This window comes from Oreochromis aureus, linkage group 16, assembly GCF_013358895.1.
Source record: "Oreochromis aureus strain Israel breed Guangdong linkage group 16, ZZ_aureus, whole genome shotgun sequence".
Classification (NCBI taxonomy): Eukaryota; Metazoa; Chordata; class Actinopteri; order Cichliformes; family Cichlidae; genus Oreochromis; species Oreochromis aureus.
Window position 1 is genome coordinate 11050217 of NC_052957.1, and position 288358 is coordinate 11338574.

General features: G+C 41.1%; 17 protein-coding genes and 4 long non-coding RNA genes across 24 annotated transcripts in view; 13 read left to right on the forward strand and 8 right to left on the reverse strand.

Annotated features, from left to right (window-relative positions):
- Positions 1–11011: 11011 nt before the first annotated feature.
- LOC116323664 (olfactory receptor 4D1-like) lies at positions 11012–11938 on the forward strand. Its single transcript, XM_039599836.1, has one exon. The coding sequence runs from the start codon at positions 11012–11014 to the stop codon at positions 11936–11938; it is 927 nt and encodes a 308-aa protein (XP_039455770.1).
- Positions 11939–17260: 5322 nt separating this feature from the next.
- On the forward strand, positions 17261–18187 carry LOC116323663 (olfactory receptor 1L6-like). The gene has a single exon (XM_031744051.2). The coding sequence runs from the start codon at positions 17261–17263 to the stop codon at positions 18185–18187; it is 927 nt and encodes a 308-aa protein (XP_031599911.1).
- Positions 18188–22347: 4160 nt separating this feature from the next.
- On the forward strand, positions 22348–23274 carry LOC116323665 (olfactory receptor 10A6-like). The gene has a single exon (XM_031744052.1). It carries the CDS (start codon positions 22348–22350, stop codon positions 23272–23274), a length of 927 nt encoding a protein of 308 aa, XP_031599912.1.
- A 7187-nt stretch (positions 23275–30461) lies between these two features.
- On the forward strand, positions 30462–31388 carry LOC116323668 (olfactory receptor 10A6-like). Its single transcript, XM_031744055.1, has one exon. It carries the CDS (start codon positions 30462–30464, stop codon positions 31386–31388), a length of 927 nt encoding a protein of 308 aa, XP_031599915.1.
- Positions 31389–37835: 6447 nt separating this feature from the next.
- On the forward strand, positions 37836–38768 carry LOC116323667 (putative gustatory receptor clone PTE01). Its single transcript, XM_031744054.1, has one exon. The coding sequence runs from the start codon at positions 37836–37838 to the stop codon at positions 38766–38768; it is 933 nt and encodes a 310-aa protein (XP_031599914.1).
- A 2351-nt stretch (positions 38769–41119) lies between these two features.
- Positions 41120–42046, forward strand: LOC116323666 (olfactory receptor 11A1-like). Its single transcript, XM_031744053.1, has one exon. It carries the CDS (start codon positions 41120–41122, stop codon positions 42044–42046), a length of 927 nt encoding a protein of 308 aa, XP_031599913.1.
- Positions 42047–42841: 795 nt separating this feature from the next.
- LOC120433447 lies at positions 42842–44829 on the reverse strand. Its single transcript, XR_005608566.1, has 4 exons — positions 44662–44829; positions 44388–44533; positions 43342–43481; positions 42842–43233 (listed from the first exon to the last, which is right to left on the reverse strand). It is a non-coding gene; the product is annotated as an uncharacterized LOC120433447 (long non-coding RNA).
- A 1502-nt stretch (positions 44830–46331) lies between these two features.
- Positions 46332–47339, forward strand: LOC116323672 (olfactory receptor 10A6-like). The gene has a single exon (XM_031744060.2). The coding sequence runs from the start codon at positions 46332–46334 to the stop codon at positions 47271–47273; it is 942 nt and encodes a 313-aa protein (XP_031599920.2). The 3' UTR covers positions 47274–47339.
- A 3139-nt stretch (positions 47340–50478) lies between these two features.
- On the forward strand, positions 50479–51595 carry LOC120433549 (olfactory receptor 10A6-like). The gene has a single exon (XM_039599846.1). It carries the CDS (start codon positions 50588–50590, stop codon positions 51527–51529), a length of 942 nt encoding a protein of 313 aa, XP_039455780.1. The 5' UTR covers positions 50479–50587; the 3' UTR covers positions 51530–51595.
- Positions 51596–57415: 5820 nt separating this feature from the next.
- Positions 57416–58339, forward strand: LOC116323671 (olfactory receptor 8-like). Its single transcript, XM_031744059.2, has one exon. The coding sequence runs from the start codon at positions 57416–57418 to the stop codon at positions 58337–58339; it is 924 nt and encodes a 307-aa protein (XP_031599919.2).
- A 4863-nt stretch (positions 58340–63202) lies between these two features.
- Positions 63203–64324, forward strand: LOC120433669 (olfactory receptor 10A6-like). Its single transcript, XM_039600349.1, has one exon. The coding sequence runs from the start codon at positions 63401–63403 to the stop codon at positions 64322–64324; it is 924 nt and encodes a 307-aa protein (XP_039456283.1). The 5' UTR covers positions 63203–63400.
- Positions 64325–67067: 2743 nt separating this feature from the next.
- On the forward strand, positions 67068–68189 carry LOC116323669 (olfactory receptor 10A6-like). The gene has a single exon (XM_031744056.2). It carries the CDS (start codon positions 67266–67268, stop codon positions 68187–68189), a length of 924 nt encoding a protein of 307 aa, XP_031599916.2. The 5' UTR covers positions 67068–67265.
- Positions 68190–68645: 456 nt separating this feature from the next.
- On the reverse strand, positions 68646–101824 carry LOC120433682. 2 transcript variants are annotated; one of them, XR_005608693.1, is made up of 3 exons: positions 101555–101824; positions 99439–99519; positions 68646–69445 (listed from the first exon to the last, which is right to left on the reverse strand). It is a non-coding gene; the product is annotated as an uncharacterized LOC120433682 (long non-coding RNA). The 2 variants fall into 2 exon arrangements; XR_005608694.1 differs by lacking the exon at positions 68646–69445 and adding an exon at positions 92888–93227.
- Positions 75294–79778, reverse strand: LOC116323674 (frizzled-7-A-like). Its single transcript, XM_031744062.2, has one exon. It carries the CDS (start codon positions 79292–79294, stop codon positions 77585–77587), a length of 1710 nt encoding a protein of 569 aa, XP_031599922.1. The 5' UTR covers positions 79295–79778; the 3' UTR covers positions 75294–77584.
- Positions 101341–133952, forward strand: LOC116323675 (alsin-like). 3 transcript variants are annotated; one of them, XM_039600374.1, is made up of 41 exons: positions 101341–101590; positions 103280–103456; positions 105740–105900; positions 105984–106208; positions 106652–106842; positions 107150–107182; positions 107268–107468; positions 108590–108690; positions 108797–108966; positions 109138–109225; positions 109365–109546; positions 112651–112819; positions 113067–113163; positions 113532–113609; positions 113777–113998; positions 114179–114350; positions 114437–114632; positions 115291–115356; positions 115542–115701; positions 115926–116057; positions 116795–116923; positions 117199–117222; positions 120437–120507; positions 121157–121223; positions 121348–121517; positions 122301–122366; positions 122564–122662; positions 122946–123110; positions 123334–123445; positions 124837–124914; positions 125066–125202; positions 125367–125519; positions 126257–126371; positions 127569–127726; positions 128352–128450; positions 128589–128771; positions 128879–128924; positions 129036–129097; positions 129984–130133; positions 130757–130853; positions 131299–133952. In XM_039600374.1, exons 2-41 carry the CDS (start codon positions 103437–103439, stop codon positions 131335–131337), a joined length of 4884 nt encoding a protein of 1627 aa, XP_039456308.1. In that variant the 5' UTR covers positions 101341–101590; positions 103280–103436; the 3' UTR covers positions 131338–133952. The 3 variants fall into 3 exon arrangements, with proteins under 3 accessions (XP_039456308.1, XP_031599923.1, XP_031599924.1); XM_031744063.2 differs by having other exon boundaries at positions 101342–101590; positions 125364–125519; XM_031744064.2 differs by lacking the exon at positions 117199–117222 and having other exon boundaries at positions 101342–101590; positions 125364–125519.
- A 2330-nt stretch (positions 133953–136282) lies between these two features.
- On the reverse strand, positions 136283–149960 carry LOC120433670. Its single transcript, XM_039600350.1, has 7 exons — positions 149930–149960; positions 147539–147652; positions 146132–146252; positions 140909–141079; positions 139417–139485; positions 139104–139166; positions 136283–136461 (listed from the first exon to the last, which is right to left on the reverse strand). Exons 2-7 carry the CDS (start codon positions 147650–147652, stop codon positions 136283–136285), a joined length of 717 nt encoding a protein of 238 aa, XP_039456284.1. The 5' UTR covers positions 149930–149960.
- A 37-nt stretch (positions 149961–149997) lies between these two features.
- On the reverse strand, positions 149998–154809 carry LOC120433441. The gene is made up of 4 exons (XR_005608562.1): positions 154682–154809; positions 152954–153002; positions 150974–151017; positions 149998–150071 (listed from the first exon to the last, which is right to left on the reverse strand). It is a non-coding gene; the product is annotated as an uncharacterized LOC120433441 (long non-coding RNA).
- A 72491-nt stretch (positions 154810–227300) lies between these two features.
- On the reverse strand, positions 227301–228152 carry LOC120433429. Its single transcript, XR_005608554.1, has 4 exons — positions 228123–228152; positions 227808–228041; positions 227577–227683; positions 227301–227493 (listed from the first exon to the last, which is right to left on the reverse strand). It is a non-coding gene; the product is annotated as an uncharacterized LOC120433429 (long non-coding RNA).
- Positions 228153–243071: 14919 nt separating this feature from the next.
- On the forward strand, positions 243072–248339 carry serp2 (stress-associated endoplasmic reticulum protein family member 2). Its single transcript, XM_031729439.2, has 3 exons — positions 243072–243256; positions 246505–246577; positions 247871–248339. Exons 1-3 carry the CDS (start codon positions 243173–243175, stop codon positions 247909–247911), a joined length of 198 nt encoding a protein of 65 aa, XP_031585299.1. The 5' UTR covers positions 243072–243172; the 3' UTR covers positions 247912–248339.
- Positions 248340–250043: 1704 nt separating this feature from the next.
- On the reverse strand, positions 250044–254569 carry LOC116311998 (TSC22 domain family protein 1-like). The gene is made up of 3 exons (XM_039600144.1): positions 254145–254569; positions 253779–253830; positions 250044–251696 (listed from the first exon to the last, which is right to left on the reverse strand). Exons 1-3 carry the CDS (start codon positions 254273–254275, stop codon positions 251427–251429), a joined length of 453 nt encoding a protein of 150 aa, XP_039456078.1. The 5' UTR covers positions 254276–254569; the 3' UTR covers positions 250044–251426.
- Positions 254570–285972: 31403 nt separating this feature from the next.
- LOC120433616 (TSC22 domain family protein 1-like) overlaps positions 285973–288358 on the reverse strand; it is a 3743-nt gene continuing 1357 nt past the window's right edge. Inside the window, exons 1-2 of the mRNA XM_039600143.1 lie at positions 286363–288358; positions 285973–286193 (exon numbers count right to left, since the gene is read on the reverse strand). The exon at positions 286363–288358 is cut by the window's right edge and continues 1357 nt beyond it. Of these exons, the coding sequence (XP_039456077.1) occupies positions 286160–286193; positions 286363–288358 (2030 nt within the window). The 3' untranslated portion in view covers positions 285973–286159. The remainder of the gene's footprint in view (positions 286194–286362) is intronic.

A 288358-nucleotide genomic window follows, 5' to 3' on the forward strand; every position in this document is an offset into this window, starting at 1 on the left:
CACTGTTGCCAAAGTGCTTGCTCAATAGGGGTCACAAGATTGTTGGGTTTTTCTCTGTATCTATGAAGCGCCTTGAGGCAACTTTTGTTGTGATTTGGCGCTATATAAATAAAATTCAATTGAATTGTATTGAAGTAAACTTAATGTGATAAATTAGAATTAGTTCATTTCTCAAGTGAGAAATGAAAAAGGGGACTGGTGTTAGGAATAAAAGAAATATTTTTAATGTGTACTCTAATAATGAAGGCTTGTAGAGCAAGGCTACCTTTGACTTACAAACAAGAGCTCAGCCAGACTGAAAAACAGGAAGTTTTAGTGCACAAGGCATATTAATAGATATAGACACAAAAAAGAGGAACTCCCCATACAAACAATGTTCAAGCCTGTGTGACGTGTAAAGTACCGAAATAATACCATATAGGTCACAGCTGATGATTCTAATGTTAGAGAGCTCTTGCAACTGGCGTCTGAGCTGTGCAGAGGTCTCTCACCCCGGAAGATGATTGAATAAAGAAAGACAGGTACTTATGTATGTCAGCATAAGGTGGAGTCCAACAGAAGCAAGGCACCCTACATGCGCACAGCATGCAGCAGGGGTTGCCAAAACAATATAGAAAACAGCACATGTAGTGAGAGAACACCCACCAAAAGTTCTGACTACACATAGTGTGGTGGCATAGGTGAACTCGCAGGCGTTCACTATGACATCATTAGCACAACAGAGACTGAGTAAAGTTTTAGATGCTCCAAATCTGACATTTACACATGAAGGAATCAATCAGGAGAACCTCATGATTGTACTAAGAAAGCAGAAGTTGAAGGAAAGTTAGGGAAGATTTACAAGCAGAACCTATCCCTGGAGCTGAGGATTGGTTCATAGATGGCTGCTGTCATCGTGATGAAGAAGGATCGAAAGCAGGCTATGCTATAGTCTGCAAGCAAGGAACTGAATTTGAGCCCACGAGGAACTCCAGCAGTGAAAGGAGCCACGCTGGAGGGTCCTTACGAGGTCGTTGCCAGAACAACTATAGCAGGTCAACTAAAAGGGAAAGGCGATACCTGGTATCATTGGTCGCAGTGTGCGCCAGCACATGAGAGCTTGCCAGAGGAAAACTCGTCTTTAACTAACACAGGTGGTAACGAGCAGAGGCAAAATAAATCCTCTCACCTGTGCAACGGGCCAACCAGTAGTCTACCTGGGAGGCCGAAGAGAGAAGAGGAGCAGCGCAGAAGGTCGCCACGCTAGCAGAAAGGAGCGGTGACAAGTTGAGGACTCCACAAAAGCAGGGGAGTTTCATTCCAGGATATAAAGTTTATATAACATGATGCAAACACACGAATCAGAGACACATAATGAGAAAACTGATTAGAATGTTCCTTACAACTACATGTTTATTGTATGCAATGATATTAACTATGGCTGTGTTGTTTATTGTCTATATTTTGCAGGGCACTCTGGACCACTTGTCTGAACACGGAGGCCAGTCCAGCCCAGCACGTCCTGAGACTGTAGTTGCTAAAACAGGATCGGTAAAAAGACAAAAGCGCGAGGTGTCAGGTAAAGGTGATGAGTGTCTCAGCATGAATAATGGCATAGAGTTGAATTATGGTAAAGGGTCTACCCGCTCATTCACATTTGATTTGTGTGACGTTATTAAGTGTACAGGAGCTAGTAGTAGCTGGAGAGCGTATGATGTATGGGTCTGCAATCACCCCATGATATGCTTAGGGCAAATTTAGTTGATGCAAAGTCTAAGCCGCTCGCAGAAAGCTTAATCACCATTCTGACTGATCAGATGGTAACTTCGGGAACAGTAGTTCAAAAGGAACAGGAACCAAAAGGGAGAGTACTTCTGACAACAGATTACTTTAGACTGAAGCTTAAGGATTTGATAAAGCGTGCCACCGGTTTCAAGGACAGTAACCTCTGGCTTGATTGGGTGGCTCAAAATGCTTATTGGGAACCAGGTAAAGGCTATTCCACAACACAACACACGTACCTTAGCCGCCAGAGGTAAGAGACATATTTTGGCCAAAAGAGGGACCCAGGATACACATGCATATGACCCTAGGTTAAACTCTCCGACCTGGATAGACTCTATTGGAGTGCCCAGGGGAGTTCCAGATGAGTACAAGCTGGTAAATCTGATAGTGGTAGAATTTGAAAGTAACTATGTTCATTGGAATCTGCTGAGACTCTCTAACCTAACCAGGGATGCCATGATGGGGTTCGCAGAACAATTGGGTCCGAGTTTGCTGATGGGAAATCGAATGGCCTTTAACATGAGAAGGAGGCGTAAAGCGCCATATTCGGAGACATGTGCTGCACTTTTATCCCTAATAATACTGCCCCAGATGGCTCAGTAACCCGAGCTCTGGAGGGTTTGAAAACTTTGTCTAAAACCATGCATGAGCACTCAGGTATCGAAAATCTGCTGGCGTCCTGGATGACATCTGTGTTTGGACAATGGAAAGGTGTGGCTATGTCAGTGATGTTTTCTTTGACTGTACTTTTGGGAATACTGGTCATCGCTAGTTGTTGTATCATTCCTTGTGTCAGAGGATTGTTGGTAAAAGTAATGGCGAGGGTTCCTAACCCTGGCTGGGTTGAGGTCATCTACCAGATGAACTTAGAACCCCTAGAGTGGGGCAGGGAGTGATACAACATGAGGTATGGTGACATTCCTTGATGGAATGTCAAAAGAGGGAATGTTGGGATTTAGAGATTCTTTTATTGCTGCCATATACTCTGCCTTATGATAAATGCATTAATAACATGTTCTACAGTATTATTTTATTAGTAATATTGTTTACAGGGTTCATATTGCATTGAATATGTTTGTCATCACATTCATTCTATTCACAGGTTGAGTTCATTCACAGGTTGAGTTCATTCTATACACAATGCATAACTGTGCTTGTTTAGAGTTGATGTTCTATCCAAGAGGGTTTTAAGCTTCACTGGTGAGAGTGTCTAGGTGATACATGTTGAGGGAAGATGAGAACATAGCAGGTTAATTGCATGCATGCTTACAATACACATAAATCTAGTAGCAGGCCTGAGCGAAGGCCCAAGTATCTTCTGCTTCTTATTTGAGACCTGCGCCAATTCAGTCTACTTAGTGATTGAGGACGAGGGTCCATTATTAGCCCTTAGAGGCCCTGAAGCTTGAAGTTATTACCTTAAAAGGAAGGTGTTATCAAAAGAGAAGTTATATGTCTGTTTATAGTTATTAAGATGTACAAGATGTACCCTTGTCTGTAAACAATGACTGGACATAATGTATTTTTGACCTGTATTGACGTGTATGTGGGGGTGTGATCCTCTATGCTATAAAACCAGAACTCAGTGTATTTTTGTCAGAGCAAATAAGCTATATGCTGATGGTTGTTCTCCGTTGTCAATAAACTCATCGTTTGATTGCACTTTTCTGGGCCTCCGTCGTTTGTTGTCTGGTCTACAGTTGATCGATCTCGCTTCAAGGCCCAGGGCAACGAGCCCGCCAGCGCTCTGTAGTAGCCGCGACGGCTGGCAATTAGGAAAGGCAACTCTTCATAGAGGACTCACTCAGGTGACATTTTCTGGTTGACTCTGGCTCCCAGAAGAGTCTCAGGAACTCTTGAGTCTTCTATGCATACCTCCACAATGGTATATTATTTAATCTTAAAAAAGGGGAAAAAAAGTAAAGATTAGACAGAGAAGGAAAAGGAAAAACTGTGGAAGCTCAGTTCCACTGGGCTACAGGTGTGTGTGTTTTATATCTCCTCCCTCCTGTGTTGGTGTCTCTGTGATTGGCAGATTCAAACAGGCTCCTTAGGTTGGGATTTGATGATTGACTGGAGTGCAGACTCTTAACCTCCAGCTAACAGCCATCTCACCTCTCTCCTTAACTCCTCTACTACCTACAAAGTGTCAGCTGATTTTCCATTGATTTGAGCTTTTGTGTGAAAACCCTGAGCTGGAGTGTTTTTGGAACGTGTGAGCTGTCAGTAATTGAGCTACCTTGTGTGAGTTAAGAGCACCTTTGTGAATAGTTATTTGAACATTGGATCTCGCTGACCGGTCCTCTGCTAGGAGTTCCCAGCGCACCCTTACTATACACTTGGGTGTGCCTGGTCTGTCCAGCATCCAGTTGATAGCTTAGACCTAATCTTCACTCGACTGTACAGAACATACAGAACTGATGATACAATTACAAAATCAATCATCGACCTGCAGCCTAGGGTGTCCTGGTGCCATGTTCACCTTATGGATGAGTGGTGGTTTGCACATTCTTCCAGTAACAGAACACTGTTCAGGTTCAGGTCAGGCACGCTGTTTCTCCCAGTCACACCCTTCCAGGTCCCACTGTTGTTGCCAACATGAACATTGAAGTCTCCCACTTGGACAACAGAGGTGGAGCACTCTCAAGGACCCCACCCAGGTACTCTAAGAAGACCAGGTGCTCTCTGTCAGGGAACAGGTAGTCCACCTGAACGTCAGTTCAAAGGCACAGGAAACAAACCCTCTCATCTACCGTGAAAAACCACAGTATACAGGCAGGAAGCTAACTGGGATACCAGAATACACAGCTATCTGTGACACACCAAGGGCCAGAAGACTGATTCCCAAGCCGTTCGTTGAGTTGAACCCGACTATATCTAGCCAGAAATTCTCAACCTCACACACTGACTCCAGTGAGGGGCCCTGGTAACCCTATCCTGGGCAGGTTGAACTGTTCCTTTGAAGTCTTGCTTATAGGGGTCTTCAGAATTATGGGAGATCCTACCAGGGGCAAAACAAAAAACCCAACAACAACATAGCTTCACCCTGTGACACACAAACCCCTCCACCACAATAAGATAGTGATTAAGGGAGGGGACTACTGTTAGTGTTTTCCGAATACATGTTGAGAACATTTTGGCTCGCTTTAGCATTATTACAATTTGAACTTTTGTCATAATTTTTTGGCAAATTTCATAAAACGGTTTTTTGTGTGTGTGTAACAGGGAGTGAGTGTGGGTTTGTGTGTGCAGCTGAAAAGGCCATCACAGGTGGAGAGAAGGGAGGGTGTCTGTGTAAAAAAAAAAAAAAAAGGAAAAGACAAGAGTAGTGTGGAAGTGTGAAAGGGGAACTGTCTTCAGTTGGGGCAGAAGGTGATACTACAGGTCACCAGCTGCCCTAGGTGGACACAAAAGAAACAAAACAGCAGTGTTGTTGATGAAAATAAGTGGATGGAGATGTGTTTCCAACAAGTTGCAACTTCACTGTGCATGAATGGACCTTGAGAAGACTGTCTGAGTTTGACATTTGCCACGTTTGGAGTGAAATGGCAATGGAAGAGACAGTGGGATTACACAGGACAAAGCTGAAGAGAACGGACTGCTGCAGGTGGGGAGACGAGACCACAGTGGAAGGATGGGGAGGACTAGGGATGGGAATCGAAAACCAGTTCTTGTTGAGAACCGGTTCCCACTGTTTCAATTAATTGGAATTGTTTGCCATTTTTGCAAACGATTCCCCTATCGATTCCAGTCGCCTCAAATGATGTCACCATGTTGCATAACGTCATTTACCTGGCAGGAAACATGGCGCCTAAGCGGCACAAATGCTCAAAAGTTTGGTTATACTTTACAAGAACGGATGACAACAGGGCAACTTGCAATACTTGCAAAGTAGATATTTCATCAAAGGGAGGAAACACTACGAATATGCAAAAGCATTTGCTCACAAAATACACGATAACCTTGAATGAATGTCGTGTTTTTAATTCCGCTCGGACTAGTGAATCTCAACCCAGCAGCAGTGGTAAAGTTTGCACTACACCTATTTTAGGATCACTCACTTCTAAAGGGTAGATGTATGTGTGACTTTGCAGGAGCAGAGGGATACGTTACCCATAGCACTGATGGCAGTTAGATGCTCTGTGAACCAGGCTACGGCGTTCACCCCCTATGAGCAGTGTTGGGTAAGTTACTTTAAATTAGTAACTTAGTTACATTACTAGTTACTTCTCTAAAAAAGTAACTCAGTTACTTCAAGTTACTCGTTACTTTCAAAGTAACTAGTTACTAGGGAAAGTAACTTTGGTTTTACTCAGAATTCTCTTGTTAATGTGTTGCTTCCGTAACTGGATACCCAGCCAGATTGCCAGTCTTCTAGCTTGCTTACTTGCCACAAGTGCACTGTGCCACCTACCAATAGAAAGGAAAAAATAATGTGCACATTTCCACGAGAGAAATCCCACGCCTGGACCGTCGTTGACCGCCGCCATGATTCTAGCCTGCTTTTTACATCCAACACAAAAACTGCAGTCGTGGTGCTTTTGATTGTACTCAGAACTTGGAAATTCTGCCTTCTGAATAGGAAGATGTAGGTAACACCAGACTGCAGATGAGCTGCATACAGAGCTGGACTGGGGACAAAAAATCGTCCCGGCATTTTGACTAGAGACCGCCCACCATTATAGGAAAAATCATAAAGACTTTGAATGAAAACAAACACTGTTGTGACAGTGATGTACACTGTTCTGATGGTATATATGTATCAATCTATCAATCGTTTGTTGTAAGACTCAGATAATTATTTTTTTTTAAAGCGAGACATTTTAAATGAGAATAAGAAAGAAAAGTATTTCCTTGTCCCCCCCTTTCCCTGTTAATGCCCTACCTGCCCCCCTGGCAACACTTTGCTAGATCCACCCCTGCACAGTTACCAGCTGTCAGCTACTTAGAAAAGGATCCTGGTGTTATTTGTCTCTCAGAAACAGTTCATAACTTCCTTCAACTCATTCATGTCACCTAAAAGGTAAACCTGTTTCTACATCACCTGTTCAGCTCTGATGATTCAGTAAGGACATCTCCTGGTTTCATCTGCATGTTTCCTCTCACCAGATAACCAAACCGATATCATGACCAGCAGCTTTACAGCTGTGGCTCCAGCAAACATCAGCTGATACTAGCAATTAATATTAAATAAATTCTAACAACAGCTGATCAAGCTTAAACGTGCTGCTGTTGTTTAACGCGACATCCGCTGGTTTCCTCTTTCTGGCGCAAAGTGGGCGATAAATAAACAAGAGAGAAAAGCCGATCAGCTGATCATTGATCAGTTTCCTGATTGAAGTAGAAACAGGAGAGGAGAGAATGAGAGAAGAAGAGGCAGCTGTGCAGCTTCAGCTTCATGTCTTTTTCATTGTAGCTGAAGTCCGGGACAAACTGTGTTCCTTTTCACCTCAGTACGAAACGCGTAATATTTTCTCTGAATACGAGACGATTCTGTTTTTTACGGGACGGTTGGCAACTCTGATAATTAACCGTATGAACAAAATAAAGTTCAACATCAGTAACATAGCACCCACCCAGCTGTATAGAAACTCCGTCATGCTAGCTAGCACGCAGTACGAAAATGTCAGCATACCGAAAATAAACTCCACCTAAACTTGGTTTATATCTGACCCGGATAGACTGCAGGTCATAACTTCTTACCTGAAGTTCAGTTCACCTGACACTCGGACCGGCGGCCGCTTCGGGTCTCTCCTCTTGCCTCCCTTTTCCTTCATCCACCTGCTGGCTTCCACCACTTGCTAATGTTATTGAATCTGTGGAAGCTCCGCGATATCCACCACACGGAGTAACGAGTAACGAGCCTATCTAAATCCTAGTAACGAGTAACGCGTTCCTGGTTTTGGCATAATAACTAGTTACCGTGCTCGTTACCACAATAATAACGTAGTTACTGTAACGCGTTACTTAATAACGCGTTAGTCCCAACACTGCCTATGAGTTAATGACAGAGCAACACTTTTCAGGTCACAGTGCAGGAATCAAAGCATTGAATGATAGAGATGAAAAGAAAATGACTCCTGCACAAATCAATGAGTTGAAAGCTCTTATCTTAAATTATACCAAACAAGTTGGAGAAAGAACAAGGCTCGCAGAGGGAAGTACGCAGCCAGAGGCTCGGTGAGTCCATCTCAAGGTCCTGAAAAAGAAATGGTCGGAGCCAAGGTGGATGAAACCCTTCGAGGTGGTGGAGAGGATATCTCACACGGTCTGGCTGAAAGGAAAGGGAGACATGGTCAGTGTTGGTCAAGTTACTTGAAAAAAGTAATCAGTTACTAATTACTGATTACTTCCCCCAAAAAGTAATCCCGTTACTTTACTGATTACTTATTTTCAAAAGTAATTAATTACTTAGTTACTTAGTTACTTAGTTACTTTTTAAAAACACAATTTACAACCTGAATAGGTGATAAAGCGATAGATCTTTCAGCCCAATTCTACTTTTTCTGCATAATCCATCATACAAAATGTAATCAAATGGAAACGTCTCTTTTTAAAACTTTAAATCTTTTAACTTTATGCATCAAGCAAAAACTTAATTATATGCAACATTCTCTGACTGGAAGAAATTTGTTTAACATTTAAACCTATTTTCTGCACATTCCAGCACATAAAATAAAATATTTTTTTTGTGTTTACATTCACTCTTTCAAATAGATGAAAGTAAAACACAGCAGAAAATAAATAAAATCAAAGACTCAGCGGTCCTGTTGCTCTATTTTCACCTGTAAAGCAGGACTGGGGTAGGCGGAGGTTTACCCTGGTGCAGGTGTGCCGCGCGGTCAGTGGAAGAATCATGAGTTTCTCTGTGAGTTTCACATATGTCATAGCGCACTCGCTGCTTGCTTGGAAGTTTAGGTTTCTTCCCACGCACAATGGACACTAATGTTTTTGTCACTTTTTATGGAATCAAACTCAAAATAAGGTCAGTACTTCCACGCTTTAAACGCTGCACGCTCATACTCCCGCACTCGATATATTATCCATTGTTGATCTGCAGACAGCTGTTGTCACGAACGTCGCACTCGTTTACGTCACTGTCATGAGACATTCTCGAAAAAAATCACGGTTTTAGTAACGCAGTAACGCAGCGTTCCTACGGGAAAGTAACGGTAATCTAATTACCGTTTTTGCAATAGTAATCCCTTACATTACTCGTTACTTGAAAAAAGTAATCAGATTACAGTAACGCGTTACAAGTAACGCGTTACTGCCCATCTCTGGACATGGTACCGTTGCAGCCAGTGCACAGCAGCTGAGGAGCCTGGAAGAAGCATTTCAGAGATCCAGAAGGACCTGACCAGGCAGGTCCAAAGCCCTGACTCAACTGAGTCACAAAAATCCCAGACCTCAACCGCAGGGGCAGAATAATCCCCTGGTCTGTGGAACAACAGATCTCAGGGTAGTCTACTTTAACACTTCCTCCTCTTCTTGCTTCAATCTCAGGGGTAAAGTGTTAAAGTAAAGAAGGTCAAAAAGCCCCTCAGAGGTTCTAGTTTTAGTACAGAGAGAACAAAGAGACACCATTGAAGATGGTTTTCTGGGAGAGCAAAAAAAATGCTTAGCTTGCTTAGGCTGGATTAGTGTGTGTGACTCATTTGTATACTGTGCAAACTGCTTGAGCCGAAAGGTCATCCAGCCACTCCAAGGCCTGAAAAGCGCTGGGTTGGAACTTACACTTGGAGACCATATTATAATGGGAAGAAAGTGGACTACATTAAAGGGTCCTCAACGGCCTTCACCTTTGACTTATGTGATGTACTAAAGTGCTGGGAAAGAATTCCTCGTGGTGGGGTTATGATGTATATCTTTGCCATGTCCCTAACTTTGACCACGGGTGTGAGAACAACAAGTGGGACCCTGTGTGGCTTGTGCTACGGCCAGGCCCCACCTTTTCACTGGACCAGCTCCTAATGACACCTGGGGATTGAATTGCATGCTGCAAATTACCCAAGCTGCAACACCTGTAAATTGTATTACTCTAGCTAGTTTGTTTCCGCTAATTGCTAACACCACAAAAGTAGGCCCATTCACCCCTAAACAAGACAACTACACTTGTTTTAATCCATTCGACTGGTGGACCCTAACCCATTTATGCAATCATACTGGAGCCCGCATAAGTAAGTGGGCTCGTGCTAGGCTCTATTACTACTGTGAGGGAAATCAGCTTTTCATTCGTATCTCAACCATAGAACAAAAGGGGGTGATGATGCCTTTGCTTGCAGTGGACCAAGACGACTTGGAAGGAAAACACCAGCTGAAAAGTGTGATCTCTTATCGGAGATCAAAAGGGGGATTGTGAGAAAGTATTAGAGCAGGTGACATGTTTCAGTTCCCCTCTGATGTGCAGAGATAAGGAGTAGGTTGTAAAGAAGAATAGAAAAGCAGGAAACTACAGAGGAACAGTTGGGGAGTGTACTCTTCTATGTAAACGTTTGGGGGTGTGTCCTTGGGTGTGCTTGATAAGGAAACAACATGTATTCTTTTTATGACTTGTTTTGCTGACTGTAGCGAGCATGAGGGTGGGCTCACCTGTAGCCCCTGTGACTAAGCATGTAATCTAAAGGTTGCAAGATGCTCGTGTGACTACTAGATAACTATAGGGGCAGTCCCTTAAGGAAGCGCCCAGAGCCTTTTTAATAAACAGACTGAGGATTGGTCCTCGGATCCACTGCTGTGGCTGCATGTAGTGTGATCTCCCAAAGCGCATTGGTAATAAAGCTTTGATGAAAGGATACTTCAGCCTCATCTGACTCTTCTTCTCCAGCTGCATTATTAAAGGATCGGTGAGGTCGAGAACTGAACCTCAGCAACCTCCTCCTCCTCTCTGTTGCAGCTATAAATATTAGGCATATTTTTGTCTTGTTCAACCTGGAGGGAAGCAGCTGAGTTTATTGTTATGTGTTCTTAATATATAAGAATCTGTGTAATTGAATCTTAAATCTTTTAAAATATAAAACTACTTGTTTGTTTTTGATTGCTAATGTAGACATTGTACAACAGGTGCAACAGCTGCTGAGAAGGAACGTGCCATAATCAGGTAACGTGTGTGTGTAAAACAGCATTTGAACATCATAGTAGAAGCGTTTCTCAGCAATTTATACCCGGTCCTCGTATTGCTGTCTAATGAATGTAATATATCATTATTACTGATCTATCTTTGTCACTGTGGGATATTATGGAGAAAATGGAAAACTCAAGTGAGATTGTGTCATTTGTGCTGGCTGCTTTTGGAAATGTTGGAGAGTTAAAATACCTGTATTTTGTAATAATATTGTTTTGGTACCTCTCTATATGTGTGGCCAACACAGTCCTTATTTTGGTTATACGTGTGGACAGAAGGCTGCATGAGCCAATGTATATATTGCTTTGTAATTTATGTGTGAATGAAATAAATGCCAGCACATCACTGTATCCTCTTTTGCTCTCACAAATGTTTTCAGACAGCCACGAGGTGACTGTGCCGTGGTGTTTTCTGCAGATGTGTTGTTTGTACACAAGTGCTTCTGTTGAGCTTTGTAGTTTAGCAGCCATGGCCTATGACAGATATATCTCAATCTGTCATCCATTACGCTATAATGTTATTATGAACACAGAGAGAGTGTTTTTGATGATTCTGCTTGTGTGGCTGTATTCATTTCTTAGTTTTATTTTCTCATTTTCATTCATCTTCAGTTTGAAGTTTTGTGGAAATGTTATTCACAACACGTATTGTGACCACCAATTAATAATTAGACTTTCGTGTTCAGTTTCAATCCAAAGCTTTATTTCTGACATATCCTTTGCAACTGTGAGTGTTTTCATACCTTTCAGTTTCATTTTAGTCTCTTACATGAAGATTTTGACAGTTTGTCTAAAAACATCGAAAGAAAACAAGCAGAAAGCTGTGACTACTTGCACTCCTCAGATCATCTCTGTGTCAAACCTGTTTGTCGGGTGTATATTTTACTTTATTGACTTTAGGTTTGTAGTTTCTCAGGTACCAGATGAAGTTCATATAATTTTGCCTATGTATGTCCTCATTTTTCAACCTATGCTCACCCCATTTATGTATGGATTTAATTTACCAAAGATAAGACAATCATATCAAAGGTTTCTGTTGAAGAGAAAATGAATGTCTTTGTTCAGCAGATTTATTTGAATTCACAAAATACCCATGCAATTCATTTTTTTAAATAACTTCGCAAAGAACTACTTGGCAACATATAATTTCTCTAAATTCTAAACAAAGCAATTTATTAAAAACTGCAAAACTGTGTCTTTGTTTGAATTTATTTAAAATAAACTTCCAGGCTCAGGTCACAGTGTAACCCTCTATAGTATTGTATTGCTCTTAAGCAGGAAACCAAATTTCTGGTTGTTACACTGTCCTTAACATCGTCACCCCAGAACAGTGAGAGAGGGAATATATATCCAGACAGATCATGCTCGTGTACTTATACTAACGTACAGCAAATGCACACAAGATCCTTTCACTGCAATGTTACTCCAAAGGCCAAACAACAGAGATGTGATATTCAACCCCTTTTCATTAAGTTCCACATAGAACACAGGAACACATAGCCTACAATCACAAATGCAGACTAACTCATGCATGAACACACACACACAAACAAAATGCCAGTTATTTTGTTATAAGAAAATCAAGGAACCGGCTTTCTATGCCTAGTGCCAGTTCCAGAATTGGATGACACAGTGGAGCGGATTTGCCCTCAAGTCAGTAGATCCATTCCACTGTATCACAGAGTCTGTTGCTATCTTGGTATTTTAATTAAAGTAAGTGGCACTGCTGCCTGGTGCAGCTGCCGCATTATTGCAGGTGTGGTTGCTGTCTGTAGTAATGGTAATCCCTGAATGAGACAGTGGGCACTAAATTTCACTATATATTTAGATTAGGTCTAGTAGGACAAGCATAATGCATTTATAAAATCAGCTAAAGAAAATATTCCGCTCTTCTCCCCTCTGCTCTTCTTCCCTTTTCTGGGAGGCAGTGGGGAGGAAGAGCGTACAGCCCGATCCAGCGGGGAGGTGTGGAATGCCAGATCGGGCGCCCCCCTTCCGGCTCTCTTCTCTGCTCTCTCCTATCTTATCTTACTTACTTGTCTTGCTTCTCACTATCACCTTTTCTGTCCCTTTGAAGAAATGAGGCTCCATAAATATTAAAGAGGTAAGTATTTCTCAGTTGCAGTGAATAGTTAGAATAAACTGTAGAAAACTAAACAGCAGAAAGAAGAAGAGAAATAACAATTTTAACATAAACCAGTGACACACTCCGGGGCCTAATCAACCCTGGCAGGGCCTCCTTGGATGAGGGTGTCTAGTGATAATGGCTGAAACACCCGATGAATCCAAGGTCTACTGATGATGTGCCCCAAATTTTAATATGATAATTTAGATCAGATCTTTAATCCCTAAACCTAACCAAGGAAAAATGGCAGATTAGCCTGGGTAAAAGAACGAAAGTTGAGGCACACAACGATGTGTGCCGCTGGTAAAGTTTCTGGGCTGCTTTTCCTCATAACAGATTTTCTCCATTCAAAGCAATGCATTGTCTGGGATTGTAACATGTAGTCCTTTTACTGAAAAAGGGAAACTGAGGTGTGGGAGGCCATGGAACAAGACGTAGGGCCTACTGGGTGTCATTTTTGCAAAACTTAAGTTGACTCAGGAGAAGAAAATAGTCCTCTTCTCACATAGAGTATAGAGCTGGTCGGGTGCCACTTACTTTAATTTAAGATACCAAGATAGCAACAGACACTGTGATGCAGTGGAATGGATCTACTGACTTGAGGGCAAATCTGCTCCACTGTGTCACTCAATTCTGGTAATGTGGACAGGATTTGACCCACCTGTAGACAGCACATCATCAAACAGTGGACTGACTGTTCAGCAAACACTTCCTTTTTTTAATTTCCAAATTTTACGAGTGCCTCTCATACTTAAAGTACTGAACAGGACAATAGCAAAAGAAAAATATGTCAAAAAATATGTCTTGTCATATATGCTTCATTCATGGTGTTACCTGTTCAGTGAAATTATAGTGGTAGGGGATAATTAAGGTAATTCCTTCCACAACCAGTCCAGACAATCTTCTATACTAAAGAGGAGACCATCCGTTCCTTCAATTGTTTTTAAGTTTTTTATAAGTGCTCAGTTTATTCACCAAGTTCAAAAGTCTGCATGTCTAATGGGGACACTAATGTTTATGAAATTGTGGAACTCATTAGGAAAGGTATTATTAATGATGAAAGGTGTAATGATACCTTCGGTGATAAAGGTTTTAGAATGAATGAATAGTATTTGCATCTACAGATGAGAATTTGCATGTGTGTAAAAAAGATTTGTGTCTGTAATATAAATATTTACACGAGTTACTTTTTTTTTTTTGTTAAGGTCTGGTTACAGATACAAAGAAAAAAATAAAAAACTCTGGGCTCAGGTTGCTTGGCTGTGTGTGGATTTCAACTTACAAGTACAAATTTTGACCCAATTTTTCTTCCTTTCAGCTGATTGGTCAATGTCATGTCAGTCACAAATTTAGCACTCCTTCAACAGCCAAACCCATCTGTTCGCTGATTGGATTGTTAAATTTGTGATTGACATGACATTGACCAATCAGCTGAAATGAAGAAAAATTGGGTCAAAATTTGCAACGCGTGAGCTGTCAGTAATTGAGATATCTTGTGTGAGATAAGAGCACCTTTCTAAATAGTTGTTTAAACATTGCATGTAATTGTGTATTCAGTGTATATATTGAGCACTGCAGCAGATTTAGTAGGAGTGAGAAGCCCTTTTTTTGTTGAACCCTTTTTCTCATGTTTTTGACAAGGGAATGTAGGATAGAAAATTGTCTTTTGTTTGCTTTTGTTTTAAAAGGAAAGCTTAAGGAACATTAGAAACCTTTCTGTTTGTTATTTTGGGCACGGCTCACGTCAGAAGTAAATAAATTGCTGCTAGCACCTTCATGCGCCTTTTGCTGACCTTTCTCAGGAGTGGTTGGAGCGGGAAGTTGCACCTTCATGTTGGGTCCCGGTTACTCCTAGGCCAGGACATAACACCATGCAGGACGCGTCCCTAGGAATGCTATCAAAGTCTGCCAGAAGTGAGAGTCTAGGATCTTGCTGACTGGGCCTCTGCTAGGAGTTCCCAGCGCACCCTTACTATACACTTGGGTGTGCCTTGTCTGTCCAGCATCCAGTTGATAGCTTAGACCTAATCTTCACTCGACTGTACAGAACATACAGAACTGATGATACAATTACAAAATCAATCATCGACCTGCAGCCTAGGGTGTCCTGGTGCCATGTTCACCTTATGGATGAGTGGTGGTTTGCACATTCTTCCAGTAACAGAACACTGTTCAGGTTCAGGTCAGGCACGCTGTTTCTCCCAGTCACACCCTTCCAGGTCCCACTGTTGTTGCCAACATGAACATTGAAGTCGCCCACTTGGACAACAGAGGTGGAGCACTCTCAAGGACCCCACCCAGGTACTCTAAGAAGACCAGGTGCTCTCTGTCAAGGAACAGGTAGTCCCCGACCTGAACATCAGTTAAAAGGCACAGGAAACAAACCCTCTTGTCCACCGTGAAAAACCTTAGTATACAGGTAGAAATCTGTGACTCACCAGCGGTCAGGAGACAGATTCCCAAGACGTGCATTGAGGTGAAGCTGACTATATCTAGCCGAAAATTCTCAACCTCACGCACTAAGCTCAGGCTCCTTCCCCACCAGAGAGGTGATGTTCCATGTCCCCATCGCCAGCCTCAGTAGCAAGGGATCAGTTGTGAGTGTCTCTGCCCTTGGCCGCCACCCGGCATGCAGAGCAACTAACACCTGTGGCGCATCATGCAGGTGGTGGGCCTACAGGAGGGTGATCCCATGTCCGTCTTCGGGCTGCACCTGGTGGCCGGGCTAAGGCTAAGGCCCAGCCACAAGGCACTCGCCTTCAGGCACCCTCCTCAAGTCTGGCTCCAGTGAGGGGCCCTGGTAACACTATCCTGGGCAGGTTGAGCTGTTCCCTTGAAGTTGTGCTTATTAGGGGTCTTCAGAAAATTTGGGATACCTTACCAGGGGCAAAAAAACCAGCAAAAACAACAACAACATAGCTCCTCCACCACAATAAGATAGTGATTAAAGGAGGGGACTACTGTTACCTTTGGCTGAAATGTTTTTTGAATGTTGATAACATTTTGGCTTACTTTAGCAATATTAGAATTTGAACACTTATCATAATTTGTTGACAATGTCATAAAACACACACACACACGCAGCAACACCTTAATCAAAAATGACAAAGTACATTAAAATTGTAATCCACGGTATGCAAAAGTGTAGTTCGATGATTGTCTTGGGAAAGTACAAATCAAAGTCAAAGTCAAGGTAAATTTTATTGTCATCTCTGCTATATACAGTACAGTATACATAGAGATGAGACAACGAGGTTCCAGTTCCATTCAGTGCAAAAGAACAACAATAAAAATAGGAAGAGTAAGAATAAATATATACTTTGAGACTGAGGTAAGGGGAGTAAATATACACTTTGGGGTAAAAGGGGTTAATAACAGTCTAAAAATTGAAACTTCGATTAAATTTCCACTCTAAGCATAAGTGTACATCGATTATTGCCATGATTTGCTCTCCCCAGCTAGGGCAAAGAATGACTCTACCTTGGGAAGTTACAAATCCATAATATCCTTATCTCTGGATTTTCTTTTTCTAGTGAAATCCTGTAAAATTATACAACTTATTTAGCAGGTATGTTCGATAGCACCGGAATTGTCCAGCATTTTGGCTAAACTAAATTCAAATATGTTCAAAAGAAGACTGGAGTGCAGAGGGGCACAGATGTATAGTGAGGATGCACTGAGAGCGTATGGCAAAGGGCCCAACCTGTGAGATCTTCAATTCCCAAATCTAGCAGAACATCAATCAGCATCCTGAGCGAGGAAAGTCTAATGTTTTCTCCAGGAAGAGGCTGGGAGGATCAAATCTAAACTAACTATGTTTCTCACCTCCATTGTTGAGAATGCCTTTGATTGGCCCTCCTCCTCCTCCTCCTCCTCCTCCTCCTCTCTGTTGCAGCTATAAATATTACTAGAAGCTTATTTTTGTCTTGTTCAACCTGGAGGGAAGCAGCTGAGTTTAATGTTATGTGTTCTTAATATCTAGGAATCTGTGTAACTGAATCTTAAATCTTTTAAAGTATAAAACTACTTGCTGTTTGTTTTTGATTGCTAATGTGGACATTGTACAACAGGTGCAAAAGCTGCTGAGAAAGAACGTGCCATAATCAGGTAACGTGTGTGTAAAACAGCATTTGAACGGTATCATAGAAACGTTGCTCATCCATATTGATGTCTGGTATTGCTGTCTAATGAATATAATATATTATTATTACTGATCTATCTTATCCAGTGTGTCATATTTTGGAGAAAATGGGAAACTCCAGTGAGACTGCATCATTTGTGCTGGCTGCTTATGGAAATATTGGCCAGTTAAAATATGTGTATTTCATCATAATACTGGTCTGGTACCTCTCTATATGTGTGGCCAACACAGTTCTTATTGTGGTCATACGTGTGGACAGAAGACTGCATGAGCCAATGTATATGCTGCTTAGCAATTTATGTGTGAATGAAATAAATGCCAGCACATCGCTGTATCCTCTTTTGCTCTCACAGATGTTTTCAGACAGCCATGAAGTGACCCTGCTGTGGTGTTTTCTGCAGATGTGTTGTATGTACACAAGTGGACCTGTTGAATTTTGCAGTTTAGCAGCCATGGCCTATGACAGATATATCTCAATCTGTCATCCATTACGCTATAATGTTATTATGAAGACAGAGAGAGTGTTTTTGATGATTCTGCTTGTGTGGCTGTATTCATTTCTTAGTTTTATTTTCTCATTTTCATTCATCTTCAGTTTGAAGTTTTGTGGAAATATTATTCACAGCGTGTATTGTGACCACCAATTAATAATTAGACTTTCATGTTCAGTTTCAATCCAAAGCTTTATTTCTGACATATCCTTCGCCATTCTTAGTTTTTTCTTACCCTTCAGTTTCATTTTAGTCTCTTACCTGAAGATTTTGAGAGTTTGTCTAAAAACATCAAAAGAAAACAAGCAGAAAGCTGTGACTACTTGCACCCCTCACATCATCTCTGTGTCAAACCTGTTTGTCGGGTGCATTTTTTACTTTATTGACTTTAGGTTTTTAGTTTCTCAGGTACCAGTTGAAGTTCGTATAATTTTGCCTATGTATGTCCTCATTTTTCAACCTATGCTCACCCCATTTATGTATGGATTTAATTTGCCAAAGATAAGGCAATCATATCAAAGGTTTCTGTTTAAGAGAAAATAAATATCTTTGTTCAAAGTGAGCCTGTCTTAGAGCATCTTTGCTCTGTTGAAGAATAACATTCATCAGTCATATTATGGTTCAGAGACATATTTGAATTCACACCCATGCAATTCTTTATTTTAAAATAATTTTGCAAAAGCTGCTTTGCGACATGTAATATTCCCTGGATACTAAACAAAGCAATTTATTAAATACTCTAAAATTGTGTCTTTTTATGAATTTATTTAAAATAAACTACATATATATGCAGACAGATCGTGCTCATGTACTTATTTTTTTTTTATTTTATTTTATTTTTTTTTATTTTTTTTATTTTATTTTTTTTTTTTAACCTGTCCCGTTTGGTTCTTTTGCCATCAGAATTATTGTCTAAAGGCGAAGAAAGATGCCCAACGGATTTACTTTACCAAATGGACCATCCCAGCCTTGCCGTAATGGTCCATTTGATTCACCTTTTATTGTTTATTTTATTTTCACTTGCTGAATACGGGACAGACTTGACTGGTGGAAAGAAAGGGGAGAAAGAAAGAGGGAAAGAAAAACAGCTGAGAAGAGGGACGGGGAAAAAGGGCAAAAACCAAAAACCAACAGAATAAGCAGACAAAAAATACATATATCGATCACCTGGATCACCTGTTGAGAAAGAAAAAAGAAAGCAAGCAGAAGAAAACGAGAGTAATAAACAACATCACAATGATATATGGGAATATGACAGTAAATACTAAATATTAAACATTATTGTGCAGCACGTGAGATCAACAGCGCACAGTGTTCTTTGAGGTAGGAGCCAAAAAGGGTGTAGTTTGTGCGTGTGATCACCCGTGTGTGCACCTGTGAGCATGAACGCGCTTGTTTTTAAAAGGTTCCTTCATGTAATGATCTTCTAGAGGGTGTGGGGGGCCACTGCCCCGTCCTCCAGGGCATGAAGCAGGTATGGAGGAGATCAAAACTCCAGACATCCAGAGGCCCCCAGGACACAAGAGACCAAGGAAGACCAACAGAGGGGCAGCCGCGCCACTATCCCAGAAAGAGCTGAGGAGAGTCCCAGATGAGGGGTCACTCAGCAGCCGCGGAGCAGAAGCCGGGGGGGGTTGCAGTGACGTGCCTGTGAGCTCCGCCGGCAGCCAGCTGTGCCTGAGTGACCGAGCCCCGGGCCGAGAGGCCAAGGGCACCCCATCCCCGAAGTGGCCCGAGCGAGCCCCAGGCTCCAGGCCCCCGATAAGCAGCCGCCAAGGAGTGAGCCGGTGGGTACCTGGTGCTCATGTACTTATACCAACATACAGCACATGCACACAAGATCTTTTCACTGGATGTAATGTTACTCCAAAGGCTAAACAACAGAAGTTCCACAAAGAAGACATACGCCTACTACCACAAATACAGACTAACTCATGCATGAACACACACACAAACAGAACCCTAGTTATTATTGGCCGATTATTATTATTATTATTCTTATTCTTATTCTTATTCTTATTCTTATTCTTATTATTATTATTATTATTATTATTATTGTAACAGGAAAATCAAAGAACTTGTTTTCTTTGCCTAGTGCCAGTTCCACACCTGCAATAATGTGGCAGCTGCATGAGGCTGTTGTTCCAAAGTGGTTGTTGCCTGTAGTAATGGTAATCCCTGAATGAGATAGGGCACTAAATTTCACTATATGTTTAGATTAGTTCTGGTAGGACAAGCATAGTGCAGTTATAAAATCAGCTAAAGCAAAAACTCAGGTGTGGGAGGCCATGGAATAAGACGTAGGCTCTACTGGGTGCAGTTCTTGCAAAACTTAAGTTGACTCAGGAGAATAAAACAGTCCTCTACTCACATAGAGTATAGTGCTGGTTGGGTGCCACTTACTTTAATTTAAGATACTAAAATAGCAACAGACACTGTGATACAGTGGAATCGTTCTACTGACTTGAGGGCAAATCTGCTCCACTGTGTCACTCAATTCTGGTAATGTGGACAGGATTTGACCAACCTGCAGACAGCACATCATCAAACAGTGGGCCGACTGTTCAGCAAACACTTCCTTTGTTTTTTTCTCCAAATTTTACGAGTGGCTTTTACTGAACTGGACAATAGCAATTTCCCCAAAAGAAAACTATGTCTTGTCATATATGCTTGATTCATGGTGTTACCTGTTCAGTGAAATTATACTGGTAGGGGATAGTGAAGGTAATTCCTTTCTTTGCCATTTTAATTAGGAAATGTGAGATTGTGTTGAGCTGACACAATAGCACGAGCTGTTTATAGCGTGACAGACACCAACCAGCAACCACCTTACAGCCACAGATGGAAGATGCAGCCTCAACAATGGAGGTGTGGAATATTAAATTGAGCTAAGTTGGACCAAAAGTCTTCTTCCATGGCCTCACAAAACTCCTCCCACTCATACGTTTTTGATTTAGCTCATGTTAGAACTGCACACTGCTTGGCTTGCCAGAAACTTTCAGCTGCCTTAGGAGTCTAACAGACTTAATTCAGTGTCCACCATCTGGTTCGAAGGTTACCACTACTACAGGCAGAAACTACCTTGCATCCACAATTTTGTGCAGCTGCTTCAACACTGGATGAGTAGAAGATGGTAGACTCTGACTCAATATCCTCATCTTTCCTTGGAAAACTGTTGAAGTTCTGCTGCAGATGGGAGTCAAAGATGTCACGGGCTGGAGCTTCTGCCAGATGTTCCCAATGCAACCTCACTATGTTTAGGTGCACCAGGTCTTTCCAGCATCCTCTCCCATCACCTGATCCAAATCACTACCAGATGGTGATCAGCACAGAAGGCGGAAACTAACCACAGCTTTTTAGTCTGTGTTTTGAGTCTGTGATACTCAATTGTAAGTAGTACTACATTGTTACCTGATGGCAGCATAACCACCCTGCTGTCTCACCAGGAGGTCCTGCTCCAGCATAATGGCATCCAGCGACCGATCCTCCTCTCTCATCAGACCAAGCTGCAGCCACATGGCTGCTGCATCCCAGAGCTGACAGTTATACTTGCCTTCATCCAGCTAATCAGGATCCAGCGGCAGCGCTCCTCCAGAGAGGCCCAGCCAGTTTGGATCACCTTACTTAACATTATTAATGATAAAGCTTTATAAAGATTTTAGAACAATGAAATGTCCCATAAGGATGATGTCATTTTCAGGGAAGATCAGGGATTGTATAGCAGCTACAATCTTAAATCAGACAATGATGGGACAACATTCCTCTCCCCAAAATCCAGCAGTTGGTCTAATCAGCCCAGATGTTTACAGACAGTTGTTAAAGGAAAAGGGGATGCTACATGATGGTAAAAATGGACTTGCCCCAACTTATTGTGGCCATCACTTTAAAAATGACTTTTTTTCCTAAAAGGTTATGTTGTGAGTGAAATATGGGTTTATGAGATTTGCAGATGATTGTATTCTCCTATTACGTTTTGCACTGTGTTCGAACTTCAGAAATGTTGCTTTTAATTTTTTCTATGAACATGAAATTCATTCATGTTTGAGATTTCACCACTCCAGAACTAAATGTCTATAGATTCAAATTCCATTTTGAAACACATAACAAACATTTAGACAAACATGTAGGGACATTAGACTTTCCCTTAACAACAACACAAAAGTTATCTTCCTCTACAGTTCTGAAAAGCCTTGATAATTGATGAAAATTATTTATTGATATTATATTTTTATAAAGCTGCATATTTAAAACAAATGTCAGAAACAGACAAAGACAAAAACAAAGGAACATATGCCATTGCCTCCAACCTTGACCCACCCACTTCATTTCTTCTCCTCTGTGCTGGTGCTATAAATGTTAGCAGAGGCTTCTGTCTCTGTGAGCTGGGAGGGAGTGTAATGACTATAATGTTATGTTATAATTTCATTTGTTCTTCAGTTCAAATTAATTTCTCAGCTCAAATCTTGAACCTTATATAAAACAGTTTATTGTTTATTATTTCACTGCTTATGTAAACATTTTGTCACAGGTGTCACACCTGCTGAGAATGAATATGTCATAATGGCATAACAATTATTTGTAAAATACCATTTAAACAATATAATAGAGACTTCTCTTGGGCATCTGATACCCATATCTATGTCTTAAAGAACCACTGATAACATTATTATTGATTTTGTTCACTGTCTCATATTAAGCAGAAAATGGAAAACTCCAGTGAGATTGTGTCATTTGTGCTGGCTGCTTATGGAAATGTTGGGGATTTCAAATACCTGTACTTTATCATAATATTGTTTTGGTATGTCTCTATTTGTGTGGCCAACACAGTTCTTATTGTGGTCATACATGTGGACAGAAGGCTGCATGAGCCAATGTATATACTGCTCAGCAATTTATGTGTGAATGAAATAAAAGCAGGCACATCGCTGTATCCTCTTTTGCTCTCACAGATGTTTTCAGACAGTCATGAGGTGACCCTGCCGTGGTGTTTTCTGCAGATGTGTTCTTTGTACACAGGTGCACCTGCTGAGTTTTGGAGTTTAGCAGCCATGGCCTATGACAGATATATCTCAATCTGTCATCCATTACGCTATAATGTCATTATGAACACAGAGAGAGTGTTTAAGATTATTCTGCTTGTGTGGGTTTTTTCATTCGTTATTTTCATACTCTCGTTTTCTTTCATCTTCAGTTTGAAGTTTTGTGGAAATAATATTGAAAATGTGTATTGTGAGCACCAATTAATAATTAAACTTTCATGCTCAGGTTCAGCCCAGAACTCTATATCTATCATAATCTTTGTCATAATGAGTATTTTCATACCATTCAGTCTCATTTCAGTCTCTTATGTGAAAATTTTGACAGTCTGTCGAAAAACATCCACAGAAAACAAGCAGAAAGCCATGACTACTTGCACCCCTCAGATTGTCTCTGTGTCAAACCTGTTTGTTGGCTGTATTTTTCACTCTATTAACTTCAGACTTTTAATAAGTCAGGTACCAGATGAAGTCAATATCATATTACCTATGTATATGCTCATTTGTCAACCAATGCTTACCCCATTTATGTATGGATTTAATTTGCCAAAGATAAGGCAATCATGTAAAAGGTTTCTGTTTAAGAGAAAATAAATGTCTTTGTTCAGCAAAAGAAAGTCTTGAAGCCTCTCTGCTGTCTGGTGCAGAAACATTAGGCAATGGTCTTATGGTTTGTAGACATGAAGAAAATAAAATCTGGTAAGTCATATATTTTAATTTAAAAAATGCTTTGTCATTGATCTAGTTAAAGTTGTATTACTTTTTTAAAGTAACCTTTTAACATGTAATTTACTCTTTTTCCTGAGATAATCAGCTTTCAGTGAAAGGCTAATGTTATTATTCTGACTCAGATCAATGTATTAAACAAATTGCTATGAATAATTTTATTTTTAAATTTAGTTAAAAGTTTTCTCATGCAGCAAAACAGGGGTTTTTTTTTATTACACTGTCATTAAAATGATTTTATTATTGTTTTAGGTGTTTCTCTGCTACAACAAACGTCATTCATCCAGTTATCAGACAGATGAAAGTTGATGATCAAGGTAGCTAGATCATTTAAATAACGAATGTTAGAACAAGGGTAGAGTTTGTAACAGCAGTCTGGCGAGGAAGGAGCGGCTAGCAGGTCCAGCAGGCATGTGGTGTGGAGGTTAGCCGGATAACTCGAAGCCAGTCAGTTAAATAAAACAACAGACCTTTTCTTCATTATCAGCAACATAAGACCATACAAGCCAGGTCTCCACGGCTCTACTCTGTCCGTACATATATGTGCGGGGATCGGCAGTCGCCGGCACCAGCCCGTTACAACGGTAAGGTTTCTCCTGAGAACATAACATGAGCTGCATGTAATGACTGCCGCTATACTCACACAACCACCAGGAGACTCCCCCAACTACTACAATAGTAGGGCAACCCCCCCTAGTGATGCTATAACACAATAAGGGTTGTTACAAGTTCATAGGAGAAACTCAATTCATTTTAGGAGCACTGAATAGTGGCATATATCAGCATTCACATCACACAACATAAATTTATACCAATTTACAGGAGATAATGATGAGAACTTTTTATTAAAGAGTGTCATTGTACAGTTCGAGTCTTCTCCTCAATAAGACCAGTGAACGTGATGAGAGAGAAAGTGAGTAAGAGTAGACCCCTGAATCAGGTTTGAAGAACAGTTAGAGATCAGGAGTCAGTTAAAGGTCTTACCCTATTTGACACAATTGGGTAAGCAATAGTGTGTGGATAAAAATGATTATGATCCATACCAGTGTTGGGACTAACGCGTTATTAAGTAACGCGTTACAGTAACTACGTTATTATTGTGGTAACGAGCACGGTAACTAGTTATTATGCCAAAACCAGGAACGCGTTACTCGTTACTGGGATTTAGATAGGCTCGTTACTCGTTACTTCGTGTGGTGGATATCGCGGAGCTTCCACAGATTCAATAACATTAGCAAGTGGTGGAAGCCAGCAGGTGGATGAAGGAAAAGGGAGGCAAGAGGAGAGACCCGAGGCAGCCGCCGGTCCGCGTGTCAGGTGGACTGAACTTCTGGTAAGAAGTTATGACCTGCAGTCTATCGGAGTCAGATATAAACCAAGTTTAGGTGGAGTTTATTTTCGGTATGCTGACATTTTCGTACTGCGTGCTAGCTAGCATGACGGAGTTTCTATACAGCTGGGTGGGTGCTATGTTACTGATGTTGAACTTTATTTTGTTCATATGGTTAATTATTAGAGTTGCCAACCGTCCCGTAAAAAACAGAATCGTCTGGTATTCAGAGAAAATATTTCGCGTTTCGTACTGAGGTGAAAAGGAACACAGTTTGTCCCGGACTTCAGCTACAATGAAAAAGACACAAAGCTGAAGCTGCACAGCTGCCTCTTCTTCTCTCATTCTCTCCCGTTTCTACTTCAATCACGAAACTGATCCATGATCAGCTGATCGGCTTTTCTCTCTTGTTTGTTTATCGCCCACTTTGCACCAGAAAGAGGAAACCAGCGGATGTCGCATTAAACAACAGCGGCACGTTTAAGCTTGATCAGCTGTTGTTAGAATTTATTTAATATTAATTTCTAGTATCAGCTGATGTTTGCTGGAGCCACAGCTGTAAAGCTGCTGGTCATGATATCGGTTTGGTTATCTGGTGAGGGAAACATGCAGATGAAACCAGGAGATGTCCTTACTGAATCATCAGAGCTGAACAGGTGATGGAGAAACAGGTTTACCTTTTAGGTGACATGAATGAGTTGAAGGAAGTTATGAGCTGTTTCTGAGAGACAAATAACACCAGGATCCTTTTCTAAGTAGCTGACAGCTGGTAACTGTGCAGGGGCGGGTCTAGCAAAGTGTTGCCAGGGGCCAGGTAGGGCATTAACAGGAAAGGGGGCACAAGGAAATACTTTTCTTTATTATTCTCATTTAAAATGTCTCACTTTTAAAAAATAATTATCTGAGTCTTACAACAAACAATTGATAGATTGATACATATATACCATCAGAACAGTGTACATCACTGTCACAACAGTGTTTGTTTTCATTCAAAGGCTTTATGATTTTTCCTATAATGGTGGGCCGGTCTCTAGTCAAAATGCCCGGGACGATTTTTTTGTCCCAGTCCAGCTCTGTATGCAGCTCATCTGCAGTCTGGTGTTACCTACATCTTCCTATTCAGAAGGCAGAATTTCCAAGTTCTGAGTACAATCAAAAGCACCACGACTGCAGTTTTTGTGTTGGGTGTAAAAAGCAGGCTAGAATCATGGCGGCGGTCAACGACGGTCCAGGCGTGGGATTTCTCTCGTGGAAATGTGCACATTATCTTTTCCTTTCTATTGGTAGGTGGCACAGTGCACTTGTGGCAAGTAAGCAAGCTAGAAGACTGGCAATCTGGCTGGGTATCCAGTTATGGAAGCAACACATTAACAAGAGAATTCTGAGTAAAACCAAAGTTACTTTCCCTAGTAACTAGTTACTTTGAAAGTAACGAGTAACTTGAAGTAACTGAGTTACTTTTTTAGAGAAGTAACTAGTAATGTAACTAAGTTACTAATTTAAAGTAACTTACCCAACACTGATCCATACACACGTGCAGGTCTGTGTGTGTGGAGCTTGGAGAAGACTTAATGAAGAGAGATGTAAGGCACCAGGATGCAACAATACTTCAAAGTTAAATGACAGAAATGTAACCAGAGAAAAGGTTCAGTCAGGAAGAAAATAATTAATCTCCCTTACCAGATAGTAAAAAAGAAGTCTTTTCTATTTGATTTGACTAGTGCTGAATTTAAATATTAATGGCTGCGGCATTTACTTGACTAATTTTCTATCTGATTGCCAATGATGCCTGAACATATTTCCCTAATTTCCTTAGGGGTTAAGAAAGTATTGTGATTCTGATTTTGATTTTGAGTATACGTTGACAACATTTAGGCTAGCTTTACCCCGCAAATCGTGACAGTAAGGACCAGTCACCATGGACCCAGCGGCATTCAGTCCATCTGAGGAGCTCCGAGAGGACATCATTTACTCGGTGGAAAATCTTCTCAACCTGTGGATGGATCATTCAGGAGAGGAGTTTCATCGTGCTGAGGAGGTTACAGCAACTGATTTCCAATCTTCTGTGGCTACTGGGATCGCTTCCTGCGATCACACAGGATTTTCTCCTCAACATGCTACATCTTCGCCCAGCCACAACTGCTTTGCTGCTCAGCCCAGCGGAGGATGTTCTTCCCGGCCCGTCGGTCCAGTCGGGCTGAGTTTGGTGTTGGGAACAATGAAAAATGTTTGTTTTATCTCCCGTAGCTCCATGTTCAAAATCAGAGAACATAAAGGACTACTTGTCAACTACTCATGCTCAGCCTGGAACGGTTTTCACTAAGACTGTTTTTTTCAAAGACTCCCCGCTGAGGTGAAAAAGGGGCAAAACCTATTTGTGATAAGACTATTTTCATGGAGTCTGCTCCTCTGCCGATCTGTGTTGCTATTCAGCCGCTGCCCAACCTGTAGCTCAGCCAGCTACAGGATAGAATAAACCATCAGCCTGTAGCTCAGTCTGCAGTTCAACACTAAGCGCAGCTTGCAGCTTAGTTACCTGCTCAAGTTGCAGTTCAACCGTCAGTTCAGTCATTAGCTTAGTTTCTAGCTCAGTCTCCTGTTGTGTTACAACCTCACTCACTAGTTCACTCTCTAGTTCCGTTGTCAGTGCAGTTTTGTGTTCAGCCACCTTCACCCACTCTTTCTGTGCCTGGTGCTATGTCTACACAAACTGTAAACTCCTACTCTAAAAGAATAAGCACAGCCTGCTCAACAGAAAGCAAATCAGGGGCAACTCATCTTCATCCCATGAATATAAAGAACAGTTTTTCGCCTGCTCATTCTAAGCCAGGAGCTAATCTTATAGGGAACTTGCCTGTTTCTCAGGAGCTGGCCTGTTTTGAGACTGTAGCTCTCTCAAGAACCTCCCCAGAGGCTGAGTTTCAGCTCTCAGATGACTGTGAACCCCTGTAGACTAAGAAGCCAGCACAACTTGTATTATATGAGAGCTCTGCTGAGCCATCTCAACAATCATTCTCCACCGAGAGTTCAAGTGAGTTAACCCATCTGCCTCAGTCCCCTACTGGGAGTGTCAGTGAACACTTTCAGCCCACTGAGGACTGCATCTTGCTGTCACTGCCTGAGCAGAGCCAGTGCCCTGCACAGCCCCAGCTTGCTTTGTGTCTTCCAGAGGACCTCGTGCCTCCTGGTTTTGTTTCTGTCTCCGCTGGAGGGTCTGAGGGGCCGCTTCAGCCATCTTCAGTTCCCGCTGGGTGGTTTTGTTTTGTGTCTGCCAGAGGACTCCGTGCCTGCTGTTTTTGTTTCGTGTCTGCCAGAGGACTTCCCGCCTGCTGGTTTCGGTTCTTGTCTGCCAGAGGTCCTCGTGCCTGCTGGTTTTGTTTCTGTCTCCACTAGAGGGTCTGAGGGGCCCGTTCAGCCTTCTGTCTCTGCTGGAAGGTCCGAGGGGACCGTTAAGCCTCCTGTCTCTGCTGGAGGGTCTGAGAGGCCTGTTCGACCATCTTCTGTTCTCGCTGGAGGGTCCGAGGGGCCTGTTCAGCCTTTAGTTCCCGCTTGAGGGTCCAAGGGGCCCGTTCAGCCTCCCGTCTACGCTGCAGGGTCAGAGGGGTCGCTTCAGCCATCTTCAGTTCCCGCTGGGGGATTTTGTTTCGTGTCTGTCAGAGGACTCTGTGCCTGCTAGGTTTTGCTTTAGGTCTTCCAGAGGTCCTCGTCCCTACTGGTTTTGTTTTTGTCTCCGATGGAGGGTCCAAGGGCCCGTTCAGCTTCCTGTCTCCGCTGGAGGGTCCAAGGCCTGTTCAGCCATCTTCTGTCTCCACTGGAGGGTGCGAGGGGTTGTTTCAGCCATCTTCAGTTCCTGCTGGCGGGATTTCTATCGTGTCTGCCAAAGGATTCTGCACCTGCTAGGTTTCTTTCATGTCTGTCAGAGGACTCCGCGTCTGCCGGTTTCGCTTCGTGTCTTCCAGAGATCCTCGTGCCTGCTGGTTTTGTCTCCGCTGGAGGGTCCGAGGGGCCCGTTTAGCTTCCTGTCTCTGCTGGAGGGTCCAAGGGGCCCGTTCAACCATTTCTGTTCCCACTGGGGGGTCCGAGTGGCCCATTCAGCCTTGTGTCTCTGCTGGAGGCCCGAGGGTCGCTTCAGCCATCTTCAGTTCCCGCTGGGGGGGCTTGTTTCGTGTCTGCCAAAGGACTCCGCACCTGCTGGTTTTGTTTTGTGTCTGCCAGAGGTCCTCATGCCTGCTGGTTTTGTTTCCGTCTTCGCGGGGCCCGGTTCAGCCCCCTGTCTCTGCTGGAGGGTCCGAGGGGCCCGTTCAGCCATCTTCAGATCCCGCTGGAAGATCCGAGGGACTGCTTCAACTGTCTTCTGTCTCCGCTGGAGGGTCCGAGGGATCCATCCAGCCTGCAGCGTCACCACCTGTGGCTTCCATACCGTCACCTGCAGCGCCATCATTGTCTGGTCCTGCCTCTGCCACGCCGCCATCTGGTCCACGACCTGTTTGGACGGCACTTCCACATCTAGGCAGCTAGCTCTTCCACGTTCGCCACCTCAACATCATCAGCCACTTTCAGGCCGCTGGCTGGACATCATATGTGTCGTGGGCGGCCTCCTGAACTGTGTCGTCGCCGCTGCCTTCCGCCTCCGGATTTACCTCACCTGTGTCGCCGCCGTTGCATTCCGCATGGTCGGCCCCCAGCGCTTCTAAACTGTGGACTGTGGTCCCGTCGACCTCCGGGTCAGCCCCTGGAACTGCGCTTGGACTTTGTGTTTCTGGATGCATGGCTGACCTAGCTTTTCTGTTTTTTTCTTACTCCTGTTGCTGGGATTTTGTGTACAGTTTTTCTGGACTCCAGCATTTTTTGTTTTTGTTTTTTATTGATATTATATTTTTGTAAAGCAGCATACTTAAAACAAATGTCAGAAACAGACAAAGATTTAAAAAAAAAAAAAAGAGGAACATTGCCTTCAACCTTGACCCACCCACTTCATTTCTTCTCCTCAGGTTTGCAAATGATTGTATTCTCTTTTTATTTACGCTGTGTTCGAACTTCAGAAATGTTGCTTTTAATTTTTTATAGTATTTCACCGCTCTCAAACTAAATGTTTGTAGATTCAAATTCCATTTTGAAACACATAACAAACATTTAGAGAAACATGTAGGGACATTTGACTTTCCCTTAACAACAACACAAAAGTTATCTTCCTCTACAGTTCTGAAAAGCCTTGATAATTGATGAAAATTATTTATTGATATTATATTTTTATAAAGCTGCATATTTAAAACAAATGTCAGAAACAGACAAAGACAAAAACAAAGGAACATATGCCATTGCCTCCAACCTTGACCCACCCACTTCATTTCTTCTCCTCTGTGCTGGTGCTATAAATGTTAGCAGAGGCTTCTGTCTCTTTGAGCTGGGAGGGAGTGTAATGACTATAATGTTATGTTATAATTTCATTTGTTCTTCAGTTCAAATTAATTTCTCAGCTCAAATCTTGAACCTTATATAAAACAGTTTATTGTTTATTATTTCACTGCTTATGTAAACATTTTGTCACAGGTGTCACACCTGCTGAGAATGAATATGTCATAATGGCATAACAATTATTTGTAAAATAGCATTTAAACAATATAATAGAGACTTCTCTTGGGCATCTGATACCCATATCTATGTCTTAAAGAACCACTGATAACATTATTATTGATTTTGTTCACTGTCTCATATTAAGCAGAAAATGGAAAACTCCAGTGAGATTGTGTCATTTGTGCTGGCTGCTTATGGAAATGTTGGGGATTTCAAATACCTGTACTTTATCATAATATTGTTTTGGTATGTCTCTATATGTGTGGCCAACATAGTTCTTATTGTAGTCATACATGTGGACAGAAGGCTGCATGAGCCAATGTATATACTGCTCAGCAATTTATGTGTGAATGAAATAAATGCCAGCACATCGTTGTATCCTCTTTTGCTCTCACAGATGTTTTCAGACAGTCATGAAGTGACCCTGCCGTGGTGTTTTCTGCAGATGTGTTGTTTGTACACAAGTGCACCTGCTGAGTTTTGGAGTTTAGCAGCCATGGCCTATGACAGATATATTTCAATCTGTCATCCATTACGCTATAATGTCATTATGAACACAGAGAGAGTGCTTAAGATTATTCTGCTTGTGTGGGTTTTTTCATTTCTTATTTTCATACTCTCATTTTCATTCATCTTCAGTTTGCAGTTTTGTGGAAATACTGTTGACAATGTGTATTGTGAGCACCAATTAATAATTAGACTTTCATGCTCGGTTTCAGTCCAAAGCTCTATATCTATCATAATCTTTGTCATAATGAGTATTTTCATACCATTCAGTCTCATTTCAGTCTCTTATGTGAAAATTTTGACAGTCTGTCGAAAAACATCCACAGAAAACAAGCAGAAAGCCATGACTACTTGCACCCCTCAGATTGTCTCTGTGTCAAACCTGTTTGTTGGGTGCATTTTTCACTCTATTAACTTCAGGCTTTTAATAAGTCAGGTACCAGATGAAGTCAATATCATATTACCTATGTATATGCTCATTTGTCAACCAATGCTCACCCCTTTTATGTATGGATTTAATTTGCCAAAGATAAGGCAATCATGTAAAAGGTTTCTGTTTAAGAGAAAATAAATGTCTTTGTTCAGCAAAAGAAAGTCTTGAAGCCTCTCTGCTGTCTGGTGTAGAAACATTAGGCAATAGTCTTATGGTTTGTAGACATGAAGAAAATAAGTCATATATTTTAATTTATAAAATGCTGATGTCATTGAAAGTTGTGTTGCTTTTTTTTAAAGTAACCCTATAACATGTAATTTACTCTTTTCTCCTGAGATAATCATCTTTCAGTGAAAGGCTAATGTTATTATTCTGACACACAAATCAATGTATTAAACACATTGGTATGAATAAAGTGGTTGTTTTTTTTAAAAAATAATTTAGTTAAAAGTTATCAGTTTAGTAGTTTAGAATAAACCTTCACCGCAAGACAATGCAATATTCTGAGAAAAGACCCAAGCGCTACATCTTAGCCTCCATTAGCATCTTAAATGTTAAAGTTCAGGACAGCACAATTAAAAAAAGACCAAACAAGTATGGCTTGTTTGGAAGGGTTTCAGCAGAAAGCCAGTAATGCACAGCACCACATTTGGTGGATACCAACCGCAACATACAAGCCCAAACACAACCAAATCTCAAGCACGGTGGTGGAGGCGTGATGAGTTCTTGGGCCCTTTGCAGTCATTAAGTCGACCGTGAGCAAAGTTTTCTTTTTTTGCCTTTCCTGTTTGGATCTTTAGCCATCAGAATTGTTGTCTGAAGGCCAAGAAAGATACCAAGCGGCTTTACTTTACCAATTGGATCATCATGACCTTGCCATATGATGATTGACCTATTGATTGACCTTTATTATAATTATGTATTTATTTAATTTGATTTTCGGTTCTTACAGATGGGACAGACATGACTGGGGGAGAAAGAATGAAAGAAAGAGAGGGAGAGAAAGAAAAATAGAGGGGAGAAGAGATGGTGAGAGTGGGGAAGAAAAAAAAAAAGAAAAACAAACAAAACACCTGGATCACCTGTATGGAGATAAGAAAAAACAGATGAGAAAACAAACAAGAAAGACCAACATAATAAATACAACACCATCACAATAAACTAGCTAACAGTAGATAACAGTAGATACTAGAGATGGCACGATACCACTTTTTTATGTCCGATACCGATACTGATATCATAAATTTGGATATCTGCCGATACCGATATGAATCCGATATTGTGTGTTTTTTAATCAATAAAACTGTTTTTTTTAATATCTTGCTGCATTTTGTATAAGTTCATACTCAAGTTTAAATAAACAACAACACTAAAGCTATTCTGTTATACCTGTGTGTAAAAAATACACTGCACCCAAAATATTTCATAGTTCAGCAACACTGATCAATCTAATAAACCTTACCTAACTTAAAACCTAACTTAAACCTACTCCATCCTCCCTATTCTGATATTTTAAAGAGTACTTAGCAGAAATATTAAGCAACCTAACTAATAGGGTTGCAAACTCCCAGCAAAAAAAAAAAAAAAAAAAAAATAGGGAACCACCCCCCACCCTCCACCTCATGATGCTTAATCGATGTAATCAACTTTAATTTGATGCAGGGTGAAAAAAAAATGCACAGAAACAAATTATTTTTCAAGAATAATTAAATAGATTCAACATCTTTCTTCAACAGAATTGCAGAATTCACAGATGGTACCTTCCCAAAGGAAAAAGTACTATAGCTTACTAGGGTATTTAGACTTAAGAGTTACTATATATAGTAATGGACTTCTATACATTTTACATCAGATTAAAACTTTGGGAGTAAGATTCAGATAATTATTAATTAAAAGCTAGACATTTTAAATGAGAATAAGAAAGAAAAGTATGTCTTTGTGCCCCTTTTCCTCTTCATGCCCTATCGGCCCCCTGGCTAAACTTTGCTAGATCCGCCCCTGCACCGTTACCAGCCGTCAGCTACGTAGAAAAGGATCCTGGTGTAGAAAGTAATATTAAATAAATTCTAACAACAGCTTATCAAGGTTAAGCGTGCTGCTGTTGTTCAGCCGCTGGTTTCCTCTTTCTGGTGCAAAGTGGGCCAAAAACAAATAAGAGAGACGGACTAGCGACAGAAAAGCCGATCAGCTGATCGTTAAGCAGTTTCACGATTGAAGTAGCGGCAGGAAGGTGAGGGAGAGAGAGAGGCAGTCACTCCATATATCGGTTGTTAAGCTTAACGTGGGAATGCTTTACAATTACATACAATACATTCAGAGATGAACTTACACACTTGCTTTACTTCTCTCTGGGATAACTTCCTCGGAGATGAAATGCTGGTTTGGTAGAGAGGCTACAAATACACACAGCCGCTCTATCACCTGACGCATACTGCTGCAACGTGCTACGGTTATGAGCCGAGTTACGCCGTGTTGCAAGTTTTGTGCGATGCTTTTTTGATATTTAATGGATCGGATTACATTTTTTATTTTTCACCGATATCCGATCCAGTAATTTAGGTCAGTATCGGACCGATACCGATACGTAATATCGGATCGGTCCATCTCTAGTAGATACTAAATATTACATGTTATTGTGCAGTACGCAAGATCAACAGTGCACAATGTGCTTTGAGGTAGCAGCCAAGAAAGGTGTAGTTTGTGTCTGTGAACACCCATGTGTACACCTGTGTGCACACCTGTGTGGATCAGCACGCTTGTATTCAAAAGGTTTCTCAATGTAACGATCTGCTAGGGAGTGTGGGGAGCCATAGCCCCGTCCCCCAGGGCATGAAGCAGGTATGGAGGAGATCCAGGCCCCAGACATCCAGAGGCCCCAGAATACGAGGACCCAAGGAGGACCACCAGGGGGGCAACCGTGCCACCCTCCTGGGAAGAGCTGAGGAGAGCAGCAAACGAGAGGTCACCCAGCAGCCACGGAGCAGAGGCCAGAGGGGGTTGCAATGACGTGCCCGCGGGCTCTGTCGGTAGCCAGCTGTGCCAGGGAGGACCGGACCTCAGGCCCAGAGGCCTGAGGGCACCCCACCCGCCGGAAGGGGCCCAGCTGGCCCACAGGCCCCAGGCCCCGCCAATCGGCCACCAGGAGTGAGTTGGTACATACATGAGCGCCCAGCCCCGAACACCAAGAACCACCAACACACCAACGTCTGAGTGTGGTGAGGAGAGATAGGTCTCCATACCTCGGAGAGCCTGAGATTTTCCCAGAGAGGTGGAGTCTAAGACCCAAGCTGACATATAGGGCTTTGGAGCATGATGTCACGGGAGGGGGCGTGGCCACAATTTTTGGTCGAGTCGCCATCTTAGTGGGCCAAACAAAGGGCTACAGGAGCGAAAGCACACGGAAACATCAGCTATGGCTCGTACTTGCTGTGTTGTCGGTTGCAATGTTAGATCGCACGATCGGGAAGGGAATAAGCTGGAAAATGGGCTCTCATTTTATCATTTTCCCGTTAAACAACTCCTCGGTGGCAGAGCCCCTGGTGTTGATGAGGTCCGCCCCGAATTCCTGAAGGCTCTGGACGTTGTAGGGCTGTCCTGGTTGACACGCCTCTACAATGTTGCGTGGAGATCAGGGGCAGTACCCCTGGATTGGCAGACCGGGGTGGTGGTCCCCATCTTTAAGATGGGAGACCGGAGGGTGTGTTCCAACTACAGGGGAATCACACTCCTCAGCCTCCCTGCTAAAGTCTATGCCAGGATGCTGGAGAGGAGAGTCCGGCCGTTAGTCGAACCTCGGATACAGGAGGAACAATGCGGTTTTTGTCCTGGTCGTGGAACACTGGACCAGCTCTTTATCCTCTTGAGGATACTCGAGGGCGCATGGGAGTTTGCCCAACCAGTCTACATGTGTTTTGTGGACTTGGAGAAGGCATTCCACCGTGTCCCTTGGGGGATCCTGTGGGGGGTGCTCCGGGAGTATGGGGTGTCTGCCCCATTGCTACGGGCCATTCAGTCTTTATACGATAGTTGCAAGAGCTTGGTCCACATAGCCAGCAATAATTCGGACTTGTTCCTGGTGGGTGACGGGCTCTGCCAAGGCTGCCCTTTGTCACCGATTCTGTTCATAATTTTTATGGACAAAATTTCTAGGCGTAGCCAAGTGGCGGAAGTCTTTCGCCTGTTGGCTTCATCAGGTGTTGGCATCCAGCTCGCCTTCGAATGGTTCGCAGCCGAGTGTGAAGCGGCGGGAATGCCTCCTGGGCGAGGTTTTCCGGGCATGTCCCACCAGCAGGAGGCCCAGGGGCAGACCCAGGACACACTGGAGAGATATCTCTCGGCTACCCTGGGAACGCCTTGGTGTTCCCCCGGATAAGCTGGAGGAGGTGGCTGGGGAGAGGGAGGTCTGGGCTCCTCTGCTTGGGCTGCTGCCCCTGCAACCAGGCCCCGGATAAGCGGAAGAAAATGGATGGATGGATAAGAGGATCCAGTATTGCTGATGGCAGGCAGTGTGCGCCTCTGAAGGTAGCATCATGGTAAACACACTGTGGTGTGATAGAGACACGGGGGGTTCAGAGATCATTATTTTGAGCCATTTTATTTACCGTGGCTGCAGCTCCCAAGCTGCCAGCCGCACATTCATCACACCACAACACAACACAACACTCAACCCCTGCTTCCTCGTGTTTTTAAACACAGCGGCCATGATTGCGGATGCCATGCAGGTGCGTCCCTCCCCAACCGGCTTCCAACCTGACAACAGGACCACGCCTCCAGTGGTGGCGGCAATGCTGGTGTGGAGGCCGGCCATGCCTCCAGCAGCGGCGGTGATGCTGGTCCAGAGGTTGCCACCTGGCGAGCCGCCACGACCCTGCAGCCCCTGCTCAAGGGCGGCTGGGCCGGCAGCCGTTGCTTCAGAGCAGCTCGCGCCTCGACCTCGGACCCATATTCAGCAGATTCCCCTTGCATGGGGGACTGTCTCCCCACACGGTTCCTCCATCACTCCCGGCTCAAGCGGACCCTTGTGCACCTCCTCCATCTCCTGCTGGAGCAGCTCCTCCACCTCCAGTAGGCAAGGATCCTCTGGCACCTCATCCACCTCTGGCTGGAGCAGCTCCTCCACCATTCCCAACTGGAGCAGCACTTCACCCAGCTGTCCCCCCTCCTCCGGCTGCCGAGGTGCCCTACGCGGCTCCTCCATCACTTCCCCACAGTCAGGATACACCGGTGGGGATGGCGGCAGCATTGTTGACCAGGCTTGAAGCAGCATGGTCAGGTTCGCCATTCTCTCCAGGTGACGCTTGGTCTGGTCCTGCAGCTCTTCCCACTGGTGGCGCGCCTCCACCGCCTGCTCCCGCTGGGTGGCTGCCAGTTCGGCCACCATCTGGGCCAGCTTCCCTCTTTCCTGGCTTTGGCATAGACACACCATGCCACGTCCTGGGTTTTGACACCACTGTGGTGTGATAGAGACACGGCGGGTCCAGAGATCCTTATTTTGAGCCATTTTATTTACCACAGCTGCAGCTCACAAGCTGTCAGCTGCACATTCATCACACCACAACACTTCTCAACCCCTGCTTCCCCATGTTTTGAGTAGAAGCCAGGCCTGTAACTTCTATGGAAGGAGTTAAAAAAAGAGTCTGTCCAGGCTGTGTAGAGCAAATTTGAATATGCCGAAAGCAGGAGAAAGGAGAAAGAGAGGTGTACTTTCCAGTATGCAAGACAGCTCCTAAGTGTTAAGTACAATTTATTTATTAAGCCCTTTTCATAGTCAAGCAGTCACACAGTGCTGTACACAAAGGCTAAAATAAACAAAGCATTGGGCACCAAAATAGTATATATAGACAATACAAAAGGTTAAATGTAAATGAAAGTTTTAAGATTAAAAAAAAAAACTCATCAGAAGACTTCTTTAAACAGAAACATTCTTAACTGCTTTTTAAAAGATTTCAGAGAGTCAACCAAACGTAGTTGTGGTGATAGACTGATCAGCTGATGAGACAGGATTGTAGAGAAAATTTTGAATTTCCTTTAACATTCACACAAGTTATTAAAGTTATTTTCTCTGCAGTTTTGAACACGTGTAGTAACTAATGAAAACCATATTTTGATGTTAGAATTTTATAAGAATTTTTTTAAACTAAAAGAACATCATAAATGTTGGACAAAGGAAAGAATGCTATTCTCCCTGACCTTGGTCCTGAAGTTCAGACCCACCCATTCCATTTAGTCTTCTCTGCACTGCAGCTATAAATGTTAGCAGGGGCTTTTTTCTCATTCAGCTGGAGAGAGTATAATGAGTACAATGTCATGTGTTCTTCAGTTCAAATGAATCTCTAGCCTAGAATCTTGAACTTTGTAAAGTATAAAATTGTTCTTTGATTGCTTTGATTGCACATTTTATCAAAGGTATCACATCTGCTGACAAGGAATATGTTATACTGACATAACATTTATTTGCAAATCAGCATTTAATCGATATAAAAGAAAGTTTGCTCAGCCATTGGGATCTCGTACTCTAATATCTAAAAGTACAGCTGATCATTTTTTACAAATATATCTTGTTCACTATCTTATGTTCAGCAGAAAATGGGAAATTCAAGTGAGATTGAAGTTGTGTCATTTGTGCTGTCTGCTTATGCAAACATTGGAGCTTTAAAATATATGTATTTTGTCATAATGTTGTTCTGGTACCTCTCTATATGTGTCGCCAACACAGTTGTTATTGTGGTCATACATGTGGACAGAAGGCTACATGAGCCAATGTATATACTGCTTTGCAGTTTATGTGTGAATGAAATAAACAGCAGCACATCACTGTATCCTCTTTTGCTCTCACAGATGTTTTCAGACAGCCACGAAGTGACCCTGCCGTGGTGTTTTCTGCAGATGTGTTGTATGTACATAAGTGCACAATCTGAGTTTTGGGGTTTAGCAGCCATGGCATATGACAGATATATCTCAATTTGTCATCCATTACGCTATAATGTCATTATGAATACAAAGAGAGTGTTTTTGTTGATTCTGCTTGTGTGGATTTTTTCGCTTGTAAGTTTTATGTTCTCATTTTCTTTCATCTTTAGTTTGAAGTTTTGCAGAAATATTATTGATAATGTTTATTGTGACCACCAATTAATGTTTAAACTTTCATGTTCAGTTTCAACCCAGAGCTATATATCTGAGATATTCTTTGCCATTGTGAGTATTTTCATCCCATTCACTCTCATTTCAGTCTCTTACTTTAAGATTTTGGCAGTTTGTCGGAAAACATCAATAGAAAACAAGCAGAAAGCCGTGACTACTTGCACTCCTCAGATTGTCTCTGTGTCCAACCTGTTTGTTGGCTGCATTTTTCACTCTATTGACTTCAGGCTTTTAATAGCTCGGGTACCGGATGAGGTCCGTATAATTTTACCTATGTATATCCTCATTTGTCAACCAATGCTCACCCCGTTTCTGTATGGATTTAATTTGCCAAAGATAAGGCACTCATTTAAAAGGCTTCTTTTTAATAGAAAATAAATCACTTTGTTTAGCAAGAGACTGTTTTAGAGCACCTCTACTCTGTGGGAGAGTGATATTTAGCAATCATCTCATAGACATATTTCAGGTATTTATTGATACATACAGCAAAAGCTCTTTACAAACTCAAATTTCCTCTTAACTCTTTTGGTGAAATGTTAATGGTACTATTCTTGCAAACAAAACATTCATGGGTATGCATACAACGGGTTTGTTAAAATAAGAATTTATTTCGAAAACTCCACTGATGTATGGATTTAATTTGCGAAAGAAAAGGTAATCATGTAAAGGACTTCTGTTTACCAGAAAATACATCTCCTTGTTCAATATTTTTGCTGTGTGGTAGAATAGCATTCAGCAATTATCTTATGGTTTGTGGACATGGCATGAAGAAAATAAAGCCTGCTAACTTAATATATTTGCATTAACACAATCTATTGTTTCATGTTGTATTTATTTATTTTTTATCAACTTTTAACATGTAATATCCTCTTTTCTAGTGAAATGATCTTTTTTCAGTGAAAGCAAATGTTATTATTCTTGCAAACAAAATATTATATTAAAGACATATGAGTATAAATAGATGTTTTAAAACATTGTCCTCTATGGAATTCTGATGTCATTGCTGTATATCCTGGTGGTGTGGATCAGTGAATCAATGTCTCGTTCACTTTTGCCATACAGCTTGATGTCATCGACTTGATGTAAACTCTACTTCCTTGTCCCAACTCTGGTTAGCTGCTGAAAGATGTTTTTTGGACATCACTCAGGTAGCCAGCAATTTAAGGAGAACATACAACTAAACATGTCGCTCCTGGAACGATTGGGGAGGGGGCAGAAAATACTAGAATCCAACATGGTTTTGCAAAGTTAAATATTGATTCAATATTAATTTAGGTGATATCCAACTGCTGTAACCGGGTGCCATTACTGCTGTTGTGAATTATAATTTTATGGTGGCTACACTACCTTCATCTGCACTGTCTGGCTAGCTACGGGTTTTTCGAGAGTGTGAAGCCAGTGATCCTGGCCTGCAGAGCTGCAAACAGGCTACATTTATTATAAATATTGTTAATACTAAATGAGGCTGAGTAGTTACAAAACATCTGACACAAATGAGCAGAAAGGTGCAGGAGGGACAGATGAGGAGGCCATACTGCTAGCAAGTTCGCTACAAACTATGCTAAGCTAGCGAATCCCTAAAGACACAGTAAATGAATACTGTGAAAATAACAGTGCATGTGCTTTCGATGAAGCACGTAATATTACACCATGAAATTAGAGGCTATCTATTAGTTTTTAATTAAATTGGCTACACAAAAACACCAATGTGCATTGTAACAGGAACAGGAAGTGATACTCTATGACAGAGAGCCAACAAAATTGACAGAACCACCCAAAAGTCCAAGGTTTGCCCAAAGGTTACATCATGCACAGAGTAAAGTGGCATCAGAAGAGCTGCAGCCCTTAATCTACTATCATGGCTACTGCCGCCACATTAACAACCGCGCCCCATTACAATGTTTACACATTTAAAATACAACTGGCATTAAATGCTTTAAAGGAAATATAGAGTTGTGTTTATACTGCGGCCGCTTGGCCATCACTCCCATCACTCTACAGCTCCAACTGCAGTGATAACTGCAGATGACTTTTGCCTGCACGCACTTTGAGATCTGCAAATCATTGCATTCTCTTTTTCTTTACATTTTACAGTGTGCAAACTACATTTCTAGTTCCACTGTGTTCAAAGTCTTGCCACTCCAAAACTGAGTATCATCAAATTCAAAATCGGTTCTGAAACCTTTAAGAAATGTTTGTAGAGAAATTTGAATTTCTCTTTAGAAAGGTTATCTTCCTCTCCAGTTTGAAAAGCTGTGGTACCTGATGAAATTTGTGTGTTTATTTTAAAATTTTAAATGCAGCATACTTAAAAAAAAAAAAGTCATGATGTTTTCAAAGGAAATAATGGCATTCTCTCTGACCATGACTATTGAATTCAGCCCCACCTACTTCATTTCCTCTCCTGTGTGCCGCAGATATAAATGTTAACAGAGGCTTTTAGCTCGGAGGGAAGCAGCTGAGTATAATGTTATGTGTTACTGACAGCTGATGAATCTTTACATTTAAGTTTTAAACTGTTTGGTGTTTTTGATTTTTAATGTGCACATTTGAACACAAGTGGAACAGCTGCTGAAAAGGAATATGTCATGATGAGGTAACATGTATTTGTAAAACAGACCCTAAAGCAAAGATCATAAAATTTGCTCAGGTACTCTTTTTTCATATCTAAAAGGATCATACATAAGATTAATACAGATCTATCTTGCTTAATATATGATATACAGAAAATGGAAAACTCCAGTGAGATTGTGTCATTTGTGTTGACTGCTTATGGAAATGTTGGGGATTTAAAATACCTGTATTTTGTAATAATATTGTTCTGGTACCTCTTTATATGTGTGGCCAACACAGTCCTCATTGTGGTCATACGTGTGGACAGAAGGCTGCATGAGCCAATGTATATACTGCTTTGTAATTTATGTGTGAATGAGATAAACATCAGCACATCGCTCTATCCTCTGTTGCTCTCACAGATGTTTTCAGACAGCCATGAAGTGACCCTGCCGTGGTGTTTTCTGCAGATGTGTTGTATGTACACAAGTGCACCTGCTGAGTTTTGTAGTTTAGCAGCCATGGCCTATGACAGATATATCTCAGTCTGTCATCCATTACACTATAATGTCATTATGAACACAGAGAGAGTGTTTTTCATGATTCTGCTTGTGTGGATATATTCATTCCTTAGTGTAATACTATCATTTTCATTCATCTTTAGTTTGAAATTTTGTGGAAATAATATTGAAAATGTGTATTGTGACCACCAATTCCTAATTGGACTTTCATGTTCACTTTCAGTCCACAGCTTTATAGCTGACATATTCTTTGTCTTTGTAAGTATTTTCATACCATTCAATCTTATTTCAGTCTCTTATGTGAAGATTTTGGCAATTTGTCGAAAAACATCCACAGAAAACAAGCAGAAAGCTGTGACTACTTGCACCCCTCAGATCGTCTCTGTGTCAAACCTGTTTGTTGGATGCATCTTTCAGTCAATTGATTCCAGCGTTATTGTTGCTCAGTTACCACATGAAGTCAATATCATTTTATCTATATATCTTTTCATTTGTCAGCCGATGCTGACCCCGTTTTTGTATGGATTTAATTTGCCAAAGATAAGGCAATCATGTAAAAGGTTTCTTTTTAAAAAGAAATAAATCACTTTGTTCACCAAAAAGGCTCATATAAAGAGCCGCTCTGCTCTGTTCGAAAATAACATTCATCAATCATCTGATAGATTTAAAATGTAAAGAAAATAAAATCTGCTCACATCATATCATGTCATTTATGCAGTTTGTATTTTAATTATTGCATTTTTAAAATTTGTTTTGCAATAGCAGCATTTCAACATCTATTTTCCTTGTTACTCCTAGGATGATCAGCTTTCAGGGAAATGCTAAGAGTATTATTCTGCACTGACAAAACAATGCATGACACTAAAGGCATCGATGGATTGATGGACTGTATAAATCAAACCAATGAGCTCATTTCGCAGCTTAACCCTCTATCTCATTACCGACAGGCAGTAAACCATATTTCTGATTATCATACTGTCCTTAAAGTTATATATTTTTAAGAGATTTTAATACATGTTTATATTGAAATAATTAGAATTAATTTAAATATGAGCATACATAAATGAATTTATGAAGATGTATATTTATTTTTGAAAACAGCTATCTCTGTATCTACCTACCTGTCTTTCTACACACACACACACACACACACACACACACACACACACACACACACACACACACACACACACACACACACACACATATATATATTTCCATGGCCGCAGGTGTATAAAATCAAGCACCTAGGCGTGCAGACTGCTTCTAGAAACATTTGTGAAAGAATGAGTCACTCTTGGGAGCTGAATTCCAGCATAGTACCTTGATAGGATGTGCAAAAGGTCCAGTCGTGACATTTTGTCGCTGTTAATGGTATCGAAACAAAGCAGAAACAGTTGGAAATGAAAGGAACTCACAATGTGATAGACCATGTAAAATCACACAATGGGATCATTGGATCTTGATGAGACAGTTGCTACAGACGCCCAAAGTTCATGTGGACTTCAGCTAAACTCAAGTCGATACAACAAGGCATTTGAATACATCCCTCTGGGGATCTTCTGGGCTCTGTAGGATGTTGGACTTCATCTTGGCTGCCCTTGTCACTGATTTTTTTCAGAATTTTGAACAGTATTTCTAGTTCCAGTCAAATGGTAGAAGGCTTCCACTTTGGTGGTCTCAGGATTTCATCTCTTCTGATTGCAGATGATGATGTTGTTTTTGTTGACTTCCAGCTCCAATGTTAGTGGTACTCTGCCCAACATAAACTGGAAGGAATGCATATGATCTTCTTAGGCCGTGGTTCACAGATGGGAATAGGTGAAGTGCCTGGTCTCCATTATGTATGAGACGCTATCCCAAGTGAATGAGTTTACCTGTCTTGGGGTCTTGTTCATGGTGGTGCAGCGGGTTCAGAGGCAGTGCCAGGGGAGGCTGGCCAGTGCAGCTGGAGATTATTATCAGATCATATCTCTGCTATTTGAGCAGCACGCTGGGATCTAAAGGGGGAGAGGAGCTGAGAGAGAACAGTAGTGTGTAAAAAAAAAAAAAAAAAAAAAAGAAGAAAAAAAAAGAAAACAACAAACAAAAAAAGCTGAGTGTGCCAATTGGTAACAACAGCGTGTAAAAGCAACAGTGACAATGAAGAACTTTCCACTAAAACACTCGGCAATATAGCACAAGCGTGTGTTACAGCCCCCTTCTTAAAATCAACAGTCATCGCCTTGATCTCACTGGTGTTTATATTCAAATAATGTGTGCCACACCACTTTCAAAAATCATGTCTTTCAGGTCCATGATTCTGTTTACCATCCGGGAGCCGACTTGTGACAAATGTATCATGTGCAGCCTTTAAATTTATTTATGTATTTGTTTCTACAATCATTAGTACAGAAAATAAAAGGCAGTGGAGGAAAAAAAGTGCAGCCCTGAGGAAAGCGAGCTGGGCCTATACAGCCCATATTATGCTCTGACAAAATGACATTTTCAATTCAGTTTTTCTATTTACTTATTTTTATATCTTTATTTATATAGCACAAAATCACCACAACAGCCACCTCAAAGTGGCACTATATTGTAAGACAAAGACCCTACAATAATACAAAGAAAACCCAACAATCAGATGACAACAATTAGCAAAAATGGTGATTAGGGTGGAAAAACTCCCTTTTAACAGAAAGAAACCTCTGGCAGAACCAGACTCAAGAAAGGGTAGCCATCTGCCATGACCAGTTGGAAGTGAGTAAAGGGAGACAGAACAAAAGACACACAATGGAAGAGCACCAAAGATGAATAATAATTAATGATTAAATGCAAAGTGGTGTATAAACAGAGAGTAAAAAAAAAAAAAAAAAAAAAGAAGCCTAATCATAAAAGAAGAGAGGGTGTCCGGCAGGAACCTGTGGAAACAGAGACAGCTTACGGGGGAGGCTGTCCATAGAAGTCGCGATCGGAACCATGGGAGCTTTGCAACAAAGGGAGAAGCGATTACTGGCAGGTAAAGAAGCAGGTGAGTAGGTGCTGTTGGCTTACATGCAGGACCAGACTGAAAAGCTTCAGGGAGGGTTTCTGTAGGAGAATCCAGAGAGAAAGTGTGAGGGGAGAAATGGTTGTTTGAGTTGCCAAGAGCGTCTTGGCTGGCAGGAGGACAGGCAGGCAAAGCGACAGGTTGATGATTTCCCTAGTGAGCTGATTACCGAGTGGAACAAGGAAGCCAGCGCTGGAGAGCATACAACAGGTGGTGAGTCCAAGGTGGAATTGTGTGGAAACCTGTACAGTTAAACACGAATAAAGGGCGATGGAAGAGTGGAGCGTAGATGAGGCCTAGTTACCACAGTAGGTGGAAGAATGAACTGGCAATGAGTAGCAGGCAGCACTGGCTTAAATAGTCCTCCTGTAATTGACAGCAGATGGGGCTCAGGTGCCACGCAGGCGGCTCCACTCAGGAGAATAGCCAGGGAATCATCTTTTTTTTTTTTTTTTTTTGAGGCCATTAAGAGGTTTTTTTGTTGTTGTTGTTTTGTTTGTTTTTTTGCTTTTAATCAAACATTTTTAATATCATTATTGATTTTACTGATTCTTTTCTCAGTAGGACACACCCATGGCATGAGAACCCAAAAGCAGAATGCCCCCAGAAAGAAATCAAGAATTAGATCAAATATAAATTCCAAAGTAAAAACAAACAGAAACCCTTTACAGGAATCCAGGCAAAACTAGGAATACATTGAGAAGATAGACAGACAGTATGACATAATTTAATTGGAAGTGTATAAATAGTCCATTAAATGGACTATTTATACACTTAAGGTTCAAGAAAGTGAAGACAGCCAGAGGAATGAGACACAGGTGAAAACAATCAAACCAATCACAGGGGAGTAAGTAAAACTCTATTTTTTTTATTTATTTATTTATTTATTTTTGGCAAGGGAACCATCCTAAAGACAAATACAACACCCCTCAGCTTCTCCCACAGACCATGACAAAACAGGGTTGAAATTGATCCTGCCAAAAAAAAAAATAAAAAAAAAAATAAATGAAATAAATCTGAATTCAAATTCTACTATGTTTGATGTTTTACCCAAATAAATTCAAATTCAGTTTTGAAACTTTTAAGAGATGTTTGTGGCGAAATTTGAATTTCACTTTAAAAAGGTTATCTTCCTCTACAGTTCTGAAAAGCTGTGGTACCTGATGAAATGTGTATCTTGATTTTTATTCTTTTTCAATGCAGAATAGTTAAACAAAAAAGTCAGAAATGTTTGTCAAAGGAAAGAATTTCATTAACTCTAACCTAATCCTCAAGTTCAGCCCCACCCCACTTCATTTCTCCTCCTTTTTGCTGCAGCTATAAATATTAACAGAGGCTTTTGGATCATTTAGCTTGGAGGGAAGCAGTTGAGTGTAATGTTATGTGTTAACATCTGATGAAAAATTTAGTTTTAAAGTTATATAAAACTGTTTGCTGTTTGTTCTTTGATCACTAATGTGCTCATTTATTAACAGGTGGCTGAGAAAAAATGTGATAATGAGGTAACATCCATTTGTAAAACAGTATTTAAAGAATAAAATTAAAGGAAACTGCTGAAATACTCTAAAAGGATCATTCTTAACATTATTACTGAACTATCATTTTTACCGTGGGATATTGTAAAATTGTTTGTTTGTTGATTGCTGATGTGAACATTCTATTACAAGTGTCACACCTTCTAAGACGAAATATGGCATAATGACATAACAATTATTTGTAATACACTATTTAAACAGTATAACAGAGAATTTGCTCAGCTGGTTCTCGTTCTTATATATTAAAAGACTATTGATGAAAAAAAAATATTGATCTTGTTCACTGTGGGATATTGTGTAGAAAATGGGAAACTCAAGTAAAATAGTGTCATTTGTGCTGACTGCTTATGAAAATGTTGGGGAGTTCAAATACATGTATTTTGTAATAATATTGTTCTGGTACCTCTCTATATGTGTAGCCAACACAGTCCTTATTGTGGTCATACGTGTGGACAAAAGGCTCCATGAGCCAATGTATATACTGCTTTGTAACTTATGCGTGAATGAGATAAACGTCAGCACATCGCTGTATCCTCTTTTGCTCTCACAGATGTTTTCAGACAGCCATGAAGTGACCCTGCCGTGGTGTTTTCTGCACATGTCTTGTATGTACACAAGTGGACCTGCTGAGTTTTGCAGTTTAGCAGCCATGGCCTATGACAGATATATCTCAATCTGTCATCCATTACACTATAATGTCATTATGAACACAGAGAGAGTGTTTGTCATGATTCTGTTTGTGTGGATATATTCATTCCTTAGTGTAATACTATCATTTTCATTTATCTTCAGTTTGAAGTTTTGTGGAAATAATATTGAAAATGTGTATTGTTACCACAGATTAATAATTAGACTTTCATGTTTGGTTTCAGTCCACAGCTTTTTATCGGATATATTCTTTCTCATTGTGAGTGTTTTCATACCATTCACTCTCATTTCAGTTTCTTATGTGAAAATCTTGGCAGTTTGTCGAAAAACATCCACAGAAAACAAGCAGAAAGCTGTGACTACTTGTGCCCCTCAGATCGTCTCTGTGTCAAACCTGTTTGTTGGCTCAATTTTTCACTCTATTGATTCCAGCTTTATAGTCACTCAGGTACCAAATGAAGTCCGCATAATTTTACCTATGTATATGCTCATTTTTCAACCAATGCTCACCCCATTTCTCTATGGATTTAAGTTGCCAAAGATAAGGCACTCATGGAAAAGGCTTCTTTTTAAGAGAAAATCAATAGCTTTGTTTTAGAGCATCTCTGCTCTTTGGGAGAGTAACATTCATCAGTCATCTTATAGATTGGTTATACATCTTATACATTTACAAAAGGTCATTGATGCAATTCACAGTTTAATCCTTTATCCCCTGCATTTACCTACAGGCAGTAAACCATATTTCTGGTTATTACACTGTCCATAAAATTGGTTTATGTATGTTTTTGAATGTTATTTTGTTGTTGCTGTTGTTGTTTTTCTTTTTCAAGAAAAATGTCATTTATAACTAATAACATTTTATGCATGTTTAAACGAAATAATGATATTAAAAATAAATATGAGCATATGCAAGAATTGTGTTTTGTTGTGCAATTTATTTACTTAGAAAAATAGCTATTGAAGTGTCTGTCTAAACACACACATACATATACACACACAGACAAATAAATTTATACATACAGTCCCGATCAAAAGTTTAAGACCACTTGAAAAATGGCAAAAAATCATAGTTTGCATGGTTGGATCTTAGCAAGGTTCCAAGTAGAGCTTCAACATGCAACATGAAGAAATGGAAGTGAGACAAAAAAAAAAATTGCGCATGCAATTTATTGAAACAACGTCTCAGATGGTATCTGAGACTAAAGGGCTTCCAAAACAAAAAACGTCTTCAAAGGCTTTGTCTCCTTGAATGCCACAGAACTGATCATTTGGATTTTGCAAGAGAGCACCAAACATGGGACATCGAAAGGTGAAAGAAAGTTTTTTCAACAGGAGAACGCTACAGTACACAACGCGGGCGGGACAAGGGATTCTTCCAGGAGAATAACATCGCTCTTTTGGACCATCTTGTATGTTCCCCTGATCTAAATCCAATTGAGAACCTTTGGGGATGGATGGCAAGGGTAGTTTACAAAAATGGACAACAGTTCCAGACAGTAGATGCCCTTTTGTGCTCACCTCATGGAAATGCTGGTATCAAGCATGCTGCAACGAGTTTTTTGAAGTGATCAACAATTACGGTGGAGCTACTTATTACTGAGTTTATGTTTGGAGCTTTGATTTGTGTTTTGGGGAGGTTTGCTGGGGTTTTTTTTTTTGGAAATGTGGTGCTGTTTTTCAGTCCAGCTTTGCCCAGCCACTGGTAAGATTTCTGGTTGTCAGCTACTTCCTCTTTCTGCTGGTGGTACATACTGCACGGGGGCTTGTCATTCCATGATGGTTCCTGCTCTTGCTCCTCTTTCTTGGGTTTCTGCTGCATGAGGTATTCACTGAGCATTCAGTCAGTTGTGGCCATCTTCCTGATGTACTTGTGGATGTTCATTGTCTCAATCTGGACTGTGGTACTGATACTCACTAGTCGTCGGCCTCCTTCCTTCCACTTAGCATACAGCCTCAGGGTGCTGGACTTGGGGTGAAACCCTTCTGGCAATGAGTACCACCTCATAAAATATATGGCTCTTGAAGTACCACCCTTATGACCGACATTAAAGTACAGTAGTATAGGCCTATTAAACACCACATACAGTTTACACAGACAATTTTATTTCATATATGAATGTTATTTACTGTACTGCATTAAAACATTCACAGCAGGTTAGATATCCAATCTTTAAGTGATGACCTGTTGAAACCTGCTTCCGGGTCCAAACTACTCGGCATTTATTAAGGCTGTTGTGTTTTTAACATGTTTAAATGCTTTGTACTTTGTTCTATTTGATCTGAACAAGCCCTAAAAAGTCAATGATCACTGTCGGCCTCTCGGTTTTTATCATCACTGTTCATTTTAAAGCTCAGTTTTTAAAACCTTTGCTGTGGCGGTTGAGCTACCGGATTTTTGGCTTCATGACCCTCCTTCATGGTTCGTGCATGTCGAAGCTCAGTTTGCTCTTCGTGGCGTTTAAGACGATGACACAAAGTACCATCATGTGGTGGCCTTGCTGGATCCGATGTCCACCCACCGTGTGATGACCCTCCTCCGGGATCCCCCCACCCAAGGGAAATACACCGCGCTCAATGCACAGTTGCTGTGGTGTTATTCCCTGTCCGATGCAGAGAAGCCCAAGAAACTCCTGTATCTCTCGGGCCTGGGTGATGGTACTGCTCGCAAGCTCATTGAGAGCATGCTATCCTTGCTAGGAACAGATGACAGCAGATTCCTCTTCCCCCGACAGTTGCCGGTGCGAGCTGTCCTCGCCAACTCCCCGCTGCTGGCCTCGAAGGATTACCGCTCACTTACAGAAGAAGCGGATCGCATTATCCTGGCTACCAGGAACTTCAGCATTCAGGCGATAGTTCCCGAATCACCGACGGCATCTCCCGCGCCACCACCGATTCTCCCGGGGGCCTCCAACTCATTGATGGTGGCTGGGATTGCAGCACCGCGGCACTGCGGAACCACTGAATAGGGCTGTGTTTTTACATCAGCATGACAGCGGTGTGCCGCCTTTGTAAGGAAATGAGCCCGCCAGCGCTCCGTAGCAGCCGCGACCACTGGCAATAAGGAAAGGGTACTCTTTATAGAGGACTCACGCTCGGGGACATGTTTTCTGGTAGACTCCGGCTCCCAGAAGAGCCTCAAGAACTCTCGTGTCATCTTTGCATACCTCCACAATGGTATATTATTTAATCTTAAAAAAAAAATTGGAGATTTCCTGCGTACCACCAGAGAGAGGCCAAGTACCACTAGTGGTACACGTATCACAGTTTGAAAACGACTGGTCTAATGTGAACAACATATGAGTTTGTGAGATCTGCAAATCATTGCACTCTGTTTTTATTTACATTTCACAGTGTCTAAAGAGGGTTGAAATTTATTCTGTTAACAATTCAAAGTTTTGCCACTCCACAATTGATTATCAATAAATTCAAATTCAGTTCTGAAACTGTTAAGAAATGTTATCATTTTTGAAGGAAGCATACATAAATAAACAAAAACAGTCAGAAATGTTTGTCAAATGAGAGAATTTCACTATCTCTGCCCTAACCCTCAAGTTCAGCCCCACTCCACTTCATGTCTCCTCCTTTATGCTGCAGCTATAAATATATATAAGATCATCTCATTTAGCTGAGAGGAAAGCAGCTGAGTAAAATTTTATGTGTAATTTATTAACAACTAATGAAAGTTTTAATATTGTATAAAAGTGCTTGCTGTTTGTTCTTTGATTAATCTGCTCATTTATTAACAGGTGGCTGAGAAAGAATATGTCATAATGAGGTAACATGTATTTGTAAAACAGTATTTAAAGTTTTTTTTTTTTTTCATCTGGTTAAATGCTCTTTTTCATATCGAAAAGGATCATTCACAACATTATTACTGAATTGTCTTTTTCACTGTGGGATATTGTGTAGAAAATGGAAAACTCCAGTGAGGTAGTGTCATTTGTGCTGGCTGCTTATGGAAATATTGGGGAGTTAAAATACATGTATTTTGTAATAATATTGTTCTGGTACCTCTCTATATGTGTGGCCAACACAGTCCTTATTGTGGTCATACGTGTGGACATACAGCTGCATGAGCCAATGTATATACTGCTTTGTAGTTTATGTGTGAACCAGATAAACGTCAGCACATCGCTGTATCCTCTTTTGCTCTCACAGATGTTTTCAGACAGCCATGAAGTGACCCTGCCGTGGTGTTTTCTGCACATGTCTTGTATGTACATAAGTGGACCTGCTGAGTTTTGCAGTTTAGCAGCCATGGCCTATGACAGATATATCTCAGTCTGTCATCCATTACGCTATAATGTCATTATGAACACAGAGAGAGTGTTTGTCATGATTCTGTTTGTGTGGATATATTCATTCCTTAGTGTAATACTATCATTCTCATTTATCTTCAGTTTGAAATTTTGTGGAACTATTATTGAAAATGTGTATTGTAACCACAGATTAATAATTAGACTTTCATGTTTGGTTTCTGTCCACAGCTTTTTATCTGATATATTCTTTCTCTTTGTGAGCTTTTTCATACCGTTCACTCTCATTTCAGTTTCTTATGTGAAAATCTTGGCAGTTTGTCAAAAAACATCCACAGAAAACAAGCAGAAAGCTGTGACTACTTGTGCCCCTCAGATCGTCTCTGTGTCAAACCTGTTTGTTGGCTCAATTTTTCACTCTATTGATTCCAGCTTTATAGTCACTCAGGTACCAAATGAAGTCCGCATAATTTTACCTATGTATATGCTCATTTTTCAACCAATGCTCACCCCATTTCTCTATGGATTTAAGTTGCCAAAGATAAGGCACTCATGGAAAAGGCTTCTTTTTAAGAGAAAATCAATAGCTTTGTTTTAGAGCATCTCTGCTCTTTGGGAGAGTAACATTCATCAGTCATCTTATAGATTGGTTATACATCTTATACATTTACAAAAGGTCATTGATGCAATTCACAGTTTAATCCTTTATCCCCTGCATTTACCTACAGGCAGTAAACCATATTTCTGGTTATTACACTGTCCATAAAATTGGTTTATGTATGTTTTTGAATGTTATTTTGTTGTTGCTGTTGTTGTTTTTCTTTTTCAAGAAAAATGTCATTTATAACTAATAACATTTTATGCATGTTTAAACGAAATAATGATATTAAAAATAAATATGAGCATATGCAAGAATTGTGTTTTGTTGTGCAATTTATTTACTTAGAAAAATAGCTATTGAAGTGTCTGTCTAAACACACACATACATATACACACACAGACAAATAAATTTATACATACAGTCCCGATCAAAAGTTTAAGACCACTTGAAAATGGCAAAAATCATAGTTTGCATGGTTGGATCTTAACAAGGTTCCAAGTAGAGCTTCAACATGCAACATGAAGAAATGGAAGTGAGACAAAAAAAAAATTGCCCATGCAATTTATTGAAACAACGTCTCAGATGGTATCTGAGACTAAAGGGCTTCCAAAACAAAAAACGTCTTCAAAGGCTTTGTCTCCTTGAATGCCACAGAACTGATCATTTGGATTTTGCAAGAGAGCAACAAACATGGGACATCGAAAGGTGAAAGAAAGTTTTTTCAACAGGAGAACGCTACAGTACACAACGCGGGCGGGACAAGGGATTCTTCCAGGAGAATAACATCGCTCTTTTGGACCATCTTGTATGTTCCCCTGATCTAAATCCAATTGAGAACCTTTGGGGATGGATGGCAAGGGTAGTTTACAAAAATGGACAACAGTTCCAGACAGTAGATGCCCTTTTGTGCTCACCTCATGGAAATGCTGGTATCAAGCATGCTGCAACGAGTTTTTTGAAGTGATCAACAATTACGGTGGAACCTTTCATTTAATTAGAAATCCCAGTCTTCAATTAATTCAATACAAAATACTACATAGAGTGCACTATACAGGTCATCGGATGTTCAAGATGGGCTTTATGTCTACCAACAACTGCTCACACTGCCAAACCAATTCACCGGACAATTATATCCACGCTCTTTGGTCCTGTCCACCAGTTCAGAAGTTTTGGCGTGAGATATGTGAAGACTTATCAAAGTGTCTGAAATGTAACATTCCAACTTCTCCTTTAGTATGTTTGTTGGGCAGCTTAGATAATGTCACTACGGAAAAGAATATAGCCCATATGGTTTTCACTGCCCTATGCATAGCCAAGAAAACAGTCCTCATGAACTGGAAAAATAAAATAATCTTAATTCTAATCAATATAGAAATTATCTATTAGATTACATTAGTCTTGATACAGCCTCTGCCACCACATCAGATCAATTGCTCTGGGCTCCTTTGATCAGCTCCATCACCTAGTGGGGTGGGGGTCATAGTTTGGTCCCACCTTCACTGTTGTGATTGGTGTGGGGGTAGGGACAGGCTTGGGGCGTCGGGGGTTCCCAGGAGCATCTTACTTGGGGGCTCAACCGGGGTAGCGGTCATGGCCAATTAGGGGCTCTGTTGGCTCTTAGGTGACGGTTTCCTCGTGGCTGCGTGCAGCGGGGCTAGGGAGGGTCTGTGCTGACGGACGTGGGTTACTGACCTGGTAGCCTGGCTGCCCCTGGGTGGGTCCGGGATGGGCGTGAGGTTCTGGGGCGCCCGTCTCTGGGCTGGGGCCCTGGCCGGGCCTCAGGGGCTTGGGTCCTGGTTGGTGTGTTGCCGAGGTTGTGGGCGGGTGGGTGTATGGGGCCCGGCCCTGGCGCAGGGTGCCGCGGTGCATCGAGCCACCTGGGGGCTCTTCAACTGGTGGGGAGGTTGTCACATCTTGCAGGAGCTTTCTCTCTTCAGGAACTCTCTCTGCAGGAGGGGGAGATACAGGAGAGGTGGAGGAAGATCTCAGCCTGGGCGTCTATTGTCTTGTGTAGTCTGGAAGATGAGTGGATGATGGGGTGGGTGCAGTTTTCTCTGTGGTGGGGTGAGGTGGACTGTCCCGGGCTCTGTGGGGCGGGCGGCGCTGCTGCACTGGGCCCCGGTCCGGATGGGCCTGGGCCCCCTTTCCCTGGTGGGTTGCAGAGTATGGGGTGCCTACTGGGGTCAGCGGGGAGCTGGCCCCAGGAGGGGTCACTGCCCCTCCTTCCTTCCCTCCCCATCTCCAGCGGCCTCCTCTTCCCGCTCCACCACAATCACCCACACATGCAGGGCCTTGGGGTAGGGGTGTGTCACCAGGGTGCAGAGGAGACATCCCCCCTCTGTCCCCTTCTGGCTGCCTCTGCCTCAATTTTATCCCACAACTTAGACATTCACATTACTCACACTCTCATTACACATACATATAGGATCTTGGGGTGGGCACGCTACACGGATTCAAACTACCATCAGGGTGTACACCTCACCCCTGGCGTCGTTGCCCACCTCTCAATTTTAAATACATGTAGACATTGAGGGCTAGCAGGAGGGGCTATACGCTTACCTGCTGCTCTGGCAGGTGGCTCCATGCCCTCCTGGGTTTTAAATGCACCTTAGAACACACATACATCAACAGTACATATGAGCGGGTGGAGGGAGGTTTGAGTCTTCCTACACCCCGTTCTCTGCGGCCTGCTGGAGCGGGGGCTAGGAGGAGGAGTTGGCCGTCCGACTGGGGTCTGGTGTATGGGGCCTCCCTGCTGCTGCGGAGTCGGGCGGTCTGCTTCTCTCCCCACCGCAGGGAAAAGGGTTACACCACCTGAGTCTGGGCGCAGTTTCCCCTCCAGGGGCAAGGGTACCTAGACTCGGGGCTTAGAGTACGCTTGGGGAGTGTGATTGTGTGTACAGTGTGTCTCTATGTCTGTCTCCACGTTGGGTGAGTGTTGAGCAATTGTGTATATGAGAGCATGAGGGTGGGAATAGATGTTTGTATCTGTGTGTGCCTGTTTGTCTGTGTCTATATGTCAGGTTGGGTATCAGACGCCACCTCTCTGGGGACATCTCAGGCCCTCCAAGGTTTGAGGCCCATCTCCCCCACCACTTCCCCTGCCGGTGGCGGACGCCCTCAGACATCGGTGCGTTGGTGGTTCTCTGTGTCCGGGGTGGGCGCCCAGGTACCCACCGGCTCACTCCTTGGCGGCTGCTTATTGGGGCCTGGAGCCTGGGGCTCGCTCGGGCCACTTTTGGGATGGGGTGCCCTCGGCCTCACGGCCCGGGGCTCGGCCACTCAGGCGCAGCTGGCTGCCGGCGGAGCTCACGGGCACGCCACTGCAACCCCCTGGCTTCTGCTCCGCGGCTGCTGAGTGACCCCTCATCTGGGACTCTCCTCAGCTCTTTCTGGGATAGTGGCGCGGCTGCCCCTCTGTTGGTCTTCCTTGGTCTCTTGTGTTCTGGGGCCTCTGGATGTCTGGAGTCTTGATCTCCTCCATACCTGCTTCATGCCCTGGAGGTCGGGGCAGTGGCCCCCACACCCTCTAGCAGATCGTTACATGAAGGAACCTTTTTAAAAACAAGCGTTCATGCTCACAGGTGTACACACGGGTGATCACACACACAAACTACACCCTTTTTGGCTCCTACCTCAAAGCACACTGTGCGCTGTCGATCTCACGTGCTGCACAATAATGTTTAATATTTAGTATTTACTGTCATATTCCCATATATCATTGTGATCTTGTTTATTACTCTCGTTTTCTTCTGCTTGCTTTCTTTTTTTCTTTCTCAACAGGTGATCCAGGTGATCGATATATGTATTTTTGTCTGCTTATTCTGTTGGTTTTGTTTTTGCCCTTTTCCCCGTCCCTCTTCTCAGGTTTTTTTTCTTTCCTCTTTCTTTCTCCACGTTCTCTCCTCCAGTCAAGTCTGTCCCGTATTCAGCAAGTGAAAATAAAAATAAACAATAAAGTTGAATCAAATGGACCATTACGGCAAGGCTGGGATGGTCCATTTGGTAAAGTAAATCCGTTGGGCATCTTTCTTCGCCTTTAGACAATAATTCTGATAGCAAAAGAACCAAACGGGACAGGTAAAAAAAAAAAAAAAAAAAAAAAAAAAAACTTGGGGTGAAACCCTCCATGCATGGTCAGGAGCTTCTTCGTCTTGATGTCAGTGGTTTCTATCTCCTCTTTTGGCCATCTTTTTATCCCAGTAGGGTACCTGATTACAGGCAGGGAATAGGTGTTGATAGCCCGGATCTTGTTCTTACCATTCAGCTGACTACTTTGGACTTGCCTGACCCTCTGCATGTACTTGGTGGTTGCAGCTTTCCTAGCGGCCTATTCATGGTTCCCATTTGCCTCTGGGATTCCCCAGGTACTTGTAGCTGTCCTCGATGTCTGCAATGTTACATTCTGTAGTTTGATCCCCTCAGTTCTGACTACCTTGCCTCTCTTCGTTACCCAGACTACACTTCTCCGATCTGAACAACATTCCAATGTCATTGCTGTATATCCTGGTGGTGTGGATCAGTGAATCGATGATTTGTTCACTCTTGGCACACAGCTAGACGTCATCCATGTAGAGGAGATGGCTGACCATGTTCTTTTCAAGTATCCATAGGCAGTCTTACCAATGAGCTCACTGAGGCATGTACAGGCCTATGCAGAACAGCAGTGGGGACACGGCATCTCCTTGGACAATCTTGCACTTGATGGTGACTTGTGCTATTGGCTTCAAGTTGGCCTCTAGTGTTGTTTGCCACACCCCAACTGAATCCCCAATCCTGATGAAGGCTGATAGGGTCCTGTTGATCTAAGCACTGATCATAGGCAGGTTCTAGGTATTGCAGTGTCCATGTGTGGGGCACTAAGTCATAGGCTTTCTTGTAGTCAAACCAGGCAGTAGACTTGCAACGTTCAATACTATTGACCATAAAATTTTATTACAATGATTAAAGGTACTGCACTGCAGTGGCTTGAGTCTTATCTATGTAAGAGACTCCGATTTGTTCATCTAAGTGGAGATTCCTCTTCACACACTAAGATTAATTATGAAGTTCCACATGGTTTTGTGTTAAGACCAATTCTTTTTACGTTACACATGCTTCCCTTAGGCAGTATCATTAGTACACATTTTTACTGCTATGCAGTTGATACCCAACTTTATCTATCCATGAACCCAGAAAATGCGCACCATTTAGTTAAAGTGCGGGAATATCTTAAAGACACAAAGACATGGATCACTTCTAATTTTCTGCTTCTTAATTCAGATAAAACAAATCGTTGCACTCTGTTTTTATTTACATTTTACAGTGTCCAAAGAGGGTTGAAATTTATTCTGCCAACAATTTCACTGTGTTCAAAGTTTTGCCACTCCAAGATTGATTATCAATAAATTCAAATTCAGTTCTGAAACTGTTAAGAAATGTTATAATTTTTGAAGGAAGCATACATAAATAAACAAAAACAGTCAGAAATGTTTGTCAAATGAGAGAATTTCACTATCTCTACCCTAACCCTCAAGTTCAGCCCCACTCCACTTCATATCTCCTCCTTTATGCTGCAGCTATAAATATTTATGGATCATCTCATTTACCTGGGAGGAAAGCAGCTGAGTAAAATGTTATGTGTAATTTATTAACAACTAATGAAAGTTTAAGTTTTTATATTGTATAAAAGTGCTTGCTGTTTGTTCTTTGATTAATCTGCTCATTTATTAACAGGTGGCTGAGAAAGAATATGTCATAATAAGGTAACATGTATTTGTAAAACAATATTTAAAGAACAAAATTCTCTTTAAATCTGGTCAAATGCTCTTTTTCATATCGAAAAGGATCATTCATAACATTATTACTGAATTGTCTTTTTCACTGTGGGATATTGTGTAGAAAATGGAAAACTCCAGTGAGGTAGTGTCATTTGTGCTGGCTGCTTATGGAAATGTTGGGGAGTTCAAATACATGTATTTTGTAATAATATTGTTCTGGTACCTCTCTATATGTGTGGCCAACACAGTCCTTATTGTGGTCATACGTGTGGACATACAGCTGCATGAGCCAATGTATATACTGCTTTGTAACTTATGTGTGAACGAGATAAATGTCAGCACATCGCTGTATCCTCTTTTGCTGTCACAGATGTTTTCAGACAGCCATGAAGTGACCCTGCCGTGGTGTTTTATGCAGATGTCTTGTTTGTACACAAGTGGATCTGTTGAAGGTTGCAGTTTAGCAGCCATGGCCTATGACAGATATATCTCAGTCTGTCATCCATTACACTATAATGTCATTATGAACACAGAGAGAGTGTTTGTCATGATTCTGTTTGTGTGGATATATTCATTCCTTAGTGTAATACTATCATTTTCATTTATCTTCAGTTTGAAGTTTTGTGGAAGTATTATTGAAAATGTGTATTGTAACCACAGACTAATAATTAGACTTTCATGTTTGGTTTCAGTCCACAGCTTTTTATCTGATATATTCTTTCTCATTGTGAGCATTTTCATACCATTCACTCTCATTTCAATGTCTTATGTTAAGATTTTGGCAGTTTGTCGAAAAACATCCACAGAAAACAAGCAGAAAGCTGTGACTACTTGCGTCCCTCAGATCGTCTCTGTGTCAAACCTGTTTGTTGGCTCAGTTTTTCAGTCTATTGATTCCAGCGTTATAGTTGCTCGTGTACATGTCCGTATAATTTTATCTACATATCTTTTCATCTGTCAACCAATGCTGACTCCATTTCTGTATGGATTTAATTTGCCCAAGATAAGGCAATCATGTAAAAAGCTTTTGTTTAAGAAAAAACAATAGCTTTGTTCACCAAGAGATTTTTCTAGGGAATCTCTGCTCTGTGGGAGAGAAGCCACAATCATCTTATAGTCTGTAAACATAAAGACAAGAAAATCTGTTGATGTCATATATGTTTATTTATAACAGGACTGTGTCATTTGGTGCATGTCATGTTTTGTTTTTAAAGTGTAGAAAACCACTTTCCACACTTTACTGGGCTGTGTGTTATGCTCGCAAACAAAATACTGTCTTAAATGCATGGGTGTTAACACAATGATTTTCTCCTCATTTTAATTTATTTAGAATAAAGCATGAGACCAATTTCCCAGTTTAACCCTCTATGCCGTTCTGTTACCCTTGACAAGTAAGGTAAGAAGCATTTTTCCATTGCAGGGCTTGGAGGTTTTCATTTCACAATAGCTTTTGATCCTCTTTACAAATAATCTCTAAGCTTACGAATGTTAAAAAAGAATGTATAAGGTTAAAAGCTTGATATAGATATAACAATAGCAGTATCCCCATAAGGCATATAACAACTTTAACATGAACACTGCGCTTGTGTGTCGGGCGTGGTTTGTGGATTTGGGATCTAATCACATCAGCTCAACAGTGACACAAAAATATGTCAAAATGATGTTAAAATGACCTGGTCAGCAACAAAAGCGAAGCCACAGTTACACAAAGGCATAAGATGTATGTCTGCAAGTATTAACTAAACATTTCTATGTGCTACAACATGGACATAATGGTAAATGTGCTTATGTGAAATTGGCCTTTCAGTAACTTTACCACTGTCGTCTGTTAACCAGAAAATTAGTCTATGCTGGTCAGCTAACTAGCAGTCTTTCCTTTAGCAACCTAAATCAGAGGCTAATATTAGTATTTTTCAGCATCAGTCAAAAAGGTCTGAAGCTAAAACGAGGATTGAAAGTAAAGGTATCTATAAAAGACAAGTTGTTATTATAAAACTAATTAGAGTCCCAAATTATTCTTTCCTGTCAATACCTTAGTACAGTGGTTCTGGCAATGAGTACCACCTCATAAAATATATGGCTCTTGAAGTACCACCCTTATGACCGACATTAAAGTACAGTAGTATAGGCCTATTAAACACCACATACAGTTTACACAGACAATTTTATTTCTTATATGAATGTTATTTACTGTACTGCATTAAAACATTCACAGCAGGTTAGATATCCAATCTTTAAGTGATGACCTGTTGAAACCTGCTTCCGGGTCCAAACTACTCGGCATTTATTAAGGCTGTTGTGTTTTTAACATGTTTAAATGCTTTGTACTTTGTTCTATTTAATCTGAACAAGCCCCTAAAAAAGTCAATGATCACTGTCGGCCTCTCGGTTTTTATCATCACTGTTCATTTTAAAGCTCAGTTTTTAAAACCTTACAATGTAACTACCAGTGTTGGGCAAGTTACTTTGAAATAGTAATTCAATTATAGTTACTAGTTACTTCTTCAAAAAAGTAACTGAGTTAGTAACTGAGTTACAATATTCTAAAAGTAATTAATTACTTGGAAAAGTAACTATTGCGTTACTTAATAAAAAAAAAACAAAGAATGTTTAACCCTCTGGGGTCCAGGATATAATTGGCCATTATTTTACTACTCTTGATTTTCTCTCCACATTTTACCTTTAAAAACTATTTACTTTGCCTTGTTTGGTATCATCCTTTTTAGCGCAACCTCGCGTGCCTGAATTTACAGTTATGTTCTCATTTTGTCATACTGTACAACCAGAATTGATCTAAAATCAGACAAAAAACATAAAATCACAGTAGAAAAAGTTACTTTTACTGTAACAACCATAAACATGTTTAATGAATCATATTTCATAACTTCAAATGCAAATATTAATTGTCAGTTTTAAAATCCTATGCACAAGTTTTGCAAACAACAAAGTTATTTGCATCCATTTAGATTTTACCCTTTTTTTAAATAACCATTTCAAACTATTTAAAGAACAATCAGCTGTTCTTCAATAAGATGCCACACAAATTATTTGTGCCACTCCAAAAAAATAATTTCTGTCCACTATAAAGGAGAACATCACAGCCTGACACCTGCAGGTCTGACAGCAGCAGGTGTTTCACTCCTGTTTCTACCTGGAGACAGCAGTCGCCTCATTGTTCTGACACACAACACAAAGCTATCCACAACACTACACACTAACTACACAAGACAACACATTAACTACACACTCCAAACACGCTAAACGTCACAAATCTCACATCTCAAAACTCGCGCTCTCTTTTCCTGCTCTCTCTCCCTGTCTCTTTCTCTCTCTCTCTTTCTCTTTCTCTCTCTCTCTCTCGCCGTCACTCCTAAAACTTTTTTTTGTTTTGTTTTTTTGCTCATAAGCAGAGAGTGCTTGCTAGCGCTAACGTGGCGAAACTATTGAGGAAAAAACGCCGCGTATATCTTGTTTATCACGACTCTGGTTTTACGTGGCCTATCAACACAGTTTAAAAACTGGCACCTTGTTGCTTTGTCTTTAAGTGGTCATGTGATTGACTTACCATGACTACTTTATTCTTCCTCAGTCAAACAGCAGCACTCATGCGATTGTTTTGCCTCCTCCTTGTTTTGTGCTAGACAGTGATCGTGATTACCGTCCGCGGGAGCGCGCAGCTGCTTAAAGCTGTAGCGCCCAGATTACTTACAGCTACTTCCGTGCAGCTGATAAAGCTGAACACAGCTTCAACCGTCTCTTTGTTGAAAAATAGTAACGGACCGCGTTTCCTTGTTAGTAACTGTAACGCCGTTGTAACGATAGGAATCAGGGGCGATTTTAGCCCATTTTTGGGGGTGCTTCAGCACCCCCAAAATGAATCAAAGCACCCCCAAAGATTTCTTACTTTTTTTGACAATATTTGCTGTTTGTGTGACACACTACTAAAAATATAAAAAGCATACAGTACTTGGTTGAGACGAAACATTTTAACAACAAAAGTATAGATAACCCCTCCCCCCTCCCAAAATGGTTTGTTCCAGCTCGCCCCCACTCTGGCTCTAGGGTCGTTTATCTTGCCTAGCTGGGCAGCTCTCTGGGTGCTCAGCACCCCCAAAGCTCTGATCCTAGAATCGCCCCTGATAGGAATAGTAATTAGTTAGATTACTCGTTACTGAAAAAAGTAACGCCGTTACTTGTAACGCCGTTATTCCCATCACTGGTAACTACAGCCCAGCCCATGCAGCAGTATATTAATGGCTAACCTTATACTGCAGTTGTTCTCCTAACTGAAGTTTAGCCCGTTAACCGCATCCTGCCATGTGATTACATTTGTCCCTAACCATCCGGAACCCTCATCGAGTGGAAAAAAATTATCGTTCATCCTCCAGCGCCACTGTGTTTCTATTATGCTAACCATAGCTGTGTAGCTAGCCACCACACAACACATCATTATATATACCTGCTAGCCTAACTTCAGTAACCCTACAAACGCCACTGCTGTTTAGTTTTCTGTCTTCATTTTTGTCTGAAGTGATAGCAGAGCTGTATGTTTTTATTTTTGCTGTGGCGGTTAAGCTGCCGGATTTTTGGCTTCACGATCCTCCTTTGTGCACGTTGAAGCTCAGTTTGCTCTTCCTGGCGTTTCAGACGATGAAACAAAATATCATGATGTGGTGGCCTTGTTGGATCCATTGTCCACCCGCCGTGTGATGACTCTCCTCCAGGATCCCCCCACCCAAGGGAAATACACCGCTCTTAAGAAACTCCTCTCTCTCTCGGGCCTGGGTGATGGTACCGCTCGCAAGCTCATTGAGAGCACGCTGTCCTTGCTAGGAACGGATGACGGCAGATTCCTCTTCCCCCAACAGTTGCCGGTGCAAGCTGGCCTCGCCAACTCCCCGCTGCTGGCCGCGAAGGATTACCGCTCACTTGCAGAAGAAGCGGATCGCATTCTCCTGGCTACCAGGAGGTTCGGCATCCAGGCGATAGTTCCCGATCATCGACGGCATCTCCCACGCCCCTACCGTTTCTTCCGGGGGCCTCCAATTCATCGATGGTGGCTGAGATCGTGGCACAGCGGCACCGCGTAAAAGGGCTCTGTGTTTTTACCATCAGCGTAACAGCGCCGTGCCGCCTTTGCAGGGAAACGAGACCGCCAGCGCTCCGTAGCGGCCGTGACCGCTGCCAATAAGGAAAGACTACTCTTTATAGAGGACTCACGCTCAGGGACATGTTTTCTGGTTGACTCCGGCTCCCAGAAGAGCCTCAAGATCTCTCGTGTCGTCTTTGCATACCTCCACAATGGTATATTATTTAATATTTAAAAAGAAATTGGAGATTTCCTGCGTACCACCAGAGAGAGGCCAAGTACCACTAGTGGTACACGTATCACAGTTTGAAAACGACTGGTCTAATGTGAACAACATATGAGTTTGTGAGATCTGCAAATCATTGCACTCTGTTTTTATTTACATTTTACAGTGTCTAAAGAGGGTTGAAATTTATTCTGCCAACAATTCCACTGTGTTCAAAGTTTTGCCACTCCAAGCTCCTTAGACTACAATGACCTGGATGACTGAGAACCTTCACAGACTCCAAGATTGATTATCAATAAATTCTAATTCAGTTCTGAAACTGTTAAGAAATGTTATAATTTTTGAAGGAAGCATACATAAATAAACAAAAACAGTCAGAAATGTTTGTCAAATGAGAGAATTTCACTATCTCTGCCCTAACCCTCAAGTTCAGCCCCACTCCACTTCATGTCTCCTCCTTTATGCTGCAGCTATAAATATATATAAGATCATCTCATTTAGCTGAGAGGAAAGCAGCTGAGTAAAATGTTATGTGTAATTTATTAACATCTAATGAAAGTTTAAGTTTTAATATTGTATAAAAGTGCTTGCTGTTTGTTCTTTGATTAATCTGCACATTTATTAACAGGTGGCTGAGAAAGAATATGTCATAATGAGGTAACATGTATTTGTAAAACAGTATTTAAAGTTTGTTTTTTTTTTCATCTGGTCAAATGCTCTTTTTCATATCGAAAAGGATCATTCACAACATTATTACTGAATTGTCTTTTTCACTGTGGGATATTGTGTAGAAAATGGAAAACTCCAGTGAGGTAGTGTCATTTGTGCTGGCTGCTTATGGAAATGTTGGGGAGTTCAAATACATGTATTTTGTAATAATATTGTTCTGGTACCTCTCTATATGTGTGGCCAACACAGTCCTTATTGTGGTCATACATGTGGACATACAGCTGCATGAGCCAATGTATATACTGCTTTGTAGTTTATGCGTGAATGAGATAAATGTCAGCACATCGCTGTATCCTCTTTTGCTCTCACAGATGTTTTCAGACAGCCATGAAGTGACCCTGCCGTGGTGTTTTCTGCAGATGTGTTGTATGTACACAAGTGGACCTGTTGAATTTTGCAGTTTAACAGCCATGGCCTATGACAGATATATCTCAATCTCTCATCCATTACGCTATAATGTCATTATGAACACAGAGAGAGTGTTTGTCATGATTCTGTTTGTGTGGATATATTCATTCCTTAGTGTAATACTATCATTCTCATTTATCTTCAGTTTGAAGTTTTGTGGAAGTATTATTGAAAATGTGTATTGTAACCACAGACTAATAATTAGACTTTCATGTTTGGTTTCAGTCCACAGCTTTTTATCTGATATATTCTTTCTCATTGTGAGCATTTTCATACCATTCACTCTCATTTCAATGTCTTATGTTAAGATTTTGGCAGTTTGTCGAAAAACATCCACAGAAAACAAGCAGAAAGCTGTGACTACTTGCGTCCCTCAGATCGTCTCTGTGTCAAACCTGCTTGTTGGCTCAGTTTTTCAGTCTATTGATTCCAGCGTTATAGTTGCTCGTGTACCAGTCCGTATAATTTTATCTACATATCTTTTCATCTGTCAACCAATGCTGACTCCATTTCTGTATGGATTTAATTTGCCCAAGATAAGGCAATCATGTAAAAAGCTTTTGTTTAAGAAAAAACAATAGCTTTGTTCACCAAGAGATTTTTCTAGGGAATCTCTGCTCTGTGGGAGAGAAGCCACAATCATCTTATAGTCTGTAAACATAAAAAAAACAGAAAATCTGTTGATGTCATATATTTTTACTTACAACAGGACTGTGTCATTTGGTGCATGTCATGTTTTGTTTTTTTATTTTGACAAAAAAAAACAACACTTTCCACACTTTACTGGGCTGTGTGTTATGCTCGCAAACAAAACACTGTATTAAATGCATGGGTGTTAATACAATGGTTTTCTCCTCATTTCAATTTATTTAGACTAAACCATTAGACCAGTTTCCCAGTTTAACCCTCTATGCCGTTCTGTTACCCTTGACAAGTAAGGTAAGAAGCATTTTTCCATTGCAGGGCTTGGAGGTTTTCATTTCACAATAGCTTTTGATCCTCTTTACAAATAATCTCTAAGTTTACGAATGTTAAAAAAGAATGTATAAGGTTAAAAGCTTGATATAGATATAACAATAGCAGTATCCCCATAAGGCATATAACAACCCTAACATGAACACTGCGCTTGTGTGTCGGGCGTGGTTTGTGGATTTGGGATCTAATCACATCAGCTCGACAGTGACACAAAAATATGTCAAAATGATGTTAAAATGACCTGGTCAGCAACAAAAGCGAAGCCACAGTTACACGGAGGCATAAGATGCATGTCTGCAAGTATTAACTAAACATTTCTATGTGCTACAACATGGACATAATGGTAAATGTGCTTATGTGACATTGGCCTTTCAGTAACTTTACCACTGTAGTCTGTTAACCAGAAAATTAGTCTGTGCTGGTCAGCTAACTAGCAGTCTTTCCTTTAGCAACCTAAATCAGAGGCTAATATTAGTATTTTTCAGCATCAGTCAAAAAGGTCTGAAGCTAAAACGAGGATTGAAAATAAAGGTATCTATAAAAGACAAGTTGTTATTATAAAACTAATTAGAGTCCCAAATTATTCTTTCCTGTCAATACCTTAGTACAGTGGTTCTGGCAATGAGTACCACCTCATAAAATATATGGCTCTTGAAGTACCACCCTTATGACCGACATTAAAGTACAGTAGTATAGGCCTATTAAACACCACATACAGTTTACACAGACAATTTTATTTCTTATATGAATGTTATTTACTGTACTGCATTAAAACATTCACAGCAGGTTAGATATCCAATCTTTAAGTGATGACCTGTTGAAACCTGCTTCCGGGTCCAAACTACTCGGCATTTATTAAGGCTGTTGTGTTTTTAACATGTTTAAATGCTTTGTACTTTGTTCTATTTGATCTGAACAAGCCCCTAAAAAAGTCAATGATCACTGTCGGCCTCTCGGTTTTTATCATCACTGTTCATTTTAAAGCTCAGTTTTTAAAACCTTTGCTGTGGCGGTTGAGCTACCGGATTTTTGGCTTCATGACCCTCCTTCATGGTTTGTGCATGTCGAAGCTCAGTTTGCTCTTCGTGGCGTTTAAGACGATGACACAAAGTACCATCATGTGGTGGCCTTGCTGGATCCGATGTCCACCCACCGTGTGATGACCCTCCTCCGGGATCCCCCCACCCAAGGGAAATACACCGCGCTCAATGCACAGTTGCTGTGGTGTTATTCCCTGTCCGATGCAGAGAAGCCCAAGAAACTCCTGTATCTCTCGGGCCTGGGTGATGGTACTGCTCGCAAGCTCATTGAGAGCATGCTGTCCTTGCTAGGAACAGATGACAGCAGATTCCTCTTCCCCGACAGTTGCCGGTGCGAGCTGTCCTCGCCAACTCCCGCTGCTGGCCTCGAAGGATTACCGCTCACTTACAGAAGAAGCGGATCGCATTATCCTGGCTACCAGGAACTTCAGCATTCAGGCGATAGTTCCCGAATCACCGACGGCATCTCCCGCGCCACCACCGATTCTCCCGGGGGCCTCCAACTCATTGATGGTGGCTGGGATTGCAGCACCGCGGCACTGCGGAACCACTGAATAGGGCTGTGTTTTTACATCAGCATGACAGCGGTGTGCCGCCTTGTGTGAAACGAGCCCGCCAGCGCTCCGTAGCGGCCGCGACCACTGGCAATAAGGAAAGGGTACTCTTTATAGAGGACTCACGCTCGGGGACATGTTTTCTGGTAGACTCCGGCTCCCAGAAGAGCCTCAGGAACTCTCGTGTCATCTTTGCATACCTCCACAATGGTATATTATTTAATCTTAAAAAAAAATTGGAGATTTCCTGCGTACCACCAGAGAGAGGCCAAGTACCACTAGTGGTACACGTATCACAGTTTGAAAACGACTGGTCTAATGTGAACAACATATGAGTTTGTGAGATCTGCAAATCATTGCACTCTGTTTTTATTTACATTTTACAGTGTCTAAAGAGGGTTGAAATTTATTCTGTTAACAATTCAAAGTTTTGCCACTCCACAATTGATTATCAATAAATTCAAATTCAGTTCTGAAACTGTTAAGAAATGTTATCATTTTTGAAGGAAGCATACATAAATAAACAAAAACAGTCAGAAATGTTTGTCAAATGAGAGAATTTCACTATCTCTGCCCTAACCCTCAAGTTCAGCCCCACTCCACTTCATGTCTCCTCCTTTATGCTGCAGCTATAAATATATATAAGATCATCTCATTTAGCTGAGAGGAAAGCAGCTGAGTAAAATGTTATGTGTAATTTATTAACATCTAATGAAAGTTTAAGTTTTAATATTGTATAAAAGTGCTTGCTGTTTGTTCTTTGATTAATCTGCACATTTATTAACAGGTGGCTGAGAAAGAATATGTCATAATGAGGTAACATGTATTTGTAAAACAGTATTTAAAGTTTGTTTTTTTTTTCATCTGGTCAAATGCTCTTTTTCATATCGAAAAGGATCATTCACAACATTATTACTGAATTGTCTTTTTCACTGTGGGATATTGTGTAGAAAATGGAAAACTCCAGTGAGGTAGTGTCATTTGTGCTGGCTGCTTATGGAAATGTTGGGGAGTTCAAATACATGTATTTTGTAATAATATTGTTCTGGTACCTCTCTATATGTGTGGCCAACACAGTCCTTATTGTGGTCATACATGTGGACATACAGCTGCATGAGCCAATGTATATACTGCTTTGTAGTTTATGTGTGAACCAGATAAATGTCAGCACATCGCTGTATCCTCTTTTGCTCTCACAGATGTTTTCAGACAGCCATGAAGTGACCCTGCCGTGGTGTTTTCTGCAGATGTGTTGTATGTACATAAGTGGACCTGCTGAGTTTTGCAGTTTAGCAGCCATGGCCTATGACAGATATATCTCAATCTGTCATCCATTACGCTATAATGTCATTATGAACACAGAGAGAGTGTTTTTCATGATTCTGTTTGTGTGGATATATTCATTCCTTAGTGTAATACTATCATTCTCATTTATCTTCAGTTTGAAATTTTGTGGAACTATTATTGAAAATGTGTATTGTAACCACAGATTAATAATTAGACTTTCATGTTTGGTTTCAGTCCACAGCTTTTTATCTGATATATTCTTTCTCTTTGTGAGCTTTTTCATACCGTTCACTCTCATTTCAGTGTCTTATGTTAAGATTTTGGCAGTTTGTCGAAAAACATCCACAGAAAACAAGCAGAAAGCTGTGACTACTTGCGTCCCTCAGATCGTCTCTGTGTCAAACCTGTTTGTTGGCTCAATTTTTCAGTGTATCGATTCCAGCGTTATAGTTGCTCGTCTACCAGTCCGTATAATTTTATCTATATATCTTTTCATCTGTCAACCAATGCTGACTCCATTTCTGTATGGATTTAATTTGCCCAAGATAAGGCAATCATGTAAAAAGCTTTTGTTTAAGAAAAAACAATAGCTTTGTTCACCAAGAGACTTTTCTAGGGAATCTCTGCTCTGTGGGAGAGAAGCCACAATCATCTTATAGTCTGTAAAGATGATGAAAATAAAATCTGTTCACGTCATATATTTTTATTTACAGTAGGCCAGTGTCATTTGGTGCCTTTCATGGTTTTTTTTTTTTGTTTGTCTGTTTTTGGATAAAAAACTTTCCACTTTGCTCCTGGGATGTGTGTTATGCTCGCAAACAAAACAATGTATTAAACACATGGGTATGAATACAGTGATTTTTTTCTTACGGAGAATTTATTTAGAATAAACCACCAGACTAATTTCACAGCTTAACCCTCTATTATATACTGTTACCCTTGACAAGTAAGGTAAGGAACATTTTTCTTTTGCAGGCTTTTTTCATTTCACCATAGCTTTTGATCCTCTTTAAAAATAATCTCTAAGGTTTTGAATGTTGAAGAAATACATAAAAATATCTCTGCTTATTGTAAGGTTAAAAACTTGATATAGACATGTCTTATGGGGATACTACTTATATATTGTTACAACAGCTCTAAACACCAACACTGGACTTGTATAAGACTTGAATCGTGATATACTTGGGATTTAACCACATCAGCTCAACACAAAAATATGTTGCATCCTTTAAATGACCAGGTCAGCAACAAAGGTTAGAGTAAAGCCACGGTTACACAAAGGCGTTGGATGTATGTCTGCAAGTATTAACTAAATATTTTTATGTGCTACAACATGGACATAATAGCAAATGTGCTTAGGTGAAATTTACTTTTCAATAACCTTATCACTGTAGTCTGTTAACCAGCAAACTAGTCTATGCTGGTAACTAGCAGTCTTTCCTTATTTAACCTAAATCAAAGGGTAGCATTAGTATTTGTTGGCATCAGTCAAAAAGGTCTGAGGCTAAAACTAGGGTCTAAAGTAAAGGTATCTGTAAAACATGAGTCGTTATTATAAAACTTATAAGACTCCTAAATTATTCTTTCCTGTTTATACTTGTTAAGGCAGACTGAACTGACTCAGGTGTGGACTCAGGGAGAAAATGCATTGAAGGTTTATTTACAAACACCAAGTGAGTTATATACAGATGTGGGGGAGTCAAGGGTTCCAGGGATCCACAGAAAGGGGGGTAGAGGGACATCACTCTTGACTGTCGATCCACACACCACGCTCCACTTCAGCCACAGCACACGCTCCACTTCTGACACGCCACGCCACTCTGCCAAACACTCACGCTCAGGAATCCTGGGGAGAGAAACAAGGATAGGTCCAAGAAATCTATTCACAATAAACAGACGATGAGATCAGAACCAGGAAATCACAGGAAAACATGAGAGAAGGTTAGACCCGGGGCTACACTAATGTGAGTTGTACAACGATCCTGCGACGAGAAGCTCTGAGCCACTGCCTTAAATAAAGGCTAGGCGTAGCAGGATAACAATCCACAGGTGAGTGATTGCTTGCAGGTGCATGGGCCAAAGGCAAGCCCATGAATGTAATCGAACTGTTTATCAGAGGAAAAGTGTGATTTTTTTGGGACACTCAAGCCAAGATTAGCTGTGACAATGTTAGTTTATGACCAGCTGTTTAGCCAGCTCTTGTCAGCTGTCCAGAGACCTGAGGGTCACATGTGTGATCAGCTGACGATAAATCAACATGTTTTTGCATGTTTTCATGTGTCAGAGCCCTGATTTAAGTTCAGGAGGTGAGGCCTGAGGTGAGAAGGAAGAAGACAGTGTGTTATTAAGATGCCAAATGCCAGTCTCTTTCATTTCTCTGTTGACGATGACCACTTTGCTGATGATAAAACATAGATATGATCTTTCATATCTTGAGTCTGAAGGTGCAGGCACCAATTTAAATAATGCATACAACTTCTCCTCCAACTTTGGCATGCTACATATGTCACTGGCAGGGCTGGACTGGGACAAAAAATGGCCCAGGCATTTTGACTGGAGACCGGCCCACCAGGTATTATACGAAAAGCCATAAAGCCTTTGAATGAAAGCAAACGCTGTTGTGACAGTGATGAATGCTGTCTTTTTGGTTTATATGTATGATTTCTATACATTTTACATCAGATGACCCCTTGGGTTTAAAGGTTCGGGTAATTATTTATTAAAAGTGAGACATTTTAAATGAGAATAAGAAAGTAAAGTATTTCTTTGTGCCTCCCTTTCCCTGTTAATGCCCTACCTGGCCTCCTGGCAAAACTTTGCTAGACCCGCCCCTGCACAGTTACCAGCTGTCAGCTACTTAGAAAAGGATCCTGGTGTTATTTATCTCTCAGAAACAGTTCATAACTTCCCTTCAACTCATTCATGTCACCTAAAAGGTAAACCTGTTTCTCCGTCACCTGTTCAGCTCTGATGATTCAATAAGGACATGTCCTGCTTTCATCGATATCATGACCAGCAGCTTTTACGGCTGTGGCTCCAGCAAACATCAGCTGATACTAAAAAGTAATATTAAATCAGTTCTAACTACATCTTATGAAGCTTAAACGTGCCGCTGTTGTTTATCGCGACATCCGTTGGTTTCCTCTTTCTGGCGCAAAGTGGGCGACAAACAAACAAGAGACTTGCGACAGAAAAGCCGATCAGCTGATCATTGATCAGTTTCATGATTGAAGTAGCAACAGGAGAGGGAGGGGGAGAGAATGAGAGAAGAAGAGGCAGCTGACAGCGTAAAGACACATAACTCCAGCTTTGTGTCTTTTTTTTTTTCATTCTAACTGAAGTACGGGACAAATCGCGTTCCTTTTCACCTCGGATGTATTGTAATAAGTCCAGTCCAGTGTTGATCATGACCAACTGGCCACTCCACCACCTTTCATTGTTTATACCGCTACAAACAAACAAACAAACAAAACCACCAATGGAGATATCGTTCCTGCCAACTGCATTCAAATACTGGGATGGGGGGTCATGACCGCCTCCACAAACCACAAACTCATTCCTATGTATTTTTAAGAATTATAAGTTTTGAGAATGCATTTTTTTGCTGGAAGGTGTACTTACACATTACTGTATCTATATTTATGATTGCAGTATCCTTTTTCTATGAAATAAATTCAAAAATTACTGACTGTACCTTTAAAATAAAACATATCAATAAACTGCATGTATAATTCCACTGACTACTCATAGATGCATTCAGTAGCTGTGGCCACCAGAGGTCAGTACTACACCTGGCATTGGAAACCTGAGTACTGGGCTGGAGGTAGTTCCTCAGAGCTGCCTGCTGGATAGTTTGAGAACAGCTCCTACAGGAGATAAATCAAACCGTACTCACAACATTTGCAGTACTGTGGCATTTTTAATATACAAGACTGGACCATTCATTTTCTGCTTAATGGCATCACAGTGTTGCCTGTACATCTTTGTTAGTGTTTGTAAAGTTATGCCCATGCAAGAAAAGTATTTTCACTGTCAGGCCTAAGTGTCTACATGATAAGTGAATGTAATAAAAAGCTGAGCTGGCTGCTGGGCAGTTTAAGGATTGCTGAAATAGGGAGTAAATCACTGCATTGCTCAGGACAGTGTTTGTTCTTGTGGCATTTTTAATATATATTATTACAAGTCTGGATTTTTAAAGTCCTGCTTAATGGCACCACATATTACCTGTTTATGTTTGATAATGTTCTGAAAGTAAGATCGATGCACTAAAGGCCCCTTTCAGGAATTTTTAGATTTATTTAAAAATAATGGCAAAAGGAACCAACTGAAACAAACTACCTCCTCAACAACATACCACAATTCACATCTCCCAAAGAAAGTCTTCTCAAGGAACTGACTTTCAGTTGTTTTTTTGTTTTTTTTTATTCTGTGGTAGCTGGGATACAAATACCCAAATCACCATTTGCCATTTGATCACACAAGGGAAGTTTTGTGTTACGGCAGCAATATAAAGAGTAAAAATAGTTCCAAAAAATTTGCTTTTGTTTATGTTTAATTAATTTCTGACTCCAGTAGGAAGTCCAGTATGCTGGCTCAAGTATCAGGTATCAAGCTCGAGTATCAATTATCAATTTAGTTTGCTATTTGTCTAATAAATAACAATATACGTTTTAGCTATAAACAAGTTTTTAACAGATTTCTAAAAATATTTGTCTTTTTTTGCTTTTATGACAGGTGGTCTGATAAATTTGTTAAGCACTGTACCTTGCTTTATTGCCTCTTCAGACACTTTCACACAGACCAGCAAAAAGTTCTGCTGCATCCAGTTTAGATGCATTTTTTTATATGAAGGGCATGTTTCTCTCAGTGTTGCTACTTGAATTCCCAGTGTTTATTTAGTCTGCATATCATTATGTTAGCATTAGCCAGCTTTTCCCAGTAGATGACACTCCTGGGCTAAGACTCGTGATGCAGTGAATGAATGACCTGATGCAGCTTTATCTATTTTGTAATAATAATATATGCTTTCCATAAACCCTAAGACCCAAAACCTAGCCTTCTCATTTGAGAACCACTGACTAATATAATGCTTTCTGTCCCTGAAAGGGTTTCGAGATGACTAGGAGACGTGATTCCCATTACAACCTTATTGATATCAGCAGATATCTCTCCCCGTCTTGCCTGAGAATGAACCATTGTGTCCTTCTGTTTGTTTGCATGAAGAGTAAACACAAATTAATACAGATTGTTTAGAAATTCAGGATGTAAGAATATTTATATTTGGCCAGAAAGTTATGTTGCTCTGTTTGAGAGTCTGGACTGTTGCAATGAATCAACATAAACAAGCCATGCACCAAGTGAAGTTCAACAAAAATTGAGTGTAAACACACTCAATTAGAATAACTTTCTCTTGTATGATTAAAGCAACTCTCCCTCAGGGCTGTATTTAGGATATTTTTTAAGTGCAAATTATCATTAATCTTTGTAACTTTTGTTGCCCACTAGTTCACCAGATTCCTCATGTATATGTTTCCTAATCTACATAAACTAATGCCCATATAGGTAACTTTATTATGGTGCTTTAGTATTTAAGTTAGTGAAGGCATATCGTGGCTGAGGCGATCAAAAATGACTTAAAAATATCCACGTAAACTGTGAAAACCTTCTGCTTGTGCTGCTGGCATTTGTTTAACAATACACGTGACTCACAGTTTGACAAAACAACCCAAACTCAAGCCCGACTTTGACGGATTTCCAGGGTCAAAGACTGTAAGAGCTACTACATGCCCTTATTTGGTAAAATATGTTGTCATAAAATGTTATGAACATTGACTGATTTAAGTATATTATTGTGTCATGCATAAACAATACGTCCAGCCCGAAAAGGCTTACAGCAACATAAAACCAGAGCCAGAGTAGCACCATAACTTACAAACACTGAACAAATAATCCAACCTGAGATCTTTCCTAAGCTTCAGAAACAAAGGCTGCTGACTTATAAACACCAAAATTATTAAACAAACATTTCATTCAGTACATTAAAATATTTCTGGGGATTTTAACAGACACCTCACGGATTATATATGTTCTTTTCTCATTATAATAACAACAAGACAGAATAAAATGTCATTTGTTTGTTCACTTAAAGACCTTTGAATCGCTTTGAAGTAACAGATTGCAGTCCTGTACTTTTATTTTACATTAAATAAACTTTCTGTTTGTAGATGTGAGATATTGAATATATTTTACATCATGATTTTGGGGAAGTGTCTGCCTTGAGGCGTATTATTAAATCCGGTTCTTTAGATTCTTTACGGCGAAAAAGACACAGGGCTCAAAGTGGTCTTTTGCTTTAAAATGATCTTTAATTTTACATATTCCGGAATATGGAGACCCAAGCACAACAAACACAACCTCAGGTCTCAAGAACAAACAGGAAGCCTAGTTATATTTATATACTCCATCTTGACGTCACACACACTTTACGATTCGATCAAACACTCTGTTTAGTTTCACTTTGGCCTGCAAAAGCATGTAGTACAAACTGTACTAAGAGTTGGGCCTCCAATATAATCAGCGTATTAGCATTTAAGATTATATATTCAAACTCAACAGTATGCAGCAGTAAATCCTGCTTCTCCAGTTTGGGGTAGCCATGGTTCAGAGTTAAACACTACAATACAGTGGCCAAGTCCTGAAAGAAAAAAAACTATAAAAAATTGTAGAAGAATTAAATAACTATGAAAAATTCATGATAGGAATTCTTCTGATGTAAACAAACTTCACTAGGTTTGAGTCACTGAAAGTGAAAATGACAAAATTGTTAGTTGGCTCTATTTTTTGATGTGCTATTAGGTCTGTTCTAATACCACAAGTTTTTCATTTAAACCAGAAATGAATAAAATTCATTTTGACTCTTTTAGCAACAAGAAATGTGCTATGTAAAGATCCTGGTACCCTACAGTGTTAAATATTTAAACAGGTTTGGTTGTGGCCAGAACTCTTTTAGGAATTCTTACATGTAAATTCTTTAAGTAGTCTTTAATAATAGTTCTCCAGGCTTCTTGAAGGACACTCAAAGTTCTTCGTAAAAAGATTTAAAGAAACCATAGGTGTAACGTAAAAAAAAATCTTTTTCAAATATATTGGAAGAAGTTGCTAATCAGCTTCTTTAACGGTCCAATTTGGATTCATCACATCAGAATTCATAAGAAATAACAAATTTTATCTCCAAAGCAGAGGCACATAAAGCAGATGTCATGAAAACATGATTCAGTCACTTGAAGGTTAATACTATAGACACGGTTTGTAGTTTTGGACAAGTATGCAGGATTTTGATGGTTGAATACACACAGAAGCATGACTGTTCCACAAATAATTAAAGACTGAGTCTTTTTTTACCACACTTTACAGACATCTGTGCATTTTCCTTTTATTTTGGGGCCTTCTTTAACAAACTGATTCAGCTTCAGTTTGTTTTTATGCAGGAAAAACAAGGTTGCATGGTAATACAGATTTGGCCTGTGATTTTTGTGACATACTGGCGTAAGAATGAAAAGTCAGCAATGACTCGAGCTGAGGTGTAAGTTTGGATCACCTGCCATATCTCTGGATTTAATGCTTGAAGCACTGCCAATAAGACAAATTCATTAAAAATATGATGAGTGGCAAGAACAAATCACAGAGGTCAACAGATTACAAACTTTATCGCTTTTTATTCAAACTGTACACATACATCAGGCTTATCTCATTTTAAAAAACAAGTTAAAAAAAAAGAAGACAAAAATATGAGTACCCCCCATAAATACATTATGCTTTTAAAAAACTCAGTCTGTGTTTACTTGGTACCTTGCATATGTTGTGATAAAAACACTCTTATTCCTTCTGAAAACACAAACAGTGCAGTCGGTCTGGTAACACAGACCTGCTCTGCATTGTTAGGTGATGAGTGAAGTGAAATGTTTCCTAACTCAGTCCTACAAACAAATTGTACCCAGGCTTTGAGGTATGTGGTAAATTCACATGGGAACATTGGCATTTCCTATATACACACTGCTTTAACATATAATATGAAGACTGGTACAAAGTATGCAGTTTTACTATTATTATTATAACAACACAAGGATTCAGGACACAGTACCAATACCAGCTCTGTAATACGAGTCATCCCTCATTGCTGGAGCGTTCCCGTTCATTACTTGTGTGTATGCATGTGTGTGACCTATGCAGAGAAAATGTACTGCATGGAAAGAAACAAAAGCTACAGGCACTCGTCTGCTGCCTAACGGCTGACTCAGGGTGAAAACATGTTTTTCTGCTTCCCCACAATGACTCCAACTGATTTCATTACTCAAGTCTGAGAGGTCATTTTCTCATTTGACCAATGCTCTGCGAGGAATAGCAGCCTGCGAAGCAGAACAAATCACTGATAACTTTATTGTTATTGTCACCAATTACAGAGGCGCCAGCAGCTGTAATCCTTTCACTATCTTGCAAATACAATTCAGAGAACTGCAGTGTCTGTCTCTCGTTTTAGCTGCATCAGCATTTATGTGATGTGAAACCTGGTAATTGGTGTTAATGTCACACAGAAATAACGTTTTCTTTTTTATTAAACCTGTGCGGTGTGATCCGAGTTCTACTGGCACCACTTACTAAAAGGGTTTACATTTCAACACTACAAAATGCTCTGTCCTGAAAACGTTTTATTTCAACAGTAACAGCATTAAGTTTCCCTACTATTTTATGAAAAGACTGCAAGTTATTTAAAATATATATATATATTAACTTGTTTTACTGCCCTTAGATTCAACACTGCTGAACTCCCACCTGGCTTTGACCTTTTGACTCTCTGCTACCTTCCAGATAAAAACCTCAAGTTTCTCTGTGGTTTGAGGAGTTTTGTGAGGCAGCATAGACACTAAAATCATGACAATTTAACAAAAGTTCCAACATGTTCAGTCTACTTGGGAAAAAGAGAAACCTTTAAACACTTCAAGTGAAATTACAAGAAAACCGGCATGAGTGTGTACAGTCATCTTAATCCAGGATGAAACAAAAACCCAGAGCAGCCTTTCGAATTAAATCTGGATGGGTTGAAATGGTGCTTTGGATGTCTTAAAGGATCAAACAAACAAAAAAAAGAAAAAAGTCTTTTAGATAGGAGACCACACACAGAGACAAACAATGAGTTGGTGTGTCTTAATTACAGAGAGTGGAGGTGTATGTGTGTGTGGTCTCTCTAAGTGTTAGATCCAGGTCAATCTGTGGTGTAAATCATATTTTTTAACACTTAGGATAGATGTGCAAACAAATACATAAAAACTTCATTCACCTTCGGAGTGAACATTCAATACAGGAAAAAATATTTAAGAAAAAAAAGGAAGCAAAAGTTTTGATTTGTGGGCAGCCACTTGGCACATAATGGCAGAGCTGGTGTATAAAACAAAAACAAAGAGATTGTACTCTGCAAAATCTAACACGTGTATTAAAGCTTTTCAGTCTTTAGCTAAAAGCAGAGTAACTTAAAACGCCCCAAGTATTGAATTCACAGTCAGAGGGGGTGTGGCTGTTGGAGGGATCTGAACTTTGACCTTTTCTTGCAGTTTCAGTCTTTTTTGTGACAATTTCTTAAAAGAGCTGAGAGGAAGTACATTCAAATAGTAATACAAGGATATAATGGATAATATGCAGGGAGTTTCATAACAAGTCTGGCATTACAGTCCAGTAATCATTATGATTATTTAGGCTAAAATCCAACTTTTTTTTAAAATGCAAAAGCAAAGATTGTGGGCAGAAAAAAGAGAGAAGAATAATGAAATTTAAGCCAGCTTTTGTGGCACCTGTTAAAGTTTTGGTTGTGTTCAAAGGCCTGGATTTGCGCCACAACCTTGTAACAGAAAAAAATGATCAAAAATACATCCATAAGTGTGGTAAAAAATGAAAGCTATTCGACCTCATTCTCAGGTAACGGGAGCTCCAAACTTCACACCGTCGTCTCTCCGTGGCTGCCGTTACTGAGCCGCTTGTAGAACCGCCGCCACGACTGAAGCGTTTTCCCGGACCAGACCCAGAAACCGGAGGTGATCCCGACTATCATGGTCATCAGGTATTTGATCATGAACACGGTGAAGTCCGGGGTCATGGGGGCGAAGTTGTGCACCGGACAGGGCACAGCGAAGCGCTTGCAGGTCTGCATGTGCCAGGTGCGCTCCCAGTGCTCCCTGAAGGCTTGCTCGTAGAAGTAACAGGCGATCACGATGGTGGCCGGTACCGTGTAGAGGACGCTGAAGACGCCAATCCGCACCATCAGCTTCTCCAACTTCTCTGTCTTGGTGCCGTCGTGCTTCATGATGGTGCGGATCCGGAATAGAGATACGAAGCCGGCCAGGAGGAAGGACGTGCCGATGAACAGGTAGACGAAAAGGGGGGCCAGGACAAAACCGCGGAGGGCGTCCACGTTGAAGATCCCCACGAAACACACCCCTGTAAGGACGTCCCCGTCCACCTGGCCCATGGCGAGGATGGTGATGGTTTTGATGGCCGGGACAGCCCACGCGGCTAGGTGGAAGTACTGGGAGTTGGCTTCAATCGCTTCGTGGCCCCATTTCATCCCGGCAGAAAGGAACCAAGTCAGAGACAAAATCACCCACCAGATGGAGCTGGCCATGCCGAAAAAGTATAACACCATGAAAAGGATTGTGCAGCCCTCTTTTTTGGTCCCCTGAGCCACTGTCCTGTAGCCGTCCGGCTTGAATTTATCCACGCAGACTACTTGGTCTTCTAGGAAAAACCCGGCGGCGTAGGCTACCGCCACCATAAAATAACAGCCAGACAAAAAGATGATGGGCCGCTCGGGGTATCGGAACCGTCTCATGTCCACTAGATAGGTGAGCACCGTGAACAAGGTGCTCACACAGCATAGGATGGACCAGATCCCGACCCAAAGCCGGCCGAACTTTACCTCATCCTCTCGGAAGTACATGATCCCGGTTGGTTTGGTAGGTTCGCAGGGGGCTCCGCAGTCTTTGACCCCCATGAATCTGTAGCCCAGGTAGGAGGGCACTTCCAGCTGCAGCGGGCAGGAGAACTGGTGGTACTGGTTTGGTTGTGAAGGGTGCTGGTTCGGTCTTCCCATTTTGGGGGGGAGAGTAATTGGGTCCGGTGCGTAGGGAGAAGAAGAGGAGGCCGGGGTACCCGGTTCCGACGTGTTCTGGCCGACGCAGATCTCCCCGGCTCCGTGGACGGGGAAAGCCTCGCAGCGCAGCCGCTCCGGCCACTGGAAGCCGAATTTATTCATCAGGGCTTCACATCCCTGCCGTGCCCGCTCACACAGGGACCGACACGGGGGGATGGCCTGCTCCAGCACGGTGCACACGGGAGCATACATTGAGCAAAGGAAGAACTTCAGATCCGCAGAGCACTGGACCTTAACGAGAGGGTAGAACTGGTGCACCTCAAGTCCGGCGTCCTCCTGGTTCGTGTGGCCCAGGAGGTTCGGCATGATGGTCTGGTTGTAGGCGATGTCGGTGCAGAGCGGGATGGAGATGGGCTGACAGAAGCCGTGTTCCGGGACGGATATTCCACTCTCACTGTTGTAATGCTGGGCAGAAGCGGGTGAGAAAAAGGAGAGCCCGCACAGCAGCCACATGATCCGCAGAAACACGGAGCCAGTGGTGAACCTGGCCGCCGCCATAGTTGAGGAGGAGGGGGGAGGGAAGGAAAAACTTTGATCCAAGTAGGGCGACTCAAAAATGGTGGAAAATGGAAAGAAATTTTCAATAAATGTCCAAATACTTGACTAGAAGTCCAAGTAATTTCAGTTTAAATGATTGTAATCGACTTTTCTCCCGCGTGTAATGAAGATAAATCCAAGAGAAACACTCGTCATGTCATGACTTCTTAATGGTCTTTGTAAGTGACTCCAAGCAGTCCACTCTGACTCCCGGTCCGTTCAAAAGTCCTGTTTTCTCCAAACAATGCAATTTCACCTTAGTCCAGCTTACTTAACTTTTACAACTACTTACTTTAGCGCTGAACGATGCAGGATAAAGGCGTAAATGCTTAGTATTTCCACTGTTTGTCGACTTAAGTTCACGCAGCGAGTCGCTTCACATGCTGGGCGGTTGGAAGTCCGGAGGCTCGCGCTCCTCACTCTGTGCAGATTCCACCGGTTTCCAGGCGCCCATTCCATTCACTGGACCCCCTCCCCTCCGGCCGAGCGCGAGGCGCCTTGAAACCGCCGCAGTGTCTCGGCCAATCACCGCGTTTGTTTTCCTACAGCGCTCGTTTCTGATTGGCCGTTGCACCCCCACCACAGGAAAATATGTTACAGTAATTACATTACACCAGAGATTTTAACAAATAATACCCAATTAATCATTTTTTTTCTGTTTAGGGTATCATACCATTTCGCCAATAATTGTGTGTTTTTAACACTTGAAATGAATGGTCCAAGTCTGGATTTAGTTCTGAAAAAGAAAACATGTAGGTTAATCCTAAACATAAGAAATACCTTATATTCTCTTTTTGTAGTCACACACACACACACACACACACACACACACACACACACACACACACCTATTGTTTGTTTACTGGGCTGTAAAACAGAATAAAAATTATGAGATATGTATTTTTATTTGTCCAAAAAAAGTTGTGAAATCACTTTGTTTTAGCAGCCATAACCTTAAGCACACCAATAAAAAAGCTTAAAGAATTTAAATCAGGACAGTAAAATAAATGCATTAGCTCAATGCAGTAAAAAGGCAGGAGCACAAAAGTGAAACAAAATAAAAATGATTTGTATTAATGAAAATCTAGATATAATACAATAAGTAAAAATCTAAATAAAATAAACAGAAATAAAGTCCAGTTGCCCACTTTTGTGTATGACAACTGTTGAGCTCTTGATTTTTCTTTTTCATATTTTCTCAAACACATCTTTTAATGCAGTTTTCTCTGTTCGCTACAGAAAGTTATGTCTTTGAGTGTGCAGCTTTAAAGCTGAGTTCTCCCCATCGCCCCACACAGTCTCTACACACAGCCACTCAATGTGTGCAGGACATGTAAACACTCTGCAGCACAGTGAGCAAACCATGAAAAAAAAAGAAAAACTTCACGAAAAAACCCAGAGTCTTAACCACTCAACCACAGAAAGTACCTGTTGCTGTTTAAGGGTTTTATTGCAAGCACTCAGATGCATCTCTTGAGCTGATATTCAGCATTCTATGGAGGAACAACAGCCAAAGCAAAAGTAATTTGGATTGGCAGCATGATCGATCTGCTCAAAGGCAGTGTGGGAGGTGCAGGCGATTCCTGGGGGCCTTGCTGCATTTGGTGTCTTTCTACCCTGAGTGGGATAAAAGAGGGTGGGGGTAGGCTTGCAGTGGGGGAAGGGACAGGAAGAAGAGAGAAGGTCGAAGAGGGCAGGGGGAGAAGGAAAAGGAGACAGAGTAGGAAGAGAAGTTGAACCAAAAGGAAAAGGTTTAGAGCTCTGTGCTGTAATCTTCAATAGAAAACTCAGTATAGATTTCTGACTGACCACACAAAGAGATTCAGCACCAAGTTCTCAAGCGTCCTTGTGCTTCATGTGATACAGTTGACCATAATACTACAAAAAAGACTGAAAAAGTGTTTTAGTTCTCAAGGGAAGGAGCTACTTTTTCACATTTAAACATTTAACAACCAAGTTCTTTCCCAAAGGCTCAGCTCATTGCTTGCTAGACAGTTGTAATCTCCACAAACAGTCATCCTCAGTTCATCCAGAGCACTACAGTTATTGTCATAACAAAGACGAAGAAAACTGAACCAGGTGGATGAGACCAGGTTCAGTCTTACGTGTTTTTTTAGTTTGTGCTCAATTCTCAGTTTGATCTACTTCTTTAAAGTTCTTTTATAACCCTTTCTATTTTTCACGTTTTGCATTTTAGTTGCCTTCTGTGCATGCATGTGCTACAACTGTTACTCTGCATTTAACAATCAAAGCTGCCCACTGGCATGCCAAGGCAAGTTTATTTTTGCCTGTATCGTTATCTGTCTACCTAAAAGGCCCATGATCAGGGTGTAGCCCACCTCTCTGGGACAGAATATACTTGGCTGGATTACAAATTCCTTACAACGGGAAGTGAGAAAATTATTTACTCTTGAGTGTCCATATTTTTATTTTCACCACTGTCCACGGATTAAATCCGGCTGGTGATACGTCCCTGCATGTCACCACCATATGTTTCTGCCTGTCCACCTGCATATTTAATCAAGTTACAAATGAAAGACAGCTCAAACAAAAACAACAAAAAAGGAAGAAAATTCAGCAGCAGAACCTACTCAATGCTACCCCAAAGTGGATTCAGTAACATCTTTAAAAAGTTGTAAAAGGCAGACAGATTGAGGAATGTTATGGTTTTGTTGATAAAAATCAGTTTAAAACCTTGTTGATAATGTGCTGCCTTTGTTTCTGATCTAATCAATACACACTGACCCTAATGTTATCTTACCAGGCAATACACTGATTACTGAAAAAGCAGGTTTTATTGATGAGTACAAGAGGAGGAGGGAAAAAACAAAACTGCAAAATTTACCAGGATACTCAAAAAAAGACATTAATATGATTTGGCGAGGGTCACTCATTGTTTACATAATGTTAAGTTAAGATAAGCAATTACATTAAAGTGTGAGATATATAGGCTAATAGGGTTATTAAATAGGGCAGCCCAATCAGTGTTTCCAGCAGGAAGGCTAGTTTCACTAATGCAGAGCTGATGGATGATGTAATAATTAAAGACTCCAGCTATTAAAGCTATTGATTTTGAAAGTAAACTTTGATTTCTCAGGAGTGTACTCTGTCAGACAGCATCTGATTAATGTTACAGATACTGTGATGTTATACACTAGAGTGAATGAATAAATAGACTGAAGCAATAAATCAATCCATCGTGATCACACAATGGTCATCGGGGAATCTGGACTCTAATGAAATATAACAAAAACTATTTAACTAGTTTAATCTGGCATATGTATATAATTCAAGTTAAAACATTGCCTAAAAACCCACATGAAAAAGTAACATAAAAGGCTTTTCCATTGCAAAAATTGCAATTTTAAATTCAATTACAATCATGAAAAAAGGTCATGGAGATAAAACAGTTAATTTGCTGCATTCCTTTTCGCTGCAGTGCTCTTGTTTTGTCTTTCCTTTACATCAGTGCACTTTCACCTCTCTCTGAAACTCCAACCTCACTCCCTGACATGTGATAGGTTTAGTCCAGCTTGAGGCAAAATGATAGAAAGACAGACTTAGGCAACAAAAACAGTAAAACCAATCCAGCTGAATCACTTTGATTTCAAAGAGTCACGTGAGAAACACTAGTTTAAAAGATAATTGATAAACAAAGACACATTGAAAAATTACCTTTTTTGACAAAGAAAGTCGAGTTCTTACATTAAAAATCGTGACTATAATTTGACATTAATGGGCAGCAGCATCTTAAAACGCAATTTATTTATGAAAGTGTCTCTTTCACATTTTTCCTTTGCTCTATAATTACAGATCTGAGTAAAGTAAACATTATGTTGTAAAAAAATTCCAAAGGTCATCACTTTAGTTTTGTTATTGTTAACCTCTGAGTAGTGAAGTGAAGAACATTGATTGTTTTATTACAATGCAATGATCTTCTGGGAAACCTCAGGTATTGGTATTCATGTGGGTGTTATTTTGATGCCGCCTACCTAAACGTAACTGGAACACCCCCACATAAAACTCCCTGACAACAGTATCCTCCTCCCAGCTGGCAATGTGCCACACCACAAAAACTATCCAGGTGTACTCAAGAAAAACATAAAAAATACAAGGTTGTGACCCAGGCTCTAAACTGATCCCAGTCTGATCTACGGCTTGTGGGATCCATCAGTGGACACTTAATCCATGTAGGCCCTCCTACACAGCAAACCACAGGACACAAAGTATCTTCTCCCAATGTCCAAGTGCTAGATTCTGTAGGAGACTCCCAGAGGTGCACATATGCGATATTAGTGAAAAAAACAGAAAACAAAATGTTATTAGTGGCAGGTCTGTGAGTATTAATGTCAGTGTGGTACTCCAAGAACATTACCTAATGCCAGCATTGCAATTTGTCATAAATTTTACCATTTACCATGACGTTGTACCATGAACATTACTCTGTGGTTAAAAAAATGTAAATAAAATTTATAGAACTACATGATAAATCAATAAGTCAAACCACTGAAAGCCATCATATTCATCATATTCACTGGGAAAAAAAGATAATGTTGAACATTTCCATGACCATGCTTTTAAACTGATTTATATTTGTACATTTTTACAAATCCAGATCCATATTATTTTGCAGATTCACTTCACATACTAATATGTACATGCTCCTCATTCTTGTCCTCATTTTATTTTTTTATTTATTTATTTTAATTTAGCTCAAAATGTATTTTAATGTATTTTAATGTAGCTATGGTGTTACATTCTTATCAAATGTATCAACATTTTTTTAGTTGAAATGTAATAATTACAACGTTGTTTTGTAATGTCGCTCGTCTTTACATTTATTTATACTACCAAGTATTGCATAAGGGAATAATATAGGATATTACGACGCTGCCCAATCCCAACTCTTTTTTTAAACACAGGGGGAGAAAAATCCAAAAGGATAGCTGACTTTGTTCAGGAATCTGATCATTTTGATTGACTTAAGACAGGCTTTAAGGACACAGATAACTTGCTTTAGTTTAATGATAACAGCTCTTAGACTATACAGGCCATAGAATGTTTAAAATTCCATCAAGTCTGCAGACAGATATAAACATGTAAAAACATAAACTTTATATAAATGTGTACCTAGCAAGATGATAGTTGTATTTTAAATGAGTTCTTCCTGCCCCTCCCTCACACAGTGGCTCTGTCTGAGGTGTAAAACACAGCAGTTAGTAGCCACACCACACACTTCATCATGTCTAACTGTAGCTGTTTGTGTGTATGCGTATGTTTGTGGATAGTGTCTGCAGTGGTCAAACAGATGTGGGCAGTCCAGCGGGTTTCCAGACAGCCAGTCACTGTTTAGACAGCGGTCTGCTGCAGCTGGACATTTCCTGGAGAAGAAAAAAAGAAGAAGAAAAAGAGAGAAGGGAGAAAAGCAAAACAGTGGAAGAAAAAGGACCAGGGGTTGCAACCATGCAAAAAGCCATTTGGACCTGGTTTCCATGCAAAAGAAAACACTGGGAGCCGCAAATACTTTTTGACATCTAAAATGAAGATAACACTGTACATATCACTGTATATATTGTTTTTTATCTTCATGCTTTGTGTGAACAACTAAGGTGTGCTGCTTATGAAATCCATGAAGTGCAACAGAGAAAATTAAATTATATTTATGTAATCAACACATTTTGAACTCTTAAAGAAATATAACAAAAGGAAAGACACCAACCTGAACTAAAATGATCCATGTAGCAAACAAAAACTGTTATCAGCCGCCACCCTTATATCGCCTTTGGGCTGTTGGAGCCTTGACCTGACTCTTAAAAAATAATTGGAAAAAAGCACTATGCTGCTGAAAAATGGATATTTGCAAAATTCTGCCTAAATATGTATTTTACCTGGTTAATGCGTGCGGCGGGGGGTGGTTTGCAGCGCCGCTGCAGGGGAGGCGGACGCACCTGAGCGACACCCGCAATCACGCCTCGCTGCCTTAACGTCTGCGCTATCTGTGCTGTTGTGTTGTTGGTGGTGTATGTCGGGCTGTGAGCTGAAAAGCTACAGCCGGCTGTATGCGTACAGCAACCGTGTGTGAAAAGTGCTCAATAAAGAGATGCTCAAAAGCATGCTCATGGAAACATCGTCGGGTCTGCCGTGATTTGTTTACAATGGGACTTCTGCTCCTGAACCTCTGTGCACAGAGTCCGCAAATCGGGGCTATACGAAGTCAGTTTACGCAGGACTGTAAGCTGCCATCTGTCAGGCGTGAACGGTGTTTGTCTTTAACATAGTTCACGGTGGAGAACAGCTGCCGACATAATGTGGATCCGAAGATCCATAATTGGCCTACCTGGGGTTGAAAGTCTCGATAAATGCACGGCGTTCAAGGGTACACCGGCTTCATGAGTGTGACTCTTATTTTGAGTGATGAAAAATAATAGAATATAATTTTATTTTTATATTTCAATATCACAATAATCTTCCATTTTAGAACTACGAGTTAAAAAGAACTAACATAAATAAAATACACTTCAGCTAAATACTTCTAATTTATTTGCCCAAACCACGCAGAGCCGCAGTATAAGGACTAAAGAGCCGCATGCGGCTCCGGAGCCGCAGGTTGCCGACCCCTGAGCTAGACAAACAAAAACTACATTTACAGTAGAGTAAGGTGAGAGTTAATGATCCAAAAATGATTTGGATGGTTTGTGCTGTGTTTGCTCCGTTCTAGTGGCTGTAAAGCAAAGTATTTGTGCCACCACGTGAAACCCAACACTGAGCAACTATTTAGATGTTCAGCTGAGGTGCACAAACACAGTTAGGTTTGGTTTGAGAAGGTTTTCTAATCTGAGGACAACTTAAATGAAATGTTGGCTGACCAAATTGGTCTAACCAGCGTGTAAGTGTTTCTGAGGAGTCCATATATTAGTCCATGGGCAATTACCATGTGCGTCATTGTGAAATAGTTGTAAAAGTTGTATATTTAAGCGTTTTTTAAATTGTAGATACACTCATTATAATTGCCAAAAATCTTGAAATTATTCATTCCCATTCATGTTTTCTTTTAAACATTTGCTGAAAGAATAAAAGAGCTCACACATGGATGAACACGGTCAAAAAGTTTGATTTGCTCAGTTTTATTTCGTTTGCAGTAACATATACAGAGAGAGAGAACAGAAAAGTTTTTGTTTGCTGATCCTACCATGTTTATGTCACCTTGATACTACTAAGGCTTACCCTGCTTAGTTTGACTGTTTTTCTTAACCTCTTGATAATGCAATTAAAATTAAAGTAATTATCATTAAAACTGCAATTAAAATTTAATTGTAAGTGATTGCAACTACTTTTATGTGAAACGTATTGCTTGCAGTTATAAATGGAAAATTCTCATCTGATGGCAATTCAGCTTTTGCTTCTTGTTTTAATTTCATCATTTTAACTTCATCTTTTTGATTCATGTTGTCTTTACTTGTAGTAGTTAGCTCTATTCGGTGAAACCCATGCGCTGAACAACAGTCGGTCAAAGTTCAGAGTATCCAGCTTGTGAACATAGTGAAGCATTTAGCAACCACAACCCAATACTTCCCTTAGGAATTAGTAGAGAGCAAGACAGAGCTAACAGGACAACGTATGTTGGATTCACAGTCATCTGGTGGACAGAAACACAACTCCAAATGAATAATGACACTGCTACATGACTGCTGGATGTGTAAATAGGCATCCATCTGTTGACAAATTTTCTCTCTTAACTTAAAGGGTGATAATGTATTAATGTGTTTACAGCTCTTGCAGTTTCCACAACACTAAAGAGGGGAAAAAATCTGTTAGTGAGGTTTTAACCTCAAAATAAACACACACACACAACCCCCAAGCAGAGTCTATACCAATGTTAACAACAACAGAGCAAAGCAGAATTAAACCAAACAAGTGAAGGCAAGTTTCTAAAGACATAGTGGAAAAAGATCTGATTGGCTGAGAAGGTGGAGCTATTGTACCTCAAACTCATGAGATGAGGACGAGTTTAGAAAGCAGCTCTTAAGGTGTAAAAAGGAACAAATTATGTTCTGCTCTAGACGATTTATTTTACTTTTATTGTCCGAGGTGTCTCTTGCCTCGTTTCCATGTTATGGCTGAGTATATATAGCATGACAGAAGTATGTGTGGAGACTCATCTGAGCGGGGGGAGGGGAGATCAACCATAAGAAGTCAGCAGAGAGAGAGGGAGAGCGAGGGTGGGGGGGAGAGAGGAATGCGGGCAGCTGGTTTGTGTCTGTCAATGCAACACAGAGGGCCTACAGTACTGGACTACACACACACACATACACACACACTGTGATGAAAGAACGATTTATTTGGACCAACAGAGTGTGTGCTCGGACCGTGGTAGGCAGCAGGAAGCTCACTGGCTGACATCTCAACTACTACTTGGACAAAAACTACAGATTATGTGGCCATAAAAATCTGAGCCATTCACATGTACAGAAATAAGAGTAAAATGCAGTCAAATGAAATACAGTCAGTGCGAGAATAGTGTCGGTGTAAAAAACTTACTATAAGTTATAAACCCTGTGGTAAAGACAAGTGACCTGGGCAGGTCTTGTTTATATAGCGTCACTCTTGCCATTACTCTAAATGGCTGGGAACACAAACATACTGTACAGCACAGTTAAAAAGCATTAAGACAGTGACAGCTTTCTTCCCCAGTGTTTGGGTTTGGAAATCTGAACTCTGATTTGAATGAAAACAATGGGGTTCAGCTTCAAATGTTTATTGTTCAGCTTTAAACCATTATCACTCAACTTTTTTTTCATTTAAATCACAATGACACTCTCATTTACCAGCTTATAAATATGTGTATTTATTTAAATACGCTGGGGACGTCATTGGTTTTGCAGGTATTTGGTGATAAATTTAAATACTGGACAAACTACAGGGCGGGGCCATCAAAGTTATTCTTATTCGTGTTGCAGGGGCTTAAATGTGTGTACAAAAATTCACAGTAATCCATCCAACAGTTGTTGAGACTTGGCTCTTAAAGGCACAAATGTCAGCTTCATGATGGTGCCAGAGGAAAATGTGGAGCTCCCCACAGTCAGCAGGATTCTTCATCTGTCAGCTAAGACTGTTTGTAAAATATTCACTCGTAATCCTTCTACTGCATGTTGGGATATTTTAGACTGGGCCATAGTAATGGACCGACACTCTGAACACATGTTGAAAACAAATCTGATGATTAAACATATAAGAGCACATTTAATCATCAATATTATGAATAATTTGGCTGATGAAGTCACAGGGGCACTTCAGTACTCAATGTCAGATGAGTCTAAGTGACCCAGTGCAAGTCTTCATGGAGCCTGGAGATAGAAACCTGTCACTGAGCCTGCAGGTCTGAGATATGACACTGACACCGTCTGCCAGATGGCAGAGGGGTAAACAGTTTGTTCATTGGGTGGCATAGATCATTATATGGGCCTTCCACTCTGACAACGAATGTGGTGTCAAAAATGACAGGGCACTCTCTGCCAGTGGTCTGCTCCACTGTTCTGGAGAGTCTTGTGGGTGTGAGCACAGTGTTGCCAAATCAGGAGTTAAAAGATTTTGGAGCATAGCTGGGTACATGCCACACTTTGTCTTTAAAAGAAGCATTTTAACCATGTCTGCGTGAACAGTCCCGTCAGGACACCAAAGATAGTCAAACCTCTAACCCTCCCAGCAGGGATGTGGTATCTCCTGCAGCTTCCTGTAGTCCACTATCATCTCTTTGGTCTTGTTGATGTTGAGTTGGGGGGTTTTGTTGTCATTACACCTACTCACTGGCTCTTGGAAAACAGTCTTAAGTCCACATCACTCACTGTCAGTGGTGAGGAGGTGGGGTTGGTTTTTTCTCAGCACTCAAGCCCTTTTTCCTTCAGGAAGTCAAAGATCCAGGTGCAAGGTGAGGTGTAAAGCCCGAAGCCTGTGACTTCAGAGCTGTTTTCACAAATGCACTAACGCCCTGAACTTCCAATACAAAGACATGCATGTTAGGTTAACTGGTGATTTTAAACTGGATGTAGGTGTGGACAGACAGATAAAGAGCTTAAAATGAATACAATAAAGTACTGTATGAATGTCTGCGAGGAAAAGCAAAACAAAAACAGACTCCTTACTTCATTGTTCAGTCTCAGTTTAGTTAGGTTTCATTAACAAAGCTGTTAGATTAGAAAGAGCCACAGTTTAGCTTGTAAAATAAAGTCAAAATAGTTAACAGTGTGAAGGGTCGCATTTTAACCAAAGTCATATATTTTTCCAGAAGACAACAAAATAATTTTTATGCTTAAACTTGGCAAGACGGTAACAGAAGAATAAATTTAAAAAATATGTAATTTGCAAATCATCACCCCACATTTTATTAACAGTAAAAATATATCAAAGGTTCAAACTAAGAGATTTTACCAAAAACATTTAAATTTGCTCATTTTGAATTTGATGACATGGAGACAACAAAAGCCTGGAAAAGAAAGTAGTACTAAAGAGAAACAGCTGGAAGAACATTTTGGAACTAATTAGATTAACTGGCCGCTGGTCAGTAACATCAGTGGATATGAAAAGACCATCCTAGAGAGACAGACCTCCTGAGAGGTAGAAATGGGGAGAGGTTCACCAGTCTGCAAAAAACAAATTGTGAAACATTTTCAGAATAATGTTCCTTTAGATAAAATTGTGAAGACTTTAAGTATCTTGTCATCTACAGTGCAAAAGCAGCGAGAATCCTCTATCAGACAAGAATGGGACAACATTCCTCTGCCAAAAGTCCAGCAGCTGATCTCATCAGCTCCCAGACATTTATGGAGCGTTGTTAAAAGAAGGGACGCTACACAGTGATAAACATCACTGTGTCGCAACGTCTTTGAGATATGTTGCTCCCATCATCTTCAAAATGGCCTCGTTTTTTTTTCTTAAAATGGTGCATTTTCTCATTTTAACCAGATGTTAAGTTTTTCAGTGTTGTAATCATTAAAATATGGGTTTATGAGATTTGCAAATCATTGCATTCTGTTTGTATTTAGATGTTGTTGGTGTTGAACATCCACCAACCAAAATAAGCATTCAGCTAGCCAACATTACAGCTAAGCTGAGAGAGTATGCCATTAAGTTTTACAACCTGTCACACTGTCACTAAAATAATCCTCTTACCAGCGGTCATCTTTTTTGGAAAGGATAATTCTGCAGAGTGTTTCAAATGTACCACTCAAAACCACTACATTTGGGGTGAACTCCCTCTTCCCCTGCTGTCTCTGTAGTACAAAGTCTGTGTGATGTCACATTGCACTCCTGCAGATAGGAGCATGTGCGATGAATTCACCCTGAGCCAGAATGCGTGCAGTGTGAGACCTCCTGCTTATTCCGCTTAGACAGCACTCGTGTCTAAATCAAATATAGTATTTTCAGTGGTGTCTGAAGTGGGCTATTTCCTACTGTGTGCTAGATGTGAGAAAGAGCAGCTGTGGAAAATTATCCTTACTTTACTATCCTCACATTGTCTAGGGATCAGATGTGAACACAGCCCAAAACTGCATAAATCAGTTCATTGCAGTTGGCTGGGGATTCTACCCTAGAATAGAATTACTTTTACATTTTGCCATCACAAGATCTGACAAATCTGTCAATCTGTATGTCAAAACAGTGGCATCTGGTAGTATGATCACTCCACCGACAGACATTTGAACTGGTTTAACTAGTTTGAACCGCAAAAATGGAGACACAATCAGCCCTTCGAAAGGCACAGTGGGAGAAACTTGCATAGCAGTGGTCCAGTGTGTGTGTTCACCTTGAATAGGTATGTTAAATACGGGCCTCGTTGAATTTGAAAGCTGCCTCAGCATGTGCATTCCCCAAAGCACTGATACCATCACAGTTTTCTTCCATTATGTTAGCTCTTTCTGCTCGTGGTTGAATGTAAACTACAACAGAGCTGCACTTTAAGCGAGTGAAGTTAAAGTAAAGCCTTGGGAACTTAGGATAAGAACCACGTCATCAGTTAAGCATGTAGCAGAGTTCTGTCGAGGCAGTCTAGGTGCAAAAACAGCAGTTGAGCAAATCCAGGTTATGCAATACTGCGCTCACTTTTTCTAAGTTGTTGTCAGTGCACTTAATACTGATCGCATTGTCGACAAAATACCACAAAGGTCAATAAATCCACACAAAAGCCATGCAACAACACTGAGAAAATACAGCCAGAGCTACCAGACTACAGACAGCTATAAGTGAAGCAACATGGAAACAGACAGCAACATTAAATTAAGTGTCACAGCAGCAGTGCATGCCTTCCTGACAGCTGTGTTATACTGGGTTAAGATTAAATTAAGCAGCCTGTTAGATCTCTGTTATTTAAGTGAGTATACACAATTGTCCTGGTTCTTTACTTACCCTCCCCCACAGAACACACACACACACACACACACACACACACACACACACACACACACACACGCACACACGCACACAAAAGTCTTGGAGGTGACGTGCTAATTGATGCAAAGTAATGGAGGAGGTGAAATCACAATGGTTGCCCCACTAAGCTTCACACAGAGCTCTTTTTCAGCTTGTGTGGCTTGTATTACTGAAGTTTTGTGCTCTGAAAGTGTCTTTTTGGCTGACGAAGAGAAATAAACCAAAATAAGAGGAAAAGGGGGAAATTATAGGAGCTGAAAGAGGAAGACGGGTACTTGGTAGAGTAACAGGATTAAGACGGGGGAGGCCTCCTGTGGGTTTGAGGTCCTGACACCCAGCTGTGTTCATCACCTTGCTCTGCGAGGGACACACACACACATGCACACACTGCTGTGGTCATCACTCAGTGGGAGTTTGACCTAAGCCAGATGGTCACCGCTCTCTCTTTTTATTGCTCTCTTTTTCTGTCATGTCCACACTAAACCAACGTTTTTCACACCAAAAAAAACAGGAGCGTTGTCAATACACGTTCCAGAGTGGATGCTTTTTATGCCACTAGTCTTGCATTATAGTGTGAAACAATTAAACAAGGCCAAATTAAGGATCTATAAATAACATGCTCATTGTGAAACCCAGGGATTTAACAGCCAGAGAATACAAATTCTAACTGCAAGTAACAATATTATGTCTGAGTTCTGGAACAAAGTAAGATATTTTATTTTAGCATTTTGCTCATAATTATACCATTTAATTATAATTATAAGTAATTGTATCGCAGTTTGGGGGCTTTTTCACTCATGCACTCAAATATTTTCCACCATCGTGCTGCCAGTTGGAGCCAGTTTGGTGTCTTTTGAGAAGCAGCAGGTTTGAGAACTGATACTACGTAATGTTACGAGCAAAACTTCTTCTTCTATAGAAAGTTATCTGCCAGGTGTCTATGACTTTCTTGCGTTAACCCTTTGGCAATTTTAACGTGCCATGCTGATGACAGGTTTTTGGCCCTGGCATCAGTTTTTGTTTGGCTGGGCTCACACTGTGTAGGTCCATGGAGATGTATCCAGCGGCGAAAGAGTGCATGACAGATTAAATGCATTCAAATTAATTCATATAATTATTTTTGTTGGCAACAAACACACTGAGGGATAATTAAACCTATTTATTTAGATTTGCTCAGGTTTAAAATTACATAATACATTTTTTACTGTGAAACTTTAAAGACTGATTCTTCAAATGCCTTTTCAAAACATTCTTTGTACAAAGCCTGTGATCACTACAAGGGTTCATTTACTTTATTTTATGTTGTTTCTAAAAAATAATTCAGGATTGTGTAAAATTTTAGCTCATGAGCTCTGATTATCACTTAATCTGACATCTCTTCAGGGTGAGATTGTATAGATCTGTATGGTGTTTGACGCTGTCTCCCTCTGCTGTCTCCTCGGTCCTCCCATCACTGACCTTACAGCTCTGGCTGCAAGAAAAAATGTTTCCATTCATATTTTCAAACCAAGTCAAACAATCATCATTTTGCATTTTTTATAAATCATATTGTGTCCTTTGTCCAAGGATTTTCAGTCAGACAGTAGGCAAAATGCATATTAGTGGTGGATGCATAGGCTCCAGACTATTTTGGACAATTGCATTACATTTTAAGTTTAAAAGACTGCATAATCAACTCTCAATTGTAATGGAAAATGACCGAAATAAGCAGAGTAGAGTCCAGCTGATCTGAATAGGCGCTCCATAAAATCTGACATTTGGGCAGTTTCCTTCAATTCAATTTTCAGTTTTATTTATACAGCATCAAATCACAACAACAGTCAACTCAAGGTGCTTTATATTGTAAGATAGACCCTATAATAATGCATAGAGAGAAAAACCCAACAATCATATGACCTCCTATGAGCAAGCATTTTGGCGATAGCAGGAAGGAAAAACTCCCTTTTAACAGGAAGAAACCTTCAGCAGAACCAGGCTCAGCTGGTCGCGGCAGTCTTCCTTCTCTCACCCCGCGACCAGCTGGGGTGAGAGAAGGAAGACAGAACAAAAGACCTGCTGTGGAAGAGAGCGAAAGATTAATAACAAGTATGGTTCAATCCTTGTCATTAGCATTTAGTTGTGTTAACACAATGCCAGAGTCTTCCCAGGAGTGGACATTCCAGCAAATTCAACTCAACGTCCCAAGATAAAATACTCAGAGACAGATCCCAGAGCTACATCTCAGACTCTACAGGCCTCAGTTAGCATGTTAAAGTTCATGAGAGTCCAATTAGAAAAAGACTGAACAAGTATGGCTTGTTCAGATAGATTGCCAGTAAAAATCGTCTTTTTTTATTCAAATGCAACTTTGCAAACCACAAAATTTGTCAAACAATGTCCTGACAGAGAAAATAGAGATGTTTGGACATAATGCACAAAGCCACATTTGGCAAAAACCAAACACAGCATATCAGCACAGTCACCTCATACTAACTGTCAAGCACAGTGGTGGAGGGATGATGATTTGGGTTTGTTTTGCAGGTGCAGGACTAGGGGACCTTACAATCAATGAGTCAGCCATGTGAAGTTCTAAAGTCACATGTGAAGCCATCTGACAGATAAAGCTTGGTCATGCAACAGAACAATGATTCAAAAGCAGCATATCTACAACACGTGGCTGAAAAAGAAAGGAATCAAAGTGTTGACCCACTCAAAGTTCAGATCAACCAGAATGAAATCAATGCTATGGTGTGACCTTAAGAGAGCTGTGTGTATATGAAGACCTGCAAACCTCAATGAACCTAAATGACACTGCAAAGAAGAGTGGGCCAAAATTCTTCCACAATCATGTAAGAGACTCTTAAAGTCGTAGAGAAAATGATTGCTCCAAGTTAATGCTGATAAAGGCGGCTCTATGAGCTACAGCTACTGAATCATGGTGTGTGCTTAGTTTTTCAAAGGACTGCATGCTGCTTTCAAGTGTAGCATTCAGATTACTCTAGGAATCAACTGATATTGATCTAAGGTAAACAAAGTACTCATCAAGACAGTTAATGTTACTATATTCTCACATTTTAATGCTTTTAGTACTCCAAATTAAGACAGAGAGGGAAACTGCTATATTATCTTCTTTTTAGATGTGTGAAGGTCTTTGTTTAGTTTTTATTTTCTTAAACATAAATCAAGTCCACACAGTTACAGTTAACATGAAGTCACAGTAACAGGTCTGTATATTTCTATATGTGGACATGTTTAAATTGATCTACTGCATGTTATACTGAAGATCTTCACAGCGTATCTGATGAAGATATTTTATATGTTATTTTTCACGAGGTCAAACTTCTTCCATCCAAGCCAGCCCGTCGGTAAACTTGTGTGTGTGTGTATGTGTGTGTGTGTGTGTGTACAGATCATGCCAAATTACCCACTGCCTAAAATATTCTTTATCAAGCTCCAGACATGTGTTTTCAATGTTCTTTAAATATACTGCCTACAAACACACACACGCACAGCACTTCCAGTGCCAGATAGTTAAAACGAAACCCCTCCCATGTTGTCTCTGAAACAAAGTTCAATTTATCATCGAAAAAAAAACATTTACACAACTTAACTTCAGGAGATTCACCTGTTGAGGAAACACCAGAGCAGCAGTCAAATCCTTTCAACCTAAAATCTGCATTTTAATACTAAATGTCAACTAGATTTACAATTTACTTTCTGAAATAGATCATTAAAAAAAATCCCTACAGTGTCAAGATCATTTCAACCCGGGAGTTCCAAATAAGAAAATATTAGAAGAGCTATTTCATAATGATAATAATTTATCAAAGTATCAAAGAGAGAATAAACAGAGAATGAATGTGAAAGAACGCTTTTTATAATGTGTTTCAAATTTACACTAAACATGACTGGTGTTACCTGATTTTCCCTAAGACTGCTGTGTGTGTGTGTGTGTGTGTGTGTGTGCGTGCGTGCGTGCGTGCGTGCGTGTGTGCGTGCGTATGTTACTTACTCCTCACGACGTTGCGGTCAATAAAACCCGCCTTTCTTGCTGTGTTTCTGTGGCCTGGCTGCAACCCTGTATGGTTTTACCCACACACACACACATGCACAAACACATACAAACACACACACAACACACACATACAAACACAGGCGCACACACACAGCTTCTGCAGTCTTGTAAACCCAGGTTGTGTTGTTTCCAGCAGCAGTAATATTTTATGAGGGTTTGGTGAGGGAATTACGGGCTGCTCAGGTCACGAAATCAGGTTACCGACTGTTTGTCAGTGATGTGAACTGATTTTATGTTTGAAATTACAGGTTACATAGATTTTACATGAACTACAACCAGACATTTTATTAGGTACACCTTTTTGAACACAGGTTCAAAAAGGTGCTGGAACCATTCCTCACAGATTTTGATTCATATTGACATGACAGCATAAATAAGTTGCTGCAGATAATGTGAATCTCTTGTTACACTGCATCATAAAGGTGCTCTGTTGGACTGAGATCAGGTGTCTGCTGAGGCCATTTGAGACCATTGAATTCATAGGCTAAATGAAGGTCAACTGGTAGTAGGTGGTTGTGTGCAAAGAAACCACTGATACAAGCCAGGATGAATCCATGCTTTTGTGTTTTTTTACAACAAATTCTGAATCTACCATCTGAATGTTGCAGCAGAAGTTGAGGCTCATCAGATCAAGTAACATTTTCACAAACTTTTGCCCAATTTTGGTGAGCCTGTGCAAATTGAAGCCACAGTTTCCTGTTCTTAGCTGACAGGAGTGGCACCCAGTGTGGTCTTCTGCTGCTGTAGCCCATTTGCTTCAACGTTCAGCATTATGTGGTTTCTCTCAGGGAACTGCCGCTCAATGGATACTTTCTCTTTTTCAGACCATTCTCTGGAAACCCTAGAGATGGTTGTGTGGGGGAAACCTAGTAGATCAGCAGTTTCTGTAATAATAAGATCCAGCCTGTCTGGCATCAACAACCATGCCACATTCAAAGTCACTTAAATCATCGTTCTTACCAATTCGTCACCACGTCTGTGTTCCTAAATCTACTAATTTGCTGCCATTTGGTTGGCTGATTGCATATTTATGTCTGGTGACTGTACTTACAAGCACCTTTGCAGTGCTCAGTATTTTCTTGTGTGACAGTGCAGCCTCCATTTATAATAAAAGAACTGCATCCTTGCTTTCACGAGGCTCTCAGACTTGCCACGTTTTCCTTTTCTTCTGATCAACCAGAGATTCTTCTACTTTGTTCAGAGTGTGAGAATTACAACAACATAAACTTGTTTAGGAAAAGATTGCAATAATTTTGTCACACTGTTTTAGATTAACATTGGAAAAGACATTGATTTTAAAAGTTTGATGTCATGAAAAACAGCGATTTCCAAAAATAAGCCATTTTAATTTAACAAGCATCAAGATTTACCTTGACGGTTTACACTAAAGAGGCTCATTCATTAACTTTAAAGCTGAATGCTGGCAAATTGTGTCCTTAAAGCACTTTTTTCTTCCCTGTTAAATCCAGACTTTTAAAAAATTATTTTTAGGCAAATATTGATGAGAACAAGAACTATACTATTATTCGACTACGCATGAACTTGAAGTAATCCAGTCCCATGGTGATGGTTTGACGAGCATATGAAATCATGAGAACAGCAGCGACTTGAGCAATGTGTCTCCTTAGATGAGCTAGATTTCACAGCAGTGAGACGTTTGTGTGATGGAAACTGAAAATTAGACTGCCAACAAAAAGCGCACATCAGAAGCTACTGCCAGCAGCTGTGATCCTTTAATGTCTCATGTTCAGCTCCAAGAAGGCAAAATATTAGATTTTCTCCCTCTGAATTCACTGCCCTTGTTCCGTCTTTCTTTCTTTCTTCCCCCTGTTTTATGAGAGGCTGTAAAAGTCTGAGCCAAAACCTGCTGGATGCTTTTATATAGAAAACACTAAAACGGCAAACGAGAGCTGATCACGAACATGGCTGAAAGGAAAGGCTGAAAGGAAAGGAAAGGAAAGGAAATGAAATGAAAGGAAAGGAAAGGAAAGGAAAGGAAAGGAAAGGAAAGGAAAGGCAAGGAAAGGAAAGGAAAGGAAAGGAAAGAGTGTTACGCTACATATATTGTTTATAAAAAAGTGTCTACAGCTAAAAATGATTGAGCACTGTTTTGAGTATTTGTAACAGACTTCTTATGACTCATCATGCTAGGATAAAAAAAAAACGTAGCTGTGAAGATCCCTGTGGAAAGGAAAGGAAAGCAAAAGAAATGAAAGGAAGGAAAGGAAAGGGAAAAGCCACAATTAAGCGATTAGGTCACTCGTATGCGTCACAGTGTTTTAAAGTAACACGCTGGCAACACTGTTGCCTGTGAGTGTAAGTGAGAAAGTGAGGCATGCTGTTACATAAACTACAAGTTGAAAGTTTTAAAAGACAAACACAAAACACCACAGTTAAGTTACGGATTTGTTACAGAATGACTCGTGAGGAACCACAGTTGTGAAGCAACATATTTGTCATAAATACTGTATGAGGTGTTTATAGGTGAACTGAAGGAAAGGCTCAAAAAAGCCTCCTCTGGAGGGCACTGCATCTAACAGGATTGAGGTACAATACAAACAGATACTGTGTAACAAATGACCACTTAGCAAAAAAAAAATGTGTAATTTTAATTTAGCTAAAGCATGGGGTTATTCCAGGTGATTGTAAATATGCAGCTTGCCGTAAAGTTGTACCTCCAGTTGAGAGGTTGATGTGTTTGCAGGTCAAAGACCTCTGTTGTTTGAAAGCCCACATGAGGAGCAACACAGAGCACAGAGGCCTGCACTTACATCCGTATGCATTACACTTGCTGTTTAATTATATTAAATTCACCCGAGGACCAACTTATAGTTATCTTTTTGATCAGTTTTTGGAATTGCGTCATCAGACCTGAACATTAATTGTTTTCCAACAGCCTATTTTATGCAGATAGATGGCTAAAACTTATTCTGTTGTATGTTTAGGTGATGTGTTGCAGCTAAATGGGCCTGATGTGCTTTATAATCAAGCAAATGTTTTATTTTTCTTTGATAAATTTGTTACTTTAATCTAGACATCCTGTGTTTGCATTCTTTCAATATTACCGCTTCCCCTTGCAAAACTGCTTTCATGGTTGGTGTTCATGATTTTAACCTATAATGGCACTAATTGCCATCATATCCGTGTTCTATATTTTTCCAGTGTTTATTCCAGGAAACTATCTAAAAGGGACAAGAGCATTTCCAGGATTCTTTAATTTGGGATGGCATGGTGGGGGAGGTGGTGGTGGTGGTGGTGGTGGTGGGGGGGACAAAAACAGGGCAGGGGAAAACCCACAGGAAACCAGAAAAATGTAATCAGACATTAAAAAGCAGAGTAGAAATACTGCACAACACAAGAGTTTAAAAATTATATGGAATAGCTGTTTTACAAAGTGGTGAAAGAAATATTTACACTCTTGAGTAGCCTAATAATAGAAAAAAAAAACTAGCATCAAACTATTCCTAAAGTAAAATCACACGTTATCCAGAGTCATCTATATTATATATATCATGAGACCATAATTATTGATTCATTATTGTGTATTATTTTGCACCTGGATATGATTATAATTGCTTATACACTCCTGGTTTCTATAATACATCAAATCCTTTTCTTATTCACTCACCCAGTTCAGGGTCTTAGGAAGCCTCACACCTATCCAGTTGTTGTCTCAAGAGGAGAAGTACATCCTGGACAGATTTTCAGTCTACCAACAGGGACAACAATGAGAAACAGACATCCATTTAACCATTTACATCTAAAGGCAATTTTGAAATCACCAATTAAGCTAACATGCATGTCTTTGGACTGTAGGCAGAGAGAACCCATGCAAACACAGGGAGACTCCACACAGACTTTCCTGTGTAACCTAGCATTATATCATATGCACATAATAGAGTTAGAGGTAGATTTACTAATGCACTGCACCAGAACAAACTGGATTTTAGTGCAAAAAAAGTACTATTTTTAAAGAGAGCGAAGTGACAAGATTGCTTGTAAGATCACAGAGATGTTTGTGACTAACCCTGTTGCAAGTTGAGTTTCACTGTCTCAAAGTGCAAAATATAAGAAGGAAAATATTTAAATCAAGAGCACAAACTGGTTTACTAATATCAGAGACAAGCAACTTACTGCTAATTGTCCTAATATTAATGCTGAAAAAAGCATGTCCTACCTGAAGTTGATATTGAAATAAAATGGCAATACCTGCAATAAGAAAATAGTACAGCTTTTGTAAAACACCCGTAAAACTAACCACACCTATTGGAACTATTTGGGGATCATGCTCACATGCTATTTTATTCTGTTTAGCAACTCTGGCCCTTATTCTATTATTTTAAAGCTTTAGTTACTTAGTATTTCCGTTGATTATCAATCAAGTACACAGGAAGAAAAAAAACATGATGTTTGATGGGAGCTTTTTCATTTCTATCCATCCAGCATGCAGATAACTGAAGACCTTTGTAACACAAGTTTTAACATAACTGTAATGTAATTACTGAATTTAGTGCATTAACGAATTACCATCCATCCTAAGCCTGTTTGAAAATGTAAGCAGTAAAAGTAAAAACTTGTCAGAAAAAACACTACTACTCAAACAAAGTGCAAATACCTGAAAATTCAATATAAATGCTTCCAGTTAAGAGAACTGGTTATGCATCAGGTGGGACCAGTAGGAACCTAAGCCCAGACTCTAGACCAGGGGTGGGCAATTCCAGGCCCCGAGGGCCGGTGTCCCTGCAGGTTTTAGATGTGTCCATGAACCAACACAGCTGATTTAAATGGCTAAATTAGCTCCTCAACATGTCCTGAAGTTCTCCAGAGGCCTGGTAACGAACTAATCATGTGATTCAGGTGTGTTGACCCAAGGGGAGATCTAAAACCTGCAGGGACACCGGCCCTCGGGGCCTGGAATTGCCCACCCCTGCTCTAGACATGGCTAGGCAACTCAATAGTGGAGGACCCAGCGTGCCAAAATGAATTAAATAATTAATTATATATTTAATAATTAATTAAATAGCTATTCATTTCATTTAAAAGATTTAATAAAGTACTTGTTTACTTATTTAACATTTCAATGAATCGATGTCACGTTTAATTAATTATTTAATCTGTATTTCTATAATTCATTTTGGCACTCGTGAGTCTCCACATAAGACAGATAACTGAACTTGAAAAAGATGATACGCCATTCAGACTGTATTCTGGAAACAGAGCTACAGTAGAGCCTATTTTTCTTTCTCTTTTATAAACTACAGCACATGTGTCGAACTCCAGGCCTCGAGGGCCGGTGTCCTGCAGGTTTTAGATGTGTCCTTGATCCAACACAGCTGATTTAAGTGGCTAAATGACCTCCTCAACATGTCTTGAAGTTCTGCAGAGGCCTGGTAATGAGCTAATCATTTTATTCAGGTGTGTTGACCCAGGGTGAGATCTAAAACCTGCAGGACACCGGCCCTCGAGGCCTGGAGTCCGACACACCTGAACTAGAGCTTCTTTCGCATGCTGCAGCAACAGGTGTGTCGCCGCTGTAAAGTTTGTCCCTGCACGGATGCCATCGCAGAGTTTCCTCCCAACAACAACAACCACACAGTACTGTCAGACCACTTCTGCTTTCACTGCGCTACACTGATTTGAATAAAGAAAAAAGAAAAGAAAAAAGAAATGCCTTAGCTCGGTGCCCCTGCTGTGACACCTGGACAGAGTTATCCGGATTTATTCACAGTGACCGCAGCACAAACCTCCGCAGCCTTCCGCCGACTTCAAACGGGCGCTCGGTGAGTTTAGTTAGCTTATTTAGCAGCTGTAGCATCGAGCTAGCCAACTTCTTTATTCGCTTTTCTCTCGTATTCTTAGATAGTGTAGGAAATTCTGTCAGGGGAATAAAAAAAACTGAAGATGATCACAGCTGTTTCTGTCTTCACTCGGTGACAGAAGAAGCATGGCTGTCAGTCTGTGAAAGTAAACAGCTTCCGAGATTAGATAGCTATTAGACAGATTAGATATGGATTTTGTTGCCGCCACCGTTTTGTAAATAGAGCTAAAAAACAAACAAACACGCGGTCATATTAAACTGACCTTTAATGTAAAAGCATCGATTTTAGTTAACGATGATCACATTACAATGTTGTAATGTATTTGTATTTCGCATATAAGTGATTTAATCGCCGTGAAGAACCAATGGTGAAATGTTTGGCAAATTTTGAGAAAGAAATTACTAAGAAGTCGAGCTAAAGTTAATGTTAAAAGCAGAGTTACTTATGTTCAAAATTCACCGTCCCATTTTTTTAAAATATAATATTAAGAGTAAATATAATATCATTGCTCTACCTGCCAAACTGTGCTTTTTACAGTCCTCCACATCTTCTGTCAGAGATCAGGCATCCAACTATTTTAGGGACTCAAAGCATGGGTCATTGTATGGTAGCTTGAGCTTCACTCCCGAGAGTCCATAGTGATAGAGCCATAGCACCAGATACCAGATTTACCCATAAAAGTGCAAAGCAGCCAGCTCAGGTAGTTTTCTTTAGGACCTTATTATCTAGAAAATGACGATGGTGATAGAACATAATAAATAGGATGAAGATAGGGCATGTTCTATTTGCCCATCAATCTTTTTATGCTTATCCAGTTTGTGGCTGTGGGGGGGCTGGAGTCCCAGTTGTCATAGAGGAAGAGATGGGGTACAACCTTCTCATGACTACCACATAGACTCAGTCAGCAAATCTCGGCTGGCCTAATGAAGCCTAAAAAGACACGTGCCTTTCTCTTTACTCTGGATTCACTCAGTGGATTCAAACCAAGGACCTTCTTTCTGTGAGGCTACAATGATTTATATTTACAAGTTAACTGTTAAAGACAAAGTGTCAAGCACAGGATACTTAAAGCATGTCAGTACTCTGAGACCACAGTAAGGGAACCTGCATAAACTGTGATTACACCAAAAAGATCAAGTCTGTTAACAACCCGATCAATGAAAACTATGTTTACATCAAAGACTTTATCTCCTGTAAAGCAAAGAATAGGATTTATGTGATACATCATCTAAGTAAATATTGCTTCCTTCACCATGCCACTTGTCATGTAATAGAGTGATGTGTTAGGGTACAGGGTGCTGCACAAGAGGCTGAAAATCAGTGTTAATGTTTATTAAGGCAATATATTTTACCCTGTTCTGTGTTACAGATTTGGTTCTTGGCCCTTTATGTGCAGCCACATAAAGGGCCATAAACAAAAAATAAATTAAAAAGTTGCACCTGAATAGTGGACAGTTGTAAATAAATGCCTTTGAAAACAGCTCTTGACCACATTTCAGTCATATGCAAACATTGGGACAAATGTTATTGCATGTTATTACATCTGAACCAGAGAAAACCAACTGACATAATGACTTAAGTGTTTTTGGTACATGTCAGACTTATGTCAAGTGATAAACTGAATGTGTCTTTGTTGTTTTACCAAATAAGCCCCTGGAGCCTGATAAACCAACGAAGCACTGCAGCAGGACAGAGGATTCACTTTGTTCCTATCAGCTGAGTCATTCAGAGGGAAAACAAAGAAGAGCTTTGAAGAAATGAACATACAAGTGTCATAAGTGTGCTGAGGAATGGGGAGCCTGAAGTGATGGAGAATCCAGAGGCAAGGTAAGCACATAGGAGCGCTTTCAGCAGACCTTGGCTTTATAATCTCTGAGAAATTTGTTTTAAGTGGAAACATGTTGAATATAAAAGCAAGATCCTTTATACCTTTAGCCTTCATTTAATCTTGGACAATCTCTCAACCAGTGTGTTAAGCTTTTATTTATGTACATTAAAACACAAAGTTCATACCATTAATCTAAGAGAAACTGCTTTGCAACTTACAAGTTTATTTGTGTGTTTTATTAAGCTCTCATTAGCTCCGTATATTCACAAATGGGCATATATCTACCTTCACAAATACAGAAATATAAACAAGCATGCTCTTCTCATAGGGAGATTGAAAGTCATAGAAGAGAACATAAGAAAAAATCACTGTTGGTGGACATTTACTCAAAAACAATAACAATTAAAGTTCAATTAAATTAAACCTTACTTATTGAACCTTTTCTCTTCAGTAAATAAGTATTCCAGTAAACATTAGTTCTTCTATAATTTCATTTCCATTACAGCTCAAGCGAAACTTTTATGCTAATGGTTATAACTACAGTACTGTGCAAAAGTCTTGAGTCATTCCTCATTTCTTTATATTAATTAAATTACATTTTATTGAGTGACTGTGTCTTCTTTTGAACTGAGAGAATTGCTCTTCAATTTTCTCATCTGATTCTGATATTTCTGATGATAGAGGAAAACAAGCACGGAACAAGGTTTTACTGATGATTACAGGCATCAACATTCATAACTGTAAGTAAATGATGGGCCTCCTTGTTTTATTATACTGTCTATGATTACAGACTACCTAAATTAAAATGTAGAAATAAAAAAAATAAATTAACTTAACCTTGTAACCTTTTCAGAAGCTGCACACTATTGTTACAGAACTAAACAATATTTTTTACCTGGGATGTTTTTAATCAGCTCCTCAAAACCCTGCTTTTCCACCCTGTAAACCACACCAGTAATTTCCATCCATCATTTCCTCTTCCTGTCTCAGGGAGTGTAGCTAGTGATTCCTCCAATGTTTTTGTAGAGTCAAATAAAGAAACTGGAACAAATGATGTGTTTTGTGCCAGGCTGCTTGTAATAGAGTATCTAAAGATAAAAATTTAAGAATTGCCTCTTTGACAAGTTGTCTGTTATGCATAGACACAACCGTGGTTCATCTCTTGAGTTAGGTGCCTTTTTAATACTTTAGTGATTCATAGGTAAGTTTAACAACCAAACCAAATAAGCATTAATCTTAAAATGGCCAGATATGGGGACTGGAATGACCAAAGAAAAAAAAATCAGAGATCTTCAGAAAGCTTGAAGAACTATTGCTTAAGACTACTTTAAAAAATGTAGAAGTCTGACTCATTGAAAGCAAAATATGAAGAAATGAGGGGTTATTCAAGAGTTTCCCACAGTGGTGTGTGCATTTCATAATCACACAGAAAATACACAATACCAGAAGTACATTTTTTAATAATGTGAGAGTTTTGGTTTGGTTTTGTACTGTATAAAAAGAATAGACAGAGCTTCTAGGTCTGAAAAGTAATGCCAGTGCTGAAGTGCCTTAAAGCTGATGGTGAGCAGGGGTAGATACCTCTGTCTATGCTCCCTTGACCGTGCCCTCAGTAAATACAATCTTGATTAATTTAGAGTTTCAGTCAGTAAATTCCACTGTTATTGAATACTACATGATGTCTATTTTGTGAATTATGTTCCCCATTAAAGTGCAGAGGAACAATAAATCAGGGCATGTTTTAAAATGGGATTTTTACAAACCAGTAGGTGATGTGGTCATTCTATTGTAACATACTCAGAAATCCTGTATCTCTAACTTTTTCAACTTTGATTACATACAAACAGCAATATCAGAACCTTACTAGGTGGCCCTATACTCAGTTGTTTATTTATTGTTGATTGGTACAGGAGCATGTGTATATAGCATAAACACGTGCCACATGCCACAAGTTCTATACCCTAAGCTAATTTTTAGTCCCGATCCTGTCATATATTTGTGTCTAGTTCAGGGCTGTGTAAACTGCACAGACTTGTTCGTCTACTTCAAAACTTAATTGCATGTCAGGGCCGGCAGACGTTGAGCAAATAATTATTGTTTGACAGATGGATGAGATTGAATATAATCCATCTGTCACTCATAGTTGTGTCACTAAACCACATCTAATCTCTGCAGTTGGTGGTTTCCAGGTGCAGAATTTGGAGAATCTGTTCGGGTTGATCACATCTGAATGCACAGCCTTATTAAGACTTACTTATTTAATCTTTCACGCTTTATTGCAGCCTCGCAGATGAGCAGGCTCACACATCTCCAGACCGAGGTCTCCTCCACGTTTGGCATTCAGCAGGCCACAGCAGGCAGCTCTGTCCAGACAGGGTGCTGCTGTCCAGGCCCGTGCTGCAGGTCTCCCTGGGGGAACACCATGGCCTCCTGCTCGCACAGGGTAAGTCTGTTTGTAGTAAAGAAGGCATCGCTTTCATTTATGCTTCATCACTGCATTTTTTCTCAGATGTTACTGTCTTTCAGGTGGTCAGGTGTATTCATTTGGAGAGCTTTTATGGAGGGATCTGAGCGTCCCCGTGTCTGCTCCGGTGCCAGAGGTCTCTCTGCTGGGGAAGACGATGGTCCATGTGGCTGCTGGCGGCTTCCACTGCGGTGCTCTGAGCGAGCAGGGTAGCGTCTACATGTGGGGGGAGAATACTGCAGGACAGTGTGGGCAAACAGAGAAGGGTACAGTCACAAACATCACCGGTTAGTTAACACCTTTCTTCTGATTTTCCCAACTTTTACCCTTGTGTTCAGCCTCTGCTCTCCATTGTAACTTTTCTCTTCCCTCACTACCTCTATCAGCTTCTTTCTTGCTTATCTTTTACTTCTGTTCTTTGTCAGAGATTCAACACTTTCTTTTCTCATTACTTTTATCCATTGTTGTGAAACTTCCATTTTCAGTCAGTGCTTCCTCCCATTTTTTGCAATATGGTTTATTTTTTATTTTCGTTCTTTATAAAGGCTGATATTAATTTACCAGCTACGTGTTTATGAGGCCTTAAAACAGATTTTTGTAGCACCAATGCTGGTAGTAGATATGCCAAATAAAAACTTGTTAAATTAGATGAAACGGTTAAAAAGAGGCATTTATTTACTTCTGCGTCAGGCTTAGTATGATTTTAATGAAACAGAAAATTACCTCACAGTTCCAGAGCCTTGTCCTGTCAGCGTGGTGGATGGTGAGGTCGTTCCTCCAGTGGTGGTTCGAGTTGTGGACCTTGCCTGTGGACGGGAGCACAGCCTGGCTCTGTCAGCCCAGAACGAGCTGTGGGCGTGGGGTAGTGGCTGCCAACTCGGCCTGGTCACCAGCACCTTCCCTGTGGGGAAACCACAGAAGGTAGTACTGCAACTCGTCCCTGTTATAAATGTGAATGAAGATTTAAAAACCTTCCCTGTTAAATGTAGTTGTAAGTTGTTAGTGAATTAAATGACATGAAGTACTGCTGTAGCAATAGTTAAATAGGTGTCACTACTAATTTATTATACAGCTAATACAAATATCACAAAACAGGAAAATAGGAGCTCGAGTGTAAAGGTTAAACAGTTTTCTCAGTACATATCAATAATATTAGACATTTTAAAGTATTAGTTAATTTATGAAATGGTTCATTTACTCTTGTGTTCTTTATCCTCTGTGTCCAAAGGTGGAGCACTTGGCAGGCAGACATGTGATTCAGGTAAAATCTCGTTTCACTGCCACGCTAAACCTCCAAAGCTGTGATGTCCTGTTTCAGCTTTACTGGCTGTATTTCCTTCCTGCAGGTGGCCTGCGGTGCATACCACAGCCTGGCTCTTGTTCGTAGGTTACCTCCTCAGGACTATAATACCCAGCATGCCCCTAAGAAGAAGGAGCGAGGCCAGTCACCCCACTACTCGGTGACAGAGAGGGAGGAGCTCTCAGCAGTTGAGGATTCTCATTACTGCCCACTCGGAGTGGAGTTAACTGAAGTGATGAAAGGAGAGGTAAATAAAAATACAAACAGGAATAAGTAAAAGAACAATAATGAAAAGGGGGCTACAAGAATTGTAAAATAACTGCCATTACTTACAACAGTAGAGCAAATTATTGCGGATACTATAGAATAAGATGAATGCAGCTATTAATTCCATATAGGAGTTTTAATGCAGGTTATGTTTTCCAGAAACACATTTTCAAGTCTTTAAAAACAAATGTGAGCACTTTACAATTATCACAATCTCGAGCCAAAATATAATTTTTGTTCAGCTTTTTTCTATAACTGGCGTGGAGCATCAATATTAAGGGATATCTCAGTTTCTGTAGAAAAATGTAGAGAAAAAGAAACAAGCATCAGTGCCCTGTATGTTTAAATTCTGATAATACATGGGGTGAACTTTAAAGAGTCACACCATCATGTGGCATGGGTGGTCAAAACAAGTTCTAGTATATGAAAGGTCTTCTTTATAACTACATTTTCATTTGAGGCTCATCTTCTATCTGTGATTCTTTCTGTGTCCAAATCAGCTAATTTTGACCGGGTCAAGTGGGAAGCATGGAATAAAACTCTAAACAGTGAGAGTTTTATTCTGGAATACATCACACAAGTAAACTGATGTTCAGTAAACTGATGTTCAGTTTACTTGTGTAATGAGGCCAAAAAGGATATGGTTGTAGTTAATTTTTTGAATTTTATTTATTTATTTATTTTTATGTAAAAAAAAAAAAAAGTAGTTTAAAAAAAAGGTACGGCACAGCTAATCAGAGCTGCCAGTCAGGAAGTGTCAGGGAAACTGACCGGTCATAAGAAGGCCACTTCCTCCCTCCCTCCCTCCCTCCCTCGCAGCAGAGTTATTTGAATGGGTCACTACTGAATGTGTCACACTGTTGGTTGCTATTGGTGACATGTAAATGACAAACAGTGTGTTAGGTGGTGCAATCACAATGTTTTATCACATTAGTGAGTGCATATAAAGCCTCAACATCCTGTTAATCTGAATAATGTCCAGTTCCAACATATTACAGGTGTGTAATTGTTGAAAATTGACTATAAACCTGTAATTTCCATAATCAGATACCATAGCTTTCTCAACAATGTGTGATACCCCTTGTCGTTTTGTGTTCACAGACGTCTTCACAAGTTCGAGGACCCAGACGAAAGCTCCGGGCTGGAGCAACATCAGCAAGCAGCAGTCCCGGTTCTGATGACAGCAAATCTAACACTAAACAGTACGTTACTACATAACTCGCATCTCTCTTTTAACACTTAATTTTAAAAATAATTCCTAACTCTCAAGTTGTCTTTCCTTGCCTTTCCTCCATTGGAAAACTTTAGCCCAAACCTTGAATCTCAGGGTCAAACTGACAGTGTAACAGAGACTGACGGCAGCCCAAAAGTGCACTTGCTGTCAGCTGACGAGCTCGAGCTGCAAAATCTCCTTGAGAAACTCTCTGATCAGTCATTAGATAAACAAGACACTGACTCACTGAGCAGCCACACCTCAGGTTTGTGATATTCGTCTCTTCGATGTTTTGAAATTTATCATTTAATGTAACACTTAATATAACTGACTGCTTTTCTCTTCTTGATTCATCCTTCACTCATTCCTTTGTTTTCAATTGCTGCTTTTTGCTGCTTTCTGTAATGTTTTCCCCTCTCTCATCTGTTCTATCCAGACGACAGCTGCATTTCCTCAACTCCTTCCTCTGACCTGCTGACTTCCAGTTACAAAGATGACTTAAATACAAAGAGACAAATGCACAAGTAAGACTGTGTTTCAAAATGTGTCCCAGAACTGCAAAACATGAATAATAATCGTTGACTAATCCAGATACACGCCCTACCAAGATGTTTGTTATCTTCAGTGTATTAGCAGCTTAACCTTTGACCTCCTGTTCCACAGTAACAGTGGACTGTCTGGGTCACACTCCTCTTCCCCAGTGTGTCTGAATGAAGTTCGACTCTGTCTGGAGAAGGAAAAGCGGTCCCTGCAGGGACTGAAGAGCTCTAGTCTTACAAACATATACCAGAAGGGGAAAACGGCAACGAGCAGGAGAAGCTCACTTCCCGGAACACCCACCCACGGTAGGAATGATAGGGTGTGAACAGCTTAACTGTACATTTGGGAAATGAGCTTATTTACTTTACTTCCAAGAGTGAGATGAGAAGATTCCCCAAGCTCCAAATATGGAGCCAGGAGACTGTTAGCATAGCTTTTCATCAAGACAGTAAGAAGCTATTAACAGAAAAACAGACACAGCATTTGATTCTGTGTAAAACCACAGCTGTTAGTTTTTGCATCTGTACTTGTATCTGAAATGAACGAACAAGAGGTAATTCCTGTAGTTCTAGCTTTGGAACTACAGGAACTGCTGTTAGGATTATGTTTGATTATGAATTTCAACTTTTTACATTAATAATTAGTGAAATACAGAAGCATATTTCACTAATTATTAATGTAAAAAGTTGAAATTGCAGGTAATATATATTACCTGCAACAGAACACACAGCGCAGTTCCTGCCTGTGTTTGCATTTCACTTTGACGCATTTAAAAGCAACATATCTTTTAAAACTTGAGCTTATGTGTTCAAATAAACTGATAAGTTAATCAAGGTTATTCTTGCTTTCTGAATATATCTTTTTTCATTATTAAAGTGTTTCTCAATCTCTATAAAAATGACATTCAAGTAGCCTGAAAACGTAATTTGGTCTTACTAATAAGTTGACAAATCTCTCTGTACATCTACCTGTTTTGTGCTTATCTTGACAACTGCTTGTCCAGTCCAGTCAGTGTTGGCCCTTGCATTACTGAGGACATGTGTAAGTGCTTTGCCGAGTATGAAATTATTTGGGTTATCCGGTCTAATATTTTGGGTCACTTTCATTTACAAGTGACCCTCTGCCTGATCCACTCTGTGTACAGGGAGGAGGGGCAAAGGAAGTTTTCACAGGACTGTTTGCAGCCATCTTAAAAATTAAGGGCACTTCATGATTCAGTAGCTTGTAAAAGCTCCTTTGGGAGCAATAACTTGAAGTAACTGTTTTCTGTATGACTGGATCAGTCTCTCACATCATTGTGGAGGAATTTTGGCCTGCTCTTCTTTACGGTGTCTCTTCATGAACGTAATATTTTAACATGCTAACTGAGGCCTGCAGAGTTTGACATGCAGCTCTTGGGTTTTTTTGCAGTTAATCTGAGCATTGCATGGTCTGACCTTTGGGTGAATTCCCTGGGACGTCCACTCCTGGGAAGATTGTGGGATTGTGTTAACACACAACTGAATGCTCCAGACCAGAAAATTGCCAAAACTTCTGCTTTTGTAGAGGTGGTGACAGCTGCTGATGATCAGTTTATCACGTGCATTCGATGAGCAGCACCCACACAATTTCTAATTTTTGTTTGACTGTCTTTGTGAAGATATAATAATGCATTACTAATCATCTTACTTTTAATGTTAGCTTTAAGTTTAATCATCACTAGTAAGTGCCACAGTCTCACATAACCTAATTCTAACTTCCCTAAAACCAAGTCTTAGCCCTCAACTCTTGAAAGAACTTTGTGAGAATTTTATCGTAATAAGTGATGAAATGTTGTAAAGCTTGTTGGACACATTGTATTTATTGTTGATGTTTTATCTAATTTTGCATTTGGTGTCCTGTAATAAATTACCTCCTTTGTTTTGTTTGGATCAGAGGATCTTAGGAAAGCTGCTTGTTCTGGAATATGATAAGAATGTTTTAACAGGCATTTTATCAAATTTTAATTAAAATGTTACCTTCTAGCCTCTATTAAAACAACACAATCAAGATGAATTGATTATTGTGCCACATACTTTTGCTTCTCCAATTTCACTACCTGATAGAATAAGAAGTAAACCCGCAGTGGGTTTACTTCAGTTCACTTTTTTATTTAGCATTTTCAGTGGAATTAGACCTAGAGTTCTTCATTTTTTTAGGATTTAAGTTTACACAATTTTCCCATTTTAGCAAACATCTTATACTTTATATATATAACTCTATCCCAATACTGGTACTGGTAATTTCTGATAACTGTGCTAATGATTTCATATAACTTTACTTAATAAAGGCTGTATGAAACACATTGATTGTGCCATACAAGGGCCGGCAGACTAGCTTCTCATTTTCTGGTTTTCCAGGAGTTTCAGGAGCGTAAAAATGAAAGTGTCTCGCCAGCCGACGCAGAAATGAAAACCACGTTGACATTTTAGTTTTTTGCTGAAAAGCCTTTAAAAAAAAAAATGTATTTATTAGATATATTGAATAGCAGAATGTTTTCATTGATGTTGTGACTTTCTGCTCTGTGCCTGCTTATCTTGACTCAACAGCTTGACTCAGTTCCCAATTAGTTTAAGTATTTTGTAGGTACAAGGTGGCACATGTTGATTCCAGCGAAGCTCTGTGAGTCGTTGGGGTGTGTTCATGAAAATCCTTGTGGGTGCGGTTTGTTTGTGTTTGCTCACGTATTATAGTCAATAACACTGCACTGAACTGTGATGCAGTTTGTTTGCAGAGAAGACATAAACACTGAATTTTCTGAATTAATGACATCTCTTAAAATCTCAGAAGAGCCACGAAAGTTTGTTTTCACAAGCAATAATGATCCCCTTCCTTAGTTTATGCTCAAAATATTGGGAGATACTGGCGTCTTTATCTCTTGAGTCGCCCCTTTGCCAGTCTGAGTTCATTTTAGATGGATCATCCTGAAGCTATATTGATTCAGCTGATTGTGGGAAACACTGCAGATTGCATTCTGTAGCAATAACATCCATATTACTCAAAGATCGCTCAAGTCCATCTAGGCTCTTTTAGGATTTCAAGATCATTCTGAAACATTGACAAAAAACATTTTGTACTAGAGTTATGTAATTTTAATGAAAAACTCAATTTGCAATATCGACAAATGCTCAAATATGACAATTATGTGAGGATTCAGTTATTTGAATGTCCTCACCTACTGTATTTTTTCTTTTATTCAGTCAATGCTTTCTTATTCTGTGATTTGCTGGTGTGGTAGTCTTAATCTAAGTTCACCAGTGCCACTCTTTAAGTTAAGGCGACAAACCGTCATATTGAATCCCAAGCATCGTTTATTCATGTATATATTACATTGGACTACCACAGGGACATTAAAGTTTTACTCTACTCTGCTCGTGTATTTTTTCTTCAGGGTCTCCTCGGAGGCGACACCCTTGTGCTTGCAGGCCGTCCTCAGCTGGTGGGGCCTCGGTTGGAGCGCCAGAGGAGGCAGAAGATGGCCTGCCATTTCTGGAGACAGAGATTTGGAGCTGGGGGCGTGGCTCTGAGGGACAACTTGGTCATGGAGATCAGCTCGCTAGGTGGGGACCAAAGCTAAAGTGTAACAGTGATATTTAAAAATAAAATGTCTATATTGTGTTTACAATATGTCTGTTATGATGTAATAAACACATGCATAATTATTATTTAAAGGTGAACTACATTACATTAGAAGATAATTAGATACAACCTTTTGGGATGAAATGCTCAATTGAATTAGGTGGAAATGTGTGTAAGAAAGAAATTATAACCACAAGATTAGACTGAACTGTGTGTTTGTGTGTCCAGACTCCAGCCTCTATGCGTCAAGTCTTTAACAGGGGAAGAAGTGATCAAAGTTGCTGCAGGCTCGCATCATTCACTGGCTCTCACTGCTCAGTGCCAGGTAACAAAAACGGCACACACTTCGCATGATTAGACAAACAGGTGCTATATGTGAGGACTCCCTTTGATATTAAATGCTCCCAAGCTCTTGACACCTTACTAACTATTGCTAGTTGTACTTACATGCTGAGATGAGCCTAACATTTCTGTATGTTTTAATGAGAAGTCCAGAAAGATTAGTTATGCTTTAACAAAAGGCTAATAGACATCCTAATTAAACATCAAAATTTGTGGCTCAATCTTAAAAATAAGATGTAATTAACTGTCTTAGGATACTTTAATCATGTTATTTTTCAAGGTCTCAAGTTTCAAGCATTATTTGTATGTAAGTGCATGCTCACCCCTTATTTCATCTCTTCTGTGCTGTAGGTGTACTCATGGGGCAGCAACATGTGTGGACAACTCGGCCACGTGAACATCCCTGTCACTGTCCCTCAGCAGGCAAAGGTACAGAAATCTCAGCCCATTTTTTAACATTTAATTCACACATTTCACACTTCTACCCAGAGATTTAGTCATTCACATAGATGTTTATTTTCGCTAATGTAGGAAAACATAGCAACACCATCCATTTCCTAATATTACTCTGTTTTGTTATGGGTGCCCCACCATAGCTGTCTGATGGCCTTCGTGTTTGGGACTTGTCAGCCGGTCAGAGCCACTCCCTGCTCCTGGCTGATGGAGACTGTGTGCAGCCAGTCCTGTTGTACTGCGGCCAACAGAAGGAGCCAGTGCAAACTGAGAGGCTAAACCAGAGTGAAAGCTCAAGCAAGAGGTCACCCAGCAGAGTGGAGCGTTATACAGTCATGCCCACCCTGCTGCCCTTCTGCATCGAGGTTTGTAGGTCCAAAACACAACTTAACACAGACAGTAAGGAAAATGATGGGTGGAGCATTTTTTCCGCTAAAGCACGAGCATATTTATGAGATGGAAGTTCTTACTCACACCAGCCTAACTCTATCTGTAATTGTAACCTAAATGTTACCCTCTTGTTTTTTCTGTGTGTGTGTGTGTAGATGGGTTACGTTAGCAGTGTGTGCAGTGGTGGTCAGAGCTGTGCGGTGTTGGCAGACCACAACGTCATGGGTTTTATTTCGGCTATCCACGAGCTGGCCTCCAGAGAGAGACACTTGTACTGTTGGTGTAGCAGCGTCAGGAAGATCCTCCTCACCCCTCTGCGTAAAAAAGGTCAGAGAGCATCTACTGCCTCGTTCTGCCGTATTAAAACATTTATTAAAATTAGTGTTTGTGTGTGTGTGTTTTCTCATCTGCAGAGAGTTTGTGTCCAGTGTTGGGTGAGCAGTGCACCCATCTTTTCTTCTCTCTCTGTGAGAGTTTTGTTCAGCTGAGCACCCTGATTGGCCGACATGCCACAGCACTCACCTACTTCCTGCATAACGTGCAGGGCTGTGATGTCACTACCCTTCCCCTGCTGACACACACAGAGTATTTCATAGACGCATACAAAAGGTGAGTTGGTTTTTTTGTCTCACCAAACAAAAGTCCCATCATGTGATTCCCTCAAAGAAAACATGAACAGACATACTCATGTTTATGTCAGTAATCGCTGTGATGCCGTTTTATCACCTTTTCTCCATTTTTTTTTTTTTTAGTTTTTACACTCACTGGTGACTGTACTAGTTGACCTTCCTTGTAGCAGGTTGCCTTCAGGACTGCCTTAATTATTCACGGCATAGATTCAACAAGATGCTGGAAAAATATCTCAAGAGATTTTGATCCATGTTGTCATGATCGCATCACACAGTTGTTGCTGATTTGTCAGCTGCACATTCATGATGCTTTGTTTATTCGTGTATTACAAAGCAGTTATAGTGCTGTGGTTAGAATTATTTTACATACAAGCAAACCCTCCTGGAGATTGGGAACACACATAACATATGCTGTGATCAGGTTAGGTTTCATCACATCTTATTTAAGCTTATATATAGTTAAAAGAAACAAGCCAGGAAGACAAACCTATTTCAAATGATCTTTAATAGTACGAACGCCTCTAATTTGAGATGGAGGGTTTAAGCTCTTCTTACAAGTTCACATGACTTTGTAAAGCTGTATCTTGTGCGTGACTGAGGAGTAAAATCTAAGTTAAAATCCCTCTGTCTGACTCTAGGTATTTTTCTTCACTTGGTGATTTCCAAGTAATGGGCGGATTCCAACCACTTCACAAACTCTCGCTGTAAGCACTTTTATTTTTCTTAAGCGCTCACTGTAGGAGTGCAGCTCTCTTCATTTGTAAATACATGTTCTTGTATGTTTTCTTCTTTTGTGACTAAACTAAAAGCATAAAACTTATCCCAGTCACTTGACAGACGTGTTATTCTAAGAGTGCATCTGTCTCTGCCTGTCTCTGTTCCTGCCCAGTGAGAGTTCAGGCTTTCGGCAGACTTTGCTCACTCAGCTGTCCGTATCAGATCAGTCAGCCAGTGGTGATGTTGATCTGGTTTCAATGTTGTACTGGCCTCTGCAGCAGCTCCACCAGTACAGCCGAGCCCTACTCAAACTGGCGGCCTGCTATGATGTGGTGAGAAAATCCTCTTCTCTCCTTTTGTGTCAAGCACTTTTTTGACCTTCCTTCTTCTTCTTCTTCTCTCTTTCCCTTGCTTCATTCCCTCACTTTCTGTTTCGTTCCCATGACTGAGCAACATTAGAACAAGTGGTTGTTACTGTCACTGTATTGACTTCAAGTCTTTTATATGTTCAGGTGTACAAAATTCTCTGTTGTGCTGTCTTTCCTTTTCTCCCCAGTTAACTGTGGAGTATAAGTCCCTTGATCAGGGTCATAAAGATTGCGAGTCCCTGTCTTCATCACTGCTAAGAAGGAAGAAGGAGGCTGAAACCACCTTCCTGTTCTGGAAGACCCACTCTGGCAAAACTACTGTGAGCACAACCCTGTTTTATGTGCCTGCATCCTGTAATTTTTTTCCTAGTCTATACACATTAGTCACTATGCTTTCCTTTGAGGTTTTAACCCAAGACAACAAGTGTGTTTCTACATTTTATTTCACTCCCTAGAGCCGCTAGCCTTCCTGGCAGGACTCTCTAAGTGCTCCTTTTCAAACTGAGCTGATTCCCAGAGTATTAATTTGCCCTGAACAGCCCTGCCCTGTATTTCATTGGCTAAAGTAGTAGTAGTGGGTGTAGCATGCTGTTCAAAGACAGAAAAAATAGGTACAGTTTTCAAAACTTTCAGTTGGATGTCAGTCTCTTGTCTGCACCTCCTTTCTTCAGTTGCTAAAGAACTATAATAGATCCTTAGAGCAACTGGTGTGCTAAAACACGCACCTGAAGTGTCTGCTTGCACAGAAACCTGTTTCCAAGGGTTTCTTCTTGTAAATTCATCAAATTCCCAGACAAATATAAATCACCTTTTCTTTAAATTTGTTGCATTTTGATCAAGGTGTCTGCAAGAGCATCTAAACTGCATGCTCCTCTGCAAAGTAGCAACCCATCATTGTACAGTACAGTCTATTGAAAGTAATGGTTTTCAGAGTGCAGCCTCTGCCACATCCTGTGTGAAAACACATTAAGTTATGAGACATGTGTTGCAGCTTATGAGCTACCAGAGTACCCCGGGTTTTATTAAGGAAATTTATGTGTGTGATTTTGTTCTTCAGGAGTGCCTGCGTCTTCCCAGGCGTCGTGTGGTCTGTGAAAGCAGCAACAGATCTCTGACTCTGCAGAACGCCGGCCGGTTCTCAAATCACTGGTTCATATTGTTCAATGATGCCCTGGTGCACACACAGGTACTCAGAATAAGTCAGTATGAAATCAGATATATTAAAGTGCTTTTCTTGTTTATGTTGGTAGCATAAATTCATGTTGGGGGAAGCAGAGCATAAAGGAGCCTTTTCTAAGTCTTTTAAAATTATCTTTACTTTATTTTCATTTTTTTTGTTAACAACAACACTCACTGTACACCAGAGAAAACCCAAAGGATCTCTGATCTGACAGTGATTTCTGGTCATCTGCATTGATTTACAGCTGAAGCTTACATATTAACATTGTGTCTTTTATTCAGGGTACAATTCCCTCTCAGAGCTTCGTGAGTATCCCTTCCACCAGTTTACCCAGTTTCACCTCCAATAACAGACATCACTGTAACTGAGCTTGAGCTTGAGCTGTAGCGGCGAATTGTAGGTGGGCCAGCATCTGTTCAGTGCTTCCACTCTGACAGGATCAACTAGGATTTGAATGCAGCTATATAAATGTTAATACAGGACTTCATCTATGTCACAGGTGCCTAAGGATCTGGGGCTTTATATACTTTCAGAAGCAAGTTCTTCTGTTAGTTCAAAGATCTTAGGCGATTTTTTTTCCCTGCAGAAATACGAACTCTGCAAATATCATATAGGCCGAATAATTAACTGCCTCACCAGTGAGTCTCTCATCCTGTGGACATGCTCCAGCTCCATCTTCTTGAGTAGCACTTGGCGACACTAGTCTATGCTCTGCTTTGCAGCCTTGTTGAGCTTGGGATGGCAGCACACAAACCTATTCACCTCTAGTTGGAGTAGCCCTCCAGCTTGCACCAAATCTTCACAGCAGAATAAGATGGTGGAGTTGAAGTTGGTCCACCTGAGAGACAAGAGTCTCACTGGTGGGATCACATCTGTGGCAACTGGTCAGCCCTTTGATAGGAAATGAAAAGAACGAACTATCGACTGATCTACGACTAAACTAAGAATTCGTTGTCTGCTTGTATAATAATGGACGATGGCTTGCGTTGTTCATATATGAATTTTTCCTTTGATGTCAGAATTGCTGGCCATTATGTTCCCTAATACTCTGTTTTTAATATTTTGTCCACTCAGTTAACATGAATGAGGCTAAAACAAACAGTGATCATTGGCCTTTGTAATATTCCAGCATTACAGACGTTCTGTGTTAACATTTATTCTGTGCATGTGGTCCTGATGGCTGATTCTGTCCAGCTGCTGCTCAGCAGGCTGCTGTGTGTGGATTCATCTGTGTTTAGAAGATTTTCCAACATTAGTTAGTGGGGAAAGTAGATGAGGTCATAGCTGCAGTAGTTCAGAGCTTGGAAGGGTGATGGTGAAAGGATGCATCTCTCACTGCTGTGGTCTAGCTTTAAACAAGGAGACTGTCACTGATTTCTTCCTGATGATGGCTTCTTTATTCTTACATTTACTGTCAGCTTGTCCTCTCTGGCTACTTTTTTGGTTTTAGAGCAGTTTCTTCCTGAGACTCTGTTTCCTGTTTGATGTGGTGTGGTGTGTTACTAGAGTTTTGGGTTCATGTCACGTGTTGTGAGTTAAAACTTTGAGATAGCGTTCATGTACTAAAAGTCATTTTGTGCATCACAAATAAATCTCATAATTGTAAAATGTGGTTAGTATGCAAGGTGCACTAAGAAATGTTTGTAATTCTGCCCATGACAATCAAAAATGAAAGCTGGTCAGTTCCCTTTCAAGGTCTTCACCTTATCCATCCATCTGTTTGTCTGTTCGTCTACCCATCCGGCCATCCACCCACTCAATTCTGCTTATCTGCCATCAGGTTATGCAGGATATTCTAGAGATCTTTCTCCCCACCATCTCTTTCCTGTTCCTCCTGAATGATCATGAGGCATTCCCAGGCCCAATGAGATATAAAGTCTCTCAGTGAGTTCTGGATCTTTCCCTCCTAGATGTTAGATGTGCCCCCAAACCCTTCATTGATGAGTCATCCATGAGCAGATGCTTGAACCATCTCTGCTAGCTTCTTTTTTCACACAAAGGCGCAAAGGCTTCAAATTCCTTCTGGATGTCTGAGCTTCCCTAAGAATTAGCCCAGAAGCTCTTAAGGTGATTTTACTGGTCTTTAGATCTCCTTACCTTAGGTGAGAGTTGGAACTCTCGCTTTACCATTCAGTCATTCAGGAGAAAACAAATTTGCCATGACAATCCAGTCACACACCGCCCCACTCCACTGGTCTACTAGAATATTCTCAGTACTGGCAAAGAAGATGGGAGTTCTTCACTTGGGGCAGCGTCTCTTCCCAGATCCAGAGGGAGCACTCCGCTGTTTTCCAGCGCTAAGACTTTGAGCTGCTGATTGTCATCACAGCCATTTCACACTTGGCTACAAAATTGAAGGTCACCCTCCACTAAAGCCAACAGAACTATATCTGCGAAAAGCAGAAATGCTATTCCGAGGGTCAAAAAATGGACCCCGGCTTTTCCCTTAAGGCGATCGTGGCTCAAGAGTTGGCAGTTCGTCTTGTAATTGGAAAGTTGCCGGTTCGAACCCCGGCTCCGACAGTCTCGGTCGTTGTGTCCTTGGGCAAGACACTTCTCCCGTTCCCTACTGGTGGTGGTCAGAGGGCCCGGTGGCGCCGGTGTCCGGCAGCCTCACCTCTGTCAGTGCGCCCCAGGGTGGCTGTGGCTACAATGTAGCTTGCCATCACCAGTGTGTGAATGTGTGTGTGAATGGGTGGATGACTGAATGTGTAAAGCGCTTTGGGGTCCTTAGGGACTAGTAAAGCGCTATACAAATACAGGCCATTTACCATTTAAGATCCTGTTCATGGATCAAAGACGAGGGTGAAACCCTGACAAGTCCAACACTCACTTCTGTGTCCACCTCCAGCATGGTTCTCATTTCTGTGCTTCTGTTTTCAGCTCACATTAGAAGTACTCACCACAGACACACAAGTTCAAATGGTCAGAACAAGACTTCTACAGATAGACCTAAAAGCAGCAGAAGAGCTGGACGCAGCACAGAGGTGCATAAGGAGAGGACCTTGAAGGAGAAGTCATCCAAATTTAAATCAGGGTTGTATTGTAGGAGTCGCACAACTTAATGGTTACATCTCATGTAGTTAAAAAAACCAAACTTTTATGGACCTTTAACTGTAATTGATATAAAAAGGAATTTAAAACAGTCAATTACTTTGAATATTAAAACACAAGTCATGTTGAAAACAACTGAAATATCATAAAAGGTCATAATGTTATAGAGGAAACTGACTTATCAATGTAGGATAGTGTAGCTGAACTCAAAAGACGGTGAACTTCCCCAATTTACCAGCACACAGTCAGGAAACCACAGACCGATATAAAGGCATATCTTTTGGTCATCTATCCTTTTCGCTCTCTCTCTCTCACACACACACACACACACACACACACACACACACACACACACACACACAGTAGGATTTGATTGTTTCTAAAGTTTTGTAATCTCAGACAGCATGTTGTTACCTAATATGTGAGAATTACAGAAAAAGTGCTGCTCTCCCTCTTTGTCTGCAGTTCTCCACTCATCACGTCTACCCTCTGACCTGTTTGTGGGTGAAACCGGTCACTGAAAACGGCAGTGGACTGTGAGTTTGTTGTTGTAGAAATCAATCTACATGCTGACTAATGCGAAGTAAAGGAATGTTAGTCGCTCTGATAAAAACATTTATGTAACACTACAGCCTCAACAGCAACATGGGAGCAGTGCGGGGATCTTTTTTAATCTTTTAATTTACTTTGTATTTATTGGATAGGCAACAAGCAGCAAATCATTAAGCCATGGTTATGGTTAACTTTCCATGAAACCTACTGCTCTTTAAATCATGTACTTTTAAAAGTACTGGTACAGAATACTTTTGTCACCTTTGTTTGCTAGCCGAGACCCCAGAATAACCAGAGTCAGACTAATAAGACGGTAATAAGTACTTCATGTACTTATAAGGATGTCATTTATGCTTTTTATTTATGAGTCAGATTTTAAAATCTGAGCAGCTGGGATCAGTGGAGTGAGCTCTGACTTATTCCAGCTTGCAGAGCATTGCATGACCTTATGAAAATCAGCAGGAGACAAGAGTGATCTAATTCTAGAAATATTTTTAAGTTGGACCTCCAGCCCACAAAGCGTTTAGGGAGTGGAAGTTGGATGTCATTTGTAATACAATATTTAAAAGATCCACCTCCTTATTTTTTTGTACCAATTAAGTTAATTATTGCTCTTGTGCTACATATTTTCAGTCATGCCCTCAAAATAACATGTCCAGAGGAGAGTTTCACCCTGGTGGCCTCAACCCCGCAGGAAAAGGTACATTTATGGTTTAAACCATTACTGTTGCTTAGTTTTTCAAAATCAGTTTGTAAAAAAAGGTTTTTTAAACGATCGAATTCCGTCTTAAGGCGTCTGCTTCCGTTCTGTGCTCTCTCTGCAGAACAAGTGGTTACGATCTCTTAACCAGACAGTGGATCAGATACTGGGCGGCGGAGGTCAGGGGTCATCACCAGCAATGACTCGCACGGCCTCCTACACGTTCACGGCAGACGAACGGTTCAAAGATGCTCAGTACACCGGGAGCTGGTTGGCAGGACGGGTTCATGGCAGGTTAGAAAACATGTTTGTATGTTTTTGGCATTCTCTTTAAGGTTTTGGAGTGTCCCTGAATGCATCGTTTAGGACAGGGGTCTCGAACTCCAGGCCTTGAGGGCCGGTGTCCTGTAGGGTTTAGATGTGTCCTTAATCCAACACAGCTGATTCAAATGGCTAAATTACCTCCTCAATATGTCTTGAAGTTCTCCAGAGGCCTGGTAATGAACTAATCGTTTGATTCAGGTGTGCTGACCCAGGGTGAGCTCGAAAACCTGCAGGACACCGGCCCTTGAGGCCTGGAGTTCGAGACCCCTGGTTTAGGAGAACATTAAAAATGTTCCTCATTTAATACACCTGTAAAATCAAACAATAATAACAGTATTTGATGAGATTGTATTATTTTGTCATGCATAAATGCATAAAAAAATGCACCCAACTCAATAGATTTCCAATAGAACTTGAATAAAAAAAACAGCCAGTTAGCAATACAAAACAAATAATCCACCTTTGTCTTTGGAATCTCTTAGAAACAATGATTAATGTAAAATATGTTTATATATATTTAAAAAGCACAGCCACTTCTTCAATATGCAGGTCTGAAGTCATTATGTTTTTAGGCCAAAGAGGAGCAATGTTCAGGAATGAGGAATCAAATCACTAGAAGCCAATAAGTGAAGTCAGCATGAATGAAGAAAAGACTGTTTCCAGCCTTCTTGTGTAAATTCCTTCTTTGTGTGGGGAACTTAATTGATGACGCTGGCTAAACGGTTTAAGCAGAAGCTATATTTTCCTTCACAGAGGAACCATGAAGTGGCCAGACGGGCGGTTGTACAAGGGGAACTTTAAGAATGGACTGGAGGATGGGTCAGTACAGTAACCTGGTCTTATACAGAGGTGGTTACTGGATATGTTGTTCATTTCCAGTAAGAAACCTCTGCTCTTCCTGCCTTTGATCATGTGATAAAAAAGAAACAGAAATAGTGATGTAATTGCCCTACACTTCACCTCCGGCATGTTTTAAATATCCACTTCAGTTGCTAAATGTTACTTTTTTTTTCCAGCTATGGAGAGTGTGTGATTCCTAATAAACTACTGAATAAAACCGACACCTACCAAGGACAGTGGAGAGAGGGCAAGATCCATGGTTTTGGCAAGTACAAGTCAGTACACATTTTCTACCTACTTTGTGGTGTGAAATAGCAGAAATTGTACGTGTACCCTTAGTTAGGTGTTAAGTAGCAGCGCTGGACATCCATATACAGATATAAAAGCTTTAAGTTTTAAAGACATCAGCTCTTATTAACAAATGTCTCTGGTCAGCAAATGTGGAACTAAAATAAAACATCATGTCTCCACAGTGGGGTTTTTTTTTTTTTTTAAGTGGCCACAGCTGTGGGCTCTGCACATTAACACAGAAGGCTGCTGTATATGTGTCATACTCAGGTATGCAAGTGGCGAGGTGTACGAGGGCTGTTTCTGTGATGGGCAGCGGCATGGTTACGGCATGCTGAGCTCTGGGAAACTGGCGAGGAATTCCTCCAGCGTTTTCATCGGGCAGTGGGTCCACGACAAGAGGACAGGATATGGCGTCTACGATGACATCACAAGGTCTGAATAACCCCAAGAAAACTGCTATTTTAAAAATATGGAAACTCAGAACTGTTAAATGTGGAATGCATCTCCTTAGGTAGGACGGAGCAAGGTTTCCTCTAATGGTCGGTTCACAGTAGTCGATATCGGTCCTGGTTTCTAGAGATGGCCTATCAGTGAATGAATTTTGTATCAAAGACATGCTACTGTCAGCAGTCCCTGATCTCATTTTTCCCCCCAGAGGTGAGAAGTACATGGGCATGTGGCTGGATGACCAGCGGCATGGCAGCGCAGTCATCATCACGCAGCACGGCGTGTACTTTGAAGGAGCTTTCAGAGAGAACAAAATGAGCGTAAGTACACCCTGAAATATGTATCTGCTTACATATGTGCTTACAAATTTGTTAGCTCATGAGTGCGTTTGAGTGAATTTTAATCTGTGGGGAGGGCGCAGATGTTGTGTTACTTGTAACTAAAATAAGTGGGTTTTGCTGGTTTATTTAAATACATGTGCAGAAAGAAAAAAAGTAGTTTGAAATTTTACAAATGCATTTTTGTCTTTATTCATCCTATGTGTTTAGTTCTAAACACTTTAGAAAAAAGCTTTTAGTTTATAATAAGCATCTACAAAGCCCTGCACCTGAAATAACAGATAAGTTGGGAGACATGCAGTGTAGTAAGGCTGGAATTGTTGGTGCAGACAGGTAGTAGCTGCAGGCCTGTGGTGTGTTGATAAAATACCAAATCCATTTTACACAATGCATCCTACATGCGGCAGGTAATAATTAAATAACTTATCCTGCTTATCATCAAAAAGGATTCTCTTTGATGTCACTGAAGCACATACCAGAGGGGTCCTGGGCTGGCGGAGAGGGGTGCAGAGCGCTCAGAGCTCATGCTTTTCCTTCTTCAAACAGCAGAATTTAAAATATGCTAACCCCACTGTTGCTCCCATTAGTAGACTCTAAACATGCCAGCAAAGGACGTCAGGCTCATCGCAGCCAAAAAACATACACAAACCCCAGTATTACCCAAGCATGCTTTTTTAAAATACATGGTCATTTTAATCCTTTGATTGTTATGTACATGTAAATTCTGTCACAGTTGTTGCGAGGTGATCACACCTATCACTTCTCTGCCCTCCAGTATCAGCGTTACAGTGGTTAGCCCTGTTGCCTCACAGCAAAAGAGTCCTGGGTTTGAATCCACCAGCCAGACAGAGGCCCTCTGTGTGCATGTTCTCCCTCTGTGGGTTTCCTCCGGGCACTCCATTCTTCCTCCACAGTCTAAAGGCATGCATGTTGGGTTAATTGGTGATTCTAAATTGCCTGTAGGTGTCAAACAACATCAAAATGATGTTTTTCAACTGCAAAATGTTTTCTGGGATGTTCCTAGCTTGAGTCAGACATTTTAACAAAAAAACAACAACTTTATATTTACTTAAATTTTAACTATAGATGTCTCTTGTTTTGCAACTGTTTATATTTCTATTGCACCAAGCACATAAAAGACACAAGAGTTTCCCTCAAGATCGATAAATTTCTAATCTTATCCATGACATTTGTGACTGGACTGCAGTTTGTAGTGCATGTTGTAGAACTGGTGCAATTTGAATTCTGAACTAGTAAAATGTCCTGCCTGCCTTTAAATCTGACCTGATGATGAAATGTAAATAAATATAACATAGTGATGAAATCTTAATCGTGTTGGTGACACGTTTGATGTACTGTGTGATTTCTGACAGGGTCTGGGTTTGCTGATGTCAGACGATGACACAGTTTTTCATGGGGAGTTCACTGACGACTGGACCATCAGCGGGAAGGTAGAAGACATTTCTGCTCTTTGTTTAAGACTTGGTGTCTGCAAAGGTCTTATTTTGATAGTCTTCAAAACTACCTTTTTTCCTAATCACAGTTGTTACTAAAAATACTCTAAAACAAGTTTCATTCACTCCTCTTCTCCTTCTCCTTCAGGGGATTTTAACCATGCCTAATGGTGACAGTCTGGACGGCCAGTTCAGTGGAGAGTGGAGCTCAGGGCTGAAGGTGGTTGGAACATACACAAAGCCAGGCATTGATGAACCTCCAAACAAGGAGAAGAATGGCCTGAAGTGAGTATTTATTGCACTTTAATGAGCTGGTTTTATAATAATGCATGTAAAAGTGCTCCTGATTTGTGCAGGCTTTTATTTGTCAACTTCTTGTCTGTTACGAGGGTATAATCATATAATGCCGTGTCATTTAAAACTTTGAAAATGTTGCACATGTGCAGCAGACTGGGTCAGTACGCCGTGCCGGCAGATCAGAGGTGGATCTGTGTGTTTGATGAATGTTGGAGTCGGCTGGGCTGCGAAGCTGCTGGGAAAGGAGAGAGGACGACGGCCTGGGAGAACATCGCTGTTACAATAACAACTGCACGACGGCAGAGGTAGACACATAAAGGACGCAACATCAAAGCCCCAGATTTAATGTGTGTTAGTTTAGACTGCAGATTTCAAATAAAAGATTGATGTAGCCAACTTGAGGTCACACATTGGTTGATGAAATCCAGTTTCAAAGGCTCACTTTCAACATTTTAATAGTCAGTAGCCTGATTTTTTTTTTTAAAATCAGGGTTCAATAATAAACTTCTTTATTGTACTTTTTACCTCAGATAGCACCATAATTACGAAAATGAATATCATATTAACACTTAAATCTAAAACTGAGAACATAAATTCATCAGAAAGGTGTTTACTGCCGTCATAAATTCAGTGAGAAGTAGAGTCATTTTCCCCTAGACTTCTATAAAACTGACAGGAAACAGCTGATGACTCAAAGCACCACCTCATCCATCCAACACGGCGGTGGTTCTGTCATGCTTCAGCATGTTTGGCTGACAGTGTAACTGCCACAGTGGCATTAATAAAACACTGTATCTGTTAAAGTGAAAGCTCTGCCACACAGTTTTTATAATGATGTAAACCTACACATTTTAAAAATGAGACATTAATGCAGAATTTATCATTTTACTTTAAACTAAATGTGCTGAAGCTCCTGCAGAAGAAATATGTAACTTTCCAAACTGCTTAATGGGCCGCACTGTGTGATAATAATTCATCGTGTCTTATGTATACAGTTGTCAACTTAAATAAGTGGATGTGTCTGTGTGCTGTATGTTTGTAGCCCAGACCTCAGCAGGTCTCAGACCAAAGTCCTGGAGTGTCTGGAGTTTATTCCTCAGTATGAAGACCCTGTCACTGCAGCAAACTACGACAACATACGAAGATACCTCACCAAGGTATAGTGATCATACATTTAAATAAACAGATTTATCCTTCATTAAGGCACAGACGCAAATGGTTTTGGGAAGATAGGACTGTGTGTACATGGTGTGATCAAAAACTTGGATGTCCTCCCAACTTGATCAGTGGAGATCCAGTGTGCATGGCAGAGGTAAAAGTACAAAGTGGATGAATTAGCAGGGAGGCGGGCGGTGAGAGGAGGTTGTGTGTCTGCACACAGTTGCATGCTAGACAGATCAGCCTGTGATAGACTGGCCAACAACAGTTCAAGTCCATTTTAAAATTTCCAGTTAACCGAACAGGCATGTGTTTGGACTGTGGGGAGAAGCCAGAGTATGTGCCGAGAAGCCAAAAATAAAACAATAGAAAACATAAATTAAAATTTACATTTTTGGGGCTTTTCAGATAATAAAGAATACATAAATTAGAAGTTGAATTTTCAAAGAAAAAAAAAAGAAAGCTACCTGAAACGCTTTGCTAAATTAACTAAAATATAAGGAAATAATAAAAATATAGGTCACGTTGGTCACACCTCGATACTTAATCGCCAAGATTACGTATCAGCTGCCTTTAAAAAACGTTGCATTTGTATTTAGTACTCATTATGAACTATCTAAATCTCACTCACTCCAGCACACACTTGTAATTTCATGTCATTTAGACTCTATTTTATTTTATGTATTTTCTTTTTTTTGTTTTGTCTGAGCACATACGTGTGTGTATTTACATATATATTCATATTTGTACATGTAAATGCAAGTATGTGTACTTGTATATATCGTTTTTTACTCTATATGTCTGAAATAAAGATACAATAACAATAACTACTGACACATATTTTAGGAATTTAAGACTAAAGCTAATAACTAAACAGAAATGGGGAAATTCACTCTCTCAGCTGAAACTAAACTGAATTCAAAACAAAATAAAATGAATCAAACTAGTTACAAAATAGAAACTGTAATAGCTGTGGCAACTGGAGACCCAGCCCTGATCAGCCGTGATGATCCATCACATGATGTTTGAACGCACTGGAAGCCGTCCAGACGCGAAGAAGATCTTGAGGGGATATTACAAAGATTAAGTTAGGTACGGTTTGATTATCATGAGCTGTTTTCCTGAGTCAAGAAAGTCTTCTGGTTATTTGTAGTTTTGTTTTTGTTAATAGATGTTTGTGTATGTGTGTGCATCAGGCATGTGAGACCCCCCACCACCCTCTAGGCTGGCTGGTGGAGACGTTGGTGACAGCGTACAGGATGACGTATGTCGGTGTGGGATCAAACCGCAGGCTGCTCAGGCAGGCTGTCCAAGAGGTCCTGGCCTACCTCACGCACTTCTACAGCGTCATCAGGTAGATTCATCTGTTTGCTGGGCCCTCAGGAAAGAGTTTCTATACACGGGTCTGACACTGGAGAAACTTCCAGGACTGTGTTCCGAAAATTAGGAAATTTTGCTGCTTCCCTGTTTAAGGTCATCTTAGTGCAGCTTTCTGTGCCATTGCTACATTTCAGTCGCTACCTTGAAATCCTGTTCTGACCACTTGCACTTGTGCATATGATTTCACCATGGACCTGTGCAGATATTTTCCAGGTCAGATTTAACCGACTTTATGTCAAGGATCTGAAAATTTCATGTCGATTTTTCGTGCACTTAAGTTATAAGAGTTCTACAATTTTGGAAAAAAAATAAGACAACCTCTCCCCTGTGACTCTGAGGGCTTTTAACTCTGAGAGTAGACATGACATGTCGTCATATTAAAGTTATTATACCAAAAATAAATCAATCAGCTGATTGTGAGGGAGTCAGGACTGTGGTTTAAGATTTGGTTTACAGGGACTGAGCCCTTATTAGATTTAGAAACTGAAGGTGAAACCAACTTAAATAAAACTCTTGTATATAATAAATTTTACTATATATGTATGTGTGATATAATGTCTGTCACCTGACTAAATATGGGTGTAATATTCTGTCTACAGGTTTTTATTCCCAGGATTACCGGACGATGGCAGCGTCCTCCCAGATGCCCCCACCTCTCCATCTAAGAGCAGACGCAACTCTTACACAACAGGGCAAGGGTGAGTGACACACACACACACACACACACACACACACACACACACACACACACACACACACATACAGGACACATGAAGTTTTCCTGACTCTTCATCTGTGTTTTTCTCTTCCTCTTCCTCCACCACGTTGTCCTCCAGCTGTGTTATGGTGGTGAGCTCCTCCTCTCTCCTCCTCCCTCTGCTGCTCCCTCGACTCTATCCTCCTCTCTTTACTCTGTACTCCCTGCAGGAGGAGCAGGAGGAAACTGAGTACTGGGAGCGCATCCTCCGACTCAACAAACAGCCTGACCAATCGCTGCTCAGCTTCCTGGAAGTGCAGGAGTGAGTACAAAACACACAAAATAAGTAAAGATATAAAAAGGTTTTCTTCTTTAGAAAAAAAACATTTTGTTTGTTTGTTTTGTGTCATTTGAATGTTTCCGCTTTAGGAAGTTCTGGCCGCTGTGGATGTCAATTCTTGGGGAGAAAAAGCAGGTGAGGCAGTTTTTTTCTTTATGTAATTTTCAGTCTAGATCTGCAGCTTTTATTTACAGCTGCAGCTCTTGTTTAATTGTCTGTAACTGTATCTCTTTGCATGCATTACAGATTGTGTCCAGCAGCAAAGACGCCTGTTTTGTTTCTGCTGTAGAAACACTCCAGCAGATCAGGTAGCTGCCCTGTGATCTCGCACAATGTCATTAGTGATGACTAGACACTAAAAATGAAAAATGGAGCTTTTATTCATGGTTTAGAGTTTTGTGTATCTATAAGAGTGATTAATTTGCAACTGAATTTACAGATGTCCTGGTTACAAACACATAACCTTTTCAAAATTTAAATGTTTCTTCACACAAGTAAAAAAAAACTCCTTAGAAGAAGATTTTATTAAAGCGGGATAAAGTTCATGGTTCACTTGTCGGCCATGAAGAAGAGCGTCCCTACACTGAATGATCAGCTGTGCTCAGTTCAGAGTGACGGATGATGCTGTCGATCCTGACGTCCACCTTCACATCCTGAACCTGAGCACAGATGTTCAGGTCTTTGGTGGGCGGAGCTTCCTGACTGTGATGGAGGGTCTCCTCGAGGGTGCTCAGTATTCTACACTCTCCTGCTGACCTCAGAGCAGCCAGCAGCTCTCTGTGTGAACTGAGTAAGCGGTTAAAAAGAAGGATAGTCGGATGGGTGATCACTCGGATGGGATGTCGCTATTGTCTCCTTTCCCTTCATCAAGGATGCTCAACTATATCCTCTCCTAAAGGAAGCATTAAAACACCTTTCCTAAGCATTTAGAGAATTTGCCCAGCTCTTATGAAGACTGCCACACAGATACTTTCAGGTCATTTCACTCAGTTAGCAGCTGATTATTCAAGCACACCCTGGGACTCCTTCACTCAGCTGGTTTTTTAATAGATGTTGTGATGCTTGATCACAAACTATTGAGACTTTGGTAAAGGGATACACACCCATGCAATAATAAAAATGTTGAAATGTCATGAGTTTATAATGTAAATTCATGAGTTGAGTATTAAAATTCAACCCTTCATATTTACACAGCACCAGATTCACTCCGTCAGACAAGCTGATGGTGATCCAGAAGTCGTTTGAGGAGCTGACTCTGGAGGTGAAGCCTCTGCTGGATGGTGACTTCCTCTGGTGCATGGATGATCTGTTCCCACTCTTCCTTTATGTGGTGCTCAGAGCCAGGTATCCTATCACACATTCATGCATTTATTTGCATGTAGTAAGAGGTGTCTGTATTGCCTTATTGGTGATATTTGAGGTCTGTGTTGGTTACCCTAACCTTATGCTTTTATTGAAGTCTTGACAATCAGGGGACAAAAGCAGTCGTCAGTCTACCTGATATTTATCAAAAATACTTATATTTTTCCCAAAAAAGTACTTTTAGCTTGTCTCCAAATACAAAGGAGTAGAATTCAGGGTTGGTGTCAGCCTAGCCGGTGACTTAGACCTCACAGTGTTAAACATTTGTGTCCCCTCTTTAGAGATTCACGTGTGGGAACTATAGCCTCAGTTTTTTAAATACGTGATATTTATAATGATTAAAAAAACTGAACATTTTATAAGTGCTCACTGGCAGAATTTATATCTGTAAGAGAATGAAGGGCATTTTCCATCCTGAGCTATTTTCTTGGAGGTTGTTGAAGTAGCTGTACAAGAAGTGATAACCAAACTAAGCAAGTCAAAGAGGACCAAACCAGTCCTGATGGTTTTCAAGTTCGCAGTCTTCTCATTTGTACCATCCCACCTCTTTGAAAGTAGTTTTATAAACATCTAATTAACACATTACACATTATTCTGCTGCTCAGGATCCGAAACCTGGGAGCTGAAATCAGCCTCATAGAAGATTTGATGGATCCCAACATTCAGCACGGAGAGCTGGGACTGATGTTCACAACACTAAAGGTGAGTGCAGCCGACTCCCAGACACATTTACATAAAAGGTGTAAAAGTATCCGACTCTGTGAAATGCTCATGTTTTTACAGTAATTCTGTAAATTAAATATTATCCAAATATTTGGATATTTCTTTATGTTTCAACATAATTTTATGGACCCTTTGTTTAAAAGGTTTTCTATTTACGCTGCTTCAATCCAGGAGAAACACAAATTCCTAGTTTTGTGTCAGTTTACAATAAGAAATGTCTATAAGCCTGTTTGTGAACGTGACGGCGTGCTGGTTTCCCTGGTTAATAAGGGTTTGTCTCCATAGTTCCTCAGAAGGAAACAAAAAATCTTTGTAAAACTTCAGGAAATCTCCAAATTGTTGTTTTTGTTTCAGCTGTGACTCCAATCACAGTTATTCTTCGTCCGTCATGCGTGCAGGATTTTAAACCATGTCTCTGCCACAGGCCTGTTACATCCAGATCCAGCAGGAGACGAACGCGTAGGAGGAGACAGGAGGATGCCACGCGCTGACAGGAAGTGCCATAACCAAACCGAAGCTGCATCGAGGCTGCAGACGTGCACAGCAAAGGGAATGTGGGAGCTTAACCTCCGAGCAGGAGGTCTGACACCTCTCATTAACTCCACTTTTTTCTATCCAACAACCTCAGCAGGTCTGTATACAGTGGGAGCGTAGCGCCCTCTTCTGGACAGGCTGCGACACTGCACCTTCATTTTCAAATGCACTTTGTCATACGTGTCAGTTTAACTTCCATTTGAGTTTCAGAACTATTTAATGAAAATTATATTTTACAGTGTTTCCCTGACTGGTAAATATACAGTGTATATTATACCGATTTCATCTGCTTTCTATGAAAACTGGAGGCAAAGAGCGCTAACTACATCATAGATGATAAACATGACTGTGTTTTAAAGGGAAAAGTCGGTGCTAATAACTGCAATAACGATGTAAATATTTTTCTAAGGGTGAAACAGTTTTCAAAAGGGAACTTTAAGGCTGTTAAAGCTGCGGTCGTTGTTTTTATTTAGCTGAATTTGAATGCAGTGGAAAACCAGGGAGAGAGATGACGAGTGTGTTCTTGGTAGCAGATTTTGGATGAATACACTGTTGAAGGCTAATGTGGGCTACGGTGCACTGAATGTGCAGCATGTGGCAGCTGCAGTTAAAGTTAAAGTCTGGCTCTAAACCAGAATAATGTGCTGCTGCTGCTGCTTTGTGAGACTGAAAGATTTTCCTCCATTTTAGCTCAATTTTATTTTGAGTATGAGTGACGCACTCACTTTTCACTGAGCAGCCGAATGAGACAGAGCTCGATCAAACTGGGCATCCCGCCGATGGCGATGCACGTTAACAAACTAAAACTGTAACTCTGACACACAAACGTAACTCTGATCTCCTACAGCTCTGATATTTTTAACCAGGATAAAGTGACCATCAGGATTACCGATTTTGGTCCTTCGCTGAACAGGATGAACCAGCTCAGCATAAAGGAAACTTTCATTCCTTTAATCTGAGTGCTTCTTCTCATGTTCATGTTTAAGAATATCATCTTCAGATCCAGGGACGCCGAGTGTTTCTGAGCTTTAGTTTACTTCCACGTTCAGCCGGCAAAAGTGTGCAAAAGGAATCTACATCTGTCATCTGTCATGTTTTTGCATCAAACTGCATGAAAAGAACATTTCAGGGTTTTTCTTTTGTTTTCGGATTTCTGTTTGTTTTTTTTTATTTTGTTTTGTGTTATTAAGAAAAGCTGCAACATTTCCAAAAAGTTGGACAGAAAAGTTCATGAACATCTCAGTTCAGAGAAAATGGTGTGCACATGTACGTCGTAATTGTTACTCTGTGTGTGTTTTAATGCATATCCAGATTTTTTTTTAAAACACAATTGTCCAACTAGTTAATGAAACTTTTAGGCTGTTTTGATCCCTTGAAGCTGACTCAGAATAATATTTTTTTTAATGTTGTGTACATGTATGTTCAAAGAAAAAAAATAAGACATGAGGGAGTTTTGTCACTTTAAAAGGATTTTATTTTTTATTTATGATTCGAATACAGTTTAAATTAATGATATTGATTATAAATTATGAAGACTTACCACAAACCTGCACAGCATCCATCTAAATTTGAGTGAGCTGAGGACTGTGATGCGTTTGCATCATTGAGACTGACGATTTGTAATTTCAGTGTTACTGAAAGCTGCACTGTATTCACTGCCACCTCCACCATGTTTTTATTTTTGGCAGAGTCACTTAAACCTGTGTTCTGATTTAGTTTTTTGAAACTACTAAAAGCAATGCAGTGAGAGTTACTGAGAGTTCATGGTGTAAAGCCTGAGCCGTGAAATAATTGACCCTTTTTGAAACTGGAGTGTTTATTGAATCTATTGCTTTAAAAAAAAAATAAATAGTAGTTTATAAATGATTTGTGTGATTGTCAGTCACACTGATGATGTACAGATCTCAAAAACTCATGTATCAAGTATGATACAGTCTGCGTTACAGGGTTAAATCTTTGGACCTATCAGGTTCAAGGAGAGAGAGCCTCAGCCAAATATCAACACTGTCTTCAGCTCTCAGACTGATTTTTGTTGATTTGAGATAAATGAAGAGTAGTGAAGTTTCTCACAAGTTTCTCTGAGTTAGAGAATTGTAATGCACTGTACAGCAGCACTCCGGCTTCATGCATTTCCTAAAGAGAAGCCAGTGTCTGCCTGGAGGGGAGAAACCATTAGAGGAAAATAAAGTAATTAAAACTGATGAGCTAATATGTAAAACATGTTTCAGACTAGGAAGCATCTTTAAGGTGATTATTTTTTTCTAACCGGGTGTATATTTTTGTAACCTTGTAGAAAGAGTTGATTTGGGGGGGGAAAATGATTGATGAATGTTGAGTAAAGACTGATTTGAGATGTTTATTTTAAAAAAAGGCAATAAATTTATTTTAATTCTGGAAACGTCTCCTCGTTTTATTAAAATTACGACTGTTTCAAAAATGATCAGCACCCCTTCGAAGCACAGAGTGTTTGCAAACGGACTGATTCTTATACAGCACCTGTCTGCTCTCCCAGAGCTCTTTATACCCACACTTATTCATACAAGTGCTTTCTATCTAACATTCACACTCCATCAGAGAGCAACTTGGGGTTAATCTTGCCCACGGATATTTGGCATGCAACCCGGGAGCAAACCAGGTTAGTAGATGACCTGCTCTAACTTCTGAGCTACAGACACCTGGAAACAGCTCCAAATATTTGAAGGAATAGGTGTGGTCTGAGGGTTATTTAGTTCTTTTGCACATGTGGGTGAAACATTTAGACTCGACATTGAGGTTTGTGAGGCTGGCACAAGAGGGTGTAGAGCTGAGAAGGATGATGGAGGGTTTTTCGGAGAGTTTGTTTATAAGAAACAAGTACCAGTGTCTGATGGAAGTGAGAAGACTTACACACACACACACACACACACACACACACACACACACACACACACACACACACACACACACACACACACACACACACACACACACACACACACACACACACACACACACACACACACACACACACACACACACACACACACACACACACACACACACACGTTTTTCCAGCCACGTGGGGACTTCCATCTAGGAGGTGGCGTGGGGACACAACATTTCTAAATGTAATAGAGGTATTATTAAGGCATAATTTGAACTCTTAATTTTTTAGGGCCCAAACATCTATTTTGGTACCACAATTTGTTTAATTTACAAAATCCAATTTTGTCAGGTTTTTCTACCTGGTGGGGACACAGCTTTTATGTCTTTTCACAAACCACCACCAGGTGACATAGTTGCACGTTTACAGTTAGAGGGTCTATTTATAGGAATTTACAACCCAGAGTAATAAAAGCTGGTATAATGAAAAAGCTTTCAAGAGCTGGTTGGATTTCAGAGAATGGTGTCTGCTACATATTTTCATTTATTGATTTTTATATTGTTTTTGTTATTTTGTCATTACCACTTGTATTTGTTCACTGGAAAATTTGTGCAATGGCCTCTGCTTTCAATAAAAAAATGTTTCAACTAAAGAGCTTAGCTTCCCAACTTATCTTTTAGATATACAGTATAAAAAGAAATACTGAAATATCAAAATACCACATGGGGATACCAAATACTGAAGATTTAATATGTATAATGTGCTCATACATTTAACATTCTGCTTCATGTGGTCTACCCATTTAAAAACAGTGAATGTGAGAAGACATTAAGACAGTTTTAATCACTTTTGTATTTTAGACCCCAGCCTAATTAAGACTACTTCAGTACAACAATTCTGCCTTAATTGTATGATTAATGTGGCCAATATTATCTAATCTTATCCAAATATAATTTATCAATTTTTTTTATATTTATTTTAGATTTTGCAGACCCCTACTAATCATTACAATTAGCCTTCCAAATTCAATAATAATTTAAAAAGACACCACCAATCAAAAACAAATTCTCCATCTCATGCTTGCATAAACTCAAAGTATTAATACACTAAACCTAAAGGCACACATGGACTGAAAAGAAAACTTAGTATAAACAAGTATGGTCACATGTTATACTCGCATGGTTTTTGAAAGGGTTCACAGACCCTTTAATTCAGTCCACAGCAAATTATATAGTTGTAGTTAAATGTGAGAGAAAACTCCCTGCTCAAACTTAACCTGAACAGCAAAGAAAACAATCTTTTCAATACTAATGTACCATTGCTGTCATGGCTGTGTGTAGACGCAGCGCAGGAAATGGTGGACCCAAAATGCAGACTCACGGAGACGAAAGTGAACCGAAAAAGCAGCTTTATTGCTGAACACAAACTAACTTAAACTGAGAATATAAACTGAGGAAATAGCAGGCAGGATACACGGGCGGAAACACAGCAGGGTGAGGGTGCGATGCGACATGTAACTGAAGGAGACGCCGACATAAATACACAGGGGAATACCAAGGAGCGTCAGAACACACGAGGAACACAGCTGATACAAATCACAAAGACGAGGGCAAAGCAAGACACATCCACATGAGGCACAGAACTTCAAAGTAAAACAGAAAACACACATGCGAAGACAGACTTAGAGACATGGGCTTAACACAGGGACCTGACTAAACTGGAACAGAGGGAGCCCACAGGCAGGGATGACAGGACACAGAACAGAGGGGTCACAGCATAACACAAGGGGCAAAAGGACCAAAACATGAGCCATAATAACAAAGATAGAACACTGGGTCCCCGACCCAGCACCGTGACAATTGCCTGGTTGAAATGAACAATCCTTTTTTTTTTCTCTAAACAGGAGAAAATTTTAACTGCTGTAACTGAAGCTGTTTATGTTCCATTTGTTTGACATTAGCTTTTACCTTCTTTTCACAGACTCTCGCTTTTAAAGCATCAATTCGGTTTTTCACATAAAACTTAACTCCTCCCAACGCCTCTCTTTCAATGCTAATGGTGAAGTCTCAATACATTTGAGACACTCTGCCTTCCCAGGAACCTTTCCAGAGCTGATGTACTCCATTAGAGTCTTCTCCACAGCCTTTATTTCTGCTTCAGTCCACTTCCTTCTTGTGGTTTGTGATGCTCCTGAATAAAGTAGACAGTTACCGTGTTATTCAAAAAGAAGAGCATCAAGTTGGTGTGTAATCACATGACTCCCCTTATGACCAGATCTGATACTTTGAGTATAACAAAAGCTATAGGTACACTTGGACTATACAGGGAGAGCAGAATTATTAGGCAAATGAGTATTTTGTCCACATCATCCTCTTCATGCATGTTGTCTTACTCCAGGCTGTATAGGCTCGAAAGCCTACTACCAATTAAGCATATTAGGTGATGTGCATCTCTGTAATGAGAAGGGGTGTGGTCTAATGACATCAACACCCTATATCAGGTGTGCATAATTATTAGGCAACTACCTTTCCTTTGGCAAAATGGGTCAAAAGAAGGACTTGACAGGCTCAGAAAAGTCAAAAATAGTGAGATATCTTGCAGAGGGATGCAGCAGTCTTAAAATTGCAAAGCTTCTGAAGCGTGATCATCAAACAATCAAGCATTTCATTCAAAATAGTCAACAGGGTCGCAAGAAGCGTGTGGAAAAAGGCGCAAAATAACTGCCCATGAACTGAGAAAAGTCAAGCGTGCTGCTGCCAAGATGCCACTTGCCACCAGTTTGGCCATATTTCAGAGCTGCAACATCACTGGAGTGCCCAAAAGCACAAGGTGTGCAATACTCAGAGACATGGCCAAGGTAAGAAAGGCTGAAAGACGACCACCACTGAACAAGACACAAGCTGAAACGTCAAGACTGGGCCAAGAAATATCTCAAGACTGATTTTTCTAAGCTTTTATGGACTGATGAAATGAGAGTGAGTCTTGATGGGCCAGATGGATGGGCCCGTGGCTGGATTGGTAAAGGGCAGAGAGCTCCAGTCCCACTCAGACGCCAGCAAGGTGGAGGTGGAGTACTGGTTTGGGCTGGTATCATCAAAGATGAGCTTGTGGGGCCTTTTCGGGTTGAGGATGGAGTCAAGCTCAACTCCCAGTCCTACTGCCAGTTTCTGGAAGACACCTTCAAGCAGTGGTACAGGAAGAAGTCTGCATCCTTCAAGAAAAACATGATTTTCATGCAGGACAATGCTCCATCACACGCGTCCAAGTACTCCACAGCGTGGCTGGCAAGAAAGGGTATAAAAGAAGAAAAACTAATGACATGGCCTCCTTGTTCACCTGATCTGAACCCCATTGAGAACCTGTGGTCCATCATCAAATGTGAGATTTACAAGGAGGGAAAACAGTACACCTCTCTGAACAGTGTCTGGGAGGCTGTGGTTGCTGCTGCATGCAATGTTGATGGTGAACAGATGAAAACACTGACAGAATCCATGGATGGCAGGCTTTTGAGTGTCCTTGATTTGTTTTTGTTTTGTTTTTGAATGTCAGAAATGTATATTTGTGAATGTGGAGATGTTATATTGGTTTCACTGGTAAAATAAATAATTGAAATGGGTATATATTTGTTTTTGTTAAGTTGCCTAATAATTATGCACAGTAATAGTCACCTGCACACACAGATATCCCCTAAAATAGCTAAAACTAAAACAAACTGAAAACTACTTCCAAAAACATTCAGCTTTGATATTAATGAGTTTTTGGGTTCATTGAGAACATGGTTGTTGTTCAATAATAAAATTATTCCTCAAAATACAACTTGCCTAATAATTCTGCACTCCCTGTACTTTGTACTTGTTGGTATTCCTCAAGTATAAGTACAAGAAATGCCCATAATGCATTGCAGCGATTTAACTGTAAACAAACTATGAAAGAATTGATTGATGTTTAAATAAATAATTTGTCAAACATTGTTGTAACATGATGTTTTACCTTTTGAACAGAGTGTGGGAAATAAATTTAAAAAAATAAAACTATCAGTGAGAAGAGACCGTCAATAGAACTTCCCTCTCAATTACTTACTAGTTTACTTAAAGAACACGACTGGCAGATTAACTATGAACATAGTTGCTGTAAATGAAGCACTCTGGTGTTGTGACTGTCACACAACTGGTGACTTAAGTTTTAATTTGATACATGTGAAATGAATACGCATTTAACAATACTTTTTGTAAGGGTCACAGTGAGGGTATAATGATAATGGTTCACAGCAATAGCAGCACACACAATACAGTAACTATTAACTGAAGAACCTGCAGCACTACCAGACATATCTGGAGCAAAAATGTCCATTATACCAGATACCGTTACATTTACTTGTGTAATATTTTGAAAAAAAAATTACTTCTAAGAGTAGTTTTACTGCACAATACTTTTTACTTTTACTTGAGTAGATTTGTGATTTGTGTTACCATTTCTTCTACCAGAGAGATGTCATCTAGTTGTGACAAGAAATTAAATGTGTTTGTGCTTTAATTTATTTTGTAAAGATGTTACTTATTTCTACTCTTTAATTTATTATTTGAAATTTAGAATTTGCACATTTTTAATATATTTTTCTGTCTAATTACATAATTTTTCAAAATATATCATACATTACAATCAAACAGTTACTACTTTAGTAGTCATTTCACCAAGTCCTTTCTTACTCGAGTCATTTTATTGGATTAGTTTTTTACTTCTACTTGAGTAATATTATTTTGAAGTAACACTAATCTTGAGTACAAATTTTGGCTACTCTACCCACCTCTGCAAATAAGATAATCACAGCTTACCCGTTATTTTGTGCGACTCAACACAGACCTCAATGTTCAGTGGCATCTCTTCATCTGACATTCCTGTCAAAGTAAGAACAAAACTGAGAAGGACTTTCAATAAATGCAAAGAGTATTGACAAAATAAACTTCCCTTTGCTATTTCCTAATACACTATGTTAAATGAATGTACTAAATAAAAATGACAGAAAAAGTAAAAGACATCACAGTAATAAAAGCTAGCAATCACACTGGACAGCGTGCCCTCTATACAAGTAATGTCTTTCAAAAGAAAATCCACAATCATCTGTCTTACAATTACTAGAAATATTACCTTTGTCTGACTGTGGATATTTGTTTTGTCCAACTTCAGTAGTAGAATTCTTTTTCATCCTTGATTTGTCTGTGGAAAAAAAAAGTTATTTTAGTAAATAAATATTCAACACAGTGAAAGCAATCTTGTCATCAGCAAAGACTACACTTAGAAAATGTTCTTCAAAGCTTTATTAGTGCACTTGCTAAAGATAAAACACAACATCTTCTATTACGAATGGGACAAGGGCTGCTCATCCAGTTCTACACTGCAATAATGTGTTCTCTGTTCCGACATCACCGGTGTGAATCAGCCACAAAAGTGAACTAAACAAGATTACAAAGAACAGTCAGGACTGCAGAGAGAATCACAGGACCTATATCTTCAGAGTTCGGAAATAGCACTACAGACCCATCACAATGTGGACACAATCTGTTGCAACTTCTACCTTCTTTTAGATGTTACAGGAGACTACATACCAAAACATTGAGACAAGTGTCATTATTTTGATGAAAACCAACTTAAATCAGTTACACAGTGTCAGTAACACCAAAACATCCACTTAGAGATTTACCTACAATTTGAAATGTACTGTTTTTAACATCTCCTGCGTGTTTATCTAATTAATAGCATTCAACAGAAAGAGTACTCTGTGTGGGGAGCTGAGCTCTGCCTTTAGCCAAAAAGAACACAAGAGAGGCTGCTGCACAAACACCACAACTGCATTTTCAGATACACTGATCTCGCTCACTGCTCTTTTGAAGTGTTAATAAAGTTCATTACAACTTAAGTTGTAATAAACTATGGACTTAAACTTTCCAGGCTACACAGGACTCAGTTTGTGTGGCAGACAATCTCAGTGTTATAGGTCTGGTTACTCTTGCAGTCTTACTATACTTTGAAGATTTCCTGACAGGACATGTTAGCTAAGCTAATAGACTCCAGCAGTGCACAACCAATAAACCTAGCAGGCTCTCTAATCACCTGTGACCTGCCGAATGCTAATTGCCTAATGTCAAACCTGCTTTAAGCCGCTGTCTATGTTACTGGATAAAATAGCGGCAGCTTTTCCAGTAGGATGCAGACCGTCCGCTTTCAGCAGGTCAGGGCGGCCCCAGAAAAAAAGCCCAGTTATCCACAAACTGAAATCCCAGCTTCCTTCAATTCCTGGCCAGCCAGCGGTTCAGTGACATAATTCTGCTATACATCTCATTACCTACCTACATACGGGACCAGAGATATTAAATATACATCAAATAAGTTCTTTGGATATCTAAAGTAAACTCACATTTTTTTAACTACTTACATTTTTTAAAGGAGGTGATAAAAGCTTCACCTCTGACATTACCTCCACAGCTGCATTTGTGACAGAGACTGACAAGTTATAGCGTGAATCCATGATATGACTGCAACCTACATCTGGTATCTTTTTCTTGTTCTTAACCTGCAATAGCCCTTATGTTAATGGTAATACTTTAGCAACAGCAGAGTAATCCACAAGTTAGCAACATACCTGAAGACTTTGTCGATAAGAGTGAACCAGATGAGAGTGAAGCAGATGAGAGTGAAGCAGATGACGCAGCAGATGACGCAGCAGATGACGCAGCAGATGACGCAGCATCTGTCACACTCGTGTTATCCTCATCTTCACTGTTTGATGCATCACTGTCAACAGCTACGTTCTCTGGGAAACACAGCAACCATTTGGAAAAAAAACATTAAGACTGCTCCTAAGCAATGTTAAGAAGTATCACACAATAGGGTATAGGGAGAGGAGGATAGCTGTAGTTAAAGCTCTGTATACGCATTTGTCTGAAGGTTGTCCGTCATCCAGATAAAGTTTTCTAGAAACTCCAGAAGTTGAATCTGTTCATCTGGACGTAGCGTTTTGTGGGAGAAACGTTTCGTCACTCATCCAAGTGACTTCTTCAGTCTCAGCTGACTGCAGGTTTCCCCAAACCTTATAAACAGTACATTTGCGTAATGACTGAAACCAGCCCACTGAAGGAACAATGGGCTGTGAGGTCAGTTCCTTAATCATAATTATGCAAATTCCCATGACCATTGATCAACAATCACTGACCAAAACCCACTGATCAAAGAACACTGATCAATGTCCATGAGTACCATTCACAGAGAGTTGGGGAATGGTTGCAATCACAGCATTGTAAGATGGTGACAGATGTACCCTTAGGCCCCTCCTCGATTCAGAGATGGTCTTTCCTTTTCACGTAAATGGCCTCCTTGACTTCGCGCTCAAACCAGCGTTCTTCCCCGTCCAGGATGTGTACATCCTCATCGTTGAAAGAGTGTCCACTGGGCTGTAGGTGTAGATAGACTGCAGAGTCCTGGCCTGATGAGGTTGCTCTTCTGTGTTGTGCCATCCGCTTCGTCAGAGGTTGTTTGGTTTCCCGATGTATAAATCCTGGCAATCCTCCTGGCACTTAACAGCGCACACTATGTTACTCTGTTTGTGTCGGGGACCCGATCCTTGGGGTGGACCAGTTTTTGGCGCAGTGTGTTTTGGGGTTTAAAATCCACAGAGACCCGGTGTTTAGAAAAAATGCGTCTCAACTGTTCCGATACTCCTGACACATATGGGATCACTACAGGTTTTTGCCTGGGCAGCGGTTGTCCTTCTCTCCTGGATCAGCTGGAGCTTTCTTTAGGTGCCTTTCCAGCTTTGACAAAAGTCCAGCTGGGATAACCACATTTATTCAGGGCCTTCTTGATGTGCTGTTCTTCTGCCTCCCTGGCCGCTGTGTCAGTGGGGATGGTGTTCGCTCTGTGTTGTAGCGTCCTGATGACACCCAGTTTGTGCTCCAGTGGATGATGAGAGTCAAACCTTAGATACTGATCCGTATGCGAGGTTTACGGTACACGCCAGCTTTTAGATGTCCCCATTACTGATGGAAATCTCACAGTCTAAGAAGGCTAACCTGCCACTTTTCATATCCTCCTGGTGAATTTGATGTGTCGGTCCACCGAGTTAATGTGATCCGTGAAATGTAGTACGTCCTGAGATTTGATTTTCACCCAGGTGTCATCCACATATCTGAACCAATGACTTGGTGGTGTTCCAGGGTAGGATACCAAAGCCCTCTTTTCCACTTCTTCCATGTACAAATTGGCCACGATGGGTGAAACTGGGGAGCCCATGGCACACCCATGTTTCTGCCTGTAGAACTGACCCTTGTATGTGAAGTAGGTGGAATGAAGACAGTTCCAAAAGCAAACACACTTGGTCGATGCTGAGAGTGGTCCTGTTGCTGAGGTTGGGGTCATCCTGTAATCTCACGGACTACCTCCAACGCCCGTGACTGGGATGCAAGTGAAGAGAGATGTAACGTCGCACGAGACCATGGTTTCATCTGCCTCCATAATAACATCTCTCACCTTCTCAACAAAATCCAGGGTGTTCTGGATGTGGTGTTCAGAGCTGCCCACCAGCGGGTTGAGGATCAAGCCAGAAACTTGGAGATGTTATAGGTGACCGAGTTGATCATGCAGACAATTGGTCTTAAAGGTGCACCCTGTTTATGTATTTTCGGTAAACCATACAGACTTGGTGTAGACTCCCTGGTACAGCCTGTGGTATGAGGTCCGGTCGATAGCCTTGTCTTGTTCTAACTGCTTCAGACAGTCTATCACCCTCTTCCTGTAACCACTTCCTGGGTCTTGTTTCAGGGGCTCATAAGTATTTTCATCACTGAGTAGTGACAAAATCTTCTCATGATAGTCTTTCTGGTTAAGCAATACTGTGCACCTACCCTTGTCTGCCGGGAGGATGATAATGTTGTGTCATCACTAAGTGATGTGAGTGCCTTCCTCTCCTCCATGGTGATGTTGGATGCTGGGGCTTAACATTGCTGAGACAGGTCGAAACTTTTGTCCGTAGTTGCTCTGCTTCCACTTCTGCAATATTGTTGTTACAATTGCTGTTTCTGTGGCTGTGATCAGCTCCACTAGAGGGATTTGTCTCGGTGTGACGGCAAAATTCAACCCTTTAGCAAGGATGTTTTTCTCTGTTTGGGTGAGCTGTCTGTCAGACAAATTCTTCACCCACTTGTCCACATCCTCCATGTCGCATCCTTGTCTCTTCTGGCCACTGAGGACACTCTCCGTATTTTGTGGTGGTTTCCGACGCACAAAAAAGTAAGTCAAACTTCCTTTGTTGCCTGGTCTTAGACTTCTTGTGCTGTGCTAGACGAGCCTTCTCAGTGAAGTCAAACACCTTTTAAGAGTATGCTCATCTAAAAGCATAGTCAGTCTCCGTCGGATCCGCTCCTCTTGACCTGCAGTCAGCTGAGACTGAAGAAGTCACTTGGATGAGTGACGCAAACGTTTCTCCCACAAAACGCCACGTCCAGATGAACAGATTCAACTTTTGGAGATTTACTTTCCTGGATGATTGAGAATGCATCAAGACGTTTTCTAGAAAATGCATCAATTGGACTTCTTGTTAGGTTAAAGTGTTTTATTACTCTGCCAGAGAGTTTCTTCAGTCTGCAGAAAGTTGGTAGAACACAAATGTATCCACCAGGTTGGTTTCATTTCACACATGACCTGAAAAGGCTTATTACAAATGAGCCCTTTTCAGTCTCCTATTTGAGGCCTCCTACCAATTTTCCTCAGAAAAAGCTCCTTTCATGAGTAATCAAACATTTGTAGACAGTGTAGAAGAACAGAACTTATCATCCACCGTGCTTACGGACGCACAGTCTTAGCTACTCTACACCACTGGGAGCTCTCATCCCTCATGGGCCATCTGCATAATACTGCATGATTTGTGAAATACTTGATTTTAAATAGACAATTTATTAACATTTTTACCTTGTGGATCAATGATTATTTCGTCGAGATTTCTTCCTTTGAAATCTGACAGCTGTCCTCGTTCCATGGCCATAAGGACTTTGCTTATCTTGGCCAGCTGTAACGTCCCTTCAGGCAGTCGGTAATATTCACGATGCACTCGAATATCATGGCCAAGGAAGTCTGCCAGATTATCCATTTCATTGTCTTTTAAGTTAAGGATCTTGGACATGGTGGCTATGTGCTTCCTTAATTTAGTAGAGGACAACGCTTCTGGTTGTTTTGCTCCACAGTTCTGCGCGATCTGTCGAACAACATCTGACCCTCTGATGTGAGTAAGTGCTCTCGGTCTCGCAAACATGAAAGGATTTTCATCTAATACTTCACAATCTCGGCGAGTGTTAACGAGCAAATCCATTGATGTCATCATATCAGGTGTGAGGAGTATGGGGACTTTTCTTCCACGTTTGCCTTTTATCTCTATTCGTTGGAAGTGCCTACAAAGCTTCTTTTTCCAGGTCAGTTAAAGCCAATTCAACATCTGGATGAGTCAATGAAGTGTCTCTCAATGTGAACGCATTAAGAATCATTTTGGAAACCTCTCCTTCTCTTCTACGGTTGAAGATAATCACTTCACACAATGTGATTTTTGCAAGTTCTGCCCAGTGCTTCTTATTTGGTTCTTCTTTGAGCTTTGTATGACACTCCGTCCGTCAGTATGTTGAGATACTGGTGCATCTTCTTCACATCTTCAGTAAAGGGAAGAAGTTGTGGAGTATTCCATTTTGCCTCACTCAGATTTCTGAGAGCCTTTGAAGATATGCACTCACTCCATTTAGTGTCACATATTTGCTTGAACACCTTTACATTGCGAATAGTATTCTCATCACCAGCGATCATTGCTTCACATTCAAGAACATCTGCTATTTTCTTGAGATTGTGGCTCAACTTCAGTGCCAAAGATGGTGTTTTGTATGTGTTTGTTTCCTCATTCAAGCCAGCAACATTTTTCACTGCTGCAATAACATGAGGGAAATTACCTGGTACAAAGAAATCAGACACCATTTTCAACTTGCCATTTTTCTGTCCTTGAGCACCAGTCGCCCTGTCTCACGCATCTTCTGTCTGATATAGTCATGTTTAGTGGCATCATGTCCATGCTTATTGAAAAGATGCTCCCCAAATTTCAGTATGCAACTCTCTTTGCGGACAACATTTGTTATCTCATCATCATGCATGACTTGTACCAATTTCCAAAATTGTGCATTGACACTGTCTGGGACTGGCTCTGCATATTTACACGGAGCCTGGACTCTAGATGTTCCTGGCCTTAAACCTTTGACCTTCCTGCTGAGATGACATCTCTGCATGTGCCTCCATAGTGACCTTCTCTTGAAGTAACCCTGACAATTAATACAGTGCAAGTAATCACTGGCTTTCACAGGTACACTGGATTGTTGACGAGGTATCAACATTCCTTGTCCTTTTTAATCACCTCATTATTGTGGGCACGGTTCCCTTGATTTCTTAATAAACTCAACTGTATTTTCCGCTCTTTAGACCCTACTGGGAAAGCCATTGCTTTTGCCACTTCTGGTTTATCTTTGTGTTTTGATTGCAAATGGCGTGCCATCTTGCTGAAAGGTTTACAGCAAAACTTACAGTAGAACTTTTGTTGTATAATCTGCCACCATGTTTCTTCTTCCTTAGTGTCATAACCGTCACATCAGAACAATCAGCTGAAGTGGACTCTCTGGTGTCATCAAATGAAGCAGATGTGTTTGTGTCTTCTGCATCAAGTGAAGAGGATTCTTTAGCATTTGAATTTGAGGAATTGCATTTAGTTAGGGTACACCTTCTCTTCAGTTGTCGGACATCTTCCTGAGAGTTACCTGAAGTAGTTTTCCGTGCTTTTTCTTCTTACTTTTGTGTCGTATGATACTTTCTGCAGAACTGTCACTTTCTTCAGCAGTTTGAGGAGCATATTCTTCCTCACTGATGTCAGAACTTGATATAGACGGGCATCCAAGCATTTGTCTGGTAAGCTAAAAAAAAGAAAGAAAGAAAGAAAGAAATTAGTTAAATTTTTCCACTCACACAAGCATTTAAAGACCAGAGGTAGTACAGTAGTAGTTGTAACAGCTGTACTGGTATTGACAGTGGTATTAATACCATTTACCGTACCACACATGTCACAACTTAATTTGAACTAGTCATATTAAGTAATCTTTCCTCTGCTGCATCACATTTACCAAACAACCCTGGGTGGCTTTGTCTGGATATGCTGTCATTACCCAAAGACTGTCAATACAGCTGTGATGTCACACTCATTAACAGTCACTTAGGTTAGTTTTAAACATCTGGGACAATGTAATCTCTAAGCTAACACTGTTTCTAGGAAATTGCTGAACTTTGTTTTCTTTTTGTATATATACACTAATGTTTATAGAAATTGATTTTCTTTATTTAAATATATGATATAATTTTTACCTGGATCAATTACCTTTGAAGAACATTTTTTATGTTTGTAAGGTAGAATAGTATCTACTCAAGTATCAACTGTGTTCCAGGTAAACTGAAGATTTTAGTAGTGCATTGCATTTTAGGATTGTCAGGGGATGAGACTGACAAATGCTTAATTAGTAGGTGACAAAAGCATGACAGTCAGTTGAGCTCCTTTTGTCAAATTCAAAGAAATAAATTTTAGTCATAGCGCATAAACAATAAAATGGGCATTTTGAAACCACCTCACAAGAAATAATGATCCAAACGATCCTATCACAATGAAGAATCCTGTTGCCTCACTACACAAAAGAGACTTGAAAATGTGTCACAGATAAAATATAAGTAGGCTTAAAAATAACATGTATCACCTTTTATGAGAACATACAGAATATACAGTTGATCACAAAAGTCATTACGTACTTTAAGCTATTCCTTAAAATCTTTTATTGCAAACTAAATGCAATCATACATTACTACCTATGCAATGCTAACTGAATTTAAGCTACTGTTATTACTGTAACACCTTGAAAACCTTTGTGAACTTGAAGCACTAAAACCTCTGAACTTCAGACACTAGAAAAGACATTAAACAGTGTCCCTGACAATATTGATAAATGAGAAACCCCTTGTCTCAAGCTTACAGTCGTTCTATCAAGGCTTGCTCTTAATCCAAGAAGGTGACATGATTGTACAGGATAGTTATTGTAATTATATTTTTCCACAACACTTAGTTGTTAGTTTTAAATTTGACTGTTACCGTCTATTCACTTTGCGCTCTGTGCACAAAAATCTGAGATCTGTAGTCGAGTTGTACGAATAAACTTACAATAACACTGTCTGTCCTTCTGAGCTCAGGTACACTTGTATCCATGTCAGAATCAGCTGAAGTGGGTTTAATGATAATGGTACTGTCGCTGTCACTGGACAACTGCTGTTCCATCTGAAAAATAAACAGAAAAAGATACAAATAACAATTACAGATTAATAGAAATTACAGAATTATTGCTACAACACAGATTTGTAAATGTGTGTGTTAATGCATTTTGCAGCAGTTGCTCTAGCAATATCACAATTGTGGTCAATTTCAGATAAGATGGGTCACAGTTTTGATTTGGCCAGCAAAATATAACCTCTAAACAAGGGTTTGTTTGTTTTTGTCATTGTGAAATGCTCACACTTTCCGGCAGGGTGGAAAGACCTTTCTGAGTATTACACTGTTTAGCATGTTGAGTTATCATAATACTACTTTCTCCTTGTGCTTCTGCACTGTACATAAAGCATCATTCTTAACCGCAGATTTTATTATCAGCAGTCTGACAAGCTGTCACCACAATACACTGCTATGATCACCTTCCTCAACCTAAGCAAGTGAAGCAATAAAATCATACTGTAGCGTATGAAAATCATCTTCTGTGTTACTATACTAGCTATACTAAACTATACTACTGCAAGATGTAATATACCTAAATCAATAAGTACACATATCAGACAACCTCCTCTCCTTCAGCTCAAACCACTGGAGTATTTATTTTTTTTGTTAGAACCTGGAAAAGTCTTACAAAGCTAAGACAGACACTGCAGCTGAAGCCAGAAATAATCTGTACCATGACAGAAAAAAAAGTAAATATTTCAGCATTACACCATTTTGTCTAAAGTACATTATTAGAAGATGCAGTACAACTCAGCCACAGGGGGTGGGAGTACTAAGTGTACTCTTAGTGCCGGGAGTGTGGATGTGAGAGTAGGGACTCTAGGGACTATAATTGGTAAAGGGAGAGAGCTGGCAGTCATGATGGAAAGAAGGAAGGTAGATTAATTGTTTGTGCAGGAGACCAGGTGCAAGGAAGCAAGGCCAGGAGCATTGGAGGTGGATTCAAGCTGTTCTACCAGGGTGTTCATAGGAAGAGAAATGGAGTAGGGGTAATCCTGAAGGAAGAGTATGTGAATAGTGTGGTAGAGCTGAAGAGAGGCTAAGTTGAATGTTGTCAGTGTGTATGTCCCACAGGTTGGATGTCAGGTAGACGAGAAAGAGGAGTTCTGGAGTGAGTGAGATGAAGTGGTAGAGAGTTTTACTAGGAATGAGAGACTGGTGATTGGAGTAGATTTCAATGGACATGTAGTTGAAGAAAACAGAGGTGATGAGGAGTTGTTGGTTAGGTATTGTGTTAAGGATAGAAATGCAGAAGGACAAATGTTGGTGGATTTTGCCAAAAGAATGGAAGTGGCTGTGGTTAACTCATAATTCAAGAAGAGGAGGAACATATTGTGATGTATGAGAGTGAAGATAGGTGCACACAAGTGTGCAGAAGGTGCATAAGAGACTGTAAGGTGGTGTCAGGGGAGAATGTAGCTAAGCGGCATCATATGGCAGTCTGTAGGATGAAGTTGGACGTAATGACAAAGAAGCAAGTGAAGGCAGAGGCAAAAATTAAATGGTGGAAAATGAGGAAGGAAGACGGTTGTTCATGACGGAGCTGAGACAGGCGTTGGGCAGTATGGAAGAGTTACCAGATGACTGGGAAAGTACAGCTCAAGTGGGAGGGCAAACGCCAAGAAGGCGCTTAGGGTATCCTCTAGACCAGGGGTCTCAATCCCAGTCTCGAGAGCTACTGTCCTGCAGCTTTTAGATGCATCCCTACTCCAACACAGCTGAATCAAATAGTTGGATTACCAATTCGGCATGCCATCAAGTCTGGCAAAGGCCTGATAACGAGCCATTCATTTGATTCAGGTGTGCTGGAACAAGGATGCATCTAAAAGCTGCAGGGCAGTAGCTCGAGGACTGGGATTGGGCACCCTGCTCTAGACAGAGAAAAGATGACAGGAAACCTGATGGTATTGTGAAGTACAGGAAAATGTCCAAATGAAGAGGTTAGCAAAGAAAAAGTGTGATAGTCAGAGAGATTAAGGAAGTAGACATGAGCATTGGGAGGCCAGGCATACAGCCAAGAGAGAGGTGGCAAAGACGAAGAAAAAGGCTTATAGTGAGTTGTATGTGAGGATCGAAGGAAGGACTTGTACTGATTGGCTAGACGGAGATCGAGCTGGAAAGGATGCGCAGCAGGTTAGGGGTGATTAAAGACAGAAATGAAGATGTGCTAACAAGTCAAGAGAGCGTGTGACAGCAGGATGTTAGGGATAGAGTGAGATGGAGGCAGATGATCCGCTGTGGCGACCCCTAAAAGGAGGATCCAAAAGAAGTAGTAGTACAACTAACCTTTGTATTGAGGCTACGGTGTAGAAACAAGGTCCTCTCCTCTGGTCGTTTAACCTTTACTATGTGCCCTCTCGTAGCGTTGCTCACATACACTATGATGTCTCCTGAGTTTCTGGAGGCGAGGCAAGCCACGACTTTGAACCTGCAAACAAAGAAATAAATCAAAACCCTTGTTTTATTGTTTTTGCTTTATTAGATAGTAGTGGAGAGACAAAAGACAGAACAAAGAGGGAATGACAAACAGCAAAAGCCTAGATACGAAAAAGAAGCCTTACTGCTGAGACAAGGCCTAATCATACCTTGTATTTTATTATAAACAACTGTATTGCAATGAATGATTTGTTTTAACGGTGTCCTCAAACATTTTAATGTGGCTGACATTTGTAATTTTTTTATTAAAATTAAGAAAAACATAAAAATCAAGGCCACAATTTGATTTGATTCCACTTAGCTCTCACATCACAAGATGTACATATATTGACATAAATAAAATATATGGAACCAATCATCAAAACAAATACTAAGAATATTTATCACATCAGAAATCATGAATATGTATCTGCAGTGCATAAACTAATTGACTACCTTTTATATGGAGGTCCAAACTGGAGGAGTTTGCCTACTTAAAATCCTTCTACCAATTTAACCGTCTGAACACACTGCAGTCTAACCTTTGCTTTAAGCTGAACAAACTGTACTTATTACACATCAAACAATCCCAGAATGTTTATTTTCAACGGCAAAAACATAATGTGTGCATGTGATATTTTCAGCAATCATTCTTAGAGTCATTCTAGCATGATGTACACTAAATGAACAGTGGAAATTTCAATATTAATGTATTATTAATTGCAATATTGGCTTGACAGCTGTATAATGTGTAAGGTGTAGATGAGAACTCAAACAACCCTAAACTGCTCCTTAAATAATAATGTAAAGTGAATATGTCAGCGTTAACAATGTGCAATGTCTATCACAGCTGTTTAAGTGCACAGCTGGTTTAATGGTCCATTTTAAGAACCAAAAGAAGATGGCATATCCTACCTCTTTCTTGTGTGCAGGGTTAAAGGCATCTGTCCCATCAGCAACTGCAAAATTAAAAATGTTGACTTGGTTCAAGATGAACTAACAATGGCAAGTTGAGACTGTCTTTGAGCAATTTGTTTAATTTACAATATATTGAGTTTTGTCTTAAAATAGCCTAAACACTTGAAAGGCTGAATTTATTGGAAAAGAATAGTTGTTGCACAACCTCTACTTACACCAAATAAAATTATTTCTAACAACAACAAAAAAAAAGATTATTTCATGTAGGGCTGCTCAATTAATCGAATTTTAATCGTGATTATGATCTGGGCTTTCAACGATCTTTAAAAATGACTGAGCCGATTATTAGCTCCTCCTCTCGCGCTGCTCCGTGTGGCAAATCGAGCACACCCCTCTGCGTTTCGAACACGCGTCACAACAATTAAGAGGACCCGAGGGAAGCTCTGAAAGCTAAGCAGAAGTTCTTTGGAGAGGAGAGGATAATGGCTGCTGAAGAAAGAATGCCGTTGGTTGAAAAGAGAGATAAAATGACTTAAGTGGTGTGGGAACATTATGGGTTCGCGGAGTCAGACGTGGATCAAGTAGACACAGTGTGTAAACTTTGCTACGGTGTCGTAGCTGCACCACAGAGCAACACTACAAATTTATTCAATCATTTGAAGACCGCTCACAAAGTGACATACGATCAAACAATGAAGGAACATAGAGAAAAACTCTCAACAACACCTGCTTCATCCTCACAGACCTGCATTCACGCTACCCTGTACAACGCGACTAAATATCCCACCAGCTCCCAGAGACACAAGGAGATAACAAACGCGGTAACGTTTTCCTCGCCAAAGACCACTGCTCAATTAGCACAGTGAACAACCAGTATTATGCAGTATTTTGAAGTTCACTAAACATAGATGTTTACATTTTTCATTTATTTTTTATATTACAAACATTTGCAGTTATCAGTATTTGCACACTATTTTATATTATTTTTTGACATCTTTAAAGCCATTATTCAATATATTGTTATTGTTAAATAAATATCGTCAAATAATCGAGATCTCAATTTCAGTGAAAATAATCGTGATTATCATTTTTGCCATAATCGAGCAGCCCTAATTTCTGTTAGGTGTAGGCTGTGTGCAGGCAGGAATGGTGGACCCATAGTGCAGACGCTCGAAGTCAAAAGGTGAACTCACAACAGCATTAATGCTGAACTCAAAATAACAAACTTCCAGAGTGCAAAAAATAAACTCAGGCAAGCAGACAAAACACAGCAAAATAAACGGTAGATCGCGACAATGACAAACTGAAACACAGGACTTAAATACATAGAGGGAGCAATCAGGGAATGGGCAACAGGAGGGAAACACAGCTGGGGCAAATCAGGACTAACGAGACAAGGAAGCAAAACCAGATATATTAACATAAGACATGGACCTTCAAAATAAAACAGGAAACATAACACAGACAGACTCACAGGCAGGCACTACAACAGAGGGAACAGAGACATGGGACCAGGGCAGACACAGACACTGACTGGACACGGGGATATAGCAACTAAGGCTACACAGAAACACGAACTAGACAAGGGGATACAGCTGACAGGGGAGACAGAGCAACTAGAGAAGACCGAGACATAAACCATAAGACAGAACTCAAAGAAACCAAAGACTAGAAATTATAAATAATATAATAAACCCAAAAACCCTGGGTCAACGACCCAGGCATCCTAACAATTTCATGTTATTTACCTACAGTGACAGCAGAGTAACTGCTGAAGACACATCTGAATTGTAGCTTTTCATTTCTCTGGTGATTTGCAGTTCTACCTCAATGAGAATTATAACTGCATTTATTTGATATATTCAGGTTTGGAACCAATTGTACAATTTGCTATTTAAAAATGACAGAAGCCAATTTACAGTTTTACCAACAATGAAGGAAAAAAGCAAAATGTAGGGTAATACAGAGCTGTCTTACCTGTGCATTCAGCACTGGCATTGGTAGATGCAAAGCTTGGGTCATCCTCCTATCAGCACAAGTGAAACAGTTAGTCAAATTTTAAGGACCAACATAATCAAATTTCACTGTATTTCAGTAAGCTCCAGTTGTACAATTTGGCAGTATATTGATATATGTTACTTTGTGACATGATAGCCTGTCATGGTGGTTATCATTACCCACAACATTTCCTAATATTTTCCTGTCTGTGAAATCTTTATGAAAGTACAGTCATTGCCAATATACAGTCAAGTGACAAAGCTACTAACTTAAATTCTGATGTATGATTAAAGCAGTACAATGACAGAAAATATTTTACTACAATTTCTATGGTGATTTATTAGAATTTTGAGGATGTAACAGATCATCAAAACTACAGCAATAGCTTTGTCTTCTTTCCCTTACATACAAGGTTTGTTTTGAACGGTGGTCCTGTGATATATTACCATTCTTATATGGCTGAGCAGGGATGCTACACCTGGCAGAGGGAGGGACTGCTCTCATTGTCTAAGAGCTGTTGTCAGACACAGTGACCAGAACCAGCTCAATTTTAAAGTGTGTAGAAAATTACAGATGCAGTACAGATGTACATACAGTCGGGTTTTCGTTTTAGCTTGTTCCTAACAATTTACAAACAAGCTTGTTGTGGTTAACGAGCTTGGTGACGTAGGTGAATGCAGACGCGGCGTTAACATTATTCTGACAGCGTGTCTCCTTAACAAGTGTTTTATTAAATATCTTTTTTTTTTTTTACCTTTTTTAACCACGACCTTTGTCGTGTGTGCAGTAACACGTCAGGTCCCACAAACTAAAGTCTCAGCTCACCTACGCTCTCTCCGTGCCTGCTGCCCGCTCTGCGTGCGGGTGCTGAGGACAGAGCAGAAATCTCAACTATATTCTCACATCTGCTAATTTCACTCACTGCTCTTTTCATGTGCTAATTAAATACAAGCTGGTTTGTCCCTCATCACCTGTGCACCGATCACATACTATGAAATGATGCGCGAGGCAGCTCACGTTCCTCCGCTGACCATGACGGTTACGCGCCGTTCACGTGATAACCCTCCTACATGGTATCTTTTCACTGCAGCTCTAACACGACGTAGAGAAACATTAAATCTACTTTAAATAGTAATAGTTCCACTAAAACACGATGTATGATGCTGAAGCTTTACAATTTTGAATTAATCCGTGTATATACGCGCATCTGTGCAGAATGATATAAAGGGATCGCAGATCAACTACAGCCGTAACACCATTACAGTTTTAGCATAAATTGAAATATCTATCAACACAATAAAACAGTATATTTTGATGGTTTGGTTTGAACAGTTTACTGTAACGGTGTAGTTTGTGTAATGTAACACTGTGTTGAAGCAAAGCATTTCGTGTCAACTAAGTACCAATAACAGAAATTCATTTTGAAAATACTATAGATGCATTAAAATAAAAATCACCACAGTCCGTAGTATTTTTACAGCCAATTGTTGCACCGTTTTAAACTTATTTTACTTGACAAAAGCATAGGCAGACCAAGATTTAATAGCAACTCAGTTAGCATCGTTGTTAGCTAACATTAGCTAACCATCAAGTCATACTATTAAGTTACAGCTGCACACGACACTTTGTGTGTTAATATAATGTGCAAACGCGACGCAAATTAACCCAAAAGCACAATATTATAATGTGACATAAGTCAAAACTTACCATTCAGGTTAATGCTGCACAGCTAGCTGTACTCCTCGTATCGCACGTGCTTGTCGTCTGAAACAGGTCTGTCGTCTGTCTATGCGCCAAAGGAGAGCAGGTGTGGTGATCACAAAAGGAGCGCTTGATTTGGGACAAGGCGAACACCAGATTAACTCCGCTGATTCTTACACATACCGCACCAGACACTGACGGGTCATTGGTGTGTTAAAACAAAGTACAACGTCACTCGGCCATCTATGTGGGGGGATGGGCATGGTCAAGGTGGGGTCCTCAAAAGTCGGGATATGTGTAAATTGCTGAGAACGAAAAGACTCTACACATTACCTGCTAAGTGAGAAATACAATTTCTTAACTGAAATTGGTTTAATATGTACGTTAAAAAAATATCTGAAATAAAAATGTCAGACTGTAGATGTATGAAATTGTTGTTTATGTTTTAAAACAAACTGCAATGTCACTCCGCCATCTTGACGTGCTGCAGTATGTGTAATCTGTGATTTCAAGATCTGTGTAATATATTAATGATTGCTGAGAAGAGATGAATCCACACATTACTTGCTTAATTAGAAATGCAATTTCTTAACTGATATTTAACTGATATTTGTTGAGTTGAAATGTACACAAAATATAAGCAGTAGCAAAATTAATTAAATGCAGGAATGAATAAATAATAGAAACAATGCAAACATGTAAACCAATCAACTACTACCAACCATTGTGATCACTAGACAGGTATTATTGTGAAGGATCGAATTGTGTGGACTCAAAAGTGATGCCAGGCAGGTTTCAATAAATGGTAAACTAAGTTTATTGTAAAAACCAAAAACAATAGTGGATGACACAACAGGTGAATAGAGGATAATGCAAATGTGATTGTAATTGTTTTTAAAGCCTTATATGACAAGGCAACTCCTTCAGTGATCTGCAGCAATTGCAAAAACCAAAGAGATTAACAGAAACTGAGCTGACAGCGTTGTCCCGGGCCCACCCAGACCTGTTGGCTGGCCTGCATATACACATATATATAGTCTTTTTTCCTTCAAAGTTGGGGCCTTTACCAGAGGTCTGTGAGAATCAGGGTCCTATGTGGTATCTTAGGTGTCTTGGATGTTGTTCCTGAAATCTGGAGCAACTACCCCAGTTTGGGGGTCAGTGGGTTCTGATTACCACAGGGACCACCGTTGCCTTTTCCCTCCATACTTTTTCCTAGCTCTTCTCATAGCCCTTGGTATTACTGAAGCTTATGCTCATTCTGCCTGATGTTGGCATCTCATGAGTTACTTGGTTAAAAAAATTAAAATGTACACCCTGCCTGCCAGCATCTTACACCATAGTGTAATGTGCTGGATTGTTTGTAGGAGTCCTGGACAAGTCCTTAAAAATCCGAGCTGCTCTGGACCTACATCTCCTGTTGTAGATGTCCTGTAGGGAAGGGAGAGCAGACCTGTAGCAGTGTTCTGCCACACAGATCACTCTCTGAAGGGCTTTTCGTCCTGAACACAGCTGTTCCCATACCAGGATGTAAAGTTCTGTGTGAGGATGCTCTCCACAGCGCCCGAATAGAAAGTCCTAAGGATCCCTGGAGAGACTCCAAACTTTCTCAGTTGTCTCAGGTGATACAGGCGCTGCCTAGCCCTTTTGGACTGTGAGCAGTCCATGTCAGGTCTAAGGAGATGTCAACCCCAAGGTACTTGAAGGACAGCACCTCTCCACGTTGATGGCCAGGGGCTTGTAGTCTCGCTGCTTTCTCCTACTAAAATCCACCACCAGCTCCTTGGTCTTGCAGACGTTCAGTTGGAGATGGTTTCTCTGCACCAAGATGCCAGGTTCTTCACCTCGTCCATTAGGCTGTCTCATCGTTGTTGGAGATGAGGCCCAACACCACAGCATCATCAGCAAACTTCACGATGGTATTTGAGCCTTGAGTGGCCACACAATCAAGAGGTGTAGAGGGAGTATGTAGTGGCAAGAGTACGCACTCCTGTGGCACTCCTGTGTTGGTAGTGATGCTGTCAGAGACACACTTACCCACCTTCACCACCTGCGATCTACCAGTAAGGAAATCCAGCACCTATGCACACAAACTGTTGTTGAGTCCAAGATCCCTCAGCTTTGTGAACAGTCTATGGGGCACTATTGTGTCGAATGCTGAACTGTAGTCTACAAGCAGCATTCTCACATAGTTACCCCGTTTCATGTCCACGTGGCTTAGGGTGGTGTGCAGGACGTGGGAGATGGCATCTTCTGTAGATCTTGTCGGTATGCAAACTGGAGCGGGTCTGTGGTGCTGGGGATGTAGGAGGAAATAATGTTCTTCAACAGCCTCTCAAACACCTTCATAACCACAGAAGTCAGCGCAATCGGCCGGTAGTCGTTAAGGCATGAGGGCTTGTTCTTTGGCATGGGGACTATAGATAATCTTTTGAAGCACGTGATGAGGTCACCGTCCTCAGTTGTCAGGCTGTAGTTAGTGCTAGCCACCTGGCAAGGTATGTTTTAAGATGGTTCCTTGTGGCCTTTTGTTTCTTTTTGTATGTGGGATTCCAAGGTAGTTGGTTGCTATGTTCCCTTCTGGTCATACAATTCCCTCAATTCTGAACATCTTCCCTCTCTTTGTTATCATATGACTACATATCAAGTTTCAGTGACATTGCTATGTTGTTATTAGAACAACAGAACTTAATGGTTTAGATCTGTGTCATTATGTTCATTTACCACTGGCATGTAGCTTGAAGAACATTAGAACTAACCCCAACTTAAAAAACAAACAAACAAAAAAAACTTTGGCTAAAAATATATTCATATTACATTTCAAGATGCAGGTATGTACTAAATGCAAGTACGTGGCAAATGAAAGAAAGATGAGGATAAAACAGGTGATAATAAAGAGTATTTTATCACATTCAATTTTAATTTGATAATTCAGCACATGACTTAAAGCACATAGAGACACTTTAAGCCACTGCCAAGCTCTGTATTGTATATCTAAATGGGAAGTCTTCCAGAAAATCTTGCACAGGCTACAATCTGGATGATTTGGTGATAATGTAATGAGAGACTGTTACGCGTAACTCGCCTCACAGTTTTAAGACAAGGTTCACATATGTTATATCATTTTGTGCGGCTGGATCTGGACTAGTAATGCTATGACTTTTGGTGTTTATGACTTTTATAGTTTTTTAAATATTTAGATTTTAGTGCAAATTTTGGCCCATTTCTAGGCCCATGGGAAAGATTGATCTTTTGGACCCATAGAAACAGATTTCAAACTTCATTTGTCGTGTGTTGGCTCTCTCTAGTGTTATGCCGGAGTAGTAAGGCCTGTCTACCCTTATTTGGATTACCGTAGTGACCACAATATCAACGGTGCGCACAGCGTCACTGCTTTGAGGAACCATTGGAAGTTTTAAGGTTGCCCGAACCATTGAATACTTACGGTAAGCGAAAGGGTGTATGCTTGGTGGAAAACTCCATATCCCACAATTCATAGCACGCCTCTATGACTCAAACAATGGCGGTCACCACTTCGATTTTATAATGCTTTTATTCGTGTTTCTAGGTCACAAAATAAACTTTTAAGATATTTTTAGGCGCGAATGTAGTTGTGTAAACTTCAAATATCTGTTCGTTTTGTCAAAACATCCCATATTAGCAGCAGCGTTCTGATGATGTCATTTCCGCCTGACAGCTAGCTGGCTAGCTGGCTAGCGCGCTTGGCTGAAAAGTGACCCGGGTGCCTTACAGTGACCGCGGGTCTCAACGCAAGGACTCTTTTTCTCAGCTGGACATATTTTTCATTTATATGGGCTGATTATTCATTTTAGTAACGGTATAAACAGTGAAAGGTGGTGGATCTGCCAGATGCTGGTCGATGTGGAAAAATAACTCAGTTGTTTGGTGGTGGCTAACGCGGATCTCAAACAGAGGGCAGCCGTGGATCAGGGAAACCGAAGGCAGGAGAAGGAGACCCAAGTCGGCTGCCAGTCGGAGTGTGAGGTGAACTGAATTTCAGGTAAGAAGTTATGAACTGCACTCTATATGGGTCAGATATATAGCGAGTTTAGTTGTAGTTTATTTTCGTTGTGCTGACTTTTTACAATCAGTTACAATAACTCATACTGCGTGCTAGCTAGCACGACTGAGTTTCTATACAGCTGTGTGCGCACTAAGTTACTGATGTTGAACTTTATTTTATTCATAAGGATTAGTTCGTAGAGTTGCCATACAAACGGAATCGTCCTGCATTCAGAGAAAATATTATGCGTCTGGTATTGAGCTGAAAAGGAACACAGTTTGTCCCGTACTTCAGGTAGAATGGAAAAAGACACAAAGCTGGATTTATTCTGTCATTACGCTGCTTCCCCTGTCATTCTCTCGCCTGTTGCAACTTCAGTCATGAAACTGATCAATGATCGGCTTTTCTCTCTTGTTTGTTTATCGCGCTAAACAACAGCAGCATGTTTAAGCTTGATCAGCTGTTGTTAGAATTCATTTGATTTTAATTTCTAGTATCAGCTGATGTTTGTTGGAGCCACAGCTGTAAAAGCTGGTGGAAACCAGGAGATGTCCTTACTGAATCATCAGAGCTGAACTGGTGATGGAGAAACAGGTTTACCTTTTAGGTGACATGAATGAGTTGAAGGGAAGTTATGAACGGTTTCTGAGAGACAAATAACACCAAGCTCCTTTTCTGTGTAGCTGACAGCTGGTAACTGTGCAGGGGCGGATCTAGCAAAGCTTTTGCCAGGGGGCCAGGTAGGCCATTAACAGAGAAAGGTGGACACAAAGATATACTTTTCTTTCTTACTCTCATATAAAATATTTAGCTTTTATTAAATAGTTATCTGAATCTTACAACCAAAGTTTGTATAATAATACACAAGATTGGCTGTAGACCATTGTTAATCATTCAGAACACTGTATAAAAATAACAAAAAATGACTGCAAACGTGCATAAATATTTATTTTACATGTTTGATGTGTGTGTCGGGGCGTGGTCTGCAGTGCCGCTGCAGGGGAGGTGGACCCACCTCAGCGGCATCTGCAATCACGCCTCTTGGGCGTAGTCTGTGCTCTCTCGGCTGTTTTTTTGGTGTGTGTTGGGCTGTGAGTTGAAAAGCTACAGCCGGCTGTGTGGGTACACCAACCATATATGACTGTGGTCCATAAAGTAATGCTACATAGCGTGTTCATGAAAACATTGTCGGGTCTGCCGTGGTACAAAGGGACTTCTGCTCATGAACCTGTGTGCATAGCGTCTGCAAATCGGCGCTGTACGAAGTCACTTCATCTTTACACAAAACTGTAAGCTGTCATCTGTGAAGCGTGAGCGGTGTTTGTTTTACCATAGTTCATGGTGGAGAATGGCTGCTCTGCTGAGTTTTGCTCTCTGTAGCCGTATGAATGGCAAACTACACTGATTAGCAGCGGCATGGGCACACTTCATATTTCTTCTGAAATTTTAGCTTTCTAGTTATTATTATTATTATTATTATTATTATTTAGTAGTAGTAGTAGTAGCTAGAGAGAGGTCAGAGAGTACATTATGACACCTCATTGCGATTAACTAATCACAGGAAAAAATGAATTAAAAAGATAACCCCAATTAATCATCTTTCATGGTGCCCTTTATTCTTATGTAAAAGCCCATTACCCCTTTTCCACAAAGCCAGTTCACGTATCAATTCATGCTAAACTTGGAACTTAGTTTTGTTTGCATTTACACTGCTAGAGAATCAGCTTTTAGCCAGGAAAGCTGGTTCCAGGCTGGCACCAACTATTTGCTGTGTACAACTCATAACCCATTCAGGGAATTTTGAAGGCAGGGTGTGTTTTAAGATATTTGAATAAAACTCAATAGATGACCACAGAAAATGGAGAGTGATTTTGGTGTGGGCTTCATTCCTGGGGCTTTGAACTTCCAACAGTAGATGGCACATGTGCAGGGTCTGGAGAGAACAAAGACGTGAGTAGAGGTCCAGAGAGAGTACAGAAGACTCAACAGATGAGTGTATAGGAAAAGGCATTACAGGTGTCCTGATGGAGGTAGTAATGTTGTATTTTACCAGTGTGTGCTTGGAACTAACTGCCATGAGTGGCTTGTGATAGTTTGAGCAAGTGAGTTCACCTAATGATGTGCTTTATTTGACATTAGCCTAGATGCTAATTAGCAGTAGCTAATCACTAATGTTAGATTGTTTTACTTCCCTTTGCATGGTAACAGGTCATAGCATCTTCTAATTGTATAAATGTTTGCATAGTTCAGCTCACACATGATATTTTGTGTCTTGTTTCCAGTTTTACCATTCATTCTTTCGTCAAAATCCATTCCTTACATCCAGTTGGAAATAAACAACCAGAAAGGAACAACAGAGTGGTTTTTCTTAATGAGATGATGGTTATCTATCTGCCTGGTTAAGTGCGAGGGCAGAATAATCACTGTACACAGTGATCACAATGAGCAGCGCATTGTTAGTGTTTGAATGCGACTGTATGCTTACATGCTTCTTGCAAGCAAGATGTGTACAGAATAACTGTAGTGGTAGTGTAGCTTAACATTGGCAGTGAGATGAAGGTTTATGCAGACATTTGTAGTTAGGTGGTGCATGAGAATGCCTCCTGGCAAGAGTATGGAGGCAGTTCCTAGAGGATGAAGGAATTGATACCACTGACTGGCATCCACGCCGCCTGACCTAAATCCAATAGAAAATCTCTGGGACATCATGTTTTGCTCCATCTTACATCAGCAGGGTTGCCCCTCAAAATATTCAGGAGTTCAGTGAAGCTCTGGTCAGGATCTGGGAGGAGACAATCCTTGACGCCACGTGTCATGTCATAAGGATCATGCCCCAAAGTTATCAGGCATGCATACAAACATGTGGGGGCTATACAAACTACTGAGTACCATTTTGAGTTGCTGCAATGACCAATTTCAGCAAATTGATCTAGCCTGCTGCATCAGCTTTTCAGTTTAATTTCTTGGTGACTGAATTAGGTTGATAATTTTCATTTCCATCAACTGATGTAGAATCCTTTTGTTCCTAACTCATTACCCATTCCATATCAGTATGGATATCCAGCATGATGTTTATTTCTAAATGAGATCTGATGTTTTCAAAGAGTTCCTCTAATTAATTTATGAACAGTGTATCAAATACCCCCATACCTTCATCTGCATACTGTATGTATTTTACTGCTACTTCTGTATTTTATTTTATTTTTATTGTTAATGTTTTTTAATGCCCTATTTATCATCGTTACTTTATTTCCTGTTTTAAAAATTGTGTTTTAATAGTTTCACTGCAACAATATAATTATTCACTGAGTTACTTACCATAATTAATTTGACTTGAAAATATTTAAAATACATTATTTCTGTTCATATATAAGTGAACTGCAAATATATTTTAATATTAAAATTTACATTAATTAATAACAGAGCATGTTTGCAATTACTTTATAAAATTCACAGCATTAAATATGTTTGTATGGATGCATTTATTCTCAACAAATTTATGTAATAATGTCTGTCTTTGCTAAAAAAGAAACACTTTTTACAATACATTTTCAAAGTATAATACTGGTCTTGTTCAATAGGGGGCGCTATAGAGTGAACAAATGACTACGCACAGTTCCAGAACACCAAACCTAATGGGGACTGCAATACCGCTGTGTCACCATTAGGGTCACATGAATTCACACAGACACACAATTTGTCTGGAAATTGACCACATGGGGACCTACTTAGAAAACTTCACCAGCCATCTTTAAATACTGTTTTAGAGCTATTGGTAGGCCTGTGCCCGTGGGGACCTCACTTGAGGTCCCCACGGTGAAATGGGTCCCCACGGGTCGGTGTGTAGTTAGGGTCAAGTCCTCACCAGGTAGGAAAAACAAGAACACACACACACACACACACACACACACACACACACACACACACACACACACACACACACACACACACACACACACACACAGAAGACAATAAAAGGGATTTAAAATTAATATACACCATGAGCTTAGTCTATAATTCAGCAGGCTCTAAGTGAGGAACTCACACATTACAGTCATTTGATTTATTGTTAATATGAGAAATATTGACTAGTGAAGCGTTTTACTTATGAGCCATGAAATACAAAATATCTGTTAGTTTTAACACACATGAAACTGCAGAGATGCCAAACAGTCCTTTTTTTCCTGGGTCAAAGTGTCATTAAGATTGACTGAGAGGCCAGCAAGCATTTTAACGATTATAAGGAATATGTGAGGAATATCTGAGTGAAGTCCGTAACCTCCCACACTTTTCTTAACATAGGAGCGGACTGAGAGAATAGCCCTGTAAAAAGGTTTACCAGTGGTACAGAGCAGAAAGCTGACCAGGACTATTTTCATAAGGATTGTAATACATCTCAGGGCCCCATTATAAACTGTATATCCAGTACACGTAAGCAATGGAAAAAGACAGATTTCAGGACAAGGGTAGCTCATAGTTAGTTTTTTTTCTCTCTTTTTTTTTTTTGGCCTAGTTGTAGTTCAATTCTGGGGACAAACATTTATAAATGTTGTGAGAGTGAAGTCTACACTGATTATAATTGTTTTACACATGCAGAGATATAAGAGGAAACCACACAAAGCAGGTATTTGCATTAAAAAAAAACCCCCAATAGGAAACAGTGATGTGGTTTCCACAACCAGTAAAAAAAAAACAACACAATAGATTCATTCAGCCTCTTTAGGATCATAAAGAGCAGATCACCATAATCCACTAAATGTAAGAGATCCAGATCCAGACGGTATAAAAGATAGATGCATAGTCCAGGTCTTTTTAATGGCCACCAGGGGGCACCATTGTTGTTAGAAAGTGAGTTCTGGTCATATAGAAGTCGATGGGAAAAGCTCCTTTCAGCTATTTTTCTCATGGACCTCAGCAAACACTTTCCTGTTGAATTTATTGTCTCAAGCACTATTTTACAGGAGGTTTTCCCAGGTTGACAAGTCCGCTCTTCACTCTTCACAAATAATTGCAATCACAAAATTAATAAACTTGAGGTTTTCACTTACCAGTAGGTCACAACACATTGGCTGTGTCCATCTTTTAGGCCAGTCTGTGGCGTGTACACAAGCTTTGACCATACGTAAACACTAACACGTTGTGACCATTTCATATTCAGGCCCAGGAGCGGTTGTGAGGGATCAGATGTTGACTCTTTGACACTCGATGCAACCTGATGTCGCAGCTACCTGTGGAGTGTGATCTTAGGTTAACACCTGTGTGTTGGAGCGGGCTCAGGTGTCCGTTTCATTAATGATGGATGATTGTTTCTTCCTGACATCACCTGGATTTCTAACAAAAAAAAGAAAGTATTTGTGCCTCATTCTCGTCTGCTCTGCTGAAGGTAATCCAGTCAGTGGCTTCAAGTTTTACATCAGGAGTTTGTCAGTAGTTTGCTTTCTTTAAAAAGAAAAATAAAACATAAAGGGAAACACAGAGTTAGACACCAACTCTGTAAAATCCTTATTGTTGTCTGAAAAGAAAAACTAATTATACCAGCTAAAACATTTTATTCAGGCAGCTGACTGTGAGTCACTCTGGGCTGCTCTCTCTTGTAAAGTACGTGCTCATGATTAAAAACATGTGGTTTTGTCTTCATGCAGCCAGCTGTCTTATTAAACTGTCAGCCACCCTCCTTTAACTGTTTATTTTTGACCATTTTTAATGTTTGATCGTCCAGCTGAAACGTGCTGGCTGGTCCATTGATGAAAGTTCAATGCTTTACTTTCTCAGTAAAGCAGTCGGATAACAGCTGATGAACAGCGACATAACAAATATTTCTTCCTCCCAGCCTCGCTGACCTGTAACCAGGGGTCAGAAAAACAGGAACCGCAGAGTGTTTTAAAAATATCGGACACTGCTGGCTTTTGTTTTGGAAAGAGCTAAATGGACCTTGAAAAGAAGCTCTTAAAGGTCAGGTATATACCTGACCTTTAAGAGCTGTTCTGCAGATCTCTCACACACACGTACGTATATGTACACAAGATGCCTGGATGTTTAGAGGTTTCATCTGCATAAGCCAAGAGGATGCATACATGTCTTTAAAGTCAAGATTACAGGAAAGGTAACTATTCCCTGTGTGGCACTGATTCCTACCATCCATCCATATTCATCCATTAGCCCTTAGTGAACAATTTTATTTCCTAAAATAATTTCCAGTGTTAAATATAGAATTTCCATTTGTTAATCCATACTATAGCATGCTGCTGTCTTTCACCTATTTATTATGTTCATATACTCACATTATAATGCAGGTAAGGGCGTTATTTCCTGTAATGAAATGGAACTTCAATTATTTTATTTTAAATTAAAATGTAATTATATTGAGTTACAAATACTTACAGGTAGGTAGAATAAGAATAGAATGAACAAGTAATAATTTGGTTTTCGCAAGAACAAAAAATAAATATACTGTCAAGAAATTTAAATAATGTGTAAGTAATTTTAGGTAGTGTGTGAGCAATTTAAAGTATTGCATAACTTCTGGTATTTTATAGGAACGGAGACACGCTTTTCCTGAAATTCCATTAAACTACAAGTGAATTAAGGTCTTAGCTGTGAGCTGTATTATAAAGTGTTACCCAATTTTTAACCCTTAGCCTGAGATTACAAATTAAATTACAGAATTACAAAATACCTGGTCATCAAAAAGACCTCCGAAATCTCAGTGTGTTTAGTTAAAACGCAGAAATGATTGTGCGTATGTTTTACCAGATGCAAAATAATGTAGTGTAAGCCAGAGCCGCTGCTCTCTCCTTATCTTTCATCCCTGATTTCTCTGTTTTTACTGCAGCTGGTGTTTTTCACTGTGCTGTTGAAAGAAGGTTTGCCAATTCTCCCACCACAGACTGTGGAGGAGATACCAAGAAATGGGCTTCCGCAAAAGGTGAGCAGGACAGGACCACTAGAAGGGCATCAGCCCCTGCAGCAGGACTGCTCCTTTGAGTGAGGAGCAGGAGGAGTGCTGCCAGAGCCGGACAAAGTGACCTCCAGCAGGAGACTTTTGTGCATGTTTCTGTCCAAACTGTTAGCAGAGTATTAGGGTGGCATAACACCCCGACATCGTTTAGTGAGACCTGTGCTCACAGACCAGCATCATGCAGTGTGACTGGCATTATCCAGAGAACAAGAGAGCCGGCAGATCCACCAATGAGCTCCATTCTCTCTACGTGTGACACATGAGGAAGAGAACTTTACGCTGCCTGCAGCCTCCATCAGCATGACTGGACGGCTGACTGGCAGAACATCCGGAACGGTATACATCAGTGCATCCGATGCTGCCAAATAGCCCAATAGACCTTAAAGTCATTGATCTAGGTCTGGGAGGAGATCCATAGGACACCATCTACCGTCTCATCCAAAGCATGCCCAGTTGTCAGGAGGCACGTGGGGGCCAAAAACACGATTGATCCACATGTAACACCCGGATCAGGGTTTTTTTTGAGTAGTTATTGTTTATCTTCAAAATGTGGAGATTAAAGTTTCAGTTTCAAGTCTTCCACGGCTGTTAAACTGTCTACGTTCCAGTGCGATTGAAGAGGCGCTGTATCTGGTCAGAAGTTAAAACCACACAAACTTGGCGAGATTTGTTCAAAATGAACGGAGGCAAGGGCGTTGATGGCTGCACCCTCGTGCAGTAAAGAGGGGACATGTTGTATTGCCAGACACAATGAGTCAGCTGGTCAAGTTGTTTCACTTACCCATCTACACAAGGCATTATGTAGAGAGGGTATAGGAGCCATTGCAAAGGTCCACATTTCAACTTTAATCTCAAAATGAAGCATAAAAATGAAAAAAAAAAACTTTCTATTTTTTGTCTTAATGTGCCCGTCTTAAAAGAAATGGCATATTTGTTCAGTTATTTATTTATTCTTTTCCAGGGTGGTGTATTCCAAATGGGCTGCTATGTTTGCTTAAACATATTAACTTAAAGTCAAAGGAATTTGCAAAGAAAAGCGTCTGGACTTCTTTAAGTTGCTTGAAGACGTTTCACCTCTCATTGTGAGCTCATTGTGAAACCTGGCCCCACCTTGTCATGTGAATTCCTGAGGTCAGATGGCCCAGGATGTGAGTGGGCGTTAAGGCGTCTGGGGAGGGAACTCAAAACTGGATTATAGATGGCAGACAGTTGGTGTCGTAAACCACCGCCTCTGTTCAAAGATGGTCGCTCACAGTGGACATAGATGGCCTCTTTCACTCCTCTTTCAAACCATCTGTCCTCTCTGTCCAAAATGTGAACATTGGCATCCTCGAAAGAGTGACCTTTGTCCTTTAGATGCAGATGGACTGCTGAGTCTTGTCCTGTGGAGGTGTCTCTTCTATGTTGTGCCATGCGCTTGTGCCATGCGCCCACTCACATCCTGGGCCATCTGACCTCAGGAATTCACATGACAAGGTGGGGCCAGGTTTCACAATGAGCTCACCTGAAACCCTGGCTGATTAGGTACCACACCCGCTTTCACACCTTGGCGCATGTGATTAGAGGATCACCAGGGGGTCCTTTGTCCCTCTTTGGGGGGATACTCCCACTGGGTTTAAATCTGGGACTCTCGGCCATTTGACCTTAGAACTGAAGAAGCTTCTCGGATGAGAGGTGAAACGTCTTCAAGCAACTTAAAGAAGTCCAGACGCTTTTCTTTGCAAATTCCTTTGACTATGATGACCTGGATGACTGAGAACCTTCACAGACATATTAACTTAAATTTCAGATTGACTTTGCTCTCAAAATTTAAGTCAGCAGACGATGCCAGGGCCGGTGTGACTCACGTGTCAGCAGATTTCCTGGAATGAATTCAGTACCTGTACTGAAAGCAGCACGCCAACACGATCGCTGAGACCGAATGTCATCACAAATAAAGAATATTTAGAAATGCCTGCAGGTCATAGTGAACAGGATCAAACATCAACAATCACCCACAGCTTTTACATGAAGTTTGTTTACATTACATTATGCAGTAATCGTGTACTTGAAATCTAGCATTTGTCTGCATGAGAGAGAGACAGAGGCCATTATTCTATTTATCTTGACCCAGATGATGTAAAATGAGACACTTTTTTTGGAGCAGCTGATTCAGATCAGCTCTGGTCTCATTCATAATTGTTCCTCCTGTAAGTGCTGACGTGCAGCCCATCTGCAGGGCGAGCGGTGAGCCGAGGCCCCGGCAAAGCTGCAGGTCAGACGGTTCGGATTGGCAGAGCTTCACACACACACACACACACACACACACACACACACACACACACACACACACACACACACACACACACACACACACACACACACACACACACACACACACACACACTTTGATTGTGTGCCTGCATCTCAGCTGTGTTTGTGTCTGCAAAGGATGAAAGAAAGTGAGGATAGAGAGCAAGCCAAGAGCTAGGAAAGAGCCTGGTCAGGTTAACCCTCTTAACCCTCAGGACATCAAGACAGTCACGTTATCTGTTTTTTGTGACCTCTGACTTAAGACCTCCTCATTACTGTTATGTAGTTAAAAAAAACTGGTAAATGAGAAATGTCATGCAAATGCCTAAGTCCCCTTTTAATGTTGAAAATCAAAAGTTCAAGTAAGTACAAATAACGTCAACATTAAAGGAAAAAATTCCTTTCTGTGATTTCCTGAAGCCTCTGTTGCTCATTTGTGTCTCCTCACTGATGACGGTGGAACTGTATCACATAAACAACCTTCTAACAGACTGAATAAGGTTGATTGCACTTAGTTTTAACAGCCAGGAGAGGAAAAGTCTGACACGCACATCCACACAGCTGCTCCTCCAGTTAACATGCTGCAAAATGTTGCACCTGAATTCAAATTATACCAGCAAAGACTTCAAAGAAAAAAAAAAGAGAGAGATGCTGAAAGCCATCTGATACACGAGAAGGGATAATTTGTCCCTGTGCCGTTTCTGTCCCTCGTCCTGTCCTACTGATCCAGTAACGGGGAATAAATGAAGAAGCATCGAAGGAGGACACAGGAGGGATTATGGGCTCTTGACCCAGTTACCTGCCGTGACTAAATACTGGCATAGCCGGCACACTGGCCTGGACTGGCCTTCAGTGCATAAGGACAGCTAGAAGCAGCATTTATTCACTCACCCATAAACACACATGTGAACAAGCAAAGCTTTTCCTTTCAGCTAAACTTGCACATATCAAAAATATACTGAGTAAATCTGTGTTTTTGAAGCATTAATCCCGAATATAATGTGCACTAAAGCTGCCAGAAAGGTCAGATACGCCCAGATACAGTATGTGTAGATTCTTTCTTGAATGCAGCAACTTTATTTGATTAAAAGCTCATCATTTTGAAGTAGAATAAGTTAGTGGAACTGTGAATGAGGCTTTTAGCTTTAGAGTAAAAGAGTGCCGTTAAGTACCATGTGGTTTACCATACTGACCAATTCTTCAAATTCTTCAGTATGAGTCTGAACTTTTTTGTCAGATTTTCTTGGTCCTTTTTCCATTCTTAAAGATTGCACTGATTTTGTGTATTGTTGGCCAGAAGGAAATTATGTCAGCAGACCTGCTTTTGATTGTGATATAAACACACTCCCAGACACACAGCAAATTAGGACACCAGGTCTTATGAGCAGACTGAGAATGCACACACCTGCCAAGGCTGAAAAATCCCTCCACATCCACCTGTGTGGAGCCCGTGATCCAGGAGGAAATAGAGATCCAGGTTCAAGTGTTTGAGACAGTGTCTTTCAATTGTTGCGTCTTCAATTAGAAATTTGTCAAGATACAACCAAAGTTGGGACGTTTCCCTGCCTCTCAGTGGTACATAATGCTTCCAGAAATTGGATCCAGATGTGAATCCAGAGATCATCAAGACACTGGCTCCCAATTCTGCCTGTTTCATTTTCATGTACATTTCTGTTACTAGATAAGATACTAGACACAGAATGTCCAATTCTTTTCCCTGTTGCAACTGTAAATACTTCAAACCTAAAAATCTAAGGTGGGCTGCTCCCCACCTCTGGCAAAAGTCACGCATATCCCTCTGGCAGCTGGGATTGGCTCCAGCCTCCTCAAGCCCCATTGAATTCATTCAAAACTTTGAGCTGTCACGTTTACAAAGAAAATGTACTGTAGAGTACTGTAGAGTACAGTAAAAGTGAAAACTCGAAAAACTTGAAGTACTAACCTCTTGTAGGTGTAGTCTGTTCCAAGAAAACACCCCAAATATCTTGTAGCTTTAGACATTTTGCATGGAAGATAACTGATAATACAGCAAAGCACAAAGAAGTTGTTAAACTGCTAAAAAGGAGAAATACTAACTGCTGAATTTATCCACTTTAATTCAACGAGGTGCTGTGAAGGTACAATCATCTTTATTTGAAGACACTGGACCTCCGTTGCCAAGTGTGTGTGAAAATGTTATTAACCTGCAAAAAAAAAAGTTGAAGTGTATGGTTATTGTCTGATTCATAGTACACATGTGCGCCGGTCAGTTCTGTCTCTTACTAACATGGATGTGTTAATGGATCAGACTCATCCCAAATACATGGGTTCAGCTCATTGTTTGCAGAATGCACGTTATATGCAAACGTTTAGCTCAAGGTGATGTGGCTAAAGAGAGAAGCCTGCAAAAAAGCAGGAGAAGCTCTGAAAAAACCTAAATAGTAGGGTCTGAGAAGGAAGCCAGAAAATGCACAGCTTTACTAAGTGTTTCCACGGAACAGATGACCATTTGAAAAAATTAACAAATACTCTAAAAAAAAAAAAAAAAAAAAAAAAAAAAAATATCAAGAAAGCTCAGACTGAAATTGTGATTATGAATAGAAACAGTGTAGCTCAAGTTTACAATAATAAATAAAATATTGTGTTTAAAGTTTCTAAGACAGCCAGACCCTTAAAATATTCATTAATCACTCATTTGTGCACTGTGTTTAAAAATGAGGCCAAATGTTTGAAAGTGTCCAAATATTTTTAAATAATTTCTATGTGCAATTTAGGTTCACATTACTAAGGCGAGAAATAAATCAGTGATTTTGATTACTGGCCAGTTGCTGTAGTTGTTCCATATTTCTTTGACGTAAGGGTCAGTCACAGCCAACTAAGATCACACAACTCTGCCAGAGTCAGATTTACTAAACAGACACATGTCAATGAGGTCTCAGCGTTGTAATAATAAACACAAATACAGAGCTTGTTTTGGTCACATAGATAGAAGGATTTCTGCTTTGAGGACTCCTCTTGCAACTTTCTCCATCTGGGTGGAAAAACTTTGTTGACTTTGGTTCCAGGCACAGTTTGAACAGCAAACACAGCCCTAAGGAAAAACTTCAAATTCACAGCCCTGCTTCTCACAAAATCACCCCAGCTCTGGTATTGCTGGGCATCCTCAAATGAACTGCTTGAGGTCCTTCCACAGTATTTGGTATCAGTATCTGACCTTCACTGTTTAAAACTAATTCTTTGGCAGAGTCGCTAGTGCTCAAGGTGTGAAAAAGACCATTTAAAAACTAGCGTTTGTAAAAAAATAAAAATAAAAAAATAAAAAAAATAAAATATATATATCTCTGAAATAAATATTATGTGGGAAAAATCTTCAGTTTTAGTCTTTGAATGTGGTCAAATCTGCCAGTCCAACCAGTCTCAGCAGGCTTTGTTGCTTATTTTTATGACTGTGATGTCTGTTACTGTGTCAGGTGTCTGTTCCGTACCCATTAAATCTCAGTAATAACCAACCACAGCGTAAGAAGAAACAGAGTGGGACTGAAGATTGTGATGAAAAATCCACATCCATGCACTCAAGATAGGCTTTAGTTGGCTATTAATTTTCAGTTATATTTCCTGGAACAATGTTTTATTCATCATTCCATTGTTGATCGTTGGAAGTTCATGGTAGCCCTTATGCATGCCATTATGAGCCCTTATGAGCCTACAGGGAGGAGGTGGATCGTCTGGCTGAGTGGTGCGACACAAACAACTTGCTGCTTAACACCGAGAAGACTAAGGAGCTCATCGTGGACTACAGAAGGAATGCTGACCCACATCCACCCATCCACATTAAGGGGACGGCTGTGGAGCGTGTGAGCAGCTTCAAGTTCCTGGGAGTCCACATCTCCGAAGATCTCATCTGGACGACCAACTGCTACAAGCTGGTCAAGAAGACTCACCAGCGCCTCTTCTTCTTGAGGACTCTGAGGAAGAACCACCTGTCCTCAGACATCCTGGTGAACTTCTATCGCTGCACCATCGAGAGCATCCTGACCAACTGTATAACAGTCTGGTACGGGAACTGCTCTGCCTCGGACCGGAAGGCGTTGCAGAGGGTCGTGAAAACTGCCCAACGCATCGCCGGAGCACCACTTCCTGCCATAAAGGACATCTACAGGAAGCGGTGTCTGAAAAGGGCTGGGAAAATCATCAAAGACCCCAGTCACCCATCACATGGACTCTTCACCCTCCTGCCCTCTGGGAGGCGCTACAGGAGCCTCCGGACTAAGACCACCAGGTACCGGAACAGCTTCTTCCCCACAGCTGTCAGACTCCTGAACTCTGCCTCCTGACATCTGACCCACATTAAACTCATGGACTGGACACACACACACACACACACACACACACACACACACACACACACACACACACACACACACACACACACACACACACACACACACACACACACACACACACACACACACACACACACACACACACACACACACACACACACAAAAAAATGGACAACCGTACCCTCAAACACACAATAATAACATGGACTGAACCACCACTCACAACCACTAGCACTTTATATAGCCTCTGTAGAAATTATCCACATATCTCACTTATCTTAACTGCACTACTGTATAGTTCTGTGTAAATAATCATTCTGTACATACGATAATTTTTAATCCTACAACTGTTCATAACTTGCATAGTTCACATTTCTGTATAGTTTTTTTATTTCATATTCTGTATAGTTTTTCATATTTATATCCTGTTCATAGCTTGTACTCACTACAGCCTGTACATACTTATAGTTATAGAATATTCATAACATACTTCACACCGTGTACATTATAACATACCATAATAGACCCATTTCTGTAATATACTTACATATCTATATTATTGCTAATATATATTGTAATATATCTATATCATGGCTAAAGCACTTCTGGATGGATGCAAACTGCATTTCGTTGCCCTGTACCTGTGACATGTGCAATGACAATAAAGTTGAATTCTATTCTATTCTATTACAGGGAGTGCAGAATTATTAGGCAAGTTGTATTTTTGAGGAATAATTTTATTATTGAACAACAACCATGTTCTCAATGAACCCAAAAACTCATTAATATCAAAGCTGAATGTTTTTGGAAGTAGTTTTCATTTGTTTCTAGTTTTAGCTATTTTAGGGGATATCTGTGTGTGCAGGTGACTATTACTGTGCATAATTATTAGGCAACTTAACAAAAACAAATATATACCCATTTCAATTATTTATTTTTACCAGTGAAACCAATATAACATCTCCACATTCACAAATATACATTTCTGACATTCAAAAACAAATCAGCGACCAATATAGCCACCTTTCTTTGCAAGGACACTCAAAAGCCTGCCATCCATGGATTCTGTCAGTGTTTTGATCTGTTCACCATCAACATTGCGTGCAGCAGCAACCACAGCCTCCCAGACACTGTTCAGAGAGGTGTACTGTTTTCCCTCCTTGTAAATCTCACATTTGATGATGGACCACAGGTTCTCAATGGGGTTCAGATCAGGTGAACAAGGAGGCCATGTCATTAGTTTTTCTGCTTTTATACCCTTTTCTTGCCAGCTACGCTGTGGAGTACTTGGACGTGTGTGATGGAGCATTGTCCTGCATGAAAATCATGTTTTTCTTGAAGGATGCAGACTTCTTCCTGTACCACTGCTTGAAGAAGGTGTCTTCCAGAAACTGGCAGTAGGACTGGGAGTTGAGCTTGACTCCATCCTCAACCCGAAAAGGCCCCACAAGCTCATCTTTGATGATACCAGCCCAAACCAGTACTCCACCTCCACCTTGCTGGCGCCTGAGTCGGACTGGAGCTCTCTGCCCTTTACCAATCCAGCCACGGGCCCATCCATCTGGCCCATCAAGACTCACTCTCATTTCATCAGTCCATAAAACCTTAGAAAAATCAGTCTTGAGATATTTCTTGGCCCAGTCTTGACGTTTCAGCTTGTGTGTCTTGTTCAGTGGTGGTCGTCTTTCAGCCTTTCTTACCTTGGCCATGTCTCTGAGTATCGCACACCTTGTGCTTTTGGGCACTCCAGTGATGTTGCAGCTCTGAAATATGGCCAAACTGGTGGCAAGTGGCATCTTGGCAGCTGCACGCTTGACTTTTCTCAGTTCATGGGCAGTTATTTTGCGCCTTGGTTTTTCCACACGCTTCTTGCGACCCTGTTGACTATTTTGAATGAAATGCTTGATTGTTCGATGATCACACCTCAGAAGCTTTGCAATTTTAAGACTGCTGCATCCCTCTGCAAGATATCTCACTATTTTTGACTTTTCTGAGCCTGTCAAGTCCTTCTTTTGACCCATTTTGCCAAAGGAAAGGAAGTTGCCTAATAATTATGCACACCTGATATAGGGTGTTGATGTCATTAGACCACACCCCTTCTCATTACAGAGATGCACATCACCTAATATGCTTAATTGGTAGTAGGCTTTCGAGCCTATACAGCTTGGAGTAAGACAACATGCATGAAGAGGATGATGTGGACAAAATACTCATTTGCCTAATAATTCTGCACTCCCTGTATAAATGCTGTGTTTCTCAATTTGAGCCAAAAAAAATCTATTTTGATCTCATACATCCATAAAAACAGCCTCCCAGCATCTTTGTGGTTTCTCTTTGGTGAACTTCTTAGATGGCGTTGGCCTCTTTGTTGCTTTACTGCCACGCAAGCCATTCACCTTCAAGTTTTTCTTTGAAAGCACACTCATCAATATTAACCATGACATGTTCAAATGTTTCTGTTGCAGTACTCCTTTCATGCGCTGGCAGCTTAAAGAAAGGAGCCACACAGTGAAGGACATTTGTCAGGTGGTCCGTGTGTTAATTAGGTGTTCCCATGCCATGTATTCATTGCTAGTGGAGTCAGCGATCACTCGGGGTGTTGTGTTTCACTCCCCAAGGACTCATGTACATCCAAGTGTGCACAAGATATTGGATAGTTGTGTTTGTGAGACGTGTCATCTAGATGACAGTCTGCAGCCACAATAGCTCTTTGTCTGCCAAAAGAAACTGAAGCAGCTAAATATCTCATAGAAGATAAACTCAGCATGAGCGTTTACACATTTTTTAGCCTCTCGCTGAGCATTTTGAAAAGTGAACATGTGTTTTTAAATAGCTATTTGTGCTTTGCATTTCAGGTTGTTTAGTTTCTTGTTATCGTGACAATGTCGGAGTGAGATTTAGCACAATAATTCCATATAACAATCCAGTCAGACATCTCTGTCTCACACATATTGTTAGTTTTTTAAGTCCACAACATGGTCTAAATTATTTTTGTTTTTTCTTTAACACTAGTTTATTGTATCTAAGTTAACTTAAACTTTTGCACATCTAGTCTAATTTAGGTCACTATACCTTTAATCTGGAAAACGGGTGAACTACAGCATGTACTTTTCTTCAAATAAAAGCAGAAAGGTAAAATTGGTATTTATGAAGTGCTTTACTCTTGAGTACCTGATGCACTTTTCCACTGTAAAGTCACATTTGGAAGCATTCACACTGTGCACTTTACACAGTTTTTATTCATTTTGCAGACACTCACACACAGATGGATACATCAGGGACAATTTAGTACTTTGCTCAAGGACACCTTGGCGTGCATACTGGAGGAGCTGCCAACCTTCCCACAGGTGAAAGCTTATTTACACAGAGCACAAAATAAACAGGACAGTATGGAAAGGTTGGCAGCAGACTGGTGTATCATGAATTTTACACCTACTTTTCCAGGTGCATGCATCTATTTATGAGAACACAGTAATGTCCTTTTGTGTATCTGACAGCCATGCAGCTGCTTATTGTGGGTGATTTCTCTGAATCTGACTGCCTGAACTGTTACGGGAGTCACTAAAATGATTGTTGTACTTCTGTGTGACACTTTCTATTTTTTATTTCGGCATGTTAAAACAGCATTTAATATCACTACAATTACTTTTGTGCAAACCATCAAAGAAAGAAAAAAATTCAGAGCAAGATATATTAAACCTAATCAATGAAATAAACTGTACAGAGCTCTTTGAACTTGGTCAAGTCAAGTGGCTTTATTGTCATTCCAACCATGTGCAGTGGTACAGTACACAGTGAAATGAGACAGCGTTCCTCCAAGACCATGATGCTACATATAACAGACGATCAACACAGGACTACATAAAGTGCAATGTGCAAAGATTGCAAAAATTGCAAACAAAACAAAGACAGTGCAACACCAGACAGAACAGAACAATACAGACACAAGACAGTGCAGACACACCAGTGCAATAGAAGCTATCAGCCATCTCAAGTGAACTTTTAAGTTTCCATGGCAAGTCCTCGTTCAGTACCTTGGAATTATTAATTGTACCAACTTGATCTGTTGCGACATTAAACTGTGCCTGTATGCATATTCGTGCAACTTCTGACTTTCTTGTTCCATCTGAACACAGCACTTGCACTGCTCAAATGATTACTACCTGTACATTTAAGACTAACATGTTCATATGCTGCACATCTCAACATCAACATCTTTAACTCTATCTCCTGTCTCTGTCAGTGCCACCATCTCAAACCATACATCATAGCAGTTCTTATTACATGCTATGAGCTTGTAAAACTTCCCTTTCACTCTTCCTGCTTATACCTCTCTCCCTGTCATATATATATATATATATATGTATATCGGGTCCTCTACCAGAGGCCTGGGAGCTTGAGGGTCCTGCGCAGTATCTTAGCTGTATCTTAGCTGTTCCCAGGACTGCGCTCTTCTGGACAGAGATCTCTGATCTCCGATGTTGTTCCAGGGATCTGCTGGAGCCACTCGCCTAGCTTGGGAGTCACCGCACCTAGTGCTTCGATTACCACGGGGGCCACCGTTACCTTCACCCTCCACATCTTCTCGAGCTCTTCTCTGAGCCCTTGGTATTTCTCCAGCTTCTTGTGTTCCTTCTTTCTGATGTTCCTGTCATTCGGAACCGCTACATCAATCACTACGGCTGTCTTCTTCTGTTTGTCCACCACCACTATGTCCGGTTGGTTAGTCACCACCATTTTGTCCGTCTGTATCTGGAAGTCCCACAGGATCTTAGCCCGGTCATTCTCCATCACCCTTGGGGGCATCTCCCATTTTGACCTCGGAACTTCCAGGCCATACTCGGCACAGATGTTTCTGTATACTATGCCGGCCACTTGGTTATGGTATGCTCCATGTATGCCTTGCCTGCTAGCATCTTGCACCCTGCTGTTATGTGCTGGATTGTCTCAGGGGCATCTTTACACAGCCTGCACCTGGGGTCTTGCCTGGTGTGATAGACCCCAGCCTCTATGGATCTTGTGCTCAGTGCTTGTTCCTGTGCTGCCATGATTAGTGCCTCTGTGCTGTCTTTCAGTCCAGCTTTGTCCAGCCACTGGTAGGATTTCTGGATATCAGCCACCTCCTCTATCTGCCGGTGGTACATACCGTGCAGGGGCCTGTCCTTCCATGATGGTTCCTCACCTTCCTCCTCTTTCTTGGGTTTCTGCTGCCTGAGGTATTCACTGAGCACGCTGTCAGTTGGGGCCATCTTCGTGATGTATTCGTGGATGTTTCTTGTCTCATCCTGGACTGTGGTGCTGACACTCACCAGGCCCCGGCCTCCTTCCTTCCGCTTAGCGTACAGCCTCAGGGTGCTGGACTTGGGGTGAAACCCTCCATGCATGGTGAGGAGCTTTCTTGTCTTTATGTCAGTGGCTTCTATCTCCTCCTTTGGCCAGCCTATTACCCCAGCAGGGTACCTGATCACGGGCAGGGCGTAGGTGTTGATGGCCCAGATCTTGTTCTTACCGTTCAGCTGACTCCTCAGGACTTGCCTGACCCTCTGCAGGTACTTGGTGGTTGCAGCTTTCCTAGCAGCCTCTTCATGGTTCCCATTCGCCTGCAGGATCCCCAGGTACTTGTAACTGTCCTCTATCTCTGCAATGTTGCCTTCTGGTAGTTCAATCCCCTCAGTTCTGACTACCTTCCCTCTCTTTGTTACCATCCGACTATACTTCTCCAGTCCGAACGACATTCCAATGTCATTGCTGTATATCCTGGTAGTGTGTATCAGTGAATCGATGTCTCGTTCACTCTTGGCATACAGCTTGATGTCATCCATGTACAGGAGGTGGCAGACAACTGCTCCGTTCCGTAGTCGGTATCCGTAGCCAGTCTTGTTAATGATCTCACTGAGGGGGTTCAGGCCTATGCAGAACAGCAGTGGGGACAGAGCATCTCCTTGGTAGATCCCACACTTGATGGTGACTTGTGCTATGGGCTTGGAGTTGGCCTCTAGTGTTGTACGCCACATCCCTATTGAGTTCCTGATGAAGGCTCTTAGGGTCCTGTTGATCTTGTACAATTCTAGGCATTCCAGTATCCAGCTGTGGGGCATTGAGTCATAGGCCTTCTTGTAATCAATCCAGGCTGTGCACAGGTTGGTCAGTCTGGTCTTGCAGTCTCGGCTGACTGTTCTGTCTACCAGTAGCTGGTGTTTTGCGCCTCTGGTATTCTTGCCAATCTCTTTCTGTGCCCCGCTCATGTATTGACCCATGTGCCTGTTCATCTTAGCCGATATGATGCCTGACAGGAGCTTCCATGTAGTACTGAGGCAGGTTATTGGTCGGTAGTTGGATGGGACCGGTCCCTTCTTGGGGTCCTTGGGGATCAGGACCGTCTGACCTTCGGTTAGCCATTCCGGATGTCTCTCGTTAACTAGCAGCTGGTTCATTTGTGCTGCCAGATGCTCGTGGAGTGCAGTCAGCTTCTTCAGCCAGTAGGCGTGAATCATGTCGGGCCCTGGTGCTGTCCAACTCTTCATACTGGAGACCCTTTCTTGGATGTCTGCCACTGTGATGGTTACTGGACCCTGTTCAGGGAGGTCGCTATGGTCTGCCCTCAGATCCACTAGCCACTGAGCATTGCCGTTATGGGTTGCGTCCTTCTCCCATATGCTCTTCCAGTATTGCTCCGTCTCCAGCCTTGGTGGTGCTCTTATTGTTCTCTTGCCACTGAGAGTACACCTTTTCTGGTTCTGTGGAGAACAGCTGGTTTATTCTCCTGCCTTCTATCGCTCTGGTGTACCTCCTCAAGCGGCTGGCCAAGGCGTGTAGTCTTTGCTTGGCAGTTTCCAAGGCCTCAGGTATGGACAGCTTGCTGTATTTCTTATGCACCTTCTTTGTCGCGCCTTTCTGCAACTCCGTTAGTTGGCTAACCTCCCTTCATGCTACTTTGATCTTGCCCTCTAGCCTCCTTCTCCATGGAGGGTACTGCCCCTTGTGGCTGTTCAACTTGTAGCCAAGCATCTCATTGATCACTGCTGCCATAGTGTAGATCAGCTTGTTAGTGTCGGTAATCGTGGTTGTAGGTATCATCCGTAGTGCTGCATTAACATCATCTAGCAGACCTTCTGAGGGTACTTCACGTAATCTTGGTAACCGGCTACGGGGGATCCAGGTTTCAAGCTTGGCCATGATCCTATCTTTCAGGTCAGTTCCTCTCGCATCCTTCTCCTATATAGGAATATAAATATATAAATATATATACACACACAATGTCTTCCATCTATTGACTTTCATTCCTCTCTCTCTGAAGCATACCTCCATCTCTTCAGACTCCCTTCCAGCTATTTCCTACTATAACTACAAATCACAATGTCGTCTGCAAACATCAAAATCCACAGAGATCTTGTCTGGCCTCATCTGTCATTCTATTTATCAATGCTGCAAATAAGAAGGGCCTCAGAGCCAGTTCCACCTCTTAGACATCTCTCACTCTTCATTCGTTAGCAGAGGTGGAAAGTAAGAAGTACAAATACTTCGTTACTGTACTTAAGTAGAATTTTCAGATAGCTGTACTTTACTTGAGTACTTTTTTCTGACAACTTTTTACTTTTACTACTTTTATTACTTTCTACTTCTTTCATTTTGAAAACGGACTTGTTACTCTTGGTTCAGTGGTGTCATTTATAGCATTTATGCTCGGGAGTTAAAGTGGAGTTCAGGTGTCCGTTAGTTGTATTTGGCTAGCTAGCTCTACAGAGGAGGAGGAAGCATTAAGAGAATTACGTTTTTTGTTTTGTTTTTTTGTTTTGTTTTGTTTTGTTTTGTTTTGAGTGGCAGGTAATTTCAAATTCAACATTTCTATCAGCTCAACAAACATCAAAAAACACACAAACTGCTTGTGTGCATTTTGTCGCACAGTGTGTTGCTAGCTAAAAGTCCAGCTGCTGTATTTCACAGGGAGAGAAAAGAAAGAGAGCTAACTTCACTCGGAGATCGAGAAAGACACGAAAGACAGGACACTAGAGGAAGAAGAGAAGTTATATTTAAAGGTAAGGACTGCTCAGTGACGCTTGATTAACTGCAAATTTAAACCTTACATGTAATAATTTTAATCACATATTGGATTTGTATATGTTGGGTTTTAATAAATTATGTATTTTCATTTTGTGAAACGTCTTGCAAAACAAACTAAGCTATACTAAATTTGTTATTCAAATATTGCATGAAAAAACCGCTGACATGTTGTTGAACAGAGTTTTGTAAATCCATGAAGAGCAGCAGGTCAGCTAATCACAGCATGTGCACTGAGAAAACGTACTGAAGACAGATAAATTATCTTGTGCTCTCACGTTTTCCCCCCTCTTATCTTCCTTTTTTCTCAGCCAAAAGTAGCATAGCTTTCATTGGCACCCTATTGGCCAACAGCAGCGTTAACCTGGGCCGTGACCACACTGGTGTACCAGTGTTTACATTACATGTAAGACCAAGACTTTAAAACAGCTAGCTGCAAAAATATGATCATAAACTAAAATTTTGGGGATGTAACATTTCAACGAAAGATTATCGGCTGAAGTGCAAGACTGAGTCTACTAGGTAGACAGTTGTTTTGTCCATGTTTGTGCAATGAGTGCAGAGATGATGTGTGCCACAGTGTTCCCACTGAGAGCTACCTGCCTGATGAGTCACCCTCTTCTGAGAAATGGAGGCTCCAGTCCCTGGGGCGCTGTTCTTAGAAATAATTACATGTAGTGTTTTCCGAACTTCCAGCCCAGTTTCCAGAGAAGCTGGCATGTTGTGTAAAAAAAAAAAAAAAAAAAAAAAAGAGTTTGATTTGCAAATCATTTAAACTCTAAATTTAGCTGAATCTAATATAAATAAAACATTATATGGAATCTGGGACATCGGCATAGCACATTTTGAACACATTTCAAAGAAGTCAAGATGCAGGAAGTTTACTGGTGGATTGTATTACGCTCAGGATATATTGCTATAGTTTTGAAAAAAAAAAGTTATACCATCCCTTCTCATATGATTTCAGCTACTCAACAGTTTGAGGCTTTCTTTAGAGTACTTTCTTGTTTTTTTTATAATCCTAGAGCCGTTTTCACTGGGTGACAGGCCATTTTAACAACTTTACTCAACTTTATATTTCAGTGGGTTAAAAGTGCAGAAGGTGCACGTATTTTTCTTTCTTGCTGAGATCAGATATTTCCTGAAAAAGATGTCTGCATGGTGGCATGGTGCTTCAAAATGTGTTTATATTGTTCAACGTGAATGGTGCCTTCACAGATGTTATCCTTAGCACATATTGTCATGTAGGCTTCTGGCGACAGGACAGTTTTCAACTTCACCTCAGTTCTTAAATGAGCTTAGAGTTCTTCAATTTGTGGATGCAGAAACAAAACTTTTCATTGACGAAAGACTTCAGAAGTCTTCCTTAACCTCTTGAATTTTTACTAAAGAATTTGTTTTTAATCTAATGTCAAAAATATAGGATTTAATAAGTATCGATTATGGCATTGTGTGCTGAGATTTCTTGAGATTCAAAATATTGTAATGATATTGTGTACTCTTGTAAAAAGCTGACACAGAAAGGAGTGGAAAACTAGAAAGATAATGTTGTATACATAACTAAAATGTATTTACTAATTAAGCAAAAGAAAAATGTGGATTTACTACATTAGTAAGGTATGTAAATCAGAAACTTAAACCCCCCAAAAAGGGAAGCAAAATCCAAACTAAACCAACCACACTCCTGCCTACTGAGGATAAGAGAGCGTGAATGCTGGCCACAATCTCTTTTTAAAACAGTTAGCTATGGGACTGAGGTGTGAGTGGGGGAGTGAGTTGGCTCCAACAGCTCTGCATCTAAATTAAATACAGTAAAAAAAAAAAAAAAAAAAATTAAATATCATCATAAATCATTCTACCAATCAAAGCAATTAGTTGTGTGATGTTCTATGATTTTTAATGATAACAATATTTTCAGTTTAATTCGATTTTATTTATATAGGAACAAATCACAAATACAGTTGCCTCAAATTGCTTTATATTTTAAAGAGTGAACAATGAATAATAAAGAATAAAAGTGAATAATGAAGAAAACAATCCAAAAATCGAATGACTGCCTATGAAAAGCACTTGGCAAATATGGGACCCTTTTAACAGGTAGAAACCTCAGGCAGAACCAGGCTCAGGGAGGGGCAATCATCTGCCACAACCAGTTGGGGGTGATTCGAGGAAGACTACATACTGTGGAAAAGAGTCAGAGATTATTAATTTGTGTATAAACACATAGTGAGTGAAAATTAAGTGAGAATTTGGGGACACTTCTACTCAATGTCAGTATTCTTTGCTGCAGAAAGACTTTTCATGGTGTTTCTAGGACAGCCTGATAATAATTATAAATGACAGTACTCCAGGCTAGAAGTAATAAATGCACATATTGGTTTTCCAGGATCATTCTGAAAAAGGATGTTTCAATTTTTTTAGTACATTGTGCAAATGCAAGAAACTTTTATCTTAATTTAGAAGCAGGAAATTAGAGATCATCTGGACCAGAAATCATCCAGATCTTAATGTCTTTAAGACATTCCTGCATTTTAACTAATTGGCTTCACTGATTGATCAAGTTGTGTGTCATCTGTCTAGCAGTGAAAATGTATGCTGCACCTTCTAATGACACTGCCAAAGGGAAGCATATTGTACATAATGTAAACAGAATTGGTCCTAGCACAGAGCCCTGTGGCACTCCATAGTTAATTTTAGTATATGAAGAGGACTCCCCATTTACTTGAACAAAATGGAGTCTATGTGGAGTCTAGCATAACTTGCCTGATTTTCTGTTGGCCCTTACCCAATTTTTTGGAAACATGTTGGAAGCAATTACATTAAAAAAAGATTGTTCTATGTCAACTTTCTGCTATTTTAAATGAAATACAATACATAAAGTTAATTACATTTTATACAGAGTCCTAACTTGTTTGAAAAGAGGTAAGTTTGAAGCTGTGAATGCAACAGAGAACAAATGCCTGTGATAACCTTCTCATCTGCTTTTCATCGCCACCCAGTTTTATTGCCAGAATCAAATCAAAACTATAGAAAACAGAAAAAAGCATTGACTGCCGATGGAGATAAACACGAAACTCTCATCTTTGAACTCAGGCAGGAGGGTTAAAGAATATTGTAGAGATGAAATATTGACCCTGGGGGAAAACATTTTTTTAAAAATCGACTGAACCCTAGATTATATAAACAATCGCAGGGCCAGTTGATAAATTTCTGCTTAGTAATGCTCAGTTCATTTCGGTGAAAACTCACAGCTGAGTATTTCCAGGGAAGCGTAACACATCCAGAAACCACTCATGAATTAATTAAAAACACGAGTCTCCGTGTCGAGCCGAGGCCTGAGCCAGGCAAGAGGCAACAGGAGAAGTTTACATTCCTGTGCAGAGTCATCACCTCAACCAACACACAAGAAAGCATACAGTTGCATCACTGGTGGAGGTCCTTCACATCCTTATGAGGAATTCTTCACTTACCCATTGTAGATACAATGACACACACAAATAGAAAAGCCAAATATTACGTCAGAGGTGCTGCTGTTACGAATGAGGCTGACGGTAAAGGAGCTCCAGCCAGCTGGATTACTCATTATACCATCACTCTTGAGGAGTGATAATTAAACCTTAGCTAACAAAGAGCTGGGACTGAAAAGTTGTTTTCATTGCATTTTATTGCACTCTGCATCTGATTATGTAGGTACATACTGCATGGAGTGAGGCTGCTCTTCAGAGGAAATGTCAGTTATATTAATTAATTTAATGTGAGGTACGCTACCACACAGGGTACATTTGACAGAGAAAAGAGAACAGGCCGGTGAGTCAGTGTGGGATCACATGAAGGAGAGATTTCCACCATGTGACTCCATTTCAGTGCAAAAATGTTTTGTACCCCATTGTCTCTTTCGTCCTCCATCCTCCATCCTCTTGTCTACCACCTCTAAGTCAATCTCATTACGTCAATTCCTAAAATGCACTGTGAGGGAACAGGCTTCACAGGAGCTGTAACTGCAGACGCACATGTTTATTTTACCTATGAGGCATGAAAGAGATGTAACACCCCACTGAAATATAAATAATGTCAAGAAGAACAGCCTGCAAAATAAATATTCCTTTGTTGTTGTTTTGGTTATTTTAAGCCGATCAACCTTTTTGCCCTTCCCTTCTATTTGTGATTGTGATATGTCACATTTGGCCTTGTTGTGAATTTATTTAACCTTCAAGAGACCAAATGAAGTCAAACTACTTCTCTTCACTTTTCCATATTTTTTTTAAACATTTGTCACATTTATTTTAACCTTGTGTTCATTGTGTTACTGAACTGATTTGTTTTGTAGAAGTAAAAGAAAAAGTTAAAAATAAATGTAATTTTGTTTGTACAATTTGTATTTTTCAACTCCTTTTTGCTTAAAAATGATTCAAAACCCATTTTTTATTTTTTTCGAACCACTAAAATATTGTTCATAGATAAAGCGCTCTTGAACAACTTAACTGAAATTTATGATTTAATGCAATTTGCAGCTTAATTAAAAGATTTTAAAGAAGCAAGAAATCTCCTCTCACAGCATGGCTTAGAAATTTTTTATTTACTTAAAACATCTATTTTCTCAGAAGGAGTAGTAACTGAGGAAGTGTTTGAGGCCAATTTTATGGCTCTCAGGAGAAAAATGTTACTTATCTAATCTAGAACCCTAATTGGCTTATAAAAAGCAGGCAAACAGATCACTGGAGGAAATGCAGAACTTAAGAATGAGGTGATTTTGACCACTTGGGAAAAGTGAAGTGACAAAGAAAACGAAGCAGCAGGAATAGTTTGTATTACCAAGAGAATTGGCACCAGAATCACTCGGGCATAAAGTTTGCCTCCAGCAGAAGAAGCTTTTACTAAATTTATATCACCTCCGTCTCACTTTTATTTCAGTCTGTAAGATGACAAGCACTCATATCAACAGTTAATTTCATTACATTTGTCTGCTCCCTTGTCATGCTGAGGCGTCTCAGTGCAGAATAAATGAAAAGTCTGAGTCTGGTTACATAAAAGGAGCAGACTTTGTGATTTCTATCAAGTGTCGTGACTCACTTAGCGACCAATTCTGGGTCAAGTTGACCTGTTGCCAATTTATGAGAGATTTTTTTCTCTTTCCTCTCTGCAGTGGTTGTCTGCTCATCTGCAGGAGTGGCCACAGGTGTGTTAGTCAACCAGCTGCAGCCAGTTCCATAATCAAGACCTCTATACATACAGCAGCCCTTTCACTTCCACCCTGTTGCTCGGTAGTGTTAGTTTGGGTGAGCAGCTGGTGATTTATGTGAAATGCTTTTAATCATTGTTCTCCCCCCCCCACAAAGAAAATCCTATCATGTTTATCTGTAGTATGTAGCAGCTCAACTCTTCTGTGCCTTTAATCAACATGTTACTCCCAGGCATTAAGCCAACTAGTTCTCACTTGCCTAGCAGAAATTCCCAAAGCTCTACCTTTCCCCAGAACTCAAGTGTGTGAGAGGTGAACCTGGCAGCCTTAGGGTTGCCTATTTATTTATGGACTAAGCATTTTTGAAGCCTGATCCTTGCTCTACTCAAATTACCATTGTGTTTGGGGTTTTTGAGCCTGAAACTGCCACTTAGATGAGGTGAAGTGGCTGGTGTGGGCGCAACACATCAGCTGACTGGTGCTAAACTGACTATGCTAGAATTCCTCCTAGCAAAACTACAGCACAGACCCAGCCCACCTTAAATTTAGCTATGCCATGAAGATACGGGCATTTGGCACAAATGCCACAGTTTATTTTTCAGTCTCTATAAAAGGAGCGGAAACTTTCCATAAAGGCCAAAAGTGTCTTGAACAAGGTAAACACGTTTCTGAAGTTGGGCGTGTGTTTGGGGTTTTGTTTCATATTAATAAACAAGTCTTTGTAGTTGACTCACTTGGAGCCAAATAAGTCATAAGTGCTGCTGGTCTTTAGAACTTGGACGCTGGATTAACTTTGCTCTGTTCCTCCGTGTTATGGGAAACAGCAGGTGAAGTCTTTCAGGCACTGACACTATCACAATAAACACTGTTCCCTCTGGTTTGTCACTGACTACCCAACATCAACACACCCATGTCTGAGGTTCCTGACATGTCGTCGTCGTCGTCGTCGTCGTCGTCATCTAGGGGGAGGGGAAAAATTGAATAGCACCCTCATCACTCCTTTCCATTTTCTACAGCAATGCTGTTGTTAGTGCTGACACATGGTGTTTCACTTATCCACACTTTCATTGTACAATAGAATAATCCTTTAATTGTCCCACAAGGGGAAATTTGGTCAAGGGCAATGCTATTTGACAGCAGGGAGACTAGCACTACAGCAAACTTTTCATAATTGTAGTACCGAATTTCCCAGAGGAACCCACCCGAGGGATTAATAAAGTTTTTCTTATCTCTTACTTGGTGTTGAAACTAGTACACTCATATTCCTGAATGAAGCTCATAAGCCCTAAACTGACAAGAATGGTGTTCTGGACTTTCTCTCTCCCCTTCATGTTGTCTAAAAGGCTTTGATGGTGCAGCATTTTTGGTCTAAGGTTAACGTTGGGTTAAATGAAGTAAGCACCCTCAAAGGAGCTCTACATTTGCATGTGTGGGTTCATATCCTTGGCCTGCCAAGTGCTGACCCAGTTTCCCCTACTGTGGGTTGGCATCACCGGCAAGCACCAGCCGGTTGCACAAGGAGTCATTCACCCACCTGCAAACACACAAACAAAGAAGAAATGTGACTGCGTTTGAATCCATACATGGATGAGTGAGGTACCGTAGAAACCTACTGGGAGCAGTGTTTGTTGACCTTGGCTGTCTGAATGTGAGGCTCTGCATTGAAACGGTTTTGGAGTTGCTGTGGCACTCACAGGCACAAGTCTACAGGAAGAGGACATTTTCCAGCATGTTTATCCAAAACATAAACTACTTGGTTTCTCAAGATGAAAAGCATAAATGCAACTGCTGATCGACTCTTAAATAACCATATGCCAAGTCGGACTGTGAGACATGCTTCAGCTCCTGTAATGAAGTTCAGCTCTTCTGTTTTAATCAAAATGCCAGTTGGATAAATATTTGGGGCTTGGCTCTAAACCTTCAAGGCAAGAAAACAGCCAAAATGTCAGCACTTTAATAACAGCTTGGTGTGATCTGCACATGCTAATCCTGCAGTGACTGACACTGCACCCATTTAGCTAATCCCAAAAGTTCTAGACATTTGGAAAGCAGTCCATAGTCTCTGTGGTGATGCATCTACATACAACGCACGCTTCATCTTAAATATAATCACATCAGCCAGTAATGTGTCAAACTGAGGTGGCACTCAGAGCTTCAACTTACGGAAGCAGTATCCAAGGTGCATAGTGATACTTATCTCACTTTCTACAAGATACAGGGCCATACTAGGAGGAGTTTGAGTCGGAGGAGGAATTTAAAAAAACAAACAAAACAAAACCCACAACCTCAGAAAACAGGGGACCACTGAATTTGTCACTTGACTTAAGAGCATCCATAAGTACTTTGGTCAAGCATTTATGTAGGTTCTACCAACTGTTGTTGTTGTTGTGTTGTTGTTGTTGTTGTTGTTGTTGTTGTCGTCGTCCTTCTAATGTTCCAAGTATTTAATTACTTTACAACTCCAGGGCCTGGGCATTTATACAGTTGACAAATGCTGAGATTGGAATGAGAAGTCTAGCCGGTTTGTGACTTAAGTAGCACAAGACCTGTTACAATACGGACAGTCTACAGCGTCCAGAAAGTGAGTGGGGCAGGCGTGATCAAAACTGAGTGATCATTAATTACTATTATTATTATTATTATTATTATTATTATTATTATTATTATTATTATTATTATTATTTTTTTTTTTTTTTTTTTTTTTGGCGTGTTTCTCGTGGTAACCACGATGACTCTCCTCGCAAATGTACAGGACTCCTATGAAGGTTTTAAGACTCTTCATCCCATAGTAGTGTAGTTGGAATGGGGAAAATGTACAACGGGTGAGGCTTATTGCGGAACTGTTTCGACTAGCAAAAGAGTCTAGTCCTCAGACAGGTGGTAGTACACCACAATTTAGTATTTGCTCAAATTTGTCTATCAGCGAGTGTTACCTGAGTCTGATCACTCAGCCTGGCAAAACGCTGCAACTCTCTGCCACGCACCAAGGCCTACCGTATTTTCACGACCATAAGACGCACCGTACTAAAAGGCGCAGTCTCAGTTATGTGTGCCATTACTGTATTTAAAACACACAAGGCGCACCTGATTATAGGGTGCGGGTTTTATATACAATCTACGCCCACACTTCCCCCTTTAACGTTTTCATGGTGTCCTCTACTACGTCCGCCTTACTACAACAACAACACAAAGCATACAAGTATGCGTATTTAAAAATGGAGCGGGAGCAAAACTGAGTTTGGTACTGACATTTTTATTGCCGGTAATCGTCATCAATCAAACCCATCGAAGTCCTCATCCTCTGTTTCTGAATTGAACAGCTGCGCTAAACATGCCAGGTTCACTTTCTTCACTGTCAGTCACTTTCCGTGCCGTGCGGCTCCTCGGAAATGATGCCGGCTTTTGCGAAAGCTCAAACAACAGTGCCAGCAGACATGTTAGCCCAAGCATCTACAATCCATTCGCAAATTGTGGCGTAACTCGCCCGGCGCTGCCTTCCACTCTTAGTCATCCATCGTTACCACGCCGCTCGCAGCCTTGCTGTGAACGGCCGGTTCACACCGATGTCCAGCGGTTGGAGTTCCTTTGTCAGGCCTCCCGGAATGACGGCAAGCTCAGAGTTCATTTGCTTCACCTGTTTGGGGTGTGTGTGTGTGTGTGTGTGTGTGTGTGTGTGTGTGTGTGTGTGTGTGTGTGTGTGTGTGTGTGTGTGTGTGTGTGTGTGTGTGTGTGTGTGTGTGTGTGTGTGTTTTTTTTGTTTGTTTTTTTTCACATCTGCTGTGAGATGGGCACGCATAGAGTCACAGATCAACAGCGATGGTGATGCGTGGAAAAAAAACCACCTGGTCTCCTTACTTACACCTCCCTCAGCCACTCTTTCATCATTTCCTCATTCATCCAGCCCTTTTCATTTGCCTTAATGATGACTCCTGCTGGAAACTTCTCTTTAGGCAAAGTCTTTCTCTTACAAATCACCGTAAGCGGCAGTTTGTCCATTAGCATGGCAGCCAAGCACAACACTAAAAGAAGACTTTTCGTGCCCCATTGTGCGTATCGCTACCGTGCTGGTCCCCTTCTCCACAGTGACTCACCGGGATGTCGAAAGTGAGCGGCACCTCATCCATGTTAGTGATGTGGCTGGGCTGGATGTGTTTGCTGCAGTAGGAGCGGAAGATGGCCAGCTTTTCATTATAATCCGCTGGAAGTTGCTGCGCTACCATAGTCCTGGACCGGATGGAAAAATGGCACCGTTTCATGAAACGAAAGCACCAAGACGGACCTCCTTGGAAATGTTCAATTTTCATTTCTTCTGCTAGCGTTACTGCTTTTAGTCAAATGGTGACCGTCAAAACGCTTCTCCCACTCGTTCTTTGCTCGATGATCCACTGCTCGAGTCTTTCCTCCAACTCGGGCCACCTCTCCTTATGTCCGCGGAAACTCAGCTGCATCTTCTTGACCTGTCGGAGCTCGTTTTCCAGCTTCCTCCACTTGCGAACCATCGATTCATTAATCTTAAATTCTCTCGCAGCTGCTCGATTTCCATGTTCCTCCGTGTAGCTGATGGCCTTCAGTTTAAAATGTGCTTCATAAGTGTGTCTCTTTGCCATTTTCAGGGTTGTTAAAACAACGATGTTCTGCATAACGCACATACCTGTTCTTTTATATACAATCAATGCCCACACTTCCCCCTTTAGCGTTCTCATGGTGTTCTCTACTACGTCGTCCTCACAACAACACACAGGGTGCACTGCACTATAGGACGCGCCACACTTTTTGAAGAAAATCTAAGACTTTATGTGCGCCTTATAGTCGTGAAAATACGGTAGTTATCAGTGAAATGAGGGTCGGTAAGGTGAGCCAGGTTGATGGTGAAGCAGACCTGTTTTTTGTTTTTTACCACGTGCAGACAACGCCGCTTTGATTTATTTTTAATTATCTAATGTTTTATGAAGCTTTTGAAGAGGGCCACCGCCACATCGAGGGTATCAGATCCTTTTTTTTTTTTTTTTTTTTTTTTAAATTTAAATTCACTATTGACCTCACACATAGTAAGATGCAACCTGCAAACAAGCAAAACCATGTCAACCGTATAAAAATGGGGGTCAAGATTTTCAAGAAGAGATGCCACAATGGTCCAGATGTTCACCAGGCTATCCAGCCCTGTGACGCGTCTCCTCCTGATGTGTGGTCCGCCACATATTTCTGCAGAGCAGTTAAGTTCTGCAGTGCTTCATAGATGCCTCCTACAGTCGAATAGCCATCTGGAATAAACGTGCAACATGTCTCTCAAATCAGCTTACACACTCCTCCTTGAGATGCTGTTAAGTCCAGGGTCAGCCTGTTCTGTAGCACCATTGTTCTGATGGCCTTCTGCTCCTCTAAGGCTGTCCCAAGGCTCTTAGTCAGATTTGATGTGTCTCAGTAGGGCGTATTGGTTTATTTCCACGTGATCACACACCTCTGCAACTCCAATGTTTGGGACCAAGCTTTGGAAGAATTTAGCCCCACCACTCCAAATGCGGAACTCGCGCAGCACTCGGTGTCTGCTGTCATTCCAAACGATCCTGGTTTGGCTAGTTCCACTTCACGCTTCTGCCGGGTGCTCAGGTGATGCTCAATTCGGTCCATGAAGAAAAACGTGATCAGACAGCTTTAACCAAGGCACATAATCCTCCCCATTCTTCCGGGCATGATGGGCTTTGGGTCCATACAGGAAATGCCAGTCAGCCAACACTACCTTTTTTTTTTTTTTTTTTTTTTTTTTTTTGTCCCCTTAATGCCAAATGATTAACACACTTTGCACTGGTTAGGCACTTCATACACCTGCTCTCGCTTTCTGGAGGGCAGAAAGTGTGTATGCTTCTGCTTAAGTGAATAAGAAAATTAAAAAAAAAAAAAAAAAAAAAACTCTTCAGTCTGTCATGGTCCTGGGTCGCTGACGCAGCGCTTTGTGTTTCTATTATTAGTTTCTAGTTTATTCTGTTTTGTATTTGTTGTCTCCATCATCCCTACCTGTCTTCCCTCTGTGCTCTGTTCGGGTCCCCAAGTTTTGTGACTACCAGCCGAGTCGTGACACAGTCAGTGTGATCAGTTTTATACATGGTGATGGTCTTGCGTATGCCGGTGTTGGATATGGCTGATAACAGAATGTTTAAATCTGAAACGGCCTTTAAAAACTGTCCAGCCGATAGGTCTGAAAACCTCAGGTATGTGCGTGGTTGTGACGGCTTTAATGAGGTCATAAATGTGTGAACCCGGGATGGTGTGTTTATCAACAACAATTTCGCCTTTGTCGTTGTAAGAAATCAAGTCTGGCGAACGGTTCAGCACTGATAAAATAAGCTCTGCATTCCTCCTACTCCTTTTAGGTATGTGTGTCAAAACATTCTCTGCAACAGAATCCTTCACCCCTGCATCACCATAAACAGGCTGGGTGTCCGCCGGCAGGGGTTGCACATCGCTGTTAAATTGTTCGGGTAGGGATAAAGACAACACATTCTTTTCACAGGCACCTTGCGAGGTGTCTTTGGAATTATTATTATTATTATTATTATTATTATTATTATTATTATTATTATTATTATTATTATTATTATTATTATTATTATTATTATTAATTTTTTAGCTTTCTCATATACAAAAATCTGGCACAGATGTAACACTTGAAGCATCTCATTGTCCAACTCATTCTGAGCCTGTTGTCTGATGCTGCCTGTGTGCTGTTGCTTGAAGCCCAACTGGTGTTGTGCAAAGATGTTTTTGGTGCCCCATGTTCCATTTTCACCTGTTTGCTATCAGACTGGTTATGAAAGGGACTGCAGCCCCTAATAACAGTAGTAAAAACCCGCTTGGTAGGTTGTCTTTTCTTTTTCAAAGTTTTGATCTTTTTGTCAGCAATCAGCCTTGTTGTTTTCTTAATTGTTTGTACTGCTGATTGGTCAGTGGAATGTTGCCTTGCAATATGTTAAAGGCTAAGTTTGCATTACTAATAACTGTCTCTGGAGTTGATATACAAGGCTGTCCATATTCTACAGATTCCTCTGCATGCGTGATGACATCCTTTCACCTCTTTGCTGTTTTTTTTGTTTGGTTTTTTTTTTTTTGGGATATAAGCAATCGGAGTCTTAAATAGTCTGGGGTCTTGGCTTTGTAGTCTATTAAAAGATACCTGTACGCTCATTACATCATCTATAATTAACATTAATGGTATGCCCGAATCTCTGGCTGATGACAGCCTACTGACAAGAACAAAGTTTGTCTCTTATGTAGTACATATATACAATGTTATCAATGCTATGTGAACTAATCCTGGAAGCTTTTTCAATGACTTTTTTTGACAAAGTCTTGCCGCAGTTACTTGGACCGCTAACCACCATGCTGAACGGGTGCTGCAGCCTGGCGTCAAACCCCTGATCTAATTTAAAATCCATAAGGTTGTGTAGTATAGTCTGGGAACACACGGTGCTTGTTGTAGACCACTTTGACTTCCTTCACAACATTCATTCTTCAAATGAAGCTTCCTTTTTAATCGCATCTGATACTATCAGACACGGCAACTAGGTGTGCGTCTGGCTACAAACGTGTGGACTAAAACTTTCAAGGAGTCGTGGGTGACAACTTTCGAGTTTAGTGCGTTCCGTGTTACATGTTTACATTTAACCTGTGTCTTGCCCAGCGATGTGTGTTACACATAGCATTTTGGTCCACCGGAAACAAATTCCACTATGTAATCCTCTGCACCTCCCCTCTCCAGAATCTAATTCACTGGTGAGATCTCTCCCCCCCCCCAGAAACTGCCCTAGAGGAGGCATCCAGTCGCCAGGGCGTGCCGTGAAAATGACACTATCCGTGTCACAATACAGCACACGCTGCTGCAAGTTGTCTAACAAATCATACAGCATGAGTCTGGCATGTGCAGTGGTCATGGCCCCTACAAAGACATTAACATCCTTCACACGGGATGCTCTATCAGTGGCGCCACTGCACCATGGCGACATCATCAGAGATGAAACAAAACTGACGCACGTCATACTGGTCGCTAAACATTAACTGGCTAAATCTGGAAGGGTCTGTGATTAATTCAAATGAGGCCATGTTCGACCTCATACTGAAACGACCCCATAACGAGTTTAGCAGCAGTTTGTTACAGTTTCTAACAGCTTTATTTACACTTATTTTAGCCGGACCTAGCATTATTACCTCCTTCTCCTAATACTCATCTGTGTACTTCTGCTGCTCATCAGGTGTTTTCACGTGTTCTGGATACCCTGAGGCCTCCTGTTTAGTTTCAGAAAGGCTTTCACATTGTTTAAAGACTGTGTGAGTCTTGTCGGGAAATGCCACACCTCGTCAATAGAAACAACCCTGTATCCTTTCTCAACAGAGGTCATTTGAGCTTTTTTTTTTTTTTTTTTTTTTTTTTTTTTTCAAGCTCAAATGAGACCCAGGTTCCTGACAACACCCTCACCGTCACTGTCTTCATGGTGTGTGCTGGTTCTGGTCTTCAGCACACAAGCTGCAGAGTGGAAGTTTGCCGTGGCACCTATAGGGAAGGATGGGGTGAAAAAGACCTTTCGGTGGGAGTACTAAGCATTTAACAAAGCAGAAATGATATTCTAGCCTGTCAAAGTTGTAAATGATTTGCGGGTGTCCTACAGGATAATCTTAGACTGCACTGTGGGATAGACTGGTGAAGTTGTAGTAAAATATTTTTTCATCACATGCAGTCTTCTGGTACAGTTAGAGCATTTGTGTGCCGACTGAAGAGGGAATGTCGTGGATTCAGGCTTTCTGTATGTGTGCATGAAAGCCACAACTGCAGGGTCTGTCTGCTTCAAGGCAGCCCATTCACACTCCCACATCACGACCATGCTCATACTGTGTTATGATCTCAATGCATCCACTTTGTAACAAAACATGCGATGCAGCAGTCCATAGGATGCTTTGCTGACAGGGTTAACTTCACTCTCGGGGTAGCATTTAACACAACCGTGGTGAAAACATCCAGCAAATTCATAAGCCGTATTACTTGAGGGGTCAAAACAGTCCACAAAATGCGGACCAACCCGCTGTTCGCTGCCTCTGAGAGCATGTTTTACCACTGGTAGTGTGAGCCACGTATTGAAGCCATTCAATAGAGACATTAGAAAACGTCTTATTCTATGCGCCATCATACGTGAGAGCAAGCGTATCTCTAGGCAGAAACAGTGTTTTATACCCATTGATACTGAATGCAGCTAAGGTGGTATACATGAATGGATCAACGTTTGTACAACCCAGTAGAGTGTCACGATATATATATATATATACTGCATGCTTCACGCAAGATATCAACATCGTTAACACAGTAACGCCTGAGTTCGCCTCACAAAACCCCTTTGATTTTCAGGCTGGTCTGGTACCATTCCATGAATCTCACCTTACCACTTTCAGACATGCGCTCATAGCCGTAGAAGGAGGGGTCTGGGTACAGACCAACATGGTACTCATTATCCCTTGTATTAAAATTGCTTTAGGTTTTCAAGACCTGCAGAAGGGCCATTTCCCACACAGAGGGTATTTTGGCAAGTCCCATGGGCAAAAAGCTGCACGAATCAATCCACCGCTGGTCATAGTCCCTGTCATGCATCAAAATCACACGGCTCCCTCTCATTGTGACACTAGGTGTTATACCCTGCTTGACAGAGTACTCCAGAAGTATCTAGTTATCAAAGTGCTATTATGTGCTATGAATGTGTGCCCATGAAACCTTGGGCGTCTGTAATGCTGCACAAACGCCGCCACACATTTTAACGTATTAAATGAGAACTTGTTGCCCTTCAGATCTCACACTCACACTTAGCCTCATGTTTGCCATTGTGATACCGTGTCTCAAAATCATATAAAATATATTTATCGCTAGGCTTCTATTTTTCAACAGGCTGTATGAAACACTGGTCAGAGTCGCCGGCTAATTTAGGCTCACGGCAGTGCTCGCTTCTAGGCTGGGCACATCTCTGTGGTGATTTCTTTGATTCTTTATACGTGATACCACAACTCGTGCAATGCTTCATATTATCACATGGGACCATGTTGTGTTTTATTTCTGGTAATTTGTGTTGTTGGTAACGGTGTTGTGATTTGCAGATGGTGTGAAACATATGTTACATCTATAACCCCATGCCATCACCACAATGGACCCACCATGAAATGCAGTGACTATATTTACAACTGTGGTATAGTGGTGCTTCGTGTGTTGTAACTGAAATTACACACAGGCTGACCCGAGAAAAGCTGTTGGCTTTTCAATCAGGTGATGGTGTTAATTGTGCAGGTACATCATTACAGTGTTTGGGTTTGGCTCACCATGTGTGAGAAAACTAAGCAGACGTTTATGCCCCCGCAGCATGATAATAGATTACAATCTTGATTAAGTGTTTCTCAAATTTGCTGACATCAGAGAATGATATTTGCTGTGTGTCACATAGGCCTACTTCAGCATGCATCTGTTTAGCCATAGCAAGTTTTTCATGCTCAGGCGATGATGAGTTTAATCAATGCACCATGCAAAGGGAGAAGCACAAACTGTTGTGTGTTTGGTGTGTACAAATGTTTCTTTCTTTGAGAGAATCTCATCATAAGGGATGTGAACCAGTCTTAAGCGAGCACCACCGCTACTGTTCTGCGCAACTGTCACAAACTCTAATTCATCATCACCGATAGATTTGTCATTACTCTGCATAACTTGAGCTATTTGATCGAGAAACGGATCTGGATCATACTGATCAAGCTGTTTTAAATGCTGATGAACATCAGAAGCCAGCGATGGTCATCGCGGAACTACATTTAGAACACAACCCTGCTGAGATCCAGCCACTGCCCTATCACACTGGCTAAGCAGAATCTCACCCTTGCCGGCACTTGTTCTGGATCATCAAGACTTATGTCCCTAAAACCAAGGTGCTCACGCAGTTCTCGGGCATTAAAATTGGGTATCTCTCTAATGCTAGGTTGACTGTGTCGACCAGACCCAGACTGCAAATTTCTTATGTGTTAATCCTTCACATACAGGTGCTGCAGTAGTTAAGCCCGTTGTTCAATATTTGAGGGGTTGTGTGGAGGAGAAATACTGATCGTGTGTTGGTGCATCAGTAGCAGCAGCAGCACTCAGACATGCTTGTGTGCCAGGTGCACACCCCGAGCAGGTGTGACAGAAGCATTAGTAACAACAGCCGTGGCAACAGACAGACAAGGATGTGCATCGGACGCAAGATCATCAGCAGCAGCTATACAATCACCATTATTAACAACAGCCCCAGCAGCAGCAGCAGGAACACAGCCAAATGGCTGGAAGGCTTTTAGCTAATATCCTTAATCACCTGTGAACCGCTGCTTTTGTTATGTAAATAAAACTTGGAGTGGCTCAGCAACTTGTGTTTCAGTTTGCCATCTTAGGGAGAAATCAACACACATGGGTGTATTTCCTTTGTTGCTAAGATTTATTGATAAAAACAGTACAAAATAAAAAACAAAACAACCATTTGTACACATATTTACTACTACTAATAATAATAATAAAAAGTGAGTGAGTACATTTCAACATTTTCAGCAATCACTCACAATCCTGGCACTGCCATGGTATCTGTAGTCTGCATTTACCACGTGTATCTGTAGCAGTGAACACATCGCACAGTGGCATGATTGTTCTTGCATTTGTTTGACCTGACACATGGCTCTTTTTCCAGGGCTAGGTGTGGAGGGTTGTCTGAAGCAACTGTTCTTTTCTTGCCTTCTTCCCAGCCATATGAGAGTTAGCCAACTCTCTTGCAAGCTCCACCAGGAAGTCCACCCGTCTTTCCTGCGTCCCAGTGCATGCTTGATACAGCACATGTGCATTCAGTGCTGCCATATCAATCATGTTATAGAACACGGCAACTGGCCAGCACCGTGTTCCTCTGCGGACAGTGTACTCCCGCACCATCTGGTCCATCACATCCACGCCACACTTTGTGGTGTTGTAAAGGGTGACAGTGTTTGGTTTCCTTTTGGTGGTGTTATCAGTCTGAACCACGCTGTGCATGCTGCTAAGAATATAGACTGTCTTCTTCCGTTTGGCCGCATACGCCGTCAGCGTGGCAGCAGTGGTTGAAAACACCTAACAATTTATCTTATTTCTTATTTCCATAGCACTTTTACACACAATGAAACACATAAACATAGAACCACAAAAGACCTGCAACATACCTGAGTGGTGAATTCATTGCGATCTCTGTGTCTAGCGCAGGGGTCTGCAACCTTTTACACCCAAAGAGCCATTTGGACCTGGTTTCCACGCAAAAGAAAACACTGGGAGCCGCAAATACTTTTTGACATCTAAAATGAAGATAACACTGTATATTTTTTATCTTTATGCTTTGTGTGAGCAACTAAAGTGTGCTGCTTATGAAATCCATGAAGTGCTACAGAGAAAATAAAATTGTATTTATGTAATCAACACATTTTGAACTCTTAAAGAAATATAACAAAAGGAAAGACACCAACCTGAACTAAAATGATCCATGTAGCAAACAAAAACTGTTATCAGCCGCCACCCTTATATCGCCTTTGGGCTGTTGGAGCCTTGACCTGACTCTTAAAAAATAATTGGGGAAAAAAGCACTATGCTGCTGAAAAATGGATATTTGCAAAATTCTGCCTAAATATGTATTTTACCTGGTTAATGCGTGCGGCGGGGGGTGGTTTGCGGCGCCGCTGCAGGGGAGGCGGATGCACCTGAGCGACACCCGCAATCACGCCTCGCTGCCTTAACGTCTGCGCTATCTGTGCTGTTGTGTTGTTGGTGGTGGTGTATGTCGGGCTGTGAGCTGAAAAGCTACAGCCGGCTGTATGCGTACAGCAACCGTGTGTGAAAAGTGCTCAATAAAGAGATGCTCAAAAGCATGCTCATGGAAACATCGTCGGGTCTGCCGTGATTTGTTTACAATGGGACTTCTGCTCCTGAACCTCTGCGCACAGAGTCCGCAAATCGGGGCTATACGAAGTCAGTTTACGCAGGACTGTAAGCTGTCATCTGTCAGGCGTGAACGGTGTTTGTCTTTAACATAGTTCACGGTGGAGAACAGCTGCCGACATAATGTGGATCCGAAGATCCATAATTGGCCTACCTGGGGTTGAAAGTCTTGATAAATGCACGGCGTTTCGGCGGGTACATCGGCTTCCGCGAGTGTGACTCTTATTTTGAGTGATGAATAAATAATAGAATGTGATATTGAAATATAAAAATAAAATTACAATCTTCCATTTTAGAACTACGAGTTAAAAAGAACTAACATAAATAAAATACACTTCAGCTAAATACTTCTAATTTTTTTGCCCAAACCACGCGGAGCCACACTATAAGGACTAAAGAGCCGCATGCAGCTCCGGAGCCGCAGGTTGCCGACCCCTGGTCTAGCGGATTGAGGAATTTCCCGGCGAATCTTGTTGACTGTGCCGAGGATGGTGGTTTTCCATCTAAGAAGTTTTTGCGCAAGTGAAAGCGATGTGAAGAAATTGTCCGTGGTAACATTTCTGCCCTTGTCTAGGAATGGTTCCATCAGCCTCATCACTACATTTTCAGACAGTCTCTCCCTACTGGGACGATTGGGGTCCTTGCCAAGATATGGGAGGACATTGCAAATGTACTTGGATTTTAGGTCGCAAGCCACCCAAAACTTGATCCCAAACTTGTCAGGTTTACTTGCAATATACTGCAGGAAACAGCACCGAGTCTTTGATGGGAAAAGCTGTTCATCAATGGTGATATATGTACACCAGGGTTGTAGCACGTGATGCAGTTGGTGACAAATGATCCCCACACACTGGAAATTGCAGCGAACTTATCAGTCTTTGCTCGATCACTGCGGGTGGACCTGTCATCAAAGCGTAGGTGTCGCATGATGTCTTCGAAGCGGTTTCGCGGCATAGTTCCAATGATCTGTGGGTTTCCCAGGTTTGCTGACCAGCAGTCACGTAGTGATGGAACCCTAGTAACCCCCCGCAAGATGACAATTGCAATAAATGCCATTAGTTCAGGGAGGTCCATGAACCAATGAACATGCTCCGTTTGCTGTGCATGTTGAATAGTCCATTCTTGAATGCTATGAAGCATGTCAAGAGTGATGAAACACAGGAAGCTCTGAAGGCGACTTGAGATACTTTTCCTGGCCTTAGCCGTTGGCTCTCCATCTGCAGCGTACGCTTCTATTGGGGTGAAAGGGAGACGGGTCCCCACCTGTTCGTCACGCCACACTGTGCCATCTTGCGCTCTCAGTCCCCAAACAAGCTCTTTTTAGGTTGAAGCAGTCTCTTCATCTGCAGTGTGAACAAATTCAAATTATGAGCAATGGGAGGGTCAAACAAAATCACAAATGCATGCATAGATACTGGAATTATAATTAGTATCTCCTCCTCTGTATCGGAATAATGTCTGAAATATCTTACATTTCAAGTAAGTGGATATACAGGGAGTGCAGAATTATTAGGCAAATGAGTATTTTGTCCACATCATCCTCTTCATGCATGTTGTCTTACTCCAAGCTGTATAGGCTCGAAAGCCTACTACCAATTAAGCATATTAGGTGATGTGCATCTCTGTAATCAGAAGGGGTGTGGTCTAATGACATCAACACCCTATATCAGGTGTGCATAATTATTAGGCAACTTCCTTTCCTTTGGCAAAATGGGTCAAAAGAAGGACTTGACAGGCTCAGAAAAGTCAAAAATAGTGAGATATCTTGCAGAGGGATGCAGCAGTCTTAAAATTGCAAAGCTTCTGAGGTGTGATCATTGAACAATCAAGCATTTCATTCAAAATAGTCAACAGGGTCGCAAGAAGCGTGTGAAAAACCAAGGCGCAAAATAACTGCCCATGAACTGAGAAAAGTCAAGCGTGCAGCTGCCAAGATGCCACTTGCCACCAGTTTGGCCATATTTCAGAGCTGCAACATCACTGGAGTGCCCAAAAGCACAAGGTGTGCAATACTCAGAGACATGGCCAAGGTAAGAAAGGCTGAAAGACGACCACCACTGAACAAGACACACAAGCTGAAACGTCAAGACTGGGCCAAGAAATATCTCAAGACTGATTTTTCTAAGGTTTTATGGACTCATGAAATGAGAGTGAGTCTTGATGGGCCAGATGGATGGGCCCGTGGCTGGATTGGTAAAGGGCAGAGAGCTCCAGTCCGACTCAGGCGCCAGCAAGGTGGAGGTGGAGTACTGGTTTGGGCTGGTATCATCAAAGATGAGCTTGTGGGGCCTTCTCGGGTTGAGGATGGAGTCAAGCTCAACTCCCAGTCCTACTGCCAGTTCCTGGAAGACACCTTCTTCAAGCAGTGGTACAGGAAGAAGTCTGCATCCTTCAAGAAAACATGATTTTCATGCAGGACAATGCTCCATCACACGCCGTCCAAGTACTCCACAGCGTGGCTGGCAAGAAAGGGTATAAAAGCAGAAAAACTAATGACATGGCCTCCTTGTTCACCTGATCTGAACCCCATTGAGAACCTGTGGTCCATCATCAAATGTGAGATTTACAAGGAGGAAAACAGTACACCTCTCTGAACAGTGTCTGGGAGGCTGTGGTTGCTGCTGCACGCAATGTTGATGGTGAACAGATCAAAACACTGACAGAATCCGTGGATGGCAGGCTTTTGAGTGTCCTTGCAAAGAAAGGCGGCTATATTGGTCGCTGATTTGTTTTTGAATTTCAGAAATGTATATTTTTGAATGTGGAGATGTTATATTGGTTTCACTGGTAAAATAAATAATTGAAATGGGTATATATTTGTTTTTGTTAAGTTGCCTAATAATTATGCACAGTAATAGTCACCTGCACACACAGATATCCCTAAAATAGCTGCACTCCCTGTACTGCCAAGAAAAAGCAAACGAAAAACTACTTCCAAAAACATTCAGCTTTGATATTAATGAGTTTTTTGGGTTCATTGAGAACATGGTTGTTGTTCAATAATAAATTATTCCTCAAAAATACAACTTGCCTAATAATTCTGCACTCCCTGTAGTAAGTAATATGAAATGAAATGTCTTCCTAAATAAAAAGATACAACTAGAGTTAGGGTTAGCTAATAACCCTAACACCTAACCCAGCACACACAAAAAGTGGAAACTATAAAAAAGGTAGAGTAGATATTTCTGTCACTCTGCTCTGCTTTTTTTTTTTTTTTTTTTAGTATTTTTTCACTTGTTTGAAATGAAATAGGTTTCATTTCATATTATTTCCTAACCTGAAGACTGATCAGACAGCTGAGTCCGAATCCGGCTGAAGTTCTAGGTCTTCTCCATCCAAGTCACAAGGGTTGACTTCACTCAGGATGTCTGTGAAGGTTCTCAGTCATCCAGGTCATCGTAGTCAAAGGAATTCACTCAGGATCATTTCCAAGGCCTGCTGAGTGGTGAGTCTTCTCTGCATTTTCTTTCCTTGACGAGGAGGTTCGTACACCACAGAATTCTTCAGGGCAATAGGGCTTTGGAGCGTGATGTCACGGGAGGTGGGCCACGCCCCCTTTCGCCATGACAGTAGGCCGGACACAGGATACAGCTTCAGCTATGGTTCGTACGTGATGTGGTGGCAGTTGCAACGTTAGATTACACGATCGTGAAAGCAAGAAGCTGGATAATGGGCTCTCTTTTCATCATTTTCCATCCTGGAGGCAACGTGAGGGATGCCATGTATCCAAATTTATTAAACAAAGACGTCAGGCTTGCATTGCAGTGGTGAGACGAGCGGATCAAGTTCTATGCAATCCCCAGCCTTTTGTTGGTTTGCTCTCCGCATTTTTTTTCCCGTGAGTTCTAAATTAATTCATATCACTATTAAAAGGCTTTTAGTGTTATTTTCAATGCGCTGAGGTCATAGATAATGAGATAAAACATCCTAATGTGTGATGCTGCAGATTGAACCACGTCATGTCATCATGTCCACTGAGTAGCTTATGATTTAGCATTATTGGAGGCAAACCAGCGTATGAAATGAATGTAACAAATCCAGACTGGGCACCAACACTGCACATGGGCCTCTAAAAACATACTAAATTGCTCTCATTGTACACTAATCTTTACATAACTTCCAAATGAATCACACACCTGTCATTGGAATACTGGTGTACATTTACCTTATGTGTATGCACTAATTTCATCTTACAGGCTTTTGTTATGCAGCTGCAGAGTCTGAAGGTGTGCCCCGTGCAGAAGTGATCGATGAAGATCTGACAGAAGACCAACAACAAAATCACAATGTCATAGAGGCTGTGGACAGCAGTTGTGTTGGATAAGTGAGGTTGAGGTACCAGCTGCAAATGTGGACAGTGGCGATCGGACAGACAGCATCACGGAAGCTAAAGGGCAGATTGTGTGTGCAATGAACAGGGCAGAGCAGAAATAAACACAACACTGCTTGATAAGATTGTTAAGGTTTGCTGTGTTTTGGTGAATATGTGCCCCAGTGTGGTTGTCAAACCAGCGCCAAATGAAACTTGCTCTTGTTGAGTATTCATAAATTGAATGTTGTGTTGCATGTGTAGTTCATTGTAAATAATTGTACTTTGTGTGAAGTAATTTCAATAAAACAGAAAAGAATAGTATCTTTGGTTTTTTTTTTTGTGTTTTTTTTTTTTTTTTTTTTTTTTTTTTTTTTTTATTCTTGATCTGTTCACATGTACTTAGCAAGTACATAAAAATGAAATCCAAACTATTTACATGGCAACACACAGCTGGCATCAATCTTGAACCACAAAATGAAACATTACAGGCTATTTAGAGCAGCACGTTGTTTGGTGAAGTATTTCCCAAGAAGTTCAGGAAGGCACACTTTAAGAAAGAAGTCTTGTGCTTGCTTTAAACGTGGTTCCCAGAAATACACATCAGGGAAGATGCGTATCACAGCAAGGTCTCTCTGTGTCCACACAAACAAGGTCACAGTGGTTGGAGTGCAGTTTCATTCAGTCGTTGTGAGTGCAGTACCTGAAACACACAAAAACCACTTTTAATAAAAGGTCTGTAATTAACCAAGGCTAATATAGATGGTTTGGCTGTACGTGCAAATCAAAAACTGTAACAAGTAAGTTGTTTAGAAAGTTATCAAGTTCAAACCGACTTACCTTTGTCTTAACGACAACGTACTCGCAGCGTGGAGGCTTAAAGATGGACAAATCTTGCACCCAGCCGTTCGCGAATTGGATGTCGGCCTCCAGGGATTTATAATTCTTAAACTGGGTTGCTGTGTATGCGCTGACTCCACAGACAAGGTATGCGAACAAAGGCGGTAGGTCGTCTGGATTTCCACTCCGCTTCCTTATTTCATACGGGTCCACATTACCGATGCACGCAATTTTTTTTTCAAAGTACCGTCTCTTGGCGTCTGGGCGCAATCGGTCGCAATACAGCCCTTTGTCTTTTGTGCTGATTTTGAGCATGGTTCTGGCAGTCCCGATTCCAACACTCCAACACTGTGCGCTTGTTTTGCTTTCTAGCCTACTGACATGGCGCCGCAATCCCACAATGCACTGCGGCGTGACGTCAACTCCAAAGCCCTATGAAGGATTAGGCTAAGTGCAGTGAGATTGTATCCACCTCAACACAAAAGGAAGTTCACAGCTTTTAGCAGCTCTCCCCCCCCACACACAAACAAAGAGGCAGTTGGCAGTTAGAAATCAGCAATCATTCACACACCCCCACTCCCCTCCAGATTACTCAGGTAACGACCTAATTTACACATGAATTGATGCTAACAGACAAGCCAAGTTAGAATCAGAAAGGGTTTTATTGCCAAATGTTGAGCAGGTTTACAACATTAGGAAATTGTTGCGGTACTTAGTGCAAACATACTGTCATATAACGCTTAAATAGACATAAGAATTAAAGTGCTAAGTAGATGGATATATACATGGGTGCAGGTGGTGATCAGTGCCAAACATGGAATGATGCAGTGAACACAGTGTAGGGTCACGTGTTAGTGGTGGGAACAGTCATGTGGTTATTGTTCATGAGTCCAACAGCAGAGGGGAAGAAACTGTTCTTGTGGCGAGAGGTTCTGGTGCGAATGGACCGGAGCCTCCTGCCTGAGGGGAGCAGGTCAAACAGACTGTGTCCAGGGTGAGAAGGGTCAGCTGTGATCTGAGCTGCACGCCCCAGTGTCCTTGAGGTGTACAGGTCCTGCAGAGATGGGAGTCTGCAGCCAATCACCTTCTCAGCAGAGCACACAACACGCTGCGGTCTCTGCTTGTCCTTGATAGTGGCTCCAGCGTACTACACAGTGATGGAGGAGGTGAGGATGGACTCGATGATTGCAGTGTAGAATTGCATGATCGTCCGTGTTGGCAGGTTGAATTTCTTCAGCTGCCTCAGGAAGTACATCCTCTGCTGGGCTTTCTTTATGACGGAGGTGATGGTGGGCTCCCACTTCAGGTCCTGGGTGATGGTGGTACCCAGGAAGCGGAATGAGTCCACAGAGGCGATGAGGGTGTCAGTCAGGATGGGGGGGGGGAGTGGGGCTGTGTGCTTCCTGAAGTCCACAATAATCTCCACTGTCTTCTGGGCATTCAGCACCAGGTTGTTGTGGCTGCACCAGGACACCAGACGTTCAACCTCCCTCCTGTAGGCAGACTCATCCCCATCCGAGATGACTCCAATAACGGTGGTGTCATCTGCAAACTTGATTAGCTTGACAGACTGGTGGGTGGAGGTGCAGCAGTTGGTGTACAGGGAGAAGAGCAGAGGAGAAAGAACACAGCCCTGAGGGGAGCCGGTGCTGATGGTCCGGGAGTCCGAGACATTCTTTCCCAGCCTCACATGCTGCTTCCTGTCCGTCAGGAAGTCAGTGATCCACCGGCAGATGGGATCAGGCACATTCATCTGGGAAAGCTTGCCTTGGAGATGGTCTGGAAGGATGGCGTTAAAGGCAGAGCTGAAGTCCACAAACAGGATCCTGGCGTAGGTTCCTGGGGAGTCCAGATGCTGCAGGATGAAGTGTAGAGCCATGTTGATAGCGTCGTCTACAGACCTGTTGGCTCTGTATGCAAACTGCAGGGGTCCAGGAGGGGGCCGTGAGGGTCTTGAGGTAGGAGAGAACCAGGCGCTCAAATGACTTCATGACCACAGATGTCAGAGCCACAGGTCTGTAGTCATTTAGTCCAGTGATATGGGCTCAAAATGTGGTCATAAATATTTTGTACTTGTAAATCAGGATTTGTATGTGCGTAAAAAAGATTTGTGTGTGTGTGTAAAAAAGATTTGTGTGTGTGTAAAAAGATTTGTGTATGTAAAAAAGATTTGTAAAAAGAATTTGTGCGTGCGTAAAAAGATTTGTATGTGTAAAAAGATTTGTGTGTGGACTTAGCCAAAAACCCCCTGCAAGTTACAAGTACAATTTTGACCCTATTTTTCTTCCTGTCATCTGATTGGTCAATGTCATGTCAATCACAAATGTAACAATCCAATCAGAGAACAGATGGGTTTGGCTGTCGGAGGGGCACTTTTTGAACTGCAGGTCCTTGAAGGGTAATACAGTTTGAAGCTGGAGGATCTCTATATAAATATCCGATAGCAGCTAGGTCCCCTTACTTTCAGCAGCTGTTGAAAGGATAAAGTTGTGGTATGTCAGTGGTTAGAAATACCATTATTACTTTAGGATTAGTTTAACACAAAGTCAGGGCTGACCGGGACCATTGCTGTGAGTCACAGTGCGCAGTATAAAGGTCCTTTCACATCGGACGCAGGATGTGCTGCTAATGCTAACTGCTAACTAAAAGCAAAGGATCCAGAATTTGTTGCGCTGGCTGCTGAGCTCTGTGGGTTTTGCAGCAGCTCTACCTGTACTAGATGCACCTGCTCCTTGTCGTTTCTATCTCTGACTTTATGTCCTCTACAACAGTTTCTGTTTTTTTTGCTAGTTCTTCAAATGTTCAATAAAAACATGTATGCTAATTCATAACGAAGAAAGCTTTGTAATGAAGACTGTCATTTCCAAAACACTGCCCCCCCCCGCGGTCCGCAGCGCTGTTGAAAAAGGCTGTGGAAGTCCCTGTATAAAGCACGTAGACCTGTGACACAAAAATCACCAAACTCGGACGACCACAGACTGTTTTCCTTCGTGGTGATAAAGGAAAACGCTGGGTTGGCATGTAAAAGGGCATTTATTCCCTTCAAGGACCTGCAGTTCAAAAAAGTGCCCCTCCGACAGCCAAACCCATCTGTTCTCTGATTGGATTGTTACATTTGTGATTGACATGACATTGACCAATCAGATGACAGGAAGAAAAATAGGGTCAAAATTCGTACTTGTAACTTGCAGGGGGTTTTTGGCTAAGTCCACACACAAATCACACACAACAAATTTTTACACATACAAATTCTTTTTACACATACAAATCTTTTTTACGCACAAACAAATTCTTTTTACACATACAAATCCTGATTTACAAGTACAAAATATTTATGACCACATTTTGAGCCCATACAGTGATCCTAGGTTTCTTGGGGACAGGGATTATGGTAGAGGACTTGAAGCAGGCAGGCACATGACATGCCTGCAGTGAGGAGTTGAAAATGCCAGAAAACACTGGGGTCAGCTCGTTTGCAGTGTCTGAGGGTGGCAGGAGACATACCGTCTGGGCCAGGAGCTTTTCGAGCATTCAGGCGCTTAAACTGCTTCCTCATATCTGCTTCATGAATATGAAGAGTTGTGGTGGGAGAAGGTGGTGTGAATCCTCCTCCTTAGTTTGATGGTGGTGTGGCTCTATGGAGGGGGGAGGTGTTGTGGGTGAAGAGTTTGATGGTGGTGATGGGTGTCTCTATTGTTGTCCGTTGGGTGGTGAGCTCGTCAAATGGCAGTAAAAGTTGTTAAGGGTGTTGGCCAAGAGCAAGTCATCAGTGGAGTGGGGGGGCTTGTAGTTGGTGATATAGAGATTGAAAATGTGACGTCATTCAGTGGTAAAAGCAAAGGATTCTGGGAACTCGTGGCAAGAGGTACTAGCGGGCACAGGTCCAATTGAAATCAGTTACACAGCGATAAAAAGACAAAATTGGCAAGAAGCTGTTGTATTATTAACTGATGGCTCGAACGAAGCGGCAGTGAAGCCGAAAGTGCGATTGGTTTTATCGGATTCGGCGGGTGTTGGCCAAGCCATGCAAGTCAGAGGCAGATGGCCTGGATTGCCGCTATCAGAAGACCTAATATAACGGCTCGAATACACTCCAGCTCACGTTCCAAGCATTTCCACAAAGGTAAGTGTTTTGTACGTCTTATGTTGGTGATATTTTATTCACAGGATAAGATTTTTGTATCACTAATTGCCCAGACGATTACAGCATACAATATTATTGTCACTGCTACATTTCTGCTACCAGATATTCTGCATCTTCTCAGAGGTCCTATTAATGGTTAACGAATGTGATTATGAAGACCATTTGTGAGACTGGTAAACTTACCTTTGTCCACTGGTCTTGTGTTTTACACGGTGCATTTCAAGGTCCTTTAGCATGAACCTGTACCTGGGCTTGTTGCAGTGACCTGAAGTTACTAAAAACTTCATGAGTGTATGCACTCACCCAAGAACCTATAATTATAAAGCAGTCCCTGAAAGTCAGCACGCTAACGCCTTTTGTCTTCTGAGGGTCTGCCTTTCTTTTGCCTTTTTTCAGTCTGCCACGGAGCATTGTTCTCCTTCGTTTTTACATTGCTTTTTGGTGAGGAAAGAAAACCAAGAAGGTACTGGAACCAGGGTTGCAAATGCTTGCAGTTCCCGGCATGCAGTCTTGCGAAAGTCACGTGGTCTGTCAATCTCTATTCCTAAAACTTTTTGAGTCATTCTCTGAGATCTGCTGCTGCATCTTCTCAGAGTGCTGATGTTTAGCAATGTCCACTTCTTTAGTGAAACTCAGCCACAGCTTTTTGAGTTTAGGAGTAAACCAGGGTTTGTCATTGTTATAACTCACCCTGGTGCGTGATGGCACAATGCTGTCCTCACAGAAGTGGATATAGGAGGTGACAGTCACGGCTCGGGGCAGCGGCCGTGTGATGAAAGGAAAGGAGGACTCAGATGCAGCACTTATTAGGATGTGAGGGTGGTTTATTAGGAATACCGAACATAAAGTGGGGATGGCAAAACAGAACTAAGGATGAACTAAACTGGGAAAACTAAACTATAGAATGGCAAACCTGAAACACGAGAGGAGAACTGCAGGGAGAGCACATAGAAGAGACACAGAGAGGTTCGTGGACCAACGCAGAACACCGGGTAACAGAGGATGAACACAGACGACACGACAAGGAGCACAGGCAGACACGCAGTATAAATACACACACCAGGTAATTAGGGAATGGCAGACAGGAGGGGACACAGCTGGAACTGATGGACCTAACGAGACACAAACCTACAAAGTAAAACAGGAAACTCACAGACTGTTTTACACAACCAACTGGGGACACGGACAGAACGCAGAGGAGAGACACAGGTAGGGATGAAAGAAACACAACTCAAACCCTAAGAACAAATACAAAATCAGAATAAACTAGAAAAAGGATAATAATAAACTTAAAGCGCTGGGTCACCGACCCAGGACCATGACAGTGACAGTGTCCGTAAACTCGTCCAAGCTGTTAGAAGCAGCCTTCATTGTGTCCCAGTCTGTAGACTCCAAACACGTGCGAAGCTCCTCCACAGCCTCGTTGCTCCAGTTTTTTTTTTTAGTCCTCACGACAGGTTTGGAGAGCTTCAGCCTCTGTCTGTACGCGGGGATCAGGTGGATCATGACGTGGTCAGAAAGTCCGAGTGAAGCGCAGGGCACTGCACGATAGGCCCCGCTGATCGTGCTGTAGCAGTGGTCCAATGTCCTCCCCTCTCTGGTCGGGCATTTAATATACTGCTTGTATTTGGGAAGCTCTTGGCTCAGATTGGCTTTGTTAAAGTCCCCAAGAGCAATAATGAGGGAGTCCGGGAATGTCCGCTCCATGTGCAGTATCTGCTCCGCGAGTGCGCACTGAGCTGCCTGCACATCCGCATCTGGCGGGATGTAAACAGTTCATAGACCCCGTCAACTTGGCCTATTAAGTTTTCATACCCATAGGGCAGGATGGTGTTGCCATCCCTCCCTATGTAGGTGCCTCTCACCCGAGCCCAGTTGTATGTCAGACACCTAACGGTGGCTTCTGTTTCCTGACCGTTTAAGCGGTACGAGGAGCAGAGTTGTTTGTGTCGGTGATAAATTCATCAACATTGGTCAACAGGCCCCCTAACCCTTTACATGCCTCTGCACATTCAGACTCAGTCTATGGCCTGTAAACACAAATAACACGGCTTTGGTCACCTTCAATGCCATAATGGGGGTTCGCGACCTCGACCATGGGATAGGAATTTACTGCATGGAAGGGGTCGGGCTGCAAAGCATAAACCCCCTTGTCCTCACCGGTTGCGGCTGAGGCTTTATAACACTCTTATATCTGAGCTAGGGAGGGGTAGACGGGCACATCAGCTCCACTTGCCTCACCCCCTTTATTCTTGGATCTAGTCCAATAAGGGCTTAGCAATTTTGCTGCAGTGTCTCCAAACTCTTTTCTTACTCTATCCTCCTCTTCTCGTCTCTTTTCCTGCTCTTGCCTTTCTTCTCTAATACTGTTCTACGTTGTTGGTCTCTTGGCGCCAACACAACTGAAGTGGACTGTACAGTCTCATCTTCAGGTTTTACAGCTGCTGCCTGCAGAGCTGCTTTCTTTACTTTCCCTGCCTCTTCCCTTTCCTTTTCTGTGCTTGTTCTAACCACAATTTTAGCAACAATCAACGGCAGTGATCAGAATGTCCCAAAGCTGCCCAGGGGACAGAGCGATAGGCATCTTTTAAAGCGGTGTAACATTGGTCCAGTGTGATGTTGTCTCTGGTGGGGCAGTCTATATGCTGTGTATATTTAGGAAGTTTGTGGTTTAGATTTGCTCAGTTAAAATCCCCAAGGACAATTGTGAAGGAATCCGGGAATTTTCTTTCTAGGGTGGTAATGTGGTCAGCCAGCTCCCACAGTGCATTGTTCACGTTGGCCTTTTTTTTTTTTTTTTTTTTTTTTTTTTCCCCTTCTTCTGCTATTAATAATTTCATTTAATTCTAGTTTTGTTTTGCGTATTTTGTTCAGTATTTCCTGATCTGCATGAATTTCCTGATCAAATTCTAATGCTAACTTGGCACTAGCAGAACTGTCACAAGTAGCGAGGAAAAGTCTCTTGGTAGGTAGAATGGGCGAAACTTAGTCTTATAGCTAACAGTAAATTTAACAGTAAAACTCTGCAACGCAGCAGGATTCCAGCAGTTGTGTAGTCTGTAACTGCCACTCCATCATGTCTTCATGCCATCTCATCCTCAGAAAATTCCTAGTTGAACAAAAAAGTTTATAATGAAACAAGAAATGTTTTATCCAAGAATAATACCTCGGTATCATACATGCCTCCAGTTGCGCAGAATTTTCCTGTCATAAACACCTTCATTCCCCACGGGGTCTATGAGCAGTATTTTCTGTGCAGAAATGTTGACAATCTAAAAAAAAAAGTAAATAAATTAAAAATTAAAATAGTTTTTGCCACTATTTAAGAATAACACATTGGTACACACTGGATTCTTGTGGTATGTGTTCATTTAGTTATTATTTAGCATAATTTGAGCAAGAAACTGCTTCACAACAAAGTTCACAGGGCACAGCCACGTCTTTAACTAGGAACTTCATCTGTGGGATTGGTAGTTTAGAATAGTTTCGATTTACTTCGGTTCCTTTAAAGAAGACTATTTAAAAACACACTGAGACGCAGAAAGAGGAAGGAGTCCACTTTTTTTTGGACCACTTCTGAACTTCCAACTTTGGTGATGCATCTGAACTGCCCAGAAAACGAGCTTGCAATTACTGAACAGAGCAGGTGTGCAGCATTCTGTATAAGTATACAAAAATGTTATAGAATATACATTTTTTTTTTTTTTTTTTTTTTTTTTTGTATTTCAAAATAAGTGGGCTAAGGACATTTCTTACTTAGCTTTCGTCTCTCAATGAGACGGTGCAGGTGTGCATCAATGACCTGTTTTTAAAAATCAGTTTATACACCAACAGCAACAATTTCTGGAGTAACTGCTTGGGTGCTGTCCACAAAAACTTAGAAAGGAATATAATTGCTAATAGGGGTTCTTTCTGCATATACTGGAACTGGGTATTATGATGTCACAGATGTCACAGCATCTGTGTTGTGGTTAATAACAGTCTTTCCTATTGAAGTGTATGGGTGAAACCTTATCTGAGTTTTGCGATATAAAACCCACCTACCCAAACATTTTAAACTATTAATGGTGTCTGCACTGCAAATGCTTCAGGAGCAGCACTTCAAAATCAGAATCAATAATAATAAGTTCTCTTACCTCATCAGAAAGCCACCGTGACCCCTGCAGTGTTCGAAAAGAGGAATCAAATAGCTTGTATGGTCCAACAACTGCCCAGTTTGCAGCCCACAGCCTCTTTACTAAAAGAAAAATATAAGTTAGCTCAGGCATGCATGAGATTTTTAGTGGAAAAGCAAAGTCCAACGGGCCACAACAGGAAAAAAGTCAACACAATAAACATGCATTTTCACGCAGAGAAATAGGAAAGGTACAGGGGGTGGGCAAAAGGAAAAAATTACTGACAGACCATTCCATTGCCAGACTTCCACAAGCTTACTGCAAAATGCAAACAATGAAACATGCAACGTGCAGTCTTCAACTTATATTGGATGCAAAGTCGTGCAACAGTGAATCAAGTTGGAACGCCAAACTGGCAACAAATGACCAACTGGTCAAAAAGTTGTTCACTATGCCACCTTCATTTTCTATGCCTTGTTTCCAGGAGGGAAGTTCTTGTGCAAGAGTTTCTGGTCCTGGAACTGAATTTAACTCTTGGTGGGAGGCACAACTTTTGTCAGCCGTTTTGGGTGCATAATGAATAATAGACGGTCTGGTATCCTCTGGACTTTGCTGGCACTGAGGGTTAGCAGTAGGATGGCATGGGGGCATCTTCAGGTTTGTGCTGCTGTTCACTGGCTGACTGCGAGTTGGGCATTTTTCATTGTCACTGACCATATTAAGCCATACAGAAGAAGCCACCCTGTAAATGTCAATGCTGTACTGATTTTTTTTTAATCTCACACATTTGCCAGTGATGTCCTAAATGGTGTAGGGTCCTGAAAAATCTGGATCAAGTCTTCCTCCCTTCCGTCCACATTTTCTCATGTGTACAGCGTTGGAGATGAAGTTCTTCTCCTGAACAAGGTTTCTGTACTTCTGGAATCGTCTGGCATAGGCTTCCTTTTGTAAGTCTTGGGACTTGGCCATATTTTCCTGTACAGTTTTTTTTTTTTTTTTTTGTTAAACTTTGTATCTTCTACAATAGACCCACAAGACAAAGTCACTGTAACTCGACTCCTCAGGGAGAATGATGGAGGACAGCTAAAATTTTCACATCAGAAAGGCAAATAATGCATGTGAAACATGAACTGAAAAATCTAACAATAATAGCAATACCATGCCCTGCAAATTACCGTAATCAGGTCAAATCATTTTCCTCATTCTCAATTCAATGGCTCGAATACCTCTCTTACACACAAGGTGTTTTTATCAGACATGCACTCAATCAAGGGGAAAAATAGCTTGGTAGTTATTATGTAGATGGCTATGCCGAGATTAGCGGTAAAAAAATACGCCTGGGAATTTTTAAGCTGCTACTTCCATGGTTGTGTTACGTGTTTTTTCAAATCAGTCAGATCTTAACCCTCTGCTAGGTACTTATTTTTCAGACATTAACATGGCCACTCAAGACAGGCTCGCTTGATTGAGAGCCGAGCATAATGTGCAATTTGTGATAATTTGGGAGCATGAATGGATGGAGTTGAAACGTACTGATGAGAGTGTAATCAGCTTTCTCAAACGTTACGATCCACCAGAGCCTTTAAATCCTCGTCATGCTCTCTTCGGTGGTCGTACAAGCCCAGCCCGGCTGCGCTGCAGCGCAGGGCCTCGTGAAAAAATTAGTTAAGTGGATGTTACCTCATTGTATTCGTTTGCGAAAAAATTATGAGGATGACCTAAGGGGTACCGACAGGTGCTATTTAAAATTTTCAGGACACAAAAAACTGAGTTTATCAAAGCGGTTGTCTACCCGCCCAGGGGTCTCTATTTTCCTGTTTTACCCTATAAAACCCAGTCAGGCAAGCTTGTGTTCACTCTCTGCCACACATGTGCTGAAATGAACAGCCAGGAGGGGGCGTGTAACCATAGCAACGAGGAGAGAGCTCTGAGGTGTGTGGACCACTCCTGAATTTAACCTGGCCTTAGAAAAGGGATCTCAAATAAGTCAAATCATGGAGGTATGGCACTTTGAGAAACAGAGTAATACAATATTCACACAATATGTACATCATTTCCTACGCAAAAAACAAGAAGCTTCAGGCTACCCATCAGATGTTGTAAGTGAGGAGGCTAAGCTGCTTTACATTAAAGACTACCAGGCTAAACAAGGCATCACTTTAGACCCTGAAAACATAAAATTAAACCCTAAATAAAGAAATAATCTCACACAGAGCAAACTTGTGAGTGACCCTGAGGAATTCTTTAACCTCATGTTTTCTCCAAAATACAAAGTGAGCTATTTCTCTTTTGTCAGTGATGATGTGGCCCTTATTCAGTGGTGTTATGGTGACCTCTGTACTCCACTCCCAAACTCCACAGATAACATCTTCATTGTGGCCTTCACTACTTCATATGGGCGTATGAAACTCTACAGCTACTTGGATGAGTAACAGGAAAGAGCTATTTAGAGTCAAAACAGACCTGCGCTAAATTGAGTTTTCAGACTTTCTTCTGAGTAATTTAAATATGTCTCGATTATGGCCCTATATGGGGGAGTTGAGCTGGCTTGAGAAATCAATCTGTCACCCAATGTCACGGCACATTGTGAGAAAATGGTATTTAAAGGGTCATTTATAATTCCAACATTAGCATCTGCATCAATATCAGTACCGTCTGCGTTTGCTTAGTTTAAAGCTGAAAATAACAATGTGTCCTTTAAATCCAGGTAATGAAACCCGTTTCAAGGCACGTAAAATTCTAGAGGTCCCCTATCAGTGAGCGCTGTTACTGGTAAAATTTCTGAATAACATTTGTCCTCGATTGAAAACTGAGTCAGCCGTGCTGTAAACTGATCCAATTCGCTCAAGGTACACACGCTCAATCGTTCGTGAAGTAAAGACATTCTTGCTTAGACTTGCGTCCTGTACGTCTGGCGATTTTACCCGTTTGTCTCTTTTTGACAGTTTTTCTCGGCTTTTTAAACTCTGCCAGTCTTTGACCCGGAGGACGTTTTAAGGGTCTACGCAAAATTATGCTTAGCCCTGAGCCCTCTTGACGTTCTGCTGTGTCCGAGTGATTGAACTTACTGACAGCTGTAGTCAGCATGTCGAATGCTATGTTCTTGACAGTGGTCTTCAAATGAGGTTTTGCGACGCTCACACCCCGCTTCATAAATGGAGTGACAAATCTAAACAATTTTAAGAAAATAGATGCAATGCTGCGTCCGTAAATTACGGGCACACCTGAAAACCCTGGGAGACCGTTACCGGCTTGGGATTCGTAATACTTTATAAATCTATTATTATCCATATTGTTATGAGTTATGGCAGATCCTTGACAGGCCGGAAATGTAGCTTCACTATGGTTTTACCGTATGTAAAGTTTACAGGTTCGTTCTGATCGGTTTTGGTTTCACCTGCTTTGGATATTTTCGATGTGCTTGCGAGCAACAGGAATGTAGTCTGGTTTGTTAAAGCTCTGTGTGATAATATCTCCGTAATTACCCTCTATTTTGACAGTGCGCAGCAGGGGCGAGTAGCAACAATAATAATAATAATAATAATGATGATAATGGATTGGATTTATATAGCGCTTTTCAAGGCACCCAAAGCGCTTTACAATGCCATTATTCATTCACGCTCACATTCATACAATGGTGGAGGCAAGCTACGGTTGTAGCCACAGCTGCCCTGGGGCAGACTGACAGAGGCGAGGCTGCCATATCACGCCATCGGCCCCTCTGGCCAACACCAGTAGGCGGTAGGGTAAAGTATCTTGCCCAAGGACACAACGACCAGGACAGAAAGGCCGGGGATCAAACCGGCGACCTTCCGGTTACAGGTGCGCTTCCCAACCCCCTGAGCCACGGTCGCCCGCTATCACCTACTAGCTGTAGCGTTGCAATATCAGAATAAATAACAGGTGATAACAACCTGCCTTTATATCTGCTGGATATGGTGGAAATTTGCGCTCAAATCGCTGCCTGGCGGGACACCAAGCATATATGCAAGCGGTGGGAAAAACCTGAGATGATATAGGCCTCCGGATGTGAATTTACTTTTTAACAATTGGGTTATATTTCAGATGAATATCTGAGTCGATACGCCTAAGGCAGGCCTCAACCTCTGATCTCAACATGTTAGCATCCTCATAAAAACCAGCACGTATTTTTGTCTTAACCACGTCATCGGGCCTCTGCTCAGCATCACTCTTTTTCCTCCATTCAAAATAAGCCTTATCATTCGGGAGATTAAGCCATGTATAGGGATATGAAATTTCAGTGAGAGCCACCTCCCATGCTCCATTGAGATGGTGGGCCAAATCAACACGGAAACTGGAACTGGTATTATTTTTAAATACATTCAAGCTTGCGTTTGAGGGTAGCGTTACGTACAATGGGCTGGTCCGGACCGGCCTAATTTGAGAAACATGAAACACGTTGTGTACCTTCATGTTGCGCGGGAGGGCCAGCCGGACAGTCACTGGATTCAGGACGGCTTGCACAGAAAAGGGTCCAAGGAACCGGGGAGCCAGCGTCTTGGACTCAGTCTGCAGAGTGATGTTCCTAGAGGAAAGCCATACCTGCTGGCCCACCCGATAGGCCAGTGTAGGGACGCGGCGGCGGTCGGCCAGTCTCTTGTTTTGTGCGCTCGTACGCAGTAGGGCCGCTCGAGTCGCCCGCCAGATCCGTCGACAGCGCCTCATGTGATGTTGCACGGAGGGTACGGCCACCTCTCCTTCCGTGATGGAGAGGAGTGGGGGTTGATACCCCAGAGATGCTTCGAAGGGAGAGACACCCGTAGCGGCCGACGTGCTGGAGTTATGGGCGTATTTGGCCCACGCCAACTGCTCACTCCATGACGACTGGTTGGAGGAAACGACGCAGCGCAGCATGGCCTCCAGCTCCTGGTTCGCTCGCTCAGTTTGCCCATTAGTCTGCGGGTGGAAACCAGAAGACAGGCTGACCTGGACCCCCAGCTCGGTACAAAACATCTTCCACACCCAAGAGGTGAACTGGGGCCCACGGTCAGAAACAATGTCCAGAGGAATGCCGTGAAGGTGAAAAACATGCTGGGTTAAGAGCTAGGAAGTCTCTAGAGTGGTGGGAAGTTTGGTAAGGGCAACAAAATGGGCAGCCTTAGAAAAACGGTCAATGATGGTGAGGATAAGTTTTACCAGAGGACGGAGGGAGAACAGTGATTAAGTCCAGAGCGATGTGCGACCACGGCCGGCTGGGGACAGGCAGTGGTCTAAGGAGTCCCGATGGAGGTGAGTTGGACGTCTTATTTCGGGCGCACACAGGACATGCGGCCACATACTCCCGGACGTCCTGAGAGCGAGAGAGCCACCAAAACAGCCTTTGCAAAAAGGTGACAGTTCGATTCCTGCCCGGATGGCAGGTAAACCGTGCGGTGTGTGTGCCCAGTGGATGACCTTACCCCTGACCGCTGACAGAACATACAATCTACCTGCTGGACTGTTGCCGGGGTCGGACTCTTGTTGCTGAGCATCTCAGACCACCCTTTCTATCTCCCAGGTGAGGGTCCCCACAATGTACGAGGCTGGCAGAATGGGCCTCTCCTTCTCCTCAGGGTCCATGTCTGGCACGAACTGGCGTGACAAGGCATCTGGTTTCGTGTTCCGGGACCCGGGCCTGTAGGTAATGGTTAGGTTAAAACGAGCAAAAAACAATGCCCACCTGGCCTGTCGGGCGTTCAGGCGCTTAGCCACTTGGAGGTAGGCAAGGTTCCTGTGGTCTGTCCACACGACAACAGGATGTTCGCTCCCCTCCAACCAGTGCCGCCACTCCTCCAGCGCCAACTTGATGGCAAGAAGCTCCCGGTCGCCCACGTCATAATTCCTTTCGGCCTGAGTGAGACGATGGGAGAAAAAGGCACAGGGGTGTAATTTACCTTCCTGGCGCTGAGAGAGAACCACCCCAACTCCCGAATCAGAAGCGTCCACTTCCACCACGAACGGCAGGGCGAGGTCAGCCTGGGCCAGGATGGGGGCCGAGGCGAACAGGCTTTTGAGACGGTCGAATGCTTGCTGAGCTGCTGGAGACCACAGGAACGGCTGTTTGGGCGATGTAAGTTGTGTGAGAGGCAATGCTACCTTACTGAAGTCGGGATGAAACGTCTGTAGAAGTTGCTGAATCCCAGAAAACTTTGCAACTTCTTCCGGGGGCCGGGCACAGGCCACTCCAACACAGCTTTGACCTTAGCCGGGTCTGCTCGCAACCGGCCCTGTTCAATGATGAAACCCAGAAAAGAGACAGTTGAGGCATGAAACTCACATTTCTCTGCTTTGTAAAACAGCAGATTCTTCAGCGGGCGGTGTAACACCAGTCTCACATGCTTAACATGCTCAGCTCTGGACCTGGAGAAAATCAGAACGTCGTCAAGATAAACAAACACGAAGTGGTTCAAAAAATCCCGTAGAACATCATTTACCAGGGCTTGGAAGACAGCAGGGGCGTTTGTGAGTCCGAACGGCATTACCAGGTACTCAAAGTGACCCACATGGGTGTTGAAGGCTGTCTTCCACTCGTCTCCCTCGCGGATGCGGACCAGGTGATAAGAATTGCGGAGATCAAGTTTGGTGAAATGGGTGGCCCCTTGAAGGAGTTCAAAAGCTGAGGCGAGCAGAGGTAGAGGATATTTGTTTTTGATTATGATTTTATTTAGTCCCCGAAAGTCAATGCAGGGGCGTAGGCTCTTATCCTTCTTTTTAACAAAAAAGAAGCCTGCACCCAAGGGAGAGGTGGAGGGGCGGATGATGCCAGCTGCCAGGGAGTCCGTAATGTAGCGCTCCATAGACTCGCGCTCGGGTTTCGAGATGCTATAGAGTCGGCTAGTGGGCAAGGGGGCGCCCGGGAGCAAATCAATCCCGCAGTCGTACGGACGATGAGGAGGCAGCGATTGGGCCCCGTCTTTGCTAAAGACTTGACCTAGATCGTGATATTCGGCGGGCACGGTTGACAAGTTGGGGCGAGCGGGTGGCCCCACAGGATCGTCTGACGTGCAACCCGGCACCGCAGAGCGTAAACACTGCTCATGGCAACGGGTGCTCCACCCCACGATACATCCCTTGGCCCAAACAATCTGTGGATTGTGTCGCTGAAGCCAGGGAAATCCCAAAACTAAGGGTGTGTCAGGTGCCTTGAAGAGAAACAGGAACATCTGCTCAGTGTGATTGCCGGAGAGAGTGAGTGTGATTTCTTGAGTGCGGTGAGTGACTGCAGCTAAAGGTCTGCCATTTAGCGCTGACACTTGGAGCGCTTCAGGGAGAGGAACAACTGGCAAACCCATTTTGTGGGCCAAAGCTTCATCCAAAAAACTTTGTTCAGCTCCTGAGTCTATTAGTGCATCACAAGAATGGGTGCGGGAAAGAAACCGTAATTTAGCGGGGCAGCTGAGGTGGAGGAATGGGTTAACCGGCGCACCCGTCAGTATCTCCACCTTTACTGACAGGCTGAGTCTTTTAGCCGTGAGGGACAGGCGTCCGCGAAATGCCCCTTCTTCCTGCACACAAAACACTCACCATCCAGTTGTCTTCTCCTCCGGGTGAATTTAGTCCGTCCCAGCTGCATGGGTTGCTCCTCGTCAGCAGGTGACTCCGGTTCCTCTTCTCTCCACTCGAGGGACGGTAATCCAGTGGGAACTCCTACGCCCCCTAACTCCCGCATATGGTCGTCTAGACTGATACACATGTTAACCAGGGCAGTTAACGACTTTGGAAGCTCTTTAGTGGCCAACTCACGTTTGACGTTCTCATTTAAGCTGTTTAGGAAGGCTCCCCGGAGCGCTCTCTCCTCCCAGCCAGTCTCCTCGGCCAAGATCCAAAAATTCACGGAGAAGTAAGATAAGATAAGATGGCCTTTATTAGTCCCACAGGTGGGAAATTTGTTTTGTTACAGCAAAAGTGCAAAGTTATGTAGCAGAAATTAGAAAACACTGGAATGCAATAAAATACAATAAAATAAAATAAAATACTATATACAATAGAATAGAATAAAATAGAAATACAAATACTATATACAACTGAGTAGGAAAATACAAAAACACAACCGTCAGAAGAAGAATTGCACGATATAGCAGTCTTATTGCACATGTGTGGGTTTGTGTGTTTGATCAGCTGCAAAAGTCTTTATTGTAGAGTCTGACAGCAGTGGGGAGGAAAGACCTGCGAAATCTCTCAGTCCCACACCGTGGTGCCGCAGATCTCCCACTGAAGGAGCTGCTCAGTGCCGTCACAGTCTCATGCATGGGGTGGGAGATGTTGTTCATCAGGGATGACAGCTTAGCCACCATTCTCCTGTCACTCACCACCTCCACTGGGTCCAGAGGGCATCCTAGAACAGAGCTGGCCCTTCGGATCAGCCTGTTCAGTCTCTTCCTGTCCCCAGCAGAGATGCTGCCCCCCCAGCAGACCACACCATAAAAGATGGCTGAGGCCACCACAGAGTCATAGAAGGTCTTCAGGAGAGGGCCCTCCACTCCAAACGACCTGAGTCTCCGCAGCAGGTACAGCCTGCTCTGCCCTTTCCTGTAGAGGGCGTCTGAGTTATGAGTCCAGTTTGTTGTTCAGATGAACACCAAGGTACCTGTAGCTGTCTACAGCCTCGATGTCCATACCTTGGATGTTCAGTGGTTGCAGTGGAGGATGCTTGTGCCTGCGGAAGTCTACCACCAGCTCCTTGGTTTTACTGGCATTGATCTGGAGGTAGTTCAGCTGGCACCAGTCCACAAAGTCTTGAGTCAGTCCTCTGTACTCCTTGTCGTCCCCATCAGTGATGAGGCCGACTATTGCAGAGTCATCAGAGAACTTCTGCAGGAAGCACTGGGTGGAGTTGTGGGAGAAGTCTGCAGTGTAGATGGTGAAGAGGAACGGAGCCAGAACCGTTCCTGTGGGGCCCCCGTACTGCAGGCGACCCTGTCCGACACACAGCCCTGAGTACTCACATACTGTGGTCGGTCGGTGAGGTAGTCCAAAATCCAGGTAGTGAGGTGATGGTCCACTCCAGAGTTCTCCAGCTTGTCCTTCAGAACCGTGGGAAGAATAGTGTTAAAGGCACTGGAGAAATCAAAGAACGTGATTCTCACAGTGCTCCCAGCGGTTTCCAGGTGAGTGAGGGAACGATGTAGGAGGTGAATGATGGCATCATCCGCTCCAATGCCAGGTTGGTAGGCAAACTGAAGTGGGTCCAGTGATGAGCTCACAAGGCGCGAAGCTGAGCCAGGACCAGCCGCCCAGGGTCTTCATCAGGTGGGATGTCAGAGCCACCGGCCTGTAGCTGTTGAGGTCCTTGGGGCGTGAAGTCTTTGGCACTGGAACAACACAGGAAGTTTTCCAGAGCTGTGGGACTCTTCCCAGCCTCAGGCTCAGGTTGAAGAGGTGCTCCATCACCCCACACAGTTGGTCCGCGCAGGACCTGACGACCCTCGAGCTGATGCCATCTGGACCCGATGCCTTCTTGGCTTTAATCCTCCTCAGTTCCCTCCGAACCTGGGTGGTTGAGAGAGACAGGCTGGAGCCTTGTGTTGAGTGTGTATTGGATGCTGTTGTTGGGGTGGGGAGGGGAGGCAGGGTGAGGAGGGTGAGCAGGGTGAATAGAGGAGGTGTGAAGTGTCTGAGGTGTCAGAGGTGGAACAGCAGCAGTGGGGGTGGGTGAGTCTGCAGCCGATGTTGGAGACTGCCTCATGGCTGAATCAAATCTGTTGAAGAAATGATTCAGTTCATTTGCCCACCTCACATCCCTCCCAGGCAGAGAGTTCTGATGTTTGTGGCCTGAGATGGTTCTGAGGCCTCTCCAGACTTCACCAACATTGTTTTGCTGAAGCTGGTTCTCCATCTTCTGCCTGTAGCTGTCCTTCCCATTCCTTATCAGTCCCCTCAGCTCTCTCTGCACCCTTTTCAACTCCTCTTTGTCTCTGGATTTGAAGGCCCTCCTCTTCTGCTTGAGGACAGCTTTAATTTCTGAAGTAATCCAGGGTTTGTTGTTGGAGAAACACCGTACAGTCCTGGTAGGTACGGTGTTATCCACACAGAAATTAATATAGTCAGTAATGCATGTAGTAAGGCTGTCGATGTCCTCTCCGTGGTTGTCACAGATCACCTCCCACACAGTCGACTCAAAACAATCCTTAAGAGCCTCCTCGCTCTCCTGCGACCATCTCTGCACTGTGCGGGTGGCTGGTGGCTCCCTGCGCACTAAGGGCTCATACACAGGGACAAGGTGCACCAGGTTGTGATCAGATCTGCCCAGGGGAGGGAGAGGTGATGAACTGTATGCCTCTTCAGCATTGGCATACAGTAAGTCCAGTGTTTTATTGTCTCTGGTTGGGCAGGTCACATACTGGGTGAAGGTGGGCAGTGTGGAGTCCAATGAGGCATGATTGAAGTCCCTGATATTATGAGGAGGGCTCTCGGAGATTGTGTTTGCAGTCTGCTGACCACAGAGTGGAGAGTGTCACAGGCTGCATCCGCGTTGGCCGGGGGGACATACGCTGTTATCGCGATAACATGCGCGAAAATTCGGGCATGTAGTATGGACGCATGCTAACGGCTAACAGCTCAATGTCTCTGCTGCAGAGTTGTTCTTTTACAGTGATGTGCCCAGGGTTACACCATCTGTCATTCACAAACACTGCCAGTCCCCCTCCTTTCCTCTTACCGCTCTCTCTCGTCCTGTCCGCTCGCAGCATCTGGAATCCTGGTAGTGTCACGCTCGTGTCTGGAGTTAGCGGTGTTAGCCACGACTCCGTTAGCATCATGATGCTACATTGCCGGTACTCCCTCTGTGACCAGGTTAGCGACGTGAGCTCATCCATCTTATTGGGCAAAGATCGTACATTTCCAATAATTACAGAAGGAAGAGATGGTCGATAACGTCTCCTTCTCGGGCGACGGCGCTCCTTCCCAGCACGACACCCCCGTCTTTTCTTCCTCAGTTCACTGGGAATGTCGAGTCTGTCCGCCGGCAGTACCGCTGCGGGACGCAGCGCTAACAGCTGATCCCTACTGTAAACAAAGGATCCCTGCTCTGGGTCCCCAGACACGGGTGAAAAAAATAGAAAAAAACTAAGAAAAACAACCAGAACTAGCACAAAATGGTAGAACATGGTTGCAGAGTCTAATTACTAATACGTTAGTTATAAAAATTACGAGAAGAAAAAAGATAAGAAGGAAAGAAACTCAGAATGAGCAGAGCTGCTGTAACAGGCTGCCGCACACGGGGGGCGCCGGAAGGCACACGGGGGGCGCCGGAAGTCTGCGCCGGAAGTCTGCCACGCTCCGCCGGCCCTGCTTTAAAGTAAATGTGCGATGAGCAGCACTGTCAGGGTTAGATCCTTTGTCAAACACACACCAAAATTTGCTCAAAAATCACTATATGAGATGGAGGGCTGGGCGCTCAAGACTGCTTGAGCCCACAGCAGAGCTCGTCCAGTCATGAGCTCAACCATGAGGGTGATTTTGGCAATATCTGAGGCATAAGCTCAAGTCTGCTGCCTAAAAATCAGAGAGCATTGAGTCAAAAATCCCCGGCTTTTGTCCAAATCTCCACTGAATTTTTCAGGTACAAGTAACGTGTTCTCGCTGTGGCGGAGGTGGAGATGGAGGAAGAGGACAGGCCGCCGCTACATTAAGAAGCTCTACTGGTGGTTGTGGTTGTGCAAGGTGCTCTAGGTGTAGCAAGCAACATACCTTTCAGTTCAGATACCACCTGTAGTAGCGCGGACTGCTCCTCGGCAACATGCTGCAGCATCTTTTCATGTCGTTCCAACCGTTCAGCTTGAAGCACGAGCTCGCACTGGACGGGAGTTGAGTCCGCTGAGTCCATTGCTGGCTGGATTGTTCTGTCACGGGTGATGGGAAAATACGGACTCAGTCACGGAGCTCTGTTTTTGAGCACTGTAAATAAACGCACTGTTTGCTTTGCATCCAGTCTCCAAACACAAAGCAAAGTGCAAAAATCCAACGGTGATCTTCTCCAAACTCCCAGTGGTGCGCAGGTGAGTTTCCAAAGTGATTATCCGAGTGTGTTTTCTCCTCCGCGAGCTTAATCCTGCGGGCTCCTTCTCTCCAACCTCCTGCTCCGTATCTTTTCCTCCTACAAACGAGCGACAACAACAGGTGAGAAGGTATCGTGCGAGATCAATCAATTGGAGACCAGAACAACAGACGACGGAGGCTCCAGAAAAGTGCAATCAAACAATGAGTTTATTAACACCGGAGAAGAAACATCAGCATATGTCTTCTTCTGACAAAAATACAATGGATGCGGGTTTTATAGCAGTGAGGATCACGCCTTCACGTACGTCAACACAGGTCAAAAATACATTGTGTGCAGTCATTGTTTACAGACAAGGGTACATCTTGTACATCTCTAATAACTATAAACAGACATAACTTCTCTTTTCTATAACACTTGCCTTTTAAGGTAATAAACTTCAAGCTTCAGGGTCTCTAAGGGCTAATTATTGACCCTAGTCATCAATCACTAAGTAGACAGAATTGGCGCAGGTCTCAAGAAGAAACAGAAGACACTTGGGCCTTCGCTCAGGCCTGCTACTAGATTAATATGTGTATTGTAAGCATGCATGCAATTAACCTGCTATGTTCTCATCTTCCCTCAACATGTATCACCTGGACACTCTCACCAGTGAAGCTTAAAACCCTCTTGGATGGAACATCAACTCCAAATCAGCACAGATATGCAATGTGTATAAAATGAACTAAACCTGTGAATAGAATGAATGTGATGACAAACATATTCAATGCAATATGAACCCTGTAAGAAATATTACTGATAAAATAATGCTGTAAAACATGTTCTTAATGCATTTATCATAAGGCAGGTTATATGGTAGCAATAAAAGAATCTCTGAATCCTAACAAAGGCTAGCCGGCTAAAGCTATGTTGCAAGTAACACTCTTTACTACCAAGCTTCAAGTACAATCCAGCGTCGACTACCGTCTGGACACACAGTTAAATACCTCAGCCCACGACAAAGGATGATTAGTGACAGCTGGGGTGGCAAATTAGGTGCAGGTGTGTCAGCCGCTGGGTGGAGACAGCAAGGGTAGGGAGGAGGAGAGAGAGAAACACACACACAGGCAGGTCGCCCCGGGAAGGACCGTCCGACCATGACAATTACCAAGGTGAAAATGAGGTCCGGGGGTTTTTATGTCAGGTTTTTAAGCTCACTGGCTTTAATCCAGCTATTAAACTTTTCAGGCCAGTTCTGCCATTTCACGAGGAAATAAATTTGCCCCCTCTGTTTACGTTTTGACAGAATTTTATCTATATGATACAGCTTGCCCTGAGCCAGACTGATTTTCTGAAGCTCATGGTCGTAAAAACTACCGATAATTTGTTCCCCGTCATAATCTTTTGATTTTATAAACAGGAGGATCTCTAGGTATGCACTGGTCTATAGTAAATATCTCATCCGTGAAGGTTTGCTCGTACCATTTATCAAACACACCTTTAGACAGCCTCACGTGATCTCCCTTTTTAAATTTCATGGGCTTATTTCTGCAAGGAATAGGAGAAGTACCATACAGGTTTTGAAATACTAGCGTTGTCTGAATTTACTTCATTCGGGGCCATTTTTATCGAACTATGATAACTAGTGTTATAGCTGTGTAATAAATCTTGTAACACATCGACATATCTACATGTATTTACAGCTGTGAAATATCTATACATTTTACTTTTTAAGAGTTCTATTAAACCTTTCACAGACTGAGGCTTTTAGATTGAAGCCTGTAGCAAAATGATTTATACCATGCTTTTTCATTAAAGAATTCCTTGCCACTATCTGTTTGTAGCTTTTCAGGAATTTGGCTATCTTTTAAGACGGAGTCAAAAGCCTTGGCGACTTGAACGCCTGTTTTGTTTTTCAAGACTCGTGCATAAGCTTTTTTAGAGAAAACATCAATAACAGTAAGTAAATATTTATAGCCATCGTTATGCTCTGATAACGCTTGCATATCGCACAGGTCCGCTTGGAACTGATTAAGAGGTCTTGGGACAAACACGATTTCGCCGAAAGCGCAGGCGCGCAGCTCTGTGCAAGGTGTAAGCGTCCTGCTCTGACAGGAACTCTCGAGCTGTTCACATGTTAATCTTTGTACCAGTTTCATTCTGCACGCTTTTAATCAATTTTTGCACACCGCCAAAACTACCAGGATGAGATGGGTCATGATAAGCTTGTTTCAATAAAAGCTGCTCAGCCATGTGATCTTTGAAGTTATGTTTAACTATGGTTTTATTTGATGATCAACCTGGTTACTTATTTGATGTAATGAAAACAATACATTTGAACGGGGTAAAACATTGATTGTTGCAATGCTTTTCCAAGAAAGTTTTATTTGATGTCATGAGTTTCCAAACAATACATTTTGATGTAATGAAAACAATACATTTGTTTTCATTACAAATCATAACATTATTTGTTGGAAAAGTTTTACAAAATCAAAGCTAAACATTTATTTATCTAAAAAAAAAAAAAAGTAAAAATGAGAAAATTAATAGGCAAGAGAAGAAAATAAAAAACATTGAGGGGAAAAAAAATGATTACTACAGGGTGGGCCATTTATATGGATACACCGTAATAAAATGGGAATGGTTGGTGATATTAAAGTCCTGTTTGTGGCACATTAGTATATGTGAGGGGGGAAACTCCTCAAGATGGGTGGTGACCATGGTGGCCATTTAGAAGTCGGCCATCTTGGATACAACTTTTGTTTTTTCAATAGGAAGAGGGCCATGTGACACATCAAACTTATTGGTAATGTCACAAGAAAAACAATGGTGTGCTTGGTTTCAATGTAGCTTTATTCTTTCATGAGTTATTTACAAGTTCCTGACCACTTATAAAATGTGTTCAATGTGCTGCCCATTGTGTTGGATTGTCAATGCAACCCTCTTCTCCCACTCTTCACACACTGATAGCAACACCGCAGGAGAAATGCCAGCACAGGCATCCAGTATCCATAGTTTCAGGTGCTGCACATCTCGTATCTTCACACCATAGACAATTGCCTTCAGATGACCCCAAAGATAAAAGTCTAAGGGGTCAGATCGGGAGACCAGGGGCCATTCAACTGGCCCACGACGACCAATCCACTTTCCAGGAAACTGTTCATCTAGGAATGCTCGGACCTGGCACCCATAATGTGGTGGTGCACCATTTTGCTGGAAAAACTCAGGGAACGTGCCTCACCATTTATTACTTTACATAAAGATACAAATGCAAAGAAGTAATTAGTCGCTTACTTTATCTTTAAAATGTGTCTTGCATATAGAAGTTAAGCAGAGAAGATTAAATCTGCAGCCAAAATCGATATGCATGCTTTCCAATTAAGATTACATTTAATTTATGCATAATCATAGTAGTTGCATAAACAGAATTCCTTAAAAACACTTACCGGGACTTCAACAGGAACTTCAGAAGGACACGTAGCTTCTCTCCCATACATTAAATGGAATGGGGTGTATTTGGTTGTGGTGTGGACCTTAGAGCTCAAAGATAACAGTGTAGCATCCAGATACACATCCCACTCATTCTGTTGACTGTTGACTAATTTTCTCAGGGCTCTACATGTGGACATAAAAAAAACAAACATAATAGTGACAGTGTCTTAACAGCTATTGAAATGTTACATACAAATAAAACATACCTTTTTATGTTGTCATTTGTCTTTTCGTCGAGGCCATTTGTCTGTGGGTGATAGGAGTGTCACAGCAGCGTATCTATTTTCATTAAGCTGCAAAGTCTTGAGTTGAGCTTCAAAGAAAAAAGAAAATAGTTTCTCAAACACAATCACACAAAACCTTTGGCCTGGCAGCTACTTGGCACACTGTGGCCAATGATTTACCTTTAGGTTTGGAAAAGTAAACTTAACACTTACCTCGTTAACAAATTCTCTTCCTTGGTCAGATAAAATTCTTTTTGGGCAGCCATGTCTATACACGATTGAGCACAACTGATGAGCTACCTCAGCAGCACTTTTGCTTTTTAACGGAAAAGCCTCAACTCATTTTGAAAAATGGTCTGTTGCAGTCAGAATGTACTGGAAGCCACTAGACTGTTTTGGAAGAGGTCCAGTTAGATCAATTCCAATTAGCTCCCAGACATGTGACACCTGTCAATGATAAAAGAATCACATTTTTATAATGTACATTATAACATTACTATTTTCTACTAAAATGCTACTGACATTTACCTTTATACACTGCAGTGGTTGCACAGCAGCCGAAGGTTTTCCCATTTTTTGGCACTGGTCACAAGGCAGGACCTTAAACATATTATATGTTCTTATTTATATTATCCAACAATCTCAATTAATTAAACAACATAATTACAAATATTCTATAAAAATAATACTTGATCAAGCTACAGTGTTAATTACTGTACGTCATCCTGAAATCTGGGACAGGTCTTCAGGATAACTATGCATTCTTTTTGTGCACTATTAACATACTATACATTTGTTTTAGAAATGACAACTTTGGGAATTGGGTATGTATTTTTAATGTCGACTGACATGCTGTACCAGTAAAATCTGGAACACAATGCAGTTCGGGTCTTGAGTACACCAGTGTGTCCACCAATAGGACTTGAATGAAACTCCTGAAATAGTCCCATGGCTTTTTCTTGTTTTTATCACTTTCCTGTTTCCAAAGAAGGGCTCTCCATCTACATTTAAAAAATGTAAATTAATTATAACATGTATTGAACCAATAATGACATCTAGTTATTATTTACATTAAAATACTGACCCTTCAGCTCAAATTTTGCGGCATATCTCCTAAGGGTTTGCCTCTGGGTAGGACCCATCAGAAAGAAACGTGAGCAGTTCCTGGTATTCGTTCTCCATAACTAAGGAGAAAATCAGACATTTTCAAAATGGTATCGGAATCCATTATGTAAGCAACGCACATACAGTAAATGACACGATTAAACAATGTTATCACTCAATTAACAAGTATGTGGTGCAATATTACTTTGTTCGACATGACAACGGAGCGTGGTGTCCACTAACTGCAGGAGGACTAAAATTAATTGAGAAGGTTTACGCTGTATGCCAGTTTACAGAAGTTTAGAAGCACTAAATCAAGACTTGGAATATGACTTCGGCTGAGACTCAGAATTGGAGTATTTTTGCACAAAAAACAAAACGCATGTTAGCTTGAAAAGTTAACAAATTGACGACAGCTTAAGGAAAACAATTATCAACTGTAATAAAGAAGTAAAACTTTTAATACAAACCTTTTTTCGCACGCAGAAGATCGGCACGAGATCGGGGTAGGATCAAATAATAGGCGTGTACTATAAACACCAGAAACATGGCCGTTTTGAGTTCTGCGCATGCGCAGTAACAACAAGTAGCACAGCTTGATAGGTAGGGTGTTTTGTCAGAACACGGGGACTCCTTGTACTTTCTTCACATTTGAGAGCATTATCCAGTAAGAATGAACATCTGTAGGTGTGATGTTCCCTTGTAGACATACTGCAGTGTCAATTTTGTACAGGAGAGCTGCCACATGTACACATTTCTCTCCCACACCAGCCATGCATGTGCAATGGGCACTCTCAACCTCCCCATTAGATTTAAGGATAACCCAGGGCTGAAGAGGCTTTTGGCTGAGGCGCATGGAGTGATTTACCTGAAACAGTCAATACAGGAAAAACATGTTTTAGAGGATACACTGTACAATAAATCTGCAGTGATTTATAAACAGTGAATTGTCTTGACAGAGTATTGCATTTTACTTTTATTATTACTATGATACTTTGAAAAAAAAAGAAATACTATTCAGTAAAAAGGACTAGATGTTACAGTCCCTGATAATGCATTGCTTTAGATGGAGAGACTCTTGAGGGATGGCTGTTATGAGGAAAGGCAGCCCAGAAACTTTGCCAGCAGCACACATCATTGTGTGCCTCAACTTTCGGTCTTTTACCCAGGCTAATCTGCCATTTTCCTTCCTTGGTTAGGTTTAGGGATTAGAGATCTGATCTAGCTTACCATTTTAAAATTTGGGACACATCGGGTGTTTCGGCCATTATCACTAGACACCCTCATCCAAGGAGGCCCTGCCAGGGTTGATCAGGCCCTGGAGTGTGTCACTGGTTTATGTTAACTTGTTATTTCTCCTCTTTCTTTTGTTTAGTTTCCTACAGTTTATTTTCTATTTATTCAGTGCAACTGAGAAATAATACTTCGGCTCCATAAATGCTAAAGAGGTAACTTCTTCAAAGGGATAGAAAAGGTGATAGAGAGAAGTAAGACAAAATGGACAAGATAGGAGAGAGCAGAGAGGAGAGCCGGAAGGTGGGCGGCCGATCTGGCTTCCCACACCACCTGTACGCTCTACCTCCCCTCTGCCCACAGAAAAGGGGAGAAGAGCGGAATATTTCTTCTCTCTCGCGGTTAGCTGACTGCCTTAGCTGCCCAAGTGATGTCAGCTCTTTTTAACCATAGCCAGTGACTGGTCCTCTCAGCAGTATTAGCTAGTTCTCTTATAGCCTGCCGTTGCACCTGTCCTCTGATCCCAATCTCTCTAAGCAGTTTTGCTGTTGTACTGGCAACAAAGCCCCTGCACCCCACTTCCACCAGGCGCACCTTAATCTTCCAGCCTTTGTCCTCTGCCTCAGCTGCCAAGTTGGCATACCGCAGCTTCTTAAGCTCAAACACTTCCTCAATTGCTTCCTCCCATGGTACCGTCAGCTCAATGACGTATGCAAGTTTTTGGGAGTTAGATTAAAGGACGAGGTCTGGTCGCAGAGTTGTTGTTACGATCTCTGTGGGAAAAATTAGCCTCTGATCCAAGTCCACTTGCATCTGCCAATCCCTGGCAACCTTCAGTGGGCCCAGGTCTGGGTTCGAGGGGCTTGTCCTCGGCTTGTCTCCTTCTCGGACAAATGTTGATGAAAACTGATGCTCCTCTTGGTTCGTGAAAGGTTGAGCGTAGATGGATTTTCTTTTGCACTCAACTTTCTCGGCTAGACACCTGAGAACCCGGTTGTGTCTCCATGTGTATCTGTGTAACCAAGTGTAACCAAGCTGTGCTTGAGTGTTGCTGGGACTGTGCACAGGAGGCAAGATGGGTCCTTTCCAAACCACAGCTGCAGATTTATTGGGGAAGGTAGCACATCGTATGTCACTCGGATGATGAGTCTATTAGACTAGTCTAGTCTATTAGACTCCATGCCCCAGATTTTACTCCATGAGAGTTTCCTCTTTTTCCACACTCTCCCAATTCACCCAGCAACCCTGTTTGGGCAGTGCCACGGCTCTGGCATGTCTGGCTGTTTCCTCCTGTCAACACACCTCCTCCGCCACCATTTTTCGACGTTCGGTTACAGATGCCTGTTGTTACTGCGCCAAGACCAAATCCTCCTCTGCCCTGTTGGACGTGACCCACCACGTCACAATGCTGAAGAGCGGATTTCGGCTGTAGCACAGATGTGGCTGGGGTCCACTTCCTCCCCGTTGCTAGGGTGGGAGCAATGCCTCTCACTATGGGGTCCCGGGAGTCTGTGAGTGACATCTCAAGCCTCACTTTTGTACATTTAAACTCCTCAACCAGGCTAGGGATAGGCAATGACAGTATCCCGTCGCTGTAGAGTCCAACGCTGCTGAGGCATTTGGGAAGTCCGAGCCACTTCTTAACGTAAGAGCTCACTAGCCTCTCTAGTCGATTGGCATGATTGAGTGAGACCTCGTACATTGTCAATGGCCACAGTAGTCTGGGTAATAACCCAAACTGGAAGCACCAGAGCTTCAGTTTCCCTAGGAGTGCAGTGTTGTTAATCCGCTTGAGGTCATCAGCCAAGTTCTGCCTTAGTTGTTCTAGTTGCCACGTGTCATTGAGGTCTGCATTGTACCACTGTCCCAGGCTCTTTATGGGCTTCTCTAAGATTGTTGGAATTGGTTCTCCACTGATATAGAATTGCTCGGCTGTCAGCTTTCCTTTTATGATGGAGATGCTGTGAGATTTACTTGGCTTAAACTCCATTCTTGCCCATTCTGTGTTTTCCTGGAGCTTCTGTAGCAATCGCCTAGTACATGGTTTTGTTGTTGTAATGATGGTCATGTCATCCATGTAGGCCCTAGTGGGAGGAAGACGAAGGCCACTCTTGAGTCTCTCACCTCCCCCTACCCACCGGGATGCCCGCATGACCAACTCCATTGCCATGACAAATGCCAGAGGGGAAATCGTGCAGCCTGCCATAACTCCAACGTACACTATTATTGTCACTGCTACATTTTCTTAATTCGGACCAGAAATTTATTCCACCACTAATTAATTTCCATTGACCTTAGAGTACTTATTATTCCACGGTTTTCTAATGGGTATTTATGAAGGCAATTTGTGAGACTGGTAAACTTACCTTTGTACGGACGATGGTCTTTTGTTCTACTCGGAACATCTCAAGGTCCTGTACCCATCCGCCGGTAAACTGGACCTGGGCTTGTTGCAGGGATCTGAAGTTACTAAACACTTTATGAGTGTATGAACTCACACTTAGGACAATATAATTATAGATATGAGCATGATGAAAGTTGGGCAGCGTGCTAACGTCTTTAGTCCACTCTGTATGCTCGTATGGGTCTAACCCTTTCACTCCTTTGATTTTATTTTTTCCTCGTACCTTTTTTTGTTTTTTGCCATTTCGTCAAGTCTGTCTTTGTACGGACCTGCCGTGTTCTCCTTTGTTTTATACATCACTTTTTTGGGGGGCAAATAAAATGCAAGTAGGGATTAAAACCGCAGAATGGATGGTTACCGGTGCTGGAAATGCTAGCGCTTGATGCAGTGTTTTGATTTTGCTGCCACTCATACCCACAATGCAACACGTGTAAGTCACATGGTCTGTCAATCTCTATTGCCACGTTAACCTTAGAGCTCCGGCTGTCTCTTGTAAGTATTCAAGTGTTGCTTGTTGTTGGCTATGTTTAGCTCCTATCACATGTAATTTATCGGCTATTGGGTCGCGAGAAATAACAAAATTGAGTCGTTTGGCTAGCACTTTCTTTTCAGGTTCAGTGAGATTCTTGTCTGAAAGGTTATTCACAACCAAAGACAGTCAGGAAAAATGGGTGAAGTATTGTGCCGGTATTGACTGGGAGTACAAGTTTTTATTAGCAAAGTATGGAATTTCCAGTGTTGTCTTTCTTTTCCTTTCGAATGTTGGGCTCACTAAGCCTTGTCCACAAACTTGAAAATTGCATCTAAAATAGGGGAGGGTAGAAGTGTTGAGTTCCTGTAGAGTCTGATTAATCTTGTTTTGGAGTGTATGTATAGTGAAATAGACCTGTCTTATCCTTTCACTTAGAAGTTGATTTTGTGCTCTCCATAGAATCAACTCTGCTCCAAGAGTTTGCGCCTTGTGTCCACGGTCAGGGGACACAGAGCAAAGTCTGCTTTGTCTACATCTTAGGTTGAAGTGATGGTGAGGGAGTATGAAAGGGAATCAAAAAAAAACTAGCAGATTATAGGAACCAACTGGAGAGTGTTCCTCTTATCTGAGAAGCTTCTTCAAATCTGGGACTCTCCACCAATTGCTCTTAGAACTGAAGAAGCTTCTCTGATGAGAGGTGAAATGTCTTCAAGAAACTTATAGTACAGATGCTTTTCTTTCAAAGTGTCACGGTCCTGGGTCGGTGACCCAGCGTTTTCTGGTTTGTATTGTTAATCTTTGATTTCTTGATGTCTTTGTTTGTTCCTAGGTTTTGGTTCTGTGTCAGTATCGGGTCTGAGGTTTCTCTTTGTCAGTGTCGTGTCATCTGTGTTGCATCCCTCATGTCAATTCAGTTCTGCCTCCTCACCTGTGTCTGCTCCTGGGTCCACCTCTCTCTCTTTCTCCACTCAGTCTGCCCGCAGACCGTGACACAAAGCTCAGACTACAATGACCTGGAAAAGCGGTCCGTGAGTCTTTTGGTACCAGGGTGCAAGAGTTGAGGCTCAGGTGTGACATTTATGGTTTACAGGGTTTTTGTCACTTTTTATCGTTTTTTTGTTTGTTTGTTTTTTTATCGGGGAAAAGACCCCGATTAAAAAACGGGGTCTTTTCCCTGTGTGTTATGAATAAATATTCTCTTTTTGGTACTGGTTTTATTTTGTTGTATTTTTCCACGACACCTTAAAGGCCAGTCCCTGAAAATATTGTTAGACATAGACCGGTCCGTGTCGCAACAAAGGTGGGGACCGCTGACCTGGATGACTGAGAACCATCACAGACATCCCCTTTCTAGGGCTGTGCGATATGACCAAAATCTCATATCCCGATATTAAGACATCTATCGTCCGATAACGATATAAATCACAAAAATGTAACATTTTCTGTAAATTCTGTGAATCTCAGGCAGCTAGACTTGCGTGAAGTGTTTCCAGCTGGGCGTCACGTACCTGGAGTCGAGTGTTTTAACTGATGCATGAAACTATACATTTTTAGACGTAAGTTGTAACTTTGTGAGTATTTATTACACAGCGTGCTGCGGGGAAAAGCCTGTTCTAACGTTTGAGTCTAAGGTTTATTTTTTAGCACCTGACGGCTCTTTTTTGCTTCTCATCCGTAAATACTCTGCATCTTTCACGTGATTCAGTTTATTTTGAAAAGTCTCAACAGGATCTTGAGCTTTATTGTGAAAGGTTTATGTGGAAAAAAAACAAGCGGACACGAGGTGGTTTTACCGTCGTTGTTGCTAACGACAGTGCATAAAAACAAGTGCTTGTCCGTCTGTAGTGTGGTTATATTAAATAGAGAGAACTTTAGGAAATTAATATAGCCACTACAGTGACCATCAAAATAATGAAAAAATATTGCCGTAAACAGTTTATTTTGCGACACCACGAAACAAACGATAGCGTAAAATGAAACGATAGACGTTTTTATATCGTCATCTGATATATATCGTTATATCGAACAGCCCTACCCCTTTCTGTTTATTTTTCCTCATCGTCTTGAAAGCTGCTGTGGTTCAACAACCACAAGAGTCCTTCCCCTGTAACACTCTCCAGGAAGCAGTTTGAGGCTGAAATTGTCCCTTGGCCATTTCCTTCTTCCTGGTCATTCTCCCCTAGTGGAGAAGAAACGTGCTGAGGAGATCCCAATGAGTCACCCAGGTTCATCAAGCAGCCAACGTGCAAAAGCCATAGGGGGCTGAAGTGACAAGCCGGTAGGCTCCGCCACAGCAGACCAATCCACCAGCAAGTGGCATGGAGTGTGATGGGGTGAGACAGGCCTCCACAGTTGTGGGGGGCCTGAGATTGAGTAGAAGACCCGACCCACAGACACAACGGGCACACACAGAAACAAAAATGCATTCCCAAACTCATGCACACACACAAATTTTTACCGTCTAACTGGTGCCTATTGAGACAGTTGTGCTTAGTTCACAGGACATAAATCCAGGAGCAGACAAATCATATGGATAGGTTAATGGTACATTATCAAATAATGGGCAGTTTAAAAAACTAATGGATTAAGTAGACAGACCATTCCCTATAATGAATAAAGAGCTCTCTGGATGTGAGAATGAGGGTTTTTCCACACTTTAACAACAACTCCGGGATGTCCAATGGCTTGTAACTGTAAGTAAATAATTTAATAAACTTGACTGAAGCAATCCATTACAGCTCTTTTTTCTAAATTGTGCCTCACCACAAAGCGTCAGTGAATTTCTTAGTGGCCAAAGGTCAGTTAATTGCAAATACATTCTCAGGTTTGTTGTTCTTCCTTCTTCAGCCCATGAAAAACATTTGGCTGTGCTGAGAGGAAAAAACGCAGATCCGCATTTTTGCTGTGAGACTGCTTGTGTGGCAGGAAGCGTGTAAATGGTGCTTCACATTCATTGCAGCAGCAGTGAGGGACTCGGAGCGTGAGCAGCTGACTGGAATGAGAATGAACATCACTGTTTGCGGACATGAAATGAACGCACCCTCCAGCAGCTCAGTTATGTTAAGTCTGTTTTTCTGTAGCCAAACTTAAACATGGAGCTCTGTTTGCCTGACAGCATCAAGGCCAGTGGGAGTGGGCCAGCAGGGAGGAGGTAAATGAGCCCAGCATTCAAAAGAAGAGGGTGGACTCGTTTAGGATGTAATGAGCTTCAACCCAGCCTCCTGTCTCTGTGTTTTCATACAGACCTTATTTTGTTAATGTCACACCCTCATATGAGCTGACATTGAATATTTCCTTCCCTCCTCCACCGCTCCAGCTGGCTCTGTCTGTAGCTTAATTCATCTCTCATGTTTCAGGTTTATTTTGCTTGGGTTAACTGCTGTTTACCCTCCTCTCGTGACGACTTGGAAGTACATGTTTGTGCTCTACAGGGTGCTTTTGGACTATAATTAGAGTAGCAGGGTTGAGGTAAACAAGTCTGTATTTAGGTCATATATTCCCAGTGTTATGGGTTAATGTTAGTGGTGCTCTTTTACAACACAGATGCTTTGAAGTGAAAAGAGCTCTGAAATTCTCTGAATTTGGATCCTACTTAACTGAGTCTGTTAAGTTTATACTCCTCAAACAATATCTTTTTCCAAAGTGGGTTAAATGTAAAACTTAGTAGCCCCACTCCCCAGTTGGAGTCACCTTCAGCTGTTTCATCCCACATGCACATGTTAAGTCATCTACCTGCTCTCCCTTAGACTTGGGGATATTTATTGTCTAGGAGTTGTAAACGGTCTCAGCTTCCCTCCTGTCTGCTCTAACAAAGAGCAAGAACTCAGTTTTATCTTTACTCTTTAAAATGTACAAAGTTTGCACAGTTTGGGAATAAATGGAAACTTAATGTTTTCATTTGTGTTGGAAGGACAGAAACATGCAGAAATTCTCCAAGCTGTTTTGACAAAAATGGTGCAGAGGTAGAAGTGAATTTCTGGGCTGTAAACACAAGATGGAAACAGTCTCACTCAATGTGCATGAAAGAGTTTCTTTTAATGTCACAGCTTGCATACACTCACCTCTGTGATTGTTCATGGCGTGGTAAATGGACTGGTTCCTATATCTTGCTTTTCTACTCTCAAAGCACTCTCTTTACATGTTAGAACACACAAAAGTAGTGTTTATATAACATTTACGTTTCAATGGATGCATCAGGGTTAGCATCTTAAGGACAAGATTTGACATGTAGGAGCAGCTTGGGATCAAGTTTCCAACTTTCCAATTAGATGACCTGCTCTGCTTTCTGAGCTACAGCCACTCCTTATAGATTCAACAGAATGGCACAGATTCAAAAAGGTGCTGGGACCGTTCCTCAGATATTTTAGTCCATGTTGACATGATGGCATCTGCGTCACTGCAGATTCATCGGCTGCACATCATGATGTGACCCTGTTCCACCGCATATCCCAAAGGTGCGCTGTTGCACTGAGATCAGGTGACTGGAGGTCTTAAGGTTTGATATGAGCTTTATGACATAGAGCTTTATCCTGCTGGAGTCTGTAACCACAGTGTACTCATTTCTGGTGGCTAAGGAATGGATGTGGTCAGCAGCAATAACCAGGTAAGCTGTGGTGTTTTAAATGATGATCACCTGCAGCAGCCTGAACAACTGATACAAGGCAGTATGGATTCATGCTTTCATGCTGTTTATGCCAAATTTTGACCCATAATTTTAAAAGTTGCAGCAGAAATCGGGACTCTTCAGACCAGGCAATGCTTGTTTTTGTCTTTGTTGTTTAGGAGGGGGTTTTTTTGTGTTGTTTCTGTTTTTTAAAAATTATCTGGCTAATTTTGGTGAGCCAGTGTCACCTCAGTTTCCCGTTATAGCTGCTGCTTTCCTAGCAGCTCAAAGCAGTCTGGCCAGTCTCCTCTGACCTCTGGCATCAACAAGATGTTTTCACCCAGAGAACTGAATATTTTCTTTTTCAGACCATTCTGTTCATAGCATTTCAGAAACTGCTGATCTGCTGGAATTTTCCCACACAATGTTACTTGGATTTACAGTGTCTGGCACCGCCAACAACTACCACCATGTTACATTCAACATCACTTTGCTCGTCTCCTCACATTGCAAAATCTGCCATAAAATCCATTGCAGTATAAAACCATGCATTCTGTAATGTCAGCATTTCATTTTGAAGAAAAGTAGTGATATTTGACATTTCTTTACTGTATTCCACCAGATTCAACTCTCTTTTTTTTTTTTTTGATCAAACATCTTTGAGTGATTTATAAAAAAGGGAGAAAAATATTTTTGTATGAGGATTTTATGGCAGATTCTTAAATGCTGAGGATCCACGAAGGTGTCAAAAGGGTGCAAATGCATCAGAGTGTGGACCACATGTAAGAGTAAAGGACACTGATTTCAAAAATTTGATTTGACGATCATTTTTGGCTGTGTTAAGCTTGTGTCATGGATTTTTGCAGGAAATCTTTTTCATCAAAGGAAAAAGTTGGGGGGAAAAAAGTATACAAAAATGTCTGAAGAGGGCTTAAGGCAGGGGTAGGGAAGGTTTTAGATCTCACCACACCTGAATCAAATGATTAGTTCATTACCAGGCCTCTGGAGAACTTCAAGACATGTTGAGGAGCTAATTTAGCCATTTAAATCAGCTGTGTTGGATCAAGGACACATCTAAAACCTGCAGGACACCGGCTCTCGAGGCCTGGAGTTCCCTACCCCTGGCTTAAGGGTTAAATGACCTTTCTTCCCCATTCTGATGATCAGCTTAAAGTTCAGTGGCTTAAATGCTGAGTTATTGCCATGTGACTGGGTGACCAAGTGATTTTGGTGCCTAAAGTTACAAAGTACGGTCACTTAGCAGGAATACTTAAATGACCGTATCATTATATTTATAAAAGACTAAAATGTTTTTAATCTCTCTTAAACCAACCAACTGTTCAGGATGATAATGTTTAGGTAACATTGACCAAATATCACCAAAAGCAGCAGGTTTGTCATTGCAGAAAGGGGGCTTATAATTTCTTCCTTTTCGGCATCCAAATCTGTTGTTTATTCATGCCAATTTTGATTTTGGTTCACCAAAACTGTTCATTCTTTCAGAGATGATGGAGACCTCCCAGGATGGAAAAGAAAGAAGCTTCAAATTCAGGTCTTGCATTGATGCCGACTTTGAACACACCAGGACATTTGATCTGAAGTCACAGCCGCAACCTCTGACTTCCTCACAGCGCTTCTGTTTCACACATGAAGGGAAATGTCAAATGTTTGCATTTTCAGAGGGAGCTGGGTGTTATTTTTCTTGGCAGGCCTGAGCTCAGCAGCTGGAGACTTGCAGTCAGGTCAGAGACGCTGACAAGGTTGCTACAACTGCCCCTGAGGCGAGACGTTAACTAAAACAGCTTTTTTTTCCTTCTTCTTCTTAAATAGGGTAGCAAAGGAGAAAACGGGAGCCTATCAGGAAAGTCTTTGGTTTTGTAAATTCATAAGTATCAATTATAAATTGAGAGGTGGGTCCACAACTATAAGAATATGGCTGATACACTGAAGCACACAATTCAGCGTCATCTTTGCTTACCTTTATTCTAAACACAGCTCATGCCTCTGCTTTCAGCTACATTAGTGATCAGAGGGGGTTAGTTTAGTTAATTGCTTTTTTTTTTTTTTTTTTACTGGAAAAGGCCCATTGAGATCAGTCTTTTATTTTCTTTTTTTAATAAAAGAGACCCAGCAAAAGTTGCACTCTGTCTTCTCTTTTGTTTTGAACATTCTTTAACTCCAAATTTTATAAACTCTGTTTAAAGAATTCAGAGGTCCAGAGGCCCTTACATTCATTAAACAGTGCAACCTTGGGTACTAAATTATGGGTATGGACAAGTGCCATGCATGTTAGTTTTCTTTCTGTGCATGTTAAAATAAATGGCCTGCTTACATTTTTTTTAAAAATGATATAAGCTGAAAGTATTCCTTTTCTTTGTAATTTCACTGTCTGAAATCAAATGTATGCATTGACTCATACTCCCTTAATGAAGCTTTAAAACGTGCAAAAACTGCAGGTTGTTGAGTTAAAGTAACAAAGTTGGTGACTGCTCTCCTAAAAATTATACAAAATGAATCTGATGGCAGAGGGATCTCTTCTGGAAGAAATAAACACGGTGTCCGATTAGTATTAGATGTGATTATAGGACTGATTCTGCCAACAGTTAAACACTTTTCCGTCGTTAACCTGTCTTGGGGTGCACTACAAAAGTAAAAGCAACATGCTGTATTCTGTATGTATTTCAGACTGTACAGTTGGTCAAGCAGTTGATAATCTAACCATTCGAGGCCCTCTGTACAAACACACTTGTAAGTACACAGTGTTTGGACAACCCATCTGTCTCTTCTTCATTGGTGGAGTCCTCTCCAAGTAAACCCTTTGACTCAGTTGCTAGGAAACCTCTGCTCTGCCTCTGCCCTCCTGACTGCGAGCAGCCGGCTCGCTCCTCCTCGTGATGTAAGGACGCTGTAACAGAAACAAACACATGTCATACTAAGTAAAAGCTGAGCTGTTACTCAGTGCGTTGAGATGGGTTTGATGCTTATATTGGTCATTTTGCTGTTGTCTGTGTAACATGAGAGTGGGTACCTTCTTATCACCCTCACCAGGCACTTGTCGCTCCGCTTTAGTCAGACACACAGGCTGTAATTTAACATGGTCTAAACACTGAGTCTATTGACCCTGATTGTGTAGTGTGGTGTCAAACAAGTACCGCCTTACAGCAATAATCCATTCACTCTGATAAATGTTCACAACAAGACCAGCAGTGCAAGTTTCTTCAAGTGGTGTAAACATCTGCCACTATTGCAGCCAGTTAGTCATTTTAAAAAAGGCTCTTAAAGGCTTTAATAATTAGCTGTCAAAATGAACAAAAACCCAGTTTCTGATATCAGCAAACCCACTAATCAGCCAGAAGATTGGCCCTTAAAGCCACTGGCTGACATTTTCAAGTTTAATCAGACTCGTGGAAGAATTTTAAAATACATTAAGTATTCTATCTATCAGAGTGAGATTTGGAAAAACTTCAGTTCAGTTTTATTTACATAGCACCAAATCACAACAGTCACCTCAAAACACTTTATATTGTAAGCTAAAGACTCTACAGTAATACACAGAGAACCCAAACAATCAGGCAACTCCAGATTAGCTAGCACTTGTGGCATTGGGAAGGAAAAATTCTCTTTTAACAGGAAGAAACCTCCGGCAGAACTAGGCTCAGGGATGGGAAGCCATCTGCAGCCACTGGTTGGGGGTGAGAGGGGGGACATGGGACAGAAAACACACTGTGGTAGAGAGGCAGAGGTTAAAGTAAATACTAAAAGGTTCACTTAGAGCCTTAAAATAATGACGTTAGTGAATCTGCAGCTCTAGCGATTAAGTGGAGCAGAAAGGCAGCACCAAAAATCCAGTTTGGTCATTAATCTTTACCAGGTAGCTTTTACTGGCATGGCACATTGACTGAAAGAGTTTACAAAGTACAACAGCATCCAGGGTGTAGGAGCTAAAAAAACAAAACAACCTACCAGCTTAATAATGTGTAGGTCCTCTAAAACACCTTTGATCCCATCAGGACTTCATGGACTTCTGAGGACATTATGATGTATAGCACCAGTACATGGGCAGTGGATCTCTTAAATGGATGTAGCTTCCTGCAATCAGGCACAGAATTTGAATCTTGAAAGAGTCAAAGGTGGGTTGTATCCGGACACTACAACACAGAATGAGCACCATCCCAGACGGACACAGCATAAGGAAGCAGAAGAATATCATTTCAATAAGGCCTTGAGTAAATGTGGTTATCCCAGCTGGATCCAGGAACTGGACCAACTGTTGCTTAAGCGAAAGCCTTTAGTGATCCCTTATGTTTTAGGAGTATTATTGCAGAGATGCATTGTCTAAAAACACTGTCTCTGTGGCTTTCAAATCCCAAAACATGTTCCCCCCAAGGGTCGGGTCTCCATTCACAACAACAGTAATATGGTGTATCCCAGGAGGCTTCACGGACGGCACGGCACGGCACAGAAGAGCTACCTCATCAGACCAGGACTCTGCAGTCTTATTTACACCTACAGGCCAGTGGATGAACAATGAAGAGGATATACACATCCTGGACAGGGAGGAACGCTGGTTTGGTCAGGAATGACCATCTCTGAACCAAGAATCAATGCAGTGCTTGCAGCCATCCCCCAACTATCTGTGAATAGTACTCAGTTTCATGATCACTGATCAATGGCCATGACCCCACGGCCTGTTGTTGGTGCTTCTTTAGGTCATTATGCAAATATATGGTTTTTAAGGGTGTGGAATTTGCAGTCAGTCGAGACTGATTAAGTCACTTAAACGAGTGACAAAATATTTCTCCCACTGAAAAGCTACATCCAGATGAATAAAAGCAACTTTGTGAATGTTAGGCAAAAGCACCTGTCTGGATAGGTGAATGAGACTTGTAGTAAATGCTTTGAAATCTCAAAACAAGTATCCCACAAACTGAAATGGATGCATTGAGGATAACTAAGGGTGAGGTAGCTTGGCCAAGGATACTTTGACATGCACACTGAAGGAGCTAGGGATCAAACCATTGGCCGGCCTTCTGACTGGTAAACACTGTACCAAAAAAACAAAAAACAAAAGACAGAAACATTTCAACCTTCTTCGTTAAGGCATTAAGGCAAACAACAAGGTAACTTTTAGGCTGTCTCAAAACACGCATAGCTATATTTAGGTAGATGACAGACATGTAAACCCACAACCTTGATATGGATGAGCAAAAGAGGATGGATGGATAGAAATTAGATTATTTTTAATCATTTCATAATATTTATTACAAAATACGTGTACAGAAAATGAGTGTTACAGTGACGACTCGTTTTCTATTTCATTTATTTTCAATTATAATCTATTATTCAGTCATCGATAGCTGGAGCGCGCCCCTGAACGCGCCAGGTGCATAGGGATGCTGTTTTTAAGCTCAACAACGTACAACATGCAACATGCAACATCCTGTAGGGCCCTTCAAAGTAAGAGGCACGGTAAACATTCTGTATAATTTCTTACAACTTAAGTCTTACAACGATTTAAACGTACAGTAAGTATATATAGATAGTCACGTGTTGGATTTCTAAACTTCGAATAGCATAAAATAGAGCATAAAAACTTGTTATAATAGCTTCGTGCTCGTATTTTGAACGCTATCGCACTTCGCTTCCGGTTTCTTCTTCGCGGGGTTTTGGTGACTTGACGCAGGCGCCGCTGCTGCTGCTGTCGTCAGCCTGCAGCATCAGAAAACAACAGGCTAAAAACAGACTGGCGTATCCCGGTGAAGATGGTGGCCAAACAGAGGATCCGCATGGCCAACGAGAAGCACAGCAAGAACATCACTCAGAGAGGAAACGTAGCCAAGACGCTGGTGAGCCGCTAACGGACACGCAGAGGGACGCCAGCCTGACACGTTAGCCCAGAGAGGTGACGTTCAGCCCGGCGTGAGCGCAGCGGTGATGGTAATGCTGATGGTGCCAGCTGTCAGTTAAAGGTGTCAGATAGGGTGCTGAGCGTGACTCGGGAGCTTCAGCGTGATATGTGCGGTGTGTTTTATTTCACACGGAGCGGATCGGGGTGTAATTTATTCAGATTGGACTCACTCCGCTCGTGACCGCCGGACACGGCATGTTGCTGTCCGGGTGAAGAGGCTGCCGTTAGGGCAGGAAAATAGCCGAAACCCGTTAATTCTGACATAAAATCAGAGGTAAACGTGAAAGCACATGTGAAATGCATTGATTTAAAAACAAATAATTGGTTGTCATCAAGGAAAAGGAAAATAAACCCCAATAAATCCATCACTTTGTTTTACTTTACATTGTGGGCCACATACAGTCCACTTTGATCCTAAGAGGGTCGGACCGGTGAAACTTTCTGTCATGGTGAAGAAGTTTAACTACACATGTAATTACTGAGATATCATAAAGTAACAGAAAAGACTATTAAGAAATAAATATATTTAAAAAAAACTTACAAAAATGATTATAAGTAATGAAACAGAACAAATGATAAAAAGCTTTTTGGTAAATAAAAGAACGTACGATTTATTTATCAGATTTATTTGGTAATTTTTTAGAGATTTTGTTGTTGTTGTTGTTTGTTTTACTGTGGACCAATTGTTTAAAAAAAACAATCCTGGGCCTTATGTTGACACCCTATGTAACCAGCTCCCAGTTTGGATTCTGGAGACAGACTTTAAAACTTTCCTTACTTCATGGATTTCACCTATCACAGGTTATTTTTAGAGCGTAACTCCCGCGATAAACGAGGGACCACTCTACACCACTCTACATTTTTCCTGCCTCCCGTAACCCCCAACCAGCCCCTCACTGAGCCTGGTCCTGCTGGAGGTTTCTTCCTGTTAAAAGTGAGGTTTTCCTCCCCACTGTCGCCAAGTCCACTATTGTAGAGTGGTTACCTTACAATATGAAGTGCCTTGAGGCAACAGTTTTTGTGATTTGGCACTATGTAAATAAAGTTGAGTTGAACTGAAAAAACGTGCAATTTCTGCATGCTAGAAAACATTTCTTTCACTTACTACAGCATCACAACCATTTGGGCTTAAATTGTAAGAAAGAAATTTGCAAAACAATTGTAAAAACAATTTTTGTTAAGTTCAAAATTAAAAGACAAAAAAGAACCAACTGGAGCTTTTCTCTCATTTAATTGTTTTTGAATCAATTAATGTGGTGTAGTATGAATGTAGCAAAAGCTGTAAAATCTAAGAAAAAACAGTTAATGTTAACAGTTAATGCCAAAATAGGTGGCCTGAAGTGGAGTCTTTGCCCTTTTGACATCCCTGCTACTCAACATGTTTGTCTCATCTGCTCCCACCTTTCACTGAGGTCAGTGCAGGTGAATGGCGAGCTGATAATAGACAGAAAATATCACAAAGCAAAACCCCCAAAAATCACTGAATTAAAAAAGTGAAAATAGATGTTAGATGGCTGGTGTGTACACTAAGGGCACCAATAAAATATGAAGAAATTTAAAAGTAGTAATAAAATAGAGGACATGTACTAGGTACTCAGTTTGTTAACTTGATCATTAAATAGTTTGATTATTTTATTTGACATAAGAGCAAAAAACAGAAATAAAATAATGTATTTAATGTTTTTTCCATTATCTGCTCTTCTTGGATTAATCAAATTACACCGCAGCGCTTATGAGTCTATTAGTTACTGTTAATTACTTTTAATAAATGACTGTGGAACTTTTTAAAATATTTTTAATACGTCCTTCACATTTTCATTTTTCTCTGCACTCTTTTCCACTGCTGTGGATTTAAACATTTAGTAACTTTAGTATCTGTTCTCAAGGTCAGTAAAGAGATCGTGGAGGGTTGTCTTCTCCACAGGTTTTCTCTTTTCATTTCTGTCAGTCTCAGTAACTCTATTCAGTGATGTCAACATTAGTTTTCTTCACATATCCTCCTCCTCCTCACACGTTTCACATCCCAACAGCTGACATGTAACACAGCAGTGTCAAACATGCGGTCTGGGGGAGCCACGTCCAGCCATCCAGAGGGTCAGCTTGGTTTCACCTTTTGTAATGGCTTTGTAAATTTTGCTCTAGTTTTCCAATAAAGTTCCCTGATAATCCTTCTCTGGTGATCTCCATGGTACTACACCGGGAGTGGAAGGATTTCTAGACGAAGATGAGCTAAAGACAAGAAGGTTTTGTCTTTTTGCACTGTGACGCCAGCTATAAATTACAATGTACAGACACACTGGCCAATTTATTAGGAAGGCGTTGCAAGAACCGTTGATGAAAGTCAGGATGGAATCATGCTTTCATGTTATTTACACCAAATTTGGATCCTGCCATCTATATATAGCTGCAGAAATTGAGTTTCATAGACCAGGCCTCGTTTTTCTAATTTTCCAATGATTCTTGTTCTTAGCTGACAGGAGTTTCACCCAGTGTGGTCTTCTGCTGCTGTAGCCCATCTGCTTCTAGGCTCGATGTGTCATGGGTTCATAGATGCTTCTCTGTATGCTTTGGTTGTAATTATCAGGGTTTCTGCTGCTAAGTCCTCGAGCTGGTTGCTGGTGTCTGAATATTTCAGGAACTGCAGATCTGCTGGGATTGGCTGATTAAGATATTTACACGTTGTATGGTTTTTTTTTGTTTGTTTGTTTTTTTTAAAGAATGAATGTCTCATTAAATAAGAAAATAATTTGGAAAGGAATAATTTTTTTTTTAAGTTAAAGTTTTCAGACTATAGAGGTATTTTTAGATATAAACATACAAATTCTCTCCCTTCTTTTAGTTACTGGCAAAGCTTTTACAGGTTGAGCCCACTTGAGATCAAATCAAGCTGCATGTGGCCCATAAAGTCCAGGTTTAACACCTCCAGATGAGCTCATCACGGCTGCTCTCTAAACCTTTGACTGATGAGCCATCATGTAAAGAGGGAGAGAAAAGTGCTGACCCTGCACCTTTCAGTGTATAATTAGACTCTGAGGTTTATCGCTGCAAACACAGTTGTTGAAGTTTAAGAAACACAGTGACCAGGACAAGGAGCAGGGGAGCTCAGGGGAGCTCAGGGAAGCCTCTCTGTGTTTGCTCTGCAGCACGTTTTTGCTGACGTACATGATGTGTGTTTCTCCTCCACAGCGGCCACAAGAAGAGAAGTATCCTGTGGGTCCCTGGCTGCTCGCTCTCTTTGTATTTGTTGTGTGTGGATCAGGTACGGACGTTTTCTTTTCTTTTTTTTAAGTATCTACAGAAGAAAGTGGTTTAAACTGGTCAATGATGCTGGATTTTAAGGACCTAAAGTCCGCTTAGTAACTTAGGATAAAAGGAGAATTACCAGATAAAGATCTCCTAAATTTAAAGTACAGTTATGAGTTTCTTAAGAGCCTCTGATGTATCAGTCTGTGACCTTGGTCAATACCCAGCAGCTCTTTAATGCTTTGATTATCTCACTCGGATGACTGGACCTTCAGTAACTGTTAAATTAAGTGTTTTATATACACATATAAGGCTTATTTCATTTATAAAGGCTCACTCAAATGTTAATTAATTATGCAGTTGACCATTGGAGCTCCACATCCCCTCTCCAGTAGAGTTATTAAGCACTCACATTTAATCAGCCTCATTGGAGCAGGGGTGTGTTCACAGGGGGGTGTAGGGTGTCTATTGATGCTTTAAGACTAGAGTGCTGTGAAGTATGAAGTCTCACATCATGTTACTCGTCTCTTTTTGGTAAAACAAAGGTTGAACCGTATTAAGCTCCTCCTCCATTTCTGATGACGGTGGCATCAGAAGATAATTCAGTCTACGGGAGAATCCCAGACGATGGAGGGTGCAGGCTGGAGTAAATTTTTCTCCAAAGTTGAAACAGCATCTTGATTTGCATCACCTTCACATCACGTCATTGGAGCTCGCACCATGTAGCTGTGCCGCATGACAACTTCACCAGAAGTCTTACAAATCGCTTAGAAGACAGCATGGATGGGATCGGGGTTAAAATGTAAATCTAATAACTGCGTATTTTAAGTACTTTGTGTATTTTGATGGTAAAGCATTTGTGCTACCACTTGAGTATGATTAAGCCCTAAATACTTCTGTTGTCACAATAACGATGAAAAATTTTGGAAACGTCACAAAATTAAAAAGGTCTTGTAAATACTCAGTCACATTCAATTCAAGACTATGAGATTTTCAATGTGTTTCAGTGAGCGACCCACAAACTGATATACTCGGACTTTTTTCGTGTAATGGCAGCGTCATGAAACATTACAGGGACACACACCTGCTGCGTTTTTAAAAAGTGTCACAGAGTTGACAGGACTTTGTGTAATGTTATGTTCTCCATTTAAAAAAAAAAAAAAAGAGAGAGAGAGCTGCTGATTGGAGCAGGAAATCGGACACAGGAACGGGATAGAGAATCTAGATGAGAAATGATGTCATGGCTGTTTACTACGCCGTTTTATTTCCCATCAGGGCTTTGATGTCATGTCTCACTGTGTGCTCTCAGCCATATTTCAGATCATCCAGAGCATCCGTATGGGGATGTGATGAAGGAGAAGACTCTGGACCCCTGCCCTCTACCCCCCCACCCTCCTCATGCCCTCACAGAGCCTGGCTAACCCTCACCTGTGCACCCTCCAGAGGTCCAGAGATGAATGCCACTCCTTGGAGAGAGAGAGAGAGGGAGAAAGGGAGAGAAGCGTCCATAACCAGAGCCTACACCGTCCCGCCGAAGCTGACCCTAAAGACACCACCCTGCCCTGGATCAGCGTTTACAGTGTTGCAGTCTGTGGTACTGACAGCTTTTCTATGGACAGTCTGAGACCACGCCGGCTGGAGATTGTGATTCATTGTGTGTGTGTGAGAGCGAGAGAGGTGGTGTGTGACTGTGCGACCAGTGATTCCTGCTAACAATGTGCCATACTTGTGTAATTCACTGTCAGTCTATGAAGAATGTTTTTTCAAATAAATGTTGAGCATTTAGAAAACGTCCACGTTTAATTCTGCTGTCGTAGACTCAGTTTTACCAGAGCACGATACTCACTCCACCCGTCAGAAGTTTCATGTTGTAGGTGGCAGCAGGATGGAGCTAAATGCTTTAAATGTCACCCGGGATACGCATACGGCTCATTTGTAAAGTAGCTATCAGAAGTTTGTGTACATAATCTTGCATTTCCAGTTTAAATATGGTTTCCCTCTAAACAGAGATGGTGGGTATTTTCAGTAATGAGTGGGATCAGGGGGTGATTTAGAAGTTTGAGAATGACAAACAGAAACACTGCTTTGCTCTTTCTATATTTAAGGTTCAGTTCAGCCACCTAAAGGAAACAAATGAGATCCCAGTGCATTAAACCAGTGTGAATATCACCTTGCTTAACTGTGTTACTGCTCTGTGGTTATAATACATATTTTTTGTAATCTGTTAGATTGACCTACTGTGGTAAGTATGACTTAATTTTATCTTAGCAGACAGAAATTATGTGATATGTAAACACTGAATTTAATTACATCTGCAAGTTGATCCAAATTACATATTTATGAGTTTTTTCTAATTTTCAGGAGCTTAAATGCATTTGTTTGGGTTTTTTCTTTTTTTATTAGCGTCACCTTAATGGAAATCTGTAAAATTCCCTGACTCTTAAATACATGCAGAGCCCATTGTGGTTATATGTAATTGCTCATAGGAGGGCAGTTTCATATAAAGAAAGAAAGCCATGAGAGGTCTGGCCTCTTTGGATAGTTTTCCCTCCACAGCAACTGAGGAAGGTGAGTTTATTTTATAAGTCATTCACCTGGATATTGGAGATCTTAGAGATTTAAATGGCCTCTCTAACTAATGCTACAGTCACAATGTGCAGCGGTCTCATTCATTTTGTAACAGTTGGAGACGGGCACCTGCAACTACTTGTTTCAAAACGACTTTGTTGTGTAAAGATGGGCATAAAACAGCGAGATGGGCTCTGTCTGCCATCAGGGACAAATGGGCAGTTATGAGCAATCTGTGATAATACTGTAATTAAATGTGAAGTGGCTGGTGAAAATCGCTTCTGTTTGCATATACATACACAGAAATTTACATAAACTCCTTTTTGAGTCCAGTCAGAATTTCAGATGTTAAACTAATATTGATGCAGTTGTCACGCTCCATTCTTCTTTAAAAAAATATATACATATATGTATACACACACAGCTGCCAACCAGTTGAGTCAACTCCCTTACTGCAAAGAGCCGAGTTGCACTAGTTGTCTAATGGTTGTCTGAGTTTAACATTACACTAGTTCCCAGGTTTTTTCAACTGTAGCTCTGAACAGAGAGACCAACCTAACCTCTTTCATTTGACTTTGTTTTTAATTTAATGCAATTTCAGTTGCTTTGTCTTTTTCATTGTTACTATATGGAGGGGATACGTCGGAGGCAAGTTTTAAGTTTACAATACTAGTGACACAGTTTTGTTGACATGCAGAGCGTCAATCTCTTGTCTTTCAATCACAGAAACATTTTACCAAATTAATCCTAAAATTAAAGCAATTTCCTCTAGTTAGTTTATTTCAAGTTCACAAAATCAGTTTTATTTTAGTTAATGCTCCACTCTTGTCCAAATGTGGTCGATGTCATTCTTTTCATTCATGAGTGCACCGATTGGACAGAAAGACCAGGGGGGAAAAAAAAAAAAAGAGTCATTTCTTCCTTAAGCATGTTTATTGAAAGTTGTGAAGTGCAGCTGTCAAGTGCAATTGTGGTATGTATGTTACAATATCTCATCCGGTCATTGCGGAAACATGCACAGAACATGAGCATACAACTGATACACAGAATGAAAAAGAACATCTCTAGAGTTTGTATTTTCCTTTTTTTTTTTTTAAGTTGAACTTTAAGATATTGTTCATCCAAAAGTATTTCACTGTCAAATAAAAAATAAAAAGTGCAAAACTCCAGAAAGAAAAAGAGAACCAAGTGGAAATGGTTTTACAGTCAAGAGTTAATGTTGCAGTAAGGGTTATGGACAACACAGTCAGGCTGCTTGTTGTCAGTTAAATATCCTAAACTCCTCGTCCATCCACAGTCCTGAAAATACAGCATTAAAAATAGATGACACAGGCTGGGCAAGACTCATCTGCATCAATCTGTGTGACCTAGATAGCATCTGTTGTTTTTCTTCACCACCACCTCCTCTCTATTTTACATGATACTTACACTATACAGAAATATACATCATCCTCTGCCCTCTCGAATCTTTTAGGAAAACAAAGGGGAAAAAATGCAGCTTAGCCCAAAAGAAGTCTCAAACCTGTCTGATAAGGTTTAAATTACATGCCACTGCGGGGCTGAGAAAACTGCAACGAGGAGCTTTGAGGGCAAAAACGAGGAGGTTGAAATACTGAAAATAGAATATCATCATCTCCATAAGAAACCACGGTTTGTTCATCCCATCAACCCACAGCTAAAAGATCATACCATCATCATCAATGCTGCAACATGCTGCTGTAAAGAACCTCCCCTCCCACCCCAAACTCCCCCATTCCAGATGGGGGAGTCTGTGATGATTCCTCACATTCTTCATTTGTCATTTGGAGAAAGCGTTGTCCTCTTGAGTCCGTCAACCTGGAAACTTCCGAGAGGGAACATCTTTTATTTACATCATTCTGCAAAACAGGAAACTGCCAATCCTGCTGCTCCACCCACTGGTGTAGTCGACATCACTCAGGCACAGTGATTTTTTTTTTTTTTTTCTTCTTCTATTTAAATCTAAGCATTGCTCCCACTGATGAGCTGTTCCTCTGTAAGACATTCTAGTTGATGACAAGAGGGGGACTTTTTTTTTTTTTGGCAAATGTTCAAAACAACTTCATGTACAGCATCTCAAGATTGTCGCCCTCCCCCCGCGCCTCCGAGCGCAGCCCGCGCTCGTCCCTCTGTCTGCATCCTTCTGAGATAAAATGTGCAAATTCTCATCTTAACGGCGTAGCCTCCTGCTGTGGAAGGCAAAGTTTGGCTCGGCAGCTGTGCCAGAGCTCAAAAAACAACACAAACAAAAAAAAGTCAAGTTCTCCACCTGGGCCAGGCTACGCCGAGGGGCCGGAGCTGTGTGTGGCGGGCTGGGAGAGGGTGGTGGCGCTTGTGGGTCCCGGCGTGGCGGCCGTTTGAGGGGTAGGTGGCGAGCCGGTCTGAACCTGGGCCTGGAACTGGGCCATCTGTTCGGGGCTTGCCAGCGTCTTCAGTAGCGTGTTCTCCTGCTCCAGCTGGGAGTTGCGCTCGATCAGCTCCTTGATCTGCTCCTTCAGCACCTCCACTTCCTCACGCACGGCATACATCAGGTGACTCTTCACCAGGTCCTGAAAAAGACAGGAGGTAGAGGTTTAAGACAGGAATCCACAAACATCAGGTAAATCAAGTTGTGCCTTTAGACAAAAATCATTATTGTAACCGTTTGATGTGAATTTAAATTTAAGGATGAGGTTGATAAGGAGAAGGATAAAATAACAGGTAGCATCTGTTAAACCAAATGGAAATTATACATTTAACAGGTATGCACCAATTTGAAACACAGCACCATTACAATACCAATGTTTACTAAATAAGCTGTAGTCCTCACTGTAAGGAAGACACTGGACAAGAGTCACAGGATAATACACACTGCTGTTATTCAGTCCCGCTAAACTCTGAGTACCTTCTTTTGCTGCTTTGCACACACTGAAGTCAGGAGTGAAATTACATTGAATCAAGTTGGTGACAACACATTATGTTAACCTAAAATTAAATTAAATCTGCCAGAGGCTTCTTCCTGTTAATAGGGAGTTTGTCCTTCCTACTGTCAGCAAGTGCTTGCTCACAGGGGTGGGGTGGGGGGGTCGTCTGATTGTTGATGTTTCCTCTATATTATTGGAAGGTCTCTACCTTACCTTACAATATAAAGCACTTTGCAGTGACTCCTAAGGGTTGATCTCCTCAGGGAGGTGAATTTAAGGAAGGAAAAGTGATACAGCTATTGCCTTATACAAATAATAACAATAATAATAACAATAATGATGATAATAATGGATTGCATTTATATAGCGCTTTTCGAGACCCTCAAAGCGCTTTACAATTCCACTATTCATTCATTCTCACATTCACACACTGGTGGAGGCAAGCTACAGTTGTAGCCACAGCTGCCCTGGGAAAATTAAAAACAACTCAAAATTGTTAGTATTTATTTAAAATTTCCTTTTAATTTTATCAATCTTGTTGTGACTAATTAGAAAGTAACATTCCGGATCAGACTTTTAATTTATTATCCTCTTCAGTTGCTTTCTGATTTCCATAAATCAAATGTTCTTAACATTAAGGGGCATTTATTAAAATCTAGGACATCCAGCTCATTTTCAAAGTCTAGTTAATCTCAAACACCAGCTAAAGAAAAAGCTACCTGTCTTATGTCTTCACCTGGACCAGATGCTGATGGCCTTAAGGTGTGACTATTGTGCATCATGAGACTGTACACTGAAAATACTGTTGATCATAGTTTTAATGATCTGGGAAAACAAACATTTAAAGCTGACCTATTTTATTCGGAAAAAGTCAGGAACTTTCATTCAAGCTTAAAGTATCCCTAAATTGAAGCTGTGTGTTATCTTTTCATGGAAAAGCACTGCCAGCCTTCATTATACTGGATTATCTTGTGCAAAAACTAATGTGTTTTAAAAAAAAAAAACTGCTATAACAACAAGACAACAACAAAATGACAGTTACCTAAAATATTAAACTAACAATTCATGAAGGTGTAAGCGGAAAGAGATCTTTAGAAGCGAGTCTCTATGTAATCTAATCTGGGATAATACAATAAGAAGATGATAAAAGGAGAAGCGTGAGAGGGAATATTCCCAAGGTGCTACGTCAGCAAGCCGGCCCACGTTTAAGTGCTAGCCAATCAGATGCCGAGATATTTATAACCAGGCTGCCAGCCTTCCAGTTTGCCTAGCAACAAGAACTGACAGCAGGGACAACAGAGACGTTAGATTTTTCTGGAAATAAAGGGCTCGATTTTTTTCACTTTGATTATGTTTTGATCGGTTGTTGTGCTTATAATTTTATATTTATTTTATATTTGAAATCATCGGGATGTTCTTTCAACTTGGAACCAGCGGTTAGTTTTGAGTTAGCTAAACTACTTTCACCTTTACGTCGGTCACTCGTCAGTTCTGAAGTCTCACACTATTGCACTCTATTCTCCGAGTATTAGCGGTTTTATTTCACAATTTGTTAACATTTTTTTCCCCAGAGATTCAAATAAACACTTAAGTACACTGGGATAACGAATCTCCAGATATAGGTGATTTAAAGAAGTAAAATACATTTTTTTTTTTTTTTAAAAAAGGAATACCCTATTAAGACATCTTATAGCAATTCGAAGACAACAAATGAAAGGAAAAACTCACCATCGCTTGCTCTATCTTGTTGTCTATGGCCACGACGCTGGCTCCGGATGAACTGCAAGAGAAAAGAGAAATAAATCAATTTTAAGCCAAACTGCTGCAATGGGAGGGAAAAAAAGAAAAGCAGCAAATAAGATGGATGGAGAGAAATGCAGAGAATAGAGGAGAGCGAACCGCAGAGCCTGAGGAGCTCCCTCTATAGAAATGTAGGTCGCTACTAGAAGTATCTGGAATTTTCTATAAAAGCAGGAACTCTTTATGCTCTTTTTCCCCTTCACAGTGAGCGTTTACAGTCAGCTAAGCTGGATGATACACAGACATGAGGAAAAGGCACAGCGCTGCAGGTGAAGCAGCTGACGGAGCATTCACCTATTATCGAGCTGGACGTGCGAGCTCTCCGCGCTCAGCAGCGACGACAGGAACGATATGGAAAAATTCCTCAGCTGGCACACGCCTAGATCCATAGCCATGGTGTAGCACGGAGCATTCATGCTGTTCATGATTTACAGGCTCTGCGTAGCACATCCACGCGCTTCTTTCCCTGTGTGTTTTTTTCCCCCTTTCCTTTTATTGTTGTTGGTCCTCTCTCCGGTAAAGCTCGCGCACTGACTGCAGCGGTACGGATGTAAGCCAAGGTCAGTTCATCACAGCGACGCGCATACACACAGATCTGCAGCTCAGGACGAGGCTGGATGATTTATCCACACACGCGCAGAGAGAGGCAGACCTCCGATTGGTGGAGGCTGAGGCTGTTTGCGTAATATATGCAGGGAACGCCCACACCTGCAGCTCTGCCGAGTGGTTTCTGCATAAAATCATAGTCCAGCAGCACAAAGGGGGAATATCCGAAAAACAGCCCCCCTCCCCCAATCATATATTATTTAATTTAATAATTTTAAATCACTGCTGGATGGCCGTATCTTTATCTATACTCACAGGCCTAGAGACTAGCTGGCAATCCCCTGGCAACTACCAGTCTAGAGGGAAAAAAAAAAAAAAAATTCAATTCCCTGAATGCCTCTTCAAACATGCTTACAGTTGTGAGGCTCAACATTTACATGAAGGTAAACGTTGTACATGTATTTGGTGAGCATTTGCAGAAAATATTCCTTGCAAATGACCGGCAATCGCAGCAGCTTGGAGATTTTTTGGCACAACCTGAGCAATTTAACCTAAAAACAGAAAGCAACCGCTCACCAACCACTCAGTGAATGCACATTTTTCCTCAAAATGGTGAGCACGAAGGTCTATGCAGACATCTGCACACCTGCCAGTCGTTTGTGACCTCCACATTACTATTGCACACGCCCCAAACAGTGGGCTTCAAAGTAGTACAACAGCTTTCTGCACCAGAGAATAATAAAGGCTCGACCCTTTAGGAGCGATGCAACTTTTTGCATGCACCAAAAATTGAAATACCAAAATAACGCTTGAAAAAAAATCTGTTGAATAACAACTGAAGATTGTAACAATATAGAGTGCAAACTACAAAACCTAATATGGTGGAGCAGAAAGGGAATGAGCATAACTTAAATACTTATAAATTATCAAAACTGTGGTTCAGTAAAGTACCCAAGTAAATGTACTAAGTTGCTTTGCACTACTGGTCCCAGCCACGCTCTCGTCCAAACTAAGGCATTATTTGATTGGCACCCATGAGGGCCAGTGTCCATTATGAGAAAGAGCTTATAATACGGAGAAATGGCTCAGGGACGGATAAGATGCTAAATTATTTAGACAAGACACACAAGGTTGAGGGAAAGGGAATGCATCAGCTACTGCTGCTGTAATCTCCACAGTAAGAAAGACTTTCATCCAAGAAGGTCAAACTTAAAGGTAACATTTGGTTTATTACTTAAATACATTTTCACGTGTGTCTGTGGTGCCTGTGGGTAACTTAGATCCACTAAATAACCTATAACATTCATGTCTTTGCAGAACATGCCAACCCCACACAGAACAGCTGAAGTCTGCTCCTCCATGAATCTGGTTGTGCTGGAGGGTTTTTTTTCTGTAAAAAGGAAGATCTTCCTCCCTACTGTTGCTGGAGGTATCTCCAATTCTGTAGAAGAAATAAAACTGAACACTGCAGATGACAGTCAACTTGGTCCATGTAATCTGCACTAACAGAACATAATCAAAAGAACAGCTTAGCTTTTATTTTAGGTTACACAGAAATGAACGTATGTAAAATACTTCAGGTGTGCACTTAGTGTCATTTCATGTACATATGTTGCCCCCTTGCGGCCTTGTGAGGTGCTGCACTTTGAGGATTATTAAAGGATTCTGGCATTAAAAGACTAAAAACCACCCAACTGCCTTACCAAATGGGAACAGAGATGGTATACACAGAATTAAAAGGTCCTCCACTCCCAGACCATTCACTTTCTCATATATTTGCAGACCAAACACCATATAAGCACATTTCAGCAAACAATTCAATCACCCCACAAGTCTCTAATTGAGTAGATTTTAAAAGATACATAACTGAGGCAGTTTGTCCTCTGCATAAAACAGTGTTGACTCTCACAGAATATACCATTATGTATATTACAAACAAAATGAGAGAAAGACCTGGGCTTTCCTTTTGAACACAGAGAGTGGGATTTCCAGTGTGAGGGGAGCAGGCTGTTGTAAAACAGCCATTACAAGCTCTGAACCCTCTGAAAAAGATCATGTTCACTTATAACAGCCTTATTAGACAACATATTCAATTTTTCATCTGCCATAAACAGTTTCACTGTTTCAGAGAGCAACAATGTATAAAGAAATCAACATTTGTCTGGCAAATACTGGTCAGACAAATGTGGTTTACACGATTAGTTTTGTGGTTTCGAGCGCATATGGATGATGCATTTCATTTGCTTCTCATTAGTTTTGTGGTTTACAATAATCCAATGAAGAACTTTAATATTTACATTTATGGATGATGCATTAAGTTCTTTAGTGCCTTCTATTATACTTTTTCAGATTGGTTGTATACATGTCTGTATATCATTATGATTTTGTTTGTGTAAATGCTCCGTCCCTCATCATAATATCTGGATCTATTTGTTGGAATTTACAATAATCCAATGAAGAACTTTAATATTTACATTTCAATTTAGTGAAATAGAACAAAGTGAGGAGTTGACTAAGTTCTTTAGTGCCATTTCATAATGTTGTACATCTTTACTTTTTCAGATTGGTTGTTTTTCATGTTTTGACTGCTGTAGTACATTAAATTACAGACTTTTGGGATACATACAAGTACATCTGATGTGGAGTACTTGGACGCGTGTGATGGAGCATTGCAATGAAAATCATGTTTTTCTTGTGTTGGGTACCACTGCTTGAAGAAAAAAGTTAGGACTGGGAAATCCTCAACCGAGAAAAAGTAAGCCCAAAAGCTCCAGATGACTTCTCCTTACTGATGCAAGATGATCCATTTCTACATTTTTTGAGGTTTTACTTCAGAGACATATTCGTAATCTTACTTACTTTTCAGTTCATGGGCGTTATTTTTTTATTTCATGCGACCCCTATTCAACTAAGCTTTGCAATTTTAAGACTGCTGCATCCCTTTTTCATTTTGCCAAAGGAAAGGAAGTTTTATGATTAATTTCACCCCTTCCACTAATTTTGCTTTTTGTTGTTGGTTGTGTTTACTGTTTTGGTTGCTATAATGCACTTTTAATTTTGCTACTATTTTCAAACATAAAGACCTAATTTCACTTCCACTAATTTTGTTTTGTTGTTGGTTGTGTTTACTGTTTTGGTTGCTATAATGTTTTAATTTTGCTACTATTTTCAAACATAAAGACCTCTTATCTTACCTAACTCTACACTGTTATCAAATGTCTGTCTTTAAGGCAGTCATGGTGGGTCACTGCAGCTAATTTGACTCAAATCTACACACCCAAAAGGTTTTTTCACACACTTTACAGATGGGAGTGTCTTTGTCCAACAGACTCAAACAACTCCTACATTTCCAGACGTTTCCACATCAGACATCCACAGAGCACCACCCTCTCCCATATACCTCCCTACACCCTGTGAAAAGGTCACTCTCACACATTCCCGAAACACACGCAAAGTCCTCAAAATCTCTTATACAAACTCTTGACATTCACGCCTCTGATCACACCCATGTCCACATTATACAGCAATCAAGCCACATAACTAGTGTGAAGAAACTTAAGGTCCAGTCTTTGTGGTCAGATCGAGTTAATGTTTCATCAGGAGGTCAGAATACAAATTATAACCAGACAGCTGAGAAACGGGCTCGCCAGCAAGCACAGAACAGCTATGAAGACAAATCGGTGGCAAGCAAGCTGGTATAAAACAAAGAGGACTCAACATCCCCATGAATTCAATTCAGGGCCCCAAAAAATAAATGCCTGTATTATTACAATTAAAACCCTGAATTAAGAGCTAAAGAATGAACAGAGCAACGTGTAAAACATTCACTTGGATTTTAATGTTAACACTTTACAACTTCTTTGAACTTCTGTCGTTTCAAGTTTTAATGGTTTCTTTTATGTGCATGTGTACCTTATGTTCAATAAAACTGCTTTTTATATTTCTATGCATTCTTAGGTTTTACAAATAGTCACAAGTGTCAATGATCTTGTGCCTTTGTCCTGCAGTATTACGCCCAAGAATAATTTTCCATCGGGGCTAATAAAGTTGATTTAAAACTGAGGCACTGAGTACTACTGATTGTGGAGCTTAACCCTCAAGGGGCCAAATGATGCACAACTATTGCCTTTTTATTTAATTTTATTTATTTATTTTTTTAAGAAAGACTGGATAAAAACAATGACAATTCTCTACATCTAAGACTTGCACACGGTAGCTAATTATTTTTATTACCGATTAGTTTTGTAGCATCATATTTAAGTTGCATGTTTTACTGAGCCAGCAGTAAAAATGAAACCAAATCTACAAACAAAAAAGCAGTAAAATCTCAGAACTGCAAAACTGGAATGACAAAATTTGGGGCATTTTTACATTTTGATGTATGACGTACAACAGCAGGCTGTGTATAGAGAAGAATGGGAGGGGTCTATTCTTAGTGTTTTCAGGTGAAGTATTCAAAAACAAAGCATCAGCTGGATACCAGAAGTCACCTTTACCAATAGTGGCTTAAGCTAATTTGGGCATCAGTAAGCACCAATACTATGAACAAACTGTTTTTTGTACTCGTGCCCGCCTCCGCACACTCGTCCTCAGTCAAACACTTACCGAAAAGCCAAGTACCTCAATAAGAAGCTCTGAGCCGTGCTTATCTCTTCCGGTCAATTGACTGGAAGAGGGTTTAGCCAATTATCCACACCCCAAATAGCCAGTACAAGAGCAGCTGCTGAGGAGTAACACCCACGCATAAGGTCCAAATTAGACCTACACATATGGAGAGTTACACTGAGGCTTGGTTGGAGCTATACGTGTTTACGCTGAAAAACTTGATGCACTTCCAGGGAAAGCCATGAACAAGCTTTCAAGGTGCAACTTGCACAAAAACACTACTGAAACTTAGTAACTTAGTTTCCCCACACGTGATTTAAACCTAATAAAGTCCTGAACTAAAGCCCTCGTCAGTGAAGACAGAGGGCTATTTCTTTTTACCTTCTAGGACAAAATTTTAAACTGGTTATAAAGTTTTAACTCAAATTATCAAATAAATCCAGAGCTTCTGACGGAAACGTAGTTAAGTCCGGAGGCTGGGAGAAACTGAACTGATGGAAACAGGTTAATAGGCTAACAGCTACAGCACCACTTCTAAAGAAGTTGGGACACTGACAATCTTATAAACCCATATTTCATTCACAGCTGATCAGAAACCATATCAAATGTTTAAACTAAAAAACAAAACAAAACAAAAAAACACCACTAACAAACAAACATCCCCTCAACTTTTAACAACAGTCCATAAACATCTGAGAGCAGCCAAACAGAGGAATGTTGTCCCATTCTTGTCTGATAGAGGATTCTCGTTGGTCAGCAGTCCCAGCTCATCTTTGTTGTGTCTTATTAGTTTCATGATTTTCCATTAGTTAAAAAGTTGGAATGCAGGCAGGGCAACTCCTGAAATGTGTTGCTGCCATCAAAATTTAACTGAGTGAATATTCGTAACGAACTAATAAAATGTCTTAGGTTAAACATTTGATAGTTTTCTGTGTTCTACTGAATAAAATATGTCTTTATGAGATTTCAGTCATCTTTTTTTTGTAATTGGGTTGTATATTCATTGAGGTGCAGTCGTCTTTGTCTAAATATCCTGGTGCTTGAGCTTGACTGTGGGCCAAATTAGACACACATGTACTGTTTTGCAAATGTGAGTTGTCCAAGTTAATTTAGTAAAACTGCAAGTTGGCATCCTAACCAGCTAGCACCAACTTTTGCCCACAGACTACTACATTTGTATCTACTGCCTCCAGAATTCAAAGAAAACTCGAATAGTTGCCAGTGAAGATCATGCAGTATTTTTGTTTGTGATACCCAGGCCTACTCTGCACAACTTAAGTCGTTCAGAAACCAGAAAAGTCGCCCCCTGCTGGCCATCAGAAAGATGCAGTTCACATTTTCCCACCTTTTGACTGGTATCAGGTAACACAGAAACAAATCAAATTTTATTTAATTACAATTGTGGCTTTCAGACATAAAAACAAAGCAAGCATCATTTTTTCCTTTACAGCTGAAGCTTTAGTCGCTCTGTAAAAGCCCAAAGTAACTCCTCACCAGGCTGCAGCATGTTTACGACTATAAACACCCTCCAATGAACTATATACTCCACACTGCACCTTTGAAGAAAAAAAAAAAAAACCCCAAAAACTAATCCAGAGTTGAAGCACCTCACAAATTCAATTAGACATTAGTACCCATTTTCCAACTCTATTTAAGGCATGTTTTCATTGCTGAGGTCTGTATGAGCGTGTTCTTTGTTTCTATTAAGAAAGGCAGCAATTAAAAGCATCCATCCATCCAAGGCTGGAGCCTATCTCAGCTGTCCCAGTATACCCAGGACAGGATGGCTCACCAGTCCATCACAGTCATTAAAAACATTTCAGTTTATTTCTGCCACCACCATGTGCCACAGATGCAGTGAACCCATTATAATGCTGCTATGAAAGTCACAGGAATTCTTCTTTATTCTGTTCGCTGATGTATTACAGAACACTGTAGTGTTTAAACTATGCATGCAATAACTGGCAGTGTCATACGCAGGTCAGCCAACCAATGAATGGCCTTGCTAGTTTGCTGTGAAACAACACACCAGCCCAGTGACCTAATGAAGAAACTTAGAGAGAAATAACCCAGCTCCTGGATGATGTTCTACTTTTATCTGACCACAATTATTGAGCACTTATTTCATTAAAAACTATGTACATGTAGCTGATACGATTATAAGTATAATGTACTTTATACAACACCAACAACAATGATTTTAACCCATTTTCAGTGCATATTATCAAGAACACCTCAACAGGAAGAACAGAAATGACACTGTGGGCTGCATCTGCTGCGAAAATAGGACAACTTAATGTGAGATGATGGAGGAGATGGGCCCATTTTGTAAAAAAAAAAATAAAACAGCAGAATTTGGCAAAAAAAAAAAAAAAAAAAAAAAAAAAAAAAAGCAGCATGCTGTAGGTTTTAATTACTCACCCCACCAGAAGATATGAGTAAGCAGCACACATGGACTACACAGTGTATCGTCTACTCGCCATCTGCACATTTACTATACATCAAACACTCCCTACAGTTTATCTGCTGAATTAAAAGAACATGCAGTGCTAATGCACCCCTGAAGCCCTGCATGACTGAACCAAAGGACAATATAGCCATGCAGCCTTTTGTGTGCAGCTACTGTAGTGACTGGTCTATTCACAGCTACCGTATACAGACCCCTTTAGGGAAGGGGGTGAGATGGTGATGGCGGTGGGGGTTCCCCGTTTTCATTTTACCTTTTGAGATGCTGCTCCAGCTCCCAGAACAAAAGCTTCATTGCCATCTCGTCATGGCCTTGCACTCGTATTCCCCGCACTCTCATGGAGCCGTCCGTCAGCAGCAGCATATACACTCCAGAGTAAGCGCAGCAGCAGTGTGTCCCCGACCTTCTTTGTTTAGTGTGGGGTTTTTTTGTTTAAAAAAAAAAAAAAAAAAAAAAAAAACACACCACTCGTGCCTTATTAAATTCAGCGTGCTTGATCACAGCAAAAGACGCAGCTGTAGCTGGACAGTGAATAAAAGGCAGCGTGCCAGGTTATGACTGTACATGAGCTCCTTATTTTTTCCCTCGGTCACTCATTTGTGTTTGAATGGCTGACTAGTGAGTGATTTACTGAATACAGCCAGTTACTGAGCTGGTGGTGACGTGTGATCATGTGATACTAGGAGTTACATAAACCATCACCGCAGATTAGCATGTGGACCAATGAGTTCCCTGCTTCTGTGGTCTCTATAGCCTGAGACATATGCAAAAAAATAAAATAAAACAGATCTTAAAAATGATTACGTGGAGTCTCAGTTTGTAGCATACTTTGGTCTCAAGAACTACAAATCAGTCCTTTAACCTTTAGTGACAGAGATTAATAATGCTACAAAATTCCCTTGAACTCAAAGTCAACAGGATTGTAGGGTTTCCCGTCAAAGACGGTAAGAGCATTCCTGACACTGGTTACTTAACTCGCCACTTCAAACCAAATCATGTCTTTGTCCTTTTACGAGTACATATGCCAGCCCGTTGTGTGACAGACCAGAGACCCTGTGCTTTAGGGTCTTATCTTGTCATATCTCATTGGATGGCAGCTTTAAGATGGCTTAGTGCTTTCCACAGATAGAAAACACAACATGTACTCACAGGGCCTCTGCTGGCTTAGAGACAGCCCGCCAAGAAACAACAAGTAAAGGATGAGCACAATCCAGGGGATATGAATCAGTATCACATGACTTCTGGGCAGCTCATGCCACAACCCAGCATTACATTTTAGATAACAAACCATATTCTTAGAGATTATTTTTATTCTAACGTGTGTGTTGAAGGACTAATTTTTTAGTTTTTGAGTTAATGTTTTATATTCAACTATATTTCCAGTGGACAGATTTTTATTTATTTAGAGAAAATAATTAAAACTTAAAAATAAGTAATACTTATTAAAGAAAGCCCCCCCTTTTACAGTACATATGAACTTACATTTCCCTTCTGAGGCTTGTAAGACAAACAATTACTCCATACTTGCTAATAATTGAGCACACAGGTGACCTGCACCTGTCTGCAGCCTAAAAACAAGCAAAAGGTTAAACTGCACAAAATCAGATGCACTGCTGGGTTATCATACATTTACTCCCCATAGACCTGAGGTGATGTCTGTTGCTTAATTTCACAGATATGAGGATGATGACTGCATGTTGGAAGTACCCAACTTTTGAAGCTAATCATCATATCATCATCTCAAAGTAACTTTCTGGTTGACCAAAGACTCAACATTTATCTCAGTGGGTGCTTTCCAGACTGAAATCCTTTGGGTGGGGGAGAAATTCTCACAAAGCCACACCACATTTTTAAAAAGTGCCAGAATTAGCCATACATTAATTTTCACCTATAGTCTCTGACAGGCAAATAGCACAAAAGAAAACATAGAAAAAACAAATAAGCACAAGAAAAATAGAATAATAATGTTGTATGTAGAAAAATTAATACCACCATTACAACAGATTTCAAGGTAAGCTATACATGAATAAGTTGGAATAAAGTATTTGCAGTTTCCTGTCATAACATGCTTTTGATGTAGCTAAAATTTAATATGAGTCATTTTATTCTGATGTTATCCATTTCCTTAACTACTTCTAATTTGTTTTTTGTCCATCCCTAATAAATAGACAGTTTCTGGTTTAACTCACTTTTATTTTAACATGGCAGCCAGTTCTGCCGTGTCTGAAGGGAAAATGTAAACTGTAAATGTTTAAAAAAAAAAAAAAAAAAAAAAAGAAAGGACCTGGCGCATCCCAGTGATGAGAAAAGAGGCCCATTGAATTGTTGAATTGTAAAGGCTTTTGGCTGTGCTGTAGTTTGATAGTGGGGAGCACACACAGACTTTACCAGTAAGTCCTGGCAGTGGTTTTTCCACTGTGACACCCTGACTATGGAGAATGACAGAGAGCTACTGAGTGAGTCAGTAAGAGAAGCAGGGAGGAATGATGAGTGGTCATTTTGGCATCCATACGTGACAGAGGGATGGGGCTTTTCGAACATTTGGGCTGACAGCAGCAAGTCCTCAGTCCTCACTCTAAATTAAAAGTCACACATGAGGGGAGAGGCAAAGGAGGAGGGAGAGAGTCGGCCAGAGACATGGGGACTGGAATGGCCTAGATCCACCGCCTCTGCATTAGTACTGTCTCACTGAGTCATACGGCGAGAAGGGAGAGAGGCACAACCGTATGCACATTTCAAATATAAATCAACCATGAGAATATTCAGTTTGACGACTTGTATTCGCAATGACCTTTTAGCTAAGCATTTAAATTGAATTGTACAATGTCACCTTTACTGCCACCAAACCTGCCCATTAAGTATGATGTCATTACCTATGTTCTTCAGTTCCCAAAGACAAAAGACTGAAAGTTATAAATGGTCTGCAAGATTAAAATCCAGACATCCATGACAAAGAGGACTCGTGAGGTTTAGTTATAGAAAATGGACAGATACCACTGACATCATCCACTGTTTCTGAAGTCTCTTTTTGAAACCTTATGTTGAGCATTTTTGCGAGGAATGGATGTGACGAGGAAGGGTGGGTGCTAATGAGCAGACAACCACAAGTTATCAGGGTGGGGTTTACCACGACTGATAACTGATAATCCTCCAAAACAAAAACTATGGCATGAACAAAAAAAAAAACTTGATCAAAAAAAAAAAAAAAAAGAATAATATGATCAGTTGTACAAAATGAGTGATTAAGCCATAGATAGATAGATAAAGCATAGATAGATAGAATAGATAGATAATAGAATAGAATAGAATAGAATAGAATGCCTTTATAGTCACTATACAGTTGTACAATGAGATATCAGAGCATCTCTATCTATCTCTCTTTCTTTCAGTGCAAGCATGCTGGGGAACACAGTTCTAGAGGCTGGGGTCTATATACATATGGACAGTATTAACAGCCCTGGGACAAAAGATATAACAGCAAAATATAAAATGTACAAATATACAAGTGGCGGCATAGTGTACAGGAACATTTTAAAAAGTCAATATGGAGATAATAAATAGTGCTTGTGTATATACAGTTGGGTTGGTGCACATAGAATTGGTATTGACAAACAGTGGTGGTCCATGACAGAGGAAGAAGGAAAGAAAAAATGGGGAAAGCTGAGAGGCTGTGTTGAAGGTAACGGTGGTCGGTGCATGTGTGACTTCAGGGTGGATATGGCGGAGATCTTGTCCAGAAGGGAATAAACTCAACAGGACCCTCAAGTGTTTACTGAAGTTAAAAAGATGTTTTCACATGGCACATCAGTGATCAGTTACCCATGGATTGCAGGTTAGTGGTGGTTGCTGGAAGAAAAAAAAATTGTCTGCAAACAGGGTGGTTTGGCTTTGGGGAATAAACTCAACAGCGAAGTGTTTACTGAAGTTAAAAGATGTTTTCACATGGCACATCAGTGATCAGTTACCCATGGAAACTGTGCAAACATTTGCCAAAAGGTGATGTGAAAAGGTGATGCAAACCAGAAAAAGAGAAGATTCGCCTTTAAAGTAAAAGTAAAATGTTGTCCTCACTAAAGTTAAAGTCCCTGATCAGCATAGACACATGCCATCACATGGCAGGGAGAAGACACTGAAAATGGACCAAATCTCAGCCAAGAGAAAGTCTGAGATGATCCCACAGCACGGGTTAGTCATTAATATGTTGCAATGTGGGGCACCACGGTTGTTATCATGTTGCTTTCACTTTACTTACAATATTTTTCTGTTTACATATGCAACAGGCTTCAATTTGCATGACTATCCAATAGACAAAGAACAAAAAAATAAATACCTGATGATGTATTTAAGCCATTATTTTTCCACTAGTCTGAAAAAAGACATGTTATAAAAGCAAAATAAACCAGTAACTCATAATTCATTATGAATAAAAACCAGTGAATAAAACCAAATGCGTTTTTAACCTGAAGTCTCTTGCCATAACACAACACATAGCACAGTTTAAATCAGCCTTGCACCAAATTCAGTTCTTACGAATAAAACAATGCTCTTTTACACATAATTGTAGACACGCATGCACACACACAGTTACGTAAGCTGTGATGGTTTGTGAGCAGCAGGTTTGAATAATGCGGAGTGAAACCTGGGATTAAAAGGATTAGCAGCCAAAGAAAACACAGTGCTCTGAGTCCAGACATCAGAGGACAGAAATGATGCTCACATCAGCAATAAAAGGGGAGGAGAAAAAGTCTGTAAGCATGTCCAAACGATGCACTGATAACTATGGGCCTCTACACAGGATTGATTTTAATGACTGGTAACTTAGTTGTGTGACAAATTTAATTAAAAGAAACTAAAAAAATATTTCTGACATCTGTAATGGTCCTGTAAAGTGACTGATCAATAAATCAGCTGATATTGCCCTATCACAGATATATCAGCACCGTTACCCCACACAGGCGCATTGTATTTGTGGTGGCAGATGGAAAAAGGGCCCTGCATTCACATAGCAAAGGAAGGTCACCCACGCTTTTCCAGTAAAGTAGTAAACAGTATAATTTATGGTGATAATTGATGGTAAAATAAATTGCGATTACAGCTATTTTTACCCATAGTCATCCAATTTTCATTATAGGAACCATTTGCTGTACTTGGAAGAAAATTTGCAGTCAGTAGCTGAATGCCCAAACCACCAAATGCTATGTTTTCACCCTGGAGATGCTCTGCCAAACCTTTATATCAGCCAGTTTCAGATGCTGCTTGTTTGTGGGTTTCTCTGCCTTCAGTTTCAGTGTTTCTTTCTGTTAATTTTTAATGCTATGAGGGAACAGGCTGAAAACTGAGTCACACTGATTTCTGGGTTACAAACCTTTACAACTCACACCTTCTAAAGAGTCATCACCTTAAAAGCTAGCACAATGTGTTATAAGTGTGTTTGTGTTGGCTGGTGGGAGGCTGTTATTCTCATACAGACACACAAGTCTGACTGAGTCATCTGCACCTCTCATGCCCTGCTCTACATCTCAACAAATTTCCCTCTATATTCAGCAGGTTTCTCAGCCAATTCAGGGAAAGCAGTGGGCAGAAGCAGCGGTACTGAAATTCTTTTTGGCCAGCAGCATCAGCACAGTCATATGTTTCTATTTTAGAGCTGATGATGTGCATTAAACAATGGTCTCTCCTAGGGATGGGCATTATTCTAATGAATAGCCAGCAGCTAATAGGATGTAACAGAACAAAAACAGATGACACCACGCTACTAAAAAGCAAGCGCTGTACTCTTTATGCACAATTATAGCTTCTCACAATGAGAACATTTAAGGTGCACTTCCTGTTTGCACTACGAGATATTGCATATGTTAATTGAGTAATATGATTAATGCAGGAGTTCAGACATTCTCAGACGACAGAGTGGGAGATAACACGAAATAAAGTGACAACCTCCATGATAAGTTTGTGTCCCCATTTTCACTTTTCCACCACCAGACCTGATGTGGATGGGGTTTTTCTGAGCTGTGACATCATCATCTTTTAAGGAAAAGACTGCAGCAGTGGTCAGCTGGCTAGTGCAACAATCAAAGCTTTACACATCATCTCTTGGTAACACCAACCCTCACAGTCCATCTACATAATGCCTGAGAAATATTGAGCTCTGAGTCTATACAGCAATTTTCAAAGCTGTGAAAATGAGAAAAGCCTCATATCAACACTGCCAGATTATTATCCATTTCTATAATGTAACAAGCAAGCTAGATATAATTACAACCCGTTACATTTAGTTCACAGAAGTATGATCTTTGTGTTGATCAATATGGTGAGTTTACACAGCGTATTATTACCAAACAGATCAATCACAGGCCTGAGGTCTGTGTAGACACATTTCTGGGAAGGTGCATGAGGTTATGGTAAAGTGTATAGACCTACGCCACGACTTCAATGCAGCACTATAAATAAAGCACAAGCCCCTTAAAAAGGTTAGGGCTTTTTCAGACCAGCAGCTTAAGGGTAGGATAAAATTATCAATAATCAAGTAAAGCTATTCAGATTAGCATCTCCACTTTCCAGTATTTCCTAAAGTTAAACTTTCCCCATCTGTAATGCATCTTGAAAAACATTAGAAATATCCTGAAACACTTGATAAGAGTTTACAGCTTTTAGTTCACATCACAAGTGCAATACTCCCATGTTGCCTGCCATTTTATCTCACCATCACCTATCAAACAAAGTATCCTAAGCATTTCCTTTTGATTAATTTGGTTGCCTTCTACATATTGCTGCTTCTCTCCCATCCCCCCCTTTTGCTGCTACCTGCAAAATAATTTGAGCTGTGGAAATACAAATATAGACACTGAAGGTTCAGGGAGCAGCAGAATTGATCAGTGATGGATCACTGAGGAAATTGGGTGCACTAAGATCAATAATGCTTTGCTTTTTCCAAATCTCTTAGGCTTCTTCAGAACAACAAATGCCTACCAACAAAAACACAATGATACAAAAATGTGTCTTTGTATGAGTTTTTTTTGTAATGCAGGAGAAACAAAATGTTGCTATTCTGTTTTTCTTTATCTAGCATCAGCTGACAGAAGAGGAGCAGCAGATCAATAACTGGAAATGTTAAGCGCCAATCCTTGACCCAGTTTCCTCTTTGTACTCATGTAAGATTACAAGTGAAGACACGAGGACGGAGCACTGAGTGGATTAGCCAATGATAGCGCCACCGTCACCGCACCTAAACCCCTGACGACAGCAGAGCTATCATAAGCGCGGCTTAGTGACAAACCAAACAACAAAATGTTGTTTCCTGCAAGCTCTGTCACGCCGCTTTCACTGAGACAACCCTTATCTGGATATTTCTGCTTTTGTATCTAGCTTCCTCTCAAATGTTTAACGAATATAAATGTCCAAGCATAGCTACAGTGAGAGTTAAGTCATGTGATAACTATGAGAAGTATTCTCCGACTAATTACAGCTCAACAGTGCCAGCTGGTGATGATGAAACTAGGAGGCGCTGCCATATACTGGTTGGTACATATATTGTTTGTAGTTTGTCAACATGAGGATCAGATAAGTGAGTCTGGGTAGCTGCTTGACTGCTAAACTAGCAAAAAGATGATTCATAAAATACTGTCTGGATTTACCAAAAAAGCTAAACAAACAAGTGATCTGCAGCAAAGTGGAAATAACAGCCAAAGCCCAACACAACCACATACCTTTAACTGTAAACTCAAAAAATGACAATAAAACATCAGCACCATCCTGCGGTGACAACCAGGATGCAATTCAGCTTTTCTCCTGTAACTCCTTGAGAAAACTGGCCTGAAAACACTACGGTCTCATCATTTCTCTCATTTATGCCTCCTCTGTCCTTCTGCTTCTTTGACCGTAACAAGTTGATACTAACAATTTATTTACAATTACACCAAGAGGCACACCATAAGTGACTGTGACAATATACGCTATTCTTACCATTCCTAGCCTTCAGGCCTATTACATTACATTTCCCTAACACACAGTTATAACAGCATAAAGCATTTGATAGGAAGCTGTAACTTCATTCAAGAGTGTTCTCAGCATTGAGCCTAAAAGGAAATCAATTTCTCTTTGCTTCATCTTTTCCTCCCGTTTTACAAATATGAAATAAAGTAAATAACTGCTGACGGTCACAGACAGTCACAGACAAGGCAAGGCTATACTACTAATGACACTGCCCGTTTGAGGATGACTAGGAAGTATTAGTTTGCACACACTGCCATCTGCTGGTACAGTCCTGCAACCAAACTTTCTCTAATTCAGCACACTTCACACTGTACACAACTTTATGGTGAATTTCTCCTCAGAGAAATAATTCAAATTTGGCATCTCACAAACTGACTTGTGAGCTGAAGTTCACCATTCTCAAAAACAAACCTTCTCTGACATTAAAAAAAACAAACAAACAAACAAAACACCACACACACAAAAACAAAACAAAAAAAAAAAGGTTTCTTTGATACTCCAGAGAATTAAACTGCCTGTGAAACCTTGATACCTCATTAAAGCAAAGCATCTCAAAAATTACAAAAAAAAAAAAAATCAGCCATAAAGAGATTCTGATGTAATTTAGATTGTGATACACAGTAGGTCTGAGGGATTTTTTCTTCATTATAAATTAGTTTATGTATAAACCTAGTCAAATGATGCTGATTAATTGGTTTAAACTAAACTCTCAGCAAGTTTCCCACACATATACTAAGCCTATTTCCAGACTAAGAAAAGACTAATGAAGGAAAAGTTTATGGTCCTGGCTTAGACCATGTCTTGAACCAACACCTAATGAAGCCTAAAATGAGCTCTTGGCTGCTGAAAACTTATAATCATTTCCCAGATTATATTAACTGCTATGTAGTGTTTAAAGTTTTTTAAAGCAACCAATAGATTTGTCTCTTTTGTCTTTGAGGCAGCCTCTGCTCACATCTGCATTTTCCAATTATAACTAAATGGACTTGATTAACAGCCTTCTACTACAGTTAACAGGGCAGTATATAAGCGAGACTGTGATCTTAAACAGATAACTGCTGCATTTACATGAGAAGGTCACCTATATTCACTTCAAAGGCCTATCATTAATTTAGCATGAGCACATTAATATTAACCAGGTGAGTATATTAACAGCTAATGTCTACCAACTGTTTATATTAGGCCCCATATAGTGTGCTCAGGTACTTACAGGCACTGTGAGAAAATATTAGTGTACCGTTTTCACAGCCAACCCTTCTTTTCATCAAGTCTAATCACTCCTTAAAGCATTAAAGCAACCATGCAGGTAAAGGTGTGCATTTCTCACATTTCACCACTCATTGTCCTCGGTCACCCCAACGCCAGAGCTTTCCCTGCAAATTAAAATAAAAACAAATCTGGTTCCCACAAAGAAAAGTTACCAGGACTGATTTTTTTTTCCTCTTGTTTTTCCCCATAAGTGGAGTTAAAATACATGTCAAATAGCCAAAGGGGGGGAGAAAAGACATGAACATGCTTTACTTCTTCCTTCCTTCACCCGTTGCCTACTGGTGGCGCCAGTGTCCGGCAGCCTCGCCTCTGTCAGTGCGCCCCAGGGCAGCTGTGGCTACAATGTAGCTCGCTATCACCAGTGTGTGAATGTGTGTGTGAATGGGTGGATGACTGAATGTAGTGTAAAGCGCTTTGGGCGTAAAGCGCTATACAAATACAGGCCATTTACCATTTAAGGAAAAACCTGTAGTGCTGCTCAATCATCTGACTTTACAGGGCTTTCCTCACATCTTTCATCTAACAGCAGAGTTAAGATTAGTTGAATTAAACTCTTTAATCTACTTTCTGGAAAAACCAGAAAGTGCTATGATTTTCTGTCATCCAGACTTGCCCTTCTGAAAGTGTTAATCCATATATTTAATATGTAATAATACATACATTTAATATGTAATGAATAACAAGTGCTCTGGAAAAAGTGCTGTTAAAGACACATTAAACATAGAAAAAAAAAATAAATGAATGAAGAAAATATAAAAGTAAATGGGCTATGAAACTCAAAAACAAGAACCATTCCTGGACCAGGCAGGTTAAACTGGACATTTCTTACTGTAACGAGAGGAAAAGTTGATCACAGTTTGGAAAACTGGTCTTTAAAACAAAAACAACCTCTATTTGCTCAAAAATCGGCCATCCTGCATGTGCTGAGGAATTTTTTTTTTTTTTTTTTTTTTTTTTTTAAAAAGGATTTTACAGGTTATGAATTTATAGCTCTGCTGCATTGCTTTTTCCTCCCAGCAGGACAGCTAGCATGCCTGAGAAGGAGGACTGAAAGAAGAACGTATTTAGGACTCTTAGGTATAAAATGCGCTAAAAGCAAGACTAGAAGCAGCATTCAGTCCATCCCTTGATAGTCCTAGTCTGCATCCAATAAGATGATCCTGGTGTCTGTTGGCAGTCACCGCTTGTTAACCAGCAGGGGGTAGTACAGCACTGTTTACAGACTGCAAACAAAGACACAGTATAGTCAGAGATACTGTGCCAGTAGTTCTCAAAAGTTAAACTAACACCAGCCCCCCCAAAAAAAAACCAAAGAAAAAGTGAATCTAGTCTAAAGACACCTGGAGTAAATATAAAGTTTAAAAAACTCTTGTTTTTTGTTATTATTGTTATTAAGTGTGTGCATCCAAGTGCATGTCAACACAGACACACAAGTAAAAAGTATTACATATAAATATTTGCTGATACCTAAATATACCCAGTATTATATGGGAAACAGTTTAGTACAGACACTGAAGTACAGGACAGAGAGAAGTATCTCAGTGCTTTACTCATGTTAATAAGAGAAGCAGCTGCCAGGACTATTTTTTTTTTTGGGGGGGGGGGGTGGGTGTAAACCCCCTCCCTCCAGCAGCCTTCCTCATTCAGCCACAGAGCATAGAGAAGGGGATTAGCTCACACAAAGCCAGAGTGAATGAATATTGAAGCCTATGGGAAAGCACCCCGACTGACTGAAACTCTCACATCACCACAGTGAAGCAGACAAAGTATCAGACTGCATTAGCCTGAGATAACCCAACAACTGTTTAGCTTTGGTATTTATAGATAAGCCTTTTATTTTAACCCATTTCCAATCAATAGGATTCTTAAAACATTTCTCTGCTGGCATCCATCCTTTTTCAACTTGTGGCAACTGCCTTAAACCAAGAGTTCAAACAAGTCCAAAAGAATTTCTTGCACATAGTGAGCATGTTTAATAGTAACACCCACCATTGTAACAGTAAATATATGACAGAATACAGAAAAGCACAACAGGTCCATTTAAAGTGACATAGCTCTACTTCAAACCTCCAAAAACCTAAAATGTTTGCTGATTTTCTCATAACAGCAAACTGATTATCTATCATTGTTCTGTCACGATAACAATATTAAGGTTGTTCCTGCTACTACTTCAGTAGTTATCTAAACACTTCACAAAACAACAAAAAAAAAAAAAAAAAAAAAAAAAACAGTCAAATGGACAAAGTTAAACACTGGCCACACAAATATTACATGAACGTGTTTCACAAGGCTTCAGTCACATTGTGATGTCAGTTTACCCTGGACACAGCAGAAATAAAACATTTTCTACATTATATTGCAGAATTGTGTTACTTCTTACAGCTGTCTTTAACCTCACTCATTTGTATCACAGGAGAGACGAGTGGTACTGTCCATCGAACCTGCAGCCCTAGTTGGTGGCAGATGACTTCAACTACCCATTAAGACTTGTAGTAACAACACCACAGCAGCTCTTGCAAATGTCTTTCACTGATACTTAAAAAGACCAAATTAACACTTGTTTTTCAAGCATGCTTAGTCATTCCTTTAGAACAATTTAAAACAATAATAACTGTTGGTGCTGACTAGCATGGGCAGAAACATTTAAATATAAATGAGCTGGGCACGGCCGTGATGACAATCAAGTGATAAATGTAGTGATTAACATCCAACTTGTCTTTTCTCTACACAGGATACAACACCATTTAGATGTGCCATGACTTTTCAAAAATGAAATCCTGATACTGCTTCACTAATTACACCAGATATCGTGAGTAGTTGTATAATTGTTACTTTGGTGTTTACAGACTCCCTCACCACCTCTATTTTAATTTGTTATACGATAGCATCATTGCTATTATTTGTTTGGGGGGGGGGAGGTTCCCCCCACATTTTCTCAATACATTGTGATAAAATTCAGTCATTACAATATCATAGTTTTACTTTCACAATAACAGAGAACTTCACATATCTCATAGGATCCAGTAACACTATAGAAAATGGCTTGAAAATAGTCTGCAGGAATGATGAGAGCATCAATCGATTGGGGGGACAAAAACCCTCACAACTATCAATAACTATGTCTGCGTTATCCTGGGATGACCTTTGGTAGCTGTGCTGTTGGGCAGAAGCAGAACAAACACTATGAAACACATGGAGTACAAAGAGGCAGCAATCCTTACGCCTATAGCAAAGTCAGGCACTGCATTTTTGCTTCTACATGTGTCTGAATGTGTGTGTGAGTGTGTGTGTGTGTGTGTGTGTGTGTGTGTGTGTGTGTGTGTGTGTGTGTGTGTGTGTGTGTGTGTGTGTGTGTGTGTGTGTGTGTGTGTGTGTGTGTGTGTGTTAAACTCCTGCAGCTGACTGGACAGTGCTCTGGCCACAGGAATGCTGGCCATGATTCAGCACATTGCCTGCATGTTTAGGGGGGATGACAGTGGCATCCTACTAAAGCCTAAAAATAAAAATGCGTGACTGAAGATGAAATCAGCAGCATTTTAAAATTTACGCATACGCCAGATAAATGTGTTACGCATGCTGTTCGCAACAGGAGATTTAGAGTTTGGTATGTTAATCCTCCTTTTCCTCCATTTTTTTTTTTTTTTTTTTTTTTTTTTTTTTAAATACAATAAACTTTTCAAACAAATAACTGTAACAACACAGCGTCTCCGTCACAATTTCCCCTAACAACGTACACATTTAGACAATAAATGTGGCCAGTTTAGCGGAGTTCATATTTATTTTATTTAATTTTTAATTAAATTATAATTAAAGTACAAAGAAATCCAAACATTGTTAGAAAAACAATGTAAATCAAAATCTAACTTGTGTTAAACAATACATAATAGTACCAAGAAAAATAAAATTTATCATCCTGGGCTTTAATTCAGTCAGGATGAAACAGGATTTTGTTCACCGAATGGCCCAAAGTAACAGGAAAAGGCAGATACATCTGTAATGTAAAATAGATTGCGCCACAACTGAGCTTATATGTGTAGTCACCTCCAGAAATACAATAGGTTTTGCCAGCTTTCATTTAAAACTACGGTAAACATAATCATCAAAAACAACATGGAAAACATTTTTTAAAAATTTATCTGGAAAACGTTCAAATACTCCATCCACAAACGCCAGCACCACCTATGCAACCCAAACCAAAGCAGAGCCTCTGAGAACCAGCTGCATCCCTGAAGTGGTGTTCAATCAGCATCTGTGAACATGCATTTCCATGTCTTTAACAGCCAACCTAGCACAGCGCTTTGCTCTGCTGAACAAGTTATGGGTTAGACTTTTTTGGCAAAAAAAATAAAAAAATAAAACACGCACTCTTGTGCTGAAACCACTGCTGAGCCAACACAGTGGTCATACTAAAATGAATGAGGATTTTTTTTTTTTTTTTTTTTTTTAAAGGGAGCTATTGTTGGTCTGAACAAGTGTGTGAGTGTGTTTCAAAGTGTGAAAGCTTAGGGGAATGTGGGCGGGTTGGCAGCATGATGACTATCTCTGCTGCTGCTGTTTTGAATGTAATCTTCCCCCTGGCAGTGCAGGGAGCCGGTGTGTGCGTGTCGTGCCTGTTGCTCATTGTGGGGAGATCAACGAGATCCCTAAAATTCACAGCACACAGCGGAAATGACCTGAACTGACCTGACCCAAGTTAGTCAGGTCTACTGGAGCTGGTTCAGACTACTGAGGACACAGCAGACTGGACCAGATGGAACCAAACTGAGCAGAGTCGCTCACTGCTGGCTTTCATCGATTCGATTTCATTTATTATTGGCACTGACATTTAACAGACCTAGTGTTCAGATGTTCTGGTGGGGTTTTACAGAAGAAATCTCTCTTTGTTTAGGATTGTCACAATTACAAAACAATCTTTTTTCTTTTGTGCATTTTCTGCATTGAAATTTGCTTCTAAGCTCTTGCTTTATGATGGGGTTTTTTTTCCTTCAGTTGCAGAAGCATCATGATAGACAACTATGGGACACTATTCACAGATTTTATTAAATGAAGTATGGCAATTCCTGGGTTCCCTCAATAGGATTTGTCCATATTCTTGGATTAATACAGAGAATAAACTCTGTGGGAAAAATGTTTATGATACCTAAACATTTTTGTTCTGCAAGATAATCTCAGTCAACTTACTTTTACTGATCTCTGAAGTTTAACTGCCACTGCACAAGGTATACCCTTTAGTTACGCATTTTATGCTGCACTTAACTTATAATTCACCAAACTGCACACGCCTACCAGAAGTAGATACATGCCAGTTCTTTCTGGGTTTTAGGATTCACTCCTGTGACTCTGGGTTTTGTATTTTTTTTTTTTAAAAGAAAAAAAAAAAGCGGATAAATCTAGCATCAAAGTAGCAACAGGGAGGAACACCGAAAACACATACTTAAGAAGTTAATATCCAAATAGAGTGATATTTGGCAAGAATCCTATTTCTATTTTGGGGATAACTAAAATGATGCATTTGATCCAAGCCTTACCTGACTTCCTCCGTTTTATCCAGTCCTTTGTTCTTTAGATTTAGGGTCTACATCTTTAGCTGAAATTTCAACCACCTACATTTCACCTGTGGATCTTTATTTAATAAATGCCTTTGGTTTTAGACAGCCTGATTGCTTATGCTTCATAAGTAGGGAACATATTTTCTCAAACTGTTACGTCTGTAAACTTAGTTACACAAGTCAAAAGTAAAGTTAGAATTATAGTGTGTCAGTGGCAAATATTAGTACTGAGGAGTGTATTGACTGTTGAGCCTCCTCACTCACAGTTCTAACTATATGAATACAACATTAATTTAAAAGTTAATGATCCACAGCTATCTGTCCCACAGGACGAACACCAAAGTACATAAAAAAATTTTGAAACCAACTTATCTGCACATTATTAAAATTTATACCACTGAACAGCATGTTGGACATAATAATAGCTAGACAGGCAGCATAGCAGCCTGTTAACAGCTGGGAGGAGCTCAAGGCTGCATTCAAGACCAGTGAAGGCAAATGGAGGATGAAGAAAAGAAACCAGAGGTACCAAAATAACTTGTGACCAAAAGAGGAGCTGCATCTGCTGTTTGTCTTGTTCTCAGTTCAAAGAAGGCCCGTCTCATTTTTGGTTGTTTTGTCTATCACCGTGCTCTCACTGGAGGTCAGCTCATCCCACAGGTGAGGAAATGACGATGCATTACACAAGGCTTACAGGTGATTTTCCTCACCGCAGGTTAGTTTTTACAGCACACTTTAAATCCAAGTGGCCTTACTCACATTAAGCAGTCCGACTTTTAACGTCTTACTAATAATCCTTGTTACTGGTCCCAATTATGTTTCTGATGGCGTCACTACTCACCTTGGACAACTAATAACCAAACCACAGCAACCTTCTCACAAATAAGGCATTTATCAGTTTCAAAACAGGTCAAAAGCCTAGTTCAGTTTTGCTTTGTACAAACTAGAAATATTGTAAAGGTCAAACCAATACTTTAGAACAATATAACTGAAAACCTCTTTCATTAGATATAAAAGCCTAAGCCCCAGACCTGTCAGATCAGAGAATCAATTACTGTTACAGGTTTCACCGTCCAGGCTTAAAACAAAAGGGGAAAATGTGCTTTTATTGTTTTAGCCAGACCGCTGTGGAACAAACCTCCTCTTATAAGATTAGCAAAATTAGCTGCTTAACAGGGCTAGGGTCCCAGCGGCAGAGGGTGCTGCGAGCAGTCTAGGCATCTCCCTGGCCACCAACTGGCTCCTTTCAATGTGGAGTAGCAGCATCTGTACTTCGACCTTTGCCCCATCTCTAAGGGAGAGTCCAGCCACCTTTCAGAGGAAGCTCATTTCCACCGCCTGTTTCCACAATCCCATTTTTTCGTCACCCAAAGCTCATGGTCATAGATGCGGGTAGGAATGTTGATCGACTGTTAAGTTTTAGAAACACCTTAAATTTTCACTCTTTCCTTCCCTGTCTTTTACTTGGACATTTTATTTTTCATTAGTTTGATATATTTTGGACCGTTTTTTATCATTATCATTTTTTTTTTTTTAAATATAGACTTATTTAAATTAGCACTGATTCAGCAAGATGCTACAGAAGAAGTTTTTGCATTATTCTTAGTATTACAGACAGCCTGTTAAGGACAACTCTATGGCCCTTTGGCTTTGTTAACAGTATTTTTCAAAGAGCCATTATTTATGGTTTTGGTTGTGTGGTGGTATTTTTGTCCACTTATAAAGCACTTTCATGCCACTATAAGTCATACACTCATGACAGGGGGAAAAAGTGTGACTCTAAACCTAAAGAAAGATTTGCTTAAATAAAAACTTCATTACTAGTAATAGCGATACAATGTGAAACCACCAGAACCTTAAAAAAAAACAAAAAACAGACCATAATACAAACTTTTGATCACGTGTTCCCACACTGCCATATTACATTAATTTCAGTCCAATTGTATTCAAGCTATAATCACTGTTGGTACCAAGTTTTTGTAATTACTATGAAGTACCCCACTATTTCCTTGTTATTATCAGGCTGTAATATACAATGAAAATATCTGTCAAATCTAAAAAAAAAAATCCACACAGGGGCCAACACCTGGGCAGGTATCCCATTTTTTCGAGCAGTTGGAACAATCTCCGTGACAAAGTGCCGTCACAACAAATGGCCCAAAACTGCTGTAACATTCAGCCGTGCTCTCTTTATATAGCACTAAAGTGTTTCACTACAAGTAAACAGCAATTGTTGTGTGTTATGCTGCTGACACCTCCCTCAATCCTACCACACGTACAGACCGAGCCAGAGAGCACCAGAAAACAACAGAGCAACAACATGCTGTGTATGAGCGACAGAGGCAGCGAGAGGGAGGTCTTGCTGAGTATTTACTATCACTTTTTAAACCAGGTGGTGAAAATATGAATGGCAGAAGGAAACTGAACACTAAGATTGTTTTTTTTGGGGGGTGAGAACAGAAGTTAGCAGAAACCTCTCAGCGCAGTTTACTGTCTTCTGCTTTGTTAGTGTTCTCTGCTTAGATGCGTCATTGATTTTGTTTGTGTCTGCCCCGTTCTTGCTGATGGTTTATTTTTTCATCAATAAACAGGATTGTTTCACTTAAGAGTGTGTTGGGAAAACTAATGGCCTGTAATGGATGGTAATGGATTGTGTTTTTAGTGTGCCTTTCATCTGAGAAAACTGCCCTCCCAACCTGAACATACTCACACGGGGACAATAGGCTAACCTTCATGACAAACACCTTCATCTATTATTATTTTGTTTCCTCATTATAGAGAAAACAGTCACACTGCTGCCTAATTTCACAGTGGGTGCATTATTATAGAGTGGACTGAGTTAATTGGGCCATAATAAATTTAACAAAAGCTAATACTAAATTTAACAAAAGCTAATTCTTGCCATTCTTGCTAGTTAAATATTAACTAGCTTTAGCTTATATATTTATATTCTTGCTAGCTTTGCAAGAATATAAATATACAAGTTGCCTCACATGCTGGATTCATAAGGGGTCTCATTTTTCCCCTCTTCAATCCAAAACTTTTCATACCTCTAGCAAATATCTTTTCATAGCCCAAGTATCACAAGTGTTGTTATCAACCTTAAAAAAATGAATAAAATAACAAAATGAAATGAATCCCTACCACTCCATTTAAATAAATAAACCAAGCATCTGGAATAACATCAGAATGTGCAGAATCTCCAAAGACGTCACCATAAAATTAAGGATGCACTGACAGTGTCGCATTCTTGTAATTTTGGGAAAGTTTTAAGGTTTCAAAATAGGACTTAAGAAAATAATAGGTGGCATTGCAGCAGCTATGTCCACCTTTAAACACTGCAAAGATCTAGTGAATAGATAGATATGAATGAAAAGTCCCAACCTTGATGCCCTCACTCTTCTTACATTTGACTTGCTGGGAAACTTATTGCATCATTACTATAACATGTGATGGTTATCATCATCATCTGCCCGTTATCAGCTAAACGCAACATGTATTAGTGGGTTTATATATTTAAACAAAAAACAACAACTGTATTCTCAATGAAAAAGTAGAAATATAAAAAACTAGCATGACTGTCTTTAGGATAAAACATCTGAGTATCTGTCACACAGTAAATCACACAGTCATCTGCCCAAACACTGCTGATTGGATAACATTATACCAAAAAACGAACCACATCATCTGTCATCAGTAGGGTCCAGAAACCAGAGAAAAACATCTCTCTCTCTCTCTCTCTCTCTCTCTCTCACTCTCTCTCCATATAAAACTTTTCTGTCTTCACAGTAATAGTGTCACATAGAGTGGGCATCTGCCCAAACACTTTTCTCGATAGAAAAATTAAACTTGCGATAGGCCTCATCTCTCTTGTCCTCTTACATTAATGTACCAAGATCAAGCCTAACCACTATCATCTGACTACCCATCAGTAGGGTCCAGTGCCAACCAGGAAACCAGAGAAAGAACAAATCTATATATCCATCTCTCTCTATCTATATAAAACTTTTTTTGTGCTTCTGTGTTATAGTGTCACACTAAATTGTCTCCTCTCCTTTGCTCACCGTTAGCATAATAGAGAAGCAGACAGGTAAAGTGAAGATTAACACTACTCCACTTGACATACACTTGTCGGTGAAATGAATTTCTACAATACTGTTACTGTTAATTGTACTCTCTGCATCACATTTCTACCGAATATATCGCCACCTGTTGCTTTGGCATGCAATGAAGCGTTTCCTTCATTTCTGCCCACACGGGATTATTTTTAATCGAAAATCTCCTAAAACTTTAGTTCTCAGTTTATTTGATATTGACAAAAGACATTTTGTCTGTTCTTCTTAACGACCTAAGACATTTTAGAATTAAAATTTTGTTTCTAAGTGGAATGACAATTTAGTGGTCCTATTTTGAAAAGCTTTTGCGGCTGCCTTTTGTGTAGTTTACAATATTTGCAGGGAACCTAAGTACATCTACCCTGTTGAACTTATTATGGGAAATAAATATTTTAATTAAAACAAGCTGCTAATTATTTCAGTTCCACATTTAAACCAGTTATTTGGCTTTATCGTGTTACAGCACATATCGTGATATGGACGCCCAGCTCTAGTGTCACACTCACTCCATATTCACTGCCTAGAGAAGCAGACAGGTAAAAAAGCACCTTTGTACAGACTATGAGGCCAGATGTTAAATTTAAAACCAAAAGCACATTTTAGATTCTCAAAACATTCTGGCCTGGCTGGTACCATATGCAGGTTGTATATGCCAAACTACACAGACAGGGGTACCTCTATCGCAAATTCTAGCTAACAGAGACTGGTATAATTGACCATAAAATAATCTCTGTCTTCAAGAAATATAACTTGCCTTTTCATTTTGATGGTTGCATCCACAGACAAGCAGAGATATGGGGCAATTGAGAGGGGAAAAGAGGCAGACATGTCGAGAGCCAAATCTCAAAGTGCTAAAGCTGTAAAGCAAGTTTGATAAATGCAGAGGAAATACCAAGAAGGATTTTCAGAGAAACTGCAAAGTTTAGCTGCAATTTTTAAGCTTTTTTGTCCTTTTTACATTACATGCATTACATGTGGGACATGAATTTTACATTAAATTAAAGCAGGTCGATAAACTGTATATCCAGGCATTGATGGGATTCTCATTTCTCAGTGGGTCCTTTAGTGAAATTACAAGCAATACTGCTGAGTTGAGACAAAGGCACAAGAGGAATGCCAATAATAGTTAATAAACTGGCCATTTTTAATCTCAAAAAAGCAAGAAAATTAAAAAATAAAACAAATAAAAACAAGGGTAAAATAGTTAGAGCAAAGTGTAATTGATGAATCGCCTCATTAAAGCTAAAACAACAACAACAACAAGTAAGTGTGCTATTACATAGGCACACTTAAAAATGGTGTTACAGTGGTGTGAAAAAGTGATTGCCCGCCAGAAAACATCTTGATTATCACCAAGACTTGGGAAAATAATCTGGACTGACAAGACAAAAGTTGAACTTTTTGGAAGGTGTGTGTAGCATTATATCTGGCATAAAAGTAAGAGCATTTCAGAAAAGGAACATCATATCAACAGTAAAATATGGTGGTGGTAGTGTGATGGTCTGGGGCTGTTTTGCCGCCTTAGGACCTGTAAGACTTGCTGTGGTCTGCTGTCCACAAAAACATCCTGAAGGACAATGTCTAGCCATGTTTTTGTGACCTCAACCTGAAGCGCACTTGTTTTCTGCAGCAGGACAATGATCCAAAACAAACCAACAAATCCACCTCTAAATGGTTTAAAAAAAATAAAATAAAATGAAGACTTTGGAGTGGCTTAGTCAAAATCCTGAGATGCTGTGGCATGACCTTAAAAAGGTGTTTCATGCTCAAAAACTCTCCAATGTGGCTGAATTACAACAATTCTGCAAAGATACTCTACAGCGCTGTAAAAAACTCATTGCCACTTATCACAAACACCTAATTGCAGTTGTTGCTGCCAAGGGTGGCCCAACCAGTTATTTTTCCCCCCCACATAGGACCATGTAGGTTTGGATTTTTGTTTTTCCCTTAATAAACACCTTCATTTAAAAACTGCATTTTTTTGATTACTTGTGTTATCTTTGTGTAATATTTAAATCTGTTTGATGATCTGAAATATTTAAGTGTGATATATCCCCCCCAAAAGAAAAAAAAAAATTAAATTAAAAACATTAAAAAAAAAAAAAAAAAAAAAAAAATCAGGAAGGGGGCTAACTTTTTCCACACCACTGTATATTCATTCATTCATTGATCAAACTTGTACAGCTTGCCAATCTACAAAACCTCTGGTCACAAGACTCAAATACACACAAATGTGAAGTCTCACCTCACGAAACCACTTCCTCGCATACAGAACGAGCCATGAGCGTGGGAGCATGTCAGGTTTTACTTAACATTTTGCACACAGGAACATTTGACATTCTATTTTTAATCACTATTAGCTGCCAGTAAACCCCAGCAGTGGCATCCTCACATTCACTCACACACACACACACACACACACCTCATTAATAACTCTCAGGACAGATCCAGGATATGTACAACAGACAAGCTCCCTCATTCAAAGAGACACATGCAGACAGATGAACTGGCACTCTGAGGACACCTAACTGTTAGCTTTGCCTCTGGAGGGGTTTTGTGAGGACAGGGTCATCCCACATAACAAAAACTGAAAATATGGTCATCGACAGTCACAGAGAAGACCACAGGAACTGTACAACCCCAAATACAACTCAAAGATTCCCCATTCACAACATACTTGTACACATATTTCTACCAGACAGGGAAAATTAAGAAAAAAAACATCTCAGTGACAGCCTCTGCACAAAATTACCATAATGTTTCAGCAGAAATTAAAGTTAGGACAGTCATTCCTCTGTTACTGCAACTAAAGTTAGGACAACAATTCAATAACAGTGGGTAGGAACTGTTAAAAACATGAGTGTTTCAAAACTATGTGTCCAAAACACACAGAAGGGCACGATGCCACAATGTTAAGCCAGACCAATGAGCAAAGCAGCTCCTGTGTTATCTGACATGTGGTCAGTTCCTCTTTCGATTGCAGTTAAACAAAGGGCACTTCTGACAGCCCATTTTTTTCCAAATGACCACTAAGACCACCTCAAGTATTTTGTTGTTGTTTAAAACTAAGGATAAATTTTAAATTCTATTTTGAGAATGAAGTCTAAATACTAAGAATAAGGTCAGCTTCCACAGTGCTTACTCTTGATACCACTCTGTATTTATGTTCCAAAACAGAACTGAATTTCTTGTTGCCAAAAGACATTTTCAAGTATGATGTCACTAATTCATCTGCATAAGGCTTTTTGTAGAGGGTCTATATCTTGGGGTAACCTTTCTCAAAAGTCCAGCTAAGATACCTAGCTCCTGTAAAACTGACCATACAACCATTTTTCTTTAGGTGGAGAGCCGTGTGCACTGGCGGCAAAGCTGCTCAATCATTGTGGTCATTATTGTAATCTTGACTATTCATTAATTTAAAAACCATGCAGTTGATCATAACAGCTATTCATTGTTTGTCTTGGGAATAAGTGATGCTTTTAAATTAAGTTTTATTTCAACCCAAGAGGATTGTCATTTAACATAACTTTATATAGCAGTTTATGATTATTAGATTAATTTACAGTGTTGTTTTGTCTGCACAAGTCCAAATTTAGAATCACAAGGAAAATACCTTTCTTGAAGTATGCCTGTTATGCTGTCATGGAAGTGCATTACTTTTGTCAGTGAACATCAAAGAGAGGCAGAGATATCAGTAAAGAAAAAAAAAAAAATCTCAAATTGTGCACAAATAATTGCTTAGATGATTAAAAGCTGCTGCCTTCAGTCATTTGCAGCAGAAACACTATAAATTAAGAAACAATAATCATCGGATTTCGAAATTACTCTTTTGCATTCATTTTCACACCACCACTTTTGAGCTTTTAGGGAGGAGCCATGAAAACGAAACTATGTGGGGGAAAGGAATACTGCAACATTTTCATAGGTGTACAAGTGAAAAGATTATCATCAGTTGCCTGTAACTGCCTCCTTCACCGGGTCTCACCTTGTAGCTACCATGAAGGCCTCTTGAGCTGTGCGAGGTAGCTAAGCTGATGCATGGGCTTCTTTGTGGCAGCTACCCTTGTTACACAGGCTTTAGAGTCAAAAACACCTGTTAGCCCAGGTCTAAAACTCTCTCTCAGACTCCATGTCTCCTACCAAGCTCACATCTTTTATCAACCTATCAATTTTTTTTCCCCATCTTCAAGGAAACTTCCTGTAAAAAGTCATGTTTTCTGTGACTGTACAGTGTTGAAATTACTGACAATAACAAGCAGCATGTTAAATAACTGAGCTTAACCAACAATTCGGATTATTATTATTTTTTCCAAATCAAACAGCCTTAGGTTAAACTAATTTCTCATGTTGCATTAATGTACAGTGCCAGTTATCTGTTGGGTTGAAGTTGTTGCCAAGGTACCTGTCGATTGCCAGGGCCAGCGTCCTGGACCCACTCTTTGTCTCACTTTAAGTTGTAAAGAAGCACAATGTTAGACAGGGCAGGTAACAGCCCTGCAAACCAGCACAGTTCTGTTTTATTTTCATCTGCAAAATGTAGGCCACATCAAAGTAAACTCGCTTAAAACCACCTGACCGGAGACATGTTTATTTACATTATGCACAGGTGTTTGCGAGCACAGAAGGTAGCTCGTCCTAGCACTGTTAATGTTAGCCACAGAAACCACTGTATGGTGCAGACTGACTAGTCTAAAAGTAAGAAAACACAGTCTGATCCATGAAATTAGTCACAAGGAACATCCCGATACAAAATATTACCACTACCACTGACAGCAGGTAAACTAGACAGAATGAGCATAATTCACAGAGATAATCTGTAAGCAGGGCTTTGGTTTGAGTGCTGATCAAAGACAATCCACCTGATCCCACATAGATTTCACATTCCTCAGTTAAACATCATGTGATAAAAAACAGTCACCCTTTAGTATCTACCCAGCTGACCCATAAAGGCAACCCCCCAAAAAAAACAAACTAACATAACTTCCATGTTACCCTCCACATTCCCAGCTGTACTTGGCACCACTTCGCTAAGCGCTGACTGAGACTCAGGTATGCTAAACACCCCTAAAGCTAAGAGGGCAAGGGATGACAGTAACGCCAACATATTCATAAGACTTCAGATTGTTAGGTGTGACGGAAATGAAAGCAAGTCCCTCGTGCTGCACAGTGATTAAAATTCCTGTCTAACCTCAAAATATGTTCTTAAAACTTCTTGTGAGAAATTTCCAAAGGATTTCAAGTTTGCCAGTAACAGAGAGAGAGAGAGAGAGAGAGAGAGAGAGAGAGAGAGAGAGAGAAAAGGCTCTTAATGAAATCAATAAGCTTTCACTGAGGAAAAAAAGGAGTCATGTGCCTTCATTTTCATGTGAACAAGCAACCTGGCAACTCTTGTTTCTTTCCTAAAGGAGAAAGAGCATTTCAAGACTTGCTTTGACTACAAAACAAAATTGACAATGGCTGTCAGTTTATTTCATACCTGTCTTATTCTATTGCTCATTAAGTCATCAAAAACTGCTACTGTAATTTCTGCTTTTCAACAACAAAATGTGCTGAAAGCCTCTACAGGGAACTGTGCGCCCAGCAGAAAATGTGCTCTGTAAGGCAGACAGCCGGGATTTCAAGCAGGCGGGCGGGTGAGGTAAAATGTTGAATCACTGCAGCCACTTGATAAAGACAAGAAATGTCACATCCAGCTGAGCCCTGCGCTGTATCCCACTGACAGGGGACAGAGAGAGTGCAGCAGCTTGGCCTCTGTCGGCTGGTTATCTAGGATAACAACAACACTTTTCTTCCCTCACAGCTGCAACATTAAACAGTGAACTCATTCAGTTTCAAACAGACTCAAAATGCTGAGTACCATCACACAAAACTTTTTGTATTTTAATACCAAAAAAAAAAAAATAAACTGTTTGCAGATAATCAAACAAATATAAGAAAAGTGAGAAAAGTATAAAAATGAAGTCTCTTACCCATCCTCTTCTCCATCTACAGCCTTGAGACCAGCTGGTGCTGTTAAGGCACTGGCGGTGGCAGCGTTGCCCTCAGTTTCCTGACCATGGCCAGTGTTGGATCCAGCCTCTCCTCCAGACAGCTTGGGCAGCCCCAACAAACCCGATTGATGCTGGAGGAGCAGCCGCTGGGCATCCTGCAGCTGAGTGGTGGTGAAGCTCGGCAGACTGGCATACAGGGCGCTGGCCTGTGCAGCGTGAGCCAGGGCCTGGGCACTGCTGTGGTCATGGGTCAAGCTCACAGAAGACGGCTGGCTATGGGGAACTCCCTGCGGGGGCATTCGAGCAGTATTCCCAGTGTTGTGAGTTTGGGGTTGGGCCTGGTGATCGCTCTGAGGGTTGGGGGGGGGCACACTTTGTGCAGACGCCTGGCTCTGGTGGGCTGCAGTTGGCAGCTGGGTGCTCAGCCCTTGGTTTTGGATTTGTGTTGGGAGTGACTGCGGCTTTTGCTGCTGGCAATCCAAATGGCCTGGATGGCTCTGAGGCTGCTGGCCAACACCTGCTACCCCGACATGAGAGGGCATATTAGAGGTGGTAGACTGAAGAGCGTGGGGCTGCTGAGGACCTCCCATCATATGGCAGGCTCCGTTAGCCATCCCAGCAGATGTGGATCCAGCTTGGTTGGACAAAGGCTGGGAAGCAGCAGCAGAATGAGGGATGCTTTGCTGCGGCTGTGTGTACTCAGGTGGCCTCATTGACATCGTGGGTGCTTGAGGGGCAGCAGCTGGCTGTTGTGGTAGGGTGGCGTAACCCAACTTCTGCTGCTGAACACCTACTGGGGGTTGATTAGCAACTGCCTGGGCATATGTGAGCTGCTGCTGGGGCACAGCAGTGAGTCCCATGGTGGTCTGGTGACTCGGCATGGATGGAGGCTGATGAATGTTTGTAGGTGCCGAGGGGGCCGCAGTAGTTTTATCATGCTGTTGGGGTTGGGTGTGAGATACTCCCATGCTTAAACCGCTGGGGAGGATTCCTTGAAAGCCCTGAGGAGGGGAGTTGTAATCCTGTGCATGCTGTGGTCCACCAACATCTCCACTGCACACATTCTCGACATAATGGCTCAATGTACTCATAGTACTACTCACAGAACTCCCACTTGTGCTTTCTCTCTCCGACCCCCCAGCAAAGCTCTCAGAGACAAACTGCCGTATGCTGTGGGACCCAGGGTCAGAAGAAGAAGAGGGGGCAGGAGCTGGGGTCTCCTTATCATAGAAATCAGTGCAAGTCCATCTGCCCTTTTTGAAGGGCTCAGAGCTAGAGTCCAGCTTCACCACTCTAAAGCGAGAGCTTGTGGTGGTGGCCACCACAGGGGCCGCAGGAACAGATGATACAGGAGCTGTGGTCGCAGCTGTAGCAGTTGCACTCACAGGCTGCTGCACAGCTGATCCAACTCTTCCATGGAGCCCGCTGGGGAGCCCTACGCCTCCAGTGGCACTCACAGCAACAGTAGTTGTAGCAGTCATAGCAATGTTGGAGTTTAAGTTTTGGTGTTGCTGGATCATGCTAGCGGGGGCCATAAGGTTGCTCCCAGCTGGAGCAGCAGCACTTCCTCCTCCACTCCCTCCACTGCTGCTCATCACATTGAGAGGATAGCCGCCACTGCTAGTGCTAGCACTCGTGCTGATCCCCCCTCTCACAGGCACGTTGGCAGAGCTCAACATATTCACATTACTAACACTGCTGGTCTGGGGATTAACTATGCTAACTGTATTGCCAGCAGCAGAGCTGTGCATTCCAGGGATAGATCCCGGGACTGCAGTCCCCGTAGGCTGAGTGGGGATACTTGAAGGAACAGCCTGGGAAACACTCTCTTGAGGGCCGCCCATATTAGAAGGCATTTTCTGAGTGACACAAGGTAAAGCTCCAGAGGTGAGACCAGACGGGGTGCTCCCGGAGCCAGAGGACAGAGGGTAGACCTGGGCATGGTTAGGATGTGGAGGATGTTGATGGTGTACAG

What these genes read in the sequence shown, in the direction of transcription:
- LOC116323664 (XM_039599836.1), top strand. Translation starts at nt 11,012, where the DNA reads ATGGAAAACTCAAGTGAGATTGTGTCATTTGTGCTGGCTGCTTTTGGA.
- LOC120433670 (XM_039600350.1), bottom strand. Translation starts at nt 147,652, where the DNA reads ATGGAACAGCAGTTGTCCAGTGACAGCGACAGTACCATTATCATTAAA. An exon ending in CTTATCGACAAAGTCTTCAG is followed by an intron (nt 139,486 to 140,908) that starts GTATGTTGCTAA and finishes TTTTTTCCACAG; the next exon opens with ACAAATCAAGGATGAAAAAG. An exon ending in TGAGTCGCACAAAATAACGG is followed by an intron (nt 136,462 to 139,103) that starts GTAAGCTGTGAT and finishes TACTTTATTCAG; the next exon opens with GAGCATCACAAACCACAAGA.
- LOC116323667 (XM_031744054.1), top strand. Translation starts at nt 37,836, where the DNA reads ATGGGAAATTCAAGTGAGATTGAAGTTGTGTCATTTGTGCTGTCTGCT.
- LOC116323674 (XM_031744062.2), bottom strand. Translation starts at nt 79,294, where the DNA reads ATGGCGGCGGCCAGGTTCACCACTGGCTCCGTGTTTCTGCGGATCATG.
- LOC116323675 (XM_031744063.2), top strand. Translation starts at nt 103,437, where the DNA reads ATGGAGAATCCAGAGGCAAG. An exon ending in CTGAAGTGATGAAAGGAGAG is followed by an intron (nt 107,469 to 108,589) that starts GTAAATAAAAAT and finishes TTGTGTTCACAG; the next exon opens with ACGTCTTCACAAGTTCGAGG. An exon ending in GCAGGACGGGTTCATGGCAG is followed by an intron (nt 121,518 to 122,300) that starts GTTAGAAAACAT and finishes TTTCCTTCACAG; the next exon opens with AGGAACCATGAAGTGGCCAG.
- LOC120433549 (XM_039599846.1), top strand. Translation starts at nt 50,588, where the DNA reads ATGGAAAACTCCAGTGAGGTAGTGTCATTTGTGCTGGCTGCTTATGGA.
- LOC116323669 (XM_031744056.2), top strand. Translation starts at nt 67,266, where the DNA reads ATGGAAAACTCCAGTGAGGTAGTGTCATTTGTGCTGGCTGCTTATGGA.
- LOC116323666 (XM_031744053.1), top strand. Translation starts at nt 41,120, where the DNA reads ATGGAAAACTCCAGTGAGATTGTGTCATTTGTGTTGACTGCTTATGGA.
- LOC120433669 (XM_039600349.1), top strand. Translation starts at nt 63,401, where the DNA reads ATGGAAAACTCCAGTGAGGTAGTGTCATTTGTGCTGGCTGCTTATGGA.
- LOC116323668 (XM_031744055.1), top strand. Translation starts at nt 30,462, where the DNA reads ATGGAAAACTCCAGTGAGATTGTGTCATTTGTGCTGGCTGCTTATGGA.
- LOC116323671 (XM_031744059.2), top strand. Translation starts at nt 57,416, where the DNA reads ATGGAAAACTCCAGTGAGGTAGTGTCATTTGTGCTGGCTGCTTATGGA.
- serp2 (XM_031729439.2), top strand. Translation starts at nt 243,173, where the DNA reads ATGGTGGCCAAACAGAGGATCCGCATGGCCAACGAGAAGCACAGCAAG. An exon ending in GAAACGTAGCCAAGACGCTG is followed by an intron (nt 243,257 to 246,504) that starts GTGAGCCGCTAA and finishes TCTCCTCCACAG; the next exon opens with CGGCCACAAGAAGAGAAGTA. An exon ending in ATTTGTTGTGTGTGGATCAG is followed by an intron (nt 246,578 to 247,870) that starts GTACGGACGTTT and finishes GTGTGCTCTCAG; the next exon opens with CCATATTTCAGATCATCCAG.
- LOC116323663 (XM_031744051.2), top strand. Translation starts at nt 17,261, where the DNA reads ATGGGAAACTCCAGTGAGACTGCATCATTTGTGCTGGCTGCTTATGGA.
- LOC116311998 (XM_039600144.1), bottom strand. Translation starts at nt 254,275, where the DNA reads ATGAACAGCATGAATGCTCCGTGCTACACCATGGCTATGGATCTAGGC. An exon ending in CACGTCCAGCTCGATAATAG is followed by an intron (nt 253,831 to 254,144) that starts GTGAATGCTCCG and finishes TTTCTCTTGCAG; the next exon opens with TTCATCCGGAGCCAGCGTCG. An exon ending in ACAAGATAGAGCAAGCGATG is followed by an intron (nt 251,697 to 253,778) that starts GTGAGTTTTTCC and finishes TGTCTTTTTCAG; the next exon opens with GACCTGGTGAAGAGTCACCT.
- LOC116323672 (XM_031744060.2), top strand. Translation starts at nt 46,332, where the DNA reads ATGGGAAACTCAAGTAAAATAGTGTCATTTGTGCTGACTGCTTATGAA.
- LOC116323665 (XM_031744052.1), top strand. Translation starts at nt 22,348, where the DNA reads ATGGAAAACTCCAGTGAGATTGTGTCATTTGTGCTGGCTGCTTATGGA.